This window comes from Diuraphis noxia, unplaced genomic scaffold (genome assembly GCF_037042655.1).
Source record: "Diuraphis noxia isolate RWA-SAM2 unplaced genomic scaffold, SU_Dnox_SAM2 contig0004, whole genome shotgun sequence".
Taxonomy (NCBI): Eukaryota; Metazoa; Arthropoda; class Insecta; order Hemiptera; family Aphididae; genus Diuraphis; species Diuraphis noxia.
The window spans coordinates 71,535,465-71,823,822 of record NW_028301714.1 but is presented as its reverse complement, the minus strand read 5'-3'; the positions used below and the strand labels follow the sequence as shown (position 1 = coordinate 71,823,822).

At 31.7% G+C, this 288,358-nt stretch overlaps 4 protein-coding genes across 20 annotated transcripts in view; 2 read left to right on the top strand and 2 right to left on the bottom strand.

Moving 5' to 3' along the window:
- Positions 1–3,038, bottom strand: part of LOC107165952 (eukaryotic translation initiation factor 4E-1-like) — a 4,753-nt gene extending 1,715 nt beyond the window's left edge. The window contains exons 1-2 of the mRNA XM_015514408.2: positions 3,009–3,038; positions 1,913–2,178 (exon numbers count right to left, since the gene is read on the bottom strand). Of these exons, the coding sequence (XP_015369894.1) occupies positions 1,913–2,178; positions 3,009–3,038 (296 nt within the window). The remainder of the gene's footprint in view (positions 1–1,912; positions 2,179–3,008) is intronic.
- A 70,042-nt stretch (positions 3,039–73,080) lies between these two features.
- Positions 73,081–267,944, top strand: LOC107168435 (CUGBP Elav-like family member 1). Of its 17 annotated transcripts, none has more exons than XM_089225092.1 (16): positions 73,081–73,307; positions 93,554–94,060; positions 151,849–152,057; positions 189,371–189,453; positions 197,434–197,482; positions 241,230–241,355; positions 246,458–246,708; positions 249,335–249,461; positions 251,213–251,419; positions 254,427–254,498; positions 255,811–255,840; positions 258,209–258,247; positions 258,397–258,417; positions 258,870–259,040; positions 262,256–262,429; positions 266,023–267,944. In XM_089225092.1, exons 2-16 carry the CDS (start codon positions 93,882–93,884, stop codon positions 266,148–266,150), a joined length of 1,866 nt encoding a protein of 621 aa, XP_089081218.1. In that variant the 5' UTR covers positions 73,081–73,307; positions 93,554–93,881; the 3' UTR covers positions 266,151–267,944. The 17 variants fall into 17 exon arrangements, with proteins under 17 accessions (XP_089081218.1, XP_089081227.1, XP_089081226.1 ...); XM_089225101.1 differs by lacking the exon at positions 73,081–73,307 and adding an exon at positions 73,314–73,553 and having other exon boundaries at positions 251,318–251,419; positions 254,430–254,498; XM_089225100.1 differs by lacking the exon at positions 73,081–73,307 and adding an exon at positions 73,314–73,553 and having other exon boundaries at positions 251,318–251,419.
- Positions 211,694–214,508, bottom strand: LOC149056454 (uncharacterized). Its single transcript, XM_089226785.1, has 2 exons — positions 213,913–214,508; positions 211,694–212,866 (listed from the first exon to the last, which is right to left on the bottom strand). The coding sequence occupies exons 1-2, from the start codon at positions 214,264–214,266 to the stop codon at positions 212,333–212,335; spliced, it is 888 nt and encodes a 295-aa protein (XP_089082911.1). The 5' UTR covers positions 214,267–214,508; the 3' UTR covers positions 211,694–212,332.
- A 12,647-nt stretch (positions 267,945–280,591) lies between the features above and the next one.
- On the top strand, positions 280,592–285,928 carry LOC107168190 (uncharacterized). The gene is made up of 6 exons (XM_089227084.1): positions 280,592–280,743; positions 281,919–282,245; positions 283,123–283,276; positions 283,630–283,735; positions 283,808–283,918; positions 285,082–285,928. Exons 1-6 carry the CDS (start codon positions 280,592–280,594, stop codon positions 285,711–285,713), a joined length of 1,482 nt encoding a protein of 493 aa, XP_089083210.1. The 3' UTR covers positions 285,714–285,928.
- The last annotated feature ends 2,430 nt before the right edge of the window (positions 285,929–288,358 follow it).

The window sequence follows — 288,358 nt, the reverse complement described above, 5'->3', positions numbered from 1 at the left end:
GAATTTGTGTGTACAATTTAAACGATAACATTGGTATGAATATAATGTTAATAATAGTTTTAGCATATATAAAATAATAGAGAGAAAAAAGATAAGATAAAAACATAATGAGGTGATTATTGTTAACAATGGTAAATAATAACAACTAAGCAACTTTAGTTAGAAGTGAATTGAGGACTGTGGTTAGCAGGGAGATAAGAGGACTAATAATAGCGTTTAGATTAGAAATAAAGTTGGACAGAATGGTTGAGATGGGTGGAGATGAACCATTCGTGTTGTGATTTTTCGTTGCTTCTGCGTAGTTTTTCGGTTTGATAGGAGGAGGTTCGGTTGGAATGTTGGCCGCCAGAGGGACTGCTGGAGGAACCGGTGTATCATTATTATCTGTGTTATTCATTTTTCGTGCAAGGCGCCTCTTGAGATAATATTTCTTTTCCTGCTTGAAGGCTGGGCAGCCTCTATAGTTGGCGGTATGAGCGCCGGAACAAAGTACGCACTTGGCCGGTGTGGCACGAGATTTGGTGCATTCATCAGTGGGGTGGTTTTCACTGCATTTGACGCAACGTGGTTGATGGTTACACCAGTTACGAGTATGTCCGTACATTTGACATTTTTTGCATTGGGGAGGTTGGTGAGATTTTCTGGGCTTTTCGATTATAACTAAGGAGTTTAATAACTTAGTTACTTGAAATATTTCTAGATTGTGTTCCTTTGGTTCAAGGTTGATTAGGAATAGAGGCAACGGTGCCTTTGTTTTTTTATTCTGAATATTGCTAACGTTTAGGACAGAAAATCCCAATTCATCAAGGACTGTCTTGATATCCTCGGTGGGAGTGGAGTAGTGTAAGTGGCGGATTACAGCTTGAATTGGACGTAAATGTTGAGGTGTGTGTGTGTGAAAAGACACACGGCTCTTATTAAGAATAGACGCAGCATTAGCAAAAATATTGTAATTGGCCGAACGAATCGTTATGAATGCCATAGAAGACTTAAAGGTAACTGCGTCTGGGCCCAAAATGGAAATAATATCATACTTGAGCTTTGAGAAGTTAGTGACATTTTTAATGTAGATTGTCGGAGCGCTGTGGCTAGATCCGTCGCTGGTCGGTTGAGTAGACGTTTTCTTTGAATTATCCCCTTGAACTAGTAGCTCATCTGTAACTGGGGGTGGACTGAATACCTCTGGTTCGGAAGTTGTGCCATCCTCGAGGGCGGCAAACCTATTTGGGGTGACAAAAATTTTGCTTTTCTTTTCGTCAGTTGTTGGAGAGGACAGAGATGACGATAGATTGCGTTTATTGTGCGTGTTATTTCGATACATATCGAATGGCCGCGTATATAGTTACGCAACAAGCAGGTAATTGAATATAAAACGCATGACGCTATCGGGTAACGATAAGGAGTAACATGCGTGTTTACTCTACGACGGTCGGCACCGAACTGATCTATAATTAATATGAATTACAGTAATTGCTCATTCTATCTTCTATTGCATGTATCTTATTATGTTAAAAATGAAAATTCGTCTAATGAATTTACACAAATTACTAAAAGTTTCACTTGTTAAAATATCCAGTAACATCGAAATTGACGCAGATAAAGAAATTTTTGGGCTATTCATATTGTTCCGTTCGAATTCAACATAGTTTAGATAGTGAATTCAAATAATGAAAATTTAGTATTAGGTAAGAAGAGTTAGGCATATCTTTAAAAAGTTTGTTAATTACTAATTTTAAAAAAAAGTTACCTAATTTTGATGTTTATTTTTCAAATTGCATTAATAAAAATCGATAATTTACCACATACCTATAATGTTGAATCATTTGAATTTGAATACTATAATTTTTTATTCTTTCTTGTATTTAAATTGAACCGACGGAATAAAAACGTTTCGTTAATATTATTAACTTACTTCCATAGATGAGTAACATCACAAACTGTTCCAATTTTGGTCAATGATTCTTCCCATGGATCTTTTAAATTAAATTTTAAAGGATTTCTATACCAAAATGTCCAAGAGCTTATAGGATATACCATTGCAACATCCGTGTATAATGATTCGGTAGAATTATTAATATTTTCGTTAGTGTTTTTCACCAATTTTTGATACTCGTCATATATATTTGATTTCGATATAATAGTTTGATTTAATTCAGTTATAATTTCGGGATACTCTAACTAGAAATAATCGTTGATATGGTTTGTAATAGTTATATAATTAGAAAGGCTATATTTGCATTGTATCCCGCTAGGTTTTTTATTTTAAAGTGTAATTTAATCAATTTATTATAGTATGAACATTTTATTTTATGATTATGATTATTGCGACATAACGAAAATCTTTTATTATAATATAGATATATAAAGTTAACAATTCATTTCAATATTGATGGTTTTCAATAAATATTAATACTAACTAGAACATGAAGTATAATATTTCAAACTTCTAACACAGATTAAAATTAATAAATCTAATCATTTGTCAAATATGTATTTTTTGTTTGTTTGTTTAGGTACCTATATTTTTTTATGCTGATAATTAATATTATGTTGAAATAATAAAGATTTTCTATATTTATTTTTATGTATACAAACATTTAATAGTTATTATTTATTACATATACCACACAACAAATAATTAAAAGTTTTGTACAACACAAATGAGTTTGATTAATTAACTTTTATATTTATTCATTACACAATAAACGTTAGGTGATTATTCAAAGCGAGGAGATATTACAACGTATATTACTCACATATATTTAATGAGCTTTATGTTATAACAAATAAAAACCTTTATTAGTATCATTTTTTAAATGTAATTGTCTAAATAAAATTATACTTAATGATTTGTATTTACACATTAACTGCAGAGTTATTGAAGTGTAGATGCTTTATATTCCTTTAATTTCCCATACGATTATTCAATCGTATGGCAAATTGTATGATATTAATGTCTTATATCTACCTACTTGAATATATAAGATGTTATTAATTTAAAATCATACCTGGTCAGATTTTTTAAGATTATATTCCATCTTTATATAATATTATAAGACTTAATAAGATTTAGTCTCATACACTTTTTATTATTACAAACTCATAAATAATAAAAGTTGAATACAAAAAAAAAATATAATAATAATAATGAATAACTTCATAACTATTGTGTTTGTTGTTAAGGAAACAAAATATTGCGTTGTATTGAATAATAACAATAATTAAATATTTTAAATATTACTATTGTCTATTATCCATTATTAGAGAGGTTGTATACGTATGCCTTGATGCTCGTCAATCATTAGTAAACTACGTATTTTTTTGTATTTTTTTTTTTATTACAGACATAGACGTAGGTACAAACACAGAGGAAACTATAATATAAAAATTCACTCTATTACCCGTTTAGATTTTATTTTGATTGATTAACTAAAAATTTGAATCCATGTATCCGTCAACAATTTTGATTTTAAGTTTTCATATAAGTTTATCACTGTTCACTTTATTACGTAATAATTATAAATTTAAAATTATTAAAATTGAGGCTACATTTACATACAACGATAGCCTAGAGTGCTATTTACATGCTAAATGTGTCTAAATATTATTAGAAAAAAACATATGTTATATTGAACATGTGTAATTATATTTTTTTTATTTTTTTTTGTGTGTAACTTTATTTGTTTGAAAAAAATGAAAAAACTGCCGGCGTTGTATTGATTAATCATCGTATAGGCTATATACGAGAAGTATTAACCTATAACATATTAATATCATTTTATATAAATAAATATAAATATATGGTTAATGTGTCTAAATTAAACTAAATTAAAACTCAACAGAACTAGAAAATATTCAGTACTTATTATATTTAATTTAATGAATAGTAAGTTTTAATTTTAAATAGTGAAATGTCTACTTATTGTAATATATTTTATTTTGAAGCAGAATTGTTTAAGAATAAAAAAGAGAACATCTGGTTTTATATTTTTAACATACTAAATGGGTTTTACTTCTAATAATGACTCAAAGATTCAAATGACATAATAAATTATTAGTTAATAGTTATTAATAAAAAAAAAGTTATCATATTACATTATGTGATGTGTCTTATAAATATAATAATAATATATATATTATTATAGATAAAAAAACGGTTTAACTGATTTACAAGTTATATACCATAATATATTATGCTTAATATAGTGAACATATTAAATTATTATTTAAAACTATTCAATTTTTTGTTATCATACGATAATATTTGTTTAGATAAATTGCCATAGCTACACTGTATTATTTTTTATATTTCGAAAAAGATAAATACATGTGTTCTTAAAAGCATTATATTATAATATAAAATTAATGTATTCAGTGCTATGTTATTCTTTTTTTTTTTTTACCGTTATTCCTTTCGTAATATGAAACCTATAATTTGTCCGATAGTTAAGTCCAACATTAAGTTGAAATTATCAAGCATTTTGTCTTGATCCGTAATTCATTATTTACAGGTTGACCTTTGTTTTATTCGCATTCCCGTGTTTCTACCAGCTCTTTAATTTTTCAACCCCCTTCTTTTCCGATATAATTATACCTATATGGCTCGAGGTATATATTTATAACAAGTGTGTTCTATTGGTTTATATTCACATGTAATTTATAGTCGGACCCCTCTACCCCTCTGCCAGCCCATAACTTTATACTGAATAGGTATCAGGCGATTGGCGTGCCTGCACGTGAAACATATCAAAAGGAAATTAAATATTTATCGTTAACGAAAATTGAAAACAAAATAATATACATCGTGAACAAAAGAAACTATTGTTGTTATTTTTAGTTGATTCCGAAACAATTGTTTTATTATTTGATATTTACATCCACCGTACACCGTAGAAGATGAAAAGTTGTAAACAATACAATTCGACCTGCGTCCTGTATTGATAATAAATTAATATTTTTCTAAAAACCGGAACCATAAAATATGAAATTAAATGGGACATTTTAATGTTCATCTGTCTTGTCATATCACACGAGTGCTCCACTGTTGTTCGGTTTCACCCACAGTTTGGCCGTCAATTTGCCTTTGCCGCTCGTTCAAACAATTTATATTATTGTGGTTTTCCCGTGCACCTGGGAGCCCTGATACCTTTTTCTGACAGCGGGACCCTTATGTATACAGAGAGGTGGGTAGCTTTTTTTTAACGCTCGAAATCCAAAGCATCATTCTTCAACGTCAAATGCAAACCGATATCTTTGAAACGTGTCAATACTTGGACTTGACCTTTGTTGTAGGATTACTATTGTATATTTTATTCTACCTTTTACAATATTGTTGGAATAATATTATTTGTTCGGTCCCGACGATTATTGTGTACTTATATATAATTTTTTTTCAAAAACCCGTAGGATAATGCAACTGTGTGTATAGGTAGGTATTTAGTATTTATAGTAGGTATATTTTAAACAAATAATTAATTGTTATCAACATTGATATTATGAAGAACGTTAATTATTATTGATAATAACCAAATATAAGTTAGGGTTAATTTGTGTTATATAATTAAATTTCTTTTATGGATTCTGAAACTTTGGACTTAATTATGCTATTATAATTGTATTATAATTAAATACTTAATAGTTTATTATATTGATCAATATAATATATACATATGTATAAAATACTTCAATCGGTCAAAAAGTCCGAGGAAAAAAAGTCCAGGTACAAAAAGTCCGGTATAGAAAAAGTTAGACAAAAAGTCCGGATTCATTTTTTGATTGCCTAACAAAAAGTCCCACACATTTTTAATATGGACAAAAAGTCCAAAAATACAAAATCGTCTAAATTGCCATAATTAAGTAATCATAATATTTTATTTATATATATATATATATTTTATATTTTCTTATTCTTATTATTTCTTATACCTAACATAAATACAACAGAAATCCACTGGATTATTTTTTTTTATTATAAATATATAAAATATACATTTTTAAAATTTTTTAAGCTTACCTTTGGAAGTTACTAAAATGCTCGGACATTTTTTTGAAATTTTATTGGAACATTTCCACCTAATACTAGAAACCAGATTATGATGAATCATATATGAATATCCGTTAAAAATAATTTATTTTATTTTATTTTTTTACAAAAACTTTTAGTTCCGACCTCCTTCTCGACTAAATAACGTCTAGGGATACACTGACTAAGTGACGAATTAAATTTATAATTCACGTCCGCTACGTCCCCATGAAATCGATTATATCGATGTGATAAATCGATAAATGTAGGTAAATGATATAATAGGTACCTATATAATATTATATTATCTACAATTATATTTTAATCGTGGTAATAATATTGAGCTATTGTAGCATGTATACATGATATTATGGTAGATAAACTATAGACGTACGACTGCGATAAAAATTAGATCCATATAGGTACGTACCTAACAAACTATAGTGGATTTTCGTAATATTTTTGTTAGGTATAAGAAATAATAATAAATAAGAAAATATAAAAACAGTACAATAATATAATAATGTAATAAAAGTACTACAATTAAATTTTTCAAATAAATTATGATTATATAATATGAACTGACTATATAATATAATATTACATGTGTATATTTACATAATAATATTATATAATATAAGGTACATTATAATTATAAATGAAAATTGAATAGACAATTTTGTATTTTCGGACATTTTGTCCGGCAATCAAAAAATGAATCTGCACTTTTTGTCCCCAGACTTTTCGTCCGGGAGTCATAAAATACTATTTCATATATCTGTAAAATACCATTATATTGAAATGAATTCACATAAAAATTAGTCCACCATATTTATAATTTTTGAGTTTGTTTTTGTTTCACAAAATACATTATTCTAGATTTTTCAAATAATTTGAATTTCAACTAATAATTTTGCATATTAATCATCATAAAATGCATATTTTGAACGTAATTTTAGTGGCTTTTTACGTATACATACATGCAAATTTTACCATTTTCCTTTTTAGGTTGTTTATTAAAATCTCCTACATATTTTATTGCCTATCAAATATTTAAAGTAAAAAGTATTATTCAAATATTGTGTGGGATTTGCGTGTTTTTTTCTTTTAACCAAATATTTAACATGCAAATATAAATAGTCTATATTATACCTATAACCTAAAATTCGTACTTTTTGTAAAAAAAAATAGCACTTAGGTATACCTGAAATAAGTGTTGAAACGTTTGAAGTTAGAATATTAATCCAATTAATACAGAGCGGCTTAATAAATTATTCATGTTTATATTTTTTATTACTATATGTATAATGGTTAAATATATTTACTTGATTAATTTAACTTAAGTAGTGCAGTATAAATATGCAAACATTAAAATAAATGATTTGAATACTCAAAGTATATTCGTACTCGTGCTTGATGAATCGAAATAATATATAATATATTATTTGAAAAAAAATTACCCTATTATACTATTATATAGGATCAACGCGTCTTTATACATATTTCGGTTTAAAATGTGTTTTTTAAGTCATTAATAAAAAACAACAATAAAATTGTTATAATCTTTATAGTATTTTTGAACATGATTTCACTAAATACTTAGAGTTCCGAATCAGGCAGGATCAACTACTGATATTATAGTACGATATAAGAATTACAAGACGTGTCCCTTATTGTTGTGTTTAAAACACTAACGCGTATATGAATTATTTTTGTCGATACAAACGGGAAACTGCTCTGGCGTCGGCGGAAACAACAAATGTCGAAAATAAATGTCCAATGTAGGCGGTAGATTGGGTACAATTGTCGGGGAGGGGGGGGGGGTAAATTCGGTGCAGTTGGCTGAGACTCGAGATAACTGTTCCTGGGGAAAACGCTTAGATAGCTCGCGATAACTACAGGTGCAAAATGGAGAGCAACAGATTTATGACGTCGTATATCTTTTCCCGCACGGTAGCAGAACGAAGTAAGGGTTCCCCCATTTTATTGAGTGATCAATCCTTTTACCACGCGCTCTTCGGGCCCATTATTCCGTTGTGTGTGTGTGTGCACGCCCACTATACGTCGTGCCTATAGGAGAGAGGTAAATGTCACTTTATCATCCTTATCGGATGTACCAGGGAAATATGTTTTCAAAAGGGCACAAAGAGATGCATGAATGAAACGTATCGTCGTCGTTCTTTGTCAGCCGCTCCGTATACGAATCGTATCGGCTGATATTTCGATATCGGCGATGTAGGTGTCATAAAGTGAAGCTTAATAATAATAATAATAACCCCAAATGACAGTGTATATAAATTATGCACATATTTTATATTTTAAGTGCTTTTTGAAATGCATAATAGGTACGTGCATATTTTTATTTTTAATTAAAACCGTTATGCTGCTATTTATTAATCTCTAATGTACCGTATGAATTCCGAAAAAAAAATTTTCATTTAATTGTATATATAACTGCAGTATTATACTTATGTGGAATCGGTTAAAATTTTAAATCAATGAAACGTTTACATTATGATGTAATGAACATTTAAATTTATGAATGTATGGAATTCATGTTCCAAATACTGTACATTTCATAAGTAAATATATCTGTATTACGTGGTATGCATGTGAAATGAATTTACATAACATTTAATACCTAGTTTGTATTTGTTTAAATATGATATCAATTTTTTATTTAGAAATATTTAATCATGTTTCATTGAATTTTCGAAACAGTGTTTTGAAAACTGACTCAAATTTTTCTGACAACTTAATATTTGATTGACCTTTTTAAAACTTCCGTTTTTATTTGAAAAAAGTGAGTGATAAATATTTATCTAATTTAGAATCTGTTGACAGAATTTCGGTCCTTAAAACGAAAGCAATTCAAATTTAAATGATTTTGAGAACTTGCATTTTATGAATGACCGATGCACTGAGACCATCACGCATTTACATGTTTTAGAGTTAAGAAGTTATTATATGAGCTTATAATAATTTGACTGAAAGTAAATCAGTAAATGACCATTTTCAAGAATAAATTAGAAAAAAATTGCTCATAATATTGTGTTATATTTTCTCTTCATACTTGATATCATACAATATTAGCTTATATGTTGGTGATAAATATTGATTATTAATCTGAATTTGTAATCATGAAAATTAAATCTGTACTTTTAATTTAGATCTAAGTAATAGATTTTAATCCCTTAGAACACGTGTTTATATGTAATCAAGAAATGTAAATAATTATAGCGTTTTTTATAATAAATTCTAATTTATCGAAATCACCGTTAGTCAATTAAAACAAAGTCCATTTGTATGTTTTCCGCAGGGTGTTTAAGTTTCCGAAACTTTCCTCATTTTACTGCAGTTCATAATATATAGCGTAGGTATTACCAGAAAATTATTCACGCGTGCTCAAGCATCACCAAAGCACCAGTTTAAATTTAAATTATTTTAAATGTCAAGGCTTATTTCTTTATCACAAATCACGGTAAAAGCCTATTCAATAGTACAAAACAGAGACGTGTGTCCTACACAAGTGGTGTAATTGCTCGGATGTGTACTATTGTCTACTACACCTATCCTTTTGCATACCTATTATAGTTGAAAATTAAGAGGTGATTTTGGGTATTTTATACTTTGTTAACATGTATAAGTTATTCAAACATACTGACAACTGTGATTTGTATTTTTGAAGCTTTAAAAATTTGTTGAACATCAATGTCAAGACTTTTCGATAGTTTGGTGTACACATTTCAACTGTATAGCGGTGCAGGTTGAATGACAGTTCCGAGTGAAGTGGAGCAGTTTGCACCGCGGACACCCTTAGAAACAGCTAGTGCTTAATAATTAATGGCAATTATTGTTACTTTCCCTTCTACCATTGTTAAAATAATACTACTGAAATATCTCAGAGGGCGCAAATGCACTTACTGAATCCAACCCCCAATCACTGCATCGGACAACCATGTTATATGCATTCAGCAGCGTGCATAAATGTATTATTTATTATTATATGCCTCTCTTGCGTTTGGATATATTGCTTCCAAATCCATGGGCACCGAAACTTTATGAAAATACGGACTGAGGCCAGTAAGTTACAAAACAACGATTTTATTCGGCATAATAAGGTGAAGATATGCTAAGTCATTGTTATATCATACACCCTTGTTAAAATCCTATATGGTTTTTATTGAGAATTTCAAAAATAATAAATATAGTATATTCTCCATAACGGGTAATGGTACATAAAACGATTTCGTTTCTACATTCCAACAAATACTCACGATAATATACCTACTTACAATAAGCCATAGGGTCTTCTTTTCGAATCTCAGGGGGCATATAATATATGCGGGATGAGTGGTTTATACAAATTGAGTTATTCTGTCGAGATTTTGTATCCACGTAACGGTGATCTACGAGTGATAACCCGGTAACCGTTCGGTAATGCTGTTAGATAACAATGTACATGATAAGCGAATCAACATAAGCGCAATAAAATAGTAAGAAATAAGCGTTCCTAGCTATCTCTAAGAACAATTTAGGGATGTTTTTCGTTTGATTAACTGAACTAAAATTACACTGCTAAGTAGGTAGTTGTAATGTCCAGCTAAAAGTTAACAACACAATTTTTATTCTTAACATTTAAAACAATAAGCACTGCAGGGCGTACAATTTTTATTTTGAATAGGTAGTGTAAATTATTAAAATACGTGTATAACATTCATGCCTTATTATATTATAGATTATAATAATATGTTACAGTTAATTTGGAAATTGTACTTATTCATTAGCCTTATTGCCCTAATTATATTTTATCATTTTATTGCATTGTTTGATTTAGTAAGTAAATAGTAATAAGTAGTAATAGCAATAGTTTTAATAAGTAAATATTTCAGTAAGTCACTCTAAAAAAGTTATTTTAAATGAACAACAATTTCTTTGTTGATAATATTTCGTACATTAAAATTTGACTTCAATATTTGAACTTAATATAGTTTTGCAATAAAATTACATTATATACGTAATGCTAGAATGCTAGATATTTTGATAAGCAGAACAGTTGAAATAATTTTATTTTTTAATTTATAAGATGAATTTATAGATAGTATTTTTTCAGTATTTTCAGTGATTTAATATAATATAATCATGATGAAACTGATAAATGAACATGTTTCTGTTATTGTTATAATTAAAAGTCGACGAATTCGGAAACAAAAAAATTGCAGACTTTGAGTTTTAAATTAATTTTCTAAAACGTCTGTCTTCATAGTTTATATTTAGTTTGGCCAACCATGGTAAACTCTTATTGTTTTGCAAAATGGAAGGGGACACCGTTAAGGACACCGATATTATGAGGTCTTCGTGTACAAAACCCTACAAAATGGGGAAAAAGAGTAGAGGGAAAATCTCACTTCTCTGAGGGCTCTCTAAGTATACAATCGTCCGATGGGATTTTTGGGTCGGTCGGTCGGCGGCGTCATCATACACCTCTTTGTTTGCTCAAAGGTTCCGTTAAATTACACACGCGCACCCTGACCGTTCAATATGAGCGCTAGCGAAAAGCTTTTAATTTAACCCCTTCTGTTTGTCTTCTCGACCATTGTACGTACTCTGTTTTCAGGAACATCTAGCGGGGTGACAACACTACGCATACAAGATATTTTCAATTCACCCCCTGTATATTATTATTGTTATTATCATTATATTGGTTTCACCTTGATGGAAAGCTTTACACATAGATTGGTTTGAACTCTCAGTTGGTTGATATAACATGCGTGCACTTTGGTGACTAAACTTGGTAGGTAGCCTAAAGTCGTAGGCCGAAGAGTTAGGGGGGGGGGGGGTTGCGCAGACATCCTTTACATGAGGTAATCTGATGATGGTTAACTGTGCCGGAAAATTATGGTAAATTATTCGGATGTGGGTCGTCTGTATATATGGACACGCAGTGAGTAGATTTGCTTGATAATAGTGGCAGGAGGCACCTAGTGAGCTACTAAATACTAAAATAATAAAGCTGTTAGTCGGATTCAATTATATCATTATTCATTACAGACATTTTATGTTTGTAGGGCAACCAAATATATAGTTATTTTATTAAAACTGTATTTTACAGCGAATCATGTAAATAATAAGAATTTAATTTCCTAACTACCTATAAAGTATTTATGACGATATTGATGATATTATATTAGTATGTATTTTTTTTTTTTGTTCTTATATATCGCAATGAAAAATGAGTATTTTTATTATAATTGTATAAAAAATCAATCAAAAACAAAGTTATGTGGATTTATTTTATAAACATTGAGTAGTATTGAACAAATACAAATAAAAATAACTGGAATAATTACCTATGTAATAAAATAACTTGATATGCGCAAATAAAATATTTTGTAAATATACAGTTTTGTTATAGTCTAACTATAGGTACCTATTTCATTTTTAAGTATTATTGTTTAAATATTTATTTAAGTCTTATAACTACTGCATTGTATTTGCAATTGATTATTGTCATTAATTTTGCATATTTTTATATAAAAGTACACAGCATTTTTAATTAAATAAAAATATATCAATATTCTTGTACGTTTTATATTTCTTATAAAAGTATTTTTTTTAGATATTGAAAACTATTGTTTGTTCTATCTTATAATTATAATCGTATTGCAAAATCAAATCTAATATATTTAAAATAAAATTATTAAAGTTTTATAATTTTAAACATGTTTTGTTTATTTTATTTTAATTAAATATCATATTTAATCTACGATTTAGAATTTAAATTATTTAAAACTTGTCATGGGGAAAATGTAATTTATTCATTAATACTAAGCGCTATAATATATTATATTGTTTTTGAATTATACTGATTTGTCGTCCCGTCATTTTGCTGAGCTTGTAACTACAAAACCAAGTGTACTTTCATATTACGCTATGGATCACTCACACGAGTAAGCTATCTATTATCAACTGATGGTGAAATATGAATGTATTGCTTTAGCTTCTCGAACGAATTAATTTGCATTTTGAGCTTTATCTGATTAATATGCAAAATGTAAATTTAAGTGTATTCAGATACCTACGCGACTACATCAATTGAATAAAAAGTTGAACTTTATAAAACCGAAAAATTGGATTTAATGGAAATTAAGTATTAACCTTTTCGGCGGTATCCGATTTGAGTACTTAACTTAAAACAAAATCTCTCAATAAATCTTCGTTTGTTCTGAAAATCTGTATATAAATAGAAATCTACCGTTCAATATTATTAAACGAATCACGTATCATATTATAATCCTGCAGGGACTTTCTAGGACCTCGGGTTATTCAGGTCTACATTACCTTCAACCGATTGATTTACAAATGCCGCATGAGAACTGCAACAGTACAACCCTTATATTTAAGTTATTGCATACACCCGACCATTTATTGTGTCAAAGGTTCGTTTTTGTTATCATTTCATTCAGTCCGATAAAATTATGTACATATGCTACGCAGTTTTATTTTGTCCCAGGAACGCGTCGTTGTGTTATGTGTTGAGTATTTTATTAAATTAGTAAAACTCTTGAATATTAGTCTGTAAAAAGTTCCATATTTTTTTTATGTATAAATAAAAATCACAATATTCTGATTAGCAGTGAGTTATTAATTACATTTATTTAATACAATTTAATTTTATGATAACATTATATTTATATTTATGTACCCTGTACATACACATTAACATATTTAAACATATACTTGGTATATCATATAATTATAATTGGTGCCGTTTTTAAACTGATAAATTTTCTTTATTTGATAATTATGTTTATGAATAAACAGATATTTTCTGTTTTTTTCATATTTTCTAATTGGGGCGGTTTTTAAAATGATAAATTTTCTTTATTTTGATGATTATGTTTATTATGAATAAACAGATATAGACTGCGTACAGTTGGCCACAAATTATTCCGTGTATTTATAAAAAATAAAACACTCAACTCATATTTTCACTGCAAACAAGAATTATCGTATTAAGTCCAAATCATAACTCTTTATAAAAAGAATTTGAGACTTATTATTTATTATAGTGTTTTAATTACATTTTTTTTTTTAATCATCTGAATTATACATAATAATTTTATAAAAATAGTGTAAAGATGAGAAATTTATTCACTTAATACTTAGTAACATATTAGGTATATAATATTATGTTCAATTAATGTTATTTATGGTAATTGTATAAAACACTCGTGATGTGACTTCTGAAAGAAATAGTATGGGAGTTATACCCAAAAAGTTTCATAATGAAATTTAATATTTTATTGTTTTATGTTATACTTTACATTTCTAAAACTGCAATAGACAATCACAAGTGGCCAGAAATATGTCAGAAATGTAATACAAGCTGTATGATTTCTGAGATCTAATAAAAGTTTTTGAGTAAAAATTCAAACTTTTATTATCTAATAATGACAAATGATAATTAATTTAATTTTGGTCGTAAATTACCAAGTTTAACTTAAAATCTTACGTTTCAAACACAATGATTTATTATTGTTCTGATAGGTCTAGTGGCACACAAATTTTACTAAAGATATATTCCATACTTTTTATGACGAAATCTATGAATAATTATGTATTATGTATATCCTGACTCCTAAGACTGTTAGTCTACCTCATCAAAATAAGGCCTAATTCGAAGGCATTCTCATATATGTATTTATTTTAAGTATACATAATATTTATCCTATTATTTCGTAACCGGCTAAATGCGAATAGCCGATCAACTGTAAGATGCATTTCAATGAGTAAGGGATGCCCCCCTCCTCAAGCACCTTTTCATCTGACCCTGGCTCCAACTTTTCCTTTTCCATTTTAGGTGGAATAGAGAATTCAATAAAACGCTTTGGGCGCCACCGTCCTTTTGCAACGTGACATCATGTTTCCGTTTATCCTGTTCCGTATATACGCATAAAGTTCTGATGCCGTCGTGATTCCCTATTTGGTTGTTTCCAATTTCCTGCGTTCTTCTGCATACATCCTGCTGGGCCAAATAACATTGTCAAAGTGAAAATAGGTACCTACAATATGACCGGAACTTGTGTGTCTTTGTTTGAGCACCAGTGGTACAGTGATTGACAACTAATAACAAGGTATGTAACCACCCCATATATGTTATTACAATGACGTATAATTTATGTACAATGTTTTACACGAATAAAGATCAATAATAAAGTAATTTATCTGCATCATAATTATATCTAAAAATTTATCATAAAATCTTAAGGACTAAATAAAATCACCATTTTCTAATGTCATTATTTAATATGCTATCTAAATTATTTATTCTACAAGAATTAAATATTAGATGATTAATTAGCTTCCATAACAATATTTTAATGAATTTCGATGATTATTTAAAATCATAAAAAACGTAAGAAAATACCATTTATTCTGGTAAGATTTATATTTTGTTTTTGAAAAATTTTCTTCTCAATTAATGTTTATTATTAAGTACGAACTATTGATTTTACTCACACCAACTGGGAAAATGTTAGTAAATGGGTACGTATATAAAAAATTAAAAATCGAATTATATAAATACATAACAAACAATATTATATATTTTTAAAATAAGCCTCGAAACTTGGTTTGGGCTTTCGGTGGTGTTTAAGAATAGCATTAATTGTTTTGAATTTCAAAATTATTTTTAGACAACAGTAAAAATCTAATTAATATTTATTATCTTTCGAACTAAAATAAATTTAAATTGTTTATAATAATATTATATTATAATAGTTATACCTTAGAAAAATATATACATTTTTTTTAAATTAAGTATATTGTAGTTCGATAATATTACCTTATGTTGAATAATAATTTTAATCAATTGTTAACAAGAAGTTTTTCAACATTTGAGTTTCTAAAATAGTATCACGATATTAAGCCAACACTATATTATATTACATCAAAATTAATGATAATAATATATATGTAAAGCCGTATAAAGGTAACGTATATACCTACATAAACATGTATTACTGATCTGTAACGATATCATATAACTAACTAATCAAAATAATTAATTTTACCTAATCTAAGCAATTAAAAAATGCGTGAGTTGCACGTAAATGAGCTTTATAATTATTTAGAAATAAAATTATTACAATCTCCGTTGTAACGCTCCCGAGCGTTTTAAGAATAGTTATCTTGTTCGAAGTGATTTAAAACGAGTACTTAAGTGTGGCACTACCAACCGGAAATGATTAGTAGAATCACAAATGCGACTGTAGTGTGCATGTGTAGTCGGATAAAGTTTGACAATAAAGTTATAATAAGTTTGTATAGCTCCAGTTCTTGATGGCTGAGATATTGGTACGCCACGCCGCCGGAACATTTAACCATGCCGGCGAGATAAAAATAACCATAAAAACTTTTCGGAAAGTGTTGGCCGACGTAACCATTCAACTCGTGCTTAACAAATAGATGCGTAAATCGACATAACTGGAGTTCTGTGTTTGTAAAAACTTTGGTTGGTTTTACGAACACACATATACAAACAAATGAAAAAAAAATACTATAAAAAAGTGTACACACATACACAACGCATGGTGATATTTTGTAATTCTGTGAATGTATTGTACATATAGACGTGAAGTATATACAAGCCGTAACTTACATTTTCGTTTTTCGTTTTTTTTTTTTTTTTTAATATAAAAAATAAGTCACATTTATTGGTGCACTTCTGCTGAATGCTGATTTTTCCCCGTCAAAGGACTACGAGTGTATTGCACAGTAATTCCTATATACGCGCGTCACACAGAACAAAATACATAATACAAATTTTTTTTTTCAATTTATATTGAATTCCAGCTAACATGGATGGTATTATGGTAAGTATAGCGTATATTAAATCAAACTAATGGAACAAAAAACTGTCAAAAGTGTTTCGTTTCGTTTGCTATTTGATTATCGTGCGCACAATGAAATGAGTTGAACGATAAAATACAGAAGGTAGGTATACTGATTAACAGGGCTAGGATTTGTATGCAATAAAAAATTGTAAAATATGCATTTTATTTACCAAAATATGCAAAAATATGCATTTTAATTTCTATCTTAAATTTTATATTGACCGACATACTTTTATTAATTGTGTTTATCTTTCTCCGTCAAACTATTAAATCTTTAATCGCACTGCAGCTATTGTACCATAGGATTGTATTTATAAAAATAAAATTTGTGTTTGACAAAAAAACCAAGTATTATACTTTAATCAGTAGAGCTAGAATTAAATATGAAATATTATTATTATTTTTTTTTTTTAATTTGCATTTTATTAAAAAATAATTATAGCAAAGCGATTACAAAAAATATTAATATTAAATAATAAATATTAATTACGAAATATACTATAAAACATGCATTTTTCGCATTCTTATAATCGAAATAATATGCAATAATATTCATTTTATTCAATATATGCATTTTATCCAAAATATGCAAAAACATGCAAAATAAAAACACCACCATTCATCTCATCATGAGGTGATTCGTGGACATTACTGACAAAATCAATAATCAGAATTCGCAAAAAAAAACATGTTGTTGGATACAAATCCTAGCCTTGCTGATTAAGTACACCTGGTAATGATATATACATGTATCTATATTATAATGTGTCATTCTGTACACGAAATATTGGCTTTAATTAGCCTTTGAACATTATATTATTATTCTCTATCATAAGGCATTTAAAGTAGTTTTTTTTTAATAGTTAAAAATAAATTTTAAAACACATCATAATAGTCTTATACTTTTTATAAAGTTATAAGTAATATTTTTGAGACGGTAATAAGTCTGGCTTGTTTGGAATTTATTTTCGCTATTAATATCTAAAAACCAAATTTCTTTTAAAATAATAAAGTTTAAAAGTATTTATTCTTTTACAAAATCTCACAAATGTAAAGTTTTAATAATACTATTAATAACATAAAATATCGATCATGCATATACAATTCATGTTTATTTTGTTAAAAATGTGGTGTTGTATTTTATTCCACTCGTTATTTCAATAAACATTTGTTACATACGATTAAAGTAAATATTCTATGATTATGTTAGGAATTAAAAAGACTTCACTGATCATGCTGCTTTAAGCATGATAACATCTTTAGTCCAAGCGAAATATGAGTACAATTCTATGGATTAGTTCCCAGACTTAAAATATTAAATTCAATGTGTAGATAATGTTCAAAATTGTTTCCTTTTCCTTTTAGACTTCAAAATAATAAGTAAGATAATTTGAGTCATACATTCTCCTTATTAGCCGTTATTAAATTTGCTTGCAATTTCGGGTTTATCAGAAAGGAAAAATATCAATTTTGTGTAATTTTTATTTAAATTCGTTATTTTTAATGTTTCTCAATGTAGAACTAGTCTACTATTTTATTTTTTAAAATGTATTTTCACTTAAAAAAAACTATGCTCCAGATTTACCTATCAATAGAATAATGTCATTACTCATTAGCTAACAAAAAAATTATATTTTAACTTTACTTCCATTGAATCTTTTTGTAATTATGCAAATCGTGAATTTTCGTATTTTTGTAATTGTGATATTGTAGAATATTGTGTTAGAATTATCAAATTAATTATTGTAATGTTTGCATCATTAAGTATATTGTATGTAGTTTATAAGATTTTTGAAATTTAAATAAATAAAAAAAAATATTTTGTTATTTTACATTACTTTTACCTAGTTATAAGTAAAAAAATTAGCTACATATTTGTTATAAACCAATTATATACTAATATTTTAAGATGCATTATTAACAAATAACAAGTTGCTTGTAAAAATAATACAAATATCGTGTGTTGCTCATAGAATAAAAGGGAAGGGCTACATTGTCTGACACATGATACATAAAATATTGTTATCTTTATTCATCACTCGAAAAACTTTATTTAAATTACTTCTGTCTCCTAGTCTATAGGTTTTATAAGAGAATATTATAATTTAATGAAATTATTTGAATTTAATTTGAAAAATTGTGAAAAAAATATTTTTTCAGAGTTTAGTAACAGAGACAATTTTAATTAAATTCTGAAAAGTATTTAACTGTTTAATCTTAAATGTATTTAATTACTTATTCAAATTACTTAGTTCCATATCAGTATCAACAATGGTTATTTCGTAATAATAAGATTATAAAGAAATACGGTTTCTTGCGAGACAAATTTACGAGTTCATTATTTAGTAGATATACCAAATGTTCACACTGTTCTATAGCAGAGATCTTTAATCTATATCTTATTGGTAGCATGTTTTCGATATTAAATAAATTCAATATCAATGAAAAAACAAAAAAAAAAAAATTAAATCTGTTTGAATAAATAATTTGGTGCGTCTTTAAGTTATCAAAAAAAGTTACAAGAGAAATGCGTTTTTTCTTCATGTGTAGTACACACCTGTAAAGGCTATACTACATGTGAATATTGTGAATACTATCTCCGAAAGTCTGAACGGCGCAAAACCATTTTTCCTGGATAAATTATTAATGAAGCATTCTTTCAAATTGAACAAATTGAAAGTTTCAATATATAATATTTTTTTATTATATTTTCATGTAGGTGTGTAATATAATGAACAAAGTAAACGATTTTAAGACATAGCGTAGTTATTGATATCGATCAATTAATCATTTTTATATTTTCGATTGAAGACTAGTTATTATCTGAATTCAAAATCGGTAAGTACATAATATATATTATATAGTTTTATTTATCCACATCCCGCAATATTTCGAAACACTGTAATTATGACTGTGGCGTCGGATTGTCTGAGTGCTTCAGCTGGTATTGGCTGTTGCGTGCCAAACGTTTCGATATCACTATATTGCAGATATTACGGCTAAAATGAAAACAATTTTGGAGTTTAAATGAAGAAAATAATTAATCGTGGCCTCCTTCTGAGTTTGTGTTTGTGTTTTTTTTTTTTTTTTAAAGTGTTTAAAGTTGAGTGACTTTCACCGAGGGTTTTGTACTCCCAAATCAATTACTACACCGATCAGGACAGTTTCACAGTCACTGCATGAGGGTTGTTTGTACACGCCAATACACACACACACGTAAACTTATTAACTTTCTCGGAAATCCCACACACTGTGGCGCCTCTGATTTACGTGACTGGAAACGCGTTTACCGGTTACGTGTTAGTCGGAGGGGGTGAAACGAGAGTTGATATGAAAATATCCGTTCGACTTTTGCAGGTCGGCGACGCGTGGTGGTGGGAAATGCTTAACCAGCTCCGGTTTTGGACGAAATACGATATTATTATGTAGGTAATATGTATATCGTATAGGTTTATACCGTAATAGTGGTATACCATTGTAAGCGTGTGTGGTGGCTGGGTGGGCGACGCAGCAGAAGGGACGCGTTTTGCCTGTTCGTCGTAGCTGAGGGATTTTCGGTCGAGATTATTTTCTCTCCACCTCCCCACCCCACGTAAGCTGTGGCAATATCGAGCTTGTATAACGTGAGTGCACCCTCACTACTCCTCCGACGCAATCGATGACATGGCGGTGTCTCCGCGCGATTAGGTCGGTATTCTGCCGCCGACGTGTATTACGTCATAATAATATTATCATTGTATGATAAGTGATTATCATTAGAAGCAGTGCAGGTATTGCAGCGATGATGATTGTCGTCTGGGGCACGCTGCCGTTTACGATGGAAAAAAAAATACTCGTTTCGTTTTATTCGTGTCGATCTGTGGATCACAGGCCACAGCTCACCATACTCGCAAATGTATACTATAATAATGATTTACTTATGTCTGTATCATAGGTATTATACCGGCAGAGATCACCACCGATCAATGCTTATGGTCTACGGTGGGACATTTTAGGAATTTATAAAGTTTTCTGCCGAACCGTAACGTACGAGTATTTCCGGATTGAAAAATCTGATGAAAATTAATGAAAACCACTTAAGTCACCATCAAATATAAATAAAGTCCGTTTACTGGTTGTCGTTTGGTGATCCCTGTTGTGGGTACTGCAGGGACGGACTGGAAGGTTAGGTTAGGCCCAATAATTTTATTAAACAAGAGTCATGAATTATTCAAAATTATTAGAGTTTTTTCAATAATGTCAGCACCTCTGGTATCATTATATTATTATATTTGTTACAACATTTTTAATTCAAAACTTTAAGGTACAATATTAATATACTAAGAAAATAGTGAGCATGATACAAAACAGTCAGACTCTGTACCTCCTCGATTTTTCACAAGCTAAACTTTAGCTAAAGGTATTGCTACAATTTTTATTTTTACCAATATCAGTTAACATTTAATAAATAACATTTTATTTAAAAATAAAAATATTCTACTCTGACTTCTCAACTGTTGATCTATGTCCTTTGATATTGTATTTTGTGTTTATTTTAAAAACTTAACTTTTGATTTTAATACTATTAAATATATATTTGTATCGACTTACTTATTGGAATAATAATTATTATTTTTTAGTAATTTTAATATTATTATCATTGTTTAAGCTTATACACAGTCGAGCTGATTTCAACAAAAAATTGTTTTTTGTAGTAACAGCGGCTCGTTGCCTATTGTGCTATAGAATTTTTTATATTTTACTACAATTATTACTGTACACGGATTTTTAATTTTTTATCCTAATATTTACACCATAATTGGGTGTATATGTGATCTGACTAGTATCTTACCCATAAATTTATTTCTACACAATGTGAGTTATACAACTTTCACAATACGGCGTTTTGGATAGGCATTTTAGTTTCACCATTACTATAGGTTCATTTTTTCTGTGCCACACATCATTGTTATTAATTTTTTTTTAAATATTATATTGTTTACTCAAATACCATTTATAGACAGTTTAGAAATTTGAAATTAATTAAGATGAATGTATCTACAGTTGCTATTATTATTTTTTAGATTCTAAGTGCTAACTGGAGGCAATGTATGAAAATAACACCAAAATAATTGAGAAAAAAATAATTTAAGTCTGATTATATTTCGATAAAGTAGGATTTGTTTTTTGTCAATAATATTGGATTATGAAGAATCGACTTCTTTATTAAATATTTAGATAAGAATTTTTTAATAATGATAAAATGTTCAAAAAATATTGATTTTTTGTTTTATTTATAAAAATTTTGAAATGTTCTTCTTTTTTCTTATCGTAGTTTTTCGTCGCAATTCGAGGATATGATCAAATACACTGATAGTAATAAAATATTTATAGATTAATTATAAAAATTAATATACGTAAGATTATAATGCTCATGCACCTTATTCCTTATTCGCAGCTGTATTTGATTTATTCAGGTGGCTTAATAAGGTTAAAAAAAGGTTTTAAACACTCAAATCAAAATAAATACGACACTTATAAATTTCGTTAAGAATAGAAAAAGTCAGTTGTCGCTCGCAGGATTCGATTTTATTGGCTTTGGTGATGCTCGTGCATTCTTGAATGGTTGTTGCAGTAGATAAATGTGCTCATGCACTGGTGAATGGTGCTAATGAACTGATGAGAGGAGACGACAATGGTCAAGCCAGCCAGAGTCACAGGTGACTCCATCAAAGGCCTCCGCGTTTCCAAAGATTTACCGTTATCCTTGGTGGCAGAGACCATTGGATTGGTCCATCCCTTATTTCCGGCGGAACACGAAATAGATCACACGTGCGTCGACATATAGTCACAACTACGTCTGCAGGGTTCCTACGTCACTAGACAATGCAAATCGTTCCTTTCATCAGTGATTAATTGAATTTATTGGGTTTTAATGGTTATCTGCGTGTGACAACTTGGCCGTTATTTATTTTATAAAATATTAAAATAACTTATTAACATGATATTTGAACATATCATTACACAATTTTAAGAAAAAACTTGAAAACGTCAAGTTTTTATTCGGGTTTTCTTACCGTGATTGAAACTAACGAAAAAACATACCTAACAACAATAATTACATCGTTACCCATTTACCTGTCTGGTTTGAGGCCGTCAACGCTTAGAGAGATTTTCCTGGTTTTTATTGGCTCGCCGAAGTGTACAGCACTCAACTTCAGTAATCATCTTTTTTAAACCCACCTGATGTAGTTCTAGCTCCAAATTCAGAGATCTACGGAACTTAATCGACCCGGAATCGTCCAGGAGACGTCCGTGATCCGTTATTCATTCTGAACAAGTCTGATAAAGTATTTTGAGCATCACTCGTGTTTTACTTGTAGTTTTAGTTCACTCTAGATAGCACTAAAATAGACCGGTTTTGACCTAATCTACAGCAAATACATACTTACATGGTACTACGTTTATATTTTATAGGTTAGGTAATGAAGGATAATGAAGATATTATTAACATTTGTTAAAGCTGTTTTAGCGTTAAGTTTTTTTTTTTGTTTTATTAATAAGACAGGGAAGTCGCTCTTCTGTATAGTAGATGTCGAGTGATCATTTTTATTGAGTAGGTCACACTGGTCACAGTATAATGGATGACGTATTACATTATTTGAATTACAACAAAATAATTGAAATCATTATTGAGTACTTTATGTCCAATTCGTTGTTGGAAACCATTCTTAAAGTTGAAGATCAAAGCATTCTTACAACTCCAAAAAGTGGTGATAGACATATTGTAAATGCAACACTCATCGTTGTAAAATCAATACATTCTTCGCTTTGCTCAGAATTTTATGCAAACTAGGTGAGAATTTTTTGGACTTTTTAAAATTAATACAGCGATTCTGTAGAAAATTATAAAGTGTTTGTATAATTAATAAGTTGTTAGTACTTAAGTATGTAAATGAAAGTATAACGATTTTGGTTTTGATTGTTCCAATAACTCTCAACATTTAATAATTCATAATTTGGTAGTTGTAACATATAATGACTAATATGATGAAATTGTTGATAAGTGCTTGAACATTTCAAAGTGGAAATATATTTTTGTCTATTTTTCCTTTGACAAAATAAAATAAATATATATTCATAGATAGATACTCATAAAGTATTATGGTGGCTTTAAGGCTTTTATGTATAATTTGTTCAATGTCCACAAGCCTATTCTACATGCTACCACTCAATTTTTGAAAGGTAAATATAATAGCTTTGAGTTTAGTTATAATAAAAAAGTAATGTAGGTATTCCTTATTTTTAATTTTTTTTCCTTTTGTATGCGTGATAATTCAACTATGTAAATTAATAGTTCCTATCTTAAAAATTAAATTGATACTTAATTTGTTCAATAGATATTATTAGATATTCATGAAATAAATAATAAATAAATATAGATAATAGTAAATAAACTATTAAATGGCTAGTATTATTTGAGTGTGCCATTTTACTATTTTTAAAATATTTAAGAACCTAAAAAAAAAAATTGTGTAAGATATTGATTTCTTGTTTAAAATGTAACTTAAAACACTATTGGCAAACCAACAAGAACATACTTTGTGATTTGACACAGTAGTATATATTAAATTTAAGTTATTAATTGCATAATATGTAAAAAAAAAAATATTAATGGTCATAATCACCAATTGAATAAAAACAAATAAAATTATGTAATATATTTATTTTCGTCAATAACCTTAAGCTATAATTGATAAAACACTTCCTTATAAGTTTTATTTAAAAAAAATTGCAATTAATAGTTATTGAAGTATAAAACAAAATTGTATTTTCAAGACAGCTATAAGATGCTAGAGATTAATTTGTTTATCATTAATTTTAAGATATCGATAACTTCTATGAATTTTTATATAGTTGTGTGTACTACTTAGATATAAATTTAATAAATAATACTCGTAGTTTTGACATTTTTAAAAGCAGGCTTTTTCCGCTTTTCTTCTGACAATTCTTTATTGTGTTTCATCTAACATTTACAATTATAGAAATTAAAATGCTGAGAAACATAAAAACTACCTCTTTGATGTTTTTTTAAGTTTAGGTTTAATTCAAAATTGACAATGGTGTTCCGTCTTGTTTAACTCCTTTGTCATATGAAAAAAAATGTAAATAAAATCATATGCATCACCGTAAGATCAGTATCTTCATTTATTCGAAGCGAATCAAATATACACAATTTAAATAACTAATTAAAACAATTGAAATAGCTTATATTTTCGAGTTTTCATTCAAGTTTTCTTTCGGGAAAATATCATTCGTTTTTGCAAATTTTCACGAGCTATTCTCGGTAATATATTTATGCAGGGATATAGCAAACTATAAGAGAGCTAGCTTATTTGTTTCCATTACGGGCAATTAAAAATCGTTTTTTCTTCTACTAAAACTCTTCTCATTTCTACGAAAAACATCAATTAGGTAAGCCATATTTTCCATAAGTAACGGTCGGAAAATATTATCTTTGTTGTTCGCTAAAAGCTCGTACTTAGGCTAATAGAGGAACATTTTCGATATTCCACCACCACCAGTATACTGTTATAGATGCACAATCTGAAAGTTTCTTAAGCTGAGATAATGGAGTTGAGAAACATTGTTATGCGGACACGCAGTGTTATAGGTACCTACACTATGTAATAAAGTATATAAAGTATTCAATAAAGTAATATCATATATTTTACTATATTTTGAATCGAATAACATTAAAAATAAATTTCTGTTTAAGGTTGTGTGATAATACATCAGCATACAAAGTTAAAACAAAATCATTAATATCATTTGTTTTAAAATAAATCTTATTAAAAAAAATACAAAAAAAGTATTCATTGTGCGTTGGGTGTCTACTATTCAAGATAACCAATATGAATGGATGTAAGTAAGTAAGACGTAACCTGGAGAGAAGTTTTTTTTATTATTATTTTGAAAAACATACGCTTACAAAACAAATATAAATAAATTAAAATATTCATTTGTAAAATAAATGGTTTGTCAAAGGAGATGCCATCTTAAATAATTTACTAAACATTCATTTTCTGCACAGTAAAAATTAATATCATGAGATATATATAATTATTATTATAAAACATGCGAATAAAATGTTTATTTTCGATAAAATGTTGTATGTCCACCGAATGGTAGATAATATGTTTGGACGGTTAATATTTTGAGTTTAATATGACTGCTTTAGAATGTAAATAATAAAACTGCGTATAGATGAAGAAATAAATTATTAGCAAAATTTATATTGTCGTAATATTAATATCATACGAAATTTGAATCAAGATATGAAAATGATTCCGTAAAGTTTCTCTTTGAGAATGTTAGCTCTTACAACTAGAATAAATAAAAATATTCAATTGAATATGACTATTCATAAATTAAGGTAAAGGAAAATGTATAGGTACTACCACATTACTTAATAATGCACATACAAATATGTAACAACATGTTAGGAGTCTTGTATTAAATTGACAAGCTTTTCTACCCAACAAATACATTTTTATCGATAACACAATGAATGGTTCAAATTAAGTCGAAAATTTTTGAAAATTGCATAGTGGATAGAATATACTTATATAAACATTCGGTGAAAATTTCATGTATCTATGGTAATTTGTTTTAAAGTTAAATCAAAAACCAAAATCGATTTTGTCGAAAACTGATTGTGCGTAAAATTTCCCGTTTTTCCATTTTTAGTTTGTTTATCCCGATTATTTAGAAATGTATTGAGAATTTTTCACTTTTGACCCCCTAAAGTACCAACAAGATTTACACTCTGATCGAACGAGGTACTGAAGTCAAAAATCGAAGCGCTTTACTGCCCCAAAACGTGACGACAGACACATAATCATTGTAAAATCAATATATTCCTCGCTTCGCTCAGAATCTAAAATATGTATCAATGCTTTTAACTATTTTACTCGTATATTTAAACTAATCGTATAAATTCAGTATCTAAATCAACATTAAAATTATTTTCGCAATACAATACATAAACATAGGGTATAGATTTAATTGTTATTTTCAAAATAAATTATTTTTCTTTTCTTTTGGATATTCAAATTTAAAAAAATAACACGCATTAGCGTATTTATCTACTTATTCCCCTAACTTAACATTTAGATCTTTAAAATGTCTACTTTGAAAGATAAATTTTTTTTCACTTAATCTAATTCAAATAATATCATATTATTTATGTTGTGCTTAATACATAGTAATATAAGAATAATATACGATAAATCTCAAACCATAGTTTTCAGTGATCGTTTCGGTTGTAGGTATTATATACAAAATATAAAGACGTTTTTATTTAGTATGATGTGAAAATTAGATATTTTATGGGTTTCTATTCTAAATAATCCAAAATGTACTTATCAGAATTAACCAATGTGGTCGAGTGCAAAAAACAATTAAAATCATTAAGGGTAGAAATGTTAGCACCTAAAAATTAATCGATCGTACAGTCGATCAGTTGTAAATTTAATGTATAAAAGGTCAGGATTAATAGAATTTACAAATTGTGCTGACATTTGATTTCACTGTTATATCAGACTATACATACAGTACATTGTTTAATATTGGTGCAATTCAATCGTTTGGAAATCAAAAACCTACAATTTAACATACATACTGTACGAAAGAAGCTATATAATGTTTTGCAAATTGCTATAAATATTTTATTTGAAATAATAATAAACATCTGAGATAAGGTTGAGTTTGTTTTAATCAACGCAAGATTAATTTACAGATTAAAGTGTCTATTTATTTTAATATATATATATATATTATTTTTTTAAATATAATTTAAACAACCCTCGCGGGAATTAATTTTTATAAAATAATACATGTTTTTGACATTTTTTAAATTAATATTTTCACTAGTAAAAGAAAACAGACTGTCTTTTTCCACACTTTTATCTGATGTATATTTTTAACTCCTTAGATAATTCTTTTAATAAAAAGTAAATACAAATTACTTAGGGTTTACATACATTGAACTAAATAATATAACTAATGTTTGTCAATATTGTACTGGTGTTTAATTATTGTGAACAATATAATCGTACTGCATGTTTTTTAAATTTTGTGATTTTTCTTAATTAGTATTGACGTGTAATTAGGGGTAATTGTAGATTGTCAAAGGCCAAAGGTTATTGATCGTTTGATGACATGACGCAAATAACAAAATAAAGGATTAACGATTATTTGGTAGAAGAAAATGAACTTATTATTTAGCAAACATATTATAAGATTTGTTTATTTAATCATTGTATTTTATAAAATCATAATCAATCGTGATTTAAAATATTGATTACTAATTACACGTTTTTGTTTTCATTATTTCTAATGGAGTCCAAAGTCAATAAATTAAATATAATAAAAATAACATTTATTTCTAAAAATCTAAATTATTTCATTATGCTCGGTACGTTTGCAAAATATATAATATAAGTAGGTAATAAACAAAGTTCCTATAATAAAAATGTTTACTAACTTCAACAAAATTACCTATAATAAATTTAAAACTTATATTATAGGTATATCAAGAATTTAGATTTAAGCTTACGTATTAATAATACTATTTCTTTATTCAACAAGTATTTTTTAATAATACAATAAACATCATATTTTGGTTATAGTTGCACCAAATAATATACATTATATATATTATATTTTATAGTGGCAGTCACTCCTTAAAATTCAATCAAATGATCTTATGAAATTCTAGCTAAACTGCCTATATTTTTTATTTTTTTTAAATTAAATTAATAGTTATTTTATGTTTTACTTTATTTAAACAAAAATTGTTAAATGTAGATAAAGATATTATATTATAAATATATACTTTTAAACTATACATATACATATATTTATTTTTTTGTAAAACAACACAAGTTAACACCGCTTATTACATGCTAACTTTATTAGTTAGTTGTATAAATTTGACATTAGGTATACATTAAAAATAGTATAGAAATAAAACATGCGCTGTACAACATTGTAAAAATAATTTTAGTACCCAGTCAACAGAGATTGTCGTTTTCATTCATTAATTCACTTGAATATGACGTAAGTAGCTATTTTTCATGAAAATCATTCACAAATACACTAAAATTATCGTTTTTATTATAAATTAAAGTTCTCAAGAATGGGTTGAATAACCAAATAATTCAAGATTAAATTAACTTATGAGGACTTTTGGCCATTTACATAGGAATATAAATTTTGTTTGTTCAAACTATTTAATACCAGATAATTTTGTACCGAACAGGAATTCTAGTACGATATTGTAAATTATAAACTCATCCCATGGAACACCGTTAGTGTAGACTATTGAATATATTTTATGCATTTATTAATAATTAATATTATATTAAAAGCGTATAATGTTTAATTTTAATTTTTAGATTAAAATATGGGGTCGTACCTTTATAAAATGTATCAGCTACGTTTTCTCCTTGAAAAGTTGAAAAATAAGGAATTTAGAGTCTTATATAAAGTACACAATATACATATTACATACCTTATACATGACCAAAAAAAATTATTGAATTTTAGGCTTAAAATTAAATTAAAGTAATATTTAAAAAAATAGAAATCTCAGTTATAATTCATTAAGTACATTCTAAGGAATAACTAGATAAAAAATGATGTTTCGAGGCGTTTCTTAACAATAATAGTTTTTTTTTTAAATCAGATAATTGCTAATATTGAGAAAATTAATGGATTTAAATTATCCCCTCGGCACTCCACAAGTAGTATCCAATCGAACATAATTTTCAAAAATGTCAAATGAATAAAGCATCTTGGGTCTTAAACGCACAAAGGTCAAGAACCGTTGGATTGAAGCACAATAGGTTGGATTTGATTTCAATTAAATCATAAGTTCTGTATTGCACAATTAACACCCAGTAACAAATATGATACTAAAACATCATTCAACATTGATAATACCCTAATCAACAATAAGGAATTCGATGGTTGTAATTTATTCTACCCTTTTTTAAATACACCTCCATTTACAAAGCATAAAATCCTTTAATTAATTCATCAACTGAAGAATTGTTTAAAAAAAAGAGAATATTAAATAAAGATCGACAAAAAAATTGTCAAATATTACAAAATATATTCATTAAATTAAAGAGCATTGACTTTTCCGTATTCAACAAATACGATGAATAAAATATAGTAGAAAAATATAAAAATATGGTTTAATAATAATGAGCAATGAAAATTAACACATGTTATGACTCATATAATTAATTTAAGTTTGATTTATTTTATTTGTCACTGTACAAATCACATAATAATATATTAATATCTGCTTATATCATATTGTGTTCAATATTATTATTAGTTATTAAATACTTTTAATTTTAATTTTAATTTAATATTATATTATATTGTCGTGATTATTATAAAATGTAAAAATTTGTAAAAATTGAATTAAGACTAGTATTTTGGTTTCATTTACAAATTAATAATTAATTTAAAGTTAAATATTAATAAAAAAACTATATAAATATTATATATTTATTGGTCATATCTAGTATAAATATTATTTATTATAAATTATATAATATAAAAATTATATTAATAGTTAATTTAAGTTAATGTAACTATACATATAATAGTATTATGTAATATTACGGAAATACACCGTAAAACGATTTTGCGATAAAGTAATATAATATTATAATTTATAATCCGGAGGTAATTCATTATTATAAAATACTTAATAACAACGGAGAGTATTAAAAGGATAAAAATAAAATTAATTTTCTTCTATAATATGTTAATTTTTAAGTGGTAAAATATAACGATAACCACAACTACAATCTCTGTGGGCACTAATAAGATTCTGTTCATCTGTTTCTATAGGTATTATTTAATTACACAATATTTAATTTTTCTGTTTAAGCACCAATAATTGTACAATATATATATATATCTTTTTAATTAGACGTTGTTTTATCAAAAGCGTAAACTAGTTTTTTTTTTATTCATAAAGAACAAATAAAAATCACAATGCTTAAACAAGTTTTTTATTAAAAACTAATATTATTTTCTTGATTAAAAAAAAAAATATATATGTATGTATATTGTATATACACATAAACATTATAGATATCAAAATACCAAAATATTATAAGCCCAGAGAGAAAATATAAAATACACACTAGGATACTGCCGACTGCATCTAAAATCAGTATAATAGTGAATGCCACAGGATAAAATTACATTTATCATTTGATAACGCCGGATGGACCATATGTCTTCTAATGAGTACCCAGTGGCTGGCACACACCCTCCACTTATATATTATGTGAGGCAATGACCTCTTGAATCACCTTATCACACCGCCATCGCCGTAACCATTGGACATAGACATAATATACATTCAAGTCTATTTTCTTAATTACAATTATACAGTATAATATAAACTGTTAATAGCATAATTTAAACTATAAATAGTTTATTATGTTTGTAGTTATAGTGTCGCGTATTTTAGTGGACCAAAATACAATAAATTTAATTGGGGCAATAAAAACTGCGGATGGATATAATATATATATATATATTCAACAATATAACTGTGTGTAATTATTATTTTGATGAACAAACAGTAATTATGAACAACTTAGGGTGAATGTAAAATACTCTTGTAAATACCATTAGGAAAAAAAACCTTGAATATTGTTACGAAGTTAGTGATTTCTCCATTATAGTTTATACCGCAGCGAGTAAAATAGAATAATATTTTTTTAGTTGTCTTTAGCTCAATGAATATCAACCGACCGAACATGGAATAAATAAACGGTGGACTAGATTAAGAGGAGCTTGTCCTAGTATAACTGATAATCTTGATTGAAGTCGTAAGGTTTTCAAAACTTCCCCATCAGCGCTTTTATTGGCCGAAAAATACATTTATCTTTAAAATAAAGGCGATCATTAATTTAAGCCTAAGGATGATTTCGAATAGAACGCAGTATGATGTAATACAATTTACATAATTTCAGTATGAGATTTTTATTTTTTTGTAATTTTAGAGACTCGACAGGGTTTCAGATCTATTGGTCTTGCGATGGTTATAGTAATTTTATGAATATATTTTCCGCAGTGCTAAAATAATAGTGTTTTAATCCAAAAAATTTTAATCGTCGTCATCCGTCGAAGTTATGAAGTGATTATTTGATTTTCTTAGTAATTTTTCTTAAAAAGCATTAGAAAAAACAAATTGTTGGAAACTTGAAGCCAACTTACCAACTGAACCAGCTGTTATTTTTACTGTCAAAAAATGTTGAGATTTTCTCTAAAATATTGGTAATGTTTTTAAATCACCTCAGTATAATTTTCTAAATGAGAGCGCAGCCAGACGATTGGCCAAAACTGGGTCTCTGTATTATACACAGTTAATTTTTATTCATTTTTTTTATTTTAATATTGTATTAATATTTGTTTATGATAGCAAATTTCAGACAGTCAAATAATAAGTCCAAATCCATGTAATTTTATATTCGAACAATGAATTAGACACTTAGGTGTAGTGAAATGTATATAATTTGATATTTGATCTACATACCAATAGAATTTAAATTGGAAAAATCAAATACGTTTCCATCTTAACATTTCGATTGAATACGAATAAAAATCTGACCAAATACGATTTCTAACTAGCGGAATACATAGTTATATGGACTGGCTATATTCTTACTTTTAAGTATTTATTTTTGAATTTTAGTATGTTCCAGGTACCTATTTAATATAGAAACCTCGTAATGTTTATTTTACGGTTATCACTTGTTTTGTGTTGTCCGAATAAAACCCTATTATCCAATGTGCTTGGCGTAAAACTACTATATTTACGACCTCTTTGGGGAGGACGAAAATCCATTTTAAGTACGCTCTGGTACGTCTATCTTCGTTCTGCTCCCTAACCAACCGTCGCTGTGTCGCTCGTAATTCTTAATTAAATATTAATTTTGGATCTACTCTGTAGTACTTTAAATTAACCAGCTATCTAGATAAGCCGGGTTTTATTGCTTTCAACATGATATCGTTCACTGTCAGAAATTAATTTAATGATAACAATAATAAAAGAATCGGTTGATAACGACAACCTATAATATTTTAGTAAAACGTATAGTGAACGGCACTAATGGCGGTGGCGACAACCCGAGGGCTTTCTGAGGTACCTACTACAGAAGTGTTTGTAGCTTTTTTGTTATTTGTTTTAGCTGAATGGTTTATTGTGATTTGCTGTGATTTGTCGTGTTCCGTGTTAAAGGCGCAATATTACTGTGTTTAATCAATTTTTCGTTTCAAGCAAACGGTCACTAGTGGGTGACTTCTTATTCACGTTATTCGTGTGTTTTGTCCATGTTCACGTATACCAGGGGCGGCTAAACTTTTTTTGGTCGCGATCTATTAAAAATATACTTCACCTTTGAGGATCGACTTTTATAGAACATTTTTTTACTATTGAATAACTATAATTATTAACAAACATACTTGCATAAAGTGCATATAAACATACAATAAGTGTTATTAACTAATTACTAATTACTAAAAATAATATAATAATAAATAATAATTTCTAAAATATAATTAGATAAGTTTAATTAACATACTATTTTGTTGATCTGGGTATTGTTGAATTGTGAAATTACAAACAGATAAAACTTATCGATAATTCGATAACAATTCGTGCGCGTGTCCACAAAAATAAATTCTAACATGATCGGCTTTGAAATTGTCAGCGATCGACCGTTTAGCCGCCCCTGACGTATACTCATTAGTTATTATGTTTAGTAGAACATCTAAAAAAAACAACAGTTTTAATAATAATAAAAAAAAAACATTGGTATTTTGTTATTATTTGATTTTGGGTCTAAAGACAAAATGTTGGGTATTTACAAAATTACGGTGTCTCGTAAGGGTAATAATAACGTAGGATAGGATCACTAATAGCAGTCAGATGAAATTTATAAATTGTTAATTTATCACGGTTTAAGAGTTATAGATTGATGTTTTAATCATAATACGGATGCTATAGGTACCTATTGCTCTGTACGTGAAACGGCATGTGGTCAAAATTAGAGTTCCGTCGGTACGTAATATATAATTCTCAGAAAATTTCGATGTCATAAAGCCTTAGAGTACCCTTAAAATACCTCGTAATAAACGATACGAAACGTTTTCGATTCTTATCAGCCATGTGCATAGCACGAAAAATACTAAATAATACCCGTACAGTACTACAGTGTAGAGGAAAATCTTAATTAAAGTGTGGTGGGATTATGCATTTTTTTAACGTATTCAGGTCTCGTTATAACGGAAAAAAAAATTTGTATCCTCACATTTACCTATATGCTCTAATTAACTATACAAATAGTTACTTTAAACATTGGCATGTCTATAGTAACACAATAATTTCCGTGTGTATAATAAATTATATTATTGGGTAAATAAAATACATACTTACATCATTTGTTTTAAATCACCGCTTCGCCTTTTCCTCGACATATTCTCGGTGTTTTACGAACCCCATTAGACGAGTCTTCTAGAAAATGTAATATTAAATTATCTTATTACCTACTTAATTATGAATATACTCATACGTTAGTAAGTAGGTAACTATATATAAGTCTTACTAACCATTAGTACACATTTCGTGGCGTAGGTACCTGAATATTTCTTAGCATTTTCACAATGTTTGTATAATACACCGTTATTTAAATTATTAGTACAAGTTTCTCTCTGTTATCTTGTACCTATTTATGTTTTTAGCAAAAGTTCATTCAATACTATTTGCGCTTATAACATTAAACACCTAATTTAGATTAAAATAGCTAATGGGTATAATTATATCTATATTTTATTTTTTGTTCAATGTAGTGTCTTGAATTTAAAACTCATTTTCACTGATTGTTTAAGCTATTTATGGATTTTTGTTTTGTAAAAATGTTAAGAAATTAATATAACACATCAAGTTACACTACCTATAATTACAAGTGTAGTGTTTGCGGAATTCATCTATGATTTAAGAAATTGTTTTAATAAAAATAGATTACCTATAGAGTACTATTCAAGCACGTAATCAGACCAAATCTCCTGGTAGGAAAAATCAAATTTGAGGGGGGGGGGCGAATAAAATGCACACCTACTTGACCATAACATACCACTAAAATACTAGATGTAATATTTGTTAGAGGTAACCATCATAGGTTTAGGGAGTCCAATTCTCCATTTGACCATACCACGTGATTATTGGTCTGGTATTACTAACTCTAAATTCTTTTTCCCGAACATTAAACGTTTCAAACAATGATTTTCGTAAAGGCGTCTTCCCATACCACTAATTTTGGAAAATATACTCAATATGTTTACAGTATACACCATTGATTTTTCCCGAGGTAATCAAACTAAGTCAAGCGGTCATTTATACATAGATTTCAGATTTTTTTTTTCATTAATCTTGTATAAAAGGGATTTGCAAGTATGTATTTAGAAACCCCTTGGCATAATTAATAATTCTGGGGTGGTGGTACAATATGTTATCGTTCGACAACTTATACGGAATCACACTCGTAAATATATTGAAAAAATGCATTATTATTTTAATAATAAATTATAAAAATTACTGTTTTGGTGAAAAATAAATATGTAAAAGTAAAAGATACCCTCAAACCCACGCTTTTCTCACACACCGAAAGCATGGACCTGTGTACCTCTATACTTTTTCTCAAAACTATGTCATCTGTTAATAATGTGCAACCAATGATTTACGTCTCATATTTGTTTTATGTTTTTCGTTAGTATGTATTCAAATTATTATTTTAATTAGTTTATTTGAAACTTTTAAACATTTATAACTCAAATTTTTCTTGGTGTGTACCTATATTAGTTAGTCACGTTTAGTTATTTTTTTTTTTTATGTGTAATAACTTACTTATAATTCAAACTGAAAAATAGAGCACCGAATTCACTGTTACAGAACTGAACATAACTTGAATAAAATTTAAAAAATAAGTTACTGCTGTACATGCAGTAGTTTAAAAGTGGGTTACTGTAATGGATGGTATTAAATTTGAAGTCAATGATATAATATTATTGTATACGAATAACGATTTAGAGCGGAGGCGGTTTGTCAGTCTAGAATATTTTATAGTTTTATACTATATTAATTATATTGCTATTATTTCGAGAAAAAAAATGTAAGTCTCTATAAAATAAATTCCAAATCAATCAAATCAGATTCATTATTATGTACCCGATTCACCCAGTCATTTATAGTAGGTATATACAATTTATTATATTATTATTATTAATTATGACTTAATGACATTAACTAGGTATTACAATTAGAACATAAAGTAACTCTAAAACTCTAAAAAATTTAAGTGTCTACGAATAATATTTATAAATTACAATTATATAACTAAAATTGTTATTCTTGGTTATTTAATATTTAATTTCATCCAAATTTGAACTTAAAATAACTATAAAAAAACTTTATCTGTATAGTTTTTTGCCACAGAATTAATTACTTACGTAAAACTTTGTTTTAAATGTTCAATCCTTAGCTATATAAGTTAAGCATTTTATAAGTTTTCAACGACCAAAAAATTTGTAAATTTTCTATTAAATACATTTTGTCAAAATTTGAACTTCGATTAGTTATAAAAAAAAACAGCCCTATGCATTTTTAATATTTTTAATCTGCTATTATATTAAGTTATGGGGAAGCTTATTACATTTTAAAGTTTTTGACCCAATGAATATAATTGTATTGACATTTATAGAATAAAAAACAAAAAAATAAAAAAACAAAATGTTTGAGATGTCTATAAATAACTTAAAAATGGTTGACATAATTTGAAAACAGTATCAAGTATATGAATTGATAAAATAAACATTTGATGTAAATTTCAAGTTTCTACAGTTATCTATTTTCGTATGAGAACAATATAAGAATATTGGTACAAGAGAAATTGGGTAAATATATATCCAAAGTTATAATTAAAATGCTCTTAAAAATTTAATTTGAATTTCCGGTAGATATTTTTTATTTGATAAAAGTAGACAAACTCACGAAGAATATTGTATTGAATTTTCAAATCTTAGATTTAAAAAGATAATTTTTTATGAATTTTATTTTATTTATTTATTATTAAAATGAATTGCAAATTTTTGTGATTTTTATGTATTTGTAAATGCATTATATGCTTATTAAAAAGAATTATGATTATATATTTTTATTATTTTTTAACTGTCGTTATAAAAATATATTAGGAGCCTTGTGTTAAATGTTGATGCTTTTTTATCAAATAGACATAGTTTGACTGTAATTTATAAAAAAAAATTTTAAAAGATCGAACATTTCAAACGTCTATAAATAACTTTAAACGATTTTAAAACTTCATAAAGTTCTATACTTGATAAAGCCACTAAAAAAAACTGCATCTTCTGCAATTATCACCCAATCGCAATTGCGTACCATCCACATCACCACGTCTTCTCTGATGCCTTGTTTTTGTTTTTGTTAAGATTTTTAGTTATTATTTTTTTTTTTCCAACTTGCATTGTATTATATTATATTTCATCTTTTCGGCATAATCAGTTCAAAATTTTAAAGCACGCATTTATTTTGTTATGTTCACTACGTCATTGTTTATTAAATTTTTCAATAAAATATATTTTGTATACATACAATAACATTTTGTTTTTTATTTATAGTATTAAAAAGTACGACTTTTTAATTCAAAAAAATAATGGCCTCACTGTACAAAATCGTGGTGTCACGTGGGATCCTTAAAAAATACTAAACATTTGTTTTTTTGTTACGTATCTAACCAACACAAAATCTCAAAAAAATATATTGGAGTGGATTTTGGACACGTCACACTTAAAAGTATGAGTTTATCGGTGTAGTCAAAAAAAGAATAACCATGCACCTAACTATGCACATAATATCATAGTAAAATACTAATATCAATACATTAATAATTACTCGGCTCAGATTCTAAAATAATAATAACTACTTTTTTGTTATTGTTCTATGAACACCGCATTGTCTTTAGTGTTACTTAAAAGTAGATGCTGCTCCGACCCACAAGAGTCAGTCGATCAAATCCGTGTTGAAATCCACACATGCTGTAAAATTAATGATGTCGATAATAAGAATAAAAAAAAATAATAATAAAATGTCAAAAACCTGAAACAAGTTAAAATATTTTGGAAGTGTTATCAAGTATAGAAAATGATAAAATAAACGTTTGGTGTAAATTTCAAGCAACTGCGATTATTCGTTTTTTAATTATAACAATATAAGAAAATCGTGTATACCTCTATAACCTGAATATTTGTATCACTAAAAATATAGACTTCAAAGCAACAAAATGTACCTATAACATCAAAAAAATAATATAATGTTGATAAAGTAAAATTGCTTGCCTTAAATGATCATGATAATGATAACTGTAATGATGTATATTAAATATGATGTAATATAGTGAGGCAACGATTGTACAGCAACCAACTAAAGATTTGTTTAACTTTGATAACTAAAACGGAACACACACACACAACATTGTAAAATCAATACTTTCACCGCTCCGCTCAGAATCTAAAAATATCGAATTATTCAATCCAAAATATAAAAATAAAATAATAAGGTGGTTCAATTATTCGTTGATCGACGATAGGCACTTACTTAAGCAAATTTCGTAAGTACAAATTAAAAATTAATTATCGGGGGAAAAATGTATAGCCGCAGTATCAATTAATAAAAATAAAAATACTAAATAATTAACGGACCATGAGCTCCATTTGGAATCGTTTTCGCATGCGGTGACCGCTAATTCGCCGCAAAAATAAAATAAACCATTAGCGTATTACATTAAATCCACCGTCGTAGTCGCAAAGGTGCAAAGCTGAAATAGACAATACTTGGCCAGCCACTCGTTTCATGTTCAGATTTTCGATACACGTTAGTCAAAAACAATTGGTAGACCGGTGATCGACGTATATATTTTGAACCTCTGGCGAATCGTAGGGTACATGTCGTTTGTTCTGTCGTGTCCCATTGCCATTACATTAATGACATATCATGTGTACGTACGTGCTGTATGCGTGTGTGTGTAATTTTATCTCACGGATTTTGACGTTGTAAAAAAAAAAAGGAAAAAAAACCGATACATTTCATTTTAAAAGTACAAATATATTACATGTATTGTGCACACACGACCTTCCGGTTTATTGTTGAGAGAACACAAGATCGACGTGTCCACGTGTAGGCTCGCTATCAGCTAGTGCTGTCGATATGATTGATGCACACACATATACGGATGCTCTCCGTTTTGTAAGCGTGTGCACGCGGAGGGTCAAAGTTTTTGGATAAGCAATTTACAGCATCCGAGGGGCGCGTTCGATCAATCATATATTTATTTTTTTTCCCACTGCGCCTTTCTTTTATCATTATTTTATTTTATATATTATATTAATTTTGATTTTTCACAGGTTTCTGGGGCGGTCTATCAGCGATATAGGAGAACCATATGATAGTCTATTTACGCGATACGCGATGACGTCGTCTATGTGTCGCCATCACCACGTCTCGTCACAGCCATTACCCGTACGACCGTACACTACGACATTACAATATTACAATGTACAATATTGTGCGAGTGTTTGAGATAGCAGGCGACGCCTATGAAATACGGCAGATAACAAACAAATGGTTAGTGTTATAATAATATAAGCGGACGGGATTTTCGTGTTTTTTTTTTTTTATAATATGACGTCTGAATAGAAAGTCTGGAAATAGGAAAATATTGAATGGGAGGCAAATTTCGAGGCGTAGAATAGAGTAGAGGACACGTCTATTGTGTCGGTATTTAAAAATTCGATTGTATAAATCGTACAGCTGAACGATTTAGGTCGGGTGTTGTGAAGTGGTCTCGAATTCTCGATACGATTATAAAAATTAAAAATAAAATGTCAGAGAAGTAAAAAAAAAAGAAATTAAACCTCTATTGGTAAATCGTAACTATAGTAATATAGATGGATACTATACTATAACTATAGATATTAGTTTACTATTTGTGTAATAATGTAATGTCAATACAAATTACAAAAGACAGAGAATAGATTGGATTTCAACTTATATATTTTATTCAAATATGATTTGTAAAATATTAAACCGAATAATATTCTATACATATTGAGAATTGTATTGGACTTAACATTAAAAAAAAAAATTAAATCAATTTAAAAATTATTATTATTAATACATTCAGTAAATATGACTTAGTTTTATATCTTATGTAAACAAAATAAAGCCACTGGGATCTTTTGATGTAGTGAAATTCTATCAAATTTAGAACAAAGGATTTTGACTTGAATTTTGATAAGATTTTTTGGTACGGATATATAATTCAGAATATTAAAACTAAACAACGCGAATCTTCTAGAAAGCTGGTCAAATTTTCATTATCAAAGTGATGATGTAACGTAGTGTAAATTTAACTAGTTAAAATACATTTCATAAATTTATTGTGTTCGAAAAGCTAAAATTTACATTTTGTTTGAATATGTGTGAACAAATTTTGCATTGTCTTCAACTTGACTGTACCTGTATATTAATGTAATATAAATTTTGTTCACATTTACACAACCTCTCTAGTAGCATGTTTATTAACATTTTTGTTATTTCACTTAAGGTGTACGGTATCCTATGTTATAATAAAATTATTTTACATTGTTTTTATTTTATAGAATTCTTGAAATAATTATAAACATATAAATTACGATTAAAATAAATAATAACCTGAAAAACCTAAGATAGTTCATATAAAATGCATGCTAGTATGTTTTATTTAATTTTTATTCCATTTGTTTATGTGACAAACTTGATATTTTTGAAATTAACTTCGTTTCAGTAAATCATGGTTCTCTTCCATGCAAAGTTATTCAAATACGACAAAATATATAATAATTGTGTACTAATTTAGTCATATGCTCAATGAGTAATAACTAAATTCTTCATCCTTGCCAGCTCTATTTTAAGGATAATATGTTATGTGATGTCTCTAACTTTTTACTAAGAAATTAAAAAATTAATAATAATAATGATAACCCTGTCATTGCAAATGTAAAATTATCATCTCATTCGTGTAAAAATTGGTGTTCTCTAGTACGACTGTCTACCATTTCTATAAGTTTCTTACCATATTTTCCAGGTTGAATGTATTTTTTGTTTAAAATAAAAACCGTCTATATGCAACAACAAAAACACCATCATTGACATATTATTATAATAAGAACTAATTCTTAAATCTTTAAACATTTGTTTGAGTATCTTTTTATTTTGCATCATAGTCATTTTAAAGACATGGTCTTCTACTAGTGGATTTAAATACCAGATAATAGTAAAAACATAACGTACCTACTTTACGTCAGCCCGTCCAAAGTTCCTAATTATTTATTTTTTGCATTAACGTTTTTCACGTACAGTTATTGCTAACTTGTGAGAGAATTCGATTTCACATCTATAAAAGCCGAAGTCACAATGTGCAGGACATGAAAAATTCATGTAATTAGGTAGACACTAGTCGAAGACGATTTTCCTCGATCGACGATTTTTCAGTCAAATGGTATTTAGATGTTGTAGACGACGTGTAGTAGTCGTCAACGGGAATCGGACAAGCGTGAAACGGCTACGAAGAAGTCTTTGAGACGATTCAGATGACGCAAACATATATATATATTATATATATACCATATACATTGTTACTGTTGCAATAAAACAGTTGTCTTAACACCGCGATTAAACGTACTGAAACAAAGGGTTCGCCAACGCGACCAGCGTCATTAATCAACTACTCGGCCCTAGACGGATCGCGAGTGTACGGATATTGTGGTTTTTGGTGGGCGTCGACTAAATGTTTTCTCTACATAGGATTATAATATTATATATAGTACATTATTAAAATATTTAAATTGATTTTCGCGTCATCGTTGCCGTCTGTCAGAACAAGAATAAAATATTATGGTTTACCGCACGTACAACATAACAGTATTATGATATTACTATTCGCTTCGCTTGCCAATTAAAAATCCGCCATCCACTTTTCGCTCCTCCACCTCCCTCCCCCCTCCCACCAAACTTTCAGGCCATTCTTACCGTGTCTAATATATTATAATAGTGTTCGTGTAATCGGTGGAACACTACACTGCACACAATACGGTTCACACCCGTCAACCGCGACGGTGGCGACAAACACCGAAACTTTTCAAACGTCGACGACGCCGCCGAAGACTATAATAATATAAGTTTTCAGTGACAGACGTTTGTCGTCGTCGACTCCTCCGCGAAGCGACGGATATGACAGAAACGCGATACGCGCATAATATTTGTTCACGATTATTATTATCATTATTATTTTAAACGACGACGACGGTTGAAGTCGATGTGATATGATGTCGTGAGCGAACGATGTTTAGAACATAAAAAAAAAAAATCAGACAATAATAATATTCAGCTGTTATATATTTTGCAGCGTTGTTCGCGGATTGCAGCCAATCCCTTCGCGAGATGGATCATCCGCCGCTTGAAATCCGTTTGCAATATTTTAGCTCGATCGTTGAACGCGATTGTGGTTAACAATGGATAACCCTTCTACGAGCAATAATTATAGTGTACAGCTGTACATATTTAGAACTAGCCATTCCATGCGAACGGAAATTATAATTGTTCATCGTCTCTGAGGGTTCGTCTCAGTTCGTCTAGCTGAACACATTCCGTCAAACGTATAGATAGTTATATTATCATATACTTTGGCGGGCGTTATTTAATTCCAATATTATGCAATAACCAAAACTATTTAGCGACAAAGCAGGTGACACGCGCACAAGAGACCGCAGGGTTTTACGCGGAGTGTAAAATGTATCACTGCCGAGGTCCATTTCCTCAGCGTCTCCACCTTCGAATTTCAATAGTTGAAACCCATACCAATCGATTGTACCCGTTTGTACCTCAACGATTTCAAACTATCACTACTTCGATTTTGAGGGTGTCGGGGAATTGGTAGCACTCCCATTTCCGAATTTCGAATTGAAACCCTTACCAATCGTTTGTACCTGTTTAATGTTTGTACCTCACATAAAGTCGTGTGTACCTCGAAGGTTTTCCAATTATTCCAAATTCTAAGGCGGGGATGCTATGGAAACGACAGCATCATACTTCGGAACTACTTATTTTTTGCAGCTGATCGCATAATTCAATTTCGTCAAATAATACTCATAATGATATATATTTTTAGTACAATATTGTACTAATTACCAAATTTATAATATTATGTTAGAAATTATAAAACAGTTTGTATTAACTCTACCTATATCGAAGACGTACATCATGCATTATATTTATTTATAGTACATTATACATTATGTTACGTATGGATTCGTTTATTTTTAATTTTTATGTGTTCTACTAATAAAAAAAATTATGTTTTGTGATTGTACAATAATATTACTGAAAAAGATGCCATTACTCGATGGCGTGTATGGATAATGCATAAAACAATGAATAGCGCTTAAAAAATTAATTGGAGTAAAAATTATTTCTACGCGTCACTAAATGATGCATTTTTTGTTGAATTCAGTACACTCGTTTTATTTTTTCATTATTTCTGTGAAATCATAAACTGGGTACCGAATGATTTAAATCACTTTAGTGTAAGTAGGCACGATGCCTAACTATTCTGTTTTCAAATTAGAAAAGGTAAATTTAATTTTAAAACTACATAATATAATAGAAGTGATAAAAAACATTTTATTTAATACATAAACTTTAAGAACAAAAGAAGCATTTAAAATGTTTGTTATGTATTTTGTTTTCTTAAATAGTTTCTCGGCGTTATTTAGTATTTATGTATTTTCATTATTTTATACGCACCTATAATTAAAATACTTAAAAGTATAACATAATACTGCGTTTATCCTATAAACACTGATAAGTATTTCCATATACCAACCAGCAGTTTAGTTAGTAAGCTATACATTACTTAAGCTGTTAAGAGTTGGTATTTTGAATTTTGATAAATACAATTATACTATACAATAATTTAACGTAACATTTTTCAGCTAACCGTTTAAAATGTGATATCAAAATAATAATAAATAAATGAAAATTTAAAAAATAATAACAGTTGATCAGCACACATAATAACACGAACACTATTTTGACAATTTATCACATCAGTTTTCGTCCTCATTATTTATAAATATATTAAACTCAGCAATTTTAAAACAATATGACTAAAGTTAGCAGAACATTAAGTATTGAACACATGGCATAGCTATATCAATTTTATTATTAACTGTTAAAAGTTAGTCATGAAGGTGTATAGTATACATAATAATATATTTTGGCATATGTACCTACACTTTTGTAGTTTTTGTTCATTGTTTTTTTTTTTTTTTTTTTTTAATGTATTAATTTGCTTGCCAGCGGATACGGACCATGCTGATCAACCAGAGACGTAATGGCTACGAGTACACTTCTACATTTCGCATTCTAGACATCGGCAGCTAGCTTAGTGTTTCGTTAGCACATATTTTGAACTTAATAACTTGATATGATTGTATAGTTTCACTTAAAATTTTTGACGAAGCATAGATCGAGGTCAATAGTTTACAAAACGTATGTGAAGTGTGATGCTGTCCAGTATGTGTCCTAAAATATAATCTTTTCTCGGCCCGCGTAACCCTATATACAGCCTAAGTGATAAATCCCATTGATTATCTGCTGCAAAGTGTGTGCAGTATGCCAGTATGCCGTGGTGATTTGTAACTTCAAAGCCGCTATCCGGATAGGGAGAGGGGTCAAAACCACATAATCCAAATAATCTACTTACAAAGTTTTTTGACCGGTCAACCGTCGATTGGCCTCTGACACAGTTTGTAACCACATCAATCTGGAACGCAAAAGAAACTATATCAACGAAATTCTTGCATTTTCGTTGCTCTACGCCCCTAAAGTAAGGTAGTAGTATCTCTTCAGAAATAATACAACTCAAGTGATATTCTGTTTGTTCTGATTAAAAACTATGTTTAGCGTAATTCTTGTGAAATGTGAAAATGTATATAATACACTAAAGCGATTTTCAGTTGAACCATAAACTATATTATACATTCTAATGCTAAATAACTATTATACGGTATTTATACTTTAGCGATAAATTTACGTTTTATATGATTTCAAATTTATAATGAAAACTTTAGTTTAACTATAGCTATAGAAACTAAGTAACTAACTTATTGCTATATTAATAGTATATATTTTATAATTTGTATGTGTTTATTGTCAATGTGTATGTATGAAGTTTTGTAGTAAGATAGTGCACTCAATGCTGTAGCGTTCGCAACAGTGTGACACATGGTGAGGTCGACCGAGCGTGATTGACCGACGGGCACATATTTGGAGACGCAAAAATATCGAACAGTAAGCATGTCAATATTTATTAATTTATATTTAAATCATAAAAGACATTTATTTTCATTTATTTGCGCATCTTGAGTTGAATAAAATTAAATAGGTAGTTAAATAACAAATTTAATTTATAAAATCAATAAAATATCAATGTCTATAATTTTAAAATATTATCAACTCTTACGATTACGATAACTTCTATCTTAACTTTTATAATTCCTTTTTCTCATTTCGTGAAATATTATATATTTGAAGTTAAATTCAACATATATATTATTATTTAGACTGAGCTCTGAAAAAAACTGAGTGGAAAGTTGATGTACGAATTATGCATTTTGTTATTTTTTTATAAAAATAAAATTGTAGAGCAGGAATTCGTGTTTTTCTTTTTCCCAAAAACTTTACAGACCTCATAATGCCAAAGAACCATAGAAGTTTATAATGTTTATCTAATAATTAACTTAGAAAAATGGAAAACAAAACACAAAATATTATTTAAACTCTGGTTAGCGTTATTTAAATTAAGGCTATTTAAAGCTATTATAGATGTCAGATGTGTATACTTATTAAATATGTTTTGTGTGTCATGCTTATTTCAACTTCTACTAAACATCTCAGTCATGTATTTTTTTCAATTCTGAATAATTCAGACAAATCCACATTTGTCTAAACTACTAGCACATGTGCTTTTAATTTTTTTTTTTTCACATTAAATCTAAAGTAAGCACGTTGTTCCATACTATATTTAAACTTATAATTTTTCTTGTCGAGTTTACAATTTACATTAGTTAATTGCTTTTGAATTTAATTTTTCGTTTATTATTTCAAATAAACCTTTATATGGTAACATCAAATAATATGTTAAAATTTAGCAATAATAATAACTATATCACACATTTTGAATAATTATTCAAAGCAGTAAAAAGTATTGTCCAATAAAAAATAATGTGATCTTATTGGATTTGTTTTATTATGGTTTTGATGTTTGTGTTGATATCAAAAAACAAAAAAAAAAAACAGAGGATTGTACGTAAATTACTTATTTAAAACTGTTTACATTTAATGTACATACAAATTTACGGTTTATTTCAAGGCCAATAACTCCACTTGATCATTTAAAAATGCAATGCAATACATTCGATACTTAATTAAAACCATATAAATTTTATTTCAATACATAGTTCAATAATTGATTAAATTGTATTGAATTAACGCAAGAAACAATTTTTTACTTACTTTCCTTACTCCTTTACTTACTTTTCAATTTTTCATATTAATTTTCACATATGGTGTTTTTCTATATTACACAACTTCAAACTAAAATAGTTGATTTTAATTTATTATAATTATCTAGCTTAAAATAAATTAAAAATTTACAATTATTTAAATATAGCAATTTTAATTTAAATAATTTTTGTAATCTTAAGAAGTGTCATCAATGTGTGTCACTTTTCATTATCTGGATACAGATGCTATTTGCTTATTTATTTATTTATTTTTTTTTATTGATCAAAATACATCAACAATAGTAATTTATTTATTTTTGTTATTATCAAATAACATATTATCTAAAGCAATATTATATGTTAAGAAAAATGCTTTTGATTTCTATGAATACAATATTAACATTTTCGAAATATCTCCAAGTTGTAATTTATCATTTTTGTCGTAGAATTATATTTTATGTTGGTATTCCTATTATTTTATTTTAAGTTTTCCTCGGCTTGCTTGACATTGATGTACGAAATATTTTTGGATGTGCAATAAAATATCCCACAAGCAGCCAGGTTATTTGTCTTGCTATTAATTGTTAACAGATTGCCAAATTATTAAAACATTTAGAATAATATAAACCTTTCATACAAAGTACATATAATATTGTATTTTTGACTAAGATACAATCCTCTATAGGTAAGTGAACCATTTTTTAAATGAATAGCAATATTACTATTACTTACATCAGCATAATCAGTTATGATAAGTTTATGTTAGAAATACAAAACTATTTATTAATACTCTGTTATTGTTTTGAACTCAAATAAGTTACGTATAAGGTATGATGTTGCATAAACTGCTATACGGATAATTATTGATATTAGAATAAAATTACGTTTTATTTTCAATAGGTATTATAATGTTAAAATACATTATGAACTCGATTGTTAAAAATTATTATGTTTTTTTGCTTACAATTATCAGTTTTAGTTGTACCTATTATGTTTTTATAAATCCCCTGCACTTATCTTATCTGAGTAGGTATATGTTCGAACCCCGGATTATGTTGAGGACTTAATCGTTGTGTTGTCTTGACAAATAATATGGACGATGATCCGTGTGCGTGTACAAGTCGCGTGGCAATATACTGTAAGTATAATATATAATAGTATAATACAACATATTACTGATATAATATTGTGGTAATGTTATTGCACTATTTCATTCGTATCGTGTCGTGTCGAGCCTTTGGTGGAAGCAAAAAAAAAAACCTCCCCGACATCTAATATTGATAAATGACAATGTACCTATCCCGATAATGAATGAGATTTTCTTCATTTCAAACCCCAAACGTGCGTGCATAATATTATTATGTTATACAATATAAATGAGCACACGGCCACATAATAGTGATGCTCACTCGACCGTATTTCTCTGGTTAACCGTATATTTCCACACGTGTCCGACGTGGAAAAAAAATGCATTTCCGTATAACCCTTCTCAAACGATCTACACCACGCGACTATGGTGGCGTGTTTATCGGAATCACTTTGTTCGGAAAATCTCCAAGGGGCTTATATTGTTACATGGACGTTATTATTATTGTTATTGTTATTATTATTATTATTATTTTTCGGACACACGATATTGCGATAATATAATATTATTTAACTCGTGTTTGGCGCCCGAAAATTCACTGCTGGCAGACTTTGCATAATGTCTAAACTTTAACTACACGTATAACGACGACGACAGTTTCGTTGTACTTAATTCGGCAAACAGTGCTTACGAAAATTAATAGCCGTTTGCCATTTGCTGATCACGTTCCAGTGGCAGCGCCATAACAGTGTTAGACCACCATTAAAACACATAGGTATCCATTGCACTTTATCGAAAACGTTATGAACCCACCCCGTTTTCAGCTAATGTTTTGTAAATATCATATTTGCATTTGCATGAAATATTTCTGTTGTGCGCGCCATTATGTATAATAAACATTTTAATTACAACGAGAATCTAAAATTGAAATTGTCTTAAAAATATAATATCGAACGACAGGGGTTGCGAATGCATCAAACGCACCCCCAAAAATAATTAAGATACGTAATTAAATCAGATTTAAATTTGTACGTATCTCCGTTAAAAGTTCTTTACTATATTATGTTACATTGTTCCGAGCAATATTACAATGGGTCGTTTAATGATAACGAAATTAAAAGTTGAACCGTTATTTAAATAAAAAAACAAATGTTTCGAATAAAAGAATGTTTTATTCGATTTCCACTTGTAATACACTTTTGATTTAATATATTTATTTATCACGTATAGTGTTCACTTTATAAAGGATGCTCGATGGTTAATTATTTTCAGTAATTTTCATTTATTTTCGAATAAGCAAATTACAAACTCATGAGTATGGAGTAATTTGACATTGTCATTCTTGATTAAGTTAAACTTTATTACCACTTATTTAAACTTGTATGATGATTTTGTTAAACAATATCTCACCCCTGTAATAGGGCGTAAAGCATGTAAATATATGTATTTTTTAATTACTTATATTACTGTGATATTTTAATTGTTTTTAAATGTTCCTTGACAACTTTTAGATGAAAAATGCATGAATATGCATGAATAGTAATTAGTATGACATTTATTTTGTATATACTTTCACATACTTTATATTCTATAAATAATTTAGTGATGCATTTTACATATAAAGCACTCTTTATGTAAAAGCAAATGTTTGTGTTTAAATTTAATTTGATTTATTGTAAAATACTTTTATAACAACTTACATATTTTTATTTCATATTATTGTACTCCAGAAGAATACTTTGTTATAAATTTATAATCATATCTTTGTATATCGTACATTGTAACGTCACAGAATTTTGTTACTACTTAATATCATTATCATAGTCCCCTAAACATACCTTTCCTCATATTATCAATTATATTAACATTGAGCGTACCTGTTGGGTACTAGAGCCATTATTATTATTATACCTATCGCATGCAACTATTATTATGAACTATGTTATGTAATAAATGATCCCCGACCTCCCCACCTGCAGCAGTGTTCACCGTCGTCACCACAGCGCACCGGTGTCGGTGCCTCTGTCACGTCCGTCGGGGTACTCGCCGCAGTGCAATTATATAAATTATCCATATTACTATTGTAAAAGTCCCGCAATATACCTACCCTGATCTTCCCCGCTACGATATCAATGAGACAACACCGACCAGCGACTGGACATCGGCGGCTCACTATACTGGTCATTTTTTCACTTTTATGTCCAACGTCTTTATGACTAGACGTCCAACTCAAGTTGCACTACAGTTTTTTTTTTTGTTGTCTACGTCACCACGTGATATACCCGTCTACCCGGCCGAATCGACATAATATTGTCTGCGTGTTGTTTCATCCACACCGTTTGCATCGACCAACATGATGGGCTAGGCGACCACCATGGGCCCGATGCCGGGCGGAGCAATGCCACAACCACACCTTCCACGGCTCAAGTCATCATTATTCAGCATCAGTAATATACCACCATATTCCCCCATACCCTTTTTATTTATATTATTATTATATTGTTTTATAATACCGCGCATGGCGCCATGTCCTTCCTATTATTCCAACCTTCCGCAATGTAGGCGGTAACCCTACGGTCGTCAGATTATTTTTATTACGAACATTATATATATATTAAAAGCACCCTAGGTGTCGGCGGACCTCGTGGGCCGACCTACATTTGCACTTATTAATCCTTTATACGCACTTGTCGTGTGCGCCAAATTATTCTTTTCCCTATTAGAAATATTCCCGTAATTGCCATGTGTCAACAAAATTGTTATTTAAAATATTAACGATCAACTACTGTGTTATTGTGTGCGGGAGCCACATATTATTATAATTCTGTATTCCCATAGTATTACCATCAGGTTTATTAAAAAATCTCTATTATTATTACCCTAATATTCTGTAATCTTATTATTTATTAATGTTCTATTTTTTTTTTGTTTATTTCCCCTTTTAATAAATCTTTGGCGTTCATTCGCCAATGTGTGTTCAAAGCCTATGAGTTCCACCGACTTGGCCCCTGGGGTCATCACGCGGTGCGGCTCATAGGTCACGCCCGAAGTGTTCCCCTTCGGTCGTGGGTGGATTTTGGTAGCCTCGAAAACTACCAGAATCTCACATATGGCGACCGTGACAGGACAACTCCCTATATAACTAATAAATATTTTTTTTTTTCTTTCTCTCTCTGTCCCTTAATAAAATTATCACTTAAAATTATTAAAATATAAATTTCTATAATAAAAATGGCAATATCAGTATATAAAACATGTATAAAAAAAAAAAAAAAAAAAAAAAAAAAAAAAAAAAAAAAATTCCCTTATGACAAGCACATGGCATGGCAACATTTCTTATCCACTTTCATCTTAAAATACTATTATTCTTCTGTGACACAAACACATTTTAATTAAATCTCCTAAAATCCTTATTATTATTACTCCCCAAACCTCTCAAAGTTTTTTTTTATATTTTATTCAAAACGTGACTATATTAGTCTCCTAGAGAGATATTTTATTATGTTGTTAACTTAATGATAGTCATGTTATTAATTATTTACTTTTGGTAAAAAAAAAAAAAAAAAAAAAAAAAATACTGTTATATTGATATATTTTGTAAAAAAAAAAAAAAAAAAAAAAAAAAATGTTATACTACCAAGGTAAATATTAACTTATTATTATTCTTAAGTTCCCCCCCCATGACAATGTTTATTATCCAATTAATCATTTCAGAAATTGTTCCTGCTGGTGTGTGTGCCGGATTGGAAGCGGCAGCGGCGCTTTGACAGTGGCGGTATATGCTGACAGCTGCGGCGACTGGACGACCGAACACTGCTGGTGACCCGTCTCTTTCCCTTTTGGTATAGTTATAATATTTTTCCCCTTGTATGACCCCCCTTGATAGTTTCCCTAGACCCGTATTCCTCCCCCACATAACATAGTTGGGAACTTTTTATACATGATAAGGCTGCGATAATTTACACACTTTCCCCAAGACCACATGGTCAATTATATTATTATTCTATTATGTTTTAAGTCTACGGATTATTACGTTTCTTATGTCTCATGACAAAGATTAATTTTATTATTATACTATATTGTAAATCTGCGGATTACTATATTCTTTCTGTCTCATGGCAAAAGTTAATTTTATTATTATATTATGTTCCTTTAGAACACATGTATGCCTTGGTGGTTAAAACAAATTATTATCATATAATAAAATTATTTAAAAAAAAAAAAAAAATGAAATTACTATTTTATTTATCCACAAAAGTATCAGAACAATGTTCACTACAACAATAATTAAAATTTTGTTTTTCCATATACCTTACCATTAGTAAATATTTAATACAATGTCCCCTTAACGCCCAGGTTTATATTATTATAATGCTCTCCCTAAATTCAATTAAAATATTACTATGATTAGTCTTTATACAAGGTTAATAAACAATATATTCCCCTTTAGATAACATAAGTAGGTTCTCCCAACCATTATCTAAATAATTCCCCTTATTATTTTAAAATTATTATATCCTCACTGATAACTGAGATGCTGTATAAGAAGTTGGTTAGCCCGGTAGCTTCGCCCCGACTAGGGTCCCACTATTATTATATCCCAAAGCAAATTAAAATATTCTTGTGACTTTGGTTCACACTTACAATATTATCTGATATAGTATTATATACTATTATTATTTATTAGGTTAAATTTCATTAATATTCAATACGGTGTTACTACGCTTCTTGTAATATCCTTAACTTAAGTTATCCCACTCGCACGTGGTGCCATACACATCCAACGGTACAGTTGAACCTATTATTATTATTATTAATTTATTTTGTGTTTCTTCTCTTATTGGTGCCGGAGTTGCTCACTGTATGGTACTACCTTAGTACTTGGACCAGTTTGTTATTCTGTCATTAATAAATTTTCTATAATTAAAGTATCATTAGTACAGGTGTACGTCCCCTTAGTATATTATTTAAGAATTCTTCTTGTTTTGTTGCTATGTCGTTCAAGCAATCCATACCTGTTATTATTTAGTTCACTATTTTATTTGAATTGTGACTCATAAACATTATAAATATTTTGGTTTGTTATTTTCTTTTCTCAGAAGTGAATATTTTATTATCAGTATTGTATTAAAGGCCTTATCCCCTTAACCCTTATAATTATTTTATAACTATTCTATTTTATTACTATTATATACATGTTGTAACTTCTCTGCCTACTGTGCTACCTCGGTTACAGTGAACACCCCGTAGCTGAAAAACCCCTGTGTTTATTCGTTTTGCGTTCTTTCTTAACCTAACCACTACATGTATAGTGCTGGTCAGCGCAAGACTAAACCGCCTGATAGGTACAATCCGTCAAGCTATTATCACTCTCCCATACTCCCTGCTACTGATTTCGATCTCACTATGGAGAACCCCAATGAGGACGACCTCTCCCTATCTGAAACGACTCCCCCATCCTTAGCCTCCCTACAACGACAGATTGATGACATGAATCAAGTGTTCCATAGGCAACTCGACTCTTTCGCAGATCGGTTTGTCGAATATGATCAAAAATTTCACGACCTGTGTACCCGCATAGATGAGGTTGATGCTGATATAACGTCCAAGTTGACACAAGTGCAAACTAATTTACATACTGAATTCGTTGCAATACAAGGCAACATTGCCGAGTGTATAGCCAGTAACGATAATTCCCATTCCACCACCTTAACTCAAAGTATGAACCACACAAACAGTGTACAGCGTAGCATCAACACACAAATCCAATCCCTTTCAGACCGGGTCTGTATCACCGAAGGTCAAGCTTCAAGACTGGCGGCCCTAGAGAATAGACTTCAAAATACTTCCATCAACCCCCCTCCTTCAACCAAATCCTCAACATATCAATGCCCCCCTCAACTAAAGTCTTCATTACCCCCGAGATTAACTCAATCACTCGCCCCTCCTAACGTTCTCTCTTCAACAATCTTGCCTGATATTTCCAAAAACAATAGTCTTCCAAATAATTCAATCTCAGCCATTCAAAATTGTCAAACTGAGCCAAACCTCTCAAACAATAGTAACTTTTCCAATAATCTATCTCATACTTCTGCTATCTCTCTAGACCCCCACCGCATCCCTAAGTATAACGGTCAGCTTTCCCCCACTCACCCCGCTGATTTCCTCGATAAGGTCGATCAATATTTCTTGATGCACAATGCTTCCGACCAAGTGAAAATTAATTTTATCAGTGATAACTTTACTGGCAAAGCTTTGCTTTGGTATAACACCCTCCTTCCTCCCCCCACCAATTACAATGATTTTGTAGAACTGTTCAGAGACTATTTCTGGTCTCAAAGTTTACAGCGTTCAATACGTAACGAGTTATATCGTCCCCACTATCACCGCGATGAGGCCACTATGTCTGAGCATGCCATGGACTGGATAAGTCGAGCACGTCATCTTCAACCCCCTATCGACCAGATGGAAATGGTGGACCAAATTACCTCACATTTTTCATATAACGTATCCTTAGCCCTCAGGGGACTCCGAATTCTCACCACTAACGAATTAATCAAACAGCTCACATACCTTCAACGTTCCAATGTCCCTCAAAACAATCATAGTAACAATAGTAATTCTAACAATAGTTCTCGTCCCAATTCTCAACAACAACAATCTTACTCCCATTCCGGCCCTCAAAATCAAAATCGATACCCCCCCCGTAATAACAACTACAATAGACCACAATATCAAAACAATAGTAACGCTCAACCATCCTCCCCCCCAGACCATGCCGTGCCCCCTCTGGGAAACTAGCTTCGACCAGGCCCGCGAGGACGGGTACTGAGTCACTTCCACCAAGTCCTCAACTCTGCATACTCACTCACCCACTTGATCTTAACCATGAAGTCACACCTTCCCCAAATTATCGCCCTGAAATTTCTCTACAGTTTTTTAATAAATCATATAACGCTCTCCTGGATTCCGGTGCTTCGGTATCCGCCATCTCGGAAGAACTTTTTCAAAATTTAACATTAGACCCCTCTAAACATAAAATTCCCCTCTTCCCTCTCACTGGTATACTCTTAACAACAGCTCTCAGTAACAAGTCAGTCAAAATTAAATCTCAAATCTATTTAAATTTCTCTATCAACAATTATGACACCTTTGGTATTTTTCTTGTTGTACCCCAACTTTCTACACCTATCATTTTAGGAACTGATTGGTTGCTTGAGAACGGGGTGACCATAGACTACAATGCTAAAGAAATCTCCCTCCCCTCTGTGACAAATAATATACCTTTTAAATTAATCGCTGACCACAACCCAGACAGTCTGGTTAACTCTTTAAAAAATATCAATATCTCTGACGAGTTTCCCTCATTACATGAAGCCCCTTCCAACTCAATATACCAACCTATCCCGTTTGAAACAGAAAAAAATATCGCTCTCAATGACATTCCCCTCAATAATTCTCAGCAAAATTTAATGACCTCCCTTATTCAAAAACATCAACACATCTTTCAAGACAGACCCGGACTCCATAAATTCTTCTCTTATAAATTTAACGTCAAACCCCACGACCCATATAAAATAAAGCCTTATCTTGTACCCTTTTCTCGTCGTCCCGCTGTTCAAAAGGAAATCGACAAAATGATTCAATGGGGGGTGATCGAACGATCTGACGCTCCATATAACAACCCACTCGTTACCGTGGTAAAAACTGATGGCTCTATACGCTTATGTCTAGATGCCCGGAAGTTAAACACAATTATACTCCCCACGCGAGACGCGTCTCCCCCTATTGATGACATTCTAGCAAAATTTAATAACAAATCAGTTTTTTCTTCATTAGATTTCACTTCAGGTTACTGGCAAATTCCCCTTGAGCAGTCCGTACGACAGTACACAAGTTTTTTATACGATGGTCGTTCCTACCAGTTCTGTGTTGTCCCGTTCGGTTTGAACATATCCAATGCCGCCTTTGGCAAAGGCCTTGAGGCCGCATTGAATAATTATTCTATACCCTGTATGTCTCCGAACGACATTCACACGTATGTTGACGATATTCTAGTTTCTTCCCCTTCTTTCGAGAGTCACTTAGACACTCTTGAGTGGATTTTTCACAAAATCTCTCAAGCAGGTCTAACGTTAAAATTAAAAAAATGCCATTTTATGAAACAACAAATTAAATTTCTAGGCCACTTCATATCCCCTAAAGGTATGGTAATGGATCCAGATAAAATTAACGCCCTTCAAAATTTTCCCGAACCCCGTAATAAAAAAGACCTCCAATCATTTTTCGGCTTCTGTAACTTCTATCGTAAATTTTCACAAAATCACTCTTCCCTCCTACACCCCCTCTCTCATCTCATATGTAAAGACACTCCCTGGACATTCACAGAACAAAATAAACTCGATTTTCAAAAGATAAAAAATGCATTCTCTCTCCAAATCTCTCTCACCCACCCGAACTTCAATATCCCGTTTTGTATTCAGACTGATGCATCCTACATAGGGCTCGGTGCTGAACTTTTTCAAATTGATGGTGAAGGCCACCGCAACACCCTTTCTTTTGCAAGTAGGTCACTTTGTAGTGCCGAAAGGAACTACACGGTGACTGAATTGGAACTGTTAGGAATCCTGTTCGCCTGCCAAAAATTTAAAATTTATATTTTAGGACATCCCGTCAATGTATACACCGATCATAAAGCTCTTACCTTCCTTTTCTCCTGTAAATTAAAAAATACCCGTCTTACCCGCTGGACTCTCACTCTCCAGGAGTTCGATTTAAGAATATATCATTGCCCCGGGAAAGAAAATCCTATAGATGCTCTTTCTCGCCACCCCCTCGGTCGTGATGACCAGCCTCCCAAAGACTCCCCTGTAATCCTCCACTATACTCTCCCCCCACCAATTCCCCCCGACATTATTTCATTATTTCAAAATATTTCTGTTGAACAACAACAAGACTCAAAATTATATAAAATCATTTCTTTATTGAAATCAGATTCTTTACCAATATGGCACAAATATTATATGTTGAAAGACAATGTACTATTTACCCGAAAGTTCAAGTATGACGAGCACTGGTCCCTATGCATACCAAGACACATGGTAAAACAAATTATTATAGTATTTCACAATTATTATGCCCACTCAGGCCCCCTTAAAACGGCCCATTCGTTAAAAAATATCTGTTACTTCCCTTCCTTCTTCAAAACCGTCCGTTGTGTGGTGCAAGCATGTGAGTTGTGTCAGAAGTGTAAACCCAAGACCACTCGCATTGCTGGTCCCACTCAACCCATTCTCTCCAACAAACCCCTCGACAAGCTGTTAGTTGACTTCTACGGTCCCCTCCCTACGGGAATATTCCAATTCTCTTATATTTTTGTTATTGTTGATAATTTTTCCCGCTTTGTTAAACTATACCCTCTCCGGCGAGCCAATGCCAAGATCTGTATCAAAAGGTTAACCACCGACTATTTCCCAAAATTTGGAGTTCCGCAAAATATTGTCTCCGACCACGGTCGACAATTTATCAGCAAGTACTGGCAGACCTCCCTCAAAAAATTTAATATTCAGGTTTCCCACACTAGTATTTATCATCCACAATCAAACCCCGCTGAAAGAGTCATGAGAGAGCTAGGTAGGATGTTTCGTACATATTGCCATCACAAACATTCCACATGGCCCCAATATGTCCCATACATTGAATGGACCCTCAATAATGTACGACACGAGTCTACCCACCAAACTCCCTCTTCTCTATTTCTACAAAATTCAAAATACAATCCCTTAGCTCAATTTATACAATTTCCACATCAAGACCCCCCTGTCGACTTCCATAAACAACTTACCCTAGCCCAAGAAGTACAACTAACAAAAGCTGAAGCCCGCAAAAAATCTCAAACATCTCATCTCATCCCCACCTTCTTCAAGATTAATGATCTCGTCCTTGTCAAAACCCACAAACTCAGTAATAAAATCGATAAAAAAATATCAAAATTCTTTTTATTATACGAGGGACCCTATAAGGTTAAAAGCATCAAAACTATAAATGCCTATGAGCTAGTCCATCCGGATGATGATACTCCTCAAGGTACCCATAATATCATACACTTGAGACCGTATATACCTCCCATCAAATAACAATAAATAAATACATACCCATATATCTTTTTATTACAATAGTATAATTCTGTTTTCAAAGCCAAACGTCATAATCCCTAAATTAAGATAACCATGTCTGTCGAAACAGATGCAAGTGCATTAGTGTACCCTGGGACTAAACCCTAATTGGGGGGTCAATACACGGTGTGTCCTGCCTGACACGGAACCACTACCGTGTACGAGCCTCGCTCCACGCAATTGCGTACAACAATCATCCCGGGTCATTTAATTCGTAACTTTCCGCGTTGTCCCCCCCTCGTCCCCTTTTACTCCGCCTATTTTCTGTCTCTAGTACTTTCTTTAAATTCGTTGGCCCCCCTTCACCCCAGCTCGGTAGGACCCCCGTCTGGCAGAGAGGGACTCTCTGCACGGCAAAGAGTCTGCGACACTCTTCTCGTAAAAAAACCGGTGTTGTAGTGACATCCTGAACCAGGGAGGACACGACCTTGGACCGATCAGGTGCGGCAGCCTTCTGGTCTCAGCGGTTCGCGTCTACCCATGTCCGGGGCGGTTGGTGTAAAAGCTGGCTTCCCTGGAGGTGTTTGTGTAGGCGCGACCGGGTCGATCACTCTGCGGTTCACTGTGTCGTGTATATCTATGATCTGGAGGGACGACTCCCTCTGGGAGTAAAGGGGCCACCAGACTCCGCTCTTGACCGCCCTTTCACTACAACATGCAGGAACTTTCTTGTTAGCCCCCCTAATTCCCCGGTAGGTCCCACCATGACTTGTCATGTGTGTAAAAATAATGTCCAGAGTAACTTATGCAGTGTAAGGTCATTTCCCACCTTGCCTGTACACAATAGTATTTATTTTTATTTTTTTGTCTTGTCCCTTCTACACTAAGCTCCCATAGTGTAGTCGTACCTATTTCTGTCGTGACCCCAGTAAAGGCATAGACAGATCTAGAGTCCCTATTTCCCTGTTAGGTTTCCCCGTTAGGATATTTATTTTGGTTCTGTGGTATCATCATCACTCCCCGGACTAGTCAGGATAGTAAAAGTTGTAGGTTTCCCATTATTAAAAGTTGTAGGTTTTTCATTATTATAAAGTGTTCTGTATACTAATGTGTAGGATTGTTATTGTATTATATTTTTATTATTATTATTATTACACTAATCATATTCTCCCTTGCATTTTTACTATATTGTGCTGGTCTTCTATATTACAAAATGTGCCCTGCACACTCAGGTGCAAGTTTTATTATTATTGTCATAGTAATGCTTACCATGATCTAAATTATTATTATTCATTGATGGTTGCGACCTATTATTATCATTCTTTCACTTATATTATTAATATGTATACTGTAATGAGATGTTTGTCTCTATAATATTATATCCCTATTTAAATTAGTAAATCCCCTCTTCGGGTATTTTATGTCTATGGTCCCCCAGATAGCCACCTCCTAATCAATTGAAAATTTTGTTATTATTTCATGTATGGTAACAGACCAAACTATATGATTATCTGAAATAATACTCATTAATACAAAACATTACCCCTATTTAAAATTATCACATCCCTTTAAAATTATCCATCTCTAACCCCCTACAAAATTCCCTGCCCTTTCTCTTACAACAAGTGGTTTTCGGTTCTGACTTATGTAACAACCTTAACAACTTGTTGGGGGGGTTATGTAACGTCACAGAATTTTGTTACTACTTAATATCATTATCATAGTCCCCTAAACATACCTTTCCTCATATTATCAATTATATTAACATTGAGCGTACCTGTTGGGTACTAGAGCCATTATTATTATTATACCTATCGCATGCAACTATTATTATGAACTATGTTATGTAATAAATGATCCCCGACCTCCCCACCTGCAGCAGTGTTCACCGTCGTCACCACAGCGCACCGGTGTCGGTGCCTCTGTCACGTCCGTCGGGGTACTCGCCGCAGTGCAATTATATAAATTATCCATATTACTATTGTAAAAGTCCCGCAATATACCTACCCTGATCTTCCCCGCTACGATATCAATGAGACAACACCGACCAGCGACTGGACATCGGCGGCTCACTATACTGGTCATTTTTTCACTTTTATGTCCAACGTCTTTATGACTAGACGTCCAACTCAAGTTGCACTACAGTTTTTTTTTTTGTTGTCTACGTCACCACGTGATATACCCGTCTACCCGGCCGAATCGACATAATATTGTCTGCGTGTTGTTTCATCCACACCGTTTGCATCGACCAACATGATGGGCTAGGCGACCACCATGGGCCCGATGCCGGGCGGAGCAATGCCACAACCACACCTTCCACGGCTCAAGTCATCATTATTCAGCATCAGTAATATACCACCATATTCCCCCATACCCTTTTTATTTATATTATTATTATATTGTTTTATAATACCGCGCATGGCGCCATGTCCTTCCTATTATTCCAACCTTCCGCAATGTAGGCGGTAACCCTACGGTCGTCAGATTATTTTTATTACGAACATTATATATATATTAAAAGCACCCTAGGTGTCGGCGGACCTCGTGGGCCGACCTACATTTGCACTTATTAATCCTTTATACGCACTTGTCGTGTGCGCCAAATTATTCTTTTCCCTATTAGAAATATTCCCGTAATTGCCATGTGTCAACAAAATTGTTATTTAAAATATTAACGATCAACTACTGTGTTATTGTGTGCGGGAGCCACATATTATTATAATTCTGTATTCCCATAGTATTACCATCAGGTTTATTAAAAAATCTCTATTATTATTACCCTAATATTCTGTAATCTTATTATTTATTAATGTTCTATTTTTTTTTTGTTTATTTCCCCTTTTAATAAATCTTTGGCGTTCATTCGCCAATGTGTGTTCAAAGCCTATGAGTTCCACCGACTTGGCCCCTGGGGTCATCACGCGGTGCGGCTCATAGGTCACGCCCGAAGTGTTCCCCTTCGGTCGTGGGTGGATTTTGGTAGCCTCGAAAACTACCAGAATCTCACAACATATATCTCGTATAAGTCGTATATATATATATTCAAATATTGTGATAAAACAAAATCAATAGTTTTCATTAATAATTATTTAAAATGTATGGTTTATTGAATTCATTTCGTTCATTTTTAAACATTATATGAAAATAAACATATTCTGCGTTAGAGTATGAAATTAAAATAATTTTTCATAATCACAATAATATTATACATAGTATAAAAATAAAAATATTTTATGAACATTGTTACAAATACTTACAATAGGTAATATAAAAAACTATTTCGCAATTTTCAAAGAAACATCCTGTACATAGCATATACGTGTGATTTAAGTGTCTGTATAGTTGTCCGTATATGTCTGTGTATGAGTAAATAATTTTTATCAAAGATACACATGATTTATGGTTCATTATTAGTATTATTATTAACATCTATACTTTATAATTGCGTTTTATCGAGAATGAAATGATCTTAAATGACATAAAAACATAAAAACAATCATTTTCAACAACTACACCTCATATATTATTACACAATATTAAGAGTACCTGTCAATATTATTCTTCATTTTTTTAATCGAAAATAAATTATAAACTCGATGAATAATTTTTAAAAATAAAATACCATGGCATATATATATTTATATATAATAGTCAAATATAGATAAAATTTAGTTCATGCAATCATACTGTAAATATTTCCATACTAATTAGTAATTACTAATTACATAACAAATGGGATGATGTTGAAGCACTATAATATATTGTGGTTTACAATTATTTTATAATTCTCAGAAAAATCGTTCATTTGTGGGCCGAGTAAAAAGGTTACTCACAATATTTTTAAAACAGAATCATAAAAAATGTAATACAAAAAAACTAATATGAAATTCAGTAAAATAAAATTATTATGTGTCAATTCCATGTGTACCTATTCGTTTATGAACGTCATATCTTCCAATATACAGAAATATTAAATTAGACAGTTCATTAAATCACACTGTCATACTTCATATTCCAGAAATGCATCAATTCACAATAATCACTAGGTAATCAGTAATAATCAGAATATTCAGCTGTATTGAACGACGACAAGACCGTTTGCATAATATAATAATATATCTAATAATATTGTGCGGTGAATAGCGCGGAAAAGCGCATTTAAAGCGATTAAACCAAATAATATTATTATAGTGTTTCATCCGAAAGCAGACGTTATCGACGGGAGCTGAAGCGCCAACGAAAAATCGGTCGCGCAAGTTACACACCGGCGAATAATAATAATTATTATTATTATGATCAGCCATTGTTACGCCGGCTGTCCACTGGCGACTGCCTAAAATTACTGTCTACTATACTCTGCACACACGACACATTTTGGAAACAATAATTGCGTTTCCGGTGGTGAGTGTTGTAATAATAATAATAATATAACCCACCACTGGCACAATCGATATCATCTCACTGCCCGCCCCAGGAGCATTTTACTGTCATTGTGATTTGTGTTATTATTATTATAATTGTTATTTTTGTAGTTATTGTTGTTGTTGTTGTTGTTGTTGTTATTGTTGTTATTGTTATTATTATTATTATTATTATTATTATTATTATTATATCATATTTGTTCATACTTAAAAGCACACTACGTTTGTCAAATCATGTGTAATGCGCACCCACACGACTCAGTGGGTTCTTCGATACAAATGAGGAAAAAGGGGCTGGAGATAGAGTGGCAGTGAAGGGGTTTAATTATAACGGCGTTCTTCTGCTCGTGAGTGCATGTGGTGAATTTACGCTCGTCGAAACACCGGCTGTGGTAAAAATTTTCTACTACCTTAGTGGTTGGGGTCTAGAAAATAATCATTCCCCTTCACTTCACTCCCTCCCACATAATTATTATTAATATTTAAAATAATGACAACAACCATACAACTATAATAGTGATATATAGGTTGGTAGGTAATAATTAAATACAGGCCTTAGATAAAGTTATCAATGGCTCTAAAGAGTATTGAGATATTATTGTATATTGTAATGTATTTTATTATATGCATAATGATATTATAATTATTCAATTTCAGCTTTGGGATTAAAATAAAAGTATTTAGACACACCGTTTCGATTTACAGAATACTAATGAATATTAATTATTTAATAATTGATTATTTGCAATATATTATTGAATAACCTTTGACTTAAGGAATTAAATGTTTGTTTATTTTGATTTGCGGGATATAATATTATGATTATGAGCTAGTTTATCCAGTGTTATACATACGTATATTGTATGGGTGTACATTATACAAACAATTAATTTTGTTGAAAGTCTACTTTATATTATAATAAGTTTATCAAATCAAATATAGATTCAGTAATTCCGGCCAAGCCGTCGAACATTAGGCCAATCCAGGCTTTTCGATCAATTTCTCTAAGGTTATTAACCAAAGCCCCCTGGTATGTTTCTAACTTTTCATTACACAATGACTTAAAAATAACAACTACCACTGAACTAGCCAAAATAATTTACAAACGTTTTCACCAAAACTTAAGCATGCATAACAATACCCTTATATCACATATGTCCACCATCACCCTTCCAAAAAACCCACCACTCAGACTAAAGCGTAAATGGTATAGAGGTTTATTAAATTAGTAAATGAGGTGTTACCACTTACCAATGGGTTTCTTTTTCAACACGTTATTCCTGCTGTTTTATTCAATGTAAATCATCATATTTGATTAATGTAATTATTGTGTAGATGAAGATTGTAAATTGTATTTTCTAATAAAAAAAAAATTCAGTGTTTTGCTTTGATAATTTAATTTGTATTGTTAATTATCTTCGCAGCACCATTCTGAGCAACGGTACAAATAAGATATGTGTTAACAAATGCTACCAAACCTCAGAAAACATAACTCTTAAAGATTTAAACCTAGTAAAATTATACCAATATTTGTTTATTTTTGAAATTCATTCAAAGTAGAATACTTAATAAATAAATTCTAAAACGAAATTTAAATTATTTATTCTATTAAACTACCGTCACTAAATTGAGTTCAACTAGAACATACGTATATTCCTTCATTTTATCATTCGAACATAATATTAAATAGATCACCTTGGAAACATACGTTACAACTTTTATAGTTATAATTATTATATTTTAATCTTTCACATTGACATTTTAATTATTTTTAGTTGACCAAATTATTTTAAAATTAATTATTATTTTATTACTTATAGAATCGACAAATTTTCGCAGTCAGCCATGAGGTAAGATTCTCAAGTTTTCACGTTGATAAATTACTTTTGTAAGATGCTATATATATTACCTTTGTCATTAAATATAATTCGACAACGGGTAGTAGGTTTAAGTTCCGTAATCATAATTTTAGTGAAAAATCGTGAAATTTGAGTTTTGGACTCACGAAATGCAAATATTATTTTATTTCGCATTATAATATACGTATTAGGCAAATATTTATGTACTATTAAATTGTAAATAATCTATACATATACATAAGATACTAATCACAATAATGTAGTAATAAAGTCTTCAGTAAAACAGTATAAATATTTATATCGCATATTTTTATCTTCATTAGGTAGTTATCTTCATGTGAAAATGCATAAACTATTCATGAAGTAATCATAGGTTTATAATATTTATAATTATTAGATTATAACTTATATTATTGTATATAAGTATTATAGGTTGTAAATATGTATACCTATACAAGAACCGACCTAATTTTTGTCTTAAAATTTTTGATAGATTTATTGTAAAATTAGATTTTTCTTTGAACCAATTGATTTTTAAAATTTAAAATTTAAATAAAAATAATAATTTGCTCAAATAGGTATAAGAGATAGCTTTACAATATATTTATTATGATGTGTCAATCTAATAATTAAATAAATCTAACAAATAAGTTTTAAAAAATAACATAATTGACGATTATTATTTATATCATGCTAAATACCGACATGTTTAGATTGAATTTAATCACTTAATCAAATACTTTAAATTAGCAAAAAGCTCATGTTGTAAATGCCGAGACTGATTAAAATATTGCGTGCAGTGAAAATATATATTATTCACTTATAACTTAAAAAGGATTTGTTAAGAAACCACGTTTTTCAATTAAAATAGTATAAATATATACATGTAATAGTTAAAATATAGAACGTTTACTAAATTATATGAATAATAGATCCTATTAATCATATAGGTGCGTTTAAATTTAATAAATTCAGTTTTTTTTGTATCGTAAAAATTTAGTACAATATTTAAAACATTTGTTTTAAATATTTTCACGTTCACATTTCCATTTTTAATTTTCAATTTGGTTTTATTATACTTCTTAAAATCTTTATTAATAATTTAAAAGAGTTTGCATAATAAATAATAAATATATTACGGCCATGATAGACTTTTTCTATTTAACTTTATTTTCGCTTCTGTAACTGTGCTGTCGTTTAACGTATAATTTATTTATTTCAGAAGAAAAACGTATAAAATATAGATATTTTAATATGGGGTAAGGATCAGTGTTTTTCTTATAAATTATATTTGAACCAAAGAGAGTTAAAAAAAAAGAATAAACATAATTCCATCCCATTTAGTCCTGATTTTTAAAACTATTGAAAATTCAAAAGCCTAATTCTAGGGTTTACAGGAGATTCGTTAATCATATTGTCCTGAAAATACGATTTTTCCAAAATATCAGAAAAACAGTGTTTTGCAAAAGTTTTTAGAATATATAAATGGAATAAAAATGTATATAGAAATACCCAGGTATGTAAATAATTGTATTCAAACAGCACTGTAATGCAGAAGAGAGAAAACGTATTCAATATGCATCATATCATTATTTATCGAGTGGTGCGTAATGAGTAGTAAGGTTGGCCGGAAAGATAAGAAAAATGTCAAAAGTGTGATGCACATACTAATTCTGGTACAATAATTATACCATCCACTATCACACAGAACATCTTAGATTCAATAAAGTTTAATAATGTTCTGCTCTACTCGTTCTAAAGGGATTGAGTAACTAAATGTTCCCACGATAATTAAAAAAAAACATTTAACCCGTTTCTTGTACGATATTATTACGAAAAATAGGTACTGATGCAACAAAAATTCAGAAATCTCATAAATAGCACAATAATGTAAAAATTAACATGACGATTAGCCGTTAAAGTTTGTATGCAGTTATATAGCAATTATACTAATATACTGACACATTATACGCATATATAAGTAACTATTACCTATACAGCTAAGATAGTTGGATGTAAGTAGGATTTTTGTACCTTCAAATCATCGCTTGCGGAGATACTTTGACTCGGCAAAGAATTTTGGCATCAGGTTCTTGGCGTTCCGACATCATACGTCCGATAAATTTATTACGTTTTTAATACCTCATTTACACGCGGCGGATAAAGTTGTAAAAGTGCGGTATAGAAGTGTACAGCTTCGTGTGCCTATTATACATATTTTATTATTATTATTATTATCATAAAGAAATCCGAGTCTGCTGCTGCTGTTGCTGCTTATGTCGTCGTTAGGATATGTGAGAATGAAGTCTATATAGTTTGGTGCGTGCCTTCCGTGGCAAGTGTTTTTGACAACATTTGGACGGCAGTCAACGATTTTACTCATATTAAACCTCACGTGAATTTTAAAGTGTTCTCGGGCGAGCTGCTGTAAATTATCTTAATAAAGTAGACGATAATATATACTATTCAACGATTCCATTTCATCGCCGTTATAAAGATGTGTACTTACCGATTTTGAATTATGATTGTTTTTAAGCCACGTGATAATTGTTTTCTCTCGACTACTGCGGAGTTTAGTTCAAGTAGTTACTGTTATGAGGTCGTTTGTTTAATTTCGCTGAGAGTGCTTTGCGTGAGAAACCCGTAAATTAAATAAAAACATTTTCATTTTTATTTTTATTATGACTTATGAGCTTATTAAAAAAGTTTTAAACAAAAATGAATTCAAACTCAAAAAAAAAAAAAATTAGGCGATAACTAATGTGTTAATTGAGCAATGTTTTCAAAAACGAAAATGATCTTTTTATCGATCAGTACGAAACAATTATTTGTATTGATTACTTTGCTAATTCAGTGATTTTATATTTCAATAATTATATACATATATAATATATAAATCTTAATTATTATCATTATATTAATATTTATTAGTTTTATCTGTGCTGCATTAGAGGAATACATTAAATATAATACGTATCACACATTAGTAATAATATTTCTATACTATAATTTTAAATTATGTAAAATTCATTTTTAACAATAAAAATATAACATATACCAATATTCTGTTGATTTTTCAAGGCATTTTAATAGCTGTATGTTGTAAATTGAAATATCTATGAAAATGATAAAATAATATTTCATGTGTGCTAAAAATAAAACTTTAGATTTTGAATATTTTATTAAAATTGTAACAATATTTGTTTGGATATAAATTATTTTTTGTATTAAAATAATAATAATTAATATACAATGTTATACTTTGAACGTAGTAGGCCATAATGAAGTTTACATTTTATACTACCTATATCAATATTATTAATCATAATTGTTAAGACATGTATCATCAAAAGAGATGGTAGGTATTTATATTAAATTCGTAGTAAAATCATTATTAAATTTAAAAAAAAAAACTGTTTCTAAGAAATAAAGAATTTTGAAATCAACCGTTATTAATATTTTAATTAAGTGTAACAAGTTTGAGTTCGATTAGTTTTGCAAACTTGAACAAAGCGTATACAATAATAATTTTATATTAACGGTGATGATTAGTGGAGCATTTTTCTCGGTAGATGTTCTGTCAATATTTTCTCTGATAGGTTTTAATCGTAATAGAACTCACGTCGTTGCTCGTGTAGATAACTCAAGGAAAAACCATTTAGAGGGGTGTTTTAATGCTCTGTATACTGTAAACACACCGTTAAATGATTAAATCAAACAAACAACTATCGATTCATATTCGTATATTTTATTTTATTTTCGAGGACAGAGAATCAATTATGATTAATTAATCAACACGGTAAATTGCTCAAGTACTTGATGTGATGAAAATAAAAATAAAAGGCAAAGAAAAAACAAACGTATTTCCACAGTTTTAAACTAAATCGTTTTATTGATTTGGAAAAATTAAAGTTATAACGAGACACGCGTGAAGTTCATCTACCTGAAATATATTTTTCAAACAATAAAACAATTCCTGTCGGTGTGTGTAGTTTTATTTGTTTATGAACAAATTATTAGGCATGAAAATTCAAAGTTTCACTTGAGTTATAAATATGATAATTCAAAACGTGGTTCAAAGAATCTAAATATAGCTTTTTATTTGGCATATGCTTCTATACCCTAACAGTTTTGTCGCCATATTATATTTTCGTTTGTATGGTTTTGGTAGTTGCAGTAGGCGGTCACTAGTCCGTGTGGAAATTATCGCATACTTCAGAGTATGAAATATAATTCGTGCAAACATAAAATATTATACACTTCTCAGAATCCAACATCAGTCTAATCTGTTTAAGTATTTATTATGTATAGGTGCCATATATTTATTATTTTATGTAACTCTGTTTTTGTGCGATATAAATAGAGACATTGTGTTGGAATATTTTTTCAATAAAATTCGATTCGATACAGTCCAATCATTTTAATGGTCTTCAGCCTTCGTGTTTCTCTGCCAAACTTACTTCGTATCACGTCATTGAACACTTGTCATGCTGTCATACTAACAGTTTAATATAATATTATCGGACATTTGGACACAGAAGGTTATTAGGTACATATTATAACATTTAATTGTTGTGTTTTAATTAAACTACGAATATTGACAAACTGCAATCGACAGTAATATTGTATGGAAAATTTAATCCATAAATTATTGTGATGAGTTTTTAATTTCCCATAAAATGTTTTTTTTTTTTTTTTTTAAATTTTGACGGTCAATTCGGCCATTTAAATTTAATTATATAATTAAAACATTACGCCTATCATGGTAATACAATAAAATCAAGTAAAAACCTGCAAACTCAATACACAAAAATAACCCCTACCGTACCACCCCACACCTAATGGCTTATGTATAGCTAATGGCCTTAGTCACCGGGCTTTAGATCAATAAAAAAAAAAATCAAGTATTTAATTTAAATTTACAAAACAAATCATCAGGTACATGTTGGGTAAATAATAATATATAATCATAAAAAAAAAAAAAAATCATAAATCATATTATCATAAAATGTTGTAACAAACCGCGATTTATTGTATGGTTTTCGCGTCTTACTATACATTATTTTATTGTAAAAGTATAATATTATTCAATAGGCACTTAAAATGAAAAGTTTATCTATTGTACACCCCATTCAAATACTTTGTGCCGTGCTAGTGTTAGATAATGCAACACATTAGGGATGTTTCAAATGTATTTTTGGGGTTAAAAAATGTTAAATTCCATATGTTGAATTCTTTTTTTCAATTCAATTTACATATTATAGTATTTGTTAAAAATGTTTCATATAATGTTTTCTTTTTGTGGGCTGGTAATATTTTGAAAGAATTAATTTATGCATAGTTTAGGTAGGAAACTAAATAAATGTTAACAAAACTGTAGAGCTATATTTTTTTCTTAATAATTGGTGGCTTTTAGCTGAAATATAGAACAGCGACTATCACGTGCTGATCGAAATACGTATATTGTAATAATCGTATTGCTCAGTTTTTAATTAATGGCACATTGATTTTTTTTTAATATCTTTTATTTTACTGTAGGATGATTATGAATATTAATTATTATTTTATATCACTCATTAATAATAATATAATTTGTATTCAATACAATTATTATTTTATTATTATTATTTTATTATTATCATATTTTGAACGGAATCTGTTAACTTAAAAAAATAACTGAATACAAAATATAAAAATATCTTTTTTTTTTTGCATACATTAATAAAATATGTTGTTATTATGAACATTTTGATGAAGGCCTGAGTACAATAGAGTAAGAGAAGAGCCTGTAGGCTATGGAACCCTCTCCCTAAAAATTCCATAGTAATTTTATAATATTTTGAAACTATTTTTGTGTATTCTTTCACGTGAAGTTTATATGTAACATTGCATGTATATTGTATAATAGACCCTCGAAATGGACCCCTTCAATTGAAATTGTTGATCCACATCTGTGGTGGTCTGTACGGACTACGGACCGTATAATTTAATTTAATATTAAATATAATAATATTTAATACGTCCCCAATAGAAATTATATCATTTGTTATGGTATACGTACATATTATTATAAATCATACATAAATTATAAACTACTCATATATTTGACACAATAAGGATTAACATAATTATTAATGATGAATTTTTTGTTTAATTTTTATATGCTTAATGGAATAGAATGTATTATCCTTGAAAAATATAGTAAAAGATTCACTTTTAAAACATCTTAATTCAACGTTAATTATTAAATAATATCAAATTATAGAATAAAACTGTTACTGTAATACTTATATCTAAAAATTAAATATATCTAAAAACTATTATTTTTATTTACATTCTCATATTAAGTTACGAATAATTTATTTTAGCTTGATTTTAAATTTAAATACAATTGTAGAACTAGTCGTAATAGTAATATTCTTTAGTTTGATTGTTCATGATAAATATTAACTAATAAATTATACGATTTATAAGCTAGTGATATAACACTTAATAATACACAATTATTTATAAAATGAGTAAAAATAAACATATTCGTCATTGCAAATATAAGTTATTTATTCATATGCCAGCAAGACCTGCCATTAGTCTACTTCTTTGATATTTGTACATGTATTATATTATTATTATTTATTTTATTTTTATAAAATGAGCCTTTAAAATATGAACTTAAATAATATATCATGTTCTCGTTTTATGGCATGTTAAAACTTACTATTTTCGTGAATAACGTAACTTATAAAAAAATTAAAATAGAAAAATAGAGTATTGTTCAAATTGTAATTGTTTGTTCAAGTATACCCAAAACTGTATTCAAATGAATTAAATTTAAATCATTAAATCAATAACACGCTTTATGAATAATAAAAAAATGCTGAGTTATAAGCTGTAGGCACATATTTTAAGAAACATACATTATTCTGTTTATTCTTCTTTTACAATTTATATTTCAAAGATCAGTGTTCTGTTGTAGGTACTTATTACTTTACAGATTTAAAAAAGTATTGCTCTACATAAATAACTTGATATTTGTTTGATGATATTCTATGAATAACAAAAACGTACGTACGCAAACAAAATCCTTTTTTCGTTAAGTTAATATTATATAACATATAAATTACATATTTTTATTACGTATAATTTATTTTTATTTAGCTCCCCCATCTCAGTAGCGTCCCTAGACTTATTTCTAGAGGGGCGGTGGTGAACTCAATATAGATAATAATATGCGCATTGCACAATGTACAAAATGTATTATAATTATAATTATTATTATTACCATTATCGAGGACAAAAGATGTAATTATTTGAGTAGCACAGACAGTTATGAAAAAATACTATTCCCAAAAGGCAAACGCTATTTGATCTCGGGTATAGGCTGCGAACCGATTTGTGGCTCAATATGCGTTATCGTAATATAATCATAAGACGTAGGTAACGATCAATGTTGGTATTGCTGATTGAACACGACGCGTAATAATAAAGTTTTTATTTCCAAACTTTGAATTCGATTTATCTCGAGTCACGTGCACGCATATCATAATATTGGCGAGGCTCCATTTGAATCGACCAGTTACCGAGCTAATGTCGATGGGACGTGTAAAATTTGTGAGCCGACGGCGGCGGAATAGAAAAAAAATATATGTTTGGTAGTTTTTTTTTATTTCATTAATATTATACTTTTGGGTGTATTACGTGTTCGAGTCATGTTGAATCGTATGCGAGCTCCCAAATACACAGATCGCATTAATTGCATCATAGTGCATATTGTCATCAAAATATCAAATATAATACTGACCGATTATAATATTATAATGTTTTCAAAATCTCAAATACATACGGATCGCGTTAGGTGCACTATAAAATCGCTTAAATCGCTTTATATCTCGAAAATTGATTACTGTTTAGTATCGTTGCATACGACGTGTGAGTAGGCAAGATTTATCGTTAAATCAAAACATAATCTTGTATGTAACATAATATCGTCACGTTATGCACCGTCCGGAAATGAAACATTGAAATACACTTATTATTTGAAGACAATATATATCACCGTCAAAATATTTATGAAAAAAATTTTGTGTGTCTCGTCAACGGTTTCACTGTAATTTCATTAAATATTTATGAAAATTATAACGGTCAACGAATCGTGATTTGGAAAATTGAAGAAAATCGTTGTATAATATTATAATACTCATAATCTACCTGGTAGTAAGATTGATTTAGTGTAGTTATTATGGAATAATAATCAATAATTGCGAAAACGGCCCATCTCAACCCATCATCGCTTTCATTTATCGGCTCCCGTTCCGTTGTCGGAGATTATAATAATATTATAATATCATACTATATCGTCGGATTTATCGTACGGGTTTGCTTTCTGTACGAAGCCGGTGTGATTTTTGTCTCCACCGAGCGCTTCTTTTGATAAAAAAAACGAAATAATACCCAAAAGGGTATCTCTTTCTCTCTTATTATCGACGCTGTGCGCGTATCTTTACCGGTGGCAGCGGCCGTGTGTCCGTTCCGGCAGTCCCTGCAGACGTTTTTTTTTTTTGAGTTTGCTTAAAACAGTGGCGTTATCGGTTATTATATTTTAATATTACCATCATATTCACTGCTGCACGTATACACAATAATAATATTATAATATTATTGTTGTTATTATCGTTTTTATTATCTGTGGACCGTTGGCGGTGGCAGAGGCGCGAGTGCCGGCGGTCGGTTCGGTGACCTAAACGAATAAATAAAAATGAAATAATAAATAATAAAACCGAATAATGTAATAAAATAAACCGCCAAGCCGCCGCCGACGTCGGGACTGATAACGCTGCGACGGCGACCGTGCCCGAGCCGCACGACGGCACCCGAACACACGAGGGTAGCGCGTCTACAACAAGTCGCCGATCGCGCGTACTCGTGGGGGGCCGGGCCAGTCGAACGCCGGGTCGCGCCGTCAGTTTGCCGTCGTTTTCGCCGCCCCCGTCAGTGCACGATTTCGTTTAAAAATAATTTCGTCGTGTTCGTCGTGTGCGTATCGCGTTAAAAAAAAAAAAAAATAAATAATAATTCCGATACAAAACATATATTATTGTTTTAATATTTTTTTTAATACTCGCGGGATACACGTTGCAAAAAAAAAAAAAAATGAGTTAGGATAAATTTTTTTGGTTTTTCTTTTTTTTTCTTATTACAAAGTTTTTTTTCTTATGTTGTGTAACCCTTGTATATTATATTTATACTCTTAAATCGGTTTCTTAATTAATTATTATTTTTTTTTACTTGTGGTGTCTCTGTGTCTGTCCGTCCTTCCGTCACTGTTTTTTTTTTTTATTTATTTTATTTACTGTCATCTAATTGTGTCGCTGACGAGTTGGGATTTTTATTTTATCCATTGGTTTGTGCATCACATTTACTTTTTATGTACATTAAAATATTATGATATCCTATGGGCTACGGGGTGCGTGGCCCGCTCAAAAATAATATTGTTGAAAATCACGAAGACAACAGGCTGCAAAATAATTTTAAAACGGATTACTCATTTAAATATTACATACATTTTTCAATCTAGGTTAATTCTTATGTTTGGTACAAGCACCCCGAAGCTCAATTTGTAGACTAATAATGCCTATTTTGTAGCGTTTTGTCCAAAAATAAAATATGTATTCAAAATTCGAGAAAACGCCGGAAAATAATATTACCTATATAAAAATAAAATTTACCTGCAGTTATACAACATTACATTACATTATTAGTACGATTTTCCGAGAATCTCAAGTGGAAAATTAAACCCATTTTATTATCCGGTGGTGTTCGAGAATATTATTTTTTAGCGATGTAATCCCATGGGGTACAACAGGAATTTGTATATTTCCCTACCTTTTCTGAATCTTTTTCACCCCTACAGTTTATCTCAGTGTAAAGCTAAGAAATTCATACACCAGAGATAACAAGGTTGAGGGTGCATGCAATAGTGTTCTCTGTAATATGAAAAAAAAGGTAAATTATGGGGTTAGCTGTAGTAATAGTGAACGCAAGTAGAGGGTGAAAGAGGTCAAAGGTCTGGAAACATGTTAAATGTGCCTTGAGGACTTCTAAGTGCTAAACTCAACATTTTAACAATTGGTTTAAATATTCAATTTTTTTTTATCTTCTGGATCATTACATTTTAATTAAAATCACATTGTAAAAATAAATAAAAACTGTTCATTGTTATGGTATTTTAAGTTTCGGCTATTGCGAATCGAAAGAATAAATATCCGTTTAAATTAATAAAAACACGATCCCTCGTCGATGGTACAGTCTTCATTTAGTATTCATCACTAGTCCTACCCACCTCTCCGGAAACCATTGCGTTTACCCATCCTTAACTTTCAAATACTGATTAATTTTGCTTCAACAGAAAAAATAAAAAAAATACCAATTTGTGTTCAGTTTAATATTGTATTCTTTCTCTGGACAGTTTATTTTTTTGTTTTTTGTCGACTTTGTTATGCCAGCAAAACCCTACAAATCCCTAGTGTTATGTGCCTTCGTCATTGTCGTCGTACGGTTTCTAAACACTTGTTGAGGCTTCCACCACTGTTTGTTCCACAAGCGAATTTAATATTTGCCAGAAACAATTGAATTGCTATTTGTTCCAATAATCATCTTCTCTTTTTATTATTACTTTATTGAAAATGTCAAAAAAGAAATGATTGCCTCTTCAAACGAAGCGTATATAATGTGTCCCCGTAACAGTATTTATTTTTTAAACATAACATTATATTACTGTTAGGTACACCATATTATACTTTCATTTTACAATATCTTTTATTTAACTTTTTAATAAATAAACAATTTACTAAAAGAAAGTTATTGTATTAGATAAACATTTTTCAATTTTAAAATATTGTCTTCAAAATGAAGGATTTTGGAATTAAAACGTTTAATTTCGACGGCAGCATAAAAATGTTCTGAATTTTTACACAGGTACTTATATTTTTCTATGGCATTCTTTGCATTCGTTTTATTTTAAAAGTACTAATTTTAAACTTAAAAATAGCCTGCTTAAAACGGTTTTTGTCGGGTCGGTATAAAAAATGTAATTTCACTTATATTTTCAAGGAGGTTTTCAAACCCCTCTTCGGTTAATTGTTCCGTGGTAAAGTTCCAAACTTGTATTATACTAAAATCTTGTTTGACTGTACTTGAGAGTAGAACCTATTTTAATGGTTCATCGTAAGTGAAAATGTTTGACCTCGATTACATATTAGGTACAATAATTTATATTTTAAAGATGCCGTGTATACCTACGTCATTTAAACATGTACATCCAAGAATCAACCACCACATAAACTTTTAATTCCCAACGTTTTTCTAACTTTTTTTCTTTTTCAAATGATATCGAATGACCATATTCTACCAAAAATGTTATTCACAACGTCGTCTTCCGGTATACCAGTAGTGAGGTTATGTACAATAACGTGCATTTTATCGTTTTATAAATATATCACACATGAAAATTCCAAAATCTTAAAATCAACGAGAGCATTGTATCATGATTCCACACGAATGTATTTACACACACACACAACAATCGTACACACAATCGATTGCTATTGTCGTTGTGCGCGACGAACAAAGTGCCGTTTCTGTGATTAGGTGTATTATATTACGTTGTCCCATAGGAAATTTCGTCTTTTTTTCCTTCTCGCTCGACTATAATATTTTCCCCTCGAACCGCGTACCGTTCATTTTTGTTTGCTCAGTATTAATCACTAGGCTCAACGGGCCGCCGGCACGCCCAAGATAAAGAGAGCCAAATCAAATAAACCGTCGAATCGCTGACAGTATATTACAATATTCCGTGTAACGACGACGACACTTGAACGTCAAATACACACAACTGCACTATTGTGTATACGGCATAACGCGTACCCATCGTGTTTACCGGCCGATAATATTTTAATATAACACCTTACCCGAGTCAATCCACGATGACGGCCTATTCGGGCGGGCGTACGGAACGAAAAATTCTGGTGATTTACAATATTTTTTCGGTCGTCTCAAAATCATTATTATTATTATTATTATTAATATTTTCGTTGTTGTTATCGTGATACCTGCTTACCGTTTTTCACGGTGGTTTGGGGTTATTCGAAAATTCGAAATGTCTATATCTAAATGATATGAATAGACCGGGACGGTTGACATATTATTATTATTATTATTATGGAGATGCGGCGTGGGTGTATAGTATAATAATATCGTTTACTTTATCATTCGAAGGCCGTTATTTACGCGTTCATTTCTTAACCTTATAAATATATATATATATACCTATATATAATAATATATTCCAATGTTATTCTTTGGGACCGTAAGCATTTAAAGTTTACGCGAGCAAAAAATAATAGCAGCAATAAAGCGATTTCGGCGGAGGATAAAAACGGCCGTCCGCTTTATTACTGTTTGCGAAAGCTGTATAGCTACATGTACATTATACGCGTATAATATATATACATAATAATATCATGTACAACTGAACTGCAATTTTATAATATTATTTTACAATAACAGTATATTTCGAACGCGTCAAATAGTAATATAAAATTCGTTATTATTGAAACACACAACTCGATCACTCGATACACGTGTATACTTTTTATATAAATATAATATATTTCATTTAGGTACGTATAATATATATTTGTAATAATATACGCGAACGAAATTTCGATTTCGTGAATAATAATAAATCGGCGACGTGACATTATTGCGCGGCGGCCGCGTCGTAATAATATTATAATAGCGGTTACACATTATTATATTATGTTCATGTGCGCTTTGATTTTTTTTGTTTTTTTTTTTATTCTACGACCACGAAATGTTTTACTAATTCGCGTTTGTACTGTTTTTCGCCGAGAAAAGCAATCGAACTTCAGTTCTCTGCAATATTAGCCATTCGATCAAATCGGGAAATTATTTTATCTGCACGAGCGTACGCGTTATACAGACCACGTCCCAAGGACTTTTCCCTGTTGTCCGGCAAATCATTTGGACGATGCGTTTTCGTTTATGCGCCAAACCGCGGTGGAAAAGGTGCAGGGGTTCCTAAACCGTAAAAATTTTTAAACATCTCGCCAGACAGTGGTATTGGAATTATTGAAATGATGATACTTATAAGGTACCTACTATTATCATATTTTATTATTGTGATTATTAATTTAATCCCAACCACCCACACCGTGGTAAGGGTATTCGTTGAATCGATCGATGAGTACACTTCTGGTACTTCGCACTGCCCGTTGTGACCTAACGCAGAATGATAATAATAATGCTAATAATATCTTATCCATCATCTTGACTATAATATAGTCCGGCCGCGGGCTTTGAACCTCCACGTGCATAATTCACCTACGCGATAACAACGCCCCTATTATACAGGTAAACGGAATATTAAACGGATGTCGCCGGGCGCAAAAGAAAATGAGTGAGAGGGGGGTGGTGGATGAGTTGGTACGTGGACTTTTTTTCAGCCTTTTTCCATATCGTTCTTTATGATCACGCTTGGTGAAGGGCGGGTGGTGGTGAAACGGATGAGTTGGGGGGGGGGCGGGTTCGACGACTCGACTTTTACGAAAATTTGCTCGGTGTGGCCCATCATCGACGTGTTGTCTGCGTATACGTTTTTGTCGAACGCTGACGTGGAGGGGCGGCGGCCTTGGTAGTGAGGTGGTGGTGGGTGGGTTGCGGGCGAGGGTACCTATATGTATATATATATATATATATATATACACGTACTCGGTGATGTTTGCTCGTCATCAATCATTAGTGCGGATAACTGGGCGGGGTGCTCGCCGTCGTCGTCGTTGCCGTCGTTGTCGTCGTCAAATTACATTGACTCCTAATCCCTCTTTTGCCGATGCGTGCGGCTATACCGCCGCTATCTCGGCTTCGGCTGCCGACACCACCATAATACCGCTACCACTGTGTATACCATGATACCGGTGTATATAATCACTATCTATAGTCTACCAGGCACTCTCATTTGGCACGTCAATCAACATGCGCGAAACAAAAGTTCTTCGAACAAAGTTAATGCTCACCTCTTTCGCCGATCTAACCCCCCCCCCCCCCCCACGTCGTAAATCCGTTGATTCGTTTGACTTGCAGCGGTGTATATGATATTGTAATATTCGGCGTACGTGTACATTCAATTTCGATATTAACCATCGAGGGATAATATTTGGGCGTGTACGATAAGCCAGTTTTGACATGTCGCTCGCACGCGCGCGTGCCAACACACGCACACACACACACACACACACACACACACACACACACACACACACACACACACACACACAGCGCGTGTGCTGATAACGGCGCGGAGTGATAGTGCGAACACGGTTTATTAGTCGTTTCTCGATGCTAGTTGTAAAATATTTTACACGAGATAAGCAGCAAACCGTGTGGTTATCGACTGCGCTACTATATACTGCGTGCTTCTGTCCGCATCGTAAATAGCAGCTAATTTTTTTTTCTTTTCGTTAAAATATGCACATGTGTTTGCTTTCAAAACCGATAAAGTCGTACAATTATTATCGACATCATAGAAAGCAAATTATTATATCGTTCAACATCCATGGTCGGCCCGTGCCGCCCCTGTATCGACGTACGCGCGTACCGTTATGTCGTTTGTTTGTGTCCGAAGTTTTCGCATGATGGGATGCGCGTAACGTTCGCTAAACAACACACACGCACTATTGGTATCAAAATAATTATCATAGATATTAATATTATGTATCTATTTGTCGTATTTCCTAATTACCGTCCTATAGAGCCGTTGATAATCCTATAATATGCGGTTCACTGTGTAAGATGTATGGTGATTTTGATTAACATAATGAAACAAAACACAAAAAGTTTTAATTGTACAAAGTATTGTAAAATTTACACCACAAAGACGTACTGATTTTCCATAAATTGATAACACGCTGACGTTGTACGTATAAGTTAATAATTCTCGAATTTCAAAAGAAAAAAATATTCTCAAAGGTTCAGAAACTTTTTTACAATCAAGAATTTTAAAAGTTTTGTATAAAAAATATATTATATATTATATTTTAAACGTGAATTACGTTTGGTGTTTATGAGCATATGTAATTTTAATATTTTATACGTCATATTAAATTTTGTACATGACAATAATTGTATAAGATAAGTTACCTACTTGAATATTAAAATAACGGTTTAGTTGTTTTTAATTAAAAATTTCTGTTCATTACGACCGCGTGATTAAAACCACGTAAATTCTTATGGGTTTTAGATAACGATTATAAAAAAAAAATTCTGTCTACTTGTAATTACAATATTTTTTTAATCATTTATATTTTATGAGTTATCGCGTTTGTCTCAATTTGCCATATTGATTTTTTAACCATTAAAATATTATCTTTGAGGTGTATAATGATTAAAATTGTTAAGTATAATAATAAAATTATGACCATTTGAATGAAATAGATGATGCTCACAATTATTGGGCTTATGCATGAGCAACTAAATACAATAGGTATCTAATTATTGCGAAATTGAAAACTCACATCGATAAAATAATAATTATTGCGGAACTTGAATCTCATTGATTTTTTTTGATTGATTATATTATAATACGTAATTATTATATTAGAGGTGTGTTAATATTTTAAAGACCGTTATCTATGTAGTATTTACAGTATCATCGAAACCAATAAAAGTATATTAAAATATGTTCATACATTATTATACTATATTTTGCGATGCTGCAGGAAGTAGAGAACTTCAACTATCAATGTGTATATCCTGTCCGGTTTTTCAGAAAAAATAAAAAATACTTTACCGTTTATAGATTCGCTCGGTACTGTCGATATTGTTATATTCTATTTCCTGTGCAGACGGAGCTATAATGTTATACGAGTATAATAAATTCATTTGAGTGTTGAAAACGATGACGTGCTCGTAGAATCCGTGTGTGTGTGTGTGTGTGGTGGGGGAAAGATGGTTGTTGGAGGGGAAGTGTTCGAGAGCTGTGAGCTCGCACGTGCACCCGGAAATGGACAAATGAAAATCGCAAAGAAATTAGCACGGACGGGGCACAGCCGAGAGGATTATCACGCGCGCGACGGCAAGTCGGTTCCCCTCACCGCTCTATGCCCACATAATAATAATAACGGTAAAATGATGATGATAATAACATATTCTCGGTGTTTATCGCTGCACCAAAGGTCGTCCCTAAAAGGTATAATATACAACAACAACAACAGTATCACATCAACGTCCACTGTTTCGTCGTCATAGTTACAATATCTCCATAATATTATATTATAATGGTTTGATGTGTGCAATGTCTTATACGAAGATTGGAGTTATTATTTTATTGTATTTTACAGTAATAATTATCGTCTTGTGTTTCACTACTCGACTCTCGTAAAAATGTTTAATTTGATTTCTATACTTCCTGCGTTTCGGACATGGATAAGTATTACCAGATAGTTGCTTGCAATATCGGAATTGCGTCGGAACAGTTAGTAGTTGGTCACCAACAAAAGCAATCAATAAAAAAAACATAATAATATATATAGGCGGAGTTTAGGTTTAAAAAAAATATATTATAATCAATCGGTGTAGGTATCTATATTGCATTATACATGCACCGTTGTCGTACTTTGAATTATTGTTTTCTGAGTACCACTCGAATTACGCTCATTGCTATATTATTATTATTATTATTATTATTATATGAACGCGCGAGAAATATAATGCACAGGAAAAAAATACGCTTTATAGTTTATAGGTACTCCGTTTTTATTGTTTTCGTATTAGTGTTTATTTATGCGAACGTTTTGTAACGCTTTGTTTCTTTCGTACACTTATTGACATTTTAAATATTCCATAGGTACTACTATAATTATGTTATTAGTTTATTAAAGTAATGCTTTAATTTTGGTTTTAGTTTTATACTTTTGCTAAAAATAAAAATAATTACCTATAGTAAGCCCTTTGATTATGTTTAGTGTTTGTTCGTAACGTACTTTTTTTTTTAAAAGAAAAGAAAACATTTTCTTTTCTTATATTTTTCTTTGCGACCGGTCACTTTTCAAATTGTAACCAGCTGTCACGAAATTATTAATATTTAATACTTGCCCTATTATTAACGATTCAACCATCGAAAAGTTTATTTTCTTTGTGTTTCGAATGAATAATACATCTATATTATGTGGCCTGGACACACATATCCACTTAGACAAATGTATTTTTCAAACAGACTAAATAACTGTTTAAATATTTATGTTTGATAACAACACGAGATATGTATATTAATATATGTGAAGTCTTAAATAATAAAAGCTTTATTATACAACATTTTTCTTTAAATTCGGTATTACGATGCTTATTATTATTTACGTCACTAGTATAGTAGTATATAACATATATACATATAGTACTAAAGTTTTTTTTTTTGTAATACTTTTATTGTGTTGTCTATTCTTATAATTAATTCGATTTGAATAGATAGGTATCTGATAAATTTAATAAATTAATATCAAATCAATTTTATCGAACACCTGAAATTCAATTTATTGGCATCATTGTTGTAGTGGATCCTTGAAAAAAAAAATGGTATGGATGTAAATTTCTGCAAAAGATTTGTGTTCAGAAATAGCATTGTCGTTGGATTAAATTTTTTCATTTTTCCATGGCTGAATCTAATTTCTATAGTAAGTCACATGATAATATTCCCTTATAAAAACGAAAAAGTACCAATTCATTCGTGAAATTATTGGTTTAACTTCTCTATTAGAGAAATTCAATAGCGATTGTATTTTTTATACTATAAATCAATAAACATTGAATGATTTATATATATATATATTAAAGTAATACCTCCAAGATCTATGACATTCATAATATTGTCGGTACGCATGAGATATTTTTTTTCAGTTCTTAATATAATTTTTAACGAGTTGTACATAATAATAATATTAATATAAGCCCTGAATATTCATGTAGATGATGACATGTATTATTATAGTAGGTAGTCATTATGAAACCATAAAACCCCGGGTCTTATTAATCACAAATAATAAAATTCAACGAGTAAATAAATATTAATATGAACGTTTCATAAATAACGGAGCTGAGTACCTATTTAATAATCGTTTCGATTGTGTGCGTTGATATTTTTATTTAAATAAATTATTAACCCGACGAAATTCGTGTAAAATAATGTATTAATTTATGTATAGATATAAATATATATATATATATATATTTTTTTTTTTAATTGGAAAACAAATAAAAGTTTTATTGTGAATTTTACATCAGAAATGTCGGGGTGGGTCGGATCTGGATTATCGCCCTATAATCTCAACAGTGGAGTGCAATAAACAACCTACAGGAGCTATGGCGTAATAAAAAATGAAACAGCCGAACAAACGACACCATTCAATGTATTTTTTTATTATCATCACACTTGTAGTCTTTATTTGAGTATAATAATAATAATGTGTTCATTATTATTATTACATTACCTGTTATACAAATTTGTAGTTGTTCGCCTCTCTCTGAAACACACACGCAAACTCTCAGATGTATGACACTCGGTTTACCATCATTTATATTATTACAGCCTCGTTTTATCTGATGCGTATTGTTGACTTAACACCACTTTTCTACTCGGTAAAACAATACAGTGTTTTCTTTTTGTTTATATCATACGGCACGCGGCGGTGTGACTTGGTATTACTATTATACGTCTTATCCACATTCGATGGCAAAATATATTATAATAATTAACAATAATATTGTTTTCATGCGTACAATAATTATGACATGTAATCATCGATTATGTGGCGGTTGAGCGGGGGGGGGGAGGGGTGGCGGCAAAACTTTATCAAAAAAACACCTTAATTTACCTAATACCTATATAGTTTTTCCCCTTGGCAAATCGATCGGAAAAAACAAGGGTCCTTCTTTTGAAGGGTGGAGAACACTGCACCGCAAAAATGGTGAATAATCTAGTGGGTAATTCACCGTGCGCGAGTACGTATTATATTCCTGAAGGGCTTGAACGCGAAATCCCTCTTTTGTTCCGCGTACGCAACTCTCGAGACGTGGCCAGACCGCGAGTAACAAAAGCGCACACGTCGTCGTCGTTGGGATCGTTCGCATAAATAATAATAATAATAATAATAATAATAATCAACGCGTAAGTCGTATACGCCGTCGATGGTTAGGTTAGGTTAGGTGGGTCGACTCATCCGCGAATATTGTACGGACCGACTACACGTACCCCTCTCAGCCGAAACGGAATTTACGGGGCCAACGAAGAACAAAAGTGTCCTCGGACCCCGATGACATTTCCGTATCCTGTCCGTCCGCACAGATACCTACCCACGTCCTCACGGTTGTTTTATATAGCCCAGCGAAACGCTTTCCCCCCCCCCGGGTACCTAAGTGATATTTTTATTTATTTTAATACGAAATGTCGTATTACGGCAGCGGTGGTCCACCCAATCGTATTTCAGAACATTATTTGAATAGCTGTCAGGCCGTGTTGGTTTGTACAGCGTGTACACTCCAGTGTAACGGGGGTGGCCAGCGGTAAAAGGATAGTCGGTATCCGCACAATATTATGATGAAAAGTGTATATATTAATGTGAAGCGCAGTGAAAGGAATAATACCTGTCATTAATTATCACTGTATAGATGCCAGAATTGTTGTACCTATGCATTTTCATATTATTCATACCGAGTGGATGCACCCCTCGGGTTCAAAGTGTGGGCGTTCCAAGTCAAGCTGATTTCATAGTTGAAATTATATTATTTGCATATCGAAGCGTATTTGAGGGGTTAAGGAACATTTTGCTATGAACGCATATCATTTGTATATTTTATACAGTTTTAGTAAACAAATAACTTTTAAATCTCTCCTCGGTTCTTTTTTTTTTTTTTTTAAAAACGAGGATTAATAATGATAGGTTTTTTAAATAATCGCAGAAATATTTTTGATAATTTATGTTTTTTTTTTTTCTAACATAGTTATATGATTTAAATGCTATACATATTATTATAACAATTCAAGTAAAATTAAATAAGAAATAAAATAGTTACTAAACCTGTTTGTGATGGAACTTTGATAAACCCACTGATCTAAGTTTAAAACAAAATATATAAAATAAACACAAATATAATTTTTTGAGTGTCTATTGATTAAAAAAGTGATTTAGGTACTTAAAGTTTTATTACAAAGATAATTTTACAAAACAGTCTACTTAAGATATTCTATGTTAATATTACTCTGCATGTAGGTGGGTTAAATCAAAAATATAATATTTATTTATAAAATTTTTTTTTTTATTTTGGTTCAAATTTTGAACTCATACCTACTACACTGCATATTTAACATGTTTTATGCATATAGCAGCATATTTTGTCACATATTTCATTCATATTCACAATCCAACCTTTTTTATTGCAAATATTTATTCCGGTCTCTAAATTTTAGTAAAAATGTTAAGACACGATCCGTGGTTTGGCCATCTTTGCGATATCACAAGCTGGCGCTAAACGGTTCATTTCCAATCTGTATCCGTCGTTGAACGACCTGAGTATTATGCGTTATAATATTTAAATGATTGTGATTACACATCTACATATGGGTGGTTGTTGTCGTTGTTTTGAATGTGTAAACATTGTGGCTCATTATAGTCACTGCAGATAACTCCAGCGGTGCAGTCGTCATTAAAAATGCAAAGACCGAGTGGTGCAAAAAATTAAAGTCAAAGCTTCAAAGCGCCTGTTCGCGTTTGATTCGAGCCATAAAATTGTTTACCTTTACGACAATTTGACAGAGCTGAAATAATTTATAACTTGTTCGATGATTCCCACACTGTTAATAATGGAGTTGAGTAAAAGTTTTTGACTCTCAACTTCTTCTACCGGCGGATGCAGTTAACCATCGGTATTTCATATTATATACATATTCCACTGTACATTTTGCAGAACATCAGAATAAGCGTTAAAGTTTATCAATTGTTAAATAATATACAGTCAGCACCAAATCAAAATTTATTATACCGTACTTATACCATAATATTATGTGTCTTGTATACTCATACCTGTATTGATATAATAGTATATTTTTACCCAAATAAATATGCTTACTGACGGTCATACTTAAAAAAATTGATATGCATTAAATCTTTACATCATTGGAAATAATGAATAATAATATCTATGTAGATATAAAAATACGTTTAAAATACACATTTATCATTATAAGCTTTGTTTTGCAGTATTTGTGCGCTTAAACGTACAAAAAGTAAACAACTGATGTCAATTGAAAATTTCTAGAATTATAAATGTAATATAATTTCATGTTAATAATGACTACATAATATATGGTCTATAAGGATAATTTTTTTCTAGAATTACAAGGATTACAAAGTTGGCTAGTAATCAATTCAGTAATTTAGAGCCATTGGCTAAGTCACTTATAGTTTGTATGATATGTCGATATTATTAATAAAATGGGTAGAGATCCAAAATCAACTTAATGCTATGATGTAATTGATTGCATTTTCTCTACAAGAAATATCTTTTCTCAGTTCTGTAACATTTCGATGTAATTATTATATAGAAGTATTATGGTGATATTAAACCAACCATTGGTTATCTAATATATTATATTATTAGATATACTACCTACGAAACAGTTTGAGTACATCGTAGTCGAAATAAATGACAAGTATAACACATATTGTTATATCTATATTTATTAATGTTGTTGAAATAAAGCTTCAACGAATTTATGCTCCACAAATATAGTTTGTATCGTGGAAACGAGCCAATTTTAATGCTCGCAATCCCAAATATTCCAATTAACGTGTCGGTAGTTGTTATAGATATGACGTAGTATCATTGATGTTGTTTTTTTTTGAAATTTAATCATTCAAAATAATATTGTGCTGTTAAACTCTCTACACTGCAGTGTATATACTTAAAATAGTAGTCACCTGCGTAGGCATTCTATTTTATTTAAAAAACTGTAAAATTCACTTTTTCGAGGGAGCACATCGAACACGATCGAACATTTCTATATGATTTCGCATGATACTCTGGTGAATTTTGGGCATCACGTGTGTGTGTCTTAAAAGATTGTACCGTACAATTTGTACGAGACGCCTCCGTTCCTATACACCGTCGGAAAGCGAAACGAACATGGTACATATAAAAATAAATATTAATAACAATATTATAATATGTAATGAATCCTATCCCGTTGCCCATGTTTGGGTGTCCACGGCTGCGCGGCGTGTCGCCGTCGTGTATCATTTCCTGCGAGATTTCTTAAATTAGACGCCGGAGGCAATAAAATTAAATGACCGCGGGTGAGACGTGCGGAGGAGAAAATGTATGGTGCTACGAGTGACAGAGTGAGTGAGCGAGAGAGTGCGCCTTAGGGAGAGAGAGAGAGGGAGAGAGACTGATACAGCGAGAGAGCAAAGGGACTCGAAGCGAAAACGAATATAAATACGTTCTTTCGGTGTTGCGCACTCGTGTAAGAAAAAAAAAATATATGGAAAAAAGAAAACAAGAAAGTCGGAAAAAAATACACCGACTAGAAAACGGGAAACAACGCGTCGCAGATCTATTTATAAAGGTCATTCGGCGGTAGATGGTCGTTTGGTGGTAATGGGTGGGGGGGGGGTCATAATATGTGTTGAGCGTGTGCGCCGGCCGAGTGTTATGGTCGGCGAGTAGTGACGGGTGGGCGTCTACGGTCGAGGAGAGCGCGACGGAGTAAGTATATTATATTTTACTTCGATGAATAATAATAAAATACGCGACCGCGCGGGGTGAGCTCACGTCTTATAATGATAATAATAATAATAATATCATATGTATGAACTACATAGGTACTACGGTGTGTGCTGTGACAACAATATTGAACGACTCTCGATACGGTGCGTCGGTTTCTATATTCTAGTCGATTTTTGATTGGTTCTGCGAAGGGTTCGATATAGTTTTTGGTAATCGTCTGCACAACTCGTCCGACCACCGATGACATACGTCGACGATCGGTGGTGGCGTGCAGGAGATCTCTCCGAGAAATGCATCGCCCACGACCGCCGCCGAATTCCGCGCAGACACGGTTTACCGCACCCGTCCCACCCGCGTGTACGTTTTGGCCGTTTTGTTCTATTCGTAAGAGTTGACCGGGCAGAAATCTATCGCGAAACACACAAATTATTATACACCCACACGCGTATAATCGTAGACTCATAGAAATAGACGGAACGCTAGGTGCTTATGATAAGCGGGGAGCTTGTTATTACGACGATCGAGCGGTGAAAAAGAGCAGAAATAATTTTGAATGTTTAAATATATCTATGATAGCACTAATTTATCGATTACTCATGGAAATTATGAACGATTATAAAAATATTATTCATAGACGTAGGCTATGTTAATACTTATTAGATTTTAATTTTTTTTAATATTAAAAATAATACTATCGCAGTATCTCACCTGTCTTATTTAGAAAATAATAAAATGATTGCTCCAATTGGCTGTACTCGGAATAGTGCCATTTCTTTCACTCTTACGATTGAACTCTTGCCTATCTCTCTTAATCCGTTTGGCACGGTCACATCTCCTAGTCCTCGGCGCAAATTTGTCTAAGTCTATGCGTATAATTCAAGCCATTTGTACGTGTATCGTGACATACCTACCCGTCTTTGGTGTTGTGGAAAAAGTTCACGTTTGGAGGAATGATGGCCGCGAGTGGTGCAGTCAAGTGTTACATCCTACCTGATATCCTACTAGGTACAAAAAAAAATCAAAAATCGTTTTTTGCTTTAATGTACAATTATGCCCAATAGGTGTCAGCCGTCAGGTATAAGGTTAGCTTATTATATCGCGATTGCGACAGTCATTAATGATACATAATATAGTATAAAATTATTGACGATTAGAACAAAATCTGTCGCTGCGCGGTCACTACTTGTCGATATGCTCAGGTTTATTAAACACTCGATCTGCACATCAGTATATAAGATATGCAATTTAATATTCACACACACGTACACACATCTATAGTCGAATTTCGTATATGTGAATAAGGAAATGAAGGAAAAAATGAGGAAAAAACAGGACGAAAACCACACGAATAAGGCTATGATGACGGGTCCTCGACACGCGTAATGATGTGTTGGCCTTTAAAATTTGTTTAATAAATGTCGTTCGTTCAACAGCGCGTGCTGTCGAATGGGCTTCGTGAAACATATTATTCCGAAACTATATAGACAGCTGGACGTGTCGGCGTTTTCTGTGTTTACTCTCACTCGTATTGACAAACACTCCGCCCCGGTGTCAAGTCCCAAAGGTGCTTACACGCGTGGCGTTTGTGTGCGGACGCTTTTCGGTCTGCAGTCTGACCATGCGACGTACATTTTGTTGTCGGTCGACTTGTCTACCCCGCAGACTGCCAGTGCGCCGGAATCGCTGTGTGATCGGTATATGTATATACTTTTACGATGACGGCGCGATATAGATATTATATTATACATATATTACGGCGTATCGGCCACTATAACGATATTAATATCATCGCACGACAACCGAAGGCCCACTACATTCAATGTATAACCAGCTCTTTGTTGTTTCTTTCGATCTATTCATTTGTAAATTATTTATATTCCCCTGTGGGTCGAAAGTTTAAGAGAGAAAATTTGTATTCCTTTCTTTCTTTTTTTTTTTTTTGGGGGGGGGGGGGGGGGTAAATATAATAATAAACTCAAATCGGATACCCATAACGTGATATATCACTCCTACGTCATGGGTTACCCTAGAAATTTCGTAATAAAATATATATATATAAATAAAATAAAATGCGTTCATGTACGGAATGTGGAACAAACTCGGTCGTCTCGACTGTCGTATACATAATAGTGTTTGATATTTATTTATTTATTGAGTGTCGTAAAAATACTCGATTCACCATTTCAGTTAACGAATGTCAAACTTTTCATGTATTTTATATCCTGAAAGTTTTTTTAGTGAATTAATTATAACGGAAATAATGTATATTTTTTCAATATTGCATTTTTTTCTAGCTGTTTTCAGAAAATTATAAAGTACGGCTAATAATTCGGTTGAAAATATAATGATCAATACTCAGCTTGAAACGTTAGTTGATATTAATGGTAGTTCAAAAATATTTTTGAAGTTGTATAACCATCATCAAAGGTTGTATCACTATATCATCATTTATCACATTGTCTTGAATTTCAACATCGTATTATTATTTGCCTTAATATTAACTGGGATTTAAGTGTAAGCTATAATAACGATGCAAACTAAATTATATTCCCCGAGGTTCATCTGCATTCGGGGTGGAATGGAAAGGGGCGAAAAACATGTGCGTACGGATAATGAACACAGCTTGTTTTGATCAATCGATCGGTTTTGTTTTGTTTTTTTGAACATCCTCCATCATTATTATTTATTTTGTAAAAAAAAAGTTCAAAACACAAAACATGCATATTTTTAATCTGACAGAATACATTTTTTCCGCGTATATATGGATTGTTTTTAATTAACAATATCACTCGTCTTCGTAATAACTATAATATGTAATACAGTACTTGTAGTTATATTTTGATATTGATTTTTTCTGAATAATAATAACAACGGTTACGAACGTACCTATATGAAATATTACGTATACGTATACACCGAATGCATATAACGAATCCTTCAAATCGTTGCGAATTTTTATTTCAAATTCTAACAGTATAGGTACCTGTAACAAGAAATTGTTGTCCGTAAATATCTCAACTACGCTGTGTGTTTAAAAATCAATCGAACTACCTGGAAAGCCCTTTTAACGTTTTTGTTCTTTGAAACCATATTATGAAAGGACGAAAAGATTTTTCCAGTGATTCGAATTTAAAAAATTACAATCATTACATAACCACGTTCCTCGTTGTCTCTGAAATGTCAAAAGTTTTCGAGTGAAAGACATCACGGCTCACGGGGACTTCTTGCGGCCAATCTTTTTTTGCTTTTACACGTCATATAAACTGACACAGCGATGACGGGATTTCATAATTTTTTATTCAATTAAACCTAACGAAATGTTTCTGTTGGCGAATTGAAAAGTTTTTTGAAAATATAGCTACGTAAGATGTGAACTCTGTGCCAGCTTGCAGAGATCACAAAATTTTGATTCGATCCACTTGCTCCACTGGTGGAATAAACGACGTTACTCCATCGGTCGGTGTTGCGCGGGAATCGAAATCGTTTAATACTTTAATATCATGCTATTGATTGTCGTACGATTATTATATTTTATTTTGCGCGTACACGCCTACGCGTATTTTTGGTGTCGTGAACGAGTTTGCGGGAACATGATAATATTATAATATTTTTATCAAAATACTGTTATTCACCTCGACGCGTGTTATACAATATTTTGTAGTCGTTATCATATATATATATATATACACACATATAGAACAGTTTTCGGGTCGTTCGAGGTTTGTTGTCCACTTCTGCAGACGACACGATCATTGAACCATTGCACGAATTTCCACTAGCTGCTCGGCGGGAGGTGGTGCGTTCGTTTGGCCGATCAAACAAAAACGCGTTGGTCGACCGCACCCCCTCCAATCACCCTCCAAATACACGTCCTAAAAGTCGTCGACGGCAAAACCGGAGGTCGAATTCGGTCCGAAGAATGCCGTAGTCGCGTGACAAGTTGATCGCGCCGTATATGTGTGGCATACTCGACCGCGTCTCGCCGGACGAAGATGAAAAAACACGCACCCTCCGCAGGTTTTTTGGGTCGGACGGGATTTGCGCGGAGAGGGGCGAAAACATCGAAGCGGAGAGACCGCGACGACGACGGTATGCGACGCGTGGTATGTGGTTCTTACCGCGCGCGAACAGGAATTCCGGTCGATCGGAAAACGCAGACTTTCCGAACACGGACCGATGGGAAAAAAATCCCACCCCATATATATATATATATATATATAATATCGTTTAGACTTAGTGTTGCTTCGACGGTGGAACTACTTACCAACTAACCTACTGCCGTAACTGTCGTATGGAATATTCGTGCGCGGCGTATCGATAATTGGCTTAATAATTTACGAAAACAGACCGTAAGAAACTACCCCCTCCCCACCACCACCAAAAGTTACTGTTGAACACGGGACCTCATCGAATTACGTACGGCGGCCATATAACGACGTCGATGTGTAATATGTACGCTCAGTCACGTAGTATTGTATGTTGTTGTTGTTGTTCCGTCGAAAGTTAATATACCGAAAGTGAAAAGGAAAACTTCAGAAAACCGCGAGCCCGGAATCAATCGAATCAATTTAAGCGGAACTATGATGACCATACCACCGCCATTTATTCCCCGAACGTATATTATTATTATTATGCAGTAATAATATGTTGGAAACGAATATTTATAGCCGATGGATACGGCGCGACAGCGATTCATCCGCAAAGGTATGCGTTTTCATGATCTCGCGTGGGATTTGTTTGAAAATAATTATTCGAATGCCACGTGTTCTAGTACAATATTTGCATGATACCTATTATTATTGCGATCATTATTATTCGAGAAATGCGCGTGCGGCGTCAAGACGAATTCGTGTACGGAGACGGACTGCAAATACTGACAAAATCGTGTTTTTCCCCGCCGTACAGAATGGTGCCTATATTATTGTAATAATATGTGTTATTCGTTTTCTGTTAATTTCCAATTTTGGAATCCCCAAAACGTTTCTCGCGCTGCAAACCGATGCGTTCGACGAAAAACTAAACTGACATTCGGCCGCGACCAACGCGCGTTTACGAAATTGAGTCCACGCGATCGGTGCATCGTAGGTTTTACGACCTATCCATCCACACGAGCTTTCTTCCACCTAACCTAACCATAATAATAATAATAATTTGTACCGTGGTTTGACGGAGAGATAGAGAGGGTTATTATCGACGTTTAAGAGTAGCAGTGGGTTGCTGCAGTAGTGCGTCAAAGGAATGGAAATAATAAAATATATATTTTTTGTAGCAGTCGTATTTTTCCTCGGCGGTGTATGAAATATATGCGTACAATATATATTACATATATTATGTATACACTTTGCATTCCTTAAGATTTTTTTTCATATATTGAAATACGACGCGTCTCTCTGGAGCGCACGCAAATATCCCAGCCGTGAAAATCGCGATCCGACAATATATTATATATATATTATGCGTATAAATTGCAGTATATATATATGTAATATATTATTATTATATGTGCCAGCCACATACACCACTCGTGCGCTAGCTGACATATTATATTATAAGGATGCACGGCATCGGTTACGGTGGCGGTGAAAGAAATATTATTAGGTCCTGCAGGACTTGTATTTATTCGTCATTATTTCATTTTTATTGTCGTGAAAACGAGGAGGAAAAACGCGCCACTACGGTGCGCCGGCGGTGACGATAAAAATTGGGAGCACACAAATAAATAAATAAATAAGCGAACAAACAAATAATAAAGTCCCCGCGCGTCCTCCCCCGGAAGGTCGGGGAAAAAAATGAAAAAAAAATAAAATAAATACCTCGAATGTGCCTCATCCGCCGGTCCTCGGTAAATCCTCGGGGGATCTCGCGTATGCAATAAAATCAAAAGCAATAAAACTTTACTATTGGGACATCATTTTTGTTTTTTTTTTTTTTTTTTAGCTTTGACCGCGTTTACAGTTATCAGACTCTAAATCTGATGGTTTTAACCCTGTCCCTGCCGCGTGTGTCCCGAGGCCCTATCATTCCGTCGTCGCGATGACGCAGGCACGTATAGGACGTAGACAGTCTCCTCTGTGGTCGTACGGTATATTGTTACTGTTATCGTGTACTTAATAATGTCATGATATCGTAATATCATAATATAGTTTTGGTGGCTCGCACTTTGGTATTTTGTAACATATGCATTATGCGCAGCGCATCATACTGCAGGTTCTCTCTATAAAAAAAACCTAATATAACTTTATGTTAGCGTCGTGGTTTTTTTTTTTTATTCGACGGTCGGGAAATTAGCTATCCGTTTGACAGTTATACTGACAAAAATGTTTTTGTACATATTATATTATCATGCACACACGGTCGTCGTATATAATAATAATATATTATAGCTTTAAACGCCAATGTCTAGTTTACAGTACATGGGAAAATTTTGCGTCAGCTTTTGGTTCACGTGATAATATATCATAATAAACATCATAATAAATATGATGATAATAAGTCCCGTTTTTCTTTCGGTCTCTACAACAGTTGTTTTTTTTTTTGTTTTCTCAACAGGACGCCTTGAAAAGTGTGTGAGCACAACACCTTCGTCGTCTCCTCGTTCTACTTCTTCGTCTTCTTCGCAACTGCCGCCGCACAGCCATCGTCATAGGCTTAAGTGTTCGCGGTCTAAACGTTTCTTGTCGTGCTACAGCCTAAATTTTCGTCGCTGTTTTAAAAATCTACCAATCGTCGACGTCGGCTGATTCTCAGTGTCCAACTCGTGTGGTTCGTGAGTTTCGTGTCCGTTTAGCTCGCGACAGTCGTCAAAATCGTGTCTGTCTGTCCATCCGTCTGCCGCCGCCGCGACTCCGAGTCTCCGTACACCCCCGACGTTGCGCCGATGCGACCCGATTGGCCAGCGTCCCGGAACCCGGTCGAGATGTTGCACACGCTGAACGCGTTGGCCGCCAAACTGTCGCCCACGCAGGTCCAGAATGTCGACGGCAACGCCAACAGGATCGCCGCCGCCGCCGCCGCCGCCGCAGCCGCCACAGCTCTGACCACTTTGAACGGCAACAGGTACAATGCTATACCTATTATTATAGTGACTATTATTATAATAATGTGCTTGAGATCGTCGTATACCTACCTGGTGAACGCTCGTTTTATTTTTTTTCGTTTGGTGTTTTACGGGTTTTAAATTTGATGTTTTTTTTTTTTATGTTCCTATTCAACCACCACCACTGCAGACGGGTGTGGAAGTGGTTTTGTTTTTTAATTCGGACCTGACACTAGTTGACTCTGATGGTTTTCATAAGGACACGCGCTTGCTGTTCGGCTTTTATATTGTGTAATATGCACGCCAATTTAAATACTACGGTCTAATATTATAATACATTGTACCTATTATAATATTAATAACAGTCAGCAGTCGGTCATCCCGGACCACCGCTGTTGTTGTTTAATTATGTTGTAAAGCTCTCCGTGTAAAACAATATAATATGCTCACAATTATTTTTTTTATATAAATAATCAATTTTTTTCTTTTATTATCAAATATAATACCTTTATGTAGTGTTTTATGTTGTATTGCCGTGCATTTTTTTCTCTATCTTTATTAGGACGTACGCCATTTTTATTTTATTTTTTAGTAATTCCGTGAAATAAAGTGTTTTTCTTTTAAAAAAAAAAAAAAAAAAAAAAAAAACATTTCTAATAAACTAGATCTTGCAATATAGATAGCGCAATGGACAAAAGTGTTTGTTTAAATATTTTATAATTTTACTGAAACGTATTATAGTAAATTTCCCAGGGTTACGTTCCCCATTGTACTCTAAAGCTTTGTTTTAAGTAGTAAACTATAATAATTACATCGAAACGGAACGATCGCGAGAGAAGGGACAATTTATGAGCTGTGGAATAATTTCTAAACAGGCAGCCATCGGTTCAGTTAGAATGAGCGACCCTAGCGAAATTATATTTACATAATAGGTGTTTAAGAGGAAACAATATTTTATCAGCGAATGCAAAACTTTATACTAGCTACCAACCTATAAAATTAGTTAAAAACCTACGTTGTAGAGAGCTCCAATGCAATCAAATTATACGACATTTAATTTTGACAAAAATTGTACAAAATAATATGTCAAATTAAATAAAAAAAAAAAAATTTAAAAACCATTTAAACCGTTTCTACACAATATGTAATAAACTAGGTGAATGAAAAACTTTTGATGATTCTCTAGGGAGAATTCTATAGGGCAATATTTAAAATTGCATTTTATATTTTTACTCTGAGGGATAGTTTATTGATATATTATGGTACCGGACTTCTAGAGAGACTAATGCATTTTCTAAAATTCCTCGTGCACCCCCCGGATACTTGGTATTCGCGACAACGACGACGACCACCACCACCACCGCCACCGGCCACGACGAATAGTAGACGTCCGTCCATTTTTGGACGTGGGTTATTTGTGGTCGGTGATGATCGAAGAGGGATGGTAGAGAGATTGTGAAAGGGTAACTGAAAGGAAACGAAGAATATAGAAGTAGGTAGAAGGGTCAGGTTGTGGGACGTCTAAACAAGTGTGTGCGTGTGTGGGTATATGCTTTTCGAGAATTCAGACGCAGAATATGAATATATCATGAGTTTGACCAATGGTTGGCAGGGAATAAGGACGACGCAAATGAAAGCATTGAAAGCCACCTTTAGACCACTGCCGACCTCAATACGAGATATATATATATAAATGTATTAATATTATATGTTATGTATGCATAAACGTCCTAGCTTAGTATTATTTAGAAGAATAACTGAGTAGGTTAGTTATAGGACAGCGCTTCTAAACCGCTGTACTATCATAATACGACAGCACGCAGGCCTTGCTTCGCTGCAGTTATTAATGTTTATAGATCAATAGTCCTCCACGCAGCCGTCACGATCGTCGCTGTTGTTGTCGTCGACGTCGTCGTCGTCGGGGATATTTATTTATGTTTTATTAAACGGTAACGAGGTATTTGCGTGACACGCCGACGAACCCTTATTCGGCCTTCGACGGCCACGTCCTAAAACCCACATACAATAAAGAGGCACACCGTCGTCGGCGGCCGCCCACCCTTGGAGACTATTATGCGAAATTATGTGCATTGGCATTAAAATATTTAGATGGTTCGCGCGCCCGAAGACAACGGAGAAGAGACGGTTGATTAAGCACTCTGTGCGACGGGTCGCGTATACTGACCGAATAAATCGTACGTTGCAACAGTCCACTCCACGGGTGGGGGGGGGGGGCGAAGCGGGCTAGCAGGTTTCCGCGAAATTTCGACGAATTCACGTTTAAATTATTGGCTCCACCCGTTCATCAATTATTAGACGCCCTATAAGGGACTAATTCAAATTATCCCGCTTGCGGACGCTGGGGCGCGGGCCACTGATGGAGTTTGTGGTTTGCGTTTGTGTTCCTTCTGAGGATTTATGTGGTGCGTACTTGTGAACGCTCTTATACGTTTCCACTCACTTGCCTAATTACCCTCCCCCCCGCTCCACTGTTTTCACCATGCCTACCGAAACTCGGTTGGTCGAAGGACGCTCATTACCCGCTACGCGTGCTTCATCGTGACCGTCCTTCCGTCCATTCGTTTGTTTTTTTAATTTTTAAACGCACCTGAACGTGTACGTTATAATGAGGCGCATCGTAAACAGCGATGTACGCCAAAGGGTCAGTGTAAGAATGCAGTGAATAACAAAAATATTTTTTTTTAATTTTGCCCGCAGGAAACAGACGAGATAATATGTAGGTACGCGCGCACAACTTTGACTTGAGTAAAAAAAAAAAAGGGTTTAAAACCGCATCGATCTAAACGGTTTTCGCGTCACTACGCAGATTTATTACCATGTATTTTTTCTGTGCCGTAGTATTATTATTATTTTTCAATTACACTACTTCATTTTTTTTCCTGCAGTTCCGCCTTTGTATTTTTCATATAACAATATGCGTCCAGTCATGAACGATGACGATTACGTTTTGCCGTCGATTTATATATTCGCGATTTCTGAAATTTTTCATGGCACTCAAACGACTATTATATTATGCACGATTTGTATTCATTCAAATGAAAATAATTTCGTGTGAATGAGTATTTTTCAATTATTGCCGTTTAATTAAGGCGTATTTTTAAGTGTGTACACGATGATTGGTTGTTTGCTTGTGTACCGTTCAGTGCACTCGGACAGGGCTCCGTCTGATAATATTATGTGGTTTCAGCACTTTGAACCAGTCAGGTTAATTGGTTTTGACTTTCGTTTTTCTCCTTTACCAATAACTGCCTGCATTTTATTATGCCCCCCGTAAATTCAAACATTTTACCGGGGATTTCGCTGTCAACTCAATTACTCTCCTGTCGTCGTAACCGTCGTGGGTGAATACCGAATCAAAAGGATTCGTTGGTACGTTTACACACGGAATGAAAAGGTTTCACGGGGATTTCATGAAAGCCCAAAACCGATCGTTTTCAATCCGACGAACACGACACTGCAGTTGGGTGTAGGCTGCGGGGGGGGGGGGGGTTGTTATTGCGCCGTGCAAAATAAAATATACAGTCGGAGACCGTTGTATACAAATGAATTTACTACCGGTACCTATACCTTTAGATTAGTAAATATTGGATTCCCTTGTCAAAGAAATAAGGAGAAAAAAAGTACCTTGCAGACAACTGTCTATACTGCTCGTCCTTTATATAAAAAAAAAAATACTATAAGGGTATACGCCGAAAATCTTGAAGATCGATTTTCGACGACGATGTTGTCGTTTATACTTGTATTTCACTCGCGTGATACCTGTAAGTCGCGCGAATATGTGTTGGGCTAAAAGTATAATAACAATATTATTATATGATGTAGTAACATCGAACTTAAGACGTACGTTTTATAATTAATAACTGCCATCGTCATTATCTCTGTACAATTCGCTTACAATGACACGATGTCCTTTTTCCTCGCTATATTTCCGACCGGAAACGTTTGAAATATATACCTAACTCACTCATTGGACACGGTCACATGGACAACGCCGTTTGTTATTTTAACGCTACAGTCGGTTACCTTAGTGTGCATTGTGTGTGCGTGTGTGCACTCAGTGCCCCTTTTGCAAATAAAACGAGCCAAAAGTTTAATATTCTGAGTAAAACCAACCTTTGTTTAACTATGCGTATATATATATATATATATATATACGCATTCATACGTTCGCACCTCTTTGATTATACACAGCTCAAATTTAATGTAAATACGGCGGTTATTATATGCGCAAACACACCGAAAGAGAACTCGATTATATGTACGTTTCGCGTGCATTTGTTTCGGAGTCCGTAAGATAATTTCGAGATTAGACGCCACTACTATATTATTACATACTTTGTAAACACATTCCGCGAGCCTGATTATTAATACCGCACAATATTAGTTGATTTCGAAATCAGAGTTTGTTCGGATCGATTAAACAATAAAATGTAATATGTAGCTGCAGGTTTTCATTTACAATAATTACCCATTATGATTATAGGTATTGTGATTATTATTAAATTTAATTAATTTTGTTTATCGTGATTCTTTAGTATAGTGTTGTACTACATACAATTACAGCTAAAATTAAACTACCTACTGGTTAAACAATTATTTCAACATCCCGATATCTCATTAGACACGAATATAAATGCAAATGTGCGATAAGCCGATAACTCATTGTTTTATCGGTAGGTAGAATACAATATATATTATTATCAGTTTAAATATATCAAATTAAATATTTGATTAAACACTGAATCGCTATATTAAGCTCAGAGTTATTTAGATCATAAAACAATAATATGACACCTTTTCAATCGGGTCTTTAGTTTTTTTTTTACCAAACAGGTACAGCAGTGTTCTTCAGTCGTGACTTCATAGTCGATAATATTATTATGTCATTATAGTACTATATTATTATAGAATAAAGGCCTGTTGCGAGTGCTACATCGTTACTCGTACATCGATTGATATCAGACGAATATCGCACAATTAACTTGTAAGAACGACATCACGACGTGTGCCTTGATTGCATACCAAATGAATACACACACCCCATATTCGCGCCATAGATATTGTAATTAAACTCAATAAGAGGGTAACCGTTTTAAAAACCACTGGAGGAATTTTTCCCCCGTTTTAGACGTTCTGTTGACGGTTAAGAGCACAATAATAACACAATATATTATGCTTTTGTTGATCTTTGGACGACGATGTGCAATGATTGGCTTACAGTGGTGGGATATTAAAAAAACACACACACACAAACTACATCGTGTTATGTGTAATAACACGAATTTGCATATTATAACATCGTAACCGACGCGGTTCCGTTCTCGATTCAGAAATGACTAAAACGTATGCCGCAACAGAATACGGCAGACAAGACGATGGGAGCTTTTGGCGGGACGAGAGTTGTATCAACCGCTGCACAATTTACAGTATTATACGACGATGACTCTGAGGGTAGGGCACGTAATGAATTATTTTCCAGTCGCGTATTTTTGCGGTCGCTTCACAGAGACTTATAATGTACAGAACGGCGCTAACGAGACGGGAAGCTGCACACGCCGTGTTCAATGCGAAATCTCTGCCGCCCTTAAGCACCCACCCTCGTCGCTGCATTGAATACGTCTTCGTCTCGATTTCTTATCTATCCTTGTACCTCTGTATAATGAAAGGCAGATCTCTCAGGGAAACCGACGACAATCCTTGTGTGTGGTACGTACTCCTGTGTTGCGCGGCTACATTGAAAGCCCCAGCGACAATCTCCGGGTGTACAGCTCAAAGCAGCTGATGAATGCTACTGATTTATTTTCAACCTCCTTTGTCGTTATTGCCGTTCTCACAGGTTCGTCGTGTAAATACTCAGTATGGCGTATAGTTTCGTTTCTGAGCAAGTCATTTTAATAAATAAATAAAATCGATTTTTATGTACCTACTTAATTTACGTATACTAATACACGACGAGCAAGCGCATAATATGTGTATAGAGAATACGGTAAGGTTGGTTGCAGCTGTTAAAGCTTTAAATTCAATTCTTATACCAATATCAATACTATCAATCTTGCGGCACGTAATTCGGTTAGAAACAAAAAAGAGTGTTCACCGTGGTTTCAATAATTATTTCTCTCTATAACTAATTTCATCACTTTGTGTTCCCATCATCGTAACATTATGTTCTACTGTTGTTGTTGTTATTTCAAAAATGTTTGACTGATAAGCCATGATTAAAAATCACTATTTTTTTGATTTTGGATTCGTGTATTTACTTGTTTTTGTAGGTTCTTTTGATTCGAAAAGTCGGACTTTTGAAGCTATTGAAACATTTATGACTAACATGGCGTTTTGTCCTATATGCGTCGTTTTCCCCTACGTTTGAATAATATTATGATCCTTTTTCCATTAAGTATCGGTCGCGACGCACGCATAGAGAGAAACTCCCTCGTATTCTGTAAACATAATTAAATTAGTGATTAATAATGTTTTATATACGGCGAAACCCGTACGTACGGACCGGGTAAGTTTCAGCAGAAAGCCTCGGGAGTAGCGCTGCGACAGCGACGACGACGACTATAGGTACGACGTGGGTTATGACGGACATCGCCGAGCGGCAATCCCTTTTATTCGATTTTCTTTATGGTGTTTATGTCCCTGCAGAACCGTTCAAAAGCATTCCGAGCCACTTCACTTGTATTATGCGGCGACGACGACGACATTAGCTCTGTATAGGTATTGTGTTCTCTTGCATCTCGTATTGCCCATATATATATATATATATATCCTACGAGGATTTGTCCGCGCAAACGCAATGAGTAAAAACATCAGACTATAATAATAAGCCACACCGCCGCCGACGTCGAAGCTAAGCGAAGTATGAATAACCGGTAGAACCGACAAAGAGAGCGGAAAAGACAGTGCCTTGTGTATTTCTTCAAAAACATCCGACAGAAAACGCGTACATCGTTCGTTAGTAAAATATTATTCCCGTCGACGGCCTTTCCGTCGCTGATACACTATCGATTTACTCGACGCTATACGCTATTATTACTATGACTATTATTATTATTATTATTATTGTATAGATTTGCGTGTTCGTCAAACCCGACGTGGCTGCGCCGTGTTATTATGATATCGCGGTGGAAAATGTAACGGTGTGGGTGGGGAAGGGGAGCCGGTGGCAGGATCAGGATCAGCAGTATATTGCAACGTGTTGGGTAATTTGTTGATTTTGGACACAGCGGCAAGTGTTGTTGGAACTTTGCCGGCTCGTAAAAAACTCACACGGGCCCAAAGCATACACACACGCATAAATATATATCATACGTTACCTATACAGTATATATTAGTGGTAGCAGTGGTAGTCGTGGTAACAGGAGTAAGAGTAGTGGTAGAGGAGAGTACGCATTACGCACGATGTGTGCGGTCGTCGTAGTTTAGATTTTCGAGCGGCAGAAACGTAGGAAACGATAACGCGTACTATATATACGATAATAAAATTGATAACGCAGCGGTATATTATTATTATTATTATTATTATTATTATTATGGTCGTATACGAAAATCTATATCAGCCAGCACTACCGCAGCAGCAACTATACCAAGCTACCTACGATTTATCCTATCTGTGTGTTTTAATATTGTAATATTAATATCAAGCCACCGACGGACTAACGCCACGTCGCATGCATACATCGTGCTCGAAATGAAAAATATCCAATATCCAATTACGCGTGGTATATACCGCATTAATAATGGTCGGCGAGAACGGTTTTAATTGGGACTAGCAACAAAGTCGTACAATATATATATATATGTATACGATAAAATCATGCTCAATTATTTAATATATTGTGTTGTGTATAGTACCCATATAGGCGCCACAGCCCGGTAGCGTACGCAGGATTTTAGTTCGGTCAGGGTTTTACACGAGTAAATAATTTACATTACGTTTTGCTAAACAGTTTTTATACAATGTTAGTTATAAAAAATTATAATAAATTGACAATTTATTTTATATCTATTAAAAATTACCAAAAATTGATCGACTAGATGTATATTTAAATGGCGGTCAATAAGATTTGTTTGTAAAAGGGAGAAATTTCAGGGGGTCAGAACCCTAGAACCTGCGACCCCTGCGTACGCCACTGGCCTCTGTCCAAACCACGTAAACGTACCGAATAGAATTTTTTTTTCGTATAATTATTATATCATATTATTGCGGTAGGTAAAATTTAATAATGTAAATGCGTATGACGTGCTAATGAATAAAATCCAATAATAACACGATCGCCACGTCAGAAACCGAAAATCGTATGCCGGCAATCGCAAACGACCACGACTTATAATTGTACGTTATTTAATATATTATTAAGCATTTTTGATCCCAAATAATAATAATAATAATAATCGTCTTTTTACTTTTTTCTTTTTTTTTTTTACAAGTTATATTACGAGTCTACACACTAGAGTATTATTACTTTTTTTTTGTATACGCATCATATACATAAATATAAAATTGATAAAAATAATACAGTAACACTAAAATTATTAATATTTGTTAAAAAAAACTTATTTTATATACTTCATTACACCTATATCCTATTACTGACTTCTGCAGCTATTCATTTGTATACCTAGATTTATATTTGATTCTCGAAGTGGTCAAGTATAGTAATCATTTTTTTTAAATTTTGTCCAATGGCCTAATAATTTAAGTTGGCCTGTGTTCGATTTCTATGCACTATTGATACTGCTTGATAGCACTATATTCATGTCAAATTTTAAGAGTGATGTTTTTGTTTTTGATAATTGAAAGTAAACAGAAGTTTTGAAGAATGTTATTTTCATTGGGGGTACATCCATTTCGTCGTATACAGGTATTTTGTATGATGTCAGCTCAATTATTTTTAATTTTTTCAATGGGTCTATCGTTGTTTCATATGTATCTGTACCTCTCCATAGATTTAAACCATATTATTATGAACACTATCAAAGATTTATAGTCCCTCATCGCCAAGAGCTTAAAGTTTAAACCACATAATGTTGAAGATTCTCGTGCCTTCACCGATCGTTTTTGTTCGTTATATTTTAATAATTATATTCGTCGACGATCGCACGGTAATAATAATTAATGTTGTTATACCGCGTGCGACGCCTGTACCTATTATATACACACCAAAAATCGTCTGACCTTCGGTACGTGGTGGTGGTGGTGCTAGTTAGTAGTGGTCCACGATAGTAATAGTTTCATTTTCGAACGCTAATTAATTTTTAATGAAAAGAAATGTCCATAGGTATTATTATATAGGTATAGCTCTAAAATGAATATTTTATATTCCGGGCAACAATGCACATCGATACGGACAGTAGCCTCCGCGGTGTCGCGATTAAACATCGGTCGTTTATCAGAAAATATTTTGAGAAAAATAACAATAATTATTCTTGTCGGTTTTTTAGATGTTCGCGGTGTGATAAAATTATAAATTTTAATATAATAATATGAGTGCAGAGCGAGTGGCTGCAATGATCGTGTCGGACGATGTAGTTCAGTAGTTGTATGACGTAGGGTATAATATATACATATAAATGTGTGTGAATATTATAATGAGCTCAATGATATTATGTAGCTTTAATTCTTTGCCGTCCGAATCCGATTCGTTAGCACGAACGCCAAACGTTTTGTACGCTCATCAAGTCGATGAGCAGTAGGTACATTAAAAATTATAATTGTCTATATAAGTAATTCGATGGCATAGCGCCATTTCTGGAGAACAATTTTAATTTTTAAACAGTTATTAAAATTCATACATACAAAAAACCAATTAATATAGGTAAACTACTCGTATATAAACATAATTAAACCATTTATATATATTATATATTATATAACATTAACATATTATATTAAACACCATATTATAATGAACTTTGTATTGTATTATATTTCCATAACATTTAATGAGTAATTAGAATTCAATATGATTGTTCTGTTCTAAAAAATATCATAAAAACAAAATGTTGAAAAATAATTTATACTTATCACATTATTTGTATTTATAAAAAGGAATTTTTAAACACTTATCACATTTTGTTTCTACATCCGATTAATTATAATATCAATAACTGATTTATATTTTGTAAAAAATTGAATTTAATATTATTATTTTTTAGAAATAGATGTAAAAATTATTAAAATAAATATTACAGCTTTTATTATTCCGTATTATATAATGAAAAAGCAATTATTTAAATAAAACATTATTATATAAAATACGTTGTAACTTCTTGCCATCTCAATAAAATAATAATTATTATTTATTAATAAATTATGTAATTCTATTGGAAACAAATAATACTCAAGATTTTTAAAAACGTAGATGGGTACATTTAAAAAAATTGTAAAAATAAAATAAAATTTATTTTTTAACTTCATATCGTTATCTTAATATTTTATTGTATTACATGAACATTATAATAAATCACATAAACATATCATTATAATATCGTGATATTTGAATTTCATACAATGAGTTTTATATTATATCTACAAGATTCGGCATTGACATAATGCGCGTTTCCCGACAAATACGTTTTCGGTTGTCCTGTCAGGTATGCGTAACAGTTACTCATGTGGAATAATATTCTTGTTCGTTGTTTTTTTTTTTTTTGTTTGCTATTTATTGAACGAAATACCATGAATAGAGATAACGCCGTGGGCTACTGTGCAGCAGTTGCAGGTGTTACGGTGTTAGATAAACCAATTAAATAATTAATAACATAATATTATAATAATATGGAGTACGACCGTCGTAAAACCCGCGAAAACAATAATATTAGCGTCCATAAAACGAAAACCGTCGAACAACAACCGCTGTAGTATTATAATAATAATAATAATAATAATAATAATTGTTATTATTATTACATATTAAAATAATAGCAGGTGGTATTTAAAATGGTATTTTATGCACATCGATCGAGATCGCGGAAAACGCGAGTCTTATGACAGGATAATAATATTATTATGTTATCGTTTTCATACCGTTATCCATCTATGATTTTCGAGTGGATTTTTCATTGACACTGTTTTTCGAACAATATTCGATCATCTGCGCTTAATCTATGGCTTAATCTATAACCTAACCTCGGCCGTTGTAATGTTGTGAATTATGACGCAATCATCTAATCTGTACAGTACGTATAGGTATAGGTATCAATAGGCACTTTAATATATACGCTGTACACACACGTGGTACGTCGTGTTTATAACATTTTTCTCTATAATAGTCGTGAATGTTTCAAAGTAGAAGAAGCATTCCGTAATCGTAGCGGTGCTATACACGTCATATTATACGCCGTCCGCATTATCTAATTTTTAGTAGGTAGTGCGGTTTTTGTGGTGGTATCACTGCGCCGTAGTAGTGTTTCGTTTTTCCGAAATTTTCTCTTCATTCGTATTATATACAACCGTATTATTTCTTAAATATTATGTACCTATCGAGTCACGTTGGAAAGTTTTCGCATCGCCGCCGGTCTGACGGCACAGCATGAAATAATAATAATATGTCTCTTACCTACGGCGGCGGCGGCGGCGAGGTCGCCATGGTTTTGTGCCCCTAAAGACATCATCACTCCTGCACCGTCGCAGCTGTGCTGGTACGTATAATATCAATACATCATATTATTATCGACAAGAAATATCGGAAACTCTGTACAGTTTTTCTACTGCCGTCAAGTGGCCGCGGAGGTTATATATATATATATATATATATATGACGATGATGCGCCAACACTCGATCGTTGTATTACGCCGAAACGTATTTTTATCGAATTTTTTTCGCGTCGTTAATGGTGGATTTCAAAGCGACTACATTTTCGTGGACATATTATTATTAAATTATTCGCATTACCACGGGCGAACGTTTTTTTCGCCAACTTTCTTCGCACAATATAGAATGTACGACGGCGTAAACCGATTCGATGCGTTCGTCTGCGCTATTATATTATTTCACTCTGACGTGTAGAACATTATTGTCCGACATTTTGTCGAAGCGAAACAGCGATCTCCCACGCGAAGTTTCCGAAGTATACAATATTAAAGCGGCGTATACGATATATTATAACAATGTTTTCGGCTTGGTGGCAAGAATTTTTGTCTCCCTCTTTCTGAATAAAATATGCGAACTGCAAAAGTACGACGGGGAGGAGTGTATAACAATAATGTAATATAATCGTGCTGCAGTAGTCGTAACGGTGGAAAATGTATAATAATATAATACGATGTGGTTTTACTATGTGAAAAACGTAGTCACTTCCCTGTTTTTATTATTATTATTATTCGATTGCCCGAAATCAATTTCTATCCGAAATTCCGGCCACAAGTATCGAGAGTTAAATTTTTATTATTACTATTATTATTATTATCGTCATGTCGCTGACAAGTCGATTGCAAATCGTGACGGTAGACTTCTCAAAGTAAAAACTTTCAGATCGAATCCAATATGTGACGTGATTTTTTCCGATTTCGTCGCACGCGCGAGTATACCCACACTATATGCTATCATGAACAGGTCATGTGCCAAAATCCTAAGCCCCTCCCCCACTCACATCGATGTTAGCTCCTCTGCAAAAGTGGATTTACACTTAACATACAGGAACCTACATAATATTTCTATCAGAGGCTTAAGTCGCACTTGGAACGGAGCGACAACACACACATCACGCACCACACGACTACAACTTCACCCTACGACCGCGAAACTATATTATAGTGACATAATATAGTTAATAATTATAATTAGTACCTAATAGTATTATTACTTTTTATTTTATTAGCTTATAGGTACTTAATATATTATTATATTAATTATATTATTCCGATCGGCCGCTATACACTCGCGAATTACCCAATAACAATAATAATAATAATATTTTGTCGATACAAAAACGGTTAATTATTACTATCTGTTATAATAATATGAAATTATCATTACGTACGTCGACATTGTGGCGGTCGTTTTTCCGCACACGAGCCCCATTTGAATATTTTACATTTAGCACCGGAACTAATGTATATAACATTGCATACGCCGATCGATAATGACTAATGATGCCGCTGTTTCGGGTATAAAATTTATTTTACCGGTCAATTAAAACGCACGAGCGTTGTGGATCAACCGTTAAATACATATTACTACAACAGTTGTACCTGATATAATAAAATTAAATTTTAAGTGCACCGTCAATCATGGGGACTTAACCAATAGGTCACCGATGGGAGGGGGGGGGGGGATCATGAGCCGCGAGTCGATTTGGCTCTGTATAATGATTATATAATAAAAATTTTATTTTTTATTTTTATATCGTTATGACAATACGAGACGAGTATAATTTTATTATTATAATAATACCTATTTTTAAATATTTTTGGCTTCACCTCTTATTATTATTTAACTACTTATACGTTTCCGTTTCATATCAATGATAGCTATAGGCACGATAACAAAACTATATCGCATTCGATTAGTCCTCGTATTACCTATATTATATTCTTCTTCTTTGTCTCTGTACTCTCAACAACAGCCACTTATTAATAAGCGTGAACGTTATGTTTGTGTATGTGTGCAGTGAGTTTCAATAAACGCGAGGCATTGCATTAATGTAATTAATTCGTTATCGCGGTTGCAGTTTAATCGTAAACATGCATAATTCATCATATTATAACCACGTGATGACTTGGTAAAATATTTGTTTTTACTTTGGTCTTGTTCAAAAAATATTTAAATTTTTTTAATTAGCATAACGTTCTTTTCAATTCCTAATTTAATTTTTTTTTTCTCGAAAACTTTTTTCGTAGTTATATTATACCTAACTCAACGTGATAAGTATGTAAGTCCGCTTTTTATACTTCGAATTTTCTAACCAGTCGCATTCGCTTGTTGCGATTAATATGGATTTTAAAATGAATGTATTATAACTTTTACGATGTAGGTGGTAATCAAGATTCGTATAAAAATAGAAGTTTTACGGAAAAATGCCGGAGACTTTTTGGCTTTTAAACACATTTACGCGTCCGTATCGAAATAGATTCCCGTAAAATATATAGCGTAATTAATAGAGTGCTATTAAATTAACTCGTCGTCTAGTTTTAATTTTGTTTCTGTAATATCTATGGTAGTTATGATTTTAAGACGGTACTTTGAACACTACACAACGTTGTGTATTGTAGGTACAACTTTTAATATGACGTTATACGATGCTGGACAGCCCTAAAGTATTTATGTCACGTAGTCAAAAGGGGAAAAAAACTATCCGTCATACCTAAACACATCCCTTACTCGATTTTTGAACTCCGTAAAGTATGGTTTAGGGTATTTTAAAAATCTAATTTTAGAGGTCATTTTTGCGCGATCGTTCAATAAATCGTCAATCGTCGATGTATATTATATATATATAAAAAACTCGTTTAACCAAAAATAATTTCTAATCAAAAGCTAAGATTTGAGCGAATAATTACACTCAAATGTCCGTTTATACAAAAAGCGAATGGTGAATAAAGTTTTGTTTTATTCAGGTTGTTGTACAACATCGTTTGTTTAAAATTAGCTCGAATTTATTAGGCTCGAAAAATTATTTTAAAATTACGAGTTTTAAGTCTTATAATTACATTAATAAACTAGTTTCTGTGTTGTATTATCACGTTGTTTGTCAGTTAATGTTTTCGTTATTTATTTTTTTCAAAACTTATTTCTAATTTACACGGAAAGCGTGTTTTAAATTATTTTTTATTATCATGAACACTATGTTATGTATAATTATAGTTATTTCCCCCTAGTACGATGAACTGTGTACCTTGAGTCATCTGAAACTCTGATGTTTATTATTATTATTACATTTTTCTCTACGTCTTTGTATATGTCCATTCGGTTATGAATATCCCCGCGGAGGGATGTCTTACTACAAACAGACTTTTCGTCTGTCCCCGTAATTAAAAATATCACGTGACACCGTCGGGGTCTTAATGAAAAATGTCCCTTGTAAATTAGTGCGCAAAAACAACACTCCTGGGGGAAAAAAAATTACCGTCTCCGCCAACGACAATTGGGCACGTATTTTTTTTTTTTTACAAATTTCACATTATTTTACTGTCTATTCTCTATAGTCTATGTGATAGAGACATAAAAACATACTTTTATTTCAAGAGTCTATAATCTGCAGACATTTCGCTTTTATTTAAATTAATTAAAATTTGGGTGTACCTATTCAGCGCATGTTTTGCGCAACCTATTGAATTATAAAGTTCTCATTTATGATATTAAATAATATTATATCTATTGTTAATGTTCTTGCGTTGGTCATAATCCTAATACGACCTTGTTGTTGAAGCCTTATTATCAATAAAAAAAAATTTTAAAAATACTAATATTTAGATTAGAAATGTATAGGTAATAGAATCGTGGTTGATGTATCTCCGCGTGTACTTGAATAGATGTTTCGTTTATTCAAGCTAAACATTTTTCACAATATAACGTCTAAAAAAATGAAAAACTTGTTTAAAAAAAATAAAAGTTTACAAATTGAAGATACGTTGTTTTTCTGCAGGCATGAGATGATGTTTGTCCTAGGGTATACTTGAAACGTTGACCGGATAAGCCTAAAAGTTTGTTTTATCTCGTTTTTAATACCAAAAAAGTTTATTATACCTATTTTGCTTTCATCCCCTCTAATACAGGTTGACACTGTATTTTATAGTTTATTTACTAACTTTATCCTTTTTAGTATACATCTTTGGGATTTCAAAACTTAGTATTTTATCGCTTTCATTATAATCAGTCACTTTGAATATTTTTATAGTAATGGAATTAAAAAAATCCTACGTAAAACTTTTTTATTATTTTTACAATTAGTTTTAAAGCCTTTATTTAAAATTATTGTTTCGTTTCTTTGATAAAACTGATCGATTGTCGAACAGTAAATTATATTTTCCTTCAGTTGAATTTTCATTGGTCTGATAAAATTCACGAACACAACTCAAAACCTGAACACGAACAAACAATTTCCTTTAAAACTATAAGTAGGTAGTTTATTTTTTAACAAAATGTTTCGAATATTTATATATTTAACACAATCTTTCACATTTTATATTATTAAACACAGATTTTAATAACTTTATTAATTTTGATATTGATATTTCAATAACAAACTGAAGAAAGTAACTATTGCTGGTTGGAAAAATAAATGTCGTTCTTTTCGTTCATTTTCAGTATCGATTTTGTGCTCGACAACGAAACTATGCAGGTAGGTACCTATATAATATTATGAATAATGTAGTCTGTGGGGTATACTTATAAAAATGCAAAATCAGTAAACCCAATAACCCTATATATATAGTACAACACAAACACATATTATTATAATATCTTAAAACCATATTCTATTATCCACTTTGGAAAAATAAAAAAAGTATCTTGGCTTCGTTTTAACAGATTACATAAGCATGTTGTGCACTTGCCACATCGAGTTCTGTATAATAGGCATTCGTTGAATACAAATCATATGCCTTGACGCGAGGTTTCAGTTTATGTACAATATTGTAAACAAACATTTTTTTTTTTTTAATAGCACTTTGTACGTTAAAATATACTCAGTGTTTATGTTTACGTGATCACGTGATGAATAGTTTGATGTAAACAGCTAAACGTCGATCGCGTTTTTTATCCACAGCGCAACACGCTGTACGCAGTGTAAGGAGTAATATTTTGAGTGCGTAACACCTCAATTATATAAGCTATATTTGGAATTTTTTGTTTTCAACACGTCTCCACGTCAACGATATACAATATTGAAACGCAAATTTTGCATAAATTTCATAGAACGCGTGAACTACCACCATATGAAGACTATAGAAACTCGACGGTTAAAAAGAAAACCCAACCCCAAAAACACGATTTTTGTTTTTCACATCCTCGAAATCGATTTTTAGGTTGTAAACAACCGCCCTGGAACCATATACTCAAATGATTTCCCTTGACCTCACTGGTACAGTGGTACCTATTGAGGGAACCCTCACTGATTTGTAACGTATATCCTGTTTCTTGGAAGTCGGAATATTTTTTGTGTACTTCCGTGTCAATATAACTCTGCGATCGCTGTGATTTGTTATTTATTTATGGTTTTATTTGCCAGATCGTCTGAAAAAAATCTCGTAATGGTTCCATTGTTTGGTCTATTGTATGACGATGGCGATGACAATAATAATACGCGTTTTGCATCTTAAAGTGCATCGCCAGCACCGCGTGTGAGCTTGAGACACGACAGCATTATTTCATAACGCACTAGGCGATACGTCAACCTTAAATAATAATACACTATACAGATCGATGTGATTCATATGGACCCATAAACGCAGTAATCGCAGGCGATTCCGACGGAAAGTTTCGTTTTACTTTTCGACTGCAAACGGGTGACTTATATTACATACACACACGCATAATATTATTATTTTAGTCAGCGTTGGTGTACATAGGGACGAAAACTTTTACGTCGCATCCATTTGTCCTTCCAGAAACCGACGGCAGCACATAATATACGAGCTCGATTTTTCAAACGACTTCTTCTCCTAGGTTTTTCGCTTCCCAATCGACTATCGGGGGGGGGGGGGGGGTGATCGTTGGACGATTGTTCGGCGCGCGAGTCGTGGTGAGTCGGAGATGTTTTGTTCTACCGCCCCTTTCGCTGCGGCGTCGTCGTCAAACCCAGACGCGAAATGCAGCCACCCCTTTGCCGCAGTGTAAGCGATAACTCGACTGGTACAATGCACCGAAGATTTGATTTAACTTTGTAGCGCGTGACACACCGCGCTAGTCCATCAATCCGCGAACGCTTTTAACCCGTACCGACGGCCGACTCCACAATCGCATTCATCGATTCCGGAAACAATCATTGTATATTATTGTGATAATACGCGGGTAGGACATGGCGTGTGCTCGAAGATTTCGGGGGAAAAAAGGTCCGACTGTAAAAAATAACATTTCTGCGGATAAAATCACAAAAGCCTAGCGCGTCCTAAAAATCCGCGAAGTTTATCTGAGCTTTGTAAGTATCTATTTTACCGATGACAGGGTTTTGTACGAAAATCGATCGTCTTTACCGTATGATATAGTGGACCAACTGGCAGGTGCTGAATTTCTGATGAATGATTATTTTTCTTTTAGACGATTGATTGTATTATAATATATAGGTACGTATCGCACTGATGCAAATGATTAGTTTTGATTTAGAAATTCTACTCAGAGTCTTGAAAATCTTTACGAAAAATGTAATGAGACTAAAAAAAAGACGTGTATTAGACTATTAGCTGAAAGAATGAAAAAAATTATGAATAATGACTAAAAAATAAATAATGGTTATAAAGAGGTAATTTAAAATATAAAAATATTTATTTTGTTTTTTATCGACTTTTTTTCCTCCGAATCTTTTACCATTTATCCGTGCACGCGGACCAACCACTGATCACCTCCACGTACAATAAATTATTGATCTGCGCGACGGTGACGAAATAAAATCGTATGGATCGAGACGGACGAAAAAAGAATCTGACAATACTCGCGTAATGATTTCATTGTAATATTTAATATATATTATTACTTATATATATTATATATATATATATATATATATATATATATATATATATATATATATATATATATACTATGACCGCATTTATTTATTTGTTGAATGTGACGTGTTGATTTGTATTTACAGAGAGCGTGTCTAAATGTACTTTTTCGATTTAAACTCAAGGAGCACATCGCCCCTCAAAGTTTTGACATCGAAATCTGTATATTATTAAAAATAAATACTAGTTTGACTGACTTTTTTTTAAACAGATTTTACTCTCCGGGATAACAAACTTTACGAGTTTGATTTATTTTTATCACACAAAAATTTTGCTGCGCAAACACAAAGTATAACACGCCTATTACCTATTATCACATTAAATAAAATAGGTATAACACGTACTAATTGATAGTCGGATTTTCATTGCGTCTCGAATCGTCGGAAACGCGGAAAACGTGCGGTGGTTATTTCACTTTTACTGCCTTAGTGCCATATACCGATTTAAAGTTGCACACGAAATACTGGCAGACCTTGGTTGTATAATTAGTACACGAACGGCGTTTTATTATTTATTTTTCAATATTTATTTATTATTGTTATTATTATTATTTTCCGTGGCCTTCATTCTCTGTGGAAAATTTGGGAAACTAACCAAATATTTCCACAATTATTGGCACATCCGTGTAGGTACGTATCAGAAATTGTTTTGTTTTACTCGGCGTTGTTTGATTTCTATCCGCTTCAATACACACCTGTAGGTACCTCCAAAACAACTATTATAGTGTTGGAAAGCAGCCTGATTTTCCAATTTTTGTTTCTTAATTTTCATTTTTCTTTTGTATATCGTGTTATACACACAAATTGTATTATATACTATATAATGTAATTATTTAGCAACGCGATGGTTGCAAGATCTATAAACATTATATGAAATTGTATTTTAACTTAATCTGAATATCAACAAATTTAACAAACGATTACCAACCATTACTGTTAGAATGTGATTATTATTAATAATTTGGATAAATTAAATATGTCCAAGTGAATGTTTTCACTTTTTATAAATTTAGTTTTCATAAAAATTTATTTTGACATAAAAATAAGAAATTTTTTGAAACCAAATATTGAACAACGTGCACACTCTAACTTAACATTAGTGAATTATACATAAGCTAAAAAATCAATGTATTTTTGAATATTTCAACTGTTTAACTTTCATGTTATACAAATAAATAATAATAACCATAATATAAATGAGCGGTGAACTAATAACTATACATAAATCTCTCAATTTAATTTTACATTATTTAACGTAATAAATTGAATTTTTTAATTGACGTTTAATACAAAATTATTTTACCCGGAACATTAATCAAATTCGTTCTTATCAATTGGGTATGGCGTATAGGTTAGACGTTTTATAAATAAAAAAAATTGTTAACTTTGGATGACTATAATTTAATTCAAACTTTATTATTATTTTTATTGCGATTATTTTATTTTATTTATGTTGTTCATCACTTTATCATTATTTTTGTTGTTTTAAAAGTGCTTGACTGTCATTTATTTTTAGTTGCATACTTACATCTATGCCTTAGTACTTGGAATCTGTTAACTTGGAGATTTATTTTTTAAATATATTCATTAACGATTATGCAATAGACTAAGTAAAATATTAATTTTTAAAATAACTGAACAAAACAGATTGAGGAAAAAAAATTACACGTCATATATATATTTCTTTTTTTATTATATGCTTTATCTGTTTCAATGTTTGAGTGTTTAACAAATAACCATACAACAATAAAATAGTATAATGGTGGTTTTATAGTGACATAATATGTTTTGTTGTTTGTCACAATAAGTGCGATGCACTCGATAGCTGATAGGGATCCATTTCCCTAATCCAATCCTTATTTGGACATTTTTATTTCAGACCATGCCAATCGTTTGTGCACAAAAATGTTAGGATTTATCCTTGAATCGAATTACGAAGATATAGCCACTTCTGTTACTTTGAATTTCCTTAATATCATGATATTATGTTATAATAATGTAATAAATAAAAGTAAATTTTTACTGCTTACAGATAAATGTACTAGACGTGGAAACCAATGATATCATACTATTAAAATTCGAAATTTGTGATGTCATTTAAATTTAAGAACTGTCTATTTTATCATAAATTATAATATGAAATAGATAATTGATAGGCATTTCATAAGTCTTTGACAAATAACTGAAGAGCCTTGACATATTATTTCAAATTTATCTAAATATTTCCATTACCTGAAGTTTGTCAATAACTGAAATAATAAAATTTATAATTTATACCTCATATATGCATATTCGACTACATGTATAACTAGGAAGTAGATTTTTATGCAACTAAAAAAATATATACATTTTTTTTTTAGATAACCCTCAGGTTAACATCGTGGCCATTAGAGGAGAAAGATATATTTTACTTTAAATTATTATGCTGTTATTTTTGCAAGCATATATATATATATATATATATATATATATATAAATTTAAAAACAAAAGTGAATGAACTAGATCAACAAACTAGTCACAAGACTACTATAGTAGTATGACAGATGCCAATAATTGTTTACCTATTGTCTTATTTATTACGACGTTTTTTATTACAATTTACAACATATTGAACATATCTTATCATTTCCCACGGAATAATGATTATTTTCAATATATTTTAGCAATATACCTGTGAATAGGTAAATAAAAATTACGAAATGTTTTACAAAACTATGAGCTCATTGGAAAAATATTTAAGAAAATACATTCACTTCAAAATATATAAAAATATATCGTAATACTTAATTTAATATTATATTATAAAACGTTCTCATTTGTAATCATAATTAACAAAATCTGCATTAAATAAAATTACGTATTTGCTCGTGACCTAGTTATTACTATGTATAGACACGAATTACGTAATATACAAAATAGTTAATAAATAATCGGACAGAAAAATGAAACAATATTGTCCGTGTTGTCAATGTGTTGAGTTCTTCAAAAAAATAGTTATTTAATGTTATATTATGTAACTAATATTAGCATGATAATATGTGCCATGCTATGTTTTAAAAGAGATAAACAATTAAAATTGTAACTAATAAATGATTATAATGGTATAAATCAAAGTTTACCAAGAAAAAACCATTGTTAATTTTTTATGTTGTGTTTGTTCATTGTGTTTATTCATATATAATAATGATAATATTGCGATCGATATCCAACATGTGGTGACATAGCCCCAAAATGAAAATTCTCTGAAAAATGGTGGAAGGCAGATGGGAGTGAGAAGGAAATATTGTGGAAATGAATTCCACTCGACACAGTCATGCCGAATATAATATAATATATTGTACTTATATCAGTGTCCTCTGCAAAATTAATATCCGTATTATAAATATTATTTATGATCTGAAAAACTCATCGCCGACGTATCATCTCGCCCATTATTTATTATTTTTTTACGTTTCGCGACTTTTCAATGCGTCGCAGGGCATATTTGCCGAAACGAGATTTATTCCACTCATCTCGCCATGTTTTGATATTGCTACTAAACAGTGTTATTCGGCAAATCAAAACCGTTTAGAGTAAAATATAGCGATATAATGAAAATGAAAAACCAAAATTTAGCGTCCCGTATTAAGTTAATATTCTGAATAGAAAAAAGAGGAACACATTAAACTGCTGACGGTTGTATTCGTTAAGTAATAATGTATAGCTAACGAGTATGGCGCCGACGTTTCGATCCGTGCAAATCCGACTGATGGAATTCGAATTAATAATTAAGTTAATTAAAATTAATTAAGTCAAACAATAATTATTCATTTATTCGAGCAACAAATCCACGGGATGGTGTCTACTCGCCGTCAAACGCGCATTTATTTACGCTTTATACTGCACTGCACTGGAAATCATCTCATATATTATATGGAAACACTGGTGCAGTGCATGAAAAATCGAGGTCGCGGATTTGACTTACGAGTAGTACTGTAACATGTTTTACAATACTTTGACAATCGTCGTTTTTTGTTTTAAATTTATAACCTCCGTCGCGGTGTCACTCTACTACGGTTATATTTGAATCATAATATTGATGAATAGGTACCTCTACCCATGCTAAACGTCACCCCCATAACCACGTGGTGTACGAGTATATCGCACACAAAACGTCGTTCGTTCAGATTTCGACGATTTTTGGCTCGACGTTTCCTTCTTAATCGCGTGCGGACGCGCTTCTAAACGGTCGGAAACGATACGCGTGCGTCGGGAAGAGGGGGCTTATAATTAGCGGTATAACCGAATGAATGTCACGACGAAGGAGTCGTCGTCTCACACGCAAGACAAAAAGTAATAATAATAATGACGATGACGATGACGATGACGATGACGGTGACGATGACGATGACGATGACGATGACGATGACGATGACGATGACGATGATGATGATGATGACGATGATGATATAATATGTGGCCTAAACAAACGACGGCGACGACGACGACGAAGAAAACGCCGCCACCGCCAGTCGCGCAAGTCGCAATCTGTGCCCTTCGCCGCCGCACACCCATTCGAGTTTATTTCTGTTTTCCGCTTTGGCAATGACCCAAATCTCTTTCTTTCTTGTCATCACCACTAACCGTGGATTTTTCTTCTCCTCTCGTTATTATTATTACATTTTTTTTTTCTTTCATATAGTCCACTCCTTCTCCGATATTATATATATATACGAAACCGGCTACGCCGCCGCCGCCAACCACACTAAGTAAAATAAATATACTTTGTATCATTATAGCCGCGTGTGTGTCGTAAACAAATATCTTTCGACGACGATCCCGGCGAGCGTATAATATTATATTATTATGTGTACACACACGCGGTCGACGCTCATTATGCATCACTGTAAACTCAGTTCATATATTATTATTATTATTATGTTATAATGCTGCTTACATAATGTGCACTCTGCCGAGAGTCTGGTCCGTTTCAGTCGCACGTCATCTCATCCCCTCCCTTGCCAACTCGCGATTGACATTTTTTCAAAACACCTACATTTCATATTATACATCCCGTGCAGTGCCACAGAAAATATTAACCAAAAAACGCGATATGTGCGATGCGCGCCTATTAATTTCGTCTGCAATGATGATGGTTTACCCATCCCGTTATAATTGTTTTCAAGTCTTTTAAAAGGTTTAGATGACCTATTTCCAAAGTCATAGCGAACTATATACCATATTATACTATATTTGCTATACTATACTATTCACTCTTTAGACACGCGTGGCAGTTCGTCCAGCTTTCGTATTTTGTAGACGTCAAAGCCTAGACGAAGGTATACTGACTTTCGGCAAATTTATTTTCGTATCCACTGCAGATATTTGGATTCGATATTAGTTTGACTGAAATTTTTTTTTCGTCGACCGAATAATTTCTTGTCGTCGTCGTCGGCGTCGGCCTTACCGCGAGTATACGAATTAGAAGTTATATAAGACCTATACCTGCTATTATGTGCCTGTTCGTTTACACCTTCCGATTTACAACAGACACAAATAATTATGTGACGTTTAAATTTCCATGTACATCGCGTGCCGATGAGTTTCGTGAGATTTGTTTTGTGTCACTTTATACAATGTGTATACTTCGCAGTGTCACGTGTACTTAAGGTCAGGTTGTACACGTAAGGCCAAAGCTGATGTCAGTGACTCGTTTTAATTCGATCCGTTACAATTGCAACGACCGAAACATAACAATAATAATATTCGCTGTGCTGTTTGACAAATGTTAATTATATAATCCATTTATTATTCCATAGTACACTTATTGTCTATCGCCGCGGTAAAGCAGACTTAAATTTTCAATTCTCATCATATTTACTCAATGACTCTATTGACTCTCCCGAGCCACAAGAAGCTGCTGTACTTTTTAAAATCCCACCTTAACCCCCTAAAGAGATCATTCCCGATTTTATGTGCCAAGACATAATAGGTACTTCGCTTTGTGCACGACCATCATTATCTTCCCCTTGGGTTGCCACATTCATTTAATTTATCCATAATGTCCATATTACTTTGCATTGTGTTGGTTTTCACTTTTTTAATTTGTATTAATAATTTGATGTAATAAAAAAAAAAAACGATTTAATATGTAAAGTTGCTGGTTTTCGTAAAATAACCAATCATAATTATTATTATCAATGTGTATATGTGTTAGTTTGTCCGTCGCATGCTCAGCACATGTCTATAATACTTACATTTTTATATTTATAATTTACACATAATATCGTAATCATGTATACGGTCCAACGTCCCACCCGTTGCCATTTCATTTAGACAGTAAAGCTATGTAGGTACGTGCGACTATTTATGCGGTTGAAATCATGCAATGGTCGTCGTTCGTGTTTGGAATCGATAACTCCGATACTCCAAAAATCACTTAATTCGTCTAAATCTCTATTCGCCGAATACCACGATTTCGATTAAACTCGTGTCACACCCGTTTTTTTCTCTTAGTCCCATAGAGTGATTTCGTATTAAATATATGTTATATATATAATGTATCATTTTTTCGTCTTTACCTATTTAGTGAGTTTGTACATTTGTATTTCATTGAAAACAAAATAAACAAAACCTTTTAAACATAACCGTATAAAATAGTTGATAATTGTTTCACAGAAAACAGAGTTGACTTCGAACCTCCAATCGAAATACATACATAACACATACATAATTTAATCATTGAGTATAAATGTTTAACTAAATTATTATCTAATACATATTCTGATATGCAAATTACTGAATGGACGAACTAGAACATTTAGCCATTCTTATATCCATTACTATTGTTGTTATAATCATCATAATTATGTAAAATATTAAATTACCACGATAAAATAGGTACCTATTTACCAATACGTCGTTTAATTATTTTAACTAGATGTTATAAATATAGTATTGATTGAATGTCTAAATTGATCCACTTAAACAATTAGAAATTATCAACATTTCCTTTTAAATAAATATTTATTCAGCTTTTGATATAATTAATTTTAGATTACCTATTTTATATTTTAAATACAATTATTGCTCTCTTAAAAATGAATGAAGGTTTTTAATTTTAAAAAAATTTCTTACAGAAGTATATAATTAAAAACGTCAATTGGTGATATTAATTCATAATTAAGCTAAAAAAAAATAAAATATAAAACAAATAAAAACAATGCAGACTATGATAAAACACATATTTCAAAGTGAATATGAGCCCACATTATACGTAAACATATAAATAATCAATTAGTTTGTTCATTTCTTATATAGTACCCACTTAAAGTTCATTTACGAGAAATATTAAAAGTAACTGTTTCAAGTGAAACTAATATAATAATCTATTAGCTATCAGCACTCATCATATTATTATCCTGTAGAAATATATACAATTATACATTTATTTAAATCAATGTCGAACAATATTTTTCCAACATGGAATTAATAAAAAATAACTTGATTGAAAAAAAAAGTAAAATATTACAATTTTAACGTGTTAATATTGTTTTTTGCGCTTTAAGTTTCCTATCAGAATTTAAAAGTATTAAAATCATTGGAAATTGTCAGTTGCCTAGCAATGGTTCTTTAATAATGCCACGAAAAAAAAATTCATAGCGTTTAATAGCTTGAAGAGAAAAAGATTTGTTAAGTAATGAAAATATTTTTGGTAAAACTATGTTTGTAATTTGAGTAAATTTTCAAATAATATACTCGTAATGGAGTCGTTTCGAAGTACCTGTAAAGTAAAGCACGTTCTTTAATACACTGACTGACGTGTAGGGTTGTGATTTGGAGGGAGGGGGAATTTAATTATCGTCTATCCAATTTAAAGATAGCCATTAGGTTTATTTCACCCACAGGGGTAATTCCGATTTGTGTTTAGTTTTAATTTGGATTATTGCACACGGAGAATTGACACATTAAAAGTATCGTTTACTGTTTGTATGGACAATAATAATAATTATTACAAATCGTAAGAATCGTTCGATTTGAAATCCGATAGAATTTTTATTCTATATTCCAGATAACAATATATTATGTTTGCAAACACAGTACGTTGTGGTTTGATTGTGATAAATCAATGTGACGTGTCGGAAAATATTTTTTCCAAGAAATTTGTGCATTTGCACGTCAACAAAAACGATTTGCCAGCATTTTCACATAAAGCAACTCTTTCTGACCCATCACTTTGAATAATGGTTTTTTCGATTTTAATTTCAAATTTTCAAATTTTCAAAGTTTTAATTTTTTTTGATGAAGTATGTGTTGGAGGAGAACAGCTTGTTTTTAACTGTCTTCACTTTTTGTCTGGTTAGTTTAAGTAGGTAGTAAAAGAAAATTCACAAATGCGGGTTCACTCATTCTAATTATTCTGCTCGTCTCGTAAACTTCAACCAAGAATATTGTGATGCTGACTACTTTTGGATAAGGTATATTTTAGTGTTTTATTCAGTTTGAAATCAATAGCTAGGTGTAGTCGCTGGAAATTGCTCAACACGAAAAAAAACCCTACAAACCTTCTCAACATTATTGTAAAACTTTAATAATATTATCGAGTTCCTACTTTTTTTAGTAACAATATTTAATTTATAATAGCCATAATTTTTTTTTCTCAATATACGAGTGTTTATCATGTTGTATATGGGTACACACAGCTACTGTTAAATTAATTAACAAATCGTGTCTAACTTGCTCTACATTTTTTCATTAAAAGCAAAATGAACCGAAATAAAAACTTGAAATAAACGTAATGATAAATGTAATTTTTTGCATACAAACAGTTCATTAAGTTCATTAGGTCATTGCAAATTAAATTACCCGCTGAACGTAGAATATTTAAATTGGACATATTTTAATCAGGACAACCAACGATAATGTCTCTTTAAGTTTATACATAGTGCTATATATAATAAAAACAGAGCTAAAGGAGTTGAATACTGTGGGTAAGAAAACAAGAAAACCATTTGTGAATAGTATTTACGTCATGTATACATGTTTTAATGCTAATCAATACAACGTGAATGTCGGGGTTAACGATACAGTGAAATAATAACAATATTTAGCGAACATTGTTGCAAAATTATTTGTAGCAATTATACATTTCCGGACAGCCTATTAAACTTAATAAGCTTAAATAATTTGAAAATAACTCCGTCAGATATATTTCGTTTTATAACCGGTACGGCGGTATTATACGGTGAAATATACTTTTCGAAAATATATACAATACTTGAAATTCCTTATATTTCCGTTAGTCCGTTGCGTAATAACATTATGCACTTATGAATATTATGGAACGTCAAAAAATGAGAACGAATAACATACTATTACTACCACGGTTAGGTTCAAGGTATTGCATATATATTCGATCGTAAGTAAAGTATATTATCATACAATTAATAATACAACATAGGGCCATGTATTTTTTCTTTAAAATAAATGAATATTATATTATATTTTGATATTTATACGTTGCTTTTATATTAAGTTGATTGAGGGTTTTTTTGATGGTCGAGTTTTCTTCGTTTTTTCACAAACAAATTAAGCATTCACTAGGTAATATTTTCTTATTATGATTTTGCCGAGGGATGGCGTTTGACACATACGAAATCCGAATGCGGTTAGCCTCGTGCATGTTTTTTCTCCGCGCGTCGGCACAAACTCATTGTGTATAAATCCGGCGGCTTGTGGATTTTTTGTGCATGGACAATTTTTCTTTTTCGAGCTCTCGTTTAATGTTTCCATATTAAAAATAAATTATTTTTTTGTCGGCCGTTCACACGTCGTGATGGTCGATCAATCGGCTTATATTTTACCATAGTCGAAAACACCAAACCAGAATATCATATTATTATTATGATAATAATTATGCGCGGCCGGCCATAAAATAATATTATGTTCACGAATTCGGAAAAAGCTGTACACTGTAATAATATAATATCTGCGTTACACGCAACACCGCGTACGACTCACTTAGCGGATTTAACATTATCTACGAGCTCACGTGGCCCGCAGGTAGATAAACATAATAATAATAATAGAACGATAATTTCGAGCAACGCGCGTGTAATAATATTAATAACATAGAAATTATAAGCTCGAGGTAAAAACAATAAGCCCACGGTTGTGCGACGTAATATTGTAGTGTAATATATTTATAAGAAAAGAACGCACACTTAACGGTTCACCATAAATCGTATCGTATGGCTGCATATTATAAAAAAAAAAATAGAAAACGTTATACGTCTTGTTGTGATATCGCATAAGCGCGCTTGTATATGTATAGTATATATGTAATAGTGTGCGAGATGTAAACGCGTATAATATTTTTTTGTTTTTTACTATTATTATTTTTTAAACTCAGGCGCGCGGCCCGCGAGATTGATCGTGTGCTGGCATGAGTCCTATTTCCGAAACTGATATAAAAAAAAGGTTATATTTTTTTATCGTTACTGTTATTTTTATCGAATGACAATATTCTAATGACGCGCTGCGCACGACCAGTTTGCTAATAATATGTAATGACACTGGTTGTGCGACGAGTCCGTTCTGACGTGTGGAAATTTAATTAGAGTAGATCGTTTATTGTTTCTACGGCGCAACGCTAATATGGCGGGGAGGGACTGGCGGGGCAAAAGGTCCGCCGGAACCTTCGGGGTGGTCTTCGACGAATCGACTGCGCTGCGAGACGTTTTCAGAAGAATTTGTGACTACAACACACGCACACCGCACCGCCACGACGATCGGGTGGGCAACGATGGAGGGATCGGTGTATCGGAGCGATGAAAACAAACGGCACGAGAGAGACTACCGCCGCCGCCGAGGTTTTCTTTTATTTTCCAACCATCGTTGTTTCGAATGAAAAACAAAATCCAAACTAATCACGAACGTGGACTTAAAGGGGAGACATATACCATATATATATATATATATATATATATACATTATATAGGTTTGCGTATACGAAATGTCGCGGTCAGCACGCCATTTATGCGCCAGCCACCAAAAACGTCGTGTTTACTTACATACCAATAATATGGGTGGGCATAGTGCCGCAAGTCCGTCGTATATTATTATCGTCGTCTTCGACCGACGGTGCGCAGCAAACGGTTGTTTCCCGAATAATTGACATTTTACTCTGGCGCTGTGGGCACGTGATCCCGACCTGGCCGACACGCCACATATATATACGATTGAAATATTAAGTAATCTGCGGTGAAAACCATCATATCTACTATAGGTACCGTAGTATTTATACCACGATAATAAGTAAGGCAATAATAGTACTTTTTGAGTGATTTTCATCTAAATCAAACATTTTTATATTTTTCCTAACATTTTCTTGTTATATTATCAAAGACATATTATGTCTATTTTAATATGATATTATATTATAGGTATATTTTGTATTTTTACCTGCTATATAAGACGCTAATGTAGGCTAATAACCTTTGTAGCCGAAGTCTTTTAACAAAAAAATAATTATAATAATTATAATAAATTAACACGGTCATCAGTTTTCCCCCCCAAAGAGTTTTGTCGATGGTTTTTCGAAAACTTTTCCTGTCCGCAAGCTCCGAGCCACTACAAAATATGCCACCACCCGGGAACCCGCAAACACGTGCGACCGACAAACGATATGTTTTCTTATCGACGAGAGCCTTTTTCAATCTTTTTTGATTTACTTACTAAAATGTCGATGTCTCATCACTTGACTGCATTTTAATTCGCAGGCGTGTGATACTCAATGCGTACGATCGCGCATGCAATCGGTTGTCATCTCATATATTATTATATTTGACTTGTCGTCTTTTGTGCGACACACACACATACTTTTTCTATTGTTTGTTTGTTTAACCGCCTAAATCGTGCGGTCGCTGTGGAAGGAGGTAGGTACAATGGTAAAATAAGTACAAACACTTTTGCGGAAATTTTGTTTAACATTGTAGTCCTGTACGCACTACAGTTTTAAATTCGTAACGCACGCTAAAATAGGGTACACGGACCCGAGCGCTATTTTAATCGATGCCGTTTTTCGTGTGATGCAAACGTAATTTTTGAAATGTGCACGCACATGTATATTATTATTATTATTGGCGCCGGCCAGCGGTGTGAACAAAGGTCCTCGTCGCTGGCCGCCGTCCAAATTGCCGAGCGCCTCCGTACATTTTATTGCGGGCAGAGGTGCGATTAAGATTTTTACGCATTTATATGGATGCTCGACCCTGAGAATTTGGGGCACTCCAATGGTTTTCGTTATCTTCTGCACCGCAAGCGTGTTACACGTGATCGGCCCTACGACAGGTTTAAGTTTTTATTTCACTATGTGCTTGCTTGCGCGCGCGCGTGTGTGCGTGTGTGTGTGTTTGTTGCGTGAAACGTAAAAATGGTATCGAAAGGTGATTGACAAAGACGTGCAATTATTACAGAGTGCTTTCTTTTGCTCTTTGTTTATATCGATTTTTCACGTTCGTTGTCGAGTTTCATTCGACAAACGATACAGATAGGTATACAATTTCAACCCGAACCTAAAAGCAAATCGAAATTCCCGTTAAATTCCATATCAAAATATAATAATTTATAATGTGTGCTACAAGGACAAAAAAAAAAAATAATATCTCCAATTCCTCTTATTCACAATAAACAATAAAAATATACAAGTAATATATAATATTTGACTAACAAATGTGTACAATGCGTTCATTCAATTTTAAATAGGTGCCATTTTCAAAATTGGCATTAGCTTCTTTTAAATTATTTAATAAACACGCAGGACGTACCTAAACACGTTCAAATGTCGAAAGAGTGAGGTAAACGGCGGTGGTTATTTTTATATATACCTTACACGGTTACAGTATACATAATATTATAATAACATATTCTTATGATAGAGGTGTACGTGAATAATTTGAGAGACACTAACATTTTATGCGAAAAATGTAATTTTGAATAAAAAATTTAACACCCAAAGGAATATTGTAGGCAAAGAGCCGTGGAGGAGGCTCGAACTTATGGAAATTCACTCACTACACCATTTGAAAACGTTACGACTAGCGCAAGTGTACTTTTTACTCATGCCTACTCAAGATATATAGGAAGATGCGCAGAATTCGATCGGTCACGTAATCTCGATTGTTTGAAAATATATGATATAATATTATCACAAAAACAATAATAATACTAGCCGCCAGACGAAAACACTTGTGCCGACCTGCAACAGAGAGAGAGAGAGAGAGAGAGAAAGAGTGAAGATGAAACGGATCTGGCTATATAAAACAATAATATCACTGTAGCTGGTTATCACGGATGCCAAATACTTCCGTCCACCACACTTGCGGTGTGAATCGCAAAAATTTATTTCATACATTTTACAACCGTAAAACACGCGGTCGTGGGGCCGTTAGCCGTCGCTAACAATGTATAGCAATGTCACCCGACATAATATAGGCGCAACCATATAGATGGTAGGTGCTTAGCAATCTCAAATATTTAGCCGGCACCTTCAAATATGTTGCCGCCACCCCCAAATAAGTTGATTAATAATTATTGTTATCCACCTACTTATATAGTACTATATAGTGTATAATTTACCTATCTAATGTTTAAATAACACGACGAGTATAAAAAATCGGATGCGGCCTAGCATGACACGCGAGAACCATTTTCAAACTTATATATCGCCGTTAAAATATATCGCGATGGTTTTAAAAATAAAATATATCAACATTAAGAACTGAGGCTGCAGATATTGTTGATACATTCGCAACTGAACCCTTTGGAGAATCGCTTTGATATCGATAGTTATTATATTATAATATATAGGTATACTTTTTACTACCTATCAAACTTTTATTCCAGTAACTTGTCCGTGATAAGATCCGTATATATAACAGTTTCAACACCTCAAAATATTTGGGTCCGGTTGTGCCTGTGGGCGTGTCGGCGGCGCTCGACTTTTTTTGCTCGCGTGCAGTGGTCGCTGCGCCGGACGTATCGGTGGCGCGCGAAAATTGATTCGGTATACAGTAGAAACGAACAAGAAACTTCGGGGCAGACCCGCACGCGATTTGGCCAAAAGCCGCCGTGGTAGCGGTGACGGCAAGCAGTACGATGACATTTCCAAGCCCTTTAACCCCTTTCTCGCATTTCCCCCGAACGCACACCTCATCCCCCGGTGTGTGTGTGTGTGTGTGCGCGCGTGTGTGCGTATATTTATGCACAAGTTTCGCCGCCAAAGCGTGGGTTTTAATAATGACGTTTAAACCTCAAACACTGCTATACCACTGCTGCCGGTGCCGTTATACTGTTGTAAGTCCTCATCGGTCCCTTTCTGCGAACGCGGCGTATACTTTTCGCATACGACCCCCCCCCCCCCCCGCCTCGGCGTCATCCACATCTGTATTATTGTAACGCGGTGCCCTTCGCAGCATAAACGAGAACGCTTTTCTCCGAACTATACTCTTTGCACCCGCTACCCCTACCACGGCTCATCACTCCGCGGAAATCGTATTGTCCTCTACGCCACCCCTACATGTCGTCGTCGTCGACGTCACCTGTACCCGAGCAGGCGCCCATCATCCCCCCTCTTCCGCCCGGGTTTTTGGGGCCTCGTATTATAATAACGAGCTCTAAATATAAGGTCGTGTCGTATATAAACTTACACTGCACATATTGTACGCGTGTACAGCGCAGGTTCGTGTGTACGCGCATTTATCATATGTATATATACATTCCAGAGGGACAATATAAACGACGACTCGTTCGAGGGTGCGTTCGTGATGGGGGGGGGGGGGGGGGTATTTCAAAAGTCCCGTCTCCGTATTGTAATTTTTTTCTCTCTTTCTTTAATTCTCTCTCTAGCGGACACGTGTAACGTATTATAATATTATAATAACTGCAGTCGTCGTCGTCGTCGAAAATGATCGCGTCGTTCATTTCCATGCGTCCTCGGAACGAATTCGAGAAGATTGAAATCAGTCCGACCGTGTTATATCCTAAATATTAAGAGGACGCTACACCCCCGCATGTGTTATCACCGTCTTACAAGTACGTAACATTGCAAAAACTGTTTCGCGCGGGAAAGAACCGAGAAGGCTACAGTCATAACTAAGAAACGAAATTCTCACCACAGATAAAAGGGAATTTCGACTGTGCAACGTTGTTTTTATTTTTTTGATATTAGAACTGAAAAAAAAGTTATTCGATTTTGAAAAACGCAAAAATAATGAATTTTTAAACAATAAGAACTTTTTTTCTGTTTGTGATATCGAAAAATTGAAAACAATGTTGCGCAGTAAATGTTCTCCTTATTATGTGGTGAAAATTTCGTTTCTTAGTTATAACTGTAACCTTCTCGGTTCTTTCCCGCGCGAAACAGTTTTTGCAATGTTACGTACTTGTAAGACGGAGACAGCACAATATGCGGGTATAGCGTCCTCTTAAATGCATCCATCCGCACGATTTTTTTTTTATTCGTAGTCGTCTAATGAGTCGAATATTGTTTCGCTGATGTTTGCGAGAATATTCTACGAACGCAAATGTTTTACACACGTCAACCGCTCTGCGCTTCTGTAATAAGTATACGTAATAGCACACAACCATAAACGAAAGTGGCAAGTGTTATATATTTTGGGGGTGGATATAGCTTGAAGAAAAAGATAAATACTTAAAAATACGACGAAAACAATAAAATTATCGTTTGGCTTGAACAACTATCGTTATTAAAATTTCATTACCTATGGATAATGTAACGAAATTATTTTTTATTTCTTTTGTAAGTCTACAAATCATAAAGTTTCACTAATTATTTTGTATCTAAAACTTAATTATATTTAAATTAAAATATCTAAGATTTAAAAATGAGACACAAATTCTTTCTGACATTTTTACCACAGCAATTAAAAAAATATCGAAAAGACATAATACTGGGCACGATTTTATTTAATAAACGTTTTTAGTTCAAATTGTCCGTCTCCTTCGCTCAGATTTGTTTTTTCTCACGTTCGCCATCACTTATTATATTAAACTCAAACTCACTGTACAGTGTACATCAGAAAGAAGCTCTCCAGTTTTATAATTTATTTTTAAAATCACAACAGTCCGTTACAGTTTGTTAAGTACTTGATGAATAAATAAAGACTATTTCCAGATAAAATATTCACCAATGTTACAGAAAAAATATTCCATACACACCGCGCATTTCGATGGACATTCGGACAATATATATTAAAAAAAAAATAACATTGCAATTATTTTTAGTTGCTTTCAAGAGGAAACACAAGATTTTTGAAAGAGTCAAGCCCCCCCCCCCCAAGCTCTTACTCCATGATTCTTAGAATACCATACAACACGACGGTGTATCCCTGTGTTATTGCGGCTTTAAAAAATTACGATCCAGTTTTTTTTTTATAATTTCTCGAATGACCATTGCAGTCATTCTGCACCACATTTATAGCCGAGCTGTAGTCGTAATCGTAAATCGTATAGCTGCTGGAAGCGCAGTTAAGTCGAAAGCAGTATAATATAGTAATAACTATAATAACTAATACCAGTATCAACGTAATCAGACTATTCAGAGTTAAAGTAATAAGTACAAATGGTTTTAGTCGAGCATGATAATGTACTTCACCTTTGGAGGAAGGTAATAATTATTTTGAAATACGTGACAATAGCAAACGAAATAAAAACAAACAACATTAAACGGACGTCGTTGTATTTTACATCAATGCAGCCAAGACGTAACTACGTCTGGTCATATTTTTACGCACATTTATTATGTAGAAATCGTATTTTTTGAGAAGGAGATTAGTAATTTTATCTAATGTAAATAAACTGGTGGGATAAACGGCTCTAATTTGTTACGATAAAACATTATCTATTAATTTACTTTTATATAATGCATAATTTTTTACAAAATACAAAACATTATATTACGGCCATTAACGACGTTACGTAATAATTGGAATGTTCATAACATTTAAAGTATGCTATTATGACATTTTAGTCGCCAGAAGAATAGTTGTTTTCTTGCGAGAAAAACATCGCAAGATAAAAATATAATAATAACAATAATATTAATAATATGAACATATAATATTATATATATTATTATATTATACATACATAATAATGTGTTGGCCATTAGTAATGTTCTTAATGTTGTCTTAAATTATCGGACTTCAAACTTTTTAATTCGGTAAGCATTCATTATTCGTATAACTATTTAAGATGTATTTAAAAATAATATTATTATTATTTCGAAATCGTTTGATAACTTCCACTGGCATTTTTCTTATTTTTATACTATATTTTTATAACTGAATAATATTCAGACGAAATATTATTTTAATCTTTTATTATGAACAATAGTAGATGCGCATTACCGGCATACCGTGAACGACTTACTAAAGAATAAAATATGTTAAATGTGTTATTATAATATCTCACATCGAACAAAACTTGGTGTTCAGTCAACTGATGACGACGCGACGTTCTCTCGACGATTTTATTTGTTTATGCATATGTATATGTATATATTTATTTGTTTTTAATTGACGTGACACAAAGCCAAAGCCGTATTTTAAACATCGTACGATTATTATCACGGGGCGTACCTCCATATTATAATATTGTTATCGCGATGTGTCAATAGCCGCAGAGCTTACACGGTTCGAGGCGGTGCCGTCGTGTTGTAAAAAAACAAAAAAAAACATTTTAATTCTCATCAAAACCGTGATGTTCGCAGCCTGTTGGTTATGCGTTCGTATAATGTACACGCATTAATTTCAATTGTGTTTTTTATCCAGTCGCGTATCGCGTGTCGTCCCTACTACGAAATCGCAATGTTTTTTTTTTATCCTGCGCGAAACGATTCTTATATCGAACATACGCGCGCGGGCTTGCCAAACACGCGGCAATTGGAGCTCTCTGCGCCGGTGAAAAGTTGTAAATTTCGTGTTTATCTCGCAGTTTCTCTATCCATCTATATGTATGTGTATACCTATATAAATTGAAATTAACACTTTTTTTATCGATTTAATTAAACGTTTTCTCCCCGGCACAGATGTCGGCATTTAATTTGTCCCCGGAGCACAGGGAGAAGGAATAGCGGCGAACGAGAGAAACGGGTGAAACAGAGGGCGGAACAAGATAAAAAAAAAAGCATTTCAATTAAAATTCATCGCCAGATCGGAAAACGGGGACTGAACTGAATAAGTCTGAAAAGAGAAATATATACATATATATTTGAACAAATAAACGCTATGAATACAAACGAGCTTAAAAAGAAAACTTTTCGTGTCCCATAATCCTATGATGGTACGACCTTATGTGTAGGTAATTTTGGTTTATCAACAACAAACAACAACAACAACAACAATATAGCAGCAGCAGCAGTAGAAAAACTGATAATTTTGATCGAGAACATGCGCCCGAATTTCGGAGTTTTTTACTAATGATATATACAACAATACTTTTACCCTTTTGTTTCTACGACTGCAGGCACGTGACCGATTCGTGTTTTTAACCGTCCGCGACGCACAAAAAAGGGAACGCGTATATATGCATCGATCGTGCATTATATAACATATGGTAGAGGACACACTTTACGTTATTCTAGGCGGCATTTTAATGCAATATTGTGCCTATCGCGAAAGCGTACACTGCAGGCTGCTCGTCGATTTATTTTTTCAATGAAATGCGTCCGTAAACGTATATGGACGGTTCACATTCGAACGATTAGCGCACTCATCGTACAATGTTTAGGAACTTTCTACTGGAAATCCGTATATTACGCGTTATCGACTCGGAGCACTTCAATGCGAATAATAATTTTCAGACGCACACCTGCGCGCTAACTAAACACATGCGCGTCTAATTGGGTATATTCTTCGCCCTATATATAAAGTGAACATTTTAATAAACGATCTTCTCTACCGATATTTATATTATAACTCGGCCATAAATTAATCTCTTTAAATATAGGTTTGCCATCGTAACACACAGACGACGCCAAAATATAATAATTTCAAGTCGACTACTAAAATAACATCGCGGTAAAATATGATACGTGCAAATCATAATAATAATAATTATTATCTATAGTAGATCTATTGATGTATATAATAATTTAGTCTGTCTATTTGTTCTCTTATGGCTTAGGGGCGTAATAGTATACTTATATATACCTACTGCCGGGTGATCGTTATGATTTAGAACCATAATATTGTTACCTACTATCATAGTTTTAGTGAACGCAAACTGATGTGTCGAGTGCTTGCGTTGCGTAATACTGCGATAGGTGATGAGGGCGCGTTGGTGCAGCGTATGTGCGTTAATGTGCTCACGATTGAGAAAAATCAGAAAATGTCGGGTACTCAGTTCCGGTAGGGTAGTATTATATAGCGCGCAGGTAAACTCATTATTGTGATATTATACTCTTTAGGCGCATTTTTCATTAATTCTGTCCCGAACGACGTGCCGTAATATAACACAATATTATACACGCGAAACACATCATACATATACATACATACATAAACACATATACACACATATATATATATACATCGGAAAAGCCACTCACAGCGCTGGCTGTAATGGCGCAACATAATACCGTTGAATTATTTCCCTTTTTAATTGTTACACCATCGTCTGACGGAATTCCGATCTCGCGACGGCACATGTACTAATAAATAATATAACACAACGTCATGTCTGCGCGGTATACGTACCCTCTATACGTCATGAATAATATTATCAGTAATTATTATTACGCATACGACCGGTCGTTGCTGCCGCAGTTGCGTAGTAAAAGTCGCGAAAATATCTCGGCGAGGAAATTTCACGTCGAATAATAATATACATTTAATGGGCTAACACGGCTGCGTGTGCGCTGCAGTGCCATCATAATATTAATATAATATTATGGATTTCACGCGAACCTCCCGTGTACACGGCTCAGCTATATATACACACGCCAACGATATTATGATATTTGGTTATCGTATTATATACCGAATAACAATAATATAATATACGATTCCGTTATTGCACCGGTGTTTGCTCTTGCACTCCAATAATGGAACAATGCCACACGGCGGCGTATTGGAGTAATTATTGTTAGCGTGAATCGTTATTGTTTTCATCATAAATCAATGTTGGGAAAATTAGGTTTGGGGGTCTGTGTGCGTCGGACGGCATAAACACTGCACCGACACCGCACAACCCTTTAAATTACAGTTGCGATGGCGCCGCGTGGTCTAGGTAAATATATTATTACGGCGAGTCCACGTCGCGGGTGCTGGAAAAATTGGGGGCATCTCGGGTCTGTGTACAATTAATTTACGATCGAGTCGGCGCGTTCCGTCATTATACAAGTTACTATCTTGTCCATCTCGACGGTGTTGAGTAGATGTATATAGGTAACATATTATTATATAAAAATCACGACGTCACCAAAGTAGATATTTTGTTTACAGCCATTGACGTGGTGGCGATGGTGGTGGTATACAGCAAAGGCAAACCGAAACTCGATTATTACCATAAAATATGTACATCCATTAAACGTAAAAAATAAACTGAACTTGTGAATATTATCTATTTTTTCTTAGATAAACCAGCTGCGTTCTTTTTATAATAAACTTGCAAATCGCGCGCGCACCTTCAAACAAAAGTCGTTTCCTTCCTCTAGCGAGGTCCTTTAGTACACGACGCGCCGCGTATTGTTATATAGTGTACGACGCACGTGGAATTATAATACGTAAATTAAAAACAAAATCCGTTATGATGATGACTGCAGATCAACTGTAATTCTGTTGCATTTCGGAAATCGTTAAACCTCATTTCAATATAGGTACGGTAAATTTAACGGAAAATTAAATTTTCTCAAATTAAAAATTGTATTTGATATATTTTTTTCTTTTAAGAACATAATACGTTTTACTCGTTAAGTTATTTACGTTGAACCGTTCGAGTATACAGACGATGTTGATACGCAAGTTTCGGTCGGCGCCTATCTATTAGTAAAAGGGTTCGGCCCGGTCGACTTTGATTAATATTCTCTTGCAACGCTAAACGGCGGTGGTGGCGGTTCGTGTATTATATATATAATATATATATAGCAGCAGAGTGCGTAATAGACAATTGGTCTTTTTGTTGTTTGCCCGGCCTCACGTCGGTAACGATTTTTACCGTACCACCCTCTCCACTCCCCACTACTAGCCGTAACCGATGGCCACCGTTGTGTCGTTAATTCACTTCCGGATTGTCAAACACAAGATATCTCCAATCGTAGTGTTCTGTTGGCGTCGCAAAACACGGAATCACGTTGCTGCCTTTTACTCATAGACCGGCCCTCGTCACGTTTCCATCACCGTGTCAAGATAGGTGGCACTTTTCGGTGACTGAGTGACTGTGATACCAGTGGCGGCGCCAGAATTTTAGTATCAGCTGGGCCAGGCTGATAATGTTAACTTGATATACCTATAATATATATATATATACCTGATTATGATTAATTTTGAATTAAAATTTTGAGGTGGGCCGTCTTGGTGGCTTTAATTTTTTTAGTGGCGCCGTCACTGTCTGATACAGTACAATATATATTATATCAAACGGGCTGCTTTACTGCGCCGAGTCGGCGCAAGCGACTATCAATGGGCCGGACAATGAATTATGGGTATAGTTTTGACTGTTATTACACGACCGTCGTCGCGGGTCTTATACCTCGGTACCGGTACATGGAGACATCGTCCGTGGTATAAAGCGTTAACCTATACAATAACAACTCCCGAAGCACAAGTCAAGTGTGCTGTATATACACCGCAATATTTTAGGAAGATATTTAAGTGTAGTTACCTACCTGCGTATAATGTAACGATGACGTGCACACATCAGCAGAAGTTTGTTCGAACAATATCCGTTTGTGCGGCGGTTGAACGTCGAGTTCCGACGCCGTACACATCCGCGAAAAGAAGCCCTTTCCATGTTTAATGATCCGAGTTGTGTGTTGTACACGAATTATAATTGTTTCACCTATCGGATTACGATCGGGAAATCCGACCGTGGCGTTTTATAACGACGAGACGTGTTTTGTTTTTTTTTTTTACTTTTCACACTATGGCGTTTAACTACTCTTAGTGGGTGGGTGGGGTGGATGGATGGATGGGTGTACCCGTGAGTGTGCGTATATAGGTACACTATACAGTATAACTGTATGTGCTGTGTACCGGGTGCGCGATAAGATCGATATAAAGTGGTGTGCACTTTCGTTTCGAAAATGAAAAGAAAAAAAAATGCGGGGAAAAAATCCCCCTATATATACGATTTAATATTTATTCTGTCGTTAAAAAATAGTTTGGATACATTCGTGAAATAATATATATTTTGTTTACTCTTTGAATTGGGGTGTCACGGTTATTTTCGGAGTACGTGACACGACAATTTGCCGTTTTTTCGTCGCGCACATTGTTGAATAAAACCCACTATAATATTGCATTAATGTACATATATACCTACAACGCGCATAGACGTATATACGCGTGCGAAACGAATTTCAAATACAGTGTTTAAAAATAAATAATATCAACGCCTGAGGCTGTGTGCTGGGAATACAAACGTATTATATGTTAGGTTATAGCCACATAGAAACCTTTATATCTTATTATTATCACTATTATTATTATTATTGTTATGTATAAAAGCATACTTTGTAAAATCAAAATAAATTCGAATCTTATTAGTTTATTTTTTTCCGAGTGTTCCGCCCGAGGAAATAGCGATATTTATAAATATATATATATATATATATATAATATTACAAAATCGTATTATTTTGAAGACGTTATGTTAAGTACTCGTAAGCTGCTCGCATTGACAACTCCGCCTATTCATCCGACGAGTGCGCTCGAGCATTGTCAACTTTATAGTGATGTTATCGGTCGTGCTCACAAGTTTTCGACGTTAGCTTTTGCCTTTTACGCGTGTTAACAATAATAATAATTGTTAATAATTACACTGTGCTCTAGCGGCAGTGTTGCGACTGGTGGAAAGATATTAGGTTATAGAAAACATCTGCAGAGTCTAGTCGAATCAAAGCCGGTCTTTTATCTCCAGAAAACCAAATGGACGTAATCGTTATAAAATTATGTCCGTTGCCACCGTTTCGTAGCATGCGTCCAATACATATTTATTGGGTCCCAGACCGTCACTCAAAAGTCACAACAGCCCGTCTTCAGTGAGCGAAAACGAGATCGGATTATTAATAATTGGACGGCAAATATATGACGTATTTTTTCGATCCGGCGCCAGACTGAAATTTAAGAGAATATAGCCGTAACTTGGAAACAGATCGGAAGAAAAAGAGATATTATTATTATGATTGACTCAGAATAAAAAAACAAAATATAACGAAGGGATGTCGCCGCAATAACGAACAGTGGCCCAAAGGGTATGGTCGAGTGGGGTGGAGATTAAACATTTAAATCGGTATCAAATGGAAACCCGAGATTATATATATAAATACATAAACAGCTCAGAACTTCAAACATTTCAAATATTATTATTAATATCAATACAATTAAGGTGTACGACGTGAAGCGATGGTGCGAATTGACAGATTATGTAAATATGATTTGCGAAATGCTAACGTATATATTATATAACCGCTATCAACACTCCGACGTCCAGAACACTGCGTGGTAACCAAAATGGTCTTAAACAAATATTTGTTAATTGTTTAACTAATTTAAATCCTATTTATAATTGTTTTTATTCTCGGCGTTATAGGTTTAAGTTACAGTTTGCATAATATATAGTGATTACTATATTTATATTTATATTTATTTAAATACTTAAATTTTTCCATTCCAAATTTTCAATTATCGTACTCAAAGCATTCATTCGAATGAGTTTTGATTTATTTACTTCTCTCCTACTCTCTCTCTCACAGCAAACACACAATCTTCTTTGTAATTCACCTACTTGTCGATTGTTCTTAGAGTCATAACAAGACGACTGGGTTTTTAAGCTTTATACCTTCCAGGGCATATATTTGGCGCACGATATTATAGTTGATAACGTTCGTTAGGCAAACGAGAAGCAATCAGGCGACCCTGAATAATATTTCCCAACAACTACAATATAATAATAATTATCATTATAATTTCAGACAAACTTCTTCTTGAGCTTCGCATTACTTGTTTTTCAGGACTCGCGCTAATTATCGTCCGAGAGTTTTCCTTACAATTAAATTTTTACCTTAATTATCATTGTGCTGCCATAGCTAACAAATGTCTTAAATAATTAAAACTCTCCAAGGAATATTATTTTCTTTTATGTATCCACCCGACCAAACGTCTTAATATTTCTACAGTCGAATTAAGAATGTTTAAACAGGTTGTGTAAAAAAGTTAAATAAGAAAACAAATGAAAGTAAAAATTATTTACTCGGTGAAATATTATTGTGGTATTGTGGTTTGAAATAAATGTCAATTGTCAAAGCTTTTGGCTATTCGTTATTACCATATAAATATTATACGCAAACCACAATTGTTTGATTGAGAGTATGACCTATATATATATATATTTATTTAAATGCCTGCAGACCTGCAGTTATATTAAAAACTATTAACTTTTAATCAACATTGAAATTAAATGGATGTCAGACCCACTTTTTTTCTTAAAAAACTAAATAAATTAACTGAAGATTCGTAACTTTTGGATTTTATTGTTTACGCGTTGAGTTATTTTATGTCGTGAAAATATAACAAATACAGTGATTTCATTTTTTCGCTTACGCGACAGTTTAAGGGCTTAGTGAATTTTAATATGAAATTCTTTACATTTGAAGTCCTATACAAGTAAACAATCATATTTATATAAATATATACAGTATATATATATACAGTATAGCTAAGAATATTATAGAAATAGTGAGAGAGAATTGGCTTTCATATCCGAACTGTTATCTAAAATCAATAATCGTGGACCCTCTGTTTGTTTGAATGCAACTTCACAATAATGAGACACTTGAAATATTATTTTTTATTTTTATTTTTTTTGGTGTTGTTAGGAGTAAAAAAGTAATAATAATATTACACCCCCGTTAAAATGTGATATTTTTACTTTTCCCTGCACTGTTTTAATATAAGTTTTATTTGATTCCGTAGTAGGACGATGCGCCGAGGAAAAGTGATAGAAAATAAAACACACGTGTAATATTTCATGTTATTTTTTATTTATATTGCTTTCTAGAAATTTAATAATAATGAAAATGGTGAAAATTCAAATCACCAATCTTATTGATATACTGTCGCCATTTTTGGCAGTCATTTTATAACTAATTTTCACCCCGCTAAAAAATGTACAAACATTAAGAAAATATGTATACGGTAACTTTAATGATTTTCTGTGTGTGATTTTTTCAAAGGTATCAATACATTAGTACCTACTCGAATATTTTAAGTGTTAATACAAAAGAGCTTTTGAATAAAACTCTAGCTCGTTAATTTTTCTCCACAAATATCGTATCGTTCGTACCCAATCTGCAAAATATTTATTGTTGACGTAAAAAATATATTAGTGTATAAAAAATTGTGTTCAATGTGTAGATAAAAAAAAATAAAAAATAGGATCGATGTTAGCTGTCACAATGTGTAGTGGTTATATAGTTACTAGTTACACCGTTATACACGTGTATGTACAAAAAGGAAAATATCGCAAGTCGCAGGTGTCAGTGACGTATACGAACTTAAAACTTTCAAAAGATGGTATACTAACCTGCCATTACACATAAGCAGTAGGTATGCTATTATATACTACAATTTACACTATAATCCTGTACAATTATTATAAATAAGTATAACTTGTATAATATATAATATAATACCTATAATAATTCCATAAAGTCAAGAATTTTGAATTTCGATTATATGTATATAAATTATAATTTATAATTGATATCACAAGACAACAAGCGCTAAACCATTACACAAATAAATTATTATTGATAATGCGACATCTATTGTCCGGAATCCAAACTAATTTCTTTGAAATCAAATATTACGAGCAGCATGAAATAACTATTGAGTGGGCTATCTTGTGTGTGTTTAATTTATGGTATTACGATAAAAACCTTATGCATATAGCATATATATAGTATTATAATTAGGTAATAAAATTAATTTATTATTCAAAACTAAAAAAATCGCGATATTTTGTCTAGGGTGGTACCATGTCACCTTCTTCCACCCCATTAGGGGGGGGGGGAATCTCCATGTTTTGGTGATGATGGTTAACGAAAACGGGCGCGAAATTACGAATCTTTCTGCGACGAAATAAGAACATACTATATACATCGCGTCCTGTATTAAAAAACCTATACATCCTGCAGACCATTATTGCTCGCGAAAATAATACAATTTATATCGTATTATAACCTAACGCCATACATACCACAATATTATATTACACTTATTCTCGAAGTTATGGCCACTGTCACATAAATCCCGATTTCCCGTCGTGCACGTACACTACACACACTTACGGGTAAATGCGTTTTAGACGTCGCGTCGCCGTTCACGCGTATACCCACAGCGTCTACATATACAATATAATGACAACGTATACCGTGCGGGTATATATATATGATATATACTCGATGTGGGCGTGTGGGTGCGGCGGGTATATTACATACTGTATTAACGATATACAGCGCACATTGTCACAAATCAATCGGCGAGTGGTGTGACGGGGGTGTCAAATCGCTCGGAGTGTGTAAATTGACATAGCAACGTTCGTATGATAATAATATATATATTTATATATACATATATTTAATATCTGCATAAATTAACCGTCGGTGACGCTGTCAGGTCTCCATCGCGGGGAGCGGGGGTCGGTAGTCGACTCGTCGAACGTCACTGCAGTAGGAGAGGGTGCGACAGACAGACGAACGCGTCGTATATATAATATATATATGCACCACACTCCTCATCGCGTGCCTACATATACCTATATTCCCCCGCAGTTTCCGTTTTCCGCTTCCGGTCGCCCTGTGCTGACACACCCCAAACGATTTCACCCCCGCACGACGCGTCCGGATTAAAATGAAGGACTGCAATGGTTCATCTTGACGATAAGAGCCACCGCAGCGAATTGATACCTATATCATATATATATATAGGTACATAATATATATATTTATATAATTCCAACGCGTTTATGTGTTAACGTACCTGTCACACCTTATCCGAGTACGATGGCGGGGTGTACACATTACAATATACCACATAAGCCCCGTTGACGGCACTATGTCATTATATTGAATTTGGAAAGGACGCACGTGGTTTAGGGGGTGTGGTGAGAGGTGCCCAGGCGGTCGAGTGGGAGGACGGGTGGGCGAGATGAGGATGACGAGACGATGATAGCCGTACGGGATCCGTGCGGCTTGCAGCGTATAGTAGAATAGTGTGTGGTGGAGGTGATATGGTCGGTGGTTGGACGATGGTCGGGCGACCAACAACTTTTCCGGGCACACCGGACAATTGACAAGAATAATGCATGTGCATTTGGTGTGCGCAACACACACACACACACACACACACACACACACACACACACACACACACACACACACACACACACACACATATATATATATATATGGAGAGTGAGGTGACGACCACTACGGTGGTATAGCGGTAACGACGAAGGTTGCGGTGACTGTGATGGGTATATGAGCCCGTCAGGCATACATTTAATGGGCAAAAATCAACGGACGTGAGCTTTTGTGTTAATGGTACACGAAAACCGCATTTGCCCCCAGACAGCACGTGACCAAATTTCGTATTAAGATTATTATTGAGAAATTGACGACGCATATTGTCCGTTCTATACATGGTTTATTTTTTTAACGACAAATGTCACGCACCTATAATTTATTCTTCGGTGTATCGTATTATTATTATTATTAGATAATATAGTATTACTACGCATGCAGGGTCACGCGCGAGTTGCGTCATACGTATTATACATTATAGATATAGTATTATAATTCCGCACATAAATATAATAGCGCGCAGACTTTTGGTGGTTGGTCGACGTGCAATGATTTTTTTTTTTAGTTTTCAACGGAAAATAATCAGTTTGTTTTTATTCGTTTTCATTATATTATGATTATTATTATTATTTCAATTCTATACGATTCCTGTTGTTCAAACGATCCCGTATAGCATAATACTACTACGTTAACGACTGGAGAGTAATTTGCATACCCATTTTTTTTTTTTTTTTTTTAATACATCGCGCAAAACGCGTAGGTATATGTATAGTGACAGATTAATTTGAATTTTGAGACATTTATTCGTCCGTGTACGTATAATATTATAATATATGTGCGATGCATGACGACATTCGGCGCTCTATTATATTCGAGTGAAACTTTTATTGTGTTGGTATTTTTTTTTTTTTTTATGAAATACAATAAAAAAACTAATAACAACATGAACATGACCCATTAGCACGTTTGATGTTAGTGTTGAATAGTAATTTCGGTATCTTGTTAAGTTGTTTAGACGTATAGGTCCCCGCATTATTGCTGTAAAAATAATCTCGTTCGTTAATCGTTGTACTAATTTTCCATCCCGTTTATTGTTTAGTCGGATTAACCGACAAAATATAATAATGCTATTCGAAAACTTAATCGTAAATCCAGTCCAACATTATTATTTCAGAATAAGAGCAAACGTATCACGCTATTATCCCGAAATTGATTGTTTATTAATCTCATTTAAATAATATACGGGTTAAATATTTAATCATGGTTAATTTATGGCAGGCACGAAAACTCATATCTATGTTTTAACCAGTGAAGAATATTATCCATTTTAATATTTTAATATCTCTTTTAAATAACTTTTATGAGGAAAAAAATAATTTTACCTTGTATAATTTATTAATCAAACCAATTTTTTTGTTTAAATTATGGTAATGACTAATAAACATATTGCGTCCCTTAAAAATGTACCCACTAGTTACTATGTTTTATTGGCTCCGTCCCATCAATCAATTTTACAAGAAGACAGTGTTGTATACCACACTGAACAGAATAATAATATATTGTGTTAAAAAATTTAAAACCGATTCCACTTGTATTTATTTTTCATAAAAAGCTTGCAAAATGTGGGCATTTTTTTATAAGTATTTATTTCAAAAAAGCCTGTATAGCGATCAGTCCAGTACAGAAATCGTAATAATAATAATCGGATTATAATGTATTTATTGCATTGTTAAAATAGAATCATCAGTCGGTAGAATGTTATTTCACTTTCTATTATAGCCCTCGACCCCTCTATCCGTGGTTTTCGGACAATGGACAAAATTATAATGTGGATAATGTTGCAACACAAAAATAAAAAAATAAAAATAATATAAAATAAAAATCTATTCATATAATCCTAAACCCATTTTGTACTGGTTGATTATAACGTACATACCACACGCACACACACACACACACACGTGTGTGTGTGTGTGTACTGTGTGTGGTGTGTGTTTGACCGATTAACGAACAATGAAGATGCGCCATCGTTTTGAACGTTATATGAATATACATAATAGCATTATGTAATAATATGGCAGAGTACCTTTCATTATGTGGTGTAACATTAATATCGTCGAAGTACATTTTATTAATATTATTATTATTATTATTATTATTATACACACAATATTCGCGCCTGATAGTAATATACGCGATGTGCAGGCAGGCGCGTTTGTCTAAGCCATGATCGATTGGCCGTCGGTCTATTTATTTGATCAGTGACACACAAACATGTTAATAAGTACTGTGTCTGCATGCGCACTCAATGATGGGGAGGGGGGTATAAATTACCGGTGTCATAAGGCAGTTTTTAATATTATAATATAAACTATAGTCTATAATAATTGATATCCGTGAACTGTAGTGATTGATAAGTGTATATAAATTAGTACATTGAGTATAATTCTGGAGTGCATCAAAAAAACTTTTTAAAATTAAAAAAAAATGCAGGATGAGTGCGGGCGGATAACTTTTTAACTGCATTCGCTCTCAAAATGCATCTGTGCGCCACTGGATTTTTGGAAATATTATCCGTTAAGCGTGAAAAGAAACTTTAAGGCTTCGTATCACGAAAAGTCTTCAGCCCCACAACTCGGGTTTCAACGACGGTATAAGACAATAAAATTACAATTTCATAATACAATAATAAAATAATAACAACAACAACGAACCGGATAAGTACATGGTTGTATCCGTTGAACGATAGCAATCTATAATAAATCAAATTCCAATTTATCGCTTCTATAATATGGCACCACAAAAATAGATATAAATGTACAGGGGCGCGGTATTGACAACGGCAGTAATAGAGAGACGGCGCTATCTTTCGCTCTCTCTCTCCTACGCACTCACCCGCTCACCCATATTTCACTCTACTTCTGCACTATACGTCTGTTCGGCGACGGTGTATGCATTTTTAATAGTCTCCGCGGGAGTAAAGTGGAAAAATGTGTTTCGTCCATATTATTTATTTATCGAACTTCTGTCACGAGGAAACCCGCACCGGCGGGCATTATTATGATAGTAGTAGTAGTAGTAGTAGTATTAGTAATAATAATAATAATAATAATAATAATAACAATAACAATAATAACAACGGCAGTACAACAGTGTGTCCGTTTTGGCATTGTAGTGCACCATACTTGTACATCCAGAGTGCCCACCACTACATTACTCGTGGTGATATCGATTTATTTACGAGGGTGGGACGTGGTCAACGTGGGATATTATATCGATTGTGTGCTGTTTAGATTATTAGAATTATCTGCGCAGGTACGCTAGAGGGGTAGGGGTATATAGTCTCCGGTAGGAAAGGCGGTAGAGTTTAACAAAAAAAAAAAAAACTAACCTCAGTTATTGGATAAAAGCGCAGAAATATTATATTGTACGGTACAATAGTTATATTTCAAACATCGAAGAATCGCTCTCACATGTGTCTATACCAATATATGTGTCATGTGTGTGTGTGTGTGTGTGTGTGTGTGTAACTTTGGAGTTGTGAGACTCATGAAAAATAAAATAACGTGCAATATGTGAGATTAATGACGATTGGCAGTTGTAGACTTATTATTATATTATATTTACGCGTTTTATTGGATTCGCAGACATTTTCGATGCATCATGGAATATATTCCTATATGGACGATATGTTGTGATTGTTATATATATGTACGTCAAATAATATGTAAATATTTTATTTGTATAGGTATTTTTTTATTTTTTTATTTTTTTTCGTATGGTATAGGTATATTATATATTATATATATTTGTATAGGTATGATAAATCATAATATTATTATCTCTCAATCGCCGAACAACGACTGAAGTAACCGAATAATAGGATGATATAATACTCTCAAAAAATGATAATGATGACGGTACGGTGCGCTGGTGTATTTTTTTAACTAAAAAACCCGACCATCACTGCACGAGGATGATCGTTGCAAGTTTCGCATACATGCAACATGGTGTACCACGCTAGGGTTGTGGAGGGGTGGTCAGGGGTTGAACACGCATCTGCGCTATACTCTAACGAATAAAATAATGCGAAAAGAGAGTGAAAAAAACCAACTCGAGTAAACGCCGTCGGTGGTGAGGAACAAAAGGACATGTACGCCCGTCTTTGTTACCCGGACGAATATACCTAATAGAGTAGGTACAACAATGACGACGATAATCCCAAACTAATTCGTACAGCGAATGCACATATAATTCGCGGTCTCTGATCTCTACGCATTATATTTCTATAATAATAATTATTATTATTATTATGTGGGTATAACACAGATTATATTATTATTATAGTAAGCGTCGAGAGTTCACTCTTATATCTTGTGTGTATATATAATATGATGTGTAGTGAATGAGTAACTACAATCTACGCGGCTACATAAACGAGTACCTATGTTATACTATATTGTATATTATTATAAAGTCATAGTAGACTACCCCTCTAGTGTGTGTGAGTGTGTGTGTGGTTTTTATTTACTCGTATTACACCGTATGTTCGATAGCAAACGCAACACGCTGCACGGTACTATTTACGTATATTATATTGATTGATCTTCCGTGTGGGCTTTGGTAAAACGAGCTTTACATTGCACCAGACCTATCCCAATGGCTTTTGATCAACCGCCACACTAAAGCCGCCGGAATAATATTCTCGAATTACCGGCGGCGAAAACCGTGTGGGAATCGTTTACTACAAATGGGTTCGCTGAAATTGTTTCCATGATATTATTATACATAATATATACCATTACGGCATATATGCATAATAATGATCATGGGCCGAGATCGATTAGGACCAAACGCGTAAAGGCTTACAACTATCGATGGCAAACCAAAGGATTGTTGCGCATCACGACAACGCAGATGGCGTAAAGGATAAAGTAGAAATTTTCCGCTTTTCAAACTTTCAAGTCGTTCGTGGCTTCGGGTTTTTCCAACACCGTGATTCGAATTAAGAGAAAAAATGAAACGTGTATGATTTTGTCAGGTGGGGGTGTATATATACACAGTTAACTCGTGAACCCTGAAAAATCGTTCGCAATCCAATCCCTGCGCTGCATTATCCGTACACACTAAAACCATAAAGTAGCCAAAGGTCAAAGACCTTGGCGAGTCCTCTCGTCGCCGCGTCAACAATACGATTTTGATTAGTTGCTTTAATTTCGAAGTGTATTTTTTTTTTTGCTTCCGTCTTCAGCAACGACCGAAAAAAAATATAAAAATACTTATTCGTTCCGCCTCGTAAAGTATGAAACACGCGCGCGGTTAGCGCGAACTCGAATTCTTCTACAATGCGCTGTAAATCATTTAAATTTGAATAAATCTAAAAGTTTGCGGGCGCGCCGTGCCGGGTGAAAACACCGCGAACCCGCCGCCAACGGTAATTGTCGGTGTACGACCTTAATTTATAAAAATTATTTTCATTTTAGCGAGTATTAAAAAAAATGTCGTCGTAAAACTTATTCGTCATTCTAAATCCGCGCGGATTACGTTTTAATTTGTATGTTAATAATCGAGCAATTATGAAAATGAGTTCGGACTAAATCTCGCGACGTCACATTGATAACACGCGTAATCCTTGTGCCTGAAAATATCATAATATTATTACTGCACGAACAAAAGATTGCAGACAGAAAAAAAAAAGGTTTGTCAATAATTATCATTGATATGTGTTCGAGCCTTAATCCCGATAAAAAAAAAGTGCTCACATAGTATAACGTTTGCTTTTTTTTTCTCGTCGTTTTATATAATGTTACAACCGCTCGTAAATCATAGCTTGCAGATGGGGTTTTTTTTTTTACCAATAACAAAATCCACGTTTACGGCGACGTCCGAGAGACTGCATCAGGCGTGCTCCTATTTCTGTGCTAATGCGTAGGTATAATATATACACCGTGGTCGGATTAACTCGTATCGACGTTGCACGGTGTGCGAACCGATTTTGGACCGTATCCATTTCCCTGCAAAACCTCTCCCGTCCCGTCCGCGCGTACATGTATTGGTTTTCCACCGAAACGATTTTTAGGCATTCCGCCGCCGTCCAGATTTTAACACCTCATTTTTGAAACGATTTTTTTCATAATTTATTATAATATAATGTCAGCCGATGGGCAACATCGTTTTTGCCAGCTGCGGAATGAATCTTTTTTTGTACAATTATTCCTTCACGCATTTCGGTAAAATAATTCAATTTGATTAATATTAGCCGCTTCAGTGGCTATTTCGGTAAAAATCCACAACACGCACCCCGGGCCGAGTTCGCAGTCATTATCGTCCAATTTATGGAACGTCGGTCATCGAACAGGTAGATCGTATCTTCCGCATCGTCGAAAGCGCTACCCGAATTATGATTCATACAAACTTAATAAATATCAATAATATTATTGCAAAAACTCCACGTTTTTCGTCCAACAACACTCTTAATGATTTTTTTATATTATATAATATTACCTATGTAAATTATACTAAATTACAACGCATCGTTGTTTTGTTTGCTTTTTATGTTTCAATTAAAGTCAAGCAATCTAACAAACGATAAGACGGCAATATTACGAAAGGATAATATTTGAAAGAAAAGGATGTGACCAATGAGAAAAAACCATTCTAATGACTGCGAATGAGAAACATAAATTCCTCAATATTATTGTAATATTATTCGAAATAAATTTTTGAAAATACCATCAACGAACGATGATAAGACATTAACTAAACTTGTCGTCGCGTCTTTTAATCCAATCGATATAATTCTGTTGCAGTAGAAGAACATTAAATAAAAATATTTTATCTTTATCGGTCCTCCGTATACCAAAGTGACTTTTTAACATACAAAACAACACCGCCGGCGCACAAACAATAATGCAATCCATTGTGCGCTCAATCGCATATTTTGTATCGTCGTATCGTTATAATAATATACCTGCTCAATATCAGAAGACAACCTGGAAGGAGCTCTAAGTCCACAGCCAATCAACATAGAAAATTAATTAATTATTAAAAATTAACTAATCTATACCAACTAATATAATCTAAATATATTTAAATCGCATTTTTTTATACTATTATTATTGTTACCAGTGGCGTATCCAGGATTCATTTTACGGGGGTGTTTTTAAATTTAATAGTCATTTGGTAGGTTACACCACCCGTATAACATAAACAAGTACCATATATTGATGTAAATTATTATATTAATGAAAATAATTATAGTAAATATTTAGTAGGTATGCGTACAATTTGCAAGTCGTATAAAACTTTTATACTAGGTATAACTAAAATAATAACTTTTATTTTATTAATCACAAAAAAGAAATAATAATAATATGGTACATATTATGATTAATTGAGAACCTAGGTGAATTTTAAGCGGCGGGATTGGAGTGCAAGTTCATCAATAACCTCTGCCGTAGATATAGGTATATGTCTATGAATATTCATTAAAGCTAGACCATTCAGCCTGTTTTCTCCAACGGTATTTCTTAAATAAGTTTTAAGTCTACGGAGAGTTGAAAAGGAACGTTCACTCGTAGATGTAGTGACAGGAAATGTTGCTAAGATAACCAACAGCCTGTGAATCGTAGGAAAAATAATAGAATTACAGTTATGCAAAGCATCTATTACATGTTTCGGAGTGGACTTTTTAATCTGTTGCTTCCAAACCAAAAATTCACCCTTTGCACTTTTTTCATCAACTACAATATCCTCTGCATATATTTTTTGGTCTAATAATTATTAGAATATATAATTAAATTCGGTCTAATGAGTAAATTCAGAGTTTGATGAAAATATAAAAAAATACGGATGATGGGGGGTGTTCTAACACCCCCCCTAAATACGCCCCTGATTGTTACGTATATATTATTATTAATGCTTCATACTTGTGTTAAAAAATATTAATGTTTATAGCCAATAACCTTTGTGGTCGACGCTTAATTAAAATTAAAAAAAAATATAACCTTACCACAAGATATTTTAATGTTTTATTTTTTTTTTTTAACGGAATTTCGCTTCGTAGAGGTAGTTCAATCAAAAAGTCTCTCCGCATTGGACATGACGATTTTTGCACTACAGTGCCGGCTAAAAATAACGTATGAGCCCGGTCCGTTATTTACCAATAAAAAAAGCCTTTGCGCGTGCGATGCCAAAATCGGTACGGTTATTTGATTATCAGCTATCGTAATGGATTATTACTCATTTTAAAAACTTTAACGGGCAACTGGTTAATATCCGTTATCGTTTCATCCGAATGTCTATTATAACGATAACGCACCATTAATTGCATGATGATAAAACCATAGGACATATGGCATGACATTGCATTATTGTAACGGTCTAGTTAGTTTATCGGAAAAAAGACATACGATAATGCAGCAACTTAGAATTCAATTGAAACGTTATTGTAATTATATAATCCGTAGGATAATTTTTTCCAACGTAATTTTTACAGGAGTGGTGTTTAACCTACCGGCGTTGCGCAAACACTCGAATAATTCGCACCGGAACATATTGTGCGGTAAAATCTTCCGTGCCGGAAACGTATTTTTGAACATACACACTCTTTCAAGACTAATAGACTATATTATAATAGTGTTCGAGTGCGTGCAAATCGTAAAATCACAATTCAATAATTGTTTTACGCGTGTCTAAACTGATAGTACCTACGTATATGATGTCGTAATATTGTGCAGCGCATAAAGCGATGTCGGTAAAAACCGCGTCTTGTGGTTTTTGATATTTCCAAAATTAGATTCGTTTCCGGCACAATAATATGGAGGCGAGGGTGACGAGATAATACAATTTTACCGAGATTCCGTGTGAACCTATATCAACGCAGCGGGGGAGAGGGGGGAAATAAGTCGTTCGTGCCGCTCCGTTATACGTCGCATGTATATTATTCCGCAGCAAAACGCAAAATTGTTATTATTGTTATTATTACTATTACTATTATTCAGACGGCAGCGCGGCAGGTATAATAATAATAATACACGCCGTCGCGTATAATATTTCGTTTCATTTGTCCGCTCATTACGAGGCGTTCATGCATATGCAATTTCGGTACTCGAGTGTGTACGAGCAGATAAGGACGCGCGGGGCGTCGCATTATCCCCACACACTCGCACCCGTGATAAACGTGTGGGGCGTTTTGAGCGAGTGAGCGGGATGGAGATAACTATACTATTAAAACTCTCGCCCCCCCCTCATCCCCCCCCACTCAATCACCACTCCGTTACCGCGTGCAGTGGCTGCCCGTTGTGGTTTTAGGTTTCTGTGTACGGTTAGTTATTTGTATTACGGGTCTATATTATGTAATAATTATAATACCTACCTGCCTGTTTGTTAGTGAAGTAACCAGAAATTTTTCAAACGAGGGGCGGGTGGGGGTCCGACAAAATAAACCATTTTAATTTGTAGAAACATCGAGTATATGTTTTTGCTAAGAATAATATTATACGTTCCAAGGGTGTGGTGAGGGGGGAGGGTCCGGACCCGAATTCCACCACCCTCGTTGCACCATTGCTACCTACTTTATCATTATGATGATGTGCGTTATGAGCGGTGTTTTTTTTCCCCACAAACTCTGCGCCAGTTAAAAAACGTAGTCGACGTTCGACTTGTGAGCAGTGCGTGGAAATACTACAAGGCACGCATAAAGATATAATTTACAGAGTAGTGAGCGGGTGATGACAAGCGGGTGTTGTCCGACTGCTGCCGAACGAAATCGTTTTTTTTTAACTTTAATAGAGTATAATATACGTAATCATACTCTACGATGAGTAGCTAGCCCGGCATTTTTCTTATAATAAAAACTTCACATATTTCTCTGCGGGGGGTATTTCAGAAGATCTGTTTTTTTGGATATTTTCGTTTAGACATCGATCGTGCATTTTACTTACGTAAAATGACTGTTAAATGATGTATACTCGATATCAATATATATCACAACTCGTTTTACGTTTTTTTTTAGCTGCGTGAAATAAATATGTAAATAAAATTTAGTATACGAGACAATATTTTCTATTGACATTAATTGCTAATTTTACAATCTTCTGTTTCACCACTACACACAACTCATCCATTGTAGATTATAATACACATTACAGCGTCCAATAATGTACTGATATTTATGCTTGTTTACTGTTCTGGTGGTAGAAATTTGTATTATACCATATAGTTGGTTCATTTTCACGGCGTTCGTGTTACATTGATTATTTATTATTCATTTTAGATTCGTAAACAACATCCATATTATAAAAACGAAAAAGTTAGCATATATAGTCGTAAAATTTGTTTTTCCTCCTTTCTTGTTTGTTGTTGTTATTATTATTATTATTTTTAGTTCTTGAAACGCCTTATCCGTCGCGCTACTACCACCGTCCACCACCCTCGACCTCGTAATAGTGTATGATGAGTATATTATTCGACCCGCAACGCTTTTATTTTATTTTAATCGAAACGGAAAAATGTATAAAATAAAAACACAAACGCTGTCTTTTGCACTCGTTGACTTTCGATATCACAAATGTTTTTTTTTCTTGTATAGAAAAAATGCAACCTTACACAAAAAGGAAACCTTAAAAGCATGACGGTGATTTTGGTTTTTCAGTCGAAAGGCTACAAAAATAATTACCAATCATGGTGGTGTCACAAGACGATGATAACTACTATGACAATGATACGCATTTCCTTTGATCAGTTTTTTCTCTTTCGCGTGGGTCACATTTTTGTTTCACTTCTTCGTTTTTAATCGACTAACTATAGTCGTATATTACATTGTAAAGTATTGAAATACCTAACATAACAATATGATGTCGACGACGACGGGATTCGATCGGATCAGGTGACATTCGGTCGTAATGATCGTCGATTGATTGGACACGTGTGCCACAATAATAATAATACATCATGTATATATAGTGTGTAAATCCTACCATTCAACAATCACCGCAACGACCATCGCCGACGGTGAAATCGGATCTTAAGCCTCTTTAGGGCAAAATGCGAAATGGTCGATGCAGCCCGTGCCTATATATTCTGTCGGCCCGACGAATCTCCCTGGGGGGTCGTCTTTAAACACAATTTGGGGTAGATCTCCTTGTGCACACATAAACCGCGCACATATGTATATATATATATATATATATATATATATATATATATATATATACATAATATAGAGGTAAATGTCGAAAGAAATCAGTTAGACGAGCCAGGTTTCGACGACACACGGTTGATTAAAAACGAAATATATATCTGTACATAATATTATTATTATTATTATTATTACATATAGGTAATAACGTATATGTATGTACTTAGATGGGTAACCGGTATAAAATGATATTGATATAGTGAGTCTATACACAAGTAGATCGGATTACATTAATTCTTCGACGTCCCATCATCCCCCGTAGTATTATGATATTATTATAACGTTATGTAACTGAGTCATACATCATATATTTTATTATTTTTTTTTCCACTTTCAGTGATATAGAAATGTCCATTCCTACCCCATGTGCGTCCACGGCCGATGGCAGCAACGACGGCGAACAACCGGAAACCGATTACATAAAAATGTTCGTGGGCCAGATCCCCAGGGCGATGAACGAACAGGATCTGATGGACATGTTCGGCGAGTTTGGTCGAGTGTACCAGTTGAACTTGCTCAGGGACAAGTTCTCCGGGGTCAGCAAAGGTAAGATATTACCGCGGATTTCGTTGGAGAATTATTTTTAGGAATTACTATCTGAATATTTTTACTCGGATTTCGTGAACGGTACGGTTTAACCGAATTATACGTATTAATATATTATATTATAAAATGTGCACGTAAACCGTGCGCAGTTCGTCGTTCGTCGTGGCGAGTGATTGTCGCGTGTTCCGACAACGCTATATAATAATATTACGTATGGCGATATAATATAGTCGTGAACGCAAAAACGTAAATTTCAATCTGCCGTACAATTGTTTTTGTCACTCTCCCTCCGTCTACCTGCCCTTCTTGTGACTGTATATATAATTAATAACAATAATAAAAAAAAAAAAAAAATGAACATTTGATGAAAAGTTTTTCAGTTTAATTGCGGCTAAAATGGCAGAAGTTTTCAAATTAGACACAACGATGCGATGTGTACAGAACAGTACCAGGGAAATAATTATTACGAACGACACGACATCGTCTCCGAATTCCATCATACCATTCCTCTTTTCGCATATATATAGCATAAGGTATTAATGGGTACCTATTATACAAGTACGAGTGCGTTCTGTGACGCGATGGATACGCATAACGATAACTCTAAGTACACCAGATAATATGATGATACATATAACTACTATAACAAATGGCGAGGCACAATAATATTTTTGACATTCTTAAAATTAAAATTCTTGTTTGGCCCTGCTCGTCGGTTTTTTTTTGTTTGATATATTTGTCCTGATACGATTTGCCATTTTATTATTTTTTTTTTTGAAATATTATTTAACCGTGGACATTGGTACATGGTCGCAAGGAGATCATGTTTTAAAACCGTTCCACATACGCATCAGACGAGAAGAAGACGTCGAACATTTTCGTTGAGTATACGACGCAATATTATGGTAATCACTATTGGTCAATACACAAATCAATGCATTTCGTTTTAACATAATATTGTATTGTATCTAAAGAGTTTTTGATCAAACGTCGTTGACATGATATGATTATTTTAGTTTAGCCTGACCTCATCCGTCGCCGCCGTTTGTGTTACCTGTTTTTTGCTGAAATTCTGACCATCGCGCATATTATGATCGATTTAAATAACCGTCGTATAATAACAATTATACATTAATTGTACGTTCGTATAATATTTGTATTTGTACGGTTGATATTTGAACAAAAACAACTAGACCACTAAAAATTACGAGGAGCAAAACGCAGTTTTTCACGTCGCCACTATTATTATATCCAAAATATTATAAAGGTTTTTAAAATTTATTATCGTTTGACATAACTACTCTAGACGCAGTCGTGTATCGAGGAACCGCCATTGCAGTGAATGCGCATCACTGACCTTAGAGCCGTTGTGCACATGCTTATCATTGGCACGAGGATTATACATCTTTTATACGATTCAGTACTACAGTGGTGTCTGTCGTCGTGTCGGCGATTAATGAGTGCGCGTCGCGAGTGCTGTGTTTACGGCCAATTACAATATATATTATATTATATACCATCGTATGCGTTTCTCAACACCTAAATCCTCCACGTCGTTAAACCGTCGGCTGTCCGGTCGGTATTTTAATCGTTTTTAATCACTCCGCGTGTGGGCGTCGCAGCCGCAATTGGAATGCAAACGACGAGGGCTGCACATTATTATTATTATTATTATTATTATTATTATTATAATTAATGTATACGATGTATTTCTAGTTTTCCGTCTTCACGTGCGCCTTCGTTATTTCGATGCAGCGCGAATTCAATTTGATTCTAGTTCAAAGTCACTATACCATATTATTGCCGTACATACGCCAAATAAACCCTATGCGGTGAGACCATAATTTTTTTTATTCAATAAACGTGGTTACGAGTGTGCTACCGAGTAACGACGGTGGTAAACACACTCAAACCGCGAGAGGAGTTAGTACGCGTCTGTATGGCGGTACGTGAGCGTTCCCGCAAAATTCTTCGGCAATTAATTTTTAAGTACAAGAAAGACGAAAGATGTCGTCGTCGTTCCATCTGCAAAACTCATAATTAAAACAAAAAAAAAACAAAACAAAACAAAAACTCTTTACGCAGCTTTTTGAGTTCCAATCGAGTCACAAAAGATGTGAGGTACTATTAATAGCTACTACAGTGGTATTAAAAAGGACCAGTCTAAAAGTTTTCGTACACCGCTGCAGCTACTGATTATTCTGCTACTGTCAAATTTAATGACTTCTCCAATAATACTGTACTACATTTACTTACCGTGTTTTTCGTCGTCAATTATTACCAAAAAAAAAAAAAAACCGAATAAAAGCCTACCGTGGGGTATAACTTACAAGACTTTTTTTTTTTAAATTTAAATTTAAATTAAATTCGTGTAATATACATAAAATTAATGCATCTTTTAAAGCAAAACTTGTGGTGAGATACATGAGTTGTACAAGTTTCTTAATAATTTATAAATATATGTCTATATAAAAAAAAAATTCTATACATACATAATTTTTTACAACTTTTAATAATACCTAAAACTAGTTTACTAGTTCACCTAATATCTAATTTAAAGTAGATTTTTCGTCTATTATACGGTTAGAATTATCATTAACATTATAAAATAAATATTTTTTTAAATGCAATGGCATTTCATTGAAACAATACGGACCTAAATAATCTAAAAAATGTTTATCTATTTTTTTTGTTGTGTATAATCAACTTGGATGTCATAAGCTCTGATTTCACGCTTATCGATATGATTATGTGACTATTTTTTTCGATGCATTAAAATTGTATACCTATACCTATTATTATGCAATGACGACGGTATCGTGTCTCGGTCGTTCCACGGAGGACTATTCCCTAACTCGAATATTATTATATTTCGTAGCAATTGTATCGCATCGTTACAGAATCGTTTCCCCCTCTCCCTCGATACGATCACATCGCACCGTCCACGCCGCCAAACTCTTCGTGCAATTCTTGCGTACGATCGGGAAAAAGATTACCCACTACTGTGGTATCAATATATATATATATATATATATATATATATACATATATAAATACATAGTCGTTGGCCGCGTCGTAAACCGTATCCGGCGCATATAATATTTATTATGTTCGTATACAACGATAATCCCGACATCTTTGTATACATTTGTCTAGATTAAACCTCGCGCTCGTATTATTGAAATCCTCGATATGCGATACACACGCACATAATGTTTACGTCGTGCTTATACAAAACTTTAGAGACGGTACAACGCGCGCGCGTATATATATAGTCATTCCACCGATGTGCCGGTGTGTGGCGGAGACGCCGCCCGCGCAGTATACAAACCTGTTCGACTCATAATACGTATGTATAATGTGCATGGCGTTTGGATAGCGGTGAGACGGGCCGAAGGGATAAAAAACTTTGATCGGATATACCATGCGCCGCGTGGTGATTTATATCCGTCGTACTCGCGCGTTTCCGGTTGTCTGCGATCCGACGGCTATATATATATTTATGTATGTATATCGTCTATGAGAACGCGGGTTTTGTTCGAATACACCGTCCGTATCATGATTATTATTATTTTTATAAAATATCGATGACGACCGGAATCCGACGGCCAAACAACAACGTCGTCGTCGTCGTTTTCGCGTATAATCCGCCGCGTGCATCCTCGCATACACATTAAATCGTTTTTTAGGGCCGTGTGCACAGGTTCGCTGATCCTCGTCGATGGCGACGGCGACGAGGCACTAAAACAGCAGTTGTTGTAGTTGTTGTTGTTTTCGTGCGTATACGATCCGTTTTTCCTCGCAAGACGGTCGCGACCTGCGTGTCTGGCAAGACAACGTTAAGCCCGGGGATTACGTGCCCCGTAAATGTAAAATATGGCCTATTCGGATTTTAATTTGCAAAAGTGAACTCCCCCGGACGCGTTTACGATAATAAATTTCGTCTGCTGTTCCCTGCCTGCGTTCTCAGCCCACCCACTCCTATATACTGCCACAATATCAATAACGACCTCGTCGTATACCTCAGTGTAATGGAATCAGACAGAAGAACTGATAATATTATCATCGATCGCGGAATCATTACGCGCGTTCCGTTTTCGTTCGTTTCTCACGTCCGCGTCGTATAATAATTAACACAGTGCGTTCTTCTTGTACAAGATAGGTACAAGTCGTCTATTACGCGTATCAGAAAATTCGTTTGATTTCGCTTACTCCATTCTGAATGTTTTTGGAACAAAACGTACTGTCATAATTTAACGGTTGTCCAATAACTAAGATGTGTAGAAAGAGGGAGTGAGAGAGAGATATAAAAGGGTAGAAAGAGATAAAGTGGAAAAGAAGAGGGAAAAGAGATTGAGCACGCACGAGAGTACCTCTGCGGACTGAAAATGTATCCGACGTGAGTCAATCCTCTCACGTATAATGTTTTGGATTGTCAAGAACTCAATAATATTTTGCACCCATATATTATGTGATTGTAATACAATTTATGGTTCGCCATACTTTATAAAACATTATTGACTTCAATGTATAGAACCGTATAAATGTCACTTGATGAATTACCCAAACAACATATTTAAGTGACAGCTATATTCTACTACTTTCCTCCGGTTGAGTATCCGTCAAGAAACTGTTGCATCGGATCATTACAATCCAATATGGTTTCATGTTAGATAGTCAGATATAATATTTTTCGTTTATTCCTGAGTTTTTGTACTATAATTTTTTCCATTGAAGACGTTTATTTTTGCATACCGTAGTATTATGATATAATTATAATGTTATCATTTTTATTACATTGTAGTCGAATAATTATTGTTTTAGGTAAATGTTCGATAAGTCAAAAAAAGTAATATTAAAAAATGTTTATTTTTAACTTATAAATTTCGAAAATTTTACTTGATCAACTATTATAAAAACAAAATAACTCAACTTAAATAGTAGTAAAACAAAAATGAAATCGTTTTCATTATTTATAAAACCTATTCACAATGCTAATATATGGAATTTTATTGCATGCATATTGCATATATATACACATATACATTTTAAAACAAAAAATATAGAATGTTGTTAAAAAAAAGAGTTGTGGGTTTTTTTCTTTAAAATTTAGTTAACCAAGTACAAAAAATATTATTTTTCAATAGATTTTCAAAACCAAATCTAGTTCGTAATTTCTCACTGTATATAACAATAATATGTAATCTATAACCAATATATAAGTTGATTATCATTTGTATAAAGCTTATATTCTTAAAAACTATACTGAACCAATAATTGCAGGCACCGACATTTTAATATAAATTCTTCGAGAATTGAGTGTTCATAGATTCGTTGTTCGCACATGAACTTTTTTTCAACTCATGAAAATCTATAGTATATTTTTTTTTGATAAAAATAACTAGTTTGTGCAGAAATAAAAGAAACTTTTATATTATAATCTATTTATATCTATATTGTATAAAAATTAATGTATGTTTGTAGCTTATATGTATAGGTACTCAAAAACTACTCGACCGATTTTGATGAAAATTTAAAATTGTTCTTAGAAATATTGGGAAAGTTTTGTGAGTAGTTTGAACCACGTTCAAAAATATACTAAGTGCTATATCCAATCCACCACAGGCGAATTGCCCATCTCGGTTAAATTAGTTCACAAAGCGAGTTATACAGGCCATTTTCCCGTGATAAGAGGTATAGATACATAAAACACAGATACATCTATATATAGCGTCGTGTTTTATATTTTTTCGTTTTTTCCCCAATAAAAGTCGAGATATACAGCTAGAGTCAGTTAATCAGTATACCCACGAATACGCATTTTCCCGTTTAACGACGAATATTATTGTTTATTGTTTGTATACGTTTTTCAACATGCATAGGTATACTACGCATTTTTATATAGTAAATTTAGTCAGTATACACGATCCTCCATACGCAGCTATTTTTGGAAATCGTGTACATCACGATTAAATTAGCGTAAACCACGAAAAATGAAATCTTACATGTTGATAATATTATAAGCTTGTTTACAAGTGCAGGGTTACAAAAATTGTGGCGAATAGAGTGAGAAGACAAATTCTGGAATGTTTGCAGCTAAACAGCACATAAAATTAAAAAATGTAGGAACCATAAATATTATACAGGGCACTCGCGTATACGTATTTGTGTGTTCTGCACTGTTTAAGATATACAACTAGAGTCAATTAGTCAGTATACAAGATAAAAAGTATAGGCACCCGTGAATACGCATTTTCCCGTTTAACGACGAATATTATCGTTGTTGTTTGTTTACGTTTCTCAATGTGAGTGGTACATAACATAGAAATGTAATGTAATACTCGTACTAGCCACCGTGCATGCGCAATTATTTTTGAGAATTGCGTACGCCACCACTAAATTTGATTATAAATCGAGAAAATTTAAATCTTACATATTGAAAATATTACGCATGTGTAATAACCGCGCACAGAAATTGTGCCGAATAGCTATAGGATTAGATGCCAAAATCAGATTTGCAGTTATAGTCTTATAGACTAGAAAAAGTAGAAACAATATAATATATATTATAAGACTCTAGCGTGTACATTTGTTTGTTTACTGTTTAACGACCACTATCGTCGTCATTGTTTGTACCTATACCTACGTTTCTCAATGTGTGAACTACATATAGCAATGTAATGTACGATCCACCATACTCACTATTTTTTGAGAATCGCGTACGCTGCGACTAAATTAGATTATAAATCACGAAAATTGAAATCTTACATATTAATATTACGCCTGTATAATGGAAACGCAGGGCTACAGAGTTTGTGGCAAATAGGATGGGAGACATAATAATATAAAAGAGCTATCCCTCGCGTAATTTTCACGCTTTCACCGTAACGTTCTCCAGCGGTGCGATCTGAAAGCGGAAACGCGCTTGGTCCGACATGAATAATAAACGCGAAACGACAACGGAAACGGTATTTTCGACAAACGCCCGTACAATATGCGTGCACAATACTGATAATAATGAAAAAAAATTCTAATTTTCTTCAAATATTTACGATTTTGGTTTTACAACTTGAAGTAGTTACGAGTGGCGCTTTAAAGTATTATGCTGTACAAATATTCAATAACTGAACTTGCTATGTTTTACACTTTTGCTATAAATACAATGATAAAACATAATATTAACGGAATGTTTCAAGTACGAACTAGACAGACAAAGGATCGGAATCGACGCGACACTCGGCGCCGCACTGGGACCAGAATCCGAAGACAATATCAAGATGATTAACTTCCTAAAATCAACTAACTTATATAACTCAATTTAAATATCATGTTCATTTTTCCTTAGTTTTTAGTTATTAGAATACGATACCATAATGAACCCCTATTGTAATTAACTTTTGTGCCACCATAGCTGTAACTAATGGCCACAGATGCCGGGTTGTATTTAAGATCAATAAAAAAAAAAAACATAATATTAGACGTATAAATGACATAATCATCTTAAATATATACTTATATTAGGTAGTTTAAATTGCACTCTGGACATTTCAGACATGATATTTATAATTAAATATTAACTCTTAAAATGAATATTTAATAATAATCTATTGAACAATTTAATTAAAACAAGAATATTATACACGTATCCTAAACAATAATATACTGCCAGGGGAATAAATGTAATTATTTTTTAAAACATATTTCAACTCTACAGACTACTTTATCAATTTAAACCTCGAAACGATTTTTTTTTATTTAATGAAAATACATTTACACAATGTGATGAAACTAAGTGAATGCATGCCTCAACGATAAAATACAGTAAACAGAAAATTAATAAAATATCATTTTAATTCCTGTTGATTTATTTGTCAGATACCTAATAAATAATAGGTAAATATATATTTTGACTACCTATATGAATTGTTCGTGTCAGTTTTCATTTGTTTTGTTGTACGCATAGTCGGACAATACGTTTAACATAAACAGGAAGATTATATTAAAAATAATAACATTAAACGTCAATTTATTTAATTTCGAGAAAATTTAAAACAGAACCTGGAATTTAAAAAAAGTGAGGGTTACATCAATTGGCCTATTAGCTGACGATATCACAAATAGAGTTTTTCCGAAAGAAAAAGGGGTGGGATTAGGATGGGAAGGCAAAGACCCCACGGTATCAACCTTGAGGAAACCAACAATAATGACACGCGATATAAAAACGAACAGCTAATGAAAATCGAGAGTTCTCCTAATTGAATTGAATTGAATTTATTGAATTTGCAAAATAACACAATAATAATATTAGATTAAATAAATTTTTAAATAATATTATAAGTATAATACACAATATATTTTGCAATAGTCTTATTTTAATTAATTTAAACTAAAATTTGAGTAGTCATTTTTTCTATTAATTTGAGGATTTTTTTTTTCCAAAATATCAACGTCGTGCAACAGATGTCATTCCAAACGTCCCACTTCCGTAAACTCAACACTCTCGGTACAGTGTGTGTAATGCTACCCTGAAATTACAATAAAAATACTAACATATTTTTTATTCATAAATGTCAAAATATACACTTTGTTTCTCTCTAATAGTGTCACAAAAAAGCACGATCGGGAAATTTGCAATACGTAGTTATTTTACGTATTGTCACGCGTTTTCGTCGTCGTCGATTATTATTGTTACATTCTCGTCCGAAGCGGCATAAATGCATATCTCAAACCAATTGTTTCGTACCTAGCACCGTAATGTAGGCAAATTAATTCTAATTCTCCCGTTATTTCGAGTTTATGAACATTAAAAATGATGTATTAGAAAACCAAATTCGCGTGTTCGAATTCCTAGTATCACTTATATACCTATATATATATATATATATATATATATATATATATGATTTCTAGTGATATTGTTGTTCTTTGTGTTTCACTCCTATTTAATTTGATACACCTAAACTATAATTAAGCCTCATTAATGCGTACAGCGTTATATACAATTCATAATTCTAATATTATAATGCAAAGCTTCTAGTTTGTTGATAGCTGTTATCAAAGTACGTCTCATATCCCGGAGTCGATTAAGATGCCGTATTGTATCCATCGCCGTCGACAACGTGCCTCATTAAAATACAATTCGGAACAAACTTTTTTGACACATCTCCTACATTATGTTATACGTGCAGTTTCCGTTTTGAAGGTTCAAAACCAAAAGCAGACACTTTTAATCATCGACGCTTTAATATAAATTTTTCAGATACGACATTACTGTGAGAAGGTGTATAGCTGTACACATATTATGCTATTATAAAACCAGCGTATTCAGAAAATGCATTAAAACGAAATTGATATTTTAACATAAGTGGTGGAAGGTAGGATGAGAATAGGGGGGAAAAATTCGAAAAAAAGTTAAGGCGGGCGTCATAACGATATACGTTACAACGACGAATAAGAGAGATAAGTTTATCGAGAAAACGACTTTACAGGATTTAGCATGTCAGACTGTGGACTCATATCGTAAGTTTGTCATGGATGGGCGGCAACCACTTGGGGGTTTCTAGTAAAAACTTCGCATTACGTTGCAATTTTATGTATATATAATAATATAGTGCTAGACTTTATTTGTAAAATACATTTTTTATACTTATCTCCTCCTTAGATCTTGAATTTTCTTTGATATATAATGTATTGCGATCATTATCTCTCATGTTTGTAAAGATTTATATATTATATATAATTAATATTTATTATATTATTTTTTAAGACACTCAACTGTTACCATCTGTCTGATCTCTATACTTTGACCGTATAGGTATTCTTGTTACTAAATGTTGTGAATTAATGAACTGATTAACAGCGTTTATTTTCCTTTGAAAACACTCTTGAACGAATTCAATTTATTTATTTCATATCCGTTATGGTTAATTAAAAAAACTTTGTTGAAATGAGTGTATAGTTTTTTTCATATTGTTCTCATCTCACATTATTATGTTCCTTCAGAATAATATTGTTTATTTACGATTTACACGATAAACTCAATAAGATAGTTATTATAGTCGAACGTTTAAATTTAATATTGATAATAGGTATATTAATTTATTTTGCTTCACCAAATTCAATTTTATACTTATTGTGTTGTTAATTAATTTAATACTTAATATCATATCTTTAGGCTTCACCATAAAATTCGTGTATAATCATTAATCATCTATATTAAAAAAAAATATTTACATACATAATAATTTAAATACTAAAAGAAGAATTACATTTAATAATTCATTGATTTATTTAGTATTGATAATCTACCTTAGTCAACACATAAAAACTGTATTGCAGTGTACCTACACTAACTAAATGTTGTTACTTATATAAATCACCTGGCAAATTTGAATTTCCCCAAGTGTTTACATTCGATGGCAAAAATTAAAATGTAAATATTTTTTTTATTGAAATATTAGAATTTAGTATTATTGTTCTGTACGACTTTTTGTATTGTAAATTTTCTCCATAGATATCATAAATGTTATAATGCGATGAAAACAGTATGAACTGCCGTCAACTGACGAAATAGCACAGATCACGATTTTGTTCTCCTAAGCATTTACATAATCTAACAATGGTAACACGGCGTCTTGGATAGACAATTTAGCTACACCACTGTCGTTTTTCCGTTAGATTAGGTAATCATTGAGAACTCGACTCTTTACTCACCGTACACTCAAAACGACCTACTCTCAAACCGATTTGTATCGGACCAATAATATAAAAAATAAAATAAATAATGTTATTGTAAAATATCTGTTGTAGATTGTACTCGGTAGATAGTGCATCTGGTACTTCAATATTATTATAAGTTACTGCAGGGTAATATAATTCGTAATATACTCGTATATGCGTGTCCCAAAAATATTTACATAAATCACCCTCACAAATACATTGCATCTCAAACCATAAACAAAGAATGAAATGCAATTTTCGAAAAATATTTTTAAGTGTAAGGATTGCAATACATAAGTGTTTTATTTGATATAAACAGCAGCTGCAGGATACTGCGAAGCGGAAGACGGATTACATGACACGTAATACCTAGTGTGATTACTATTCGACTTTTACGAATTATCCCGTGACACGAGGCACTTATGTGCGCGTAGCCAGTAACCACACGCGCGGGTTGTAAGCGCCATCCGACCGACGTCAAACGGTTGCGCGCGTATACCTAGGTCGTCGTTGTCGTTTATTGTTGCGTTATTGAATAAACTCGCCGTCGTACGACCTCCTACTCACCACCGCGCTGATCGATGGAAAAATGTTTAATAATATCATGTTATTATTTACCTATATTCTGACTACGCAACAATATCGTTGTCATCGTCAAACATCAACAAACATGCACGTAAACTTATTGTAGTATAACAGCGATTTATTTTTAGTATCTGAACTGTATATATTATTCACAAATCGCCGCGTTTATGATCGATACGACCAGTCACTATTGATGGAATGTATTACATAATTAATACCTACGAAGTGGCTGCAGTATTGTGCTACACAGTTTCCACCTGATCCTAGTTTCTTCCAGTAAAAAAAAAAGTATATATTAATATATATTTGTTTTTGATATACAACTATAAATTATATGTATACAAAGTACACAATAATATAAGTTGTAATCCAGTGATACCAGTGATTCGATGTATTATTGTTCTAACTAACAGGTAAAAAAGAATAATAAACATCGAAGTTGATAATTTTACCAATATGGTTCCATTAAAAACTAACTTTATCAATTGTGAAACTATTCATTTCGAAGATGTCCCGACTTTGATTTCCTAATCATTTTGTTTTTTTGTTTTATGCTTATTAGTATATACTCGTAGTTCTATGAATCTGCTGTGTACTTATAATCATTATATTTCGTTCGTTATGTTGACTTTTACTACCTGAATCAATTTTAGTTAAATATATTATTATCATCGTTAATTGATGCACAATTTTGACGTATTATTGTTAATAATACATTAAATTAATCCACTGTTGTTATATTAAATTAAACCTTTTTTGACCCTTCTTGCGCACTAATTTTTATAACCATTATTCGATCTTTTTGGTGATTAAAGGGAAACCTTTTTATTTTTATAATGGTACCTACTACAAAATATTTTGTGAAATATAATTTAATGTCATTAATAAAAAATAAAAAATTATACACGTAAAATATTTAATATTTGTTCAAGGTATTTTAATTTTAAGAGAAATATAGTTTACATTTATGGGATTGGTGAAAATCTCAAAAGTATAAAGTTTTTCACTAACTTTTACATTAACCCATATTTACGGATAATTATTTAAAAAAAACTATTAATGTTTAGAAACATAATAGATTATACTTGTTCTGCTGCCAAGGGTAACTTCAGTATAAAAAAAAAAATTAATCTTGTAGCCGGATAAACGTTCTTAGAATTTAAAACAACTACCTATAGCGACTAGTACATATAGACATATTATAATATTAACAAAACTGTAAGTTCTTATAAAGCTTTTCAGGTATCTGAAACACCTATAACTAATTTTAAAATTAATATTATAAAACAGCAAATGGTTGCAATAATTTTGCCGTTTTCCAATATCTCATGGTCTTTGGTAATCATTTTAGTCATTATTGAGCGTGTTGTAACATTTTGCAGGTACTACCCAATCATCATTAAAATTTCAATTTAGATGACGTAATATCGTTAAATTATTATGTGACAATAATAATATGTTAACAAGCGTAATTGTGTAAGATTTCTTGTCAGAACGTAAATATATATACATAGAGAGTTATGGGAGATGATGGTAAAATGAAGTAGGATAACACGTGGCTCATAATAATTGTGACAAACGAGTGCGGTACATTTCTTTTATCGTGTCGACAAAAGAATAGGTTATAAGTTATATTATAACTTATAATATAACTTTGAATCTTGAACTTTATTATTTTCTCACTTAAAATACTATCCAAACCACGATGCGTGCTTTACACACATCGTTGTGCACACATTCCGGAGTAAGTACCGTCTTACTATTAGTAATTCAATATGTCGTCAACCCGAATAAAAATATGATTTTGATTTATAGAAGCACATATTATAATCGCCCTCCTGTCCTCACGCTCGCCGAAGTCTTATGTTTTTAGTTCTTACAAAAATACAATCTTTGCGATAGCGACCAAAATCTAACCTGGTTATATTGTATCATATGTGCTATTTTTATGTGTACATAAATGCGTATATTATATCATGCAACGTGAATGTCTTAGTATTGGTCTGATTAAATTTAATGTATAATAATCATCAATTGGTGCAATAATTTAGAATATTTATCAGATTTTATTGACACGTCTTGTTGTGGTTTTATATTTAAAATGTTTTGATTATAACATTATTTTTGGTTAATTACTTTCATGTTGTAATAAAATTATTGGTTAAAACAAATAATAATGACAAAACTATTGTTCCTGAAGACACATAGTTTCCCCGTGAAAACTTTCGACAAATTAAGCAAATAATAAAACTATTGTTTTGTTTTTAACCCTTAAATTAAATAATAATTTGAAGGGTATTTCTTTTTTAAAGCCCTTTTAAACGTTTTTTAAGCTTCGTAAAAATTTCCGTACCATAATAATATCAAAGAGTTATCTTATGTACCTCAATAATTTTGTTTTAAACTATAGTATTGTATAATATTATAGAACGCCAAAAACATAATATTGTGAATTTTTACTTGAATTCTTACATGTTAAATGCACATTATAATTTATAACTCCTACTAAACGTTTCTATGCAGTACTCATATAAAACAAAAAAAAAAAAAAAAAACAACAAATATAGCAATCATAAAATATAAATTGAAAACTATATAAACGCACTAAAGTTAAATTTGTTTGTCTAAAAAGAAAAGCACGCATATACAATTCGTCTTAATCTTCGTTCATAGTTTCCTTTAAATCTGATACATGTATTCGTTTTAGATGGGCTTTCATACCGCACAACTATCACACTCATCGAGGTATTATTTTACACCGAACATAATATTTTTTACTGTTGTATTTATTAGTCATACCAGTTATACCAAGTCATGCACAACATCACTAGACTAAAACTATTGTCATGATAATATTATTTAGTTGACTTTTATATTCATCGCCGTTTTTGTATGGTTGACAAATCGCGAAAAACACTTTGAATATATGATAGTAAACACACGCGCAATTATATTACCGAACATAGCTATCGCACCACAGTGCAACGTAGCATAATACTCGTATAACACATTTAATATAAAATATATGTACATTGTACACGTGGCCCATGGGTAGGAGGAAAAATAGCGATTTCAAAAGTATGGCTTTGAGATTTATGTGTGTAATGCACAAGCGTGTTGGTTGTAGCGTTAAGATTTGTTGTTGGTGAATGTACTGACAACGCCACACAATAATAATTTATTCCACTGCCAGATAAATATACATCTATGTGTGTATAAGCGTATCGGCATTATTCAACTACCACGAAGTATTTACATTGTGTAGAAACGATTTTGGATAGAGGAAAAAAAATAATAATAATAAGTGAAAGAAGTAACCGTTCACCCAATCACCCGACACCACCACAATCGATTTGTTCGTCGTAGTTCGTATATCCGCCTGCCATCGTTTGGGACGGGGTGAGTGCAGTAGTTGTGGATCGGCCGCCGAAAGGGATGGAGGGAACGATAGGGAGTTGCCGCAACACGTCACGTCACGTATTCCGCGTTTATCCCCCCAGCCGAGTGGTTTTAGGCGATTGTTTTTACGCAGAATTTTCAAAAATACACGACTCGCACAAATTCCACTTGATCCCTGCGCTTTTCTCCGCGATTCGCGTGCATCGTGTTCTAAAAGATTGTAAGTCTAATGTCAATATATATAATATGTATAGTTGGTGATGGCTGTACCAGCGGCATAGCTGATAATACGATTGTTTGATACTGTTATACACACATATATATATATACGTGTATGTGTGTGAAAATTCCGTCTTTACTGATCCTATTTATCTATAAATATGTTTTATTGAAATCCTCTAAAGACGCGAGAGTGCGCCGAAAATTGTCTTATTGTATTATTATTTTACGCGTGTGCGATGGCTTTTGACAAATTACGTGAAGCCAAAATCTTGCGTGAAAATCGAGACGTATATAATAATAATCATCACCGGATCACAGATCTTATACAACCCCGCAGCGGCGTTTCGCGTCTAATCATTAGGAAATGCAGCAGCGACCAGTCAACATCCCTTCCGGACAACCGAGCCAAACAGCAGCACCCACCTCCCCCTACGTCGTCGTCGTCACATGCGTTGTTCCAGATTAATAAATCGATGAGGTCACCACCTCCGTCGTCGCGTACGATTGCCCAGCAGAGAATTAACTTCCAACCCGTGCACTTCAGCGTGTCTTATTGGAATTTGTCCAACGCTAATGAGACTTTAGATCGGCGCGTCGATTAAAATTAAAAACACTGTTTCACTATTTATATCATTATTATCCACCATCACTTGAATCGCTGCCGTTAGTGAAGGGAAAATTATTTTTTAATTGTTATTTATTATTATCAGCTATTATAATAATATAGTTATGTAGACATAATTAGGTTATTTCAGTTCTAGTTTTCGTACTCGAATTCCGTGAAAATCAGGCTTTTTTCTTGATAAAAACAATATAAATAATGTTATATACGGCGACCACATCAGTCTTTAATATCCGTGCCATTGCAACATATTTTTTACCACCGGAGCTAATTTGTTCAGCCAGCGTTTGTTCCATGTCAGGATCTTATATAATATATATTACATGGTAATAAAATATTTCTATATACTTGTATTTACTTAGAGGCTAAGTGCAACTAATTTGTTTGCTAGAAATTCCATTAATATCATACGTAACAAATCACTATATACGTTTTAAAATATACTAGTTTGTTGAAACACACCAAAACTCACTAATGGCAGTGGAGATTCAATTATTTTTCCGTATTTTCGGATCACAAATACCAAACGAACCACGTTGAACTCAAATTTCGCGAAAACAATCTTTATAAAAAGCATATTTAAAAGACTAGTTACAAAAAGTCCAATTGAAAAATTGCAAACCTTTCTGCAGAACAATTATTGTTATCATATTATTAAAATCTGGAAAACCATAGTTTTTATACCTAAATCTATTAAATAACCCTTTTTGATTTTTTTTTGTTTTGTAAAATATCCTTGGGAACAAATTGTATTGTTATATTTATTATGTTGTGTTTAATCATACCTACATCAATGTATAACACAAACTCCTAAATATGTTTTTACAATAAATTATGATGCAATTAAAAAAAAACCATTGTGTATCTAAATCGTTGAATATTAAAATATATACTATATATTATACTAAATATTAATCATCCAATAGTTGAAACGCCATATACTCGGTGTATACTTGAATTTCGCTCCCCCCTTCCTAATGCGTATACTCACACAATTCAATAATTTTTAACACAATAGTATAATATCGTTGAAGATCTATAATATACGTGATCTGTCTTCTATACGAGAATGTTCAAAATGACGATGATGCATAATAAACATTAAGCGACAGTGCATTTCACAAATCAGAATACACAAAACAACAAAAATAAAAAACCATCACAATGCTTCGTAGCATAAATCTATATATACATTGCCAATTGCCATATTGGTATAAAATTGATAATAAAATGACTAATACGATAGTTCTCATTTTACATTTGAATGTCATAACAATGTGTATAGTATAGTATCAAAAATAAAATTGAACATAAATGATTCAATATACATAGATGTTATATTTTACGTTATATTTTTTTATGTGACACGAATTATAAAATTTCAATCTTATTGATAATTCATATCAATTCAAACTATAAAATTTGTATTATATGTTGGTATAAAATATAATCATTCACCATAAATAAAAATGTATGTTCATGTTGACTAAATTGGCATAGGAAATGAATAATCGTGAGGTATAATTTATTTTGACGGTATGGTAGAAAACATTGTAGAAAACTATTACTTAGTTGACCGTGAGCAAAATAATACATTTATGGAAGGTTTTCATACATTTTTGCTGTAGAAATTAAAATTTTTTAAAAAATGTTTTTAGTTACCTTTTTCAAACATTTTTCTTTATATTTGTTTGCTCGCAAAAATAAATATTAAATTAAATTAAAAAGAATAAAACAATTCACGTATAGTAGTTATAATAATAGTTATACAGAGAAATTATGTTGAATTATGTTCTCATGCAATAAATTTACAATGTTTTTTTTAAAGGTTTTTAAAAATCTTTACAATTTATGTAGGCACCAACAAGCATTATACATTAATTCAATAAAATCCTAAATAATGTGATATAGAGGTTTATGAAAATATGTCACTATCCGTACAAAGAACGGTACACTCGTGAATATAATATTACGGTGAATGTGCATCCTACCTTTACAATTCACAGGAAACGAATGTGTTTCGTCGAGCCGGAGTCCATGATAATGTGGAGGCTTGTTGAAGACTTGTTGCCGAAATATCGTCACACGTTCACGCTGCTTAAAACTATAATAACATCATAGATTATATAAAACCACATTTTTCACTTCTGTTAATTCTGCATTTACTGATAACTAGGGTGCGGATTTGTATGTATTTACATATTTGTCATGAATGATAGTATTCGAATGATTCCTTTACAGAAATATGTTACAGGTCTATCTGATTATTTTAAGTTATGGTTGATATTACATATTTTTACATATTTAATCTAAATTACATGTTTTTACATATTTTACTGATATTACATATTTTTGTTAAATATTGAGCTATTTACAGAATTAGTAATGTATCGCCGTTTTATATTATGAGTTGTTGGTATTACTTGGTTACAAGCTGCTGCATATTATTGCGACAATTTTAGTGTCATTGAAGGTGTGATTTCCAAACTTGAAATAGATGCTGTTTCAGTAGAAAATGCGAAAAATTTAATTAAAAGTACCTCATTAAAATCTAATTTAGTGTACATATCCTCCAATACTACATTCCTTGCCAATTCTATTACTAAACTCGAAGGTCAAAACTTGTCTCTGAATGATAGCCTGGGTATTGTCTCTAACACCGTCAACAAATTGAAAGAAGCCCCTGGGGAGGTTGGAATAAAAATTTAAAAAAAAGTTGAACAAGTACTTAATAAAAACCCAGGTTTAAAGACTATTGAAGCTATTGCAAACATTCATAACGGCAGCGATATGCAAACTTCTTTTCAATTTAGTGTTGCTGAATTAGGAGCTTTTAAATTTGCTCCTATAACTTCCGTTAATGTGGAAAGATCCTTTAGCCGCTATAAAAACATATTGCGTCCTAATCGACGTCGATTTACTTTTGACAATCTAAAAAAATATATGATTGTCAATTGTTTTGTTGACGATGAAAATTTGGCGATTTAATATATTCATTTTATAATATTATTATATTTTAGTCAAGAATAAAATTTTTTTTTTACATATATTGTATTTTTAATTACATATTTTGTTAAAATTAAATACATATATATATGTACATATTTTTGAATTTTTATTACATACAAATCCTCACCCTACTGATAACTAAAACCTACCTCGATGGAGTATGATCACATATTATTATGAGGAACAAATAATTTTACATCACCTTTACTATAATTATCGTATCAAATAATATGACAATGGTTTGCCATTTGGCGCGATTGCAAAATATCAGTGATGCGATTTCTTATAAAATTGTTTGTGGTGCCACTGATTTGTTAGTATTTTTTGAGCATTGGGTGGCACGAATGGAAGTTCACCATCTATTCTGGTCTTATATTATGTATAATCTATGATTATAATATTTAATACGAACTTGCAAATGGTGACGTGAAAACGGAAACTCTTGACGAATCAGACGGTGGTAATTAGAAAACTTAACTTTTGTCCATGATCAGTCGTACCATATGACCAACAAAAAATATCACCGTAACACGGTCACCGCAAGTATACCACGGTTATACTGCAAAACGGACGACGATCGACTAGGTCAAACTTACCGCGGTCGCCCGCAAGTTTATGTCAATAACCACACTGTGGAATTCGCAAACGAACACGTTTGTAAAGTGGTCACCAAAACATTTAGCACGGTAATCCGAGGAGATTCTAAACCCACGCGTTCCGACCGCGGTTCGACATGGTCAAGGCGACCGCCAACCATATACATTTACACGGCATATTCGCTGCGACCGGGACTAACCGTGGTATTAATTCTCGTCGTTCAGTCTTATAAAACGGCCATTGCAGTTTTCACGTTAGTTTTTTTTGTTCTTGTTTGGTTTTTTGCGTCCTCGAGTGCCCGTGTACATAACTGTGTATTGCAACAAAAAACCTGCCTCGAATCTCGATTTATAACCCATCAGATACGTATAAATTAATGTATTATATAATAATATTATACTTCTGCGTGCGATGGCGAAACGCTCTAAGTCAATCACCTCCGGCCTGACGAAACACACAAGATTTTCAAGAAGAAAAGACGGGTTAGTGGGTAATGCTCTGCTATAAAATTAGGCGCTTAGAGAATCATTGTAGGCAATGGATATGTTAAAATATAATTCAATGATGTAAAACCATTGTATATTAATTCTAAGCTAATGCAGTCAGCCTTTAATATTACCTATATCATATTTTATGGCATTATTATTAAACTGATTAATTTGCATTAGTACTACAACAGTAGGTTAAATAATTTTTTGCCGAAAAAATTGCAATCGAAACTTTTGTTATGTCTTATGTGTTTAAAATATAATAACATATTATAAATGTTTCAAATACTCAGGAATAATATTTTTGTGTTACATCAAAACAATTGAAATGTTTAAGCTTAGTTTAAAATTGAACTTAAAATATGTATTTAAAAAAAATGTGCCCCTATATTTTTTGTTTGGAGTATGAACAATTTACATGAAATCTTATTTAAATTTTAAATTCTGAGGTATACAAATTTCAATTTATATACACTTTACTATAAAAGAATAGTTAGATACCGACTCGTATCGAAGTCAAAGTCAAATACATGTCGGTACGTATCTCTTGTATATGCACGTGTACATTTTTTAAGGCTCAAAATTTATCCGATTCATGTATAGAATATACACTCTCATTCTTCCGTCGAGTGTAAAAGTAATAAGACAATATTATTGCCATGCGTATTTTATTCACAAATCCTTTACGAGACTACACATTTTTGTGTACGAGTGTACGAAAATATTAGAATTCATCTTGTACCTACGTGAATTATCTCGTCATATGCGGCATCTCATGAAATAAAATAAATTAATATTATTGTTGTTATTATAAAATACTTTTGGCGTATTTCATTGAACTATTGTACGTAACTGTAATAATAAGCACCAGCGTGTTTGATGTTACCGCATTATTTGGTTCACGGCGCAGTCGATCCCAACGTTGTCGGTTGTTATTTTGACAAATTCTCAGCTATATATTTTGTATTTGGGTATGATTTTTGTAGAAGAGTGACACATACAGTCACGTGGATTTTCCAAATAATCTCACTACGCGATATATCAAATAATTAATGGATGATTGATGAATAATTAATAAAACAAATATTTGTATTAATTAAACTATGTGCGGGTTGTGTGTATGATTTTACACTTTTTATACGGTATATACGTACACACTTTACCTATGCATAGTACTTTCATTATGAAATATTATTTATTATTATTTATTTTCAATCTATAAACAAATAATATGAAGTATACCTATTTATTTGAGGTAATAAATTCATAAAGTGTATAATGTCGATAAAATATGTCTAAAACCATTACAATAAATCTTCATATAGGCTTGGTTAAAAGTATTATAATTATTTTTGTGATCATTTTCAAAACAATATAAATATAACGTTATATTTTTTGATTGATAAATGGGTCCAAATAAGGTTTTTTCTTTTGTTTAGTCAAAACCGGGTCCTGTCTTTTTATATACTGTTAAATCACTCAAGAAAAGTATTTCCCAAATTTAAAGTATACGTAATATTCTAATAATAATAATAATATACATTGCCTGTTATGACGTATGTGACGGTATGGAAACTTAATAATACGATTTCGACGATTAATTAAAATTAATTTCAACGTGCCCACGTCTATATAATACATTAATATTGTAACACTAGATACCTATTTATTTCCCGATGTTTCTTGATATGGTGACAATGACTCAAATAAGGATATGTACAATATACAATAATAGTCAATGTAGAATCGTCACTTCAAAATATGAAAAAATTAAGACTATCTATTGAGTAGTTATTCTATTTACTATCGGTCTTCACCTTCTCCCAGATGCTTTTTTCAGAAAGGATAACAGTGAAGATGTAGCTGCCGACGACTGCGTAAAATGAAAATAAGTAAGAGCTGCAACCAATCACGAGTGCCATCGCTATACCATAGAATCAAAACAGCTGATGGTCGCAAATATGTCGTCAGGCTTTTGACACAATTATATCGAATAATAAATGATATTAGTAATCATCTTCATCGAAGAATCGTGCCAAAACTTATGGAAATACTGTCGCGTTTTAACGGAGTAAACAAGCTACCTACGTATTATAATAAAATCAGCACATGTTATGCAAACGTGGGTTATATCGAATAGTTATATTATTATTATTTTGTAAACAGTGGTCTCCGCCGGTGCATGTGTCGACAAAACGGCGACGGCGCCATCGCGTGCGACGCGATGTGCTGCAGTTTCCCCTCGAAAAACATACAGAAATGGATTCTGCGCCATCGAGCTTTCTATGCTGTAGTGGTGTGTTAGTCCGATGCCTTTTTCCCGCTCATGGTTTAAATACACTAACTCACCCCTCACGCGTACGTCGAAAAAAAGCAAACCACGCGTATTATTTGGAAAAATTAATTTTTGACGTGCGTATAAATGACGCCGTTAATTTTTTACCACTGAAAATTGTAATTAACACATAAAACTAATACATTATACCTATTTGATTCGGGAAAACCATCATGTGTGCGATGAAGTAATAGTTACGACGAAACACAATATCTGCGTTATGCGTATAGTCAAACATAATAATCATTTCGGTGTACACTGATTTACGACGACGACCAGCGGTAAACTAAAGCCAAACTACGCGTATAAAACATAATATCATGATATTGTGTACAATTTTGTTGGACTTCATATTATACAGATATAAACAAGTTTTAAACCCGTGTTTTCAGCCTGAGTTTAATTTTTTGATACAGCTATACATTTTACAGAAACACGTTTTTTGTTTGATTATTTCGACTAAGAATATAAAAAAAAATACTGTTTTTTTACTATTTACAAGAATTAACTATTGTATACATGAATTTCTTTTTATTTATACTTGAATTGGAGATAGAAAAATAGAAAATTAAAGATAAAGTGCATTATAGTATCCGTATTATATATTCAATAAACATTTGAAAATCTATAGTTATTACAATATAAAACTTTGTATAGCATAGTTAGGTCAACCAGAAATTAAATTGAATCAGTTGTATAAAATAATAAGGTTAAATAAATAATTTAAATAGTAAATAAAATACACGATATGATGTCTAAATGTAAAATAATTAATATTAATAATGGGTATTGTATTATAATAATGGTTATTAATTCATTATATTAGTTTATCAAACATTTTATTGAAACTAGTCGTAATTTTTGTACTATAGAATAAGTAAACCTATTGAATTAAAAATTGAAAAACCTCAATAGTTAATTAATATTAAAATAATAGTTTTTTTTTTACATAATTTCTTGTAATTAATATTATTATCATAAGCTTCATTGCGATGCTTTCAAGTTTAAAAGTAAAATCAAAATTGTTTGATAATATTTTTAATACAGATATAATTATTGCAATTTTGTGTGCAACCTTCCTTTAAATGTATAAATTTAATCGATTCAAAGTATTAATTCAAGATTGTTTTATAATATTAAAATCATAATAAATAAATATTAATTTCAAGTTAAGTTTTAAAAAAAAAACTTTGAAATTTTAATAGTAGTTGAAGGCAAGAAAACAGTTCTTAAAATTAATTCAATATCTTCTGAACTTTCAAAACCTTTGAACACTTAGAATACAAGATTATAAGATTTTTATTTTATTTCATCTCCATATACGTACACAGGCTGTAAACAATTTATGAACAACTTTCTTGCAATTACAAATATTGAAAATTAGACGATTTTAACACTTTATAACTGTTCTTAACTCTGACATTAGGTATGTCATTTTTGAGGGAATTAGTGCCTACCAGTACTTTTCGACCACTATCGTATTTCAATTGCAGTGAGATAAGCAACTAAAATATCAAATAATATTTAATGAAAAATTATATTTTTAAATTATTTCATGGCACGGGATAATATTATAAGTGTGGGACACCGGATAACAAAAGCTCATAATATTTCAGCGGTAAATACAATTAATTTGTGCTCTTTTGTGTGTTAAAAAAAATAAAAAACAAAAATAAGAGAGAGAATGAAAAGAGAGAAAAGGTTTGTGAGAGTTGTATACATATTATACTGCCCTATATTATAGTGTTCGTTAATTTTTTCTCCTCTTTACATTTTCTTGTACATATACATATATTATATATTATACATGCGAACGCGTGCCGAGGTTTCGACGCAGCAGGATATATAGTGCCTTTTGTTCGCTACGAAAATATTTTTTTTTATTTTTTAACAAATAAACGAATAAAGCATATATGTATATTAATAATAGGTACAAGGTTTTTATTAATTTTTTTAGCTACTTGTATTGTATTTATTTTTATTTTTTGTTATTTAAAAGGTAGCAGGTAAAACGGTTAAACATTTTAAAAAATAAAACAGTATTTTAATTTTATTTAGCATACCTAGTAACGTCTAGATTATCAAATAACTCGATTCGTATTCAATTTGAATTTGAGAGATTTTTGACTTGCAAAGAAAATTATAATTTGTATTGTGATCCGAAGAAAAGTTTTAGAGTGAAATCTATATTAGTCGGCTTTATACTTGATATTAATTGTATCCAGAAAAGTTATTTATACGGATTCTTATTCATGTTGGCTTAGTTTTTATATAGATATACTTATATTTATAATATACGTATAATATAATATAATAAAATAAATACTGATTAAGCTATAGGCTTGTCTATTTAGTATATATGATACTTATTCAATTTCAAGGATTTTTTTCTCGAGCTGGTTTTGATTAATATGATATATTACATAGGATCATACGTATATACATTTGGTTAATACACGTATTACGTATATACGCAAGCTTAATAATAAAAAAAATCACCCAGCAAAAATGCTATATAAGTTAAGTGCAACCAATTAGTATGACTGCATTATATATACAAATTTAAAATATGTCAATATACCACAGTGGTGGCCAGCTATGCAGCAATCGGTATTATTATTATTGTTTGTCACACGGACATTTTTAACGTCAATTTTCTGAATAAATCCTACCAACGTACGTGAGTAGGTAGTACTAATTGGCGGTCATATTATTAAAAGACACCAAGTAAATTTTTTTTTTAATAATTCAGTTCTTAATTTCTTAGTGTTCTTACTAAACATTATAAAAAGTATTATAATATGATCAAAACAATCATACAGTTTCTATAGCTCTATATGTATTAAACTATTAAATAAAAATTATATTAAAAATTACTAATAGTATTATGGTAAGAATCTATAGGACATTATAGTTAAGTATACTAAGTACAGCTTGTATAAGAAACTAAATTAAATTTTGTTTCTATACGTGCCTTTTAACAGACACCGATGACACCTATATAATCGGATTTGTACGCTGAATAATATTTGTATGTATGTTGTCCTTAAACAAATTACGACGACACATACGCACGAAGGGTAAAATAAATTAATAAAACCGTTTTCTCAATTATATGCATACTGTCTACAATTGTCATAAAGTTTCTGGGCCTACCACGAGTTCAATTAAAAATATTAATATGATATTATACAATAATACTCTCAGGCCTTATCTCTTTTATCTCTTATATAGTTTAGCCCATCACTATCGTATACAATTTTTATGCCAATATGTCATCCATACTAACAAATAATTTCATTATTATTATTTTTTTATTTTTCAAAGTGTCTCTGATATATAATATTAAGTATATAGGACTAGGTTTTTTTTTAAATATTTTAGTATATCAGTAAAAATTTAGATATCATCAAACGACATGACGTTAGGTCGTATTAGCACTGCATTGTTTCGCTAAGACACTATTTAGAGCGCTAATTCCATTTTAATGAACATATTATACGGATTTGTTAACATTACTCATGAAAATTCTTCATACATTAAACAATCGATGGATGTGTGTAAATCACAAGCACCTTTAGATCGATATTCGACTGTTCCACGTATTATATATAGTTAAACGGGTTGATGCTAACCATACTACTACTAATGTATACTTATATATATAGTCGACTTGGAGATTATAATTCAAAATTGAATTTAAGGAGCTTAAGCAGATCATTATACTACAAACGAATGTAGATTTAATCTCACAATGAACCCGTCAAATTGCAAATGCGCATTAATTGTAGTAACTATATACCTACGCGTTTCGGCGGGGGAAAGGAGTTGGTAATTGTCTTGTTGATCTTATATAATAGATCAAATCTCTCTTGATAACAATTATAATTTATTGTATTAACATCAAATAAGTTCGATTTTTATAAATAATAACGATAACAAAACTAATTTGAAGATCAATATTTATTTATTTTATTTTATTTATGCATATTGAAAGTATACTCATTTAAATAAGATACAACATACGATATTTTTCATCCAATGAATCTAAAAGATATTACGTCAGTATAGTCACGCATTTTATTTGTAAAGATACAATCCTAGTGATGCGTATATGCGTCAGTGAAAACCAAACTAATTTGGTTGACGAACGAGTTTGGTTGTCAAACTATACCTTATATTCGTATTATTCATCGTATTCTAAATACACTGAACGCATATTATGGTTATTAGTGAAATTTGTTTGCATTCATTTTATAATGTTTTTAATTTTAGCGTAATCGGATTATGTTGCTGGTCCTCTCTCACGTGAACAAAGCAATACCCCAGATTATAGTGAAGTTCAAAGCAGCTTTGAAACTTTTATATCTCGGTGTTTGCCGTTAGCTTCTTTTCTTTTTTCTTCTCTTCTCCGTGTCGTTTTTCGTTGCTGATTTATTTACGGACTCCACCATGTTCTCCGTATACACTCTTTAGTAAATAAAACACCTTTAAACGCAAGTATTTCCAGTTGATCGAGTTTTCCTCGGATGCATCGGTCGAGGACACGCCGACCAACCACACGTGACCGAATAATAATTTGAAACGCACCTGCGACAACCCTCGTCCACCATTCAGATGGAACTTGCTGGAATTCTAACCGACAAAGTTTACGGTAAACGGCAATCGTTGTTTTTCCCTTTATAAATTCGAAATTCGATTTTTGACTCTATATAATGAAATTGAACGCGATCCCCGTAAACATGGACTGTATATAAAATTAGGTCTACGTTTACTAGCGACACAAATAACAATTGTACTTTCACGTTACGCCGTTACCCACACATAAATACATAATACATATGATATAATATAAATATATTAGACCACCATAGACTACTCAGGATAAGATATATACACCTTATAACCACCTATATTTATAATGAAAAGAAAATATTCTCCCTCCAGCATTTTTTGCTCAAGCTGTGGTGTCTTTCTCACATAGTTAAACACACATCATAACTGAACACAAAACCAAGATAGTAGAAAATTTAGAATCTCTGAAAATCTAGTTATATATTAAATCTAATAATTCAAATCTAAAATATCTCTAAATTCGTACAAATTTTATCAGGAAAACGACTTATCAACCAAATGTAACGCAAACATGTAAATCGACACTATACAAAAACTCTAAAACATATTAGCAATAATATGACATTATTTGATTATACATTATTTCCTGTACTGTATTACTTTCAATCAATGTTACTGTTATTAACTATGACGTAATTTATGTATAATATTTTATTCACATTGTCTAATATTAATAACGTAATGTAATGTTACGTTCAATGGCCAAATATGCCGAACTGATTAAGCTAAAAATTATTTACATATAATACATACTATCCTACCTTAACCTAACCTAACCTAACTTACCATGGTGGTTATGACAACCTAATATATAACGAGCTTAATGCTTAAATATATATAAACATAATATATTATTTGTGTGTGTATAAACCTAAAACAAATAATACGATACAAACCATATTATATTAGTATACGTACCTACTTGCAAATCATTATAATATATGTGTGTGTGTTTATGGGGTTATGTTACGGGAATATTTAATTGACTTATCTTCTAAATAACGTTTAAATCTGTCAGCACTAGTATGACTTCGGTTAGCATTTGGATAGGTATACGTAATCGAATTCTAAACTCGTATGAGTATGATATACAACGATGTGCGGAAACCCCCTCGCTTAACCACAGAGCTTTCTCATCGCGCTTTTGTCCTCCGCCAGAACACGAGATAACCCGCTTTGTAGTAGTTGTATATAATAATATTATATTATATACAGCGTCAATACCACTGCCACAACCACCAGTGCCACCACCACTACCACCACCACTACTACTACTACTAGATATTTCGATGTTCACTAACCTGAGCGAAATGCTCTCTCTGTTAGACCGTTAGTCCTACGGGACTAGTGCTATTCGATTAAAGACCGAACATTTTTAATGAACTAGGTATCTCTACAGATGATGTTTTGGCTATTTGAGCCGAAATTTACGGCATTTACCTCGAATGAAATTATCTAAAAATACGCATTTGGCATTCGCGTAAAAATAAAATGTCTTACGTTTAGGAGAAGAGACTTTCCGTACATGTATTGTTTAATCGGAATGTCCTCAGTCCACCAACCACCCTCATAGCCGCCTGCAGTGTAATCCGACGTCCATTCGGAAACGGATGACGAATCACACGCCGATGGCGGCTGCACGGATTAGGTTATGTGGTCGGAATGGAATTTCGATGAGACCGTATATATATTATTATGTATGTGCACAATGTACGCGTTGTCCGTTTATACTATATTATATAATATATATATATATATAGTAACCGGAAAATTAAAGGGAGGCCTGTCATCTTATTGACGGTGCGCAATAAAAACGATTCCGGAAACCGGAGTAAATCGCTCTGGTGGACTTAAGCCGATTGTTGTGTGCGTGTGTGTGTGTGAGACATTTCGTTTTTGATGGCTGGCAGGTTCAATTTTTCATCGCTTAAGGGTGTCTTTTAAGGACCACGGGAGATACTCCGTTTCCCTGTTCCTGTCCATACACTTATTTCTACCACTCCTTTTCGTCCCATCGCTTCCTCCAACATATCAAGACGATGATATCCACCTAGCAACTACCCTCTTCTACCATAAAATACGATAAAACTCATTAACGACATGACATCCCCATCATCTAGCCCTACACCAACGATAAGTCACGTTATTTGAAAATTACGAGAACATATCGATTGCGGACGAACTAAACACAGTAATACGTGATAAAAAAAAATTAACTTAATCCTTAGTCCCAACTATTTTTATTTTTTTACATGATATTTCTATCAGATCTGAAAAAAACTATATTACGGAACGCAGTCTACTCTTAAAAATACAAACTCAATAGTATAAAACTACTACTACAAGTAGTAATATACTAATATGACACATCCGTGTTTTACAGTAGCCATCAGTCATATTTAATAACATCTTAAAATTTAAGGTGAACTGCTATTTATTCAGAATTATTCACTTACCAACCTGCATATTTTACATACCTAGATGAAAAGGTTTATGATGACTTAGTATTTTTGAAGCCTGCATTTTACTCAATTATGGCAAGTGTAGTTATATATTTTATGTCTAACGCCGTGTGCTCAATCGGTTTGCATACGTGTTATTAACGTTTAAATCAAATTTATGTAGTATTCTCATCAAGTAATTTGACATGTTTTCAAAATAATTGAATTCTCAAACGAATGTTAAAATACATGCTTTTCATACGAACTACGTAATACATAAACGAGAAAAATAAGTTATCGTAATGACGGCTGCAAACTATCATGTAATATATACTTATTGGATTATGTGTTTCTGAAAATAAGCAAAAAACACTCTTCCGTAGGGAAAAAAACGAAAATTTAATTAGTATAGAAACACTTGTAAGACTTCGAGTATATTTTCTGAATTAAATATTTCACAAATACCTACCCAACCTTACACAATATACTGGTACTAGTATACTACCCGTTTGAGAGAATAGAGTAATATATATGAAAAGAATATATCGATACTGTATTATTTTTAAAATACATTACATTCAAATTAATAATGATAGACATTACAGTTGTATAATAAAAGTTAATGTTTTAGTATTTATTGAGTTTTGAAAAAAAATAAATATGTACTCGATGGTAGATCGACGCATAATCGTAAAATGCAAATCGTATCTTAAAATCAATGTACCAAATAATGCTAAACGATATTACTAAAACATCAGACTGCATTACATCTTAATATAATATGTTAATTCGTTAAGCATGTGACATAAACATATATATATATAAGATCGTCCTTAGTTTTTCTCCCCAACTCGAGTGGCACAAGTGCACAGTACCACTATGAAATTCAATTAAACATTAATTATTACAGTCATCGCGTGTTTAATAACGTAAAAAATGTTATGCGTTCTTTTTTTTTATCGTCGAGGACCCTAAAACTTTGAAAACAATGGTGCACTGGTGTTTCAAGTTGAGGCATAATGTTTCTTTTTTTTTTGTATTCTCCCTTGTGAAATAACGATATTATACGCGACAGGGAGCTTCCGATTACCGCAATAGTAGCAAAGTTTTTTAGGAAAAAGTGCACGAGGGAAAAAAGTAAAAAAAAATACGACTTTCATTAGGGTCTTGGATATATTCTCTAATATAATAAATCGTTCTTGTGGTAGCCTTTCAGTAATACAACTCTCAACAATACAGCTTTGCTCTTCAGGAGTAGAAAAATAGAAATGATGTAAAATATTACATTCTCCACTTCTTTGTTCGAACTTATAGGTAGTTAAGAAAAAAAAAATGAAAATACGTTTCAAATGGGAGAAGTGGTGCTCCTGGTATTAACCTAGCAATATCGCTCAATATTATTAAAACGTGTTTTTTTTATACGAAATAATAAAGTATATTGAATTTGTACGCGCAGGTATTTTAACCCGGTATCGTTACGGTTAAATCCAGCTATTATCATAAAATACTCTGTGATATATTTATATTTAATTTATGTGGTTATAAAAAAATGTTTAAGTATTTTGTTTTATACGAGTTATTAAATTCCTTGAGTTAAAAATGAGATGTTGTTTTATGTTTACGAGTAATTGTGCAACTTACTTGTTTTTTAAATTAATTAACATATACATATTCATGTAGTATATAATATGTATATTATATATTTATATAAAAAAAAAAATAACTAAATAAATAATATCTTCCTTTTATTTGTATTATATAATGCTTTTTATATTTATATTATTATTTGATTTTATTATTACATGTGTAAATATTTTACTAATTATTATAACTATAACTAATATTGTCATCCCATTATTGTAACTCAAATGTATCATCTCTATAAACAAACCTGTAATAATAGCCATAGATTTCGGGTTCTTAAGATCAATAAATATATATAAATATATATATATTTATAAATACATTATATATTATTCATAATATTTAATTAAAATTAAAATTGTATTCAAGTATAAATATTAATTCATGATTTATTTGGGTTACACACACACACACACACACACACACACACACACACACACACACACACACACACACACACACACACACACACACACACACACACACACACACACACACACACACACACACACACACACACACACACACACACACACACACACACACACACACACACACACACACACACACACACACACACACACACACACACACACACACACACACACACACACACACACACACACACACACACACACACACACACACACACACACACATGTTCATTATAAATACTGTCTATTGTAAATTATGGTTGTATTCCAACGGTTTATGTTGACCTAAATGGTTTATTAATAATAAAAGAAAAAAATAATTTTATCACTTGAAAAATATAACATAAAGAATTTATTAAAATTAAATGTCATAGACTTAAAATCTGCAACATATACCCAATTAGTTTAGTATACCAGAAGGAAAATAAATACACCAAAACTAAAACATAAAATTACATTTCCAATTACTTGAACATTCGATTTAAGGTAGTTGAAATAGCCGGCAACGCTATATAGGCGTAGATTTACTAAACTAATATCGTAAGTCCGAGGTAAAATTATCAGATCAAAACGTTTATTATATATATATAGGTAGGTATAGAGAAAGAAAAAAAAACGACCATTTTTCATTACATCGGACGACTAGGATGATTGTATACAGGGATGATGGGTTGTTATCTTATTTCCTCCGAGGTACAAACGAATTAAATATGAAACTACATATACATTTTATTCAGTGTTACTACCATCAAATTTCCGTTTATACGGCAAACGTGATTTTCCAGCTTGATTGTTAGAATCAGATTGGTCACGTTCGCCGAAGTCAAGTTTTGAAGTAGTTGTGTTACATCTATTTAACGGTTAATATAATAATATTCTATATTCTTACTTCTTCCACAAACTTCTCTTAGGCTTAGGTTTCGAAATGAAATGAAATGAAAAGAAAAAGGAGTCGTGAATATACTATATGTAATATATAGTAATTAGAATATTTTACATCATACACACACCACTGTACACAATACATGTCAACGTCGGGTGCACTTACGAATTCGACTCAAAACTTCCGTCGACGTCCGTCGTCACACGCGCTCGCGGCGTCCTTATTGACGAATGCGCACTGTATATTATATTATTTGTTATTATTGTTGTGTGTAACATTATCGTAATTCGCCGACCGAATGTCGTCCTGTATGGTATATTATATTATATATAATAATACAAACCGTGTTATCGTCATTGGTACATTATATCAAAGCTATAGCGGTAGTGGCGGCATCGGCGATGTGACAGATTCTATTGTTTTCGGTATTGAGTGGCAGCGTCTATGGCATGGTACTATGGTAGAGTGTATCAAAAGGCTGCCAAGGGGTGGAAAGTGATAGACGGAGCCGTTGATGTTGGAAGGAAAGGGTTTATATATGTATGTATTTTATATACTCGCGGGATGGTAGACAGTTAGGGTACGATGAGGGGTGGTGTCGGTGATGGTACGCGCTGTTTATTGGCGCTGGGGGGCTCATTTCGACGGAAACTTTCATTGTCCAACTTCGACGAACATTTGTCTCGTTACACTGTTTTAGTTTCCGTATAATAATCTTAGTCATCTGATATCTATATATATATATATATATATTTGTATATATTTTATATGTATACAAGAGCACCGGTTCTCAAGCGGTGTATAATATAGCTTTTATGGTCTGTCAGTCTCCAGCAAGTCTCTTAATCGCGTCACGTAAGATCCAATTATGTTTCGGTGGAATCCGCACCGCTTGACGCATTCTGCAGCGGACGGTACAGCGAGAGAGAGAGAGACGATATAATAAGGATAATAATAATTATAACTCGCGTTACAGAAAATAGCACATTCTGCGTGTACACCGTAAGACTCCCTCTACCTTACAGGTCATCACCGTCACCCAACGATCACCTCCTTTTCCATACACTGCACTATCAGCTATATCATACGTACATGATATTATGTGCTGACTATGTATTATGTTGGTATACCTATAATAATATCGGGCGGTTGCTGTACATAAAATTTAAACTGACATCGTTTGTCGAGGTTATTCGTCCTCCACTACTCACGACGTCCGAACCGCACTGAAACAAAAAATGTATTAGATATAAAAAAACGTCAGCATTCGTTTCATTTCCAGTGGTTTAGAAAACGAACATATAATGATAAGGACGATGAAATTAAATCTAAGATTTAATCCATTTCTTTTTCCAGTCGCGTAAATCTTTTTTTCGGATGTTATTGGTGATGAATCGGTGAAAGGGTCACGCTAGCGTGCACCGGAAATTGTGGGATGGCAAAAGAAGACCGAAATTCCTTTTTTGAATTATCAGACATAATCTCTGTGTGCCCATTTGAATGAGGACCGGGTACTCGAAAAACAATTTAATACAATAATAATAGTAGTAGTAGTAGTAGTAGTAGTAGTAGTAGTAGTAGTAGTAGTAGTAGTAGTAGTAGTAGTGTATAGTATTCTCTATGCGTTTCGTTTAAAAAGCACCAACACAATAATCTCGGCGTAATTCAAAGATTTATTCGCTGTGCGTTTTAAATCGCTGATAATAATTTTAAATCATTACAAAACGCGTATATATATAGTCAAATCTGCAGTTGAATGATTTTTCGAAACGAAATAATGAAATAGGATTTGTCAAACGATAAACAAAATTAATCGCGTGGTTCTACATTGCAGAGTAATATGTTAAGCACCTATAATCTACATTATATCCATTTGCGGTGTTTGTACCTATATAGGTATATTGTATTGTATTTTATTGATGGCGTCCACTGAAACGATCGATCACATACGTTTGAACTACAGTACCTATAAGCGACAAATTATTGTCGTAGATTACCCGATATGAATTTTTTCTAGATTTATTTTACTCTTGATGCGTATATATGTGTAATAAAGTCAATAAGGGTACATATTAGACGGTAAGTAAAAAAAATTATGTTCGTGAACCGACTACCGACTAATGTAAAATTTATTGGGAGCTTTAACGGAATCGAAAGCGTAACGACGTGTGTACCCCCAATCCTTTTGCTGCACAGCAGAACGTAATTCCATCGGAATGTGCGCGGGTTGATTAATTCAATGACTTTCAACGGTATTTCACCGTTAGCGAAACACATATTATATATATATATATATATATATATATATATAATGATATGGAAATGCGCCGAATTCTTTTTGCACCCCCTACCACACAATTTGATTATCCTTATCCCTTACCCCGTGCCGACTATTACCCCTCAACCGATTCACCATCACCGTTCTATTTTGGCCATACCATCTCTACGGAAAACGTCACTATCACCTCCGCCACCGCCATGCGTGTAAGACTGTAAAACAACCATGTGTAACCGGCAAATAATATCGAACTTTGACTCTATAAATCACCGTACCAGTTGCCCGGGCAACTGCAGCCGCCACGTGTTTTGTCTGGGGCGTATATAGGGTACGTAAACGTAGTCGCATAATGTATGAAATAGGTGTATGGGTGGAAAAATACGATTTTTCAAAAGGTTTCTTTTTTTTTCTTCTGGTAATAACAGAATTATTCAGAAGATTCGATCTAACTTTGTCACGCATGTTGCCTCATCAATCTTAACGCCTTTGAACCCGTCTGTGATATCAAAATAGACCACCATCGTCGAAAAACACACGTCGTGCACAGTGTATATACGGTTTGACCTGGACGTCTCATTGAGTTTTCGAATCAATTTTTACTGAAGCGCGACAGGGGAATAATATTTCGAAGAAAAATCCTGCTGTGTAGGATAAACAATATTCTACAACCGTAGAAAATCTGAAACGTTAAATCATTACTAGATGAATGATATTATAAGTAAGAGCTTAGCATATAATGTATATTCATTTCTTCAGTTAAAGTAATTAAATTCTCGTTTCTCACTGATTATACCAAAAATGCTAATTGTTTTTAATTATTTGGGATAATTAATAAAACAATACGTGATAGGATATCACAAAATTGTTTGAATTAAATATTGACATTTAAAAAACAATATTAAAGTGATTTTAATCGAGTTCAATAATTGACTAAAAAATGAATGATTTGTGTTTTATAGTTTTACTTTAATTTTATTTTCTGATTGGTCTTCACTTTTTCAGACTCATTATCTTTGTAGGTACGCCCAACTGTCCCAGTATATTTTTATACAATAAATTATAATTAACAACTTTATTTTTATTGAAATTACTAGCTTCATGTTGGCTGTTGTACTATGTATCAAGCTTTGTCATTAAAGTATTATATTCCGGCACAAATCCATTCTAATATTTCAGGAATCTGAATCCATCCAATTTTGTATTAATATTCTATTCTGCGTAATTTGAAGTTCTCGTCCAGTACATTCTAATTTACCTTTATCTTGTTTCAAACAGAAATTCTCACACAAAATAATATTATAAAGATAAATTTATAGCTAGGTGACAATAGCGCAAGCGATGATGGAAGGACAAAGTATCTGCGCATACAAATGTTGACGATATATATATTTTATTTATATAAAAAATAGCATCATAACTTTTTGAGCTATATTTCCACAGTGACACTATAATGACACATTTTATATTATAAAGTAAATATCATATTCATAAAATAATGATTTCAAAATAAATTCCAACCAAAAACATGACACACCTGAGGTGTGAATTGCGAAGTACACTAGTATAATCAAAGAAAGTAACCATTTTTCCCAATCAAATTTGAAATTTTCATTTAATTGTTTTTGTCGGTTATTAATTTAATATGCGTGTCTTTTATCTGCATAGTATGAAGCACGTGTATCGCATTAATATTATGTTTGAACGTATAATTTATACCATGTATATTGTATACATATAAAATAAACATAGTACGTCACTCAAAAATCTTAAATCCGTTTTTTTATTTTTTCATTTTTCAAAAATTTTATTTCGGGAGATTAAATACCAAATATATTACGTTTTGTAGAACATGACTTAACTCGCCAGGTTAAAAAAAAAACAGATCAACATACGGCGATTTGGCGCATATATAAACGTATGCATATGCACGTACACGCATCCGTCTTTTTTCTGAAGTAATATAAAACAAGGCAAAATGGCTTTGACGATAATTCATTGTGATTTATTCCTTACGGATTTCGCCGTGGACAAAAGTAATAATAATAAGAAGAAAAGTCAGCTGACCACGTAAAGGAAACGACACAGTTCGCTGATTTGCAGTTAAAGAGGGTACCGTACACGATGTGGCCAAACGAAGCGAAACGGGGGAGGGAGGAAATAAATGCATTCAGTACACAGTATATAAGTATATATTATTATAGTACCTATGTCCTATATAGTATGTTATATGTATGGTATAGAAAAGAAAGAAATTTGAAAGAAGTTTGTCTTGATGGAATGGGGGATGGTTTGGAAAACGATTCAAAGATTTATAATATAGCGAATATATAAAGAAACTCACACAAAATCATTCGTCCTTATAAAATGCGATTTTTACAATCGTTTCTCGGATGTAAACAAATTTAATACATTATTATATATACTGAGATTTAGCCATTACTGTATTTACTCGAAATTATATGCTCGTTTTAACCAATCGTTTGACAATTTAACTGGAATCTATATTTTAAAATACTGTGCTATTCCTCCTCGTAGTATATAAGAGATATAAGAGCTAACTGCCTAAAAATAAAATCAATAGAAATAACCGAAACATTTTTCGTTTTAATCATTTTGATTTCTTCGGCATTTAATTTGTGTGATCATTCGTTTTTTACAAGATGACTTTTTTGGTGTTACTTGATTCAATACTTAATATAGTACCCGATAAGTCTATGTATATTACAATTCAATAATATCACAACACCGTGTGTTGGAACAATAATAAAACCTTAAACCCGTCGATGTAATTAGAAATAAATTAGGAATATAGCTTAGCTATTATATAATATACATTAATACATAATAGATGCAAATAACCATAGATACCTACCAATAATGTATACCATACATCGATTGGTGAGTAAATAGGGTATCAAAATACATCGTAAGATTAACGTCCATTTCTTGAACCACTTTTAAACGAAGCCCGTGCGCGAATTTGTTAACAATTAACTAATTGTATCGTTTTGTCTGTTCACAGGATGTTGCTTCGTAACGTATTATACAAGAAAGGCTGCTCTTGACGCTCAAAATGCTTTGCACAATATCAAGACGCTGCCAGGGGTAAGAATCTTTCTCTCTCTCTATCTATCTCTTAAGTTTATGACAAATTGATATAATTTTATTTATTTATTTATTTATTTTTAATTCACTTGTTTTATGGCATTATTACAATTAACAGTTTTACACTGTGTCACTAGTATCACGGTATATATTATATAATTATACTTCATAATTATTATACAACTATTGCTCTTTCTCATCCAATGATTCTGGGTCGGATATTATTTTGCATTGTCTGTATATTATTATATCGTAACACTAACACTACCGCGATAGGCAGACAAAAACGCTTTGATTACGTATCTATATAATAATATTGCTTCCACAGCTAATTCCGCCGTTTTAAATCAATTAGAGCAAGATTAATCGCTTGCCGCCACTGGGACGTTTCGATAGCGCGAGCACTCCCCGGTTCTGTGATATTGTTTTTACAAAGCTGGTACAAGGCGTTCCACGGAAACCAGCGGACCGAAACACACAAAAACCGTCGTTGAAACGGGGCAAAAGGGACAAGATAAAAAAAATCGCTCTCAACACAAAGGAATTTTTCACCGCAGAGCATTTTATAATGATCTCTCCACGCACACCCTCACCACCACCCCGCGTTATCCACTATATACCGACTAACCTAACGCTTATAATATATATCTATTTATCTTCCAATCTATTCGACCATCATGCCATTGCGGACTTTGGTGCACACCTAAACGCGCAAGTAAATCGTTCAGAAAGGGGAAAAATTTAATTTGCATATTATCGTATTATCACGCAGCATACCTATAAATGTAGACAAGGACTTTTGGAAATGTAAAATTATATCATAAATACATATATTCCAATACCGGTATATAATATAAGATATTACGTTTGAATATGAGCATGTCGTATACTCGTATATTCCAGATACACCCTGTATGCGTATGCTGTTAAATTATCGTCGTTCTAAATTCCTAATACGAGTAGTATCGACCTATTATTATATGTCATGATTATGTGAACAAGCTCATTATCGTCAGGTACCACAATAATAACTACTCGTATATCATGATACATCAATACATATTGGTATTATATCATAATTACAGCTTTTGATTTGTCTGTCTAACGGCGAGGCGGGGTAGGGGGAAAAGTCGTATGACGACAACTCATTCACCAAGTTTACTGTAAAATAAAATTCGTTTATCAAATGCTCGAAGTAACTACGAGGTTTACTACCAACCTACAGAAATAAGACACTGACGATTATTCAGCAAACCAAATAAAAAAATATTCGAAAAGCGCGACTAAGACATTGGACACATAGACGTAGTAAAAAATAATTGGACGAGAAATTGTTCTGGTAAATATGATAATATAATAATATAATATTAAAAAAGGTATATTGTTTTTACAATTACTTTTTTGATAATATGATCCGTAAATAACGTACCTACCTATTATGTTATATAATATTATATTATAATCTAAGATTAAAACACAACCTTATTATTATTATTTTACTCTTATAATTTAGGCATTTATTGTTATTGTTATTAAACCTTTTCTTTTTTTATTATGTAACACCTTTCAAAAAAAAAAAAATGTATCTTGTCCCGATGGCCAAGTTGCTGAGGGTTATTTCTTTAAAAAAAATCTAAGATTTTTTAGTATTAGTATGTAGGTAGGTACCTACAAAAATAAATTATAATCAGGTACACTATTATTATACCTTTCGACCGTGAATTCGGATAATATATTCATGTAATCGACTAATAATACATTAATAAAACGAAAAAATATATTAACAATTGAAACTGCCGATCAAGAAGTATAATATAATATTGTAATATTAAACCTTCTATCATTATCTCAAATTATAAAGTTGTTTAATTTATCATTTTTAACTGAATTACGTATTATTATTTGTTTTCGTTTGATATTATACGGCAATACTCAATAAGTACATGGATTTAAATTCAATGTGCTCCACCTCTTTTGGATAACAAAAAAAAGTCATTAGTCTTCCTCCCTGATGTATGTAGCAAGAAGAATGATCACTATATGCTTCCGAGGGAAAGTTCAGGCCTTAAAAGCACGAAGGCTGACATATTATATAGTACCATTGAAATCTGAATAAGTCATTGTATAAAAATAAAAACACGACAAAAATAATAAAAAGGTATACAATTTACGTTCAATGACGAATCGGTTCCGACGAGAAAATGTTTAAAGTATAAGTACAGTTTTTATTTGTTATATCTTACATAATATGTACTATACATATACAACGATAATAATAATCTTTGGAAATTTGAAAAAAAAACCTCATACGATAACTATATTTTTAGTTACTATAGTCTATAAGTCCTCGAGGGAAGTTAATCGATAAACTATGACATAAATTATGTATACCTATATTATTATAATATATATATTTATGTCTACTATGTATGTGGGTTTGTGTAAGTGCGCGACCACCACTCTATCTATTCTTTGAATAATAGCGAAATATACTTTTACAATCCATTTTCTACTTCATTAAATAGATGTCAATCAAGCTGTAAATTACTCACGTAAATGTCTAAATAAACAGCTTAATGTGGAAAGCGCTTTTTGAATTTATATACATATACATTATAGCCGTATAAGTAAACGAATCTAAAAAGCTTAGCTCAAGTTATAGAGACAAGTTATAACGCCAAATGAATTAATATTATTATTATTAGTGTGAAACATATATTAATGTTTACGTATTCACCGTTGTGTCTTTTGTGTTCTACATTATAGTTATTAATTTTAATTCAAAGGCCCCCGGGGTATAATATTTTGTATAAACACGGAGATCTGAAAATCCATTGATAGGACGCATTAAGCAGAATTATTATGATTATTATTATTATTATTTAAGAGTCTAGATTTAATGTCACAGAGGAAAACAATTAAATAAATATGTATTTAGTCGATTTAGGTAAACGATTCCATGACAAATCGCTGATCAATTATTTTATAATATTAAATTATATCGTTAATCGTTATTATAAATTATTATCAATGACGTACCACAGTTAAAAAATAGACAACCAAGATCTTATAATTGCATTTTACTTACGTTTCATCCGTAAATTATTTTAAAGAATTATACAAGTACGGCTACCGCAATAAAAGAATAGCGTACCTTTGAAAATGTGTGTCCAGCAGCTCTCATCTAGATTAATACTTACTTTATTAACTACAAAAATATAAAAATATGGAAAATACACTTCCAATAAACCAAAGATAATGTTGTTACATTTAAGTTTAACAATAGGTAAATTCAAGCCTTGTTTCTAATCTACTGTGTCTAATTGTCTAATACATTTAACTTGTGGGTAACGTGTTACCAACCTTTCATTGACTAGGTAGTAGGTACATATTACATATACGAAACACTACACGATGTAGTAGAGACCGAAGCTTTACGCTTATATTAAAATTAACCATGTTACGAACTTGTAAGACAACGACAACACGTGTGGATGAGACGTACCCTTAATTATTACCATTACTATCATCTATACTCAATGTTATTACTATTTGTTTTCTAGGATCATTCCCTGTTCATACGATCGCATGCCAACACTTTATATAGTTATATTATTATGCATATAATATGCAATAAAAACGAAATAAAATAAAATTGTATTTTCTATGACTTTTTTAACCTTGACAAATTTTTTGGAAATATATAATATTTATTTTTAATACATCATTTTTCGTGAAATACAGAATAAATTATTATATAAATTGCTTTGGTTAACGTCATGTAGTTGACGTCGTGACTTAACATTCCACTTTAAATAATCTTGAACCGTATAATATATCAAATAAAATAATTATTTATTAAAAAACCTCTCCGTCAACTTCCGAATTCTTTTCACCGAGCCGAGGCCACGTCGCGATGCCTTTCATAATATCCAATCTCCATCTAAATCCTATATATGGAAACGTTCAACAGTATTATTACGATTCTCGTCATTCTAAAACTTTTTAACTACGAAATTACTCGAGTATGTATTATGTATATAGATACCTATTATTTAGGTACAGTTATAGTGATATATAATATATATATATATATATATATATATATATATATACATAATTATATAACAGTAGCAATAGTATAATATATTTATATATTATGTAAGTATATAGTATTTGTGTATGTAAATAAACATTCGGTCTTGGATAACCTTCAGTTTTTTTCTTCCTGCATAATAAGTAGTAGAATCCAAACCGAAAGTTTAGCCACAATTTTCTATCCTTTTTTTATTTTTATTATTATTTCTTTATCCGTTTTCTTGCGTTCTTATTATCCTGTCGCAATTCAATTATTATACCGTCAGTTAGAGATTCTTCCTTTCTTTTCCCATACATTTTTCGTCCACGTGCATATACGTTGTATTCCCCCGAGAATCTCAGTTCTCTAGTCCAAGCGCACATGTTACCTAGGTGAATTTTTTCCAAAAAAGAACATATAAGTTCCCAGGAGAAATGCCTTGTGATATTATTTTTTTCCTAAAACGGATACCATATTAAGTAGATTGCTAAAAAAATATGGCCATAATAAATCAATATTTTAATTTATACGCCTTAATAATATATTATAGTTATTTCCGATGTATTTATACCGTTATAGTTCAAACCACAGTATTGTTTCCACTTGTTGCCCTAATTACAGAAATATAAATCAAAATCTTAATTCATAATAAATGATAAACATTATATCTATGTATATCGTAGGTAGTATTGATTTTTTACAAAACAGCCTATGTATTACGTGTTCTCTGGTATATTTATGAAAAAGATTTCATAAAAGTTTAAGTTCTGAGCGGAGCGATGAATGTATTGATTTTACCATGATGTGTGTTTTTATTTTTTATTTTTATTTTTTTTTAAATCCAAGATTTGAAAATTTAATACAATATTCCTTACAAGTTTGTCAATCTTTATCACAAATAAAAAGTCTACCGGAAATTCAAATTAAATTTGTATGAGCATTTGAAATTTAAATTTTTACAACATTGGATTTTCACTGGATTTCACATTTAGTAATTTCCTTATTTTGGCGTAACTCTAAAAGTCTAAAACAAATGACCGCAGATACTTGAAATTTTCACTGAATGTTTATATAGGCATTTTCTATATTTGTTTTGTGCTGTTTACTGACATTTTAATTTTTCAACTTTTTTAGTTTTTTTTTTTCTATAAATATCGATAAAAATTTATTTGTTCGGTAGAAAAGCTTGAAAATTTAATACAAGGCTTCTAACACATTTTAACAATAGCAGTTGGAAAATAAAATAAATTCATTTTCACAATTTTTTTTAACAAGGATTCAAAGTTTGAATTTTGACAAACATACGTAAAAATCACGAAAATTCATAAATTATTTTATGCTAGAAATTCATAAAAAATTTTCCTTTTATATCTAAGATTTGAAAATTTAATACATGGCTCCTATCATATAATATAACCGCACCAACATCATCCTAGATTTTTAAATTATTCTAAAAAAGTACTACGTGTAACTAACATAGTTGTCTAACTCCATGTTTAACTATTGAATTGTATTTCCATAACCTAAAAAGCGATGTTGTATAATAGTGGTTAGATATAATTTTTATACGTTTATCAATCGCATACACATTATATAGTACTATAATACTGATATTCGCAATTGACCTATATGTTGTCGTTTATTTTTTAAAAGCATTTACTTATCTTCCATTTAAGTAGTATCTGGGTACTGACGTACTATCCGATTTTGAATGAAAGCTTTTGATTAAATACTGTATATTAGTTATTATACTTTAGTATTATGTACTGCACATAATACTTTGCCCATATGTGGGTGTTTATAATGTAAATAATAAATAAATTCAATATGGTCAACATTATATACACTAGATATACATTTAATGTGTTTATACTTCAATAGTGCAATCTTGCTCAAATCATACTACTAATTACATCTAATATATGTTGTACAATATTATCTTACAAGCTATATGTCTATATCCCAGGTTGCGATAATGTGACGTAATATAATATTACGATAATATTCATGAACAAATTTTCAACAGTCGAATAGATTCGATGTCGTAATATAAAAATTATGAAACAATTTATCAAATCATTCATGCGTATAACTTTAATACAAGCTAAGATTGATATATTTAACAGAAAATTTAATTTAAATACAAAATCGCAATCGTGAGTTATTACTGCGAGTTTAAGTCGTTAGAGGAGAGTGAGAAAATAAAATAAAATTAAATGGTTTTTTTTATTTTAATTTTTAAAATATTTCACTCGTCAATCAAATTATCCAAACCTTCCCTCCAAAACCAATATAATATATATGATTTAGATAAACAGGTTTTACCCACAAGAGGTATTTTTTAATCCCGAGCGTCAATGAACATGAATGCAATAGTGATATCCAGGGTGTTTATCCATTATTTAATAAATAAAATTAAAATTAAAGAGGTTTTTGTTTATATACTATATATTGTATTATTATGTAATGTGTATAGTATAGTGTGTACTATGTACAGAGATGGATGGTCTTCGCAGCATGTATACCAATAGTTGACAACTTATCCATCTATCGGCGAGTATTTATCCGCGAATCACGTGCAAGCGTTCGTTATTATTTTGATCCAGGACCTGTATTATAATTGCATTACATTGCAGGTCACTCGGGTTATGATGAATCTGAAATTACATAATAATGGTCACAAAATTTCACTTATTTTGTGGTACAGTAGTGATTGATTGCGAACGATAAATTAATTTATTTCTCATACAATAATATAACTAACCCATTCATATAACCTCAACAATAAAAGAATATTACCTATTTTATGACGTATGATATACTTACTTTTAGCAATAGTCATACGATACTATTATCGTAGACAGATAGCTGGTAGCAGTTAGTATGAATGTATGATACCCTGGTATAGTATGATCGACTAGTAGTGGACCACTACACAAACATCAAACATGCATGCATTAAATATTACAACATACGCTTTGTCAAATCAATGTGAAAACAATTCGATCGAGGTCATTGGGGAACTATAAGAAGAAAAAAATAGGCCCTCTATCCACCTCATGTTTCCCTGTGGTGTATATATAGTTGTCCATAGTCTATATATTATACCTATGCATAGTCGAGAGTATCGATTTTATTTTATTATTATTAATAATAGGTATATAGGTACGCCACGCGCCGTCTGTTTTCGCCGTCCAATGACGGTCCGCGTGTAATATAATTTATTCACTTTCATCATTTTTTAACGTACAAATCCTTTGATACCATTCGACAGCTAAAAGTGACTCGACATGTTACAACAGTTGTACAAAACAATACAACCGATCGACGATTTATGCGATTTGATTATTATCGATTTGACGGTGTACCTGTAACCTATAAAATATATTGTATACAATCCATTATACATTTTAGTATTGCACATTATATTATTTTATGGTATAATAATGTCTACCTACAAAACCCTGTCGAATAATATACAGTACGGGGCCCTTTCGCGGCTCGTAATCGCATTAAAAAAATAAAAGCTCTGCCTTCACGGAGATTTAATAGTCGTAAATTATATTATTATATTATATTATACACATTATCAAGTACCAAAATCATTTATTCAATAAATGTATACGTATATATACTACATAATAATATATAATATAAAATATTGTGTGATAGTGTTAACTGCTGCCAAAACCGATTTCTATTTATCTTTTCTACCAAAAGATTAAATGTCATCAAGTCGTTTTATGCGCGTATTACAATGTGTACTTAAAGCTTTATTTAAATCGTGTCAAGTACCAATGCCACTATAGCTCCAATGATTACCCTCAATTGAATTTAAATGTTTGACATTTAATGAGTTAAAATTAATAAAAATTGTATTTTTTTTTTTGTTATTTATATAGATGCATCATCCGATACAAATGAAGCCGGCTGACAGTGAAAATCGAAGTGGTGAGTACCTTTATATGTATATATTTTAAATCGCTTGAAACTTCTCCCGTGTGAAAGGGGGAGGGTTAACGCCACTAGTATAATAATATGTTCAGGACTCATCACGTTAAATTATAATCATTAATTATTTGTCAAATATTTTTATTTTTTTGACGATGTTCGACTTCACCTTATTGAACTCAACCCCTTCACCGTCTTTCATCACTTCGTATACGAAGGAATGAATTCAATTACTGCATTCGAGAAAACGGTCCCAAAAATTTACTCGATAAACATAATTATAATTTGCCCTATCCAGATCGTGTATAGAAAACCATCGATAACTAATACGGTGTGATGATGGCGTCGTATTATATCATATACATATAATTGATACAGTGATTGAAAGTTCCATATTTCCCCCGCTATAAATCGGTGCAAATATAAACAGTAATGTGGTGGCATTGCGAACGGCATTAAATGTAAACTCAAATGCTACCAGTAAAATAAAAACTGCAAAAGTCGACATGAATATGCAGTATCACTGCAGTGTTCATATATATTATTAAATACAGCCGGAGTATTAATAAATGAATAACGATGGATGTCCACGGTCGGGAGGAGAGTGTAAAAACATACGATGGACTCCAGAAATAACGATTTCAACGCGGTTTAAAATTCGAAATAAAATTAACGTCTGTCTTTGTCTTGCTCTTAAACGAGTAAAATAATCCCATGCTCGCGATAACGGCTTTATTCTGAACGATATTTAATGTATCGCGCTGTGAACCCACGAGGCCAATGCTGTCTCATCGGAGTCCGTTTCAGGAGATTTATGTTGTATCCGTTTTATTAACGCGTACCTACCAGTATCATAGTCGTCCACAATGAGGCGTTCAACTCCGTTGAATCGTTCGGACGGGATAACGGAGGCGTTCATTCCGCGACGGAAGATGTTTGTAAATTTCGAAAAATTCAATTCTGATCGTACGTTGAATATTTTATACCGCAAAATGTTTCGAAAAACCATTTTGGCTATACTCAAGTAGGTATAATATGGTCTTTGTAATTATTTTAGGTTGGATGAGTGACGTAAATACTTACACCCCACGTTCATTGAAAAATCCCGAATACGCCAAATCCATACTACTTTTCAGCTATTTTTTAATCTTCTCGTTAAAGAAATACTTCGTTAACAAGGATAAAGGTTAATGCAGGTTAATGCAACCAGCATTAATTTATAAAAGTTAGGAATTTTTTCTTTATTTATATATTTTTTTAATCTTATAATCTGTACTATTTTTAAAACATATTTTGCAACAAGCATTTATTCTTTTAAACACTCCATGTTAGAATGTATTATATTCTGAAATCATAGATTATTATAGAATTTTTCTATAGTTTAAAACTGTAAATAGAGATTAACATGATATAAAGCAATTGATAATTAATTCTTACAAAATAAAATTACGATTATTAATCTAAATATTTTAAATTACGACATGGAATTCGCGATGAGTGCAGAGTTAATTCGGGAATGTTTCAGCACCCTTTGTAGTTAAGCCACTAGCGTCGATATTATTCAGTTGGTTAAGGTGTCATAAGTATAACCAAATCACTAAAACATCTATGACCAAATTATTTGGAACTATTATATGCGTTATTTATTTTTATCTTATATATTTACGTCATTATCCCGATCAGATTGAAGTGCGTTGTGCGACTCTGCTGTACTGAATATTGAATGGTAGTGAATAGTGAATACCTACCTCATTTTAGGTAACTCGTACCAAAACTTATAGTACTATATTATAAGGTAACATGTTTCATATTATTTACTCAATATTTTTTCATAAAGGTTTCGAACATGATTATAGTATTTATTCGATATCATTTAAAATTAGAGTGATTAATTTTGAACAAATGATTATGATTTCACCTACGACATTTTGAGAACACGATTTCTAATTTTCAAGAGCTACATTTGTATATAACATTGAAAATTAAAAACCTATTACTGGTGTGAAAAATTGATTATTATTATTCATTTTTATTAATTTATATTTATAATATATATATTTTAAATATGATAATTTTTGTTACTATAAGTTCTAAAATAGAGTCATGATGAATATAGTATCACATTATCCTATAAACAATATTAAAAAATAATACTTCATCTAATTAATAAAAAAACACATTTTCGAAAAGCATAGTATTTTTTTTTATAGTTCGTAATATCCAAGAATATAAAAACATCTTTGAACTTTTAATACAGTTTAAAATCATAATCATAAAATTATGAAAAAAATTGTTTGACATTTTCAAATTGTATTAAAATTTTAAACCGTCCCTGTTTAAAAAAAAAATATCTTTCATTCAACAATAAATTATGCCTATAAACATGGTTAAATACATCATCAATAGCATAAACGATCTCTTTTTGCCTATTGAAAGAGCCGAAAAATGTGCTATTGTAAATTTAAAAAGATAAATCAAAATTAAATTAAAATACGTATTACTGTTCCCAATGTCTTTCCATAATAATAATAAAAAAAAAAATTAAAAACGTATATTGAACCGAGTGTTTGGGAACACGGAGTAATTGATTTAACACATAACAATGACTATAAATGAGGAGTTATAAAGTATTTAATCGTTAGATCAATCACCCTGTTTATTAGAACATGATAATACAAACAAAAATAGTGTATAATTTATATTTCTGAATATCTGAGTACAATATTATTGATATTATAATATTTTCCCTTATATTATTTAATATGACTAATGAATATTAAGTATCACAAACGACGCATTTTAATAATTCATTTTCATGTTGACTTACTTAATTTAAAAAATAAGACAATTTAATAAAAATATTTAACCAACAAAACAATGAACATAATTAAGTTATTCAGAACTAATTTCTGATAAATAAATTTTGTATTTATTGCCATTATTATTATTATTTATAATGCTTATGAGTTATAATACATTTTCCACTTTTTAAAGATTAACATTATATTATATCCATCATGCACAAGGACGCATCATAATATAACTATACATCCCATCATCCCACTGTACAAGAAAGTAAATACAAATAATATAATAATAATAATAATTATTATTATTATTATTATTTTACCCACTTTCAAACTTCAATATTTATTTTAAAAAAAATCTTAAATATATATACGAAACCTACTATAAATATTGATATATTATGCAATAATAATAATTGCATTTTGAGAATTGTACATTGTAATACTCCCGAATATTTCATTGAACAAAATTGCAACGACATTTATTCGTAATTACACATAATTCGTGAATACAAACGTAATATTATCTAGATTCTAGAGATTGATATAAAACCTTTAGACTTTAAGTGAAACGATACTTATACAACGTATAACATAAATTATTTTTTAATGAGAACATTATTATAGCAAACATTTTTAGTACTGTATATAATATGACATGAAAAAATATTTGAGATGAAATGTTCATTGCTTTTATAAATAGATTAATAATATTGTGAGTGGGATATTGATGAATTTTATTTTATGCTTTTGATTCATTTTAAGGTTAATAATACGTCATAACACGCACACTGTAAAAAGTTAATTTTGTTCAATATTACGGCAGACTTAGCTATTTCTTTAACCAAAATCGTCTTCGTATCATTGTATTTCTGTAAAACCCAGCGGGCTTCCAAAAAGGTCTATTTTTGATAAGCATCCATTCTTGTTTATTTAATAAAATCTCGCAATTCTTGAAGTTTTCAAAACAAAAAAAGTATTTATTTATTTTTCCAGAAAGTTTTTAATTCCCCTACTTGTTTAATTTGATGACAATTTGATTAGTTGTTTTATTCTACTCATCATCGTTTGAATCTCATTCGATTAAAAGTGTATCGTCAACAAATAATACTTAAAAGCCTCTAGAATCAACATTTTAAAATTAACTATTTCTGACAACCATTCAACGATATTATGTACCAAATTCCATTTATTAATTCTATTTTATTAATTTTTCCAATAATTGATAATGAAAACTATTAAACAATAAAGGCTAAATGATAAAATATAAGCAACTGAATAAAATTTCGTAAATAAATTATTTTAACTTTTAAGTAATAGACGGCAAAATTAATGTTTTTTATTGATTATTATTTTTTACAGTGGATGTTAAATATTATATTAAATTAAAACCGAATTATAAATTAATATCAATTAACATGTATGATATAACACAATATTTAATCGTGTGTTATCTAATTGCGGATGCTTTATTGATATTATTCTATCAATAGAATAACATATTATCTTAAATCACGATTAAACTAAATATTAAATACTCATAATCATAAACATTAAAAACCCTTCTTTAAAAAATGTGAACCGACATAATAATATATTGTATTAGTGGTTTCCGAACAAATTATTTTTGCCGACAATAGTATTCATTGAAATTAATTCATAGAATTTATACATATCGGATAACTAAAATATTTCGATTTGACAGTTATAAAACTGTGCAGTATACAAAAAATTGACATAAAATAATATGCAAACACTTGAAAAAAATAATTATAAATGTGAAAATAAAAATAACAAGTGATAGGTATATCGTATATCCTATATTCCAGTGTAAATAGTTATTTCGTCGTCGTGTATAATAATAGATAATAATATTGTGTATAATGATAATAATTATAATATAAGTAATATAACGTTGGATCTTTTTTTCACGCATAAATGTCGTCCTGAAAATGGCTGTTTGTGACATCCAAAAGGTCATTATACGGTTCGTTTGAATGTTATTGGATCCAATAATATTATAATATATCAATATATGTCTGATATAATATAAGTCTACCGTACCATTATACGCCGTTTGTATGTCTCTAGAATTATGGATCATAATATCCGAAGCTAAATTTAATTCTCTTGGTAATGGGGTTCTAAACTGTGGAAAACTGGGGCCAGCCCTACGGGACACACGCGCCCGCCGTGAATTTATTATCCGAGTATTAAAGTTATTATGATTTCGTATATTATTATACATAAATATGCGCATGCGCATACACTCGCAAGCAGACGCGATCATCAGAGTTTAATATAATATTATAATGTACATACTATAGTTACCCTTACCTGCATTGTGTATTTATGTGTGTCATGCAGTGGCGTAGCCAGGGGGGGGGGGGGGTTTTGGGTGTTATAACCCTCCCCCTCAGCCGTATTTATATCAAAAATATAATGTTTATAATATAGGAATACAATCATTTGGTCGTGGTAAAATGTATTCTGTTTATTATATTTATGAGCCAATAGGAGGAGGGTTTGAGCAAAGAGCGCGTTTTTACAACACGTAATAAAATTAGTAAATATTATGTGATCGTCGTCCGTCGATCACAAAACATTTCGCATCACGTGCAATGCTCGAATGGGGATGGAATGTTTTATTTTCTCAATATAGTATTGTAATTTTGTGATAGTTATTTCGTATAGTTTCGTACACTTGTACCTATTCAATATTTCATTAAAATATTAATATTTAATTTAATGATTTTTTTTTATGGTAATTGATAACGCAGTCAAAAGCACGGTCTAAGATATAAGCATAATATCTTAATCTATTGTTAAAAGTCTCTTGTCTATTTATCATTATTACAATTTCTGATTGATTAAAGAAATTGATAAGAAATGTTAGAATCTACTTTTTAATTTTATGTTACCTAATAACTAATAAGTGACAATATTATAATATTTAGATTAATTATTGGTAAATGTTACCAATTGTATTAATATATTATATTTCATCTGCTTCTTGTTGATGATATATAATTGAGGGACGTGACGGGGGCAAAGACTCCCAATGTATAGGTCGAATTTTATCTTTGTAAAGAACGCTAATTGTTTTCAAGTTTGGGAGTCCCCTTTCTTTTATTTTTCCAATTCGAGTACTGTTTACGTGACGATTCCATCGTCCGAATTAAATATTAACTTCAAATTGAAGAACACCACACGCGAAGACATGACACAAAAAATACTATTATGCTATAAGTACGTTTTCACATTTACATTCGAGCCGAAATATCCCCCGATGGTGCTCAAATGTATTATGTTGATAAATTTATAATACCGACGCAGTCCTTTCTTTGATCCCCATCCCCGTCGTGTCACGACAATAAGTACGAGTATAGCTTTGCTCTTGGTCGTTTCCCTATGACATTAGTAATATTTCCGTTTTCTGTTGTTGTAGTCATTTAATCTACCAAAGCAAAGGTTACGTCTCTTTTCCCATTAAAAGCCCACACATGTATGTATGTGACACACTGACACTATGTGTATTATTAGTAGGAAATGTGTTTTTCCATTACTATTATTATCATTTAGAAGGAGTATACCGTTGTAGCTGTTGTAGTGGTAGTAATAGCTAGTTGTATATTTTGTAGTTGTAGGAAGAAACAAAACCTTTGTAGGCAGTCATATTTCTTTTTTGTCTAAGAACGATTCGAACGAAAAGCAAAAACGCATTACTTACCCTCCTCTCCATCATCGAAGTCGTGTCCGTTGACTTTTTCTCTATGATAAATGACGTACGATTTCATTATTATTTCTTATACCTACATTTATTTTACTCTTTCCCTTATCACAATATTAAAGACTCGGAATTCGCATATACACAGCATACTATTATATATTATAATATATTATACATGGCCGTATACAAACACGACAAAAAAAACATTTTGTTTTTATTGACATTGCTCATTTATCTTTCCTGACATCCCAAAAAATCGTATTAAATTATTCTATTCATATTTCACGTGTTTGTATTTTGTATACACATTTAGCCATCGAAACCACGAAACCGCGCGTCAAAACCGCTCTAGTGTGGCGCGGCCCTTAACTGCTCTTTTATACAATACCTACTCAGATATCTACTAATTTGAGAATTTTTTTTTTTATCGTAGGCAACGTTATGTATATAGCAGAATGCATATTATATTCATAAATAATTTGTTAAATATCAATAACTGTAATTTGACAAATAAACTGAATTTGTATTTTTTTGTCTGATTGGTCGGTATAGACAGTGTCCCGCGAAGATTTTCCCATTGCAATATCTCCTGAGATAATAAATATATCATAAATCTGTTTTTTTTTTTTTTTTTTATTAGACTCACACAGGTAAGGGTGTCGTGTATTTTATTTTTTTAATTCAGTTATTTTTTGGTAAAAAAGTTAAAAAAATATATTTTTTAATTTTTGAAAAAATAAAGATACCTATTTTATAAAGTTTATTTTTCTAGAAATATTGACCGTTCAACATTTTATTTTTATTGCTCTCACGATTTTTAATATTTTTTTTAGTTTATAGATGAAACGATAAAAAACGACTAATGGGTATATTATCCTCACGGGACACCTGTATAAGCGTTCTATTATTATGAAAAATTATAATAATAATTATAAATGTATAGATTATAGGCATATAACTATGAAATATATACGGGACAATACGATGTCACAAAACGGCTGTGTCGAATAAAATATTTCATTGCCAATTTGCCACAGCAATGATAGTTAAAATTAATACATTGGAAAAAATAATATTTAGTATGTAATAATAATGTAATTTCACTTATAAAGTCGACTCTCTATAATTTGAAGTTGATGGGACTGTTGAAAATCTTCGAATTACCGAGAGTTCGAATTGTTGAGTAGTTAAAAGTAATATAAAAAATTATAATTATTAATTATTTCAGCAAATCAAGTGGTATATAATATTATACTAGATTTGTATATTGTTTTTAAATTGTAAATTAACTAATATACCTAATAATTATACTATATAAATTAAATTATTATGACAAAAGATGATTATTTTTTGAAGAAATCTGTAATGGTTTTCTGCTTCATTGAATTAAGTTTCATTTTTTTCATAATTTTTTTAATTTGGTGAATATACTTCGATTTACCGATCGTTGTACGGATGATACTTCGCATTGTCACATGTTAGTGCCTAATTTTTCCAAAATTTAATTTCAAATTACCGAGTGTACTTATAAATGTAATGTTTTTATTCGAATTACCACATGATTTTCGCTGGATCTTCAATAATTTACTTCAAATTACCAAAGGTTTTGAATTATTGAAGGTTTGAATTATGGAGACTGGAGAGTCGACTATATCTTGTATATTATGATATCCCTTTTACACATATGACGTAAGATGCCACGTTTCATGTCTCTTCGATATTCTTATACGGTAAATTTTTAAACTATTTAAATTTGAATTCGAAAGCACTCTAGTACCCCCCCTCAATTCTTAAAATTAATTTGAGTAAGTTGGCCATACGAATATGATATATATATATATATATAATATGTATGTCTATTGTTTATATTATAATAAACTATTGTGCACGTTGTATCTATGTGAATTAATGTCGAAATGCTGGGTTCGGACAAAAAAAATATTCTACGACTCCGTCGATTTTTACTACACAGCACTGTAAGCATATTACCCCTGATCATTATCATTTGAACATTGGCTTAAATTATTGTCATTATTATTCACCTGAAATACTAACTGACGTCTGACACCTACCTTTTTCGATGATTTTTATTGTCTGATTTTGAGTTTTTGAATATGTGTATAATGTATATTATAGTATTATAGTATCTCGCTTTCAATAGAAAACTGTATAACGTTCAATGCTAAATGACTTCCGGTGTTTACCAATACATTTTTTTCCATCATTTATTGAATATACATGTATCAATTGAAAATTATACAGTTATAATCTCTGGTAAGATATTTAACAGTATAGGTAATGTAAACTAGGAGGTTAAACTAAACTTCCATAACATTAATAATAACAAGGAAAATCAGATAATAAGATTTGAACTCAATGCGTGCCCATCTCGACTTTATTTTACGCATAAGTAGTTTTGATATACATATCACAAACGTTATATAAATTATAATTAATAAAAAATTGTGTTGGATTTCCTGGTTGTGCGCGATAATTTTCATTAAATTGTTGTTTATTGGATGGGTATCTCTAAAATTCGAAATCAAAAAAAGGAATAAATAAATGAATTATTTATCTTTCTATAAACCTTCGGATCTCGTAAGGAGAGGTGAAATATAGAAACTAAAACTTTGTATGGTTATCCTAAGTTAGCTTACGCATATAATATACATTATGTTGAATGGGCCTATCATATTGACTAAGTATTTTAACTATTATGATTGATATTTCAAAAATGTTTTTTTTTATCGTGAATTTCTGTCATACATCGTGAAGTTATAATAATACGGAAACGTAAGCTTGTATGAGTATTAAATTGAATACGAAATCGCTGATTATAATACAACATACATATTTCTAGCACATCGCACATGCAAACATACTCAGGGACATACGCTTATAACAACGCTGTCATAATTTTACTTAACATATAGTGATGAGTAAAAAAACTGACATTTTTAAAAAAAATTAGTTTTTATTGGAAGCTTTTTTGAGTAATATTTAAATACAATTAAATATTGTTCATTACCAATTACCCGCTTTTTGTAACTATTTGGGCAACTTTGTGTAGCATTTATTGAAATAAATAATCTTTATATTGTTATAAAGATTAATTATTGCTATAATGCTAAAAAAGTTTAAATCGACAGTACTCGAAGCCGACGCGTTCAATTATTATCTGCGTATATTTTATATACTGCAGTTGTGTGATTATTGCATAATATGTTAATTATTGTGGTTCTTGATGTGGTCTTTAATTCTTTATATCTAGAGTAAGATACCTACATATGTTTATTATTTGTATACGTGTGCGAACTATGAGTCGTTCTTGCGAATTCACTCTTGTTTTTAAATAATAATAGTTTCTTTGTGGCGTTTGCTATAGTTGAAATTCAGTGGTCCCTTTTATAATTGTCGGCCTGTTTAGTAAACTACTGTTCCATTTGTTTCACCATACAATTTTGAATAAACTTTCTTTTTTAAAATTTTTCAACTCAAATCGTCGCAACTTTGCTATTATGTTTGTAATGCTGTTGAAGTTAGTTACAAAAAATACAAATAAAAACTACTGAGATAAAAATGACATGATAAATAATGAAAATTACTTAAATTAAAATATGTGTAAAAGTTAGTTTTTAGTAAAACTAATTTAATTTATAATAGTTATACTAATAACTGAAGTAAAAGAAAAGTAATATTTAATGTAACAAAAGCAAATGTTTATTATTAATGATAAAAATATTACAGAATAATATACATATTGTATAAGAAATATTATAACATTAATATTCTTTGTATGATGATATTTTATCATCACCACCAAAAGCATTGGATGTTACGTGCGTTGCACATTATTTGATGCTAAACGTTTTTCGTTGATAATTATCTGAATTAAGACCTATACTTACCGTGGTTTACATATTATTATTCCGTTGAGAAAAAATTCAAAATAACTGAACACAACTCAATACTTCATAATTATAAATTTATCAAACATAATAATATTCTATACTTTAAATTGAAAAAATATATTAAACAACATTGTTAATGTAATGAGAAAAAGAAAACTAATAGAAACATACGTATCGCACAAAAAAGGCTCTATAATGCATGTTACCTACTTTATTTTATTTTCGTTTTTAGATATAGCGTGGTAAAATATTTTGAAAATCCCAGACTTCAATAACATCTTTCTGTTGTGACAATAGTGAACAAACATTTTTCGACAACTCTTTTTTTTTTCCAATACACTGCATCACAATAACTACACATCGTATACCTTTGTCATTTTTACAACAAATTCTCTTTGGAGACTTTTATATTTGTAATATTTTACTTTCTTGATATATCTATCGTGTTATCCATACTACAATGTCTGAATTCAATCGTTATTTACTATGGCACGCCGACCGATGGTATCGGTTTACAATGGTCTTATAAATAGAAACTATAATACTTAAAATTAAATTCATTTTCAGTAAATTTTTAACCACTTCTAAATGAACAAATCAAAAATACCCTGTATTCTAATCATGATAATAAACATACAAAGTGTCCCCGTCAATTGACAAACCTGAAGTGGCCGTGAAGGGGGTTACATACTCCCTATAGTGTATAGACTATAGTACTATACATATAATCCGACCGCTTTAATGGTAAAATATAGTCGCGATGATGAGCACCCGGTGGTCTGTATATTACACACCTAAAATGTCTGCAACAGACTTCTGAAATTTATTTTAAAAATAAACGTCATACTTTTTTTTTACTCCCGTAGTCCCGTCCTATATTATTATATACCCACATAAATAGGGGAAGTGTATATTTTATATTTTTTTTCAGTAAGTAAAAAACGTGTCCTATGATGGTGGGGAGGATGCAATAAATCGCATCCGTGACCCACGTTGGTCGGATGGCCCGTATTTATGTACTGTACTTGTTTCTCGTTCCTCAAATCTCGTCTTGTGGTGGGATTGGTGTGCAGTAATAGCCTACGACCGGAGGTCTGAATAACGTCCCTACGTTGACAAGTGCATTTAGAAAGAGCGCTTCACGCGCTTGTGTTCGCGCCGGCTGGTAATACGCCCGCGTAATAATGGCTTTCGTCTCGTGACAACATTTTAACAATCCAGTTCAGAAATCAATCTTGCCCCTCCCCCAGCCTTTTATTCGTCAAGAAAAGTCACTTATCTTTGAGAATAAGAAGCAGCAATGTGTATAGCTATTAAAAACTAAACATGGTGGAACGTTGCAATTCGACGACCGCAGTGCTAAGTTCTAAGTGCTAATCGTTCTAAGTTTTTTTACTGTCATTGAGACAAAAATATGTAAATAACATAATATTATTATGCAATACGAGCGTTTTATGATGGTTCCGAAACATTTTTCGCTAAATTGTGCATTTAAAAAAAACGAAAATTAATGCAGCTCTATTGCCAAGTTATATGTGTGACCAATGACCATTGATTAAATAATATTTTGATATTTGATAATAACATAATCATATTATAAACAAGTTAGAAAATTACGAACAAAAATTGTATGAACATAAAATAAATAATAAATTTAATAAATAATAGTATACAATAAACCAATTAGCATCAATGGTATTATAAACATATGTACTTATAAGCTATTTTTAATATTTTAAGTTCTATCAAACCCGTATAAGTATTTTGTTAAGGCTGAGCGAATTTTTAACACACATGCTGTCATAACTGCTGCCGAGCCGCCACCGCGGTTGACGACGACTCAGCAAGACGTCCATTATTAACGATTTCGACGACGACGCAATAGTGGTGGTGGTTATAAACATGTGTTGCTCGTCGCTTTGTTACTTATCTCGATTCCAAAACGCCAACAACTAACTACTTAATTGATTAATTTTTTAAAATCGTCTAATTAAATGGTTCTCTTTACATTGTAATGGAAAAAAAAATCAAGGAAATTGGTTCAGTACAATTTCAGATAGGTAGGGTATGAACAGTTGTGCAAAAAAATCGTCTCACGTTTTAAATGTTTTATTGATGATATTATGTAATATTATTTATTATTTTATAAGATAAAATATAAGATTAATTATAGTATCATATTATAATCAATGGTATGACTTTTTTTTACTCAATGTAAATACAAGATATTATGACGTCATGTCACAGATAATATATTCAAAAAATAATGATAATAATTTATAAATGCAGAAAATAAATAGATTTTGAGAAAAAGAGCACTATCTGATGAGTGGATAATATTGGATACTCGCGGCTGCCGATTACTGTTTATCGTATGATAATAAATGATAATGTACTGAACATTCCTAATTGGTAAATAATATGAAAATAACAAGACGTAACAATATTCTGTAGTTAGCTTGCCAGAGAAATAATTACTTATATTATAATTGTAAAACACACAATATTATTGGTGATCGTTTTTGTTGCGTTCACGATCGAAAACGTCATCGATTACAATATCGGTCGGTTCAAGACAATTCAAAAATCAAATAACGACCGAGCATAATATAATATCGAGTTTAAAGTTTATTTTTATGGTAACGCAGTTTTTCCCATGCGCGCACGAGACCGATTGGATTTCGCAGAAATTGAATTCGTATATTAATAATAATAATCATTATTGTCGTTTCGTTTCCACTCGTCCCAATCACGAACAACAATGTATCGTGAATAACGTTATTATAATAATATATCGGCTCCCCGTTGGGTTGTGTGCGAGCGGGTAGACTTTGCACCGCCGAGAGTTCGGAACACGGAAAGCTAATGTCGCGTCAAGCCTTTGTGACACGCATAGTGGACACGCATTATTTTTTGCAATTCAAATTATAGACAACAACCACAACGGTTGTATTGTTTCTTTCCAATTTCGGTTTATCACAATAATAACAATCTAATAACAATAATAACAACGAGTAGATGTACTCGTGTAGGCGTGTGTGTGTTGTGATAATCGATATTCGATCTATAATTAATGTATTGGTTTTGTTTTTGAACTGCGACAGTCGCTGCTGTAGGACATTATTTCGTTTAACTTTACTGCGCGCCGAGCCGCCAATGTATGCCGTGTGCGTTAATATCATCATCGCCACTCGGGGCTGAGACCGAGCTCAGAAAACAACAGGAAATTGATTACATTTTCATGGAGTACACGATATTTTTGTATAATGACTTTAATGTGGTCTAAAGCGTCGATTACATTGAGCGAGTTTACAAGCTGATAGTTGGCAAATTCACTATCTGCTAGTAAACTCGCCTAGTGTAATCATGTTCACTAGCCAACTAGCAGATTGTTAACTATCCGCGAGTAAAGTTGAAAGCTGGTCTACTTTATTCGCTACTCGCTGGCGTTTATGGTTTCAGTGTCGACAAAATGTCGACGGAAATTGTACGTGCGGGTGTCATTATTTTAGCTAATGCTATCAAAAAGGAGTTAAAAAAAAAAGAAAAGCGGAAAAGGCAAAGAAATATATGGGTGAAACAATGGATAGGCAGACGCGAGATGTATGGTGCATCGAGCAGTTTACTGAAAGAGTTGAAGGACGAAGACGCTTCAGCTTATCGCAATATTTTGAGATTAGACTGTACCCATTTTGAAGATTTACTGAAGATGGTAGATGGAATGCTCAAAAAAGAAGATACAGTTATGAGAATGGCAATCCCAGTAATCACAAAACTTGAAGTAACACTACGTTATCTAGCAACTGGCGATTCTTTTAAGTCTCTGCAATACCTTTTTCGAGTTCCCGAATCGACTATATCGATATTTTTGCCTGAAGTGCTATCGGCGATTTCTTTCGTCCTTCGACCATTCATTGAGGTATGTAAAAATTAATTTAAAAATGCCATTTTAAAATAATTTCTATATTTCTTGTAATGTAAGATAAATTGACACAAGACTGAAATAAAAAAAATAATATTTGTATAACTAATACATTAGTATTTAAAATTTGTCTCAAATATTATATTACAAGTATTTAAGTAATATTCGAATACCACAAATTTTTTTTAGTAGTATTCTATATACTTTTTCAAATTGATTTTAAATACTACTCAAATATTTTTTTTAAGAATTTTTTTAAACAGTTGTAGGTAGTTACAGGTATAGGTATGCAAAATATATTAAATTACATTCTAAAAAAAATACATAAACCACTATAAATAGGTTAAGCCCCCCTTTACCATTGAAAATAATATATAAAACATGATTTTCAATTAATTTGCGAACTAAAACAGTACGTTTTTTTAAAGAAATGTATTTAATAAAAATATAGTTACAATATTTATATGTAAATATTTAGTATTACAGCGAACTTGGTCCAAATGTTTGAAACATAACCTGTTTTAAAACATCATCGTCATTTGAGGAGGTAGACAATGAATAGTCAGAAGATGGTGAAAATGGGACTGGTGAAAATGGAACATGACTTGCTTCTCGGGAATTTAAATTAACTGTAGGCTCCAAAGATGTTAGCTTAGAACGAATGATAGAATTCTGAATTTCCTGTTGTAGTAAAATTGCTTGTCGCTGCGGCAACTGACGAAGCTCGGCCGCCACAAACTTTCCGAACTGGTCATATGGCTTCTCCTCTGCTGCAGACTGTGCAATTTTGTCCAATTGCTGAATCGCGACTGATATTTCAGAATTTGAGTTTTCGTCGGATACTACTCGTTTTTTGACCCTTTTCACTGATGCTGCTGGTGGTCTCATTTCTGTTGATTGCTTCTCTTTGTGGAGTTCTTTTGGGCAGCTGCTTTCGTTGTTAGACACATCATATTCCGAGCAGTTTTGACCGTCCTCATCTGGCTCTATTTCTTCACTGTTTTGCGATAGCTCCTAGAAATAGTACAAAAATGATAATGCACAAATAAAGTAGATTTATTAAATAAATTTCGCAACGATGAGTTAATAAATAACATAATATATTACACATATATATTTATTTTTATAATATTTATTATTTATTAATAATATGTTAACTGATTTAATTTATTAATCTTATTATTTGCAGGTACCTAAAGTAGTTGATGAATGGAAAGAAATCGAAAATAAATTTTCCCAACGTTGGAATTTCCCTAGATGTGTCGGGGCCATTGATGGGAAACACGTAATTATCAAAAGACCTCCTTGTTCCGGTTCAACCTACTTTAATTACAAAAAAACCTATAGCATCATATTATTTGCCATGGTTGATGCCGATTATTGCTTTACTTATATTGACGTAGGTGGCAATGGACGCGCAAGTGACAGCGCAATATTTAGAGATAGTACTTTAAATATTGCAATGGAAAGTAATACTCTTGGAATACCTGACCATGCTGTTATTATTGGAGATGATGCATTCCCTTTAAGAACAAATCTTTTGAAACCTTATAGTAAAACTGGGCTAAGTGATATGGAAAAGGTATTTAATTATCGTCTTTCACGTGCCAGAAGAGTTGTTGAGAATGCTTTTGGCATACTTGCATGGAGATTCAGAATATTTTCAAGACCAATAGATTTAAAACCCGAAACTACTGATAAAGTAATTTGGGCAGCTTGCAGTCTTCATAATTGGTTACGAAAGACTGCTCCAGGAAATTACTTACCTTCACAAGCAGTAGATAGAGAGGATTTAAATACTGGAAATATAACACCTGGACTATGGAGGGAAAATGCAAACATTTTGCAACCTATTAATAATTTAGGCAGCAATAATTACAAACGTGCTGCTGAGGATGTCAGACGAGCATATGCTACCCACTTCATAGAAGAAAATCCTCTGCCGTGGCAGTGGGAGAAAGTTGGAATAACAATTTAAATAATAAATATAAAATGATCTGTTAATTATTATTAATTTATAAATACCTAAATATTCATTAAAAATAAAAATTTTTACTCACCAAATTTGATTTGCTATTTCTTGTACTCAAAACCTCTGACAAATAATTTGCTTCGTTAAACCAAGCAAGCTTTGGTGAATAAACTTCTTCGGTACCACTTCCACTTTTCTTGCTTTTTTCAATTTTGTGTAGTTCTTGTCTGTACACATCTTTAATGGATTTGATTCTAGCCTTCAATTGCTTTACATCCATTTCTCCAATTAACTGATTTTCATTAAGTTCATTATAAAAACGTTGGAAAATTTCATTTTTTAATTTTGTGTTGCAATAGTCTTTATCTTTTATATTCCATAACAAATGGTACTGTTGGTACACATTAAGAAATTGTATAATATTACTTGTGTTCCACTTCATTTTAACAGTAGTTACAAGCAGAAATGTCGATTAAAAATCGTAATATTAGTTTAATTAAAACGTAGGTACCTAATATTCACAACGGCAAACCGCCTCGGGGTAGTACACGTGGTTTTTACTCGCTAGCTAGTTGGCTACTGAGCGAGTAGTACACGTTTTGCGTGTAATCATTACAATCGCACTAGCCGACTAGTCCGCTTCTTAAATAGCCAACTATCAGCTTGTAAACTCGCTCAATGTAATCGACGCTTAATAAAAACCAGACTGAAAGTGTGTGTATTATAACTCATGGCTAAGTGACCGAAGCTTATAAGTTATAATTTATAAATAATTATATTATTAGTTTTTACTTAATACTGATCAATAAAATGAAATGCGATATTGCCTTACTGATTTCCCGCAATATTGTGCACGCCATCATATTCATGTATTACTATAGTTATAAATAATTAATTAAAATTTAAGACCGTTAGAACTTTGAACCCACCAGACTATTATTTTAATGGTAATAATAGTACTTTATGGGTAATAAGTATAAATTGATACAACTCGTAAATCGTATTTTCGTTTACTTTTCTTGACCTTCTACTCGGGAACCTATATTTATGGTGTATCGTCACTAACGAGTAACGAGGGGAGAAAAAAAATTAACACTTTTTGTACAATTAATAGACACGGTATGGTTGTAGTAAATGTAGGTATATCGTATATATTATACAAACGTGGTCCTAATGGGTTCATAAAATATTTCATGTTCCTCACTTTGGGGTATTTATTATAATACGCCGCGTCAGTGTCACGACCTATAGAGCATTTACGATACAATATTCGAAACCCCGAATACGTGACATTTACAAGTGTGTTTCATAATTAATAATTATAATTAAACCCTTGTACAATAATATTTAATATTATTACACAATGTTTAAGGTTTAACCATAATAGTTGAAATGTAATTTTAATACATTATTGAAAAATATCGATTTGAAACTCTAGCGGGATGCGTATATTATTATTTTATTAATAATATTATTCTAACTGTTTTTTTCATTTTAAATTGATAAGCGAAATGTATCATACCTCATGATATTCTTTAATATTTATGATAACATTTGTGATTTGATTGAAGAAATAATTTAAAAATTGCTTTAAACTTTTTACTACCTACTCAAGGTTAATGAATTAATCACAAGTTAAGAAAACTATATTGATTATGAATTATTAAAATGAGAATGGGGTTACTTGAAAATCAGAATTAAAAGTATATAAATACAATTATAGTTAATATTTTGACAGAAGTCAGACTGGTATCTCAAGGGTAACTATAATTTTGCTCATCACAAAACATGGCTAACTAATATAAAGAGTGTCCCTCAGAGATCTGACATTCTGACAAATGAAATAACTTTTGTTCTAATCAATATTTAAAAAAAAATTCTTTTAAATATAATTCATAAACACTTGTATTACATTTTTAGAATATATTTTTTATTTATTATTTTTTAATACTGAAAATAAAAAACTTAAAAATTGATAAAATTTTTTTTCGAAATATTCAATATAGTCAATTTATAAATCTGATTTTTAGAAAAATGTATATGGTAAAAACACTTATTTAAGTCAAATGGCTGATTTTTTACAATTTTTTTAAAAATCAATATTTTCGTTAAGTAACTTACGATCTAGTTTATGTTAAAAACCTTGTTATTTCAAATAATAATAAAGTTTTTTAAAAATATTTTATAAGAAAATTTTTAAATAAGTGCATGTTAAAATCTAATTATTTTTTTATTGTATTTATTTTAATAATATGTGATGTACGGGTATAAACTATAAATTACTATAATTTACCTAACGAAAATATTGTTATTTAAAAAAATTGTAAAAAATCAGCCTTTTGACTTAAATAAGTGTTTTTACCATATAAATTTTTCTATAAATCAGATTTATAAATTGACTTTATTGAATATTTCGAAAAATTTTTTTATCAATTTTTAAGTTTTTTATTTTCAGTATTAAAAAATAAAAAATAAAAAATGTATTCTAAATATGTAGCGCAAGTGTCTATGGATTATATTTAAAAGAAATTTTTAAAAAATATATATTAGAACAAAAGTTATTTCATTTGTCAGAATGTCAGATCTCTTTGGGACACCTTGTATATATAGTAAATGTTAGCTTGTGTTAATGTCAGATTAAGTTTCAATGTTTCCAGTCGAATTTTAAATGTGCCGACTTGTCACTTCTATACATACATAATATATTATATGTTCAACTCGTTCAAGTATTGCTGGCCTAATTTTAAATTATATTAAAGCTCTAAAATATTTAATTATAAATTATTATACATAATACTTATTATTTTGAAAAATTTTAATGATAAAATATTGTGAAAAAAATCAAATAATTTGATATACTTACCATATACATAAAAAGTTGTCAATTATCATAATTAGATGATATGGTTATAGTTAATTTTAAACCATAATAATTTTTTTTTAAATAAATAATTTAATTATATACCTATTAGATTGGACGTTTCGTCCGATCTTAAATTCTTATAACTTATAATTTTTTTACTTATTAATTATTTTACAAGGAATAATATACTTAAATTATTCAGAAAGTAACTGAAAAATAATATACCTATCTGTAATATTTTAATAAGTTATTATAACCATATTATAATATTATAAGAATATTATCAATTGATTTTCTTTACCTAATTTTACATAATATTTAGCTAAGTATGTATTTATTATATTTTACAGCGGTTTAAGGTTTTATACAAATTAAAAAATACGGATAATTAATTATAATTATGTGTTCAAACAAGAAAATAATGAAATATATTTTCTTTTAAATTAATTCTAGAATATTAATTCAATTGAATAATTCCTTACATGATTTTAATTATAATTAAACTGACCATTATAAAGTAGTAACAATGTGATACACAAATTATCTAGACTCTTGATAAACTAGTTTTGTTTTTATTATTTTTAACATATTTAAATTTTCTTCTGAACCTATATGTATATAAAAAAAAATTCTAAATTTTATAGATGATGTAATTATGATATTTGCTTGTAATTAAACCGGGTCATGGGAATAATATATTCAAACAATACCGTTTTCTTATGACCCTCAATTTCCATAATGATAAATTAACATAATTTTTACGTAGGTACGTATTAAATATTGTTATTGGTATTATTACAGTTGATAATTTAAATACAATTTAAGCGAGTTACATATTCTACGGAAAACCAATATGTATTTTAGTCGTCCACTCTAAATACAATACAATATTATAAAATAATACAGGAAAAATGAATGGGTATTTTAGAGGAATTGTTATTTATATATTGTATTTCAAATATAATTTTAGATTAGATTTAATAATATATTGTGACTAAAATATCTTTATGATCTTAATTAAAAATGGATTTTGTCATTATGATATGCATAATTGTATATTATTAAATATTATTATACAATAGTTACACATCTAGTTATACAATTTGTAGTAGAAGCAGTGATGACCAGTGGAAGGGGGGGGGGGGTAAAGGCTGATTAGTGATTTTTAAGCATTACACTATTTGATTATACAAAATATAAATTATGGCTTACGTTCTATATATTATTATGTTATATCTAAGTTGTTATAAATATTGTAAAAGAGGTCTTGTGTGGATCTAATCTCCTTCCCTCGTTTGATCGCAACTGGATAATGTACAAACAATAAAAATAGCTATAAATATACATATTAATATCTGGATTCAAAGTTAGCAAATAATTCAAATAAAAATATAATAATACAATAATGATCCTTGATAACTTGAATAATTATTGTCAACAAGTATTGTAGATAAAAACTATTAGATTTGAATTGAAATAGTCTCAACGAAAGAATGGTACGTACAATATTAATTCACTAGTAAACGTGTTCAACTCGTGTCACACCGAGAATTATAGCGGTCGTAATAACTGATAATTATAACAATAACATCCGAAAATGTAACCGCGCGCTTGTATGTCGCTTGATAATGTTCCGAGGTATATTAATTCTACACAAACCGACTGAATACTAAATAATAGACACAAAACGCACAATATAATATTGTTTTGTCGTTATCCGTACGTTCTGGTCGCGGAATTTTTTTGATTTTTGATCCTACTGTCTAGGAAAAATAATTGACGTTTGTAGTTTTGCACTACTTGTAGTCGAGAACGACGAGAATATTGGAATTGGAATCAGGTGTGACCTATGTCGACAGAAATGATGGCATTTTTACTCGCTCATTATCAGGGCTTATCGGGACACGATGGGTGGAATGTCTGGAGGTTTTTCGGAGCATCGTTTTCGTCGTGATTCGCGTCACTTGCACACGGTTCGATTCGTACCGTTTGAGTTTTCGGATAAGAAACGAAAACACAACATTCCGGGACGGACCAGTGCGATACTATTTCCGTCGACATGCTATGATATTGTTATTTTCGTGTCCGGCATCGCATCGACTGCGTGCACCCCACCACCCATCCAACCCGTAGAGACCCATTACTCATTAGCAACAAATCGGCTAATCGAACGGCGGCTATAATACGCGTATTATTTATCATCATACGTCGGGCGGCGTCCGTCCGTGCGTGCGCGTTTGCTGTGCGCGCGTGTCTGTGCGTACGTGCGGGCGCAACCGTTCGTGCCGTCTCGCTCGCGCTAGTGTGTGCGTGCCGCTGCCGGTCGGTATTATTGTTATTATTATCGTCATCGCCGCAGCCGTCCACACACAATATAATATACTATACTTCATTAACAGTCGTCAGTCCTGTGTGTCGTGTTACGTGTCCGTGTGTGTTCCGTGTCCGTCGCGTAGTCGTTTGTCCGTTCATCGCTTCTTTTTGTGATATTATATTGCAATAATATTCCTTATTTCCTGTCCTCATTTTGTCGTCGTCCCGTTGTCCGTGACGTATCTCTTTTTCGTAACACAATAAAATGCTATAAGTACCTAATCGTATTAATAATTTAATATAATATTATAGTCAACTATATTGTAGGTATACGATCGTTAATGATAATATAGTCAATTCGTTTTATGTAATTTAATATAATATATTTTATACCAAGTTATGATAGTATGATAGTATAATAATATATTATTATAGTGTACGTTTTGTTCTCGGCCCCTTTTTGTGTTTCCGTCTCCCCCGTGGTCTGTGCCCACTACGATCGTCGTCGTTCACCTTTTGTTTTTGTCTCATACGCCTTTGTTGACGTCATACATCGCGTTAAGACCTTTTTTTTTTTTAAACTACCTTTCCACCGTAAACCGATATTATTGTTATAACAATAATATAACCAACGTCGTTTACCACGTTGGTACACAACTCGACCATTAAGCAGTGCACCTATTCCGAAATCGCCATTTCGGAAGTTCCTAAGACACGCGCGCCAGCAAGCACGTTTACCCCAATCAACGTCCGCCGCCGCCGCCGCACACTCCTGTCGTACACGATGCCGTACGCCTCGCCGGGTGAGTTTATTATTATTTTTCCGGACACTTGTTCCATTTCGTATCTATTATATAATATTAATAACGATACTACGATATTATGGGTACTAACCTTGGTAAGTACGGTTGTTTTTGAACTGTTGAAAATATACCTCGATGCCTTATTATTATTATTATTGAAAACTGCGTACGACATGTCATACCTATTATGGTATCGGGTTTTCTCTCGCAATTGTTGCCGAAACCACAGACGTCCGGGTTGTTTTATTAATATACCGGGAAACCCGGAGACGCCGATGCTCAATAATACTCGACCGTCCATAAAAACCAGTCTTCTTCCTATTAATAAGACAGTCATTGTCGTCGTTATCGTGCTAGTGAATTTTCGACCGAGTCCATCCCCCGCCCACTCATCTCCACTCCCTGTTCACACCACGTCAAACAGTAGGATCTGCAGCGGCGGCAATGATAACAACTTACTGTCCATTGCCTGTCACGTCTGAAATTCACTTTTATCGTGGTACATCGGTACCTATCTAGTTCAGTGCAAGGACTGAGGGAGGTTTCGGACGCCGTCAGACGTTATCAAAAAATTATATCGGTTGTTCGACGGAATGTGGTGGTACCGCATGGACACGATTTATTTTTGAAAATGACGAGTTTTAATGTTTTAAGCCAATAAAGCCCTAGTCCACTGGTCGTCGCAAGAATCCTCCCCAAACACTCGCGACAATGCATTGAATTTTTTGAAGTATTCTGTTAATACTATATTTAACGTCCGAAATGAATAGTTTTGATATATATTAACTAGTTCTTACGGTCTTCGAGATGGTCGGCTAACGCCCATTTTATCCGGCCTAGGTAAAATCAATTTTCATATGGCACTTCTTTTGAACATTGAATAGTACAGAAATTGAAATCGTGTTACAATGAATATTATGTGGATTATTTCGGTTGTAAACTTTTACCTATATTTTTTCAATGGTTAATTGTAATAAAAATTATGATAAATATAAATTGAACAAGGGATTTGGTTTTGCGAATGTTTAGTTTATTTTAGAATTGTTAATTAACTCCAAAATTAACTGTTACTTGCATATTTTACAATTTAAGTAAGCTAAAATCTTAGGAATATATTTTTTAAATAATATTTTATATATTTTTGGTGACCTACTAAATGTATTTAAATTATTTACTTATTGGTATTAGTCTATTAATGTTAATAATGATTACCAATTTGTATTGTCTATCGGTCGTTCTAGATCGGAATTTCAATTTTAAAAGAATTAATTTATCATTAACGTGGCGCTTAAATTTACCTTAAATACTCGCTTAAATATATTAATATAACATTTAGGTTGATAATGTTAAAAGTTTTGTAATAGGTTAAATTGGGTAAATTTTCATTAGGTAAAATAGGTAAGCTGTTTTTTTAAGTATAATTTTGTTTTCTATTTCATAAATAAATAAGAAATAAAAAATGCATATAATAATAACGTGAATGAGTTATGACTAATGTGTACAATAATAAACGATTCTAGAAATTTAAAAAATCTCGAAAAAATAGGTACCATCAAAACACTTGTGTAATCAACAGTTGGTGTGCCTTTATTATTATTATTTTTTTCATTTAATAAATAGAAAATGGGTTTACTGTCACAATATGAGAAGAGGTCGTCTAACGATACAAATTTTTTTGCTGTGGAATATTTTATAAATTGCACATTGTGGTGCCGTGCGGTTTCAGTGACTTATTGTTCTTTATTGCATTATTGTATTCAAATTAATCGATCATGACTCTCATAAACTGATATTTTTCAATTTATTTGTGAATTAGAGATGCTTCTATATCAATGACGTATTTTAGGTATCTAATATAATAATATCTCGAATAATATGTTGTTACTCGTTTGTAAATAACTTCATAGGGACAAAATCGTTTTTGTAAATATCCCTATAATTAATACGGTCTCAGAATACACGAATGTTTTTTTGTTTGTTCTATTGCTGTTTACTGTGACACGGAGTAATATATTTAGAGTAAAGTGTTTAACAAATAGAACGAACAAAAACTTTGTTGAAGGTACCTACACAGGTACAAAATAATGTCAAATAGTTAAACAATGCTCGGAAATTGCTCCGTTCAATTTAGTATAATTATTGTGTAGTGTAGTAAACTATCTTATGACGATTAAATCGGTTTATAAGTTATAACCGAGGTTATAACTTACACCTAGTAAGTCATATATCATAATTATTAACGTATAGTGTTTGATTTTCATATTTAACTGCTCTCGTTCAAATGGTATCGTTTACCCATAATATTATTGACATAAATTACGTATGAAATATTCGAGGAAATATTATATCTAAATATTTAACTGTTAACACCTTGAACAGAATATTTTTGAGATTCGCTGTATTTGTGTCAACTATGGATTTGGTAGTTTGTCAGTTCTTTTATTTGTGTTTTCATTCACTAATATACCTACCTATCGTACAATATTTTTACGAAACAAAATATAATTTAAAATTTTGTTTTTTAAGAATGCATTTAATGATTAAATGGCCAAAGGTCAATTAAAAAGATTGCATATAATAGAATAACTAATGTCTTGCCTATAATGGGGTCGTTAAAAAACCGAATATATCTTAACCTTGAAATTCTTGTTGAAGATATGAATATTACCTATATAATATGATGATACCTACAAAAATAACGATTTTTTTCCATCAAACATTTTGTACGTTAGTGTACTTAAATGATGAAAATTAATTAACTATCCATATTTCTGTTCACAGTATTGTAGACTGTAATCTACCGTATCAGAAAATTGTTTAAATACATACCTATAAAATAATATAACATTTTTATTTTTTAAATAATTAAGAATTGTCCTAAGTCAATAATTTTTATTTATTTTTTTGGAAAATTATATTATAAATAATAATCGATTATAATGTTTACATAATGATATAAATATACATACAATATATATATATATATATACCTATTTTAGTCTTAAAATTATAAATTTCTTCTTTGACAACTTAGGTAGGCCATTAGTATTACATACATATATATATTCACTTTTTAATAATAGCTTATTCAATTAAAATGTATAATATAAAATATTATAACACAAAAAAATATAAGTAGGTATAATTTAAAAAAAATGTATGATAATATTATCATAAGTATTATGCTTTAATTGCTGAGCCAAATTTTGATAAAGGCTAATAAAAAAAAATTTTAATATAATTATAAATAGGTAAATGTACCTATTTACAATCTATTCTTATTTGGAACAATAAGCAAACGTGAAAGAGATGAATTACATGTGGAACTTTTGTAGGAAGAAGCCATCAATTATCATACAAATTTGAAATTAATATTGAAAATGTCTAATGTGAATATTTTAATAATAATATTGACCTCGATATTGACTATTCAGAAATGGTCTATAAAAATATTATTTTGTATCTTTTACACATTGACGGTCATAACTGCTATAGAATTATAAGAAATTTTAACAATTGACATTGAATTGAGCTGGCTATAATGTCATAGAAATATGCTACGGCATATAATAGGGCATATTATATGTTATCCTATGACTTAAAATCATTACTGCTATAGCGTGGTGTTGTATTTGTCAATGCACCTATAGGTTTAAAATTATTTATCGATTGACACAAATGCGTCTGGTTTGTTATCGTTAAGATATTATATTGTTTGAGGTTAAACGTCGTTCTGCGATAAATATTCACTTAAAATTGAAAACTTTGACTGTCCTTGGTGTCTGATAAAATTATAATCAATAAAATATAGGTACCCGTAATGTAAACTAATATTATTTTTAAATAATAATGCCATACCTCTGAAGATAGTAAACATTTGAAAACTTAATCCGTATTCATTTTAAAACCCAATTTTCCTGAAATTTTAGTGTTGAGTTGAGTTGTTTAGAATTTAACCATGCCATTCCTTTTTATTTGAAATGGCTTTAAAAAAAAATGTGTTAAACGTTTAATTTACACTTGTTTATTTTAATTAACTTTTTTTATAGTTGTTTGAATGGAAATATTTAAAAACTTATTGCATATTATATTTTTAACATTGTGAGAGTTTAAAGTCATCTAATTCAATTGAAATATAAATAAAAAAAAATTACAATATTTTGTGGAGAAGGTGATTTGTAATTTTCTTGTTTCAAAATAATTTTCCAAATTAACAAGTAGAAAAATCGAATAGTTTTCAAACAATAACTATATCTATAATGATTTTGTTTTTGCCCTTTCTCCTTGCTATTCATAAATCAATACACAAATTATTTTTCTTTTGAGGTTTCTTCTCTATTTGCTGAGATAAACATTATTCAAGCTGTTCTACTTTTATTATTATTGAGTTTTAATCGAGTTTTTAATATAATATAGTTAAACTTATAGTAATGTAGATTTTGGAAACGGTAATTATGATTGAATTTTGTTAAACTTTATAAATATACATAAGCATTAGATTAATGTTATAGTACCTAGTTATAATAATTTAATGTAATAGTTAGTAACATTTTAAAGTGTTAAGCAAAAAAAAAAAATAAATTCTTAAGCCTACCTACTTTCAATCTTGTAATGTTAATCCAACTTATTTACTTTTTAATTAGATTATATGAAACTTTTATAAAATTATTTATTGATTAACTATTGATGACCTTTTATATTACATTGATTTGCTAGGTAAATTATTATTTATTGAATCAATTAGGAAACCAACTTAATTTAACATTCCATGGATGTTGCAAATTGTATTTGGCGGTGAATGACATTGAAATTTCAAATTAATCAGGAGTTATATGTTTCTACGCGTAAAATTTAAATTTCTCAAAAGATTCGTATCAATTTTTTTTTGGCTTTTAGCGTAATTCCAAAATCTAAACTATACTTCATTCCTAGATCCGTCAATATCATAGGTTTGATGGCATTCGTGTTTAACCTACATTTATTATGTAAAATAATCAGTAGATTACTAGTATGTTGTAAAATTATTATTGACTTTTTGTATATGTAAACGTTTAGTCAATTAGTATGTAACGTCAACTGCGAATGTCCGTGATAATTAGTTATCTTATAAATAATAACTCATTGAAGTATTTATACAAATTGGTAGCAAAATAAATTGTATGCCATAACTTTAAATTTAGTTATCAGGAAGCGCCGATTTCATTTTAGCGTGCAAAAAAAAAAATGAGAAATGTGGGCTTGTTGAACAGTTTTAAAACGGGAAAACTGTTCTTGACATCCCCTTCTATTTTTACCCCCATAATTTATGTTATCTTTTTTAGACGAACAACTTTGAATAGTCAGTTATAACGACTTTAGATTAATATAATTAAAACAAATATATATTAATATAATATGTATGACGTATGTGTGTATTATATTTACCTCTAAGTTAACATTACACTTTTGACTTCAAATTTTACGATTATTTTCAAACACGTTTGCGTCGTGTAAACGCTTATCAAAATAGCTGCTCAGAAAAACATTTCAAACGTTCTGCTTACTGAATGATTTTTATTATTTAATTGTGATGAAATTAAAATTCATATGTATTTTACGAAAAAATAGTTTCAATGAAACTTATCATTTGTTCCTTGCTCAAACAATACTTATGACGATTTTGGCCATGGAAACATTTTATCATCTTAGTTTTTATCTGACAGAAAGAATACTTAATAGATTTTTCCATCCTCTGATATATGTTTTCATTTCCTTTTCCAGCATTGTTACACTTAAAAAAACAAACAAATAATTAACCATTGTAGTAGTCAATCATTTTTTTTAAAATTTCCTTTGTACTTACCAATTTCGATGATTGGAGTGTGCGTTTCGTTTTTATTTTCTATTGTGACGTGCGTATTTCGGTTGCGTGGTGCTTTATCGAAATAATAATAATAATAAAAAAAATTGTGGCTCACAAAGCCAGAAAACATTTGATATTCTAAATAAAAAGTGATGAATCCGTTATTACGCTATTGGGGACGTAGGGGGCGTTATCGATTGGCATGTTCTTCTTTTGAACGCAACGCCGTGTCAAAGGCGAGCGTTCGTTCCTTTGAAATAGGACACACGTGTGCCTACTATTTTAGTATATTGCTATTGCAATCTAGTAAAAAAAAGAAATGAAAAAAACGACGCGTATATTCTCGTTTTATAACAAATTGCTATCGATGATGTTCTTACTTTGGTCTTATATTATCTCCTGCACATTATAATATTGTATGCGCGAGCGACGAAAATCGATTGCTTTTTTACCGAACCGGTCGTCGTCGAGACTTACGAGAAAAATTTTACCGGCGAAAAACTGCGCCGTCCCCCTCTCCCGTTCTCACACCGTACGCTATCCATTTTCCTCCTTATCTATAACTCACTCAACCCAAACCCATCCACCCGCCACCACCAACTTCGGTGGGTACGTTTACCGCGCGAAGTTCGTTTCGACGTGTACCGAAACAATGCGTAGCTTAATGACTGCAGCGAACCTCGAAGTCAGAGTCTTGTCGCCACCGCATTGATGTTACACGTCATACGTGATATTATACTCTTGCTTGTGCGCGTGCGTGTAACACCGGTAGTGATATTCACCCATAACGTTAATAATGATAATAATAAAATAAACGCTGGTGACGTACGCACGCGTCGATAATAATTATTATTGTCTTCTATTGTGTGGCCACCGCCAATGGCGTGTGTACCGTATTATTATTACTATAAAATAGTAAATACTCTCTGCGCCGGGCGTTTTACACTCGCTACGTATGCAGGTGACACACATCCTGGCCGCCGCCGCCCGTTCATGAATACTAATAAACGTCCGCCGCGCCCCCGTCTCCGTCGTTGTTCTCCCGATCGTTTCTCGCCGAGAATACGTTCCAGTTCTCCTCTTTTCTCCACATGTCATGTTGTAGAACCCTTTCCTCTCGCGCACGCCTTTTCCGTTGAGTCAGTTTTTGCCGCTCGCCACCGGTGCACTACTACCTTCTAGCGTAGGCCTTTTCCTCTTCATATTTCCGATAATAACAATGTAATAATAACCTAAAATGTCATGCGCGTGCAATATTATATCCGATATATTGGGTACGTGTATTTTTTTAAATTCCTAACCGAACGCCCTCGCGAACGCCCGATTTCATTACATTCGGATTTTTCCCCGTTTGCCGTGTTCACCATACTTATAGAATATTCGTATACATATTATTATTATTTGTTATTATATTTTGTCGCCTACTACAAGCATTTTTATTCCTGAAATCTCATCCGACTCGCGCGTTAGAGAACTAAATCGCACTGAAAACGTAGACGTAAACGCTTACCACCCCATCCTGCCCACTGCGAGCGTATAATATCGAGTTTACGGATATTTTTTTCTATTTTTATCGACTTACAAATTCGACATCTTTCAAGAAAAATGACGCATCCCGTCATCTGCTACATCTATATTATATACGCCGCGTGGTGAGATTTTTTTCTCGTTTTTAAATTAAGCAGTAAGCAATTGCGTGTTTTGCGATAGAATCAAATATTTTCTAGCTGTGATTGAAACGGCACGAAATCGCTGCGCATCGCTTCACGAAATCACGAAATACGGTAATATTCGATCCATCTCGAATTGATAGAATGGTAGGTGTAGTCCTCGCCTGGTTGTTTAAAATACTACCGTGTGCATTCATTGTTTACGAAATATTGTATTCCGCCTGTTTGCTGGTTTTCAATTAATTTAAAATGTACCACTAATGCAGAAACAATGTTTTGCGAAATTCCGTACATATATATTCATCACAACCAACAATTTCATATCGTTCCGTCTATAATTATTTATAAATACACTCGCTGTACACACGCTTAACACTGTCTCGTGTGTATCTTTTTAGTATTACACAATATTCGTTTGGATACGTCGTATAAAGCGAGTGTTTAAATTTATAACCGTAAGTGCTTAGATCTCCCGAGAATTACGATCTCATAATAGGGTTGTTTGTGTGCGTACACAATTTTTACATTATCTGACCTATTTTTTTAAACTTTTAAAATTCAAAAAACGTTTTTAATATTTATTATTTAGTGCGTGTTGCAATTGATATTATGTTGAATCAGTCGGTTATTTTTTTTAATAAAGTGGTACCACTTTTTTGTAGTGATAGGTTTATAAAGTGTATGTTTAAAGGTTCACTGTATACTGATGGTTTAAAACTCAATTAGTAGAAAACATAATGAATTATTGAACTCCTTTTAAGATAAAGGCTAAAACTAAAAATAAGTAATATTTTGGGTTATACTCGGTTTATGGCGTTAAAATTAAAATATTAATGTTCTATAGGTCTTATGAACCATGACACTCTGTTGACTTAGCCTCTTGGGTGTTGTTTTATTACTTCTGCCTCTTATCAAAAACCCAATACAACATAAACTATATAAATAATAAAAAAGATGATAATATAACTGCCATAATTATTGCAATCAATGTTATTGCGATTCTTGATCAATTCGTTAAAGTGTGATAATAGGAGGATTTATTTTAGACGGTGTGATTATGTCATCCCTACAAGATACAATACCAATTATTATTGGTATAAGTGGGATTCTCATACATATAAGTTGTATATGTTTTACTCGGTCTGCATAATGTTACGCTGTAATCTGAAACAATACTGTAAATATATGCGCGTTTAGAAACACGTCTTTATTTTACAATGGTATTCACTATTCAACGCTACATCCGAGATTAAAATTGGTCGTAATGTTATCGAAAATATAGGTACAGATATAATATTTTATATTATTAAAAACATACCAAGTTTTTGATTTTCAACGAGTTCAACCTACTAAATAAAATTTATGCTATAAGTTTTTTACGATTGTATTTTCGTCTCCGAATGAATAATAATACAATCAATTTTAATATCGTTCTGTGTCTCGTGTCTCGTTTCCGTTTTATGTAAATTATTTTTCTCATAACTATTTTGGTACCGTATTCTAAGTTCGCGTATCTAACCATTCTAACCTAACTTATATATTATGTAGTTATATACGATTTACATCATGTGTCGGGAGACTAATGAGAGAAGAAGTCTCGTCTATGTTTTGTAATAGTTTTACTTCCGGAAAACAACATACTACATGCATGATGTTTTGAATATTCATATTCGCATTTAAATTTTGATTACAAACATGTACACTGTCGTTTTCTGCAAAAACAATGAGGTATGAGTTGTATTCAAATTTTGCCTCTATGCTATTCAAATTAAATTTTTGGAATTTTCTATTTGAACTCATTGGAATCTGTAACGTCCGAACGCTATGTTTGCCGTGACGCATTCAAATATCATGTTACAAAAATAGATCGTGAAACGTTTGAATATTCATTGTTGCGTTGCAGTGGTGTCCGAAACAACAAAAATTAATTCAATAATAAATTCCATCAGTTGGAGCGCCGGGCTTTTTTCTCGCTCTGACTGTATACGTGCCCGCTGTCAGTTTGTTTATTTCCAATTCAATAAGAAAAATACATGTATACATAGCGAACCTCGCGATGTCGAGATCTATTTCTGAAAACGCATTATCGAATTATGTATGAGAGTTTTGAAGTGATTCAAACCAGTGATCGCAAGTAGTGGCTAAATTTAACGGTCCGCATTCGATTTTTATTATCGAACGTGTGGCGCGTTCGTGAGCCAAATTAAACATAAAACTAATTTAGTACTCCATCCAACTGCATATTATTTTTTATATATGTCTGATGAGACCGAACTGTTGTGCTACATGTATATTCATTCCTTCGATTTACGGGATTTCAAAAATAATAATAATTGTGTGTATATGTCGCATACTCGCATTCCAATAACATCAATTATTATAGATTCAATCAAATTTTATATTGTATTCTCGTTGTATTCCATATTTATTCGTACATAAACAATCGTAAATTAAAATATACACTTTTATGTTTGCATTTTGGGTAAATCATATAATATTGTGCGCAACGTACTCACTAGAATCGATCCGAGGTCTCGATATGAATGTTAACAATGTGTGTTTTGTGAGAATACGATAAAAAAAAAAAAACTGTTTTAAAACATTGACAATATAATAATAAATTATATTATGCTAAAGAAAGTTGCAACCATTTGAAAAAAAAGCAAATTTTGGACGTGCTTTGAATTTAAATTTTCACCGATATACAAACTAATACACTTTTGGGATGGTCATCTTTTGTAACTTGGAAAGTTTTGTTTTTAACATACATAACTGTGTACCATGTATTGTATTGTTATATTATGATTTGTTGTCACTGTCAACGTGATTGCCAGTACTCAGTATGCAAATTGCTTATAAATTAAATGTCTGGAATACAATTATGTACCTAGTTTTCATATAACGGTTCTTTGCAGAATTTGAACTTGGTAATATTGTATTTTATGTGTTCTTTTATAAAAATTTTTGTTTTGCAACATGTTTACAAGTTACTATTCTATGTATGATAAAATGAAACTAATAATAAACTTATGAAAATTGTAGTCATCTCTAACTTTGTATTCTTTGAATAAAAAAAAAAAACAAATTATTTTCAAGTTCGTACTAATATTAATAATATCAGGTACACTATGTGTGTAAATAGTAACATAGTTGAATTTAAAAAATCTCAGTTGTTGGAATGAGTATCATTCACAACATTTCACAACTGAATATTAGCTTATAATCGAATATATCGGACTATCTTACTATTTATTAAGTTATTAAATCGTATATAACATTATTTTCGTTGAAAAAATAAATATTTAAACAGCCTTAATTTGATAAGAAAAATTAAATTTGTTGATATAATTTATAAGTAGGTAGATAGCTCACCATTACTGACATTAACTATGTTATATTTTCTGAAAACCTAAAATAAATGATGAAAATTTGCACTTCAAAGTCAATATTGTATAATACATGAATTCCCAAAATATAAAAATTTTAGTCTTATACTATGAAATAAATTCCTATTAGGTATAATTATTATTTTATTTTTATTAAATAATTTATTTTAACATTTTAGATTCTGAGCGGAGTAAAGAATGTATTGATTTTACCATGATGTGTGTGTTTTTTTTGTGTGTCTCATCACGTTTTGGGGCAATAAAGTGCTTTGATTTTCGACTTTAGTACCTCGTTCGATCAGAAACCTAGTTGGTACTTTGGGGGGTCAAAAGTAAAAAATTCTTAATATTTTTCTAAATAATCGGGATAAACAAACTAAAAATTAAGGGAAAAACGTGAAATTTTACGCACAATCAGTTTTCGACAAAATCGATTTTGGTTATGCTTGAAATTGATAAAAAATTTTCCTTTTATATCTAAGATCTGAAAATTTGATACAAGGCTCCTTTACATATATTTTCACAACAGCAGTTGAAAAATAAAAGAAATATATAGTCACAATATTTTTTCAAAGTTTGAATTTTGGCAACACGTAAAAATCACGGAACTTGGCAAATTAATTTAAGCTAGAAATTCATAAAAAATTTTCTTTTTAAATCTAAGATTTGAAAATTTGTAATAATCTATAATATATATCCTAGACAGATAAACCGTCTCCGCTCAGAACCGTTTTTCGTATACAATGATATAATATCATTGGATTCAAATTTAATTCCATCCATTACAGTAACCCACTTGTAACCTACTGTACAGCAGAGCGACATTCACGACTTACCCGCTTTTAAAAAAAAATAATACATCGTATGTTATTTTTTAAACGAGTTTTTTTCCATGAATATTATTGCATAGAATTGGCATTTTTTTATAAACATTAAACGGTCATATTTCTTTTATGTATATAAAATATTATGTTACATTTTATAGATGCCCATTTCTCGCTTCACTCAGTAATTATAAATACCAAGTAGAAATTAAATTCCCACTCGTTTTCCCGTAAAATGTATTCTCTTTAATTATATATTGGATCCAAGGTACCACTACTTGAGCGGAATACATTACGTACAATATCTAAATTGTAAAGGCTGTGGTTAATTACTATACCCGTTAAGTCTTAAGTCCGACATGGTTTCCGAGCAAAAAATTAAATTAATCATAGATTCATCTAGGTATTTATCTCGATTTCGTTTCTATTTCGAATATTATCTTCAATCGATAATAATATAGTCTAGTGGGTATATCGATATTTTAAAACGTTCACTGATTGGGTAATTTTGTGTAATCTGCAATCAGATATAGCCCTTTAATGCTGCTGCCATGCACTATTGTGTATAAAATATAAAGCTCTTTGTACGAGTAAACATACGACGACGGTCCTTCGAATGGGAAATATTTAGAGCTTCTCCCGATGCGCTCTGTCAACTCGCGAGTATACTTACTCTTGCCGAGTGCAACTACACTACTTCTTACTGTGCTTCAAATATATTATGTATGTATATCAAAACGTGTGTGTGTTTCAAGCGCACTCGAATCTTGTATCAACGATAAACGCGTACGCTCAGAAATCTTGTTTGGGTGTTTTGCGTGTCACTTAGGTTTTGCATATATTTAGAACATTGTCATTTGCATACGCAGAACGTTTGATATTTTGATTTTAAACTGAATTCTCAGACGAATAAATAAATGCAAATATTGAAAAATGCGTTGAAAAAAAAAACCCAAATATTCTGCTGTGTCGTCGAAATATTATGTATAATATAATCAAATTAACAATGCACACGTAATACAGAAACGATCAAATATCCATAGGCGTCGAACGCATCATGTAAATAATCTTTTGGTAATTTTAACACTAACAGCTCCTCCCCTCCATCCATCCATGTTTTTTGGTATTAACTATTTAGGCACAAAAATAAAAAATTGTCAGGTTTTATAGTACATAATATTCAATAATATTACATTCAAGCATAATTTATCAAGTGTTTCCGAGATAATTTATAAAACAAAAAATGCTGTTTTTTTACCACTCTTTTTACGGCAGCACACCAATAATGTTGCAATATACGCACACATCATATGTAAGAATTACTTTGATATTTTGTATTTCATCATGTGAATTGTAATGACCTACATGATGATATTATTACGATATACATATTATTATTATTATTTTTTTTTAATTTGCCTTTTATTAAAAAATAATTATAGCAAAGCAATTATAAATACATATTAATATTCAATGTTTTACAAAATTAAATTAAGTAAACCATCTTACTACCTTATAGTTTTATACGTAGATAAGTCTTAATTAACTTTTCGATTATTTACGTGATAATGCTGGCCGTCATTCAACTGAATAATTATTATACTTTTATACTATTGTTAAAACAATTATATTATGATTTTATTAAATATAATATAATGCTGAAGTATTACGTTCCCTACTATTGTAGGTAATAACCAGGTAACGTAACTTATTATTGGTACTTATTCATTAATTCGTCTTGCGCAAATATAAAACTTTAAGCTGCGAAATACTTATTATTAATCTTTAGATAATGTCAAAATGACTAAAACTTAAAAGATTTAAATATTAATTAGGTATCTCAATTTCGTATTTAATATGACGCAGTAACGAATATCGATTGCATAAAAGTCGATAATTTTTCTGCTTATAAATTGATAAAAGTAAGTACTTGACTACAAATTATTTTAATTTTCACTAGATATTCATCTTGAATACCTTTTAGTTTCGCAATTTCGGCGTAAATTTAAACTTCGATTTTGTGTATTTTACGATTTCGTTCCAATTCGGATTAATATTTGAACTTTTCTCTGAAGATTTAAGTTTCTCAGTTTTCGTTTTCGTTTTCGCTGATATTTGTTTTAAGAAACATTTTAGGTCAGTGAAAATTCTAAAATCCTTAACTTGCAAGTTATTTTCATGTAGCACCTTTTTATTATCAAAATTTAACATAGCTTGTATTTTTATGAATTAACTATCAAAATTTTCCAGTAATTAATGAGAAATTGAGATAAGTTCTGAATCGTTACAAATGTAATGAAATAATATTTTTAAAACACTATTTTCTTCTTCACTCAAAATGTTTGGTACCTTATATGGTATTAACTTAGTATTTTAAGTTGAACGTTGAACTGATTTTATAATAATATGATAATGTATGTTATTATCTTATGTTTAAACAAATATCAAGTTCTTGTTTTTTCCTTCAAAACTTGTCTGATAACTTTCTTAATTTATGATATTTATAAATTTATTTACACTTTTGAATGAAAGCCAACCCTCGTTCAAAAGTGTAAATAAATAAAATAAATAATTCAATTATCTAATAATTATTTCTACTCAAGCAGTTGCTTACGCCGTAATAAAGAACAATAAAACTATCAAATTAAATTAAATTGACATTTTATGTTATAGATTACTGGCAATGTCAATATTATTTTATAAATTATAGATTGATTATCTACCTACGAATTTTTCAATATGTGATTGATTATACTTAAATTTCGCTCCTACTTTCGTTTTTGACTTGAAGTTTCAATTAATATATTGTAAATGTTATACTGTTTTCATACAATTATATAACAATAATACCTACTATAATTAAACTACACGATTGACAAAAAACCATCTTTATTTTAAACTACTAAACATTTTATTTATTTATTTGTTATTTAGTTGTTAGTCGACGCCTTATGGGCACAAGTACATATAGATAATACATTTACGACTAACGTATTAATTAAAATATTAAGTTAGTTTTACTTAATTTTTTTAGTTGCATTTTAGTAAAAAAAAATATTATAATAACAATCAGATCTATGCTAAAATCTTTGTCCAACGAAAATCATTATAATAAATATATTTATGTTTTAAATTTATACATTTCAGTGTTTTTAAGTTTTATGCAATATAAATTATTGATTTTACCTGTATTATTTATTAAAATAATATATGATGTAATTCTGTTCTCCGAAACGGAAAAAAATAAACAATATTATTATCCAGTGTTTTTCATTTGTGCGTGCCTCACCTGTTGTGAATTGTTGTCTTTTTAAGTAGATATTTTTGCTTTTACTGTTATATTTTCTTTTTTGAACAGTGCAGGTAGATACCTATATTGTACTTTTAATTTATAAATGGTTGACATTTCTCAGTGTCCTTCATTTTTTGTTTTTATTCTATTTTTAAACAGTTTAGAGTTGATTAAAGACTCAAAAGCCTGGATATTATGTACAATAAAAATTACATTTAAGGCATAGAAATCTTTATTGATAGCATAAGTAAACTTAATTAGATGGGTACCTAAGACATAGATCCTAAAAAGTAACGCGTTCCAGGCAGTGTTTAAGCGGGTTTATGTGGATCTGAGAATAAAGATTAACAACACGGAAATATAAAGTAATTCAATTTGCTTTATCTCTACTAAATATATGATTGAAACATGATAAAGAATTTTATACTCTCAGATTCTGCAAATATAACTGCCATTATTATAGGTGTTATTTGGAACTTGTACAATACACTAGCTAACTAATACTTATTATGTGTGTATTGTATTATGTTTGTTTATTAAATATTAAATTTCTGGAAATGTAATTACAAGGTAGAGTTATTTGTACAAGTGCTAATAGACGGCTGTAATTTGTTATACGGTATAGATGACAATTAAATATTACGTATACCTAGGTTGTAAGAACATAATTATTTTTTTAAAACTGTTGTCTGTTTCATTTATTTAATTGAATATTTTAAATTGTTTCAAGTTTGATCATATTGTCTGAATAATGGCAAAACATTAAAAATATTAAATCCTGCACGACGTGTCACGTGGTGCCGTAGCTATTCGTAAATATCATGACTTGGGTTAATTTTTTGAATCTGTTGTTTGAACCGTTTAAAATGTTATAACTGAGCTAACGTCATATTTTTGTAATGGCTGTTTTCCGAGTTATCTTCCCCCCACGCTTGCTTGGAGGGACAGAAAAAAGATAAATGTCCCCAACATTAATATGCGGGTCAGTAACATGATACAGATGGCTTTTTCTCTGCTTTTTACATATTGTTTTTTGATCGTTTTTTTTTTTTTTAATAATAATTTTTTGCTTCCATGTTACATTCACTAAAATAATGCCATTACTCATTAGACTCACATTACATTACTCATTAAAAAAGCATAACGAATCGCGCTTGTTTTCAGCGTTTTCACGTCTGTGAACATTTACAACTATAGATTTGTATTGTTTCTAAAACAATTTACAAGGTGTGTAATGAACGTATAAATCCAAAAACATAGAAAGTGTAAAACAGTCAAAATTATACTCACACGTATTCTACATATTGCTCATATCTCATATCTATTCAAACTTTTCCCTTCTCTGGTCGGTTTTGTGACGATACCATGGTCTCACTGGAGCATCGCGTCACCCCTCTCTTCACCTCACTGTGGATGTGCAGCAATGATGTGCCGATTACATAATAATGATAGGTTGTACAAAACGAATATCTACCAATGTTTTTTGTCTCTTGTCATTTACCTGCGGAACCAGCTCCTTGTGGCATTTTTTTGTCCATTTTTTATTTTTATTTTTGGATTTAAAATAGAGGAGTAACCTCCTGTGATCCGTGAGGTTCTCTAAATATTGTTTGTTCTCCAGTGCATCCTGACGGATCGGGTCATAGAATGGTGTTGGAAGTACTTAGGAACGTTATGAATTTAATATTTATGATATATACATATATGCACAATAACCTTGGTCGGTATTTATTTTGTATTTGACACGTTTTATTTTTTTATATTAAGTTTGATATGTATTGAGATAACCAACTGTGATAATTATCACGACTAAGTGGTTGCAACCGCAAAAGACGGGTCATAAGAAAGGGTTGGAATATATCATTATATATCGGGGATAGCTACTTATTCTAGAACTTCAAAATTTTCAAAATTTGAATACAATATTGTGTTTTGTCACTTATTGTCTTATAATTCTAATGTTTAAAAAAAAAAAAATACCATTGCTGCTTCTATAGAAAACTATTATTTTAAAATAAATATATTTTTAGTTTGTCTAAGAACATAAGTAAAGTTATTTTAAAATACTTAATATTATCGTAACGTGTGGACTAGGTTATTATAATTATAGTGAACGGGGAACAAATGTGTAAAGTGTTATACAAACTATTAAAAACCTAATATTTACCGTGCCGAAAAAAAAATGTTTTATTATTTTAAATGTAGCGTATTCATATTCATAGTATATTTATATAACACGTGCGCATTTTATTTGCACTATGTTCATAAATTAACGATAACTCAGCTTAATGCTGTTTAAAGTAGTGCAAAAATTTAATGACTCGCTGTATTCGTATCTACCGAGTAGTAAATTTCGTAATAGGTACAATACCTATATTATGTTTAATTTGGTATGCATTACTGTTTTTATGATAATTTATTATATATTATAGCTTTAAAATCAATCTCACCATGAGAACTAGTGTTGAATTTGTAACGTAATTTAAAATGTTGTAAGCGTCCAGAAACTAATCAATGGAACTATTGTACCCAAACATAATATGAATCATCTAATTACTATTATGAACTTTAAATCGTTAATACTTAAAATACAACCATTATTAATATAACTATTTGATATTAACATTTTTATTTTCATTAGATTAGATTAGATTAGAAAAAGATTAATATTTCAAAAATTGAATTTTTAGGAAGTTACAAAAAATTGTTTATTTCCTTAATTTTTACTTGAACCGAAAACTTGTCTGTAAAATATACGTAATTTAGTACCTAAGTTTTAATCTCCAAAAACACGAGATCTTAATAATAATATGAATCTACCACTTGGCTACAAAATTACAGTTTTATTTTACGTTTTTATAGAATATTAACCTTTTTCTAATTAACCGTCCAAATATAATTATTGAGTCTTACTTCATTTGTACAGATGTGGTATGGTGGAAAATTATACTTTATACTTGAATAACTATATCTGGGTTTCGCCTAACCGTCGGTTATCTATATAGATCACGGTATATTATATCTGAAGTACACTTGAGTAATTTACTATGGAATGATATCTGTGGATTTTAACTCGTCGCCCGTGAGATTATAAAATGAAGGGGCTTGGTACCATGATGATACACAATAGGTACATAATAATATTAATAACGGTTACAGATACACTATAGACAATTCACAAATTATAAGATGGAAAACAGTTAGACATTTTAATCTACTCCCAACATATAGGACATATAGGTATAACACCTCACCGACTTATTTTTAAGTTTTGGTGAAAAACTGTTTATTACGAATTTTTTTCAAGGAATGATTTTTGGATTCGTTTAAATATAATCTGTGCTTCATGTACTTATTTGCATTTAAATTTCAATAATTTGATTTACTATTAGTACATTTCTATACATTTTAAACTGGATATTTTAAAAACTGCAGAAACATATTGGACTTGAATATTTGATTAAATAATATGAATTGATTAAATATAGGCGAATCAATAGTTAAATCGTTTTAAACCGATCGATATCAAAAAGGTTTATTACCATAGTATTGACGTAATTGAAAACTAACCTTTTTAAATTTAACAGAAACGATATGGGAATAAAAATGTTTTATTTTTATTTTTTTTTTGGCAATAAAACTAGGCATAATATAGGCCGCATAATATATATATCATAATAATATAGAACGAACAATGTGAAGCAAATAATACATAAAAGTTGCTGCTTCTGCCAACTCGTCATTATCAATATTTCGTTAAAAACGAGGTTTTGCTAGTACACAGCGCGCGGTAAACACTTGTGTTATTTTCCACCCACTACCGAAAAATCCATCCATCGGTAAAAGTGTGTACATATACACTTTTTATTGACTACTCAACGTTGTTCTCTTGTATACCGACCACTTATATGTTTATATTTATGTATATTGTGTATGTATATAGTGTGTGTTCTGCCCGGAAAAATAACTTATCGCGCGAATAAGAAAAGGTATTTCGCGTTATCGTGTACTGCGCGTGTGCGATGATGTACGCGGGATGTGTTGGTCGAAAAGGTGTGGTTGGTGGGTAGGTGTTTGAATGGCTGAGAGGAAGCCTGTACAACAATAACCACTTAACCAGACGGGTTTATGCCAATAGCTGGTTTTTGTTTATTGAAAAGCTTTCAAGGAAAAAGGGTCGGGAATAATACACATAAGCAATTTATACGTATTGCTAACGGCTCGTGTGGTTTTGGGGCTACACGCTAGAAAATAAAACCGTATGGAGAGAAAAATAGTAGAGATACTGAGCGATGAGAAAGAAAGGGAGTGATAGAGAGAGCACCGCGCGGTGACCGAAAATATTTATCGCTGAGCTCGTTTAATCACGATGCAGCCGCAGCTCGGGGTTATCCAAATAATTGGTTTTCGGTTATGAAAACAACAGATGCGTGGAGAATAATATGTGATGGGACGTGATGCGTCTCCAGGGACTCTCCGTGTACATTCGCGCCGTGGCGTTTGCCCTTTTCGGTCCGAGTGCTGTGTCGGTTCACGTATATACAATTCTGCAATATACCATATCGTATATAAATATAAATTGTGTGTGTGTGTGTGTGTGTGTGTGTGTGTGTGTGTGTGTGTGTGTGTGTATAATATCGTATTGAGAGAATTTAAAAGTCATTTTGTTTCCGGCTACAGTGAAACCTAATATACGTTCGTCGAACGCACTGCAGCTCTAGAGATCCAGTTGTACGTATAATCATCCTTAATGTACCGTATACGTGTCTATGCTGTAATAATTGTCGTCGTCGGGGTTCACAAATTTGATTATCACCTGGTCCGTGTTTTTAGCATACTAGTGTGCCGCAGTGGCGCCAAAATATATATTTACCTATGACATTTTTGTCAGGTGATTTTAGTAGATAAGAGCGTTACCTTTGTCATTCTAAATATATTATGATAATTGTATTAGATATTACAGTTATTGTGAACTAAAAGTCGATAATATTACGTCATATAAACTATACTTTGTGTATAGTAAGGCAATTATAAGAAATAGGTGCAGGGTATCAAAATTGTATGTAGAGGTGTTTAATGTCATAGGTAAAAATTTAGACTTTGACGCCACTGAGTTGCCGAGCCTTTTCTCCCATCGACGCTGTTCGAAACGCGCAGCAAGAATTTCTAATCCAAACGTGGCGCTTTATCGTGATCTATCTATCGTATACATTTGCCGTTGTTTACCAATAATACATACGACGAACCCTGAATTCGTGCCTCCTCCACGCACACGAGTGCCCCACACGAGTGTTAAAAGCGCTGACTATTTCCGGTCGATTCCCGAATATTGAATGTTTGAAGGAAAGCCGTATAGGGATGACGGTAAATTATGATAATGTCTTAGTTTCGACGTATAATTCAAAACTCGTGTCGGATGCGGGGAGTCGCTTGCATATTGTTTTATAAGTCTTATTTTGTAACTCAACTTCTTATAAATAACCGCTTGTAACTGTAACGAGAGTATAACGAAATTCGACAGCCCGACAGTTGTTCATCCATCCCGCACCCTTCGCCACTCTGACGTGTTTTGTCTTGAACCGTGTAACACTCGGAAAAAGACAATAATAATAACAACGATTAGGGTTTGGAACGACAGTTTGCAATAAATATAATGGCTGTGGTTGAAGGTCGTTGACGACGATCGTGTGTGTCTTCTTAGTAATAAACCGAAATAATATATTGTTGTATAAATACGAATGCAAGAATATAATAATAATATGTAATACATAATAATATATCTTACGGTTGTACATATATATACACTATATTATTACAGTAATGGGACAGCGCCGCGATCGTTCGCCCGTGTTTAATATAAATCATTTGGCGGCCATTATTCCTCGGTATCTTTTCGGATTCGCGAATCGCAAAATGCCATATATGTGCTTGTTTACACACACACACACATTTTACGTACGCATAATATACTATTATATGTATGCAATGTGTACAATGATAAATCATACGCGCTCGGACCCGAAGCGGTAAAATTGCCTAACCGTTTTTTCACGGTTTCTTGCCGCTTGTACCGACTGATTGTCGTTCATATTGTATAGCGTGCGAATGACTGCGACGATGATAGTATTATCGAGAGTTTGTTCGAAAATTGTTATGCCAGAAGTGTGGAGAGGGGAGGTAGGTAAAGCTGAACACTCTGCCGATTCGGTGATTTTTTTGCATTATTATACAGATTGTCGTTTTTTCGACGTACGTCAATCGACGACGTTATGATGTCGTTGGCGATTTACGCTATTTACTACGACGAATGCTATCAATTATTCGACCCGATATATTATTATTATTATGATTATATGAGAGGAACAAAGACGTAGCGATTTATTAATTTTTTTATGTTCCTTGTTTGTTGCAGAAAGAAAACTGTTCATTGGAATGCTGTCGAAAAAAATATCCGAACCCGACATCAGGTTGATGTTCGAACCTTTCGGTGCCATCGAAGAGTGTTCGGTGCTCCGGGACCCGAATGGCGTTAGCAAAGGTAAAACATTTCGTTTTATAAAAAAATACTGTATCCTACCTATATATAGGTACTTGCCATTTTGATAAAAAATATATATATCCGTAGGTAGCAATTGTGTAACGACGAAACGGTATGGCTGCCGTTCACTGTGCGACGCGTTAACATTATACTTTTTTTTTTTTATAAAAAACACGTGTTGGTAGCGTATAATATGTATTCGTTTGACACTTTTAACTTATTGTAATTGGTATAGTGTATACACAAATTATACTACATTGATAGTAGTTTACTCCCATCGATTGGTTTTTTTTTTATTGTTGCCATAATATACTAATCGCTGTTTTCCGATTTTATCGCATGGGATAATATTACTCTTTCTACGTGACAAGTATTTTTCCTTTTTTCGTGGATAACTATTTTATGTTGTGACCCATCGTGATGTAGTGAAATTTCCATATGAAATATAGTTGGGCGTTCGCATAATGCGAGTGATAACGATTCTTGTTTTTTTTTTTTTTTTTTTTCATCATAACATCGGACTATATCGTGTAATAACTAATGTATTAAGTGTATAACAAATTTGTTAACGATTAGTTCTATCACTGAATTGCCTCCCTCCGTATCCATGTTGTAAAATTATTTATTGTATGTTCAAATCTGCTTATTATTCCTTGTAGGCTGTAAATATTCTTAAAAAAAAAATTAATAATAATAATAATAATAAATTTGTCGTCGTCGTTAGGTTAGAGGCGGCGTTTATGCTCGTCGTAATAAAATGAATTAATATCATTTTAGATTGCGCTGAGGACAGATTTTTGGCTTCCGAGCCACTATATTTATAATATTTCCTTCAGCACACTTATCCTTCTAAGTGCTCCACACCGGAGTCGTCGACTTATACACTGTTATAAAAAAAATAAATATTATCATTTTATTCGATCATTCAAAAAGCTGTAACTGCTGTAACATTTCATGCATATTATATTATACCATTACTGATGATGTATACTGAAATTAAATTTATTTCGCAAACATAATATATCATATTATATAAAATGCTGCTTATATTTATGTTATGGTAAAATAAACGGTATTGTGCTTTACATTCCTAATATAATATTTTTAATCAATGGTGTAGCCAGGAACTTTTTATGGGGGGGGGGGGGGGGTTCAGCAAATGAAAACTTACCATAGGTACTATAATTCGTGGTATCGGATATTTATTTTTATTGTTAAAATACAACATATATATCGTAAAAATTAAATTCATAAATTTATTAGTTTTAAACAAATAAAACTTATTAAACATTATTAATAAAATACATAATAATATATATAATGTCCGAAGTCAGAGTTAAAATAGTGATCACCTACAATACAATGTAATTACAATAATAAATCAATTTTTCTTTTTCTTTTTACCAATTCATCCAACACTACTTCTGGATTAACTTCAATTGTTCTGTGAATATTCAGTTAAACAATCAATTTAAACTGCCATGGTATTTCTGAGATAAATTTTCAATCGTCGAATTGTAGAAAATTACCTTTCTGTGCAGTAGCTGTTGTAATGGGTAGTTGCCACGATTTTTAACAGTTTGTAGACATTTGGATAGTCATTTTCATTACAATTATTAACTCTGATAAATTAGATGGAATTTTAGACAAATTTTGTAGAGAAGTCCGCCATAATTTAAGTTCTGCAATAACTACTAAAGGAGCAAAAGATGGTAATAATTGTGAATATTTTTTTACTAAATCTGTTATGTAATTTTCAAAAGTATCTAAATTATTTTCCTCTTAAATCGAAAACAAACAATTAAAGCTCTTCAACAATAAGATTCATGTTTTAATAAACGTTCACTTATCATTGTTATAAAATTATCTAAATATGGGATAAATATTTTCACTCTGTAATATTCCACAAGCGTGCTAATAGCAGGTGTTCTCGATTTTTACCAACATGACGAGGCGAAGAAGTATTGATATTGGAATTCTTACAAAATATTTCTGCTCTTTTAAATATTAATTTAAAATCTTTTCCCATATTTTTTCTCATTTCTTTTAAAACATTTATAGAATTATCAGTCATATTAATAACAAGAGATAAATAAAATCCAGGTGTTTTGTAAAAGTTTACTTAGTGGTAAACTAACAGCAAATACTGTTGATATTATGTGTATAGTAATCTAGAATTCAAATTTATTAATCATAAAATGCAATTGATTTGCTGATGAAGATGTATTTTTATCGGGCCAACTGCTTATTTTTTTTAGAGCATCAATCAAAATATCTTGTAACTCTAGGTAAATTATTACCGAGCCATGGCGCTGCACCCAACTAGGAAATAAACTAGGAATATAAATATTAGATATTAAAATATTTTCTGTCCAATCACTTAAGTATATTAAAAATTAAATTTTAAAAATATCTTAACATAATTTAATGTTTAGACGTTTTTAAACGATGTCAAATTAAAATAAAATAAATAAAGTGGAATATTAATGTCAAATATATAAACGAATAGACGATATTAAATTAAGTAAAACAGTGAGACACCAATGGGCAAGGGCAACGACCAAATATTAACTAATAACTATTAGTTTTACACAATAATGTTCTTGTGTTAAATGATCGGTGAGCCGCAAATGCATTAGGTATACCTAAAATAAACTTTGAATTCAGACAATGATATTGCTTTTATCGCTGTTATCAACTGCAGTAGAAAACCCAGATAAAATGTTCCCAAGCAAAAATGATCAAAGTAGTAAATATAGTTCATAATATTATGACTTGTGTGTGTGTGTGTGCAGCGTGTGAATAATATGTTTATAGTGTTTATACAAACTATTATAATATAATTTCCAAGTCAAAATTCTAAACTATAAAAATATTAAAGAAATAACCGTGTTTCATGTAAAAGTTAATTTACAATCTTAGGTTCAGGGGGGGGGGGGTACTGTCCCACCACCCCCATGGATACGCCACTGTTTTCAATACATTCGGTATCAATTATTTTAAATTTAATGGTTTAGGTACATTAGAATTCGGTGTTACCTTTCAATTTTCATTTAAGGTTTAGAATACTAGAGTGAGAATTCTATTAGATTTACAATGATAGGGAGTTCTTTTGTTTTTGTTTTCACGATATTATCACTTTCAAATAAAATTGATGTGCCAAAAGTTTCATATACCCATTGAGATTGGGGAATTGGACATATCCTACCACTAGACACTAGCATTAGATTATTTCGGAAATTTTCCAGTAGTTTTTTTGTTTTTATAGAAAATCGCACCAAACTATTGAAATTCGAGCCTCACTGTAGATAACCCAACGGGAGATTCCCGTTAGTATAGTCCGCGCCACGAGAGAACGCATACGGCTCGCGCATTCAAATGATTGCGTTCGAACGTCTCGAGGCCAAATCTCCCCACCATGCGACAACTGGTCTCTGCATACAGCGGCTCAAGTAATACAATAGCAACACGCACCGTGTCGTATTAATTGTGCGTAATAATTTACGCATAAATTATTTTTTTTTAGTTTTTACCTGTAGTAAATCAAGACCTATTTTATGGAATATTCGGTAAACGACTAACGACTTGATGAAAAAATGTTTTTGTTATTGTAATCGCAGTGTATACACCTGCCGACAAAATCGATGTGCTCCGAAGCGCTCCGACGGGTGGCGATCGTGCTGGTAAAGTGGTGGGAATGCGCGAAAAAAAACGTGTTTTGGTCGGCCGCCGTATGCGTTCTCTCGTGGCGCGGACTATAGATTCCCACTTAAGGAGTAAACTTTTTGCATTATTTACAACTTTTTTTAACATCCTAGACAGCTACAATTTTCACCGATTTTTATTTTAGTATCTTAAAGATATATAGCATTTTTAAACACGATTTCAAAATCTTTACAATTTATTTGATGATTAATCTTCAGGTTATTCTAAATATAAATAAATAAATTATTTTTATAATTATTATTTTAATAATTTATTAATTTATTAATCTATAATTGTTTTTTTTTTTTACTTCTTTGTATATGAGCAGTAGTACATTTTAGTAAATTGTATTAAAGAGAGATAACTGCTGGGAAGATTTAAACTAATACCATAAGAAATTTAATAAGACGGCTACGAATTAAATACTGAATTATCAAATTTCATATTTCATAACTACTTAAATTTTCAATAATTAACTACTTTGTTAATCATTAAGTATTGACAGTATAGTTTTGCATAGTATTATCATATTGTATGTATAGGAATGCTTTTTGAAAATTAATATTTTTCCATACCTACTATTTCAACTTTTAGTTTTTTGTTAACTTACAAACCCTGAATATTGCGCCAGTTTAAAATGAGCTATTCGATATTCAGTTCAGGGTTTTTTCGGATGAAACTTTAAAAATTGTTGGATTTTTCAAATGTTTCTATGTGGGTATATAGTTTGAAAGTTGCGTGTATACGTTAATACAGCAAAGTATATAAAATCTTGCTAGAAATAATATCTTGCATAAAAAATTTGAAAAATGTTCTCGATTTTTTGTTATGTATATATTCTAACACTGTGGATTAAAATTGGTTACTAACACCGTAAATTAAAATACGTTATGTTGAAAATAAAATGTAGGCAATTGGTAAAATAATGAACTCTATATATTTTACGCTAATTTTTATTAGAAAAACAACAGTGCAGCAAAAAAAAAAAAACATTGATTAAATTATAATTGATTTTTTAATTCAATATTTTTAAAGTTATGTGTTGTCTACAAAAATAAAAATATGACACAATATATAACGCGGAGTTGTTATATTACATCGATAATCTTTTACCGTTCAGGACTATCACGTTGGTTTGAATCGAATAGGTCGTGCATGTTTTTTTGTAGGCGTGTGCCGAAGGCAGGATGTTAAAACATAGGAAAAACATAGGATGTTAAAAAAAGTTGTAAATAATGTATATTGAACGAGCTCTCGTTTAGCTTTCTATGCTTTCATTATATAAACTCGGCCATCAGCGGCGATGATATTACCTTTCGCGGTACCTTTCGGTGAACGATTCTTTACAATATTAATAATTTAAATTGAACGACGTGGTTAATATTTTGGTATTGCAGGTTGTGCATTCGTTACGTACACGACCAAACAGAACGCCATCGCAGCCATCAAGGGTATGCATCACTCGCAAACCATGGAGGGCTGCACGTGTCCGCTTGTGGTCAAGTTCGCCGACACCCAAAAAGAAAAAGACCAGAAACGCATGCAGCAGATGCAAGCCAACCTTTGGGGACTAGCCGCGACTGGAGGAAACAGCGTGCCCACCGCCCAGTATTTGGCCCTCGGCGTGCTAGCCAATCAGCAGATGAACGTAAGTATAATAAAATTTGATACGATTATTCACGACCGTTTTTCGCCGAAACACGCAAAGTATTATTACCCTCTCGTACTCACTGCTGCAGCCTGCAAGTCGATGGAAAGGGTCGACGAGTCGACGAGCATTTCTGCAGTAGGTGTCTATCGTCTTCGCGCGATGTTGGTACATCGTGTTTTCGGAAAATGTTATTTTCTACGCTTGAATCACTTTTAAATAAGCCGCGACACCGTATTCAAGATGCTGCACCCCCTGTACGGCTGTACAACCACACAGCTATATATTTTATTATAATACCTTATATTATATTTATATAATTGTTATTGTGCTCTCGCGTAGTGTTCAAACTCTGAGTATACCAACCAAACCATGAGATTCCTTTGTTGTAGTTACATCTCAAATGCGTGACGTAATCTCTCACTGTCACTAATAATATAAGCACACACCACGGATAGTTTAAAAAGTTATTTGCGGCACCCGCGCGTCAGTGTTCACTGTCAACAGTTAGGTTTTCAAGCGAACACCCGATTTACTCTCCGTGCGTTACTTAAAAGGGATAATGACATATTCACGTGACACTTATTATATTATTATTGATGTTATTGTAGGTATAATATAATAGAAGTATGCTAAAACAGTTTGGGAATAATGACGATAGCACCTCGTTCCTATAATAATAATAATGATCATTATTATTAGTAGTAGTTATGTTTATTGTATTTAAACGCTATAAATATCTTTATCGTGCAGAAATCTCGTTACCTACGTCGTGTATATATACATACATAATACACGGTGCATTTTGCCTGCGTTGATTGCAAAATCCGCTCACAGCACGGCGTTCGACTAAATCCTCCTCCTCTTACCTAATCGTTTTCTAATTAAACTTATAAACTGTTCTGTAGCGCGCCATGTTTATGCGCGTTTTATGAAGTTAGTATTGAAACTAACCCCTTGCATAATGCTCCCGTGGGTGTAAATGGCAATGTAATAAACTTAGTGATTCAGAGCGACTCCGTGAAAACTTTGACCGTAAAAGTATTTTCCCTGTTCGGGTAATTTGCCAAAATCATTTTGGCCATTTTATAAACACTCCGGATCGTCGTCATGTCTTCTCTCCCAACGGATGATAACGAGTTTTTCGTTACACGTCTCAGTTAAAATCATCAGCGAATGTAGATTATTTACTTCGTAAACGGTGACGGTGAAATCAGAACTTCCTAACTTCTTAACGCATTTTCGTTGACTCTTCGTTTTGCGTGAGAAATGGGCATGTGCGAGAAAACTCCACCCCGTGATATTTGAATATTATTATATTTGATTTATTCATGACACACATTTATGCATTTTCTATTGTAATTGTTATGTTGTACCAATAATATACGTATGTAATATATTTTATATAATATATATACCTTAGTATGTATGACTTACTATTCCAAAATTGGTTTTAGTTCGTTTCGAACAGCTACTTTAATTTGAAATGAAAAAAACGATTTGGTATGTTGTAGTAGAATTATACGTATGGTACTCGGAAGGAGGTGGAAGGCGGTGACTCATAGAATTCGCAAAGGAGCGAAGCCTGTAGGCGACAAAGGTTAGGTCGTGGAAAGCGTTTTTACGACGTTAATCGTTTAACATATTTTCTGTATCCGGGTAAAACGATTGAATTGATGTATATACATATGTATATTATAATACGATACGAATATATTGCGTTTACTTTCAAAACTCGAATTTTATTGATTTTTACCGCACGCGTTTGCCGCTAAATTACATTTCAACGCGTCTCGCCCTTTCCGCATTTGAAACGAATCGATCTTACCAGAAGAAGACCAACAATTGTGTAGATCTCAGCTAAAATAGGCTCTTTACTTTGCGGTAACAGTCATATATGAAATAACGTTCTGTCATTAATCTAAATATTGTAGTATATTGTGTGGCCTATTAATATCTTCGTCTTCCGACGTATACCAATCAGGCGTAAGCACAATTTTATTAATTGTCTTTACTCGGTGGTGTCAAGAAATTTAAATTATACGCATATATGAAGGACACCTTTTTTTCAACCTTCTATTTTCGTCATACTTGACGTTATACATTTTACGATATTGTTTAAATTGTAAAAAAAAAAAATAACAAATTTACCAACAGCATATTCAACCAACATATTATATTCCCTCTTGGTGTGATATTTTACACTCGTAACGTCGCTGTTTATACGTTTCGATGTGTAGAGTTGATCGTATTGTGTTGTGGAAACTGCAAAATATTACTCGTCGTTTGTACGCATTTTTTGATTTTTTAACCGACATTTTTCCCATTCGATAACTTGTAAACCAATACAATTAATACAAAATAGACATCATAATATTATAATATTAATATAACGTGAGCGGTGAAGGATTTTTTTCGTGCGATTTTTAGGCAAACGCTTTCGGGCAGACGTCCCCTCTATAATATGTTCATTCCCCTCCAACCTCAATTCTGAACTAACACGCTGTGCTGCAGCTAGTCTATAGTGGAAGGGTTCCGGCCGACGGTGATGTCGTGCAATCCGTACAATTGTACAACACTGTTCTCGATGCGTAATAATAACGATTCCGTTTTTTATGGTTCGCAGAATGACACGAACTCGCTGTCGTCGCAAGTGCTCCAGCAGATCCAGCTTAACGCCGCCGCCGCTGCCGTGGCGGCCAACAACAACAACAACCACCAGCTGAACAATCTGCTTTTGACCAACAACACAGGTTCGTTTTCCTTGTGTATACCGAATTGTGTTCGTGTGCCTGTTAACGCCAAGGTACAGCCGAATTACCGGTGTATTGTGACGTTTAACTGCATATTTTGTCAATATAACTGATCATAATATAATGATATTACAATATATTATGTACGCGTGAGTATGACCCATTCTTCTGAAAACTCACGGCCACAATATTATTATTAGCATAGGTAGGTAGAGAGAATAAATCGAGACCAGGTTATAGTATAGTATTATGTTTAGTATTTTAGATTTTTACGAGTATTTTTACAGTTTTATTTAAATTTTTCTAAAATGTCATAAATATATTCCGTTCTGTTATTATTCGTTTCCGGACTACTTGCCTACCAACTTATTGTTGTTTCTTATCATTCGGGACTCGGGACGCATAATGAACTACGATTGAACAAGTTTGTATACGTATGTAAACACGAATGTGATTCATCGTGTTCACGCATACAAATGTATAACATAATAAGTTGGACTGCTGTATACACCTTAGATCTCTCATTGAAGTTCAATATACCCAAAATAGATGATCGTTCAAATTATGTTATACAGCGTATAAAGGTCATCAAAATGTATTGCTGTAATTTGTTACTGACGGCCAATGTCGTCAACTTAAACGCGGGAATCACTCTGTAGCCATCAGAGTGTAATAAACTAATAAATAATGTATCGAATGCTATATTATTTATATCATTCTCTCGAGTATTCCTAATATATGGTTGATCGCATTTAACGTAAAACACTTATTAGTTCAGAAACCATTAAAGATTTTGAAATTTGATTTCAAGACTTAAAAACAACAATTTTTTATTAGAAACACTTATAATTTTTACTTCTTTACATTTTAATTTCTCTTTACCAAGCTGGATATTTTTTGGAGTACTTCGATGTACATAAAAATCGAATTTAGGACGAACAGTTTATGCGAGTTATAATTTGTTGCAAACATAAGTGTAGCCGTAGTGGACATAATATCTAAACTTTAATTATTTATACGCTATAGCCTCTAAGTCATAACTCATAAACTACTTATATAAGCTCTAACTTACAAACTAATTATTCGAAATTTGATTCTTATAGATCGAAGTAATATTTTTAATAATATTCTGCTTTGGAATAGAAAATTAAAAATGTATGTTGTATTTTTTTTAAATGTTTTAATAACTTAAATTTATAAAATAGAAACTTTTACAAAAAAATTAGTTAGTTTTAAACGTTAAATGAATCACTCTGTATTTATAGTTTTGAAATTTCTTTTTTATTTTAACCGACGATGATACTGCTGCAAATATATCCGTTTACATGGGTGGGTTTTATGAGGTCGTCAGCGAATGTTGATATTTTAAAATAATATGATAAACAATTCCAAGTATTTAAACGTTATATTATTCAAAGCGCTAGTCATACACGGACTTATAGCAATATTAAAGTCGGAATAAACGTTTGTCTCATCCTTAAAACATAAATAAACGTCTTTTTTATGTACCATCATTCACTATCTATTACTATAAGTCTATAATATACAATTATTATCTATTCATTAGTTACCTACTTCTATAATATATATATTAATCTATTTATTGTTGCTCAATAAACTGTCGGTGGCGGTGTTACTATTCATATGTACCTATTAAATACCAGTTAACTACTGCGTTATACAATGGGCGTTGTTGTTATTATTTTTTTTTTGTAAAATATCATTAATTTCATGTGACCCCCAATATTCAGGTGCGCTCAAATCCCCGTATCATGTCCAGACGTCCCATTACCATCCCACACATGTAGATACCGTGTCACCAAGGCGTTTAGATTACACCGATCCTTTCTATACAGGCTATCAGAATTTGTCAGCGTCGCCGCCAAGTCTAGGAGACCTGAACCCGGGAAACTTGCAGAACTTGTCGACGCTCGCCAATTTGTCCGTTGGAAACCCTAGTGAGTAAAACGAGTTACATTATTGTTATCGTGCAGGTAATATTTTTATATTGTTATGTCGTGTGAAACGTTTGTGTATCTGTCGTTATTATAACATAACAATATATTTTGTACATCATATTATCGTTCGTGTCATCATATATAATATATTATAACAATCATTATAGCTTGTAAAATAACGATAAAACAGTTATAATAATTGTAGTTAAAATAGAATTATTACTTTTTTAGGATTAAATTTGGCATTATACATCGTGCCGTTTTCAGCGTTTGAAATAGAAATGAGAATTTATTTATGCGAATGATTTTATTACTTCTTTATTTCTTGTTAATTAGTAATTATCATTACAATTTCTATTTAAACGCTAAATTAATTATTGTTTAAGTATCATAGTTAGTGTATATTTATGTTTTACTTATTTTGGGTTAAATTTTACTTAATTAATAGGCCCAGTGCTTTTCTTACCACGAACTAGCTAATAACAGACCATTTACTATCGTTGGGGCTTATTGTGGGTAGAAAAAATTCGTATCTATTTCTATTCGTATTAAATTATTTACAGTTGAAATCATTTTGGCTTTAGTATGCTTATGGTGTAAGTTATGATTAAAGTTGAAAGTTTTATCACATTGATAATAATAATGGCGTTGTAACTGGTGACGAATTGTGAATTTAAATAAAATAAATTGTATAGTTATAATATGAGCACAATAAAAATGGAATACCGAGACGGACGATGTACTTAGTGCACCTATATGGGTAGGCAAGTTTATCGAGCGTGTTTAATATACAGAAAGTAAAGTAAATTATTTACAATTAGAGAAATGATTTTTATTTTATTTGTGTGTTCAAACGAGAATTTTAAATTTATTTTAATTTCAGATGACATGGCGTTAGAACTTTCTGTATCTATCTACTTTTTTTTAAACACGTATTTTATTTCGCTCGTTTACCCGCAAGGCAACAAACTGTTAGGGTTTTATTTTCCTTTCTTTTCGCTCACAGTAACCTTTTTTTTTTTTTTTTTAAAAAAGCTGACTTTAAAACATTTCACATTTTTCGTTAGACCGATCATCGTGGTTCTTATTTAATGCTCGTCGCTATCGTGATGCATTTCTAATAATAATGTACGCCCAAATTCCAAAAGCGGCAACCACGTGATTACCGCACGCCTATTATAATATGTCCTGACTGTATTTAAACCATTGCCTTTAGTATTTCTGATCAAGAGCCAAGAATAAAAAGTTGGAAAACAGTAGTTTTTTCACGCCCCAACTTTTCAAGCTGTGCTTTTGATGCAGTCAATCCCAAACAAAGATTCGAAATATTAGGAAAAAACACATTAATTTAACAATAATTCAAATAGTAAATTTAAATTCACTATTCGAGTAGTTCGTTATATATGGTCAGTATACCATTATTGGCAGTGCTTTATGATTATGATAATAATATTAGAAGTATGTACATACGTGAATAAAAATTTTTTCCAAACATTCATTATAGCCTATTTTTAAATCTTATTTTGAGAAAAATTGATATGCTAAATAATATATTTAAGTCAAATAGCTGATTTTTTACGATTTTTTAAACATCAATATTCTCGTTAAATAAATTACGATCTATAGTTTTTATTAGAAACATTATAATCTAAAAAAAATATTTTACGTGAACATTTATGAATACCTTATGCACCTAGGTAAATTTATATTTTTTGATCGATAGATATTATTGCTTTTGCTATTCGTTTCATGTCAATTTATAGTAGCGGATGGTAAACCAATATAATATGATACTTAATCACTCGGACATTTTCCTTACTTTTAATTAGGAACACTGTACTGAATACAAGGGTTATGTGTAGAGTCTATACGAAGTATCCCGCCAATAGAGTCTGCCATTTTGAGTCCGTTAATGTTTTTTCCGTTGGTTTTCAATTTTTCATGGACAGAACTATTTTATTAACTTTAATTCCACCAAAAATCGGTACAATGCCGGTAGTATTCACGAACCCACGGTTAATATCTTATAAGAAAGTGGTATCTTCACTTTTTTATGATAAACAAACATTGTTGCATATCTTTCGGATAAATTGTATTGTTTAATATTCTATACGAAAAGACTGAAAATGGCAGTCTACTATAATAATGTAAGACATGTTTTCTGACCCACTGCTGTGTTCTGTACAGGCATTCAGTTAAGTTAGTAGAAAAGGGTATTACATTTTTATTTTACAAAATCTATAGTTAATTAAAATAAATAGAATAATCGATTTGACCCAATTTTTCAATACCATAATATACATAAATAATAAGTATAGTGTATACGCTGGTAACTACAAAATGTTAAATCTTATTTTTGAATTTTTTTTTTTTAAAATTGTTTTGAAAATTATTATTGTAACTATCTGATATTTCGATGACTACACAAAAATACCAAAAATATGCAAAAACAAAACACTTTTATTTGAACTAATGTCTAAAATATACTAAATAAACGTCTGTATTAATTATGGTAATTATTAATCAATTACATTTTTATCTCGCAATAATATTTTGAATTCTGAATGACATTCATCGATATGCAAAATAATTAAATTAACAGTTTCGCGGTGTACTCCATAATAATTGTCGCTGCCGCGGCCGTATATGCGGCAATAAACCGGAGACGCACTCCAGTAAAATTATAATACAAATGATAATAATAATAAGAGGAATAATAATAATCGAACAGGAAGTAGTTTTCCTTGTATAGCGCGTGTTGATTGGTAGTCTCTTTGTGTCGTCACCGTCAACTGAATTATATTTATTATTTTAATGACATAATGGCGCCCTATTTTGCCCTTTGGCTTCCGTGAATTATAATTATTATTCATGATCGGCCAGCAGCAGGTAACGGACACGCTGATACTTGGCGAGTGTTTTTTCATAAAATTACGTTCCCGTGTTCTAATGTAATGTCATGTTTTGGTGTCTGTTATTGTTTTAGCATAATAATTTTTTTTTTCAGTAGTCAACTCTGTGAATATGCAAAATCTAGTCACATTGGCCGCGATGGGAGCAAATTCCGTCTCGCCTACAGGTAAACTACCATAAATCAATTGTCATACTTAATTATATTGATCTTATTAACTTATTGTAAGCTTTCTCGATTACACGGCCATTGTACAATTATTATGTTTGATTTAGCAGTTATGGTGAAACCGACATAATCTGATTAATCGTATATTGGTCAGATGTTGAGTTAACGAATTTTATACGTTTGATATAGGATGAAACTTGTACAATATTATTCATAATTCTGATTTTGAATTAGGTAATTGGGCAATGGAATATTTCAAATAAATTCCGCAAGTTAATATTCATAATTTAAAAATTAAATCGTCTGAAACTTTTTAAAATGTTTATTATTTGTTTTCTAGATATTTAATAAAACGGTTGAACATACATTGTTCTGAAGCATGTATTTATAAATAATTAAATTGAATTATACTAATCAATATATATATTTAAATGTCAATTCGAAATTATGTCGTAATAAAACTATGAAAAGATAACAGAATAATACATTTTTCTGTACAAAACAATTGTATAATTTTACTATATAATTTTAGGTACGACATTGACTTAAACAATTGGTAAAGTTAAATGTAATTAGCAAAAAATAAATGAAATTATTAAGACCTGCCAACTCAACTAAATGTTGTTGGAAGTATAAACAACTTGTATAGGTAGTTAAATTTTTAACGAGCTCAGTCATTGCGTAAAATAATATTAAATACATTACATTGAACGAAAATTAGTTTCAATATATTTATATATGTGTTGTATGTCAGTCGATCCAAATCATACTTCATGTTTTAATTAATTAGAAATACAATTTCGCATGGGAGCTTTTCCTCAAAAGTTTTGAATGTCGTCTGCAAGTTTATGGAAGTACAAAGTTAGGAGAGGAAAACGGAATAATAACTGTTATACAATATGCGTACAATGTTCAAAAATGTTTTTCAATGCTGTGCCGTCACCTTTTTCATTTTATTATAGTGTTTTTTGTGGAACTTACAACCACTGTTTCAGTTTTTAAACACAAACATTTTTGTACATATGCCTTTTGCAATATACTTTTAGCCTTCTGCTCGAGTAGTACTTTACAGTGACGAATATTTGTGAAAAAAAAATTTATATATATATATTTTTATTTTATTTTAACAATATGCTATTTTACTCAATTTATTAGCATGTTATTAAAGTCATAAAAGTCACTTCAATCGGTCGAGAAAGCTGTTATTATTAACGAATTATATTATATGATTGTGTAACGTATCCATGAAAATTATTTTTAAACAGTAAATCTCAAGGAACATTAATTAAATAAATCATGTTTATTATTTTAGGATCCAGTTCATCTAGTCTTAGTAGTTCAGGTTGGTTTATTTTACAGGATTTTATGTCGATTCATATACTTTTTTTTCGAAATTATCTTTGGTCACTTTGTTTTATGTGTCTGTATTTGTTTTGTATTCTGATTATTTCTAAGTTAATTATGCTTAATGTAATGCATTTGCATGATTTTTATTTTTAACAATATATTGTTTATATATAAATTATAACAATAATTAATACTTTTTGCCTTGAATATTCGATCGTTATTATTTTAGATTCTGAGCGGAGCGAGGAATGTATTGGTTTTACAATGATGTTTATTTCTTTTTCTTTTTATTCTGTAAACACTTTTTCTCCATCTAAACTTGCTCAAAAGTATCAAGTATAGCATCTTTTCTGGAAGGTAATGTTCTTAAATTGGTACTTTAGAGAGGTTATTTTTTTTAAAAAAGCTTTTAAAGTTCAAATTTTGACTAAATACGTAAAAATTACCGCAATGTTCAAATTATCTTAAATATAAATTCATAAAAGTTTTTATTTTTAAATCTAAGATTTGAAAATTTAATACATGGTTCCTAACATATTTTTACAATAGCAGTTGAAAAATAAAAGAAATACATAGCCACAATTTTTTATTTACAAGCACTCAAAGTTTGAATTTTGACAACATATGTAAAAATCACCAAAATTTCCAAATTATTTTAAACTAAAAATTCATTAAAAATATGTCTTTTTAAATCTAAGATATTAAAATGTTTAATAATTTATAATACGAGTAATATCCTAGACAGATAAACTGTCTCCGCTCAGAATCTTTTTTCCTATACAATAATGATATAATATCATTGGATTCGAATTTAATTCCATCCATTACTGTAACCCACTTGTAACCTACTATACAGCAGAGCGACATCCACGACTTACCCGCTTTTTTAGATTTTATCATATAAACCACGAAAATCCATTCGTTATCTTTTGGTTAGAACAATGAACTCAATACAATTATTTAATCAATCAATAAAAATTAATATGCATATTAATTATAATATATCTTAATAAAACTGTGTAAATATAATAGTTTTGGTAAAATATCTGAAATTTTAATTTTTAAATAATCTGTCTACAGTAGACTTTATACACTTAAAATCATATATCATTTAAAAGTGTATTAAATTAACATTTATTATACTTTTTGTGGTAGATTATTCATAGCTATTCAACTCGTGTATTAATGATCAATCACGAGATTAATAAATTTATCGGTTTTAGACTTTATTCCAAATTTTTAAACATTACTATAAAATAAAATATGGGTATGTTTTAATAAAATTTCAGTAAATTTGATTTTTTTTTTTAAATCACTTTGTATTAGACGTGATAATTTGACCTAATTTTGATAAGGTTGTTTTAAATTTGTAGAAATTAGTTAACTTAGCTTAACGCAGATATTTTTTTCTCAATTTAAAGTTTAGATATTGTTATTATAACAAATGTTTTTTTTTGAAATTAACCAAAACTTTTTTAATGGCTTAAATAATTATCCCAGAGTCTATCCCTATAAATATTTGAAGTACCCAGAAAGATAAATGCATAATTATGTGTATAAATACATATATTATAGTAATTAATTGTTAAATTATGAAATAACTATATTAATATTTATAAATACCCACTTAGGTCTAATAATATGTTTGTAAATTTAATTTGGCTCTCGACTCGTAAATAAATAAATAACTTATTTTACATTCTTCTTAATGACCAAAATATATTTATTTTCTTTTATGCATTAATACATTTAAATGCATTCATTTCTCCGTCAAACTCGTCTAACAATATGTAATACATTTGATTTTAACTTAATTAGGTAAGAAAATGCATGTTTTTTTAACGATAATATAATGGATGTAGAAAATAATTTTACATTTTACGTAATATAATTTTATTATTGAGAATTTATACGTCTGTTGAATATGCATTTTGTGAAGCACTTTATTTTTTAAATCCAGGAAATGTCATGTGTAAAAGTATGAAATGCTAATTTTTAGTTTCATAAATATTTTTCCTATGGATCCAAATAATATTACCTACATTAATATAATGTTATGGTGTTTTAATATTAGCGGTTTGTTATATCAATAGTTTATACGTGAAATCCATTTACTACTTGGTTTCTTTTTTGTTTTTGGGAAATTTAATTGGGATAAATATATGAATATACTTACGTGCTTATTATTACATAATCCAAAAAGTGTATACTTTATTTAAGATTTAATGTTATTGTTATATGTTTGGAAATTTAGCACGTTACCTATATGCGTATATAGTTTTGCATATTAACGCTTTGTTACATATTTTAATACCGTAGAAGTTATAGATACGTTTTTAAGACAACGAATTTTTTTGTTTCAGCTCTGTCAAGTTTGTCGCCTACGTCTGCAGCCGCTGCAGGTTAGTAAAATTTAATATTTCTGTATGTATTTGTCTTCCATGTTCGGTTATATTATTATTTTAAGTCTTAATACTCTGTTTCCTTATGTTTTTATTGTTTCGTTGTATGTTTGTTTTTTCTCATTTGACTCCGTAATTTTATTTTCTAGTTTTATTTGGGAAAAATTCCGGTAAGTGGTCTTGGAATATGTGTTTGTTCGTGTGATTTGTATTTATAAAAAAAATTGTTATTGTTTTCTTTATGTTTTGTTTCCTTTTCACTTGCGAATAAAAAACCACACATAATATATTATATTATATTTATCTATGTGCGATAATATAGTACTGTAACGTCTGTAACTTTCAACTGAGATACTAATAAATAATAATATTATAGTATGTGCAATGTGTCTTGTGTATGTATGGCTATAAAATAATAAGTGTTTCGTTTGATTGCTGTTGAGTCCGCGAGTGCATCTCCCTGCACACTGCGGTATACAACTTAAATTTCGTGACGAACAACACATCCGATTTTTATTTTTTTGTCAGAGTGAATTCTTATTAACATACAGCGAAATACAAATTACAAGTGTTATCGTTCTAAATTTGTGCGTGTTTCGGTATTGTTTTATATTTTTTGTAGGTCTTTTGGCAGGGACCAACGGCACTAACGGTGGTACATATGGTTCGTCGCTGAACGCACTCGGTCTCACGCTGGCCGACCTAAACTCTAACCAGTTTGCCATGCCGCAATCGCCACCGGCCAGTTCACCACTGTACTTTTTGAACAACAACAATAACAACAACAACAGTCGTGAGTACAAAAATTAACAGAACAACATTTTTAAGGAAACTAAAACAAAATTTACCGCGCTCCCGCCGCCGCACCATCGCGCGTCGTTTAAAAACAACCCCTTCCCGTCGGGTGATAATCCGAAGAACTTTAGGGAAGTAATAATATATAAACTCGCCACCGTGTTTCGTCCTAGGGAGAAATCAAATAATACAACAATAGGGTATTGCGTCGTGAAAGCATTTTTATTTTTTTTTTGTAAACGTGACAACTAGAAGTAATGCGTTTATATTTCATGAGCCGCTTTCAAAACCGTCAAATTTCATGATCCATGGTTTCTTTTATTCTTCTCAAAAAGCGAACAATTATTTTATCATCTGATGTTTTGAACGAGTTATTATAAACTTTTCTTTTTTATTATTAATAAATTATTGCCTTTCTTGAGTATCGTGGCGGTGCTACTCTGCATTGTTCGTATATAGTATAGACAACAGAACAATGCGATATCGATGAAGTGGTGCATTCAACGCGGGTGAATCAGTTCCCAATGCCCAATAATTCAAAAATAGACATTAATTCGTTTGAGGTACCTATACATTCTATCGTTATAGAAACTCTCCCAATTTACCTTGATGAAACTTTAAATATAGTATCTGCTTAAATGTTTACGAGACATAATAATATACATTTTGTTTACAAGCTGGTATATCTTATACTATGTACATTAGGGTTGTGGCTTTCTTATTTCTGAAACGTAATTTGAGAGATATCAATTAAGAATCCAATGAAATTAAATTTCTCGTATAATATCGTTTTTTCATATGATTCCATGACAAATGACATTATAACAGTTAGTATTTTTCTTTACACCTATACGCTAAGACGTCTTCCAAATAGTTTTATTGATCGTATAAACTGAATTACAAAATATTATAGTTACGTGATTACGACACAATCATGGAAAAAATTCAACTGTTCAAAAATTGATATTCATGTACGCATTTATGTTTCCCGGCTATACGTAAAATGCGTTATCTACGCTTGGCTTGTTGCTGTGCTTCGTGGTAGTCATTATTTTTTATCATCCCCCTGAAGTCAAACTCTTTGGATACGCGTTTGTGATACCAAATTATCGATATTTCGAATAAAGATTATAAATATTACCTATATTATATATTATATTTTATGGATTCATATAATAAACATAAATGTTAAATAATTTAAAAGATTGTGCTGTAAAAAGTCTAAAATAAAACTTTTATTAACATTTGAGAATTATACATTGTTTTTAATGCTCTTAGAAACATAAAATTTATTTAGTGTTCTATAGAACGTTTTGAATTATGACACTATATATTGCAGGATTTAACTATGGAAAAATAAACTATAAATTATTCGGTTCACAGTTAAAGTACTTACCCTGATTAATACAACCCTAAGTATTTTCAAAAACTAAATTTTCCAAGTATAACGTATTAATCTTCAACAGATGGCATCTCAATCAAACATAATTATTTCTTGAATTCGTTTTTGATTTGATGTTACAGCAGTTGCATGTGAAAAAAAAATTAAAAATACATTTATTTATTTATTTAAAACGTGTTCGAATCATATTTTTGTTTCTCCTAAAGTACGTTAAAATAACTTGGTTATGCTCACAAAATATTAAATTAATGTCAAGCAATTATTTCAATTACATTAAATACGATATAGAATTCGAGTGATTAATGTATCATAATAATATTATGTTCGTGTTCACTGGTTTGAAAAATGTCATTGCGCGTGATCAAAATATTTAAAATAAATATTGTTTTTATTTACGATTTCATTTTGTATAGTAAAAATTACAAAGTTAATTTTAGTTGACCATAATATATTGAGATAAAAAATGTAGGACTAACCACTAAAATTCTGTAAAACTTTAATTTAATGATCTTTTTAAACGCGCCCTATTAGTTTAACAAATAATTACATTTATTTAATAAAAATATCAATAAATATATTCACTGTTGTCTAATGTATTCTTCCAATTCGAAAACTTAAGTAAAAAATATACTTATATGAAAATAAAAAAATGTCTACAAATAATTCTACAAATGACTTAATTAAAATTATACATACAATAGTGTAGTAATATAATTACATACACTAAAATAACTTTTATTTTTCTCACATATTTTAATAATAGTAAAAGTTGTTAGTAATTCAGATTTTAATTATATGGTAAAAATGCAGGTATATATTGATATTTTATATAAAAAAAAAATAAATAAATAATGTTCAATCGTGTTAATCTTTTAACTAGGTAGACTGCTAAATAAAAACCTTCAATGCATATCAGTTATGTTTTGTCTATGCCCAACTTTCTAAGTAGTATTCGTAATAAGCATATCTTTTGTTTCTGGGGTTGTCATCAGTCTTACGTGGTTTCGTTTAGATTTCTGACAATGATTGAATTTTAAAACAAAATATTTAGATTTTCCTAGACATTTTTTTTCTGTTTCTCTTAGCATGGGTTTGTTGCGCGATAATTACACTTAAGAGACTGGTAATGATCGTTATGATGTTAATGAAAAATTTAAATTAAAGTACTTACTTGCAACTGAAAAGACTTATGCTCTCTAGGTGTGTCACGTTTACAAAACAAAACTTAATATCGTATAGCGGGTTGTTAATAATAATTTTCACTCATAAAGTAAATTAATTGAATTTATTCCGTTAAACCATTGTGTTAGAATATCATTTTAGAAGATTTAAAGCACCGACATATAAATGTACTCTTATACCTTAAATTCGTAAGTTTTTTAAAACTAGTTTTTGGATTCATTTTGTACATTCATTATGCATGTATTTACAATGTATAGGTATATTGTGACATTGGTTGTCAGTCACTCAGTTTATTCACTGGGAAATTATAAACGTTACGTCTCCTCCCACGCCGCCCACGCAAACTTTCATATTTAGTTGGCTGCTAAATTTTCGCTTTGCTTTATTTATTTAATAATTAATTAATTAATTATATTTTAACGAACTTTGTGATCGTCTTGACTTGACCGGCTTAATTTTCTAAATTGACAATGCGCTTATTTTGATTTTTTACATTCATTATTTTACTTAGATGGGTTGATTATCCCCTTTACATTATTATGTTTACATTTTGTTATGCTATTATAATACTGTTGTGTTTGTTGTATCGTTTGTTATGTACTATGTTGTTGCGTAATTATTTTGTTTAGCGACAAAAGTGTCCAGCAAGCAGCTTGAAGGTCCGGAAGGTGCCAATCTGTTTATATACCATCTCCCCCAGGATTTCGCTGATTCTGATCTCGTGACCATGTTTTTACCATTTGGTAACGTTATATCGGCAAAGGTTTACATTGATAAAGAGACCAAACTGTCCAAGTGTTTCGGTAAGTCGCGCTGGTGCACATTATATGAGCGGAAAACGGGGAAAAATTACGCGATAAGTTATACTAATTATCTTTATCAATATTTTTTCTCTTTTACAAAAAAAATATATATATATATATATATTAAAGCGTTGGCACGAAGTTTTGTATACTGTCAAAAACGATGTTATTTAATTTTGTATCCGTGACATTGAAATTTTAACGATGTGAAAATAGTTGAGGATATTTCCAATACTTTCGTGTGTGCGCCACTCCGCGAGGTTGGTCACGGATACCTTTAATGGGAAACACATATTTTTTATCTATGCAATAATCGGTCAATATATATGTTTCTTCAGATTTTTTATCTTTACATTTTGGGTTTGGGGGGGGGACGATTGCTCACTTATGGAGTCAACCTATAACTGCCCGTTTATTGTACACCTATTTTACCCTACCAATAATTAGTTAAGTATAATTATGCCTATAATTATTGGAATAGAATAATATATCATATTATGTTGTCTTGTTGTATTGTCTTGCTTTTGCCTGTAGTGCAATTTTATCTAATCATAAATTAGTAACAATATTAGGGTGTATATTATGCTTATATTATAGACATGCCTGAAAAATGACGTCCAACAGTATATTGTTTACAGTATATCCTTGACAAACAATATTCGACTGTTAAGAAAACGCAACAACTGTGAATTAGTTCTTTTTTTGTATCGCAAGCTCGCATTCCGCAATACAATAACATATTGCATTAGTCAGTAACATTAGTTATTGACATTAATCACGTGGAATTGTCATCTGTTTGATTGTCGCGTGTTTCAACTCGAAATAAAAACCAACGATTTAAGAAATCGTCGCGCCAGCATGTGTTTTTCCAGTTATACCGTATTACAATGCAAATTTTCGTTCACTATATTCAATAGCGTACTGTTAGTTTCGATAATAGAATAAATAGACCATTACCAAACTTTTAGGTAAGAACATTATCTGTATTCTCTTGTTGGTTTTTACGATATTTAAATTTTTAAGTGAGTTCTGAGTATATAAAATATTAATATTTGAAAATGCTCATAATTCATTTTAAAATTATATCATTGTTAAAAAACATTACAACGATAGAACACGGATAATATTTGTACCTAACAATTTAGTGATTAAGATCAATTCACTCAAATAAATATAAAAACTACTAGGTATTGAAACTGTAGTGAACGAATATTTGCCATGTTGTAGGCGTGTAAGACGGAGACGACATAACGACGTCCTCTTAACTAGCTACTTAACTACTTAATACTAAGTTTCAAAATCGAATCAAAACTTTCGGTTTTGGGGCTTGTCCGTAGATTTGCTGGAGGACCAAACCGTAGTTGCACGTGAGCAAGACAATGGAGACAAAGTATACACGAGTGGTTGCGTCCTCTTAAATTAATATAATAATGCATGCTTCCCGTAGACCTTTGGTTTTTAGCGGTATTGATCTAATCGCCTCGTCTGGTAATAATAATTATATTATATTATTAATACAGCAATAATAGTAAAAAAAAAAGAAATAATTAAATCAAATTGACAACCGATCGTATTTTAATGAATAATAATAATAATACACAACTATGCTCCTCGCTTTACACACAAAATACAAATATGTCTGCTGGACAATGCTCAGTAATTGGTTAAGTCTCGCCGCAGTGAGTATATATGTGTATAACGAATCAGACGATTAATAATCTTACGCCAGCGCCGAAACGAGCACGACAAAGCATAAAAGTACTTGTTTTCTTCTGTTTCAAAAAAACTTAGCTACAATAAAAATTGAAGATAAACATTTTCCAGTTGTAGAAATAAATTCAGCAATTAGGGTAAATGAATTCGTTTTTCCTACGACTGGCTTAAATTTTGATCACACTACATTCCATTACGTAATATTTGTTACTTAATTACTCGTCATACGCATACACACACAAAAAAAAATGTTTTCGTATCAGAAAATTATAAAAGGCACGTTTGAAACATAGTTTTCTTTAAAATGGTCCTCTATTTAAAGTTTATTATTATTTCGTTGGATATTTATAACGAAACGCAGATGTTCGATTTAATAAAAAAACGCGCAACAAATAACAAATTTTTTATTTTTATTTTATTTTTTAGGTCGTTTAAATATTTGAACTGTGCGTGTGGGGCTGGATGTTTCGCTCGCGTGTCATAAGACTAATTTTTGAAAATGTTGATTTTACATTTTTATTGATATTTTACACTCGGATAATTCCGGCCCCATGACTGTTGGCATCATCGCGGGCGGTCTGCAGATTCCGATTCAAATAATGAATTTCGTATTGATTTTCGTCGCAACATTCAATCCTCCTCCTCTTTACACCGCGACCGTTCGGCAAAAGTGAAAAAAAATATACATATCAAATATTCCGACAAACAATGTAATATTTTTTTTTTTTGCCGAACGTAGTTTTGTCCCTCGGGGGTGGTTTTTATCGCGTAGATGTGATAATAATTCACGGTGTAGACCTCTGCACGAGACGTGTTTGATTGTGGTGCTGGTGGGTTCGCCTAAAACAACGACGAGCATGCATGATAATACATTGTTGTATCTATTTGTATTTGCTACTGTGAATTGTGTACTTCTGGTGCAGTCGAACTTGGCCAACTCGAAATACGTTGTTGAGTATGATAACTCTGATTTATCCGGTCCTCGGCTCTTCCTATTTGAATAGTGTATGAAAAACAAAAGATTATATTGTGCTAAATTCAACGTTTTTTTATTAGTATGCGACAAAGGGCTAAATCTGAAATGATTTATTTTTTTAGTCTTTAAATTGATATTTCCCTGATTATTTTACTCCATGTGCAGATTGTGATTAACACCATGTAAAATCAATAAAACATACCTAACTGGTAATTTTTTTAATCACTTAAAAATAATACAATATCTAATTCAAAAACAATACATAATCATATATTAATATATGCGTACTAGTATTTCCTAATATTATTTTATACCCTATAACGAAATGTTGACTCTCAAATTACCTCAATTTCGAGTTATCAAGTTTTGACTGTATTGGCGTATTGGCTGCTACTCATTGTCGAGGGAGTAGAATAACCATGGATAATTATTTAATAATATAATATCCACCATCATTCAAAATACTAATAATAGATGATCTTGATCAGTGGCGTAAGTTTTATTGAACTATGGGATTCCAAAAGTCCTCAAAATCCGTGACAGTATTTGCCCCCCCCCCTCTATTACCACCAACAGTTTTTCACTGATTTTCGTATTTCAGTTACCAAAACTAATTAAATTTAATGTATTTTAAAATATAAATAGATACACATAGATTTAAATGGCGATTTCTAAGTTCAAAAATTTCAAATATTATACTTTTGCGACCCTAGTATTTTTCAGAGGTAGCAAGTGTGACTCCCCAATTTAGGCCACTGATCGTGATAGGTATATCGATTAGATACCATCTACATGATGGTTAATACATAATATTTTGACTGATAATTACAATGATGATTTTAATAATATAAACATATCGTACGAAATACTCACATTTTTTTTTTGTTATGTTCATTTTATTTAGGGTTCGTGTCGTACGATAATGCGTACAGCGCACAGGCGGCTATACAGACGATGAACTCGTACCAGGTGGGCAACAAAAGGCTGAAAGTGCAACTCAAGAGACCCAAAGAAGCGTCCAGGCCGTACTAACAGCGCCAACCACCGATCGACCGACCAATAACCACGACCGATCGTGCCACGCACCCGGCAAGAACGGTTGTGTACTCCCTTTTGTTTTTGTTTAAGAAGACATGAAATATAATAATAATAATAATATTGTTATGTGTGTACATAATAATACTTGGATTCTTTTAATTTTGTTTCGTTTTTTGTTTTTGTTTTTGTTTTGTTTTGTTTTTATTTTTATGTATATTATATAAATATGTACCTATATATCTACATGACACAGAATGATAGGAATATTTTTAATGCAGCTTTTGAGGTAAAATAGTATATTCGAGAAAGAAATATGTAATGAACTATATTATATTGAATTACGATAAATCGATACATAACTTAATTATATACTGACATTCTCGGTTGAACTATTTTATTATGGATATGTATATAAGTCTTATATGTATAAGGAAATACCTATGTCAGATTATTAATTTTGTTTTGTTTCCATGTATTTCTTCTTCATTATTATTATTATTTTTTTTTTTTGTTCTAATGTTTTTATTTCTTTACTAAAGGACCAATTTTTTGTTATTATTATTCTTTGGGACTCGCCTTTATGTTTCTATGGTTTTACACTTAACACTGAACAGTAGTCTTAAATTTATTAATTTTTGATCGGTAAATGACATTTCTAGACTGCTCTTTTATTATTAATATGTAATGTTTTTCTTTGTCATTTTCGAACTAATCGTGTATACCCTTGAAATTATTTGTTCGGCAATCAGGGTATTAAAGAGAGTATACCCCTAAAGAAATGTAATTTATTTGATAATTAATATTGATAATGTACTAAAAACTATTTGAATTACACACCGTAATGGTTCCTGTAGTTTAACAAAAAAAAAAAAAAAATAACTCAAAAAACTTGTTTAGCGTACAGTTTTGTAATTATAGGTGGTCAAATTAGTATACTTATGTGTAATAACTACCTAATAATAATGTTTGTTTTGTTTTTTCTTTTTAATTGCAACGACTTATAAAATTAAATTTTGTTCAGTATTAATTTTAATTTATTGTTTTTGCATGTGTTAATAATTTTATAGACTTTTTCAAATTGATGCCATTTTCATAACTACAAAGACTTACATTTTTGTTTAGGTGATATTATTATGTTTTTGTGCTTAAAGAAAATACTAAAAAAAATCACGTGTTCATGATTGTGAAAATTTGTCTTTTTGTCTTGTGTCCCGTTTGCATTTATATTATATAAAGTAATAATATTGTTGAATAAATGTTTATATGATATCAATCATCACGATCGTTGACAGGCATTATTGTGATAAAGAATAGCCTAATTTTGTTTTGTTTTATTATTATTAAAATGTTTTTTTTCTCCCCCCCTATTAATTAAAAGCATCAAAACTTAATTTTATTATATATTTGTTTATATACATATATATTATAGCACTGCTACTTGTGAGCTAGTAACTTAGTCAAAACGTATTGAATATTTTTAAAACTAGTGTTTTGGTGCTATAGCGATTTTAACATATTTTTTTTTTTTTGCATTAGGCTATATTATGTTATGTAATATTAGGTTAAGATATCTAGCCCAAGTGAAATGGTTTTTTTTTAAATTTTGTTTCAATAATTCTCCCCTCCAATTTTTGAAGACTCTTATTATATAATATATTTAGATAAAACACGTTGTAATATTATGTTTATTGATGTTCACTTATTGTTTGTGAAAAAAAGTTTTTTGTGTTTAAACATATTTTTTTCTGTTCATTTTTATGAAGTTATTAAATGGATACTTAATACAAATACATTTGCATGTAATAATGCCATACAATTAAGTCTTGTGTTGGCATTTGTGAGTTGATATGTTTATTTTCTGCGATACTTGTGTTTACTCATAAAATGCATTGCTATTATCAATATATTGTTTAGTTATATATCGAAACGAAAATGACAAAAAAATCATATTAATACATAAAAATCAATTCAATAATTGTATTACCTTTAAATTGAACTTACAAACTTATATGATTTATATCATCATAATTATTGTGCACTTTTTAACAGATGGCAGTAGCCAAATTAATAGTTTTAGCACAAAAAACAATACCTGAGGTTTTTTTTTCTCAAGATTTTAAGAAACCTACAATCATTCTATATTAGATTTCAAAAAACCATCCAATAAAACGCTTCAGGCGTTTCACCAATCTGACTTCACTAAGACTTAGAGATGCCTTATGCCTACCTTCATAAATAAATATAAAATAAAATATATTCAATAATTCCAAAGATTACCTGGTGGAGTGTAACTGCTGAGTGACTGAGTATCTGCCCATAAACGATAATCTCTTGTCACAAGCCTTTATTAACTATAAAATGTAATTATTACATTGATTAATATAGTATACTGTATAAATTGTAAATAATTTTAAGAAAAAAAAGTATTTTAATCTGATTGGTAGTTTTGTAAGGGATATATTGGTTATAAAACTAAATTTCAGTGTTATTTTTACTTGGCTAGTGATGATAGATGATACACGGTGATTTTGCATCAATGATTAGGATGTGAAACAAAAAAATTCAAAATTGGTCTCATTCTTTCAAAAATTTAGATAAAGAAATAATAGACAATAATTTGAAATGAAGACCAAAAGCTTCGCATTATAATTGAATTATATCATGAGAGGTATGTATTTAGGCGGTTAAGTAGAAACATTACTGATGTGGTAATATTTGTATCATTTTACGGATAAAATAATTTTTCTCACGTATAAGAGACTTGAGCGGCCGCGTCAAAAATGTAAACATTGATATTCGTTTCAAGTGTATCGACTATGGCATAAATTATATGTTTTTAAAAATTATTTACAAGTTGGTATACATTTTGAAATTGGGCACGGTAATGAAACGATTGGATTTATTTTTTGATTGAATTCGGAATTTTTGTTTGTTTTATGTATTTATTTTAGATTCTAATCGTGGTCAAATATTTATTTTTGTATATACACTATTCATTTGAAAATGAGTTTCGGGTTACTCTTTAGCTATATGGATATTAAAAAATGTACCTATTAATGTTTTCATTCATTATAATAATTTGAATATAGAAACAATTTTTGATCATTTTTATACAGTTACAGAAAGTACAACTTATGAGGAATCATATATTAAATGTTTTTGATTTTTTGATTTTACTGAACATTTTATCATGTAGACATCAATATGAAAATAAAAACTCAACATTTTAAATCTCTAATGTTATTATTATTATTATTATTATTATTTATTATTTTTTTTTTTGAGTTACAACAAAAAAATAATTGAGGAAAGCTCACTCAGTTGGTGTTATTGTTAGATTTCTATAGTAAACCATAATTCGATGTACGTGTGTGGCTTATAATAATTTGGTAACTTTCAATCAAATCCTCCTAAAAGTTGAAAATCAGATATCTTGTTGAACTAAAATCACGTACACACGTGAAAACAATTTCAGACAAAAGAAAAATATAAAAAGAAGAAGCTAAGTGGATGACACTCTGCCGTTAAGAGTGTAGCCAGTAGGTCAAAAGTGGGCCACTGCGATAGGTGGTGTTAAATTTGAATTCAATGATACAATACATACATATATATGTATATATAATGTCATTGTTTTATACGAATCACATTTCATTGCGGAGATTTACCTACTTCCGCCAATAATCTATGATCTATACAGGATATTTTTTTACCATAGGTCATATTTAATTTTAAATTGTTATCACCCATTCGGTAGCCGATAAGTTGAATTAATTTTATTTCTATGTAATAATATTATAGGTACTCTAGAACGACTAGAACAGTGGTTTTTTGCGGTGCTGTTCCGAACCAAATATAGCCACGGTGTCATGCTGTGAATACCACGAAAGACAGCTTGGACAAAAAATATGTATAGTCATTATTAACGAATTTCCGTAGACAGATGGTTGCAAAAATTTTAAATTATGTATAATGAGCCGTCGTAGACCGCGGGGCTCTAAAATAATAAGTCTTATGATAAAACTTGTGTTTGAAATGCTTATATAGATAGGCCAGTCAAACACGTGGCCCTCAGCTCATTTTTTTTGTGTCTCGTGACTAATGAACAAAAACATGAAATAATAATAAATATATATACCTATATTAAAACATACCTACCGTGTCACAATACTAACTACTATACTAACCTAATTTAGATTCTTATAGAGAATAATGGTTTATTTTGGTACATAGGTAAACATTATTATACTGTCTTATCTTGTGATAAACAAAATATGTGAGACTCGCATAATATGAAGCACTTCAATGGTTCAATATATTTGGCCCACTTGATACTCTGAGATTGGCATGCCTTTACTAGTTGATAGTAGTATAGTGTTGTCCTTAAAAGTATCAGAAAGGGTCTTCCCTCATAGTGTGACCATCGCCATCCTCGTTCACCAATTGAGTTTTTGTAACACCTCGTAGATATGTATACAATATAATATATAGACATTATGTATAATATAAACGAGTTAAAAATATATATATAATATATACTACCTACAGGGGCGGACTGGGAATAAAAATCGGCCCCGGGGAAACAAATAATTCGGCCCAAAATTTAGAAAATTACTATTTTATTATTTTTTATTTTATTCAGTAAAGAAATGCAAATGATAAGTTAAATGTACACATAAAAAAGTATTTAAATGTTTATAACAATATGAAAACTACATAATTATTTAAAAATTTCTTTTGAAAAACTTTAAATACTTAACTAAAGATATACACATTTATCATAATAAGAACTATAGTTTTGAAAACTAATTGTCAAGAAAAAAAAATACATACATATTATGTAATATTAAATTCTCGTCGTATGTGTATTATGTCGATTATTCTATAATTTTAAACTAATATTATTATTTCTTTGTCTACGTAACACAATTTTTACGTTTTTTCAGTTTTAATTTTATCGGCCCAAAATTTTACAAGCCCACTCGCCGCCTTAGCCAGTCCGCCCCCGAGTCTACCTATAATATACCTGGAGGCTGGAATATACAATAGGTATTGTAATATAGGTACAATAAACTTCTTCTATTATACCGAAGGCCTACACAGATCGTCTTCTATCAGAATCATTTTATAACATGGCTAGGATTTTATCATCGAATTCAGATTAACGAAAACATTAGAGTGACTTAGAACTTATAAATAATGTCCACAATCCTTTGTTCGTCCTCATTCTAGTTTTCAGACAAATAACAAAATTTCAACTTTTATTTTGAATATCTACCAAGCTGCCTATACTTAATCCGAGTTTGACAAAATAATTTATACATTTAATGGATTAACATCAAATTGACAATCATCATTGTATCATTTTGAACTATATTATTGGACAATTGCAATATAATATTATTGCAATACCTATATTGATATAATAGACATGAGTACACATAATAACTTGATGTTATGTCTATGGCCAGTGGTAGCCGTAGTATATAGGCAATAACAATAACAATAACAATAATAATAATATATTATTATTATTATTATGTCTACGGGATAAGGAAATAACAATATACAATTTCACCATCATCGCCAACGAATATTTCTATCTCTTTCAAGTCTCAGTCGATTTAATATACAGTTGTCGCGCAATAACCGTGGGTGGGAGGCGAAGGATTTCTCGGTTCGTGCGGTCCCTATGTCTATCTATGGGGCTACCACCCATCGTCACATCGTACCTACCCGTCGAGCCAGGAGATTGTCTGACCACGGTTATCTGTCGCTTGTGTAGTGGTTGCACCCATATACCCAAACAATTGCTCATCCCTCGTCGATTCCGTTGTGAACGTGGTTCGGTCACTGTCGTACTCACTCTTGCGCGTGTGCGATAAAAAATTGTCCGACCGAAGAACTGTCAAAGTGTCAAACCACTATTACGACCGCATTATTCGAGTGTCGTACAATTGTTCACACCTTAATTCTTCGATGCCTGATGAGTGTACGCGGTGTTGTATAAATACGAGACGTTTTAAAAATAATGCGCCTATTTTGAACGGATGTGAACTTTTTGAAAAACCGTCGGTACAGAGTTAGTACCTCTAAATATTATTTCATGACGATTACTTATACATTCGCTGAAATGTTCAATTATTATGCGACCGCCACCTGTCGTCACTGCACGATGAACAATGTCGAGTGGCTCCTTCACATTAACCCCTTTATAGGTACTCGGCTGTCCATGTCCATAACCACGTCATAGGTTAGGTTAGGTTAGGTTAGCCGAACCTAACCAAACTATGACCTGCAGCATCTCAATGTTTCAGTCTACAACACCCAGACTTTGCTGTACTAACTATATAAGCCTATACCTACTCTTGAATTATTTACATTGTTATCAGTGTAGCTCGCACGGGGACGACCGCCATTTTGTTGGTTTGCGTACACAAAATGTATTAGGAATAAATGAAATAGTATATTTTTTTAAAGGCGAAAGATAATAATAATGATAAAAAAATGATCTATATGTGAAATATTTTAATTTTTTTTTTGGTTACAAACAAAACAAGTCTGGAAAAAATAAAATACAACATTGATTAATATTTAATATGAATACATAATACAAATTACAATATGATATGGCATACTATTTGCTAACCAAGGAAATGGCGGAACCCGTCTTCAACTAATGCCCGGAGTTACTTATCTATAGTTAATATATAGAAGTCTGTGCCCCAACGCCGTCGTGACTTAACACCTGATATTATTTCCATGGGCCCCGTGAAAGACACTTTGTTCCGCCGATGACTGGTTCACGCTGGTGATAGCCAGTGAATTATTTTTGAAACGCCCGCTCTGTTTAATTCTAGGAATGGAGAATACCTGTACCTGCACACATGGGGGGTTAAAAAAAAAATTAGGGGTGCTTAAGCTATGCATTTTCTCATTTTAGTTTTTCTTTTTGTAAGTTTTTGATACATATAAACACGAACATTCGTTGAGGGTACTAATACCCCCTAAGTCCCCCCTTCTATTTGCACCTATGCCTGTACATGAATTGGACTTAATTGCACTTCAAACTAGTCAATTCAAAATTCAACCAGATAATATATTATATTTATAAGTATTTATGAATCACATATTATTATAGAGAAAAATCCACTACGCGCACAACACTGCATCAAAAAGGTTCGACATAGGTCGCAAATTAAAAGCTACGCAGAGTTTTATTACTGCCTAGTTTAACTTTTAAATTATTATTACACAAGTCGATTGGCTACCTTATTCGTTAAATTCTATTCAAAAATAGTTTTTTTTTTTTTTTTTTTGAACTTTTCCTCCAATACGGTATACCACAATGGCGTGCTTAGGATATTATTTTTTTTGGGGGGGAGGGGCTGATGAATTAAAATGTTATTATGTCAAGTATAGGTCTCTAACCCGGAGGAGAAGTATTGGCAACATAGTTCCTTCTCCGGTCCTCGATACCATAGAAAAAAAAAAAAAAGTATAGGTCTCTATTAATAAAACTATTGTTTTGTACTGTTATAATTTTTAATCAACCGTAAGCGGTAATTTATTATTACTGCATTCCAGACTCCAGTCTGTTTCTGATCCACGACCGCCATGGCTAGTAGTAAATCTCAGTTCAACAGCAGCAGGTCTAATCTTGTGTCGTTAGATTTAATATTAGATAGAATTCACCTATAGTAAAAGTAAAATATCATAGGCTTGTATTAATATTTTTGTTATTTTAAAGCGACTTATGAGATAATTGAAATTGTGATATTTTACTCGTAAGTATAGTCATAACACTTACCATAACAATGACGTGAAGTCAATACTCATTTGGGGTGAACGAAAAGCAAATATTGTCATATAACAAAGGTTGAAAAGTATATCGTTGATAAATGCCTGACCGTCCTCATTGCTAAAGAATATAATAATATATTGTTATTAAATATTTCATTAAATTATCACCGCGATTGCCCATAAAATAAATCCTATATTGGATAGCTATATACATAGGTGCGCTTCAATCTTTAATCGATTAAATAAACTTAATAATAATACGATTATATTGTAACTTTAAGCCGTATTTTTAATATTTCAAATAAGCTCTGGATAAAGTAATCAAGTATAATGCGCTAAGTAATGTGCTTATTCGTAATTCCGTGAAATTCGGGGCGGTTAAAAGTACCCAATATGATGCGTGTCTAATGCAGGGCACTGTGTTTGTACAACTACACTCGGCATACCATCGTTTTAGGCTCAGTGTTGGGTAATCCAGGTCCTCGTAATAATTTGAAAAGCTCAGCAAAATCGAATATCATAAATTCCAATCATATTAATATCATACATTTATATGTTGTATACATGAATATTATATGATATTTTATTACCTACTCTCCGGCCCGTGTACTTAATCCGTGCAGCGGTATCGGACCTTTGGCGAAATTCGTAAAAAATCCGGGTAAGAAAAATGTATTCTAAATCCGTCTTTAATATTTAATGATTGTACATTTTTCTTCCGTATGTACAGGAACTTGCGCAGGTTCGCGTCTTTTTTTACCGTGCCTGAACTCGCACATCTATAGTGTTTTTTTAGATCATCTCTTCCGGTAAAAAGCACGATCGGGATTACACGAGACTTAGGACAACTTCTAGGATAAGGGCGCGAGTGAACTGCAGGGCATACGCGCATATACGCACTGACATTATCAACATGGTAGTCGGAAATAATTTAAGCAGCCGACCTTAAACTTTGCTACTTTATTTAAACTTTCAAGTTCTGCTCAGTCAACCATTCATTGGGAAGAGGGTTGTGCGAGGAACTATCATTTTTTTTTAATCGCTTTTCACTAACCTAACTTAAATTGTATCACAACAACGATAGTCACGTATTATTATTATGTAATCGATCGACTTCAATCTAACATATTATTGTAAGGTATAATACCTAATATTATTTGATGATTCATTATTTATTTATCTATTCTATATTTCTGTGTAATCAACTACACGGATCTTAACTATCTTAGGTTTATGATGTGTACCGGCGCGCTGTTATCCTTAGTGGAGAAAGAGTAAGGACGCGTTTTGAATGAATATACCCAAAGATGCTTTTTAAATGACTAAAATATGAGTTTATTACTACGAAAACTACAATTTACTGTATGCTATTGCTTATTAATATACTATTGACTTATTACATAGATTTTCTGTTTAACAAAAAAGGGGTTCTGACTGAGTGCGTCTAACTCAACGACTGCCTGGGTGGGCGGCCGTGACCAAGGGGCCTCTCCTCTGTGCAACTGTCAGTGTAGGAATTGCTGGATCAACAGATTCCAGCTCGAGCGTCCGTTATTCCCGTAGTCACGTATCACGTACGCCAGTATACATATCATATTACTCTAATATAGCTATACATACTATGCTTAAATATATAACATTTATAATAAAAGTGTTTATATTTGTAATGAAATTTTCACGAATAAAAAAAAAGTACTGCAATCAGTCTAGGTCATGGATCTTGATGCATTATTCGCATCTGTTTCTGAAATTCTTGACACTATGCTGCAGTACTTTAAGTGTTTACTGTAAAATATACGCCAACAGCGGTGATCTTTTTAAGGGTAACTCTGAGTAAAAAAAAAACTACCAAAATTCTTTATAAGTCATTTTAGAAAAATTATACTTAAAAGTTTTAATAGCTTATTATTGCAGACAATTGGTTTATTATATGTATATGTATTATTCGCTCACAAAAAGCAGTGCATTGTGTTTGTTAATTGTACCGAATGATACTAATGAAATAACAAAAATTTTAAATCATATTTTGGACTAGTCAATTCGTAAAAAAATATAATAAATTATGTGGTCTGTTAGTTATTATGATTTGTTTTTAATGTTTAAGTTTTTTTCCCAATAAAACGCGTTGTTATCGGTTAATTTGGTATATCATAAACTATGATTCATATACACATATAATATTATTACGAGTATGTACAACAATGCTATTACTTACTAAACGTCTATTGTCTATAATTCTATATAATTGTATACATTACTTGAAAAAAAATTCCCCTTGAGGCTTTAATCATAGCCAACAGCTGTTGACTATTTTTAATAGTAAACACGTCTTGTTTATTTTTAGTAATTTCCACTAAGCTTATAATGGAGACAACTATAAGTCTTAGATAGTATTATACTGTGAGTCTAAATTAACATAACCATTAGTATTAGTTAACATAACTACGAGACCTGCTGGTTAACATATATAATTATAAATATCGTTCAAGCATACTAAATTAAAAAGTATTTAGCACTACAAAAATATAGTAAAAATTACTTCATATTTCAACTCGATTAACTAAAATAACTTATTATTATTATTAAACGGGTAAGAACCCTTTAAAACATTTTGATAATAGTACAGCGTAAAAATAAATTACAATGTAAAACTTACAGTAGATAATAGAAGTAAACTTAATAAGCTATGTAACATTTTATAAAAAAATATAAACATGGAAAAAAAAATCAGAAATATATAATACAGATATAATTAGATAATACTGCGAATACACTGCAATTTGATAAATTTAAAATAATTTACACAGGATGTAATGCTAAATAAACATTATGTTTAAAAACTTGACGTGACATAAAAAAGAAGTCAATTTTACAAGCGACACTATTAGCTAAAGTAAGTACTCTGGGAAAGAATGATGCGGAACTATAGTTGGTGGTGTAAGATGGAACGACGAATATATTATGTGACCTGGTACCGTGATTTCTAAAGTTAAAACCAACCATGGAAAGAAGTTCGGAGGAATCAATGTTACCATTCAGTAAATCGTATAAGAACATCAAGTCTGCGACACTTCTTCTAATTTCACATAAAGACACCCCCAAATGGGTTGACTGAAAGTGATATGAGTCACGGTCAATGGTTAAATTTAATTTACTACAGGTTAATTTTAGAAATTTATATTGAACATTTTCCAACTGATTTATGTAGAGAGCATAATTGGGTGACCAAACCATGGAGCCAAATTCTAAGTGAGACCTAACAAGTGAGAAGTATAACATTTTCATCGAGATTATATTTTTGAAATTTTTTGTGTTTCTGTAAACTTGACTATAATATTTTAGTACATCTGACTAATCTTATAGCAACTTAAAAATACAGTTAATCCTACTATTTTTATAGTACAAATAACTGTTTTGTTTTTTCTGTGAGTCTACATAATATACCTGAATCGTATCCATTTAAAGCTAAATTCTCATTTCTTTTTAATATTATCGTTTGAGATTCGAGAACCAGTGAACCACTTATTGGCTATTGCTATTATAGTCATGGTAAAAAATAATCGGCGGATGAGTGGGTTTGGTCAACAGATAATCCGTTTGATTACAAACAATAAAAACTACATTACGTTATTGATAAATGATAAGTTTAACTACATTTTAGTTGGCGATGCCAACAAATCACACCTAGATAATATTTATTTTTTTAACCTTTTGTAAATGGCGCAAGGTAATTATTTATCTCAGTATAAATTAAATAATATGTTATATTTTATTTTTGTGAATTTCCCGTACTTTATTGAGTAATTATATCTTTTAAAAGTTATTAAACGATCACAAAAATGTCATAATATGTTGGTAGGTATATTTTTTTTCACAAAAATATAAGTAAATAAATTAAAAAAACGAATTCTTCTGTAATAAAATACACGTTTGGTGAAAAAAAATGTTTTTAAAATGTATATACAATATCACCCAATGGCCACCGCTACCGCGAGGCTTATTTCTAATGGAAAAGAAAAAAATAATAATTAACACTTGGCCATTAATAAAATTGTATATAATATGTTAATATTACTTTAGAGGAAAAATTACCCCATACGCGTGTACCCCAAACCCAAGTTTAAATGGAATTTTTGACTATTAAACGCGAACGACTATTAATATTTTGTTAGATATATTTAAATTTAGTTTTACATATTGTAAAATGGTGAAAACAAAATATACTTTACAATACCTATCGCTGTTTTGTCAACGTCAAGGCTTGTACCTCAAATTCTTCTGTTAATTTTAATGACAATAATTGAAAAATGTTCTTATTATTATAAGTAAAATGGGTTGAGCTGTTAATCGATTGTATTTATTTTATTTTGTAGCATGTAATATATATTTTACCTATAATATTTTTAATAAATATATTTTATATGTATTATCTGTAAAATACATTTGCCAGGGACCTTGTATACAGGGTGTCCCGTGAAGATTTACCCATTGCGATATCTCTCAAAATAATGGTGATATAGAAATTTTGGTTTGGTAATACAACTCAAAGGGATATTTTAATTTATTTTAATGTTTTGGTAAAAATGTTAAAAAATATATTTTTATATTTAATTATTTCCAAAAAAATTTAAGATAGCCATTTTGTAGTGTTTATTTTCCTGAAAATATTGACGTTTCAAAATTTTATTTTCATTAATTTTCTGATTTTTAATATTTTTTTTAGTTTCGAAAAAAATTGCGAATTATTTAACACCATAATGTTATCAAACATGTGACCCGCCGCGCGGCGCGCATTCCCATTCGGCCGGCCGAATACTCTCCGTGTTTCTAATAGTTATAAATTTTATAACCATATTTTATTTTATCAAAACTAGAAAAAATATCAAAATTCAGGAAATTAATGGAAATAAAATATTGAAACGTCAATATTTTCAGAAAAATAAACACTACAAAATGGCTATCTTTAATTCTTTGAAAATGAAATAATTGTAGTTCTTATCCATGTAAATCTTATTATAAAACCAGAGTTTTGATATCTCCATTATTTCGTGAGATATCGCAATGGGTAAATCCTCGCGGGACACCCAGTATTAATACCGATGAGCAAGAAGATAAAGAGCAGCGACTGTTTGCAGCCATTGTACAAAACGTAGTACATATCTAATATTTTTCAAAAGGACTTGAAAAATCATTTTCAATGAAAATCATTGTAACTCAGTATAATATAATATTCAATATTTTTCTTTTCTATTGAAAGAATATGTTTTTCTCTCTCTAGTTTATAAACTAATTTAAAGAGTGAAAATAAATGTATACTATATAGTGTCTGTCACAATAATTTATAACATTTTTTACAACAGCATACATATATGTTGGTTTTGGTAGTATTGTTTGGTAAAACGATATAATAATATTGTATTTTATTATACTAAATATATTTTATTCTTGTGGGTATGTGGTGAAGCCATCATAACACACATCGACATAACGTATTTATATACATTTTTATTAGTTATACTATTACTATTCGTTCAACGTTAAAATGTTGCAGTCTCTAATCATACGACTATTAGAAACGAAAATATGATTGGTTCTAGTGATAAGATTCAATATAATATTCACCTCATTGGCGAGCTGTTTTAATCCCGTGCACTTGCAGCCATGGTTTGTAATAGTCGAATTGTATAGTTAGTTTAACCATTATTGGTGGCGTAAGGCGTTCCACTCTGTAGCAGACGTCCAAAATCCGAATACTACATTTACGTCCATGTACCGAAATTGCCTATACACCGCGCCGACTAACGGTTGTAAATTAATATCATACATTATTACTTGTGGTAAAAAGGTACTAACGAAATAACAAAAACAAAATGGGTTTCTTAACGGAGTGCTATAAAAACCATAGTACTAGGATTTCATGATTTGGAATGATTGCGGATTTGGTAGACATTGTATTGCTAGTGACAACATTATATATTTATCAATTTATCATAATAATTATTTAAATACAAAATATTCAAAATTTATCACACATCACAGTAGTACAAGATAAATGTAATTGTTGTGTTTTTGAAGGAGGGCAATTATTTTTAAACGAAATCACCATAATTAGTATCAAAATAATTCAAATAATGACAATGTAGGTACATGGCAATAATAATAATAAATAAAAGCTCAATTCACTAAATTAGCAAACTTCATTTTTCAAAGCATTGGAAGACTAAATAGTCAAAAAATCTAGAATAAGCTCATATTATATTTTACAATAGTTTCATTTTTTATGAAACCCAATGGCCATGTTTCCAAGGGTCTTAATAAATAAAAAATAAGAATAATAAATAGTAATAAAATAATAATAATAATACTAAATAGTAATAAACATAATAATAATAAGATGAAACTATGAAAACGAATTTGTTTATACATATTGTGTATGATAAGTTTCATTATTTATGTATGCGTAAAAATGGTAGTTTCTAATTAGATTTTGTCAGACGATCATAGTTTTGAGTTATCCAACATACACACGTGACTTCACACAGACGACTTTCGTTATATAAATATATTTTTTTTTTTAATACGTAAAAATAAATATCACCATCACTTAAATTCTCTTCCCTGGCACAACGATTGCGATGGACAACGACACTAGTAACTCTTTATACTGTCGAAATCGTTGTGGTTCAGGCCGACTGATGTTCCGAACTGGACTGCAAGGATGCAGCTGCAGCCGTTCACGACAAGGCAATAGCTGGGAAATGAACAGACAAAATTTGAATTGCAGAGAGTAACATACCTATATACATATATTATATGCGCAGCAATGTTAAATCTTTTCGGCATTATCAAAATTCAATTGTAATTTCAATAATAATACATTAAAATCGAAACCCATATGTGTTAGATTGTTCGATACATATGAACATTTCCGATTTTAAAAATATAATGGAATATTATGCTCTGTGTATATCTTGAACGCTGCAAGAGCTAACAATATGCATTCCATCAGAGCTTTTTTTTTTCTGTAAGAATTTCGTAACGAGAACGATTTTTTAGATGGGTTTCTTGTGGAAGGCGTTTTATGCCGAAAAATGCATAGTAATATATTATAGTGCTGTTGATGTCGTGCCAACGATATTATTTGAGGGTCGATCCGCCCGAGAATAATCGCGACACTGGAATGTGTAGCTATGTAGGGCCCGGGGTGTGACTATCGTTATACCCTTCAGTACCTTGCCTGCAGTCTGGTTCTATAATCGAATCGATTTGAAAACGATATTATTTATTTATCGATTTAAGCTGCGGTATATTTAAATGCAATGTTTTATATCAAAATTTTGCAAATAATACTTTGTACCAGTATGGCTAGCATGTAACACGAGAATGACTCTCGAGCACTCTATTAACTGTTCATATATCTCTGCACAGACTTCATAGTAAGTTTTCATCGAGGTTCGATTGATTTTACGGGTTTTCCGGATCTCGGCCCTGTGGTACTCGTGACTCGTGAGCCACACTTCTCTACGCCATTCTACCTTCTAATTTCTTATCGGTCATTTGTACTACACATATTATGCAGGACTATTATCATTATTATAATTATTATTTCTATCGCCTATTACTATCATTTTATTATCGTATTTACTATATTATCTTATTTATTTACGCACGACTAATACCATTATATATTATATATTATATACATATTGTTCTAGGCTAATACCCATATTAGGGCTATATGATGATATACACGATATACACACAAAAAAATACAAATCTGACCTCGGGGTTTTCGTGTCTATATCACGTCTTTAAACTTACCCGATGGCTCCTTGTCTCCTGTATTTCAAGCCAACGCGACCTCCTATCATATACGCTTGTTTTTGAATAATAATTACGGATTTTGTATTAAAATATAATCAATGTAAAAAAAAAAAAAAAAAAATCACGTCTTTATTATAGGAATGCCGGAGGACCTAGTCGCGTCGACGCCGCGGACGACGGTCATCACCGCAGGGTGGGCGCCAGTGGCGACTCCGACGTGGCGGCCGAGTCGCGACCATCTCCGCCTGAGCCCAGCAAAGTGCTACTTGTGCACGGGCTGGACCGCGTGCCCGTCAACTGCGACAGGGTGTTCAACCTGTTCTGCTTGTACGGGAACGTGATGACGGTGAAGATCCTGAGGGACGACAAGGTGCTCGTCGAGATGGAGGACGCGGAATCGGCCAGACGGTGTGTGTCCAACTTGCACATGCTCCGACTGGACGACGAGGTCACCATGAAAGTCAAGTGAGTAGTGTCCCGCAAACAGGCTGCTGCAGGGCGACGGTCGACAGCTGTCGCGAAAAACCGAGTTATTACGGGACGGTTAAAAGTTTTGACTGCGTTCGTCTATAATAGTAACCATTATTGTTGTATGCTGGACAAATCAGCGATCCGATTTTGCAATTATTATCGGGTACTTATATAAGTCAAACCAGTGGCGTGGTGGACTTCATTCAGTTATGACTGTTATGAGGCACAGTTATATTGTCAGACCAACCACCTACTCCACCCATCACAAAAAAAAAACATTAAAAATTTTTTTTAAGATAAAATATATTTATTCATTCAAATAATAATGCTTTTTTTAACACATCAGATGATCTTTGAGGACACCCACCATCACCCCTCAAACAGAGGTACATGCCTCAAATATAGTCCTTCGTCACGCCACTGAGTCAAACTATCATAATAATAATTGTTATTATTGTGGTGGTGAAGGTAAAACGATCACGTCGCGTACTGAATGTTGTATATTATATATATTATATACGGTCGAAGTTGAAGGGATTATTATGTATCATCGTTAAATATTGTCACAGACACAGACAGTAATTATCATTGCATTCCGCTGCGTTTGCATTCCAAGTTCCTGTTCCGTTTATTCGCACCAAACTGCCAAAAAGTCATACTATTAAAATGTTTCACCTAACCATTTTCACTACATCTATGCTGGCCATTTTCTAGAAATAGGCAGCGGTGTGATAAATCTATTGCATCGCCTCGTAGCCGACGTGTTTACCGTTTCGAACTGTTTTCAAAATAGCGTTTCAATTATAAGTCTTTTGATATATACGTCGTCATCCGCGTCCGGTTTTTTGATTTACTTTTTCGACCATTTTAGGTATTCTAAGCATAATTTCATCCACGATCAAGTCAATTTCAACAAACTGACCGACGGAACGCCAGCTCAAAAAGTTTACTTGTCGAGCACATTGAACAGATTTATCCCAAACGTATTGAGTCCGGACAAACGTCGTATCGCCGCCCCGTCCAAAGTAAGCGAACGTTGAGTTACATCAATATAATATTTGAAATGTGTGAGAACTGTATAATAAAATAGTACAGCTAATTTATTGTTGCTATACTTGAAAATAAATTTCAGTCACGGCATAAAATGCACAATAAATTATTAACTATAATATTATAATATCTATCATGCTATCATATTTTTATGATATTATATGATGAGATATTGACAAATTATAATATATTATAATTGCAATTTTTCTCCATATTTAATAATTTCAAAACTATTCAATAATATGAAATGTTACCACAGAATAAAACGTCTATTGTGGGTAGTTGAATTTCTTGATTATGTTTTATTATTAATATTTTTGTATTTTAGATATTACATTTTTTCAACGCACCGACCGACGTGTGCGGCGTAGCAGTCCACAGGGCCGTATCTGACGCCCTTTGTCGTACGGACGCAATACGTTCCATAACTATCCGTATGAATTATTTTCGGGATTTGAACTTTTCGCAATACTTATTTGCCGTTTTTCTTAATACATTGTTTTCAGTTCCCAAAAAACCGAAAGCCAAGTGTTCGACGGGTTTGATCGAATTGAAGAGTATGGCGCTGGCGGCAAGAACCGTTTTACTGTCGAACCACATGACGATTGAATCGACAGGTGAATATGCATATTAATGTATTGTATTTAATACAATATAAATATATCTACTATATTGTTGTAAAAATAATGGTCAGCGGTTCTTTTTGCTTTACAGAATAGAATTTAAGGCGTGGAGAGACAATAATTAAATATTTTTGGTAATACTACTGAGTTTTTTAATTTTTTTTAATTTGATTTTCACAATCTGTATTTGACAGCACAATAATATGAAGAGTGAGGCCAACCAGTGATTGAACGCAACGTGAATTTATTTTGGATTAACAAATCTCTGTAATATTTTCTTTTTAGCCTATGGATGGTATTTATTATGGGTTGAGTTGATGAAATTTGGGATACCGATGGGTTAGTATGGGAAGGTAGTTTGAAATATAAATATCTGTAATGTTTGGTGGCTAATTGGTCAACTGGCTCGATTTTTAGGTCAAAGTGTAGTGAAGAGTTGGATAAAAACCAAGGTGCAGACGTTATCATCCGGAGGGTAATGTAATAGAATGCTTGTATGGTGCGAATTCGGGACGGCTTAGCACAGTCCCAAATTTGGATTGCATTTGCCTATTATATTGGTTGCAAGAGAGATTTTTTAAATACTAAGGTTGGTGTGCATTGGTAGTTTTGACTTTAAAATCGGACGAAGTTGGTGAATGCTAGCTTCATGCTAAGTTGATCTTTTCTCAAGCGTAATGCCAATCCTACTGAATTAAAAAAAATCGCCTGCTAAAATGTACCTATCTTATTTTAATTGATAATAATCCGTATAGCGACATTTTAATTTGGTTTTTTGCGACATCTGCCTTTCTAATATAATATCGGTTTGATTCTGCAGGGAAATATTTGACTTGCAAAAGTTGTAATACACATCTATAATAATTGTTGAGGTTGGTTTTCATCTCATAATCGGCCGTATATAGATATGAATATTATACAACGTATCCGTGTTGGCTATACGACCGGATATTGCTACAGGATTTCCTCGCTACAGGCTACGTTAGATAAGGAGGGAGACCACGCTGTTAATCTCGCTTTTAAAGGCGCTGTCGATTGTTGCGCGGGTATTAGGGGGGGGGGGGGTGCGACTCAGATCGTATTGGCTGGCATACATCGTGCTTATACAACAATACACGTTAATAATTATTTTTTCGGGTTGTCGCCATTGTTTGCAGCGTCCAGATTTCCGTTTTTGACGAAACTGTGTTTTTCGAAATGGTCCGAGATCGAACAGAAACCGGGTGACTCGGCGACGTTGCGATTCTGTTCGGTGCCACGCACGCCGTGGCTGCTGCACAGATCCGAGCACGGCGTGCCCACGACGGAATTTCATATTTCGTGTTCGACCGTGATGAACGGCTGCGGTGTCGGTGACTGTATGTGGACTTTGTGGGTGCTGGACGGCGCGCAAAACCAATGGCAGCATCAGGACGACCCGCAGGACCGGAAGCAGGATCCGCAGGACCTGGACACGGAGCGAGATCATCAGTGGCGGGCGCAGCCGGCGGCGGAAGAGTCGGTGGTCACGGCGGCGGACGACAGCGATCAGCTGCTCACGTGCCCGCCAGAGCCGATCGTCCGACGCGAACCGACCGGTGCCGACAACAACGACGGAGACGACGACTCGGCGGTGGTCGAATTTATCGGCATGTTGAGGAACTGTCTGTGCGACATCAGCAACGACCGCGGCGACGTGCTGTGCGACGCGCCGGCGACGATGCGAGTCGAACACGACAACACAGACGTCGTTGCCTCCACCGCTGCCGACGCCGCCGCGAGCCAATCGGGACCGTTGGGCGACGCGTAATCCGTTCCACAGGATTTCTACGTCCGGACGAATTGTTTTTATATCGCCTTATATTGTATTTTTTCCGCTATTTTTTATCCAGAGAACTCGAGTTCTATAATCCGGACACGCACTTGAAGGATAATAACTTGTTCCAAACAGTTTGTGATGATGACCGACGGCGTGATGGACACAACGTTTTCGGGCTGGTCTACTGACGGTTAAAAAAAACAAAAAAAAACACGATCGACAAAATATAGAAAATCGAATCGTGCAACTGATTTTGTCTTATTTCAATTTTTAACGAGTAATGTGTGGTGCTCGAGCGAAAAAAAAAATAGCACACCTGCAACCACACAGTTATTCTACACGTTTCCGTTGGCCAGGTACCCACATGCCCATGGCAGTCACTCGTTCCGATCACGTTCTCTGTCAAATTTTCGGTTTTATTGTCAAATAAAAATATTTATTAAAAAATTTGTAGTCATTATATTATGATAATAATATTGTCACACTAAATGTATTGCAAAAGCAGAATGATTGTAGACGAAGAGTACAATGTTCTTGGTTATGGTTAAGTTAATATGCTCATTTGGAGAAGTGACGATTAACTGGCGATTCTTTTAATCTATGTCAAAAATAAACAATACTCAAATATTTATTGTAAGGCAAAATTAATATTATTTTCGAGTTATAAACAATTTTAACAGTATTTGTGGCGCTATCGAGTGGTTTGATATCTGACTTTGGCATTTGGCCCATTTTTCACCGCTAGAATTCGCTTAGTGAATAAATAAACTATGATAAAATAACGTTTTAGAGAAAAAAAATTTATATTATTAATTAATAAAATAAATATTACCTAGAAAAAGACGATGTCTTTGATTATTTAATGCATCCACAACAATATAATATAAAATAATGCACATAATATTTTATAAATTATATTAATTAATTTAAATATTAAACAATTTGGGTACCTACATAAAATTCAGTGGCGGCTCGTCAGAGGAATTTTTGAGACGACTTCCCATAAAAAAAAGTAGTAACAAAATAAAAAAGTCCAAAGAAAATTGTATTATAATTCAATATTTATACCACTTTAAAAATAATTAAGAGGACGCCATTAAATTCATAAAATTTAGAGTGAATTGACCTATTATAAAAATTAAAGGCAAGATTATTACCGAGTGCATCTCATAGGCTTTTTATTATATTTTAATTTTAAGCTGAGTTATGAGTATTTTTAGTTATAAAAATTATTTACAATTTTAAAATACTCATTACTCGCTTTAAAATTAAAATATAATAAAAAGCCTATGAGATGCACTTGGTAATAATCTTGCCTTTAATTTTTATAATAGGTCAATTCACTCTAAATTTTAAAATAACGGAGATAAACGTGATCTGCTGAGCGTAAAATTTGCTATGCTACGCACTTGTACGACGAAGACAACACATGCGGGTGTGGCGTCCTCTTAATATTGATAATATTATATAGTATTTTGTATTTTATTTTTAAATTAATAATGAGAATACGCGTGTCATTCATAATAATACGGGCGAAAAATATCGATATCGCTGACGGTCGAGAGACTCGCAATTGTGTACACAAATTTCATGTGCACGACAAGGACGGAGGTAGATTGTTTACTGTATAGATGTTATCCAGTGCATTAATTAGACTATACGCTCATTCAAAGTTTTTGTCGTTCGCCATCGTGGTCGTCACGTATTTTTCTGTAAACACAAAAACCTGCAGCGTGTCGTACTGCCGTGCGTCCGAATTAGACCATTGAATTGAGTCTTCTTCTTCTTTTCGTGTCCGGTGCTAGGGCTATTATGTTATTACATTAATACATAAATACATAAAGTTGTCTAAAAAATAGATAGGTTAAAATATGGGTATAAGTATAAAATATAAAAATATAAAATAGAATGTTTAAATATTTTGTTTTAGCCAGTGAGTTGTAATTGATATTGCTTTTTCGTTGGCTAAAGCCAAGTCGTCGGTCGTGCATTCTGGCGGGGCTAGTGTGCACTGTAGTAAATGGTCATCTGATTGGTCTTCGCCACATTCACATAGTACCTATGTCCAGTTCTTTCTGGTTTCCCCATTTCATCATGTTTGCTTTTGTTTTTGCAAATCCAGTTCTCAACCTATATTTTAATGCCTTCCATATAGTCCATTGTTGGTTTCCTCCACATGGTCGGTGCTCAGCAAATGGGACGGGTTTTTCACATTGTAGCTCTTCTCTCCATTTTAGTATTCTGTGTTGTTCCGGTGGATCTTGGATCGTGGTTGAATTGGCAATAAAGCTTCTTCGGGATTTAAGTCTCTTTCGAATTGAGTTATTTGACGTTATATCGCACCGTGTAGCAGGGCTTGAAACCGAATTGATAAATTTGGGTTTAGGTTTTGATTTTGGTTTCCGGTTTTTGATTTTATTGGTTTCGATTTAGGTTATAAATACCGGTTTTTAGTCTTTCCGGTTTCGATTTCGATTACATAAAACGGTTTACCCTTTTTCTAGTTTCCATTTGGGTCACAAATGCCGGTTTTCAGATTTTCCGATTTCAATTTCGGTTACATATGCAGATTTACACGATTTCTATATGGATAAAAAATGGTTTTTACTACTACGTACTTTTGTACTAACAAGTAT

Coding starts and splice junctions, on each gene's coding strand:
- LOC107168190 (XM_089227084.1), top strand. CDS start 280,592: ATGGACAACGACACTAGTAACTCTTTATACTGTCGAAATCGTTGTGGT. Junction 283,277..283,629: donor GTATCGCCGCCCCGTCCAAA/GTAAGCGAACGT, acceptor TTTGTATTTTAG/ATATTACATTTTTTCAACGC. Junction 283,919..285,081: donor CATGACGATTGAATCGACAG/GTGAATATGCAT, acceptor CATTGTTTGCAG/CGTCCAGATTTCCGTTTTTG.
- LOC107168435 (XM_089225092.1), top strand. CDS start 93,882: ATGCGACCCGATTGGCCAGCGTCCCGGAACCCGGTCGAGATGTTGCAC. Junction 255,841..258,208: donor ATCTAGTCTTAGTAGTTCAG/GTTGGTTTATTT, acceptor TTTTTGTTTCAG/CTCTGTCAAGTTTGTCGCCT. Junction 258,248..258,396: donor TACGTCTGCAGCCGCTGCAG/GTTAGTAAAATT, acceptor TTTATTTTCTAG/TTTTATTTGGGAAAAATTCC.
- LOC149056454 (XM_089226785.1), bottom strand. CDS start 214,266: ATGAAGTGGAACACAAGTAATATTATACAATTTCTTAATGTGTACCAA. Junction 212,867..213,912: donor GAAATAGCAAATCAAATTTG/GTGAGTAAAAAT, acceptor TACTATTTCTAG/GAGCTATCGCAAAACAGTGA.